Here is a 276330-nt window from a genome sequence, read left to right as displayed (position 1 = left end):
CAATGTACATGACTGATTAAACCTGAGTTCTGAAATAGAGACTCAGTCAACCTTTAAAAATGCATTTTCAGCTTCGAAACAATGAATTAAATTAGCTCTGTTATAATTGAAAACATCCTTCAAAGAGCTACTGAAAGTCAGCAGCATTAAATTGCACTATACTTAGCCTTTATCCTATTAGATGTTTGTGACCATTACTATTTACATAATGCACCATTAATAGCTTCATTGTCGAGGCAATCAGGTCGTGCGGTAAGAATGCCTGTCTCTTAACGCATGGATTGTTATATTGTCGCAACCCTGGATAATCCTTGCGATCAAGGACACAAAGATCGCAAAATGCATAGAAGCATGACTTTTATCTTCAGAGTGCTGTATTAATGATCACTGTCTTCATTACTCTCTACTATATGTAGAGGTGAGGTGATGGACCCGACAGGTGAGGAAATAAGCATCTTAATGGGCTTTTTATCACCAGTGGAGGGCGCTGGCCTGCTCGCTTCCACTAAGTCAAGCCCAGACATCTGTAGTATAGCCCTGTTCAGCCCAGTCTACCGGTCGACAGGTGGATTTGTTTTTGTGTGTGACTGACAGATGAAAGAATAGGTGAAGACAGCCCACTGAGGCTGAACCTATGAGGCAGAGAGAGAGCCAGACAAGTCCTAACTACTTTCAGCTCAGTGTATTCCATGGTGCACAGTAGTACACAGGCAGTATAAACTCACTGCGACTCACACAGGCTTTATGGTGAGGCTAATTCACAATGGCATGTGTATTATATTAGATCCCTATGGTAATCAAGGAAAAAATAAGGAACACCCAACCCCCACCCCCTCACCACCACCACCACCTACACTACCACCACCACACCCCCAATCCAACTTCAAAGTATCTTCTATTACATGGATATGAATCGTCACTGAAGTATCAATAGTTTGATTGTATCCATGGAATTAGATTATTGACTTTAAAAAAAATCCCATAAGGTGGTAGAGCTGTTTATCTTTGTAACCATTCCAGACAATACAGGAGGCACGGTAGCAAATATCTTTCTTGCCTTTTTTGTAACCTAAAAAAAAAAAAAAAAAAAAGATGGGAGAGAGGGAAGACGGAGGGAGGAGGGAGGGTCTGTAGCGCTCACCACCAAAGTGATCATTCTGTTGTTTGGGAGAAATTACCCTCATCAGTCATACAGAGATGCACAGCTGCCTAAGGGGATCTGGTAATGTTACTGCATAATAAACTGTGTTTGTGTGTGTGCGCACATGTCCATGTTCAGTGAGAATGAGATGAGGCACGAAAGAAATGCAAGAGGGCATGGGGTAAAAGAAGTCTGATTTAACCACAGAGAGGTTAAAATTGATGATAAAAGCAGCTCTATAATCATCCCTCCTTACTACACGTTGTTGGCATATCATTTATTGCTTCTCAGTTTAGCTTTAGGAACCCATTTTATGGTGGGAATGTGATAGATTAAGCAACTCAGCTTCTGAGTAAAAAGGCAGGGTTCTGAGCAGTGTCTTCAGACACATATTAAAAACGTTTTCGTCTCCACCGAAGAAAAAAACCCCTCTTCTCTGGATGGCTAAATAAAACCATCAGAGCTTTGCAAAAGTGTTGTGTATTGACCTTTTTGAGCAGAGCATTTTTCCTTTAAGTGGCTTCATTTAATGATGGGTAGAGGCGATGTTCATGCTTGGTCACTCACTCCTTCACACCTCCTCCACAGAGCTGGCCTCTGCCCCTGTAGCTCTCCAAGCACTTACTCCTCACTTTATGTGACCTTGGCTGGCATCTGTGACAGTCCAGGAATTCTCCCCTGCACTCTAGCCTCGCTGTCTTCGTTTGAACAACCACCCTCAGCTTTTTCTCCTGCCCAACAGAATTTAAGTAAAGATAAACAAAGACTGTGACAAATGGTAGCGCTTGTGTCCTGCGATTCTCCCACTTTCCTATGTACTTCAGGTGTCTAAGTCGGTTGCTGTTACAAATTGTAGGGCTGTCTCTTTGTTGTTTGTTACAGCACTGCAGAGTCTAGTTGTAGAGAAGCTTGTTGTGCTGTTGTCAGGGCTGCACATAAGCGCAGTGTCTCGCTGTGACAGCCGGTCGCTCACTTTACGTTAACCGCAAGTGTTTTCACGGTCATCAACCAATGGTGGCCTGGAGGCTGTCATTTCACTCTGTGTGGAGCTCGCCCGCGGCTTGGTTCTGCCCCACAAACTCACAGCCAGCCCTGGTGGGGGGACAGAGCAACACACACTCATGCATATGTACACACTTACAGACAGCCACACACCCACTGGATAGACACACAGGCACACACATACACACACACAAAAACTATATGCTCAGCATAAGGCAGGCTGCTGGAGCAATTACAGAAACATGGCAGAACACGATGAAGCAGGCCCCACTATCAGAAGGGAAATAGAGTGAGTAGAGGAAAAATGATGATGCCATTAATAATAGGGAGGCACAGAGGCTCGCAGGGAGGTGGGGGTGGATGACCCCGTCTGTGATTTCCCTATGACAGCACTTTGAGATGCAAATGGTTGTGTTTGTATTAGATTTTGGACGTTTAAATGGGCATGTTTTTGTGTCAAAGAAAAAAAAAAGAAGAGAAAAAAGTAAACTGGGGATACCAAATGATGTGTGAAGTGATATTTTCCTTTCACTCATGCATCCATTATTTTTGTAAATGACAGGTCATGCTTCCTTATTCTGTCTTTTTTCCTCTTTACACCTTGGACTAAAGCTATTCATATGTACATTTCTTCTACTCCAGTCATCGCTTTCCCCTTGGTACTGCAATGCAGATGTGTCTCACACACTGGCAGAAAACTTCCACTGAAGACAGTTATGAAAGAGGAACATGAGAGACTGGAGGGAAGACCATGAAAAAGATAGAAACAGTGGTGGAATGAACAGAAGTTTACATATATATATATATATATATATATATATATATATATATATATATATATATATATATATATATATATATATATATATATATATATATATATATATATATATATATATATATATATATATATATTGTCAAGTTTAGAAACAAAGCATTAAAATATGAACAAACATATAACATATGCTAGGCAAAAAGCAGGCATGGCGACATTTGATTTATGAGGCCTGTCAACAAAAAAGGGGTGTCTTCAGCTTCATCAACTAAACAGCATTGCAAAGCTATCATGTCACCAAATAAATGTTTAGATGCTTTTGAAATACCACCATGATATAAACAGCTGCTTTTTTTCCCAACATTTAATGGAACTGGGTGGAGCTGAACCCTATTGCTCTATGCTTTTAGGTGTACTGTTGCCCACAGTTTGATTAACAGCACTGTCTCCAATTTAAATTGGCAACAGCAGTTGAAAATAGCATTTGTGTTTGGTACTTCTGTTTTGTGTGGCCTCCGGGTAAAAGTTAATGGATTTCATGGAAAAAAGATCAATTATATCAAGAATTAATTGGCCATGTTGAAACTAATGCAAAACGCAAATAGATGCCTCAGAGGAAGTAGATTTTAATTTGGGATTCTAGTGCTGCTTACTGTATACATGTATACAAAATATTTGGAATGCACGATGTATGAAGAATGGCACCTGAGTCGTCAACATCAGTACCAAACATTGCTTGGGTTGATGATGTGTGGTAGTGTTTCTTTTTGTCTAAAAATGTGAACCAAAATGTTTCAACATGTGTACAAATTGGTATGTTTTCAGATTGTCACCATATAACCCCATATTAGTATCTATAGAATGTACAACAGTACAGCTGTAACTCAAACTAAGTGAAAGATGCCTGTCCATGCCTGTATAACTCCTGGGCACGTATGTTAAAGTTTGTCTTTGAAAAGTAAAGTGAACATTTTTTAATCCTGATGGATTCAATGAAAGAGCAGCCCAAAGAATTTAAGCCGACTGATGATAATTAATGGCCTGTTATATGACCAAATGCTGCCTATCCATTAAAATCAAGACTCGCCAAATTTTATTTAATCAGTTGTATGTAGTACATTTATTGAAACTGCACTAGGATCTGTAAATTTTATTTATTTTATTAATTTACTTATTTTTTATCATACAATTTTTTGTGTTTTATGGTTTTTAGTGGTTTAGTATTGAGGATATATTAAAGTTAAAGGGGACAGGCGTGAGGTTTTGAAATTATAATGACATTAGAAAGTGTCTGTGCATCTTGCTAAAATGCAAAAAAACAAAAAACAAAACATTAACCCCACATTATTATTTTTTTTTTTTTTGAAAAGAACAAATTCCAGTGTTGGTTATCAAAACCATCATATTGTAAACGGTTGTTGAAGGACACAATAGCTGCTGAAATTTAAATCTGCTGGCTAGTTTCATTTATTATCCATTTTGAATTTCTCTTAGTGTCTCTGGCTTCTTTTAGTTAAATACAACTACAAAAAAGAAACTATAATTCTAACCAATACATAACAGCACAGTGGTCTGTACAACAGTGTCACTGACAATCAAAGAACTGCAAAATTTGGACATAACCTTGATTAAACAGTGTTGCTGAACGGTACAAAAGATCTCCATGGGACATGTGTTGTGTTACTACCACTGATGACCAGAGTACCCAAATTAAAATTACTTTTAAAGAGGACTTAATAATCTCATTTCAAGCTCTGTTCCAGAATAGCTTTGTGAGATTCACAGAAAAAATGAAAAATAAACAAGCAAACAACAAAACATGTTTTTCTTAAACTGGTCTTTAAGGCTCCTCCCTAATAACTTGCTTCCTTCTGACTGGCTGCCCCTCAGTTGGCTCAGTTGGGTTTTAAATAAGCACACCTAGCTTCTGCCTGAAGGCCACCAGATGGCAATGGCTATGGTTGCAAAAAATACTTGTATTTATGGTTTTATAGAAGTCTATAGGAGAAACGCTTACTGTATTGCCCTGTGTAAACATTTTCCTGCTGGGTTTATGGGCTCCGTCATAAATTTCTGGTCATATTGAATGAAAAATTAAGTTTAGTTTTTAAATGTTGGTCATACAAAGTTTCAAAATGGAGGTATAAAACTGTACAATCATTGGCTAATAAGTTATCAGTAACTGGCCATGGAGTTACTGGCTAATAAGTGTGCAGTTGCACAGTCAAACCTGCCCTTCCTCATCACGTTAAGGTTTTGCAACCAAGATGGCAATGGCAGAAAAGCTCAAGCCTTTAAAAAATTTGACTTTAGAAACCACTGGGTGATTTCACGATAGCACTGTCCAAGTTTTAAACATATTGGAAATAAGAATTTACTTTTACACTTCAGTTAAAATCAAGACTCTTATCATTTGCAGTCTTTAGATAATGATTTTTGTGATGAAGTTCTGGAAGGTCATCACTTTTTCAGCTCCTTTGGAATCATATGGATTTTCAATTTTTGCAGAAGACAGAGTGAAATGGGAGAAATAAGACAAAATGTTTGGATTTTAATGAGCATGTTAAAATTTGATGTATCAAAAGGGGTATGCATCAGATTAAATGGAAAGGTTTCCCTACTATTATGGGAGTTGAGTACAGTCCTTAAGATAATTTTCAAATCACAGGAGAAAAATAAATGATGATAAACGATGACAAAGTAACTCTACAGATAGTTTTTATGACTTTTTATGGAAGTTGAAAACTATGCTTATTACTTTAAGTGCAGCCAAACCCTTTGCAAGCAAAAATCTCATAAAAGTCATATAACAGATGATCAACAAGGTATTTCTTCAGCTACTCCTAACCACCACTGGTATGATTTATAGTACCACAAACAGTCTACTGCCACACTTCTTAAGAATATCAGTTAAGAATGGGCTGAAATGAAAGCTGTCTGTATGTCATGCTAGCTTAACATGTGTTCTGTCTTCAGATTTGCATGACTCTTGTAAACTTTGCACCACTTGTAATCTAGCTGAGACTGAAACTACCCACTCTCTTTCTGGCAGCAATACCTTAGCAAAACCGAGCTGTAAATCCACATCAGCAGCAGAGGTAGTGGAGTGTAGGATGAGATAACTGATAGTGATGTCTGTGTTCATCATTCTTCTTAAACTTTACTCAGTTGTTTCATGCCAGCACATAGGAAAAATCCTGGATTCAGATATATTGTTAATATTTAGACTTCAGATTTGTTTCTTTACTAAGATCAGATTATTATTACTTAAACAGTTTTTTTGCACATTGCAGACTCTCATTTCACACCCATTCAATTTTAACTAAAAAAAATTCTTGGTGTTTCAGAGCTTCTGTTAATTTTCTAGAGTTGTTTTTAACTGCCATCACCAAAACACATTTCAGATTACAGAAGCTGTAATCAGGCTTCTATTATACATGTATTTGCTTCTTTTCTTTTCCAAAATTTTTGATTTAATCAGATGTACAAAATAACCTAATGTGCCACAGGTTTTTATGTTTAAATTAATTTTCTGTTTACGAGTAATCTGAGAAGTGCTGCTTGGAAGCTGTTTAGAAAATTGCAGGAAAACAAAAAGTCAGGTTATCAAATCAAACAAATCATCTGTCTGCCACAGCTCAACTTTAAGTACTCATATCAAAGGTACAGCAACATTTTAGACTTAGACTTAGACTTAGAGCTTTTTATTGTCATTGTGCAGTTTCTTGCACAGCGAAATTGGGTAGCTGGACCACAAAGGTGTTAAAATAAGAAGGAGAGAAACCAATATACAATAAGGCTGAAAAAATAAAAATAAATAATAAATAATAAATAGAATAGAATAAAAAGCAGTGTATATGTATACATATGTGTGTGGAACTATATACATGGTGTATGTGTAGGAAACATTGAAACAGACTGGGACCAAAAGAGGGAAAACAAGCTCTGAAAGTGCACAACCAATGTAGCTAGCTATGTACATGGAATTTCAATAGACGATTATTGCTGTCTCTATACTGCTTAAAGGTTGCCTGTAGTCACTTTCAAACAATACTTGGCAGTTGACTGGATGAATCAATCATAGTATTTGTTATCGATTTTAACCTGTACACTCTCTTGGTCATTCCATTAAAAATCCGGAATTAAAACTATGGGAAGGATTTGAATTCTGGGATCATATTCCGACCCACCCCTAAGTAGTTCTAGTGCTTCTAACTGGGAACATTTAAATACTATGAATGTTTGAAAAAATGATTTGAAGCGAGGTGAGAATCTTTTTTGACACATTTTTGTGGACAAACCAGCTATGACTTTATAACTGACTGGCCCAAACTGAAAGTGACACAGCTTGAAGCCTGGCAAGATGGATTTTCTCATGATCACAATCTTGTAAATACTGTGTCACAAGAATCCAGAGGGCTTGTGAGTGTTTGATAATTATCAAACACTTGTATATAAATGTAGCTCCGTGAAGGTCTGTGTTCTAGAGGAAAACTGTACATAAATCACTTAAAGAGAATTAGTCTTCAGTGGTGTTGATGTGTTGTATGGAGGGCTGCTTTTGTTTTTCCTGCACTGACATCCTAGTATTTACAGCTTTGCCTGTTTCTTAAATGACACTAACCATTTTATTGAAGAGTTTTATATCGTTCTCTTTAGAGTCCCAAGCCAGCCTTTAAACAACCCTCCAGTGGCCCAGTGGCATCTGTACAACAAAATGAGACAAAGTAGACTGTGGATCCTTGTTCCCCCTAGTCTCTCATAAACACCTTTCTGTCACTGAGTTTCCAGATGGCCATGCTTTTTGTATCTCACAGTTCATAGCGCTAAACTTCCTAGTGCAGACATTTGCATCGGGTCACTGCTCACTCCGACACACTAGAGGAAGAAAAGCACTCTTCCTACCAGCATGCCTTCCTGGAAATGCCTTCATGGCGCATGGTTGTTTTTTGTTATTTTTATTTTTAATGTGACATTGGCTTGTTGCAACCATGTGCATTCCTTAAGGGTATTGTTACACATATGGGGTTGGTGATCAAGAGGTATAGCTTTTTGGACAGGTGACCTCCTTAACAGACTCAGTTTAGATTTCGTGGCTGGTGGCTGGCTGTTAGGAAACAGAGCAGTGAACTTTAAAAAATCTGTTCACAGGTCCACACCAGCTTTATTCTGTATTTAATTGCGTCGCAGAGCAATCACTCTCTGCCCTACAAATCCTTGGTAAAGCTGTGCTTTACAATAGAGCCATAATTGCAGGAGTTTAATTGCCTGCCAATGTTCTGCTCCCACTGCCTGCTTACATTGAAGAGCCCAATAATTAGAAACAGGGAGAAATTAGGTGGCAATTTTGTCTTGGCAATTATCATAATGCAAAAGAAGTGCCATTAGTATTGTTAGCCCCACAGTACATAATCCTTTGACACTGTCAAGTCCCTCTCTTAGCTGCTGGGTACAACAACTCTTGATTTCCCTGTAGCCTTTGCACTCCCTCAGTCACTACTTTAGTCATCAGCTATCCAGGCCAGCCAGTCAGTCTAGCAGACTGAACACATCCACGCCTGGAGTGCTGGGGGGATTAGAAGCTACGGCATTAGCAGTCTGTTTCCTTTAAAGGTATATAAATTGGATGTTAATCCTCTTCCACCATGTCAACCATAAAATTGTGTTTTATGTAACAGAAAAATTAACACAGTTGACATTTGTACCAAACTGACATTTCGTTTTGTTTCACTTGATTTTTTTCTAGTATGACATACAATGTGCTGGAGTTCTGCACCTGATAGTTTTAGCAAACGGGCAATAGCAAGGGAATATAAGATGTGAATAATAGCTCCTGTAAAATCAAAACTCAGATTATTTTTTAAGATTTGCATAAGAACTATGATTTTATGTTTCTTTGAAATTTATTTGAACAACTGACTATAATATAGTAAACTAGAACAAATTTCAAAATAAAGGTGGACTAATAACATTTCTCAGAACTTATAGATTAACCAACCTCCCCCCTTAACACACATCGTGGTAATGTCACGCCCAGTGGCAGGCATGTGGAGATTATAGAGAGGACCCAAAAGGCGGCAGCTCTGGTGCAGGTGAGTCTTTATTTACACGCGTGGGTACCAACAACAAAGGCAGGTGAACAAGAACTGAAAAACCTAAACTGGGAAGAGCTAAACAAACAGACCTGAAACCTTGGGTTGAGAAACGGCGATGCAGGGAGAAAACACGAGAACACGGAGGGGAGCAACACAGACAAACCAGCAACTAACAGAGGCAGACACGAGGTTTAAATACACAGAAGGATAACGAGGGAATGAGACACAAAAGGAGGGCACAGCTGGGAGTAATCAGACCTGACGAGACAGGGGAAAAGTAAACTGAACACACTGAGATAAGACAGAGACTTTTAAAGTAAAACAGGAAACACATGCACATAATGACAGACTCAAAACGCAGACTAAACACAGGGATACACTGGTAGAAAAGAATGAACACTAACCGAGGAAGAACAGAACCAAAATTACAATAATAGAAAACACAAAACGCTGGGTCAAAAGGACCCAGGATCATGACAGGTAAGGGGGGAGGTTCTCTGTAACAAACAGGTTTTTGGGTTTTTGCTTGCGTATTTCAACTTATTGTCCATTGCCTTTAGGGAATGCAACCACCAATATATTTTGAGCTGTGTGTGCATTCCACCACCTCCTGTCCTGCATATGGTACTCATTCGCTCTCTGAGAAACATAATGAAACAGTCATATGAGGTATTCCTTGCAGTCTCTAAATGAACCTGGCGGCATCAACATTTGCTGTTACCTGTGTTGGTCCTGTTTAAAAAAAAATAAACAAAAAAGTCATTAACACAATAGCAGCTTCTTAGAACTGCAGAGATGGTATTTCAGTTGATGGTTTAGGAAGCTGAACTGTAACTTTGTAATTATATCAATTCATTTTGAAAATTTTACTTGATATTGTAATACCAAATTCAGGCTGCTACAAGCAGTAAGAAATTAACTTACTCTAATGTAATTGCTTTCTTTTCTTAATTGTGTGGCATGTACCAGAGTTTGATTAAGACAATGGCCTGAAGCCCCAAGTATGTTGTACTAAATGAAGGAGAGGTTTATTAGTGTCATGGAAAGGACAGTACACCTGCACAGATGAAGGAAGAATGGAGGTACTGATCAGTTTGCCAGCAATTATGTAACAATTAAAAGCAAATGTTGCAAGAACAGGTTTGGAACACCCCTGTACTACTTCTACAAGTCTGGTACTGAAAGAACATTGTTCCAAAAGTTATTCATTGTTTGTTGTTGTAGTGATGGTGATAGAGAGCATTATCCAACACATAGGTCCAAATTGTGTTTTCACATTTACTTCAAGTGATCTTTCCAACTAAAGAGCAACTCAGTTGAATTATTGTTTATTTTATTTACTTTGCACATTTAATGAGTCACTTTCATTACATCAAGGCTTATTTTTCCACATCATGAGTTTTATTTTTTCTACTATGGGAGTAACAAATTAAAATCATCCTCAAAACCATTCTTAAATTATATTTGCTTAATTGGATCCTTGTTGGTGTTGAATATATCTGTGGCGTCACAAAGAAGCAAGCAGGAAGGCAAGGTGGAGAGGATCGTCGCAACAGTGGAGAAAGACGTGAGCCAAATCTACAGCGACTCTAGTAAAATAGTCCTTTAAATACCACTTGACGTGTCTTGGAGTCAGTGGAGGTATAAATAAATAAATAAAAATAGTGTCTCATTATTTCTTTTAAAAATTGTTATAGCCCTCTATAAACTGGATGGGGTAAAACACACAAGAAGCCTTTGGCTCATTTACAGTAACCACTATGTTTGTAATTGAGTAGGCAACACACTGAAACATGTAATAATTAGAATCAGTGTTCACAATGCAATAGCAGCAATAAAATGTGCCAGAGATGCAAAATTAGGGATTTTAAGGCAAACTGTTTCCCTGTGACTGGATATATTTGGCTAGCTTCTCCTGTCTAGCAATAGCATCTGTGTACTAAGATGTACAGTTTTATTGAAACTTTTTTTTTAATCTATCCTTTCCCTAGGCCAGAAAATGATTCTTGGAAATCAAATAAACTAATGTAAAATATTGACAAAGTGAATACTTAAACATCAGCTTTTGTTATATAAAAAATATGTGATAACAACTAGAACCTTACATTAAATTTTGACATAAAAATTCAGCCTAAATTTGAACCCAACATTATATTTGTGTTGTTGGGTGTCTTCTGAGATAACTGTGTTGTATGAGGCAGTTTAGTAGCAGGGTGTTATCGCTGCGTGGAAAACAAGAGGTACTAATACACGCCTGAATAATGAAGAGAAAATTACTTTGGGAATCAGGAAGTCCTTCACCATTAATGTTGAACAACTCTCAGTGGCTCTCAAGCAATCAAGCAATGGGATTTACAAAAGATTTTAATTTGGATGCATTATCCAAACTCCTTACAGACCAAAAGGCAGGCAATTGCTTTGACAAAAGATATGCATTGATAAGTTTGAAGGTCAACAAGCTGCTGCAGTGGAGATATCAGCAGCTGGTCTGTACAACTCACTGTCAGTTGCCGTAAAATGCAATACACACTTAACATATATGCACACATTAGAGGGTGACCAGGTGGTTAAACACCACTAAAGAGTATACAGTTAGCCTTTTTCAGTTCTCATCAAAGTTTACGATGAGTGAAATGCTGCTTTTTCATCACATATTTGAAACTCACATGAAGCACAGCTTACAATATCCAAATGCTGGAAAGGAGAACAGCTAATGAGTCCCCGTGTAGAGAATAAAAGAGGGATTAATGAACAACGCAGTTTGGTTTGAAGAGACTAGGCACCCCTCACCCAAACCCTTTACAGTGTATGCATATACTAGGTGAGAATATTCCGAGGCTTTCACACGTTGCCTCAGTATTGAATGGTCTGTGCCTCGCTTGGAGGAGCATTCTGCTGATGGAATCAAAACCCCTTTCACAGATTCAAATGAGGTGCACTCAGCTGTGATTGGTATTGGAAAAGCATTTGTCGGAACAGAGGCTCACAGAAGGCTTCTTAAATACAAGGCAATCACAGTGTCTAACGCAGAGACGAGGCGAGAGGTGTGCCCGGACTGCAGAGTGGAAAACAGGACAAAGGATTATGATGGTAATAAGCAGTAAACCAAAACAAAGTCATCCCCTGATCCCTAATTCTCTCTCTCCCTCTCTCTCCCTGTCTGTCTATCTCCCTCACACCTAAATCCGCTAACATACTCTCTCCCTTCTTCTTTCCCTGCCTCACACTCACCACATATTGACAAGGCCCATTTTTTTCACTGTGTCTGAGCTACAATTTAAAACTCATTTCTCATTATTTGCGGTGAATCCCTACACACACACAATTTCTAATCTGTCGAGGCCGTGATGGCTGTGCGCAGAAGCAGAGGCTCTTTTGCAGATGCCTGACTGTACACCTATACGCAATGTCAACTCTTGCACACCCGGCTGGCCTTATTTCATTACAGGCGTCAGCAAATCTGCATGCCGTCAACTGTGAACTTTTGTGCTAATGTCTTTTTTTGCCCTGCTTTAGCTGAGCTCGTGGTGTACACACTGAAGGCATCTTTAAATCCCGGTGACAATGTGCAAGTGCAAATTAGAAACTATTTCTTGCTCGTAAGTTTTAAAAGATGTGACAAAGCAGTGATCTAGAATCTGAAAGCCTGGGACACAAAGATTAAAAAAGAGGTGGATGAGCTCGGGTAGCTGGGTTGGGAGAGGTTTTACAAACCTCTAATTTGGCCTTGTTAATGAAAGGTTGTCAGGGCTATACTGTATCCCAAAGTGGCTACCCTCCTACTTTTCTTCATACCTTTGACGGACATTGGAAGGTTGTGTGTGTGTGTGTGTGTGTTGTGTGTACGTGCATGAAGACGAAACTGAGAGAGGCAGGGGATAGAAGGAGCCATTATTATGCCTGCAACAACAGGGGTTGGCAGCAGAGAAAAGAGAAGAAAAGAGAGGAGAAGATTGTGTTTGGAATTGTCCAAGTGTGGCAGTAGTGGTCCTCAGTCACTTTATCAGTGCCACAGCAGCACGTTTTCCTCCCATCTCTCTGCTCAGCGACTACTCTTCCACCCTCTTAGAGCAGGAAAAACACTCGCTCTCTCACCACGGCTAGTGCAGCACAATAACCAACCTTTTCTTCCCCCACCTACCCTGCTCACGCTATCTCTTCACTCAACATCGCTCTTTGTCTAAATGCTTTTTTTTTCTTTTTCCATTGCTCAGCCCCATCATATTTGTAGAAGTGCAGAGTACTGAAAAATTGCCACACTTCACTTCGTCTGCACATTCTATTTCTATCTGTTCACTTAACATCAGGGTTAGGGTGTAAATACCGCACCATGTCTGGTTACCTGGAGGATTTCTTAGAAAGGGTTTAGGGATTTTACACACAATATGAAACTCTAGAATTTTATCTGGAAAACAGATTACGGTTTTGGGATGCTGGATTTGTCAAAAACGAAATTGTCTGACCAAAAGCGTTCTTCATCGTAACACGTTTGACTAATTGCTTTACCTAAGAAGTTGTTGTTTTCTGTCAGTCTTTTCCTATCTGGACCTACTTGCCAAAAAAACAAGGCAGTAACTGCAAACCATCTTCCTACAGCACGGTGCCTTTTCTGTATTAGTTCTATATTTATTGAATTCTTTAAGTTGTTAATGATCATTTAAGTCACCACTGGCATGTGCTAATGTTTTTGATAAATTTAGAAAACTGCAATATCAACACCAGCTTTGTAGGGCAAAGTCAGTTAAGAATAAAATCCTAGTTTCTAATGTGTAGAAAATATGCTTAGCTTATCCACAAAAGAACAGAAGTGTAATGCTTGGGAATGCACATCAGATTATTAGAAAAAAGAAAATTCCAATGGGGCTCACTTTTGATGTTCGCTCTTCAATTAAGTGTTTTACTGTTAGATCAAATGAACCTTATAATCATATCAACACTGCATGTCTTGGGCATCTTTTAATTCAAACACCTCATTGTCACTTCACGTTTCTATGCTAAAGCAGTGCTTGCATTATTATATATTGTGAGTAAATACTACTTACAGAAAAATATCAACATGCATATAAAAATAAATGAATAAAGACCTCTGTAAACACAGAACTTAAGAAGCTAAAGAGATTTTCAGTGCCAATCAGCATTCAACAGTTCAGTCATAAATTATTGAATTTGTAGTACTATTTTTTTAGTACTATTAAGACTAAATACTAAATATCAAACAATTTTAACCAAGAAGCAGCCTGGTGGAGTGCATAATCACTATGATGCACCAATCCCACACTTATATAGGATTTTAGTCCTGTGATTCATCATTGCTTTGAAATTCTTTTATAATATTACAGCCTTTGTGCTGGAATAAAACAGCAGAGCAATCTGCAGTTTTTGAGGGTTAAAGTTATACATCTCGCAAGGGATGCGAATGTAACGGTTCAAATATCTTGGATATTTGTGCTGACGTGTGGGTACGTGTAAGGTTTATAAGGTTGTGACTGTTTCCACAATCAAGTCTTCATTTTCCTGGGAGGTTTCATAACCCCAGGAAAATGAAGACTTGATTGAATGGTGTTGATGGTGTCATTATTCTATAGCCACTACACTGTGAAGTCAGCGTTTACTTCATCATAAATTCAAGTGAGAAAAAAAATGCATGTTGGCAGAAACAAGTAAGAAATATTATTTTTAAAACTTGTATTTATGATTAAATTGCAGTTATTGGCATAATGATTATATTTAGAGGCGTACTTTGCCTACTCAAAGACCTATTTTGGCAAGATAAGAAACAAACCTCCTGGTGGGGGGAAGAAGACGACAGTGACTGTTTTTTTTCTTTGTGTTTATACCAACAACTTGCACCAACACGCCATAGATGTTTGGACAAACACACACAAAAAAAAATTCTCTAATCTCTGGATCACACATGAAAAGATGGGTGCTCTTTCTTTGTACTTTCTGAACACTGAAATACTCAAGAAACTTCAGAGTCTCAAGAATGATTTTATGGCTGTCATCAAAAGGTCACTTTAGAAAAAGAGAGACCAGCATACAGAACAGATAGGTGTGCTCAAGTTATGGGAAAACGAGGCCAAAGTCATTGCTGGCCAGAGAAAATATTCATCTTTGTTGGTTAGTATTGTGGTGCTGCTAATGCAGAAATCCGCTAGTTTGGGTCATATAGAAATGTACAGGTAGTGTGTTTGTTAGCGTCAGATTTTTCTCCAAACAGTTTCCAGTGGTATTTACTCATTAGCCAATCACCTGTTCATATGAATTTACAAAGCAGAATGACTTTGAAAAGTGTGCAGTTTGATACATTATTCCAAATTTGACCTTAGTGATGTGTTGTTGGCCTAAAAGTGAGATTTGATCCCACCACATCTATTTGCTTAATATGAAGTAGCAGCTGTAGGAGTAGGCGATAGCAGCTGATTTGTATTAATAGTGCGATAAGCTATGTACCTTTTGGCATAGAATGAAATTTCTTTGTATATTTGTTTTTGTATGAAACAATTAAATCTAAAATAGCTGTTATCCTGTGTTTCCAGTGTCCCTGCTAAACTAACCTGCTAGTTACTGTAGCTTTGTATTGAAACAACAGTTATGAGAATGTAGTCAATTATATTAAAAGACCAGTTTAGTTAAAAAAAGAAACAAAAACGACATGTTCACAATAGGTATCCTTCAGGTTGTTTCTGCAAACGTGTAGCACTTTTAACACTGCAAACGCTTAAATGCAAATGCATCTAAGTTGCGGGTTTGAAAGTGTAAACGTGCAGAACTGTTTGTAAAAATCTACCCAGCCACAGTAACTAGTTTGTCATTATTGCACACAGAGGCACACCAAAACAAACTAAACTGAGAGTGTGATAAGCTTCAGTGGATAATTGATCAGGTTGAAATTACTAATGGATTTCTGCAGAACTTTCCCCAGAAAATCTATTGTGCTTCAGGTCATCTATTGGGAATCATAGAGGTATGTAATACAGTGAAATGGCCACAGAACACAGCGCTAATAATCTGTTTACACTTCAACCCCCCTTCTATCGATTTTCATTCACGGCACGAACCACCTGACAAGTACCACCTCCCTGAAGGACTTTAGTTAGTTTAAAAAGCAGCACAGATACTACAAAAGAAACAATAAAACAAAACTTGTTATTATATTATATATTATACTTTATGTTAATGTGTACTGCATTTATTGTTGGTTGTTTGTCTTATTGTTAGTATATAGTTTAAATGTAAATCTGAAATTTACTGTGCATGCACATACATATACCTTTACATCTGTTTTAGGGTCTACATATATCCATGATTTCATGTTTTTTGCACGAGTAGTAATGGAATGCTAATAATAAAAGTAGCAAGATAAAATAAGTAATCTTTATTTATCCCAGCCTGACAAGGAAGGGTTAGCAGGAGTGTGTGCGTGTGTGCATGCATTACTATCATATAATGATATCACAAAAAAATCCTATTTTTCAAATTAATACTTTGATTTAAATTTAATTTCTGTCATCTAATTAAATAACAGGTCAGGTTTTCTTAGCACTGAGCAATGTAAATTTGTAACAAAGCACTGGTTATGAAAAATATATCCTCTTTATAACTGAAAATAATCATTTGTGTATTTGTATTTGTTTTAAAGCCAGTGCACAAAAAGTGTTTCAGTGAGAAACAAACAAAGCATTAGTTTTGAAAGCAGCACAATATGCTGCTGTGACCAACTATACATATATATTTTTCTCTCTTTTTAAAAAAAATAAAAACATGAAGATACAGTCGTCTCTATATTTTATATGTCAAATTATACACAGTAGTCAATCTTTTTTTTGATAAAACCATCCCGCCAATTATAATTCATTCACAATAAACTGACTTATAACGATTGTTCTGGCTACTTTAAAACTCGAGTACTTTTTTTTGGATTCCAAAATTAGTTAAAGTTGAACTGTGTGTGTTTGTGTGTCTGTCACAGGCAAATTCTATATCTCTGCACACTTTACCTTCTTAGGTTCACCTGCACCTTCTTTCATCCACGAACAAGCTGGTGTGTGTGTGTGTGCTTGTGTGTGTGTGTGTGTGTGTGTATCTCAATGCAGCTCTGTCTGTCTGCCTTTAAAGAGGCTGTGAATGATCTTATTTAGTGTGTGCTGATTGCTGCTTTAACCTGGCGGCCACGCTGGCTGCTGCTGCATTAATAATCGCAGGGAGCCAGGAGAGCTGGCGAGGCCCGCACCTTGTTCACCGCTCGCTCTCTTGCTATCTCCACGGTACCAAGGAAAAAGCCAGCAAACAGCAGGGGAAGTGTGGCGGAAAATTACAGTCTTCACATGCCAGCCAGGAAGGCTGCTGCTACTGCTCGGTGGGGGCCAGTGCTGTGTGAAGAAGACAGAGGAATTGGGAGGACGTTTTAGTCTATAATGCCTGTGTGGAGGCAGAGGGTTGGTTTGTGTGTCTGTGTGTGTGTTTGTGTGTTCTTCTACTTTTGTCTGTGCTTGAAGAACTTTTAGCATCTCATCCTGACGGGACTGGTTTAGAATCATGTCTTTTCTTTCTCGTTTGAATCGGGTTAAAATATGGATTCAAAATTTAGCAAGTGCATATGAGCATATGCATTTTCCAGCATATTATTATGTCTCTTCCATATTTATAAATTGATTTTATATGCTCTACTTTCTTCCAGCAATACAGAGATGTGCAGGTTAGATGAACTGGAAACTGAAAATTGGCTGGTGGTGTGAATGTGAGCATTTCTCAAAGACAGGTCCAGGGTTGCTTATTCATGTACTGGGACGAGCACCAAACGACACAACCCTGTCCAGGGTAAACTCGGGAAAAGCACAGGTGAATGTTTTAATTGTTGGTTTGTGTTTGCACTTTTTAATATGTGGTGTTTGAAAGTGAGCAGGCAGGAAGGAAACACAAAAAAGCAGAGCATGGGAACAAAAGGGTCGACCAACAGATCTCCTTTATGTCAATATTAACTGAATGGGTTGAAACTGCTGCCCTTTTTATGTGTGGCCAACAAATTTCTCTTTCAGTCCAGTCCAGACGACATTTTGATTGGTTGTGTGAAGATTAAAGCTTCGCACTCTCTGCCAGGGAGAACAGTATAATTGATATTTCAGCTCTGGGCAAACTTGCTCTCGCAGGCCAGTGGCTGTTTCAGCAGAAAATTAATGTTAGCACAGCTCGGCGGCAGAACGGTCGGCATGTTTCAGGAAATATACTCTGAGTTGGGTCTCTCTGGTCCACTGGTTTCTGCTGCAAGTCTCAGTGCAAGTGTGTAAAATGAACATCCTGTGCTAGGAAAGTGGGTGTTGGCTTTGCACACACCGACACGCACACTCGCACACATAGACACACACAAGATTATTGCAAACTAAAGATTTGTGCTAATGGTAACACTATGGGGGTTGGATACTATATTTCTTGTAGTGTGCGAGTAATTTTTTTATAATGACAATTAAACATGTAGAAATGCTTCTTTCATGAGACTCACTTTTGCCCTTGATATTATGATGCCAAAATGTTGCCATAAATTTCAAGAAGTCAAGCACACTTCAGAAAAAAATGCTGCGAGAGCGTGAATACAATTTGATCGGTCCTAGTGCTTCTCAATGCTATCAACATGCTCAACAATGAGGAGAATCTCTTGTCTACTTCATTAGCACATGTATCATTCCGCTGGTGTGAAGAACATAAAAATTGACCTAGCATGAAACAACGCTGGAGTCATTGTACCGATAGCACCCGCATGGTGCACTTGTCCTGAATGGGCCATTTAAGTGGACACAGGGGATTAGGCAGATGATGGCAGCCAAGGTCCTCATACTGGTGCAGTGTGACTCGGACCACATTAGCACAACATTAGTCTCATTTCCATTCTGATGGCGTGTGCTTCCACACAACAGTGGAGAGTGCGACCAAAATCATTGTGACCCTCACGCTCCAGCCTTTCATTTCCTGTCGCCATTCAAACCATCCTTATCTCTCTCTCTCTCTCTCTCTCTCTGTTCTCTCGCTTTCATTTTTGCCCTTTCTTTGCTGTTTCCTTTTTTTCTGTCCTTGCCCCTGCACACCCCAGTCTCTCCCCTCCATTTCCTCTTTTTCTTTCTTTCCTTCTTGTTCCACATCAGCGCCTGGGTGAAGCTTCTCCTCGTCACGCTTGGCCGCACTCCCCTTAATTACCATGTATTCTTCTTTAGCTAATAAAAAACGCTGATGAAACTGATTACATGGCAGCAGGGCTTTGTATGGTGTTGGATTTAGGCACGAATGGAGAGTGAGAGGAAGAATAGAGCAGGAAAAATATATTAAAGGACAGAAACACAAGGGTAAAGAAAACTCTAGACAAAGGAGTTTAGTGAGATGGGGAGAGAAGGATGACTAAAGAAGGAGAAATAGGACTGGCGGATGAAAACAAGAAAAAAAAATAGCAACGGTTTGGGCAGTAACCCGTTTGTTGTCTTTGTTGTTGTTTGGGTCAGAGATGCTTTAAGCCCTAAGGGAACTTCCTCATCTTATCACAGTGAGCAGACGGCTGGCACATCTTTCTCATTACTAGCCTCTCAGTTATAGATTACTCCTGCCTTACTCCTCTCCCCAGCCACAGGCAGTCTCTGTTACAGTCTACAGAGCCACGCTTGCACCAAGCGTAGTTTGAACTCCTGAATATAGACTTTGCCTTTTTCATTTCCCTTTCATGAGAATTAAGTCACTCTCTCTGTCCATGTAATTGTAGTTTGAACTGAAACCAACTGTGGCACGGAGAAGAAAATGAATTAGGGATTCTTGTTTGATTGAAAAGCCTTCTAAGAGGAGTTGAGTAGCTGGGATATGATACACTCTTTCTGTTTGCTTTATATTGCATTCCTGCTCAGCTGGATGGAGTAGTGCTTGTTGAGTTTCACACTCAGTGTGTTAACAGTTGATTGTAAGACTTTTAGTTATAGAAGTAAAACTGATGTGAACACTTTGTTTGCCATGTCATATAAGATACCGAGAATTTGGTAGATATAATTTATGAGCATGAAAACCTTTGTTTTACACATTTAAAGAGTTGTGTTTCAATATTGTGAGGCTGACTGTTACAGTAAATTTATCTTTTATGTTAAAAATGAATGCAAACATATAGACACTTCCTGGGACACTTCTGGGAAGTCCATTATTCTGAGTGAAGGGTAATAGGTGACTTTTTGTAATTATCCTTGTGAGAGAGAAAAACTCAGATTTTCCTAATCAACAAGTTTGAACGTAAACTAAGACTTTTGTGCCTACCGAAAGTGCAATTTTCTGTATTACTATCCAGGCCCATTAGCAACAAAATAGTGCTACACAACAGCCGTTGATGCACACAGATGCTTCGGAACAAGCTGTGCCATTACTGGTTTGTTGTCCTATTTCATGACCCCTTTTCAATAAATACGGAAGCCTGGTGAGCCATCCTCCACATTTACATGTTAATGTTTGCAATTTGTAAACATAAATTGAAAATGTCAGAAGCTCAATAGCTAAATGGAGATAAGTAAACACATTATTTAAACACTGTGGCCACTTAAAGTCGGACACCCATTCCATACAAAAGGCAAAAAAATTATCGGGAGGAGAGGGATGAGGAGGAGGAGGTGGAAGAAGACAAAGAGGAATAAGAAAGCGAAAAAAGAGGGCAGGGGTGCTTTAATTCGCACAGCACGTACTTGCCGAGGGGGTGAGACGATTAGGTTTGTGATGAGAGGCAGCAGTGTGACGGAGAGGGCATGGGGGGTGTCAGGATGAGCGAGGATGAGGGAGATGAGAAAGAGAGAACTACTATCTCGCTGTGCTTTTAGAATCCCACACACACATGTACACAAGTACACATTTATATGTAATAAGCGATACGTACACAGGCAGTTACATCTACTTGTGCACTTATAATGTACCCATATGCACATAATGTCAGCCCTGTTTATCAGTTTCTGTGTCTCCCTTTCACAAACACACATACATGCACAAAGACAGTGGAGTGAGAGAGTCAGTGCAGTCAGCCCTGGTTCTCCTCACTGCACACACATTCATCACTCAGTCGCAGTCCTGACAGAACCCTCTGCCCCACAGGCCACGGGTCCACACATACACACAAGCATACACACACCTTTACACCTACATACAATCACAGACAAAACAGGTAGAATGAAGAGACACCAGTGGTGGTATGAAGTCCTAAAACTGCCCACAGGCTTGACTTGCTTATAAACATACTTACTGTGTTCTGCTCCTTTGGTACAGTGCAGTACTGTTGTCACCTCGGTGAATGTACGGTATGGCAAACTTTTGTAACTATCAAGTAGAAGTGCTGAAAAGTTTGTGCTTATTGACATTTTGCTGAAAGTTAGGTTAGGCACATAATTACACTAAGGTATAGTAGGTGCGGTATAGTATTTAGAGGTATGGTTCTGTTCATTTGATTAGTGTGATTGCTCTGTGCAATGCCGGGGTGGGATTGAGCGAACTGTGCCCAGACTCACTTTTCTCATTTGGAATTTTACTTTTAATGACATCCACAATTTCCCAAACAAAATGTGCAAAAAAAGCACCTGTTTTCTAGTTTGTCTACAGCTGCCCATTCATAACTGTATCAGCTTGAGGGGTGTCATTTTTAGTAATAAAGCTTATGGATGTCAAATATGGTCTATTAAAAGGGGCTGTTCTGTGTTTGTTATTGTATGTTTCGATAATAGTTGTGTTCTGTTATCCTTAATCTTTAGTGAAGCTGTGATGTGAGAAACGTGGATTGCTATTTCTCATACAATTCTGAATGGATTAAAAAATGTGAATAATAATTTTTTTTTTGTAAATTTTGTTGTTATGTTACCCAAACAAAAAACATGCAAAAAAATTAACAATAACAGCATTAACAGCAATAACTGGCTGACAAAAAAGGGCACTTTGCAAAACCACTAGTGCATTCCATTTGTTGAAGAAAATAACTACGTCCACAATCTGCTTCATTTCAGTGGCTTTCATTGGTAACATTAAAGAAGAGAGACTGTTCCCTGCTATAACATTAATAACAACACAGCAGTGTCATTTCCATATAGACAATGGACTGTAACATGATTTTGACTTAATGCTTTCGCAATTTTCCTTTTTGGTTAGAGTCACTAGGAAACTTTGTGGCTTTTTGTTTATTCAACTGAGAATAGATTCTGATTTAATAGTTAGTTTTCTCATCTCCTCTTAGCAAGGAAAGGAAAATCTTTCTAAATTTTTAAATTACTCCTTTAGCTAGGATGTAAAGACTCGGATATAAAGGCAGAATACATGAATGCTCTAAACTAAGCAATTAGCAATAAAACAAAAAAAATAGTCTTAGCTTTGTAGCAATACACAAAAGTTTGGTTTTCAATATACATGAAAATGGCAGTGACCACGGAATAACCATGACAGCAGATGTAATGTCTTTATTGTGCTGCACCAAACAACTAGGCACAGAGGTTTTTTGTGTGAAAGTGGCTGCAGACACTCAGCAGTCATCACAGGAGGCAAATGTCATTTCACAACAGAGAAAAAACAAGTTGTTATTACTCTGAAGACTGGAAGATTGTCTTATAGAGAAAAACTGTCAAAAAACAATATCGCTGTGCCTTGCACCATCAAAGGCCGTCCGGAAAAAGGCAAGAAGTTTTATTTGAAAACATATTTTTCGTTAAACATATTATTCTCTAATATTGATAATATTAATATAAATATATAACAAAATGCATATTTTGAGTAATTGCAAAAACTAAATTGCAGTCATGGTAAAAAAAAAAAAAAGTGCACCATGTTTTCAATACTCAGGTTTTACATAGACATAATTAAATCCTTGCTAGGTCTTAAACTATATAACCAAATATAACCTCAAATTAACAGATGACCTATTACGCTATGTCAGTGTTGAATAATTTTGGCCCATTCTTATTTACAGTGTTACAGTTGAGGACTCGATTGAAAGACTTTGATTGTGCCATTTCAGCAGCTTGATTCCCTTCTCTTTTTCACTGATTCTGTTACAGATTTGCTGGTGTGCAGATGGCTTCACATTTAACTCTAGAATACCTTTGTAAACAAAAGATTTTATGGTAAATTCAATCCAAGGTGCAAGGTGTCAAGCTTTCATGGCTGCAAACCAAGCCCTTCTAAATAAGGCATATTTGTTCAGTGTGTTTTTTTTCTATTTGTACTATCATCAGTGTTAACATTTAAGACCTAGTAAAAAAAGGAAGACAAATATCTTTATTATGTCCACTCCATAATTACAAGAGGCTATATGGCTGTAAACTGAGAAGGCAGGTACAAGAGATGCAAAGCATGGGAAACATGGATAATGGACTCTGGAAGGAAAGCATTGGGGGCTATAGCAAAGCACAGAGGAATATCTGATATCTGAAGAGGTGGAATGCATTCATGAACCTAAAAAAGAAGTCAGCTGCTTTTAACTCAAGTTCTAAAGACAGCCATGACTGAGACATGACTGCATGACTGAGAAGCTGCACAGACATTAGCAAACCTGGAGGGGCGTAAGTGGGACAAATGGGTTACCTGGTTTGAATTCAAGTGGTGATTGCTTATTGGACTTCTGTTCGAGTGTGTATGTCACCTGGGTGAAAAGATGATCTTACCTGTCCACAACTGCATCAGCTCGCAGAAGAGGATGCTGGATAGCTCTGGTGCACCCCAAACTAATGGAGAATCTTGAGGAGGTACAACACATCTTCAGCTATCTGACAGAACTTGAGGGAAGCTAGGAAAATTGAGTTCCATGAGACCTTGTCCCTTACCACTATTGCAGAAGTGCAGCTCTACAGCTGCTGCCATAAGGTTGTTGTTGAAACATCCAACTGTGGCCATTACAGGTAAAGGGGGCTATCTAAATGTAGGAGGAGATGTATTAAACTGATTAGCTTGTGGGATTCTGGAGGGAGGTGATATATATTGAAAGATCCAGCAAAGTGTGGTTGTAGCAGTGGGTGAAGCAAAGGACAGGTGTGAGAAGAGTTAGAAAAATCTTCCAAATCTCAATACTAGGTCTTCCATCGCTAAGGCCTATCCACCCCAGTAGCCCTGGGCCATAAATTACCCAAGGCTTGGAGTTTTGGCTCAATTTGTCTGGATTGGACATCTGGGTGATGGTGACCATTTTTAAGAAAAGAAAGCTGAGGTTATATCCCCTTACTTCAGGGATATCATACTCCTCAGCCTCCTTCTTGCCAGTGGTTTGGAGATGAGAGATGGCTTCTTACTTGGATTCAGGAGGAAAAATGTGGTTTTCATTCTAGTTTTGATCCTAGTTGTTGGACAGCTGACCTTGGCCTTTACACTCTTGATGAGAGTGTCTGCCTGTCTGTCTGTCTGTCTGTATTAATAATTTACAAATTCATCAGTCAGTCTTACTTGATTTATTGTTTTACAAGTGTAATTGATTTTCACTGATCAATCATTGTGGTTCTGGGGAAAAATTAAAGTCCGCTGTAAACAGTAAATTATTCATAGTATGATAGGTGCAGTGTACAAGCAAATTCCTATTATTACATACTGCATTAGAATTGTTTACTATAAGGACATTTCTATGTAGAACAAATTAAAATTGTGTCACACTCTTATTATGCAGTATGTGCTAAAAGAAAATTAGTCTCCTTTTCATCATATTTTAGACCTTTTCTCAAAGGCAACTTCAGAAAATTGGAAAATATATGTATTGAAAGCTTCGCCTAGAGAAATGCATACTCGTGTCTTTGAATGGGCCCATTTGAACGTGAGCTTGTGTGTGTGGATTGCAGTATTAATGGACGTTCCAGTACATTTGGTCTGACGCCAATGGGCCCAATTGCTTAGCATGCCTGCAGGACATTAATTGATGGCCGGGTTACGCTTCCTAATAAGTGTCATAAATAACGGTTTAGCAGGACGAGGGGAAAATCTCAAAAACATTAAACACTGCGTTGACATCTTAATGGAGATTCAACTGAGATGTGATCAAGTAGAATCCGTCAAGTAGGAATCCATTAATGTGGGGCCAAACCCTCCACTCTGGCAAACTTGTGACAGCAATGACAGGGATGGAACAGACCAGCTTTACTGCTGCTCATGTGTCACTTGCAGCTTTAATGGACAGTCTTGTCAACATCCTCATCCGCACTCACACATGGCCCTCCACCAACACAGCTGTTGAAGATCTGTCAAACCTCCGTGTCAGAGAGCCACACACACACACACGCACACTTTCCAAAGTCACTGATGGAGCCAGTAAAAATCACAGGCCGTTCAATGGCAGCATCATTGATTTTATCCTCGAATTATTGTTGAGGACGCACCATGCCTTGCATACCAATGGCAGGCCTTTCACAGGCAGACAGACAGGAGGGTCAAATTAGCCCTAGATTGTCACAATTTTTGTTGAAGGAAGGAAGGTTGGAGAAAAGTACTGGCAGCTCTTTTTGGCGATTTGTTCTTGAGTTCATGTGCACACACACATACATAGACGCACATACAGAAAATATATTCATAAAAATTCACCCAGATGCATTTTGCCAGGTTTACCCCCCTTTTGGGTATGTAGCCAGGAAGCTCATCAGTGGAATTGCAGGTTTAGCCAAGTGAAGGTTTTTCTGTGTAACCAAGCCTCAAATGAATGGGATGAAATCCCTCTGAGCTCTCACAATATACTGTAAGTGAAACTGCAGAGGTAAAAGTATTAGTCCATTGCTAGGGCTATGTTAGGAAGCGGTGTGTTTATTCGAGTGCATGTGTGGGAGAGAGAATGTGCATATACACTGGGGAATGCTCTTTTGTGGGGGTGTTTAAACATGTGTGAATGGGATTCTAAATGTATGCAAATACAAGCTTATTTGAAAATACAAGGTTAGCATGTGTGTATGCCTGTCAACAAAAGCTCCATAGACGTATATGTCTGAACACAGTCTTTTCCAAAAATTTCAAATTTATATATTTATTCTGTTTTTCAGTTTTCAGTACAAAAGAAGACTAGCACTCAAACCAGTTGTACCTTAACAGAGAGGGTTTTAAATTAGATATCTGAGAAAATTAGGTACTTTATTTAAAAAGGATTTTTACATTATACTTGATTAACATATATAAGATTACTCAAAGTGACAATGAGTTTACCTCAGTAAAATATTTTATTATCCTTGCTGTCAATCTGATTGACTAGAAACAAATGTACAATAGTACTGCATATGAAGTGCCATGCTCAGCTCTTCCAACAGAGTAGTGGATGTGGTCTATCATTAGCCTACATACTGTCTTGACAGTTGCTTTTGTTAAAGGAATCCCCTCAAGTGTATCAACTAGGTTCTCTGAAGTTTCTATTGTGAATGTGCCAGTTTTTCTGAGGTAAGTAGAACTGCTGCAGTGACAGCCACTGTGTGTAAATGTGTGCCTGATGGTGTGCATGTTTCTGTATGTGTGCTCGCATGTGCATGGAAATGTCTGTTGGGGCCTGTGGGGTGACAGTTCTGCTCTCGGCAAGTAGGTAATTAGCATGCATTATTCAAATGAAAGATGGAGGGAATGAGGGTGGGGACCTGTCCACCTGGTTGTCAGCATTGGAGCCCGTCTCGTTCAGCGCCACTTACTCCACACATTTAGAACATCAGGACGTCTCTTGTCAGTATATTACCCTCTTCCCTAGCTTGGATATAATACACTTTTACAAGGCCCCATTAAGAGTGAAGATGTGACAGAAGTAAAGCCAAGATTAAACAACATTTAATCTTTCAAGTAAAACAGAAATGCCCATATTAGACATTTAAATTTAAATCATATTGCATCTATTATATTTGTACAGAAATTTCAGCAGTTGTCAGCAAATTTCAGCAAAAAAAGGCAATGTAACCCACTGTAGTTCCATTCAGAAGTGTAGCATATGAAAAGGTCATAATTTCCTGAAATCAAGCTAAACTTCTTAAAAATAATACTTATGTTGTTTATCTTGTAATATAAAGACCTTGAAATCAGTGTCTTTGAAAGTCAGCTATTGAATTTTTTCCCTCTTGCCCGGGCTACTGTGGTGGCCTCACAAGGTATGAAGAGGTAAGAAGATGGAAGGAAATATTAAACTTGAAATAAAATAAAAATATTCATTCACATGAAGTAAGTCAATATGAAGACAGACACAGTGTAACAAATGCTTTAACTGTGAGGTTTAGATTGTGTCTGTCAGTTCAGCTGCATGAGATGCTCCTGGCTGTTTCACTCTGTGTCATGATTGATTATTAAAGTTACAGCTATTTTTGCCACATACTTAATTTTATCTAAGATGAGTTTAAAGCTTATGTTAAGTGTCTGTGGGAGCATTACACTCACCTCACATTGTTAGTAATGGGAAACAGTGAAAGCTAGCTATGTTTTCCTTTTTTGTGTTTTGTGTTTGGTTTTTTTTGTGGAAAAAATATGAATTTGATTAGGCTTGAAAGCAACATACACATTTTTAGTGATAAGTTTGAAAGCATGTTATAATAAGCAACTCTGTCATCTTGCTATTGCAATGTTAATTTTGTTGTTAGAATATAGTGGAAAAGGTTTGAAGACTTATTGGACCGAGCCATCAAAATTATGACAACAATGTGTCAATATTGTATTCTAGTTGTTGACTGATGAAGGAGGATGTCATCCTTTGGACTGAAATTTTGTATATTCCTGGCTAAATACAGGTCAGAATGAATTAACAAACAAACAAATAAACAGAAGTGGTTTAAATTTATATAGGAGTTTCCACTGCAGTTCAATCTTCTGTAAAGGATAAAGCATTTGTATCAAAAAAATGTTTCTATTTGTTACTATGAATGAGCCAAATTACATTTCTGCAGGAAGTAAACTGGCAGTAATAGAAATTGAAACGATATGCCTTTGTGAAAACATAAGATGTAAAAACAAATCTATCAAATAAAAATCATAAAGCATCTCATATCTGCACCTAAGTCATAGACCAGTGCAGCATTTATACTCAAATATGCAACATATCATGACTCTTGGCTTTGTTTCCTACATATTATACAGCCACCAGGTGTTCCTGTCTTACCACCGCTGTTTCTGTTGCATTATCATCTTCAAGCTTATATTTTAGGCACAGATAAGTCATTAGCACCTTATCATGCACCTATTCTCCAACCCCACCACACCACCCCTCCAGGAGTGGACTGTGTTTACTTAATTGATCAATTAGCTGCTTGAGAAGGCTTCTACTCCTCCACACGTCCCATTTAGCCAACATTTACATGTGCCAGTTTAATTGTGTCCCTATCTCCTCTCCCAAATTATTTACCTACTCACTCACCCACACTGCAAAGCTCCCATTGTCCCCCGGTGACTGATAGTCTGACTGGAATGGCAATGTGCTTCCTTCATCATAATTTTACCGTCTCACTGGAAGATGATAAACAAGGCAAGAAGTTAACTAGATACAAGTTTAACCTACACTACAACAATAGGCTTTGTGCTGAGTACACAGCAGACAATTTTTATCTGTAAATGGCAGTGTGTTGTACAGTTGAAATGTTTAACACAATACTGCAGTAAAATGAAAAGTCAGTAATAACCATCAGCAGACATAGAGCAAGAGTCCAATGAGACACTAAAATGAAACCTGAACATTTTGCAGGAACAGTGACTTTGTGTTGGTGGGTGACTTTTTACAAAGGATTTGCCCCCCATAACAGTTCAGACATGGGGTCTGCTGGGCTTTTCCAGTGGGTTGACTGGGCATGAAATCAAACTGGCATAACCCTCCTCTTCCATAGTGGATTTGCTCGATTTACATACGGCAGTCTTTTGATTGTGCTGGACCACCAACTAATCCTTTGTTCCCAGGAGGGCTTCAACCTTACATCGCCCAATTTGGGTCTGTTATAGACTCGTACTGCCCTCCAGTGGTGGAAAAGCAAATTACATCCTGGTATAGAAAGTACACTATACTAGTCAACTGTGCAAATCATTTTTATTGCAGGCTACATAAAATAGCATACAGGACAGACAAAATATTATTATTATTAAGATAATAATCATGCATGTATGCTATGTATGATACAAAAAATGCGAATTGCAAGATTCTTTTCTTGTCCTATGGAATGACCTTTCTATGAAACATGCATGGCAACATTTAGTTAGCATATTATCACTTGAAGCAGCATATTTGTTTAATAGGTATATGCATCTTTAGGTGTTTTTATGACAGTTAAATATATCTTAAGTTCTACCTTCAGTAACCACAAGGTGGTGATAAATCATTGACACTGACGTGCCTATTTCTTCTTTACAAAATAAGAATTCTGAAACGTATTTTTTTTTTATTGGGATTGATTTTTTTTTTAAAGCAACATAAAAATTTTCAGTCCACATGCACTATTTTAGTTTTAGTGCTTCATCCTAATTTTAACTTGTCATTTGGGCTCTGTCTTCTCTGTCAGCTTAACAGACAGAGGAGAAAAGATGAGTTGCTGTTATATCTAATGGTAAAACAAAAAGCAAGCAAGTAAGATAGAAAGATTTAAAGAATTATTTTAAAAGCAAAGTGAGCAAAATGGTAAATACCCATTTTTTTGTATTTATATCCAATGAACAACAAAAACCAGTATGACTATATATTTAGGCTTCAGTGTTAGGCATTGTGCACTAACACTAACAGCTTAAACAAAAAACACTTCTTTTCAATTTGTGTGTGAACAGTTTATCTTTTAAAATTGAGGAAATATGAATCTCTTGAATTGCACTGGCAAATACAAAATAATGAAGAGCTATAAAATTAACTTTTTATAAGCTTCGAAATCAAAAGAGTGAAGTGAACATCCAGTAAAACAGACCACTCAAATAAATTAAAACTAATTAAAGGAAAGGGTATTATAAATAAATAAATAAATAAATAAATAAATAAATAAAAGATTAACAACAGTGTTAAAATAGTATGCATTTTTCTTTTCACTATGTCATGTGATGGAAAGTTATATAGTTATAGAAAGTCACATAGTGAAAAGTTTATTTTCACTCTGTATTGTTAACATATATACAGTTCATCATTAATAATAGACGGTGTACAAACTGAGTACAATGAATAGTATGATTTGCATATGGGTTAGAATTTACTATGTGTCTGATGTGTGTAGATCTCTGTGTGCGTAAACAATGTACATAGCATTCCCTCATATAGCTTTGGGAGATCAGTAATGCCTATGACTAAGAAAAGAGCATAAAACTTTACCTGCTTGGTATGCACTCAAGGCAGCAGTATGGCAAAGTTTAGTGTGTGTGTGTGTGTGTGTGTGCATACATGCTCATACATGTGTTCATCAGTACTCTCTCTATCGAGAACACTGGTGAGCTAATGGTACAGACCTCTGTCAGATTCAGGACCCCATCACAAGCATCCAGCCATCAGGGTTCAACCTATCTGCCCATTAACACAGAGGCCTGAGGATGCTGGCTAACCACACCAAAAGAGAGAGTGAGCCTGACATAGATCAGGCCTCTCTCCCACAGCGTGCTCACCAGCTTGCACTTTCCAAGGACATTACTGCTCCATTCCACCGGCTCTCCGGTGGCAGGCTATCATTAGTGCACTTGCGAGAGCCCAGAGAGGTGATAGCAGGGGAATTGTGGGCTTTCATATCCACAAGCTGGTCCACGGGATGCCAAGGAGAGTGTGGTAATTTAGCTCAGAGGTGATGGAAAATAGTGGGTTAGTTTAATGACAAGTTTGTGTGGCCATGTAAAAGCACTCATCAGAGAGTGGGTGATGGAGAGAATGGTTGAGAAGCATCAAAATGAAGACGGAAAAGTGACTGAGTCACTGTGTTTGTGTCCTCATTTCTTATTAGGGCATTGGTTTCTTTTTTCTTTACTAATAATGTGTCAACTTACATTTGCATGCAAACATTGGGGCAACCCTGGGAAAATGGTATGTTTTGACATTTTAGGTGATAAGAATCAAATTATGTCCTAAACTGTCAATACATTGCTGTGGTAATATGGCACAAAACACTTTAACATTGCACAATGTACATTTATTTAATTTACTTATTGTCTATAATGTCTTGCACAGTCAAAGGAGCAGTTCAGGACACATTTCACTGTGTCTTGTACTCGTATGACTATGCATGTGACAAATAAAAAATCTTCTTGAATCTTGAAACAGATAGACATTAAAAATAGCCTGTCTTTTTTTCATGAACTTTAAAAGTAGGAAAAAACTAAAACTCGAATTGTAGCATAATTGAAAGAACCTTCCATCTTGTTCAGTTGTGTAAATGCATTTTGCTTTACTGACCTGCTAAATTTCTATGGCAAATTCTGTGGTTTTTACTCTAATATTTTATTAGTTTGCAGATTCATCTAAACCTAAATCACATGTATTCATTATAAAAACGGTTGACTAATAGTTTAATTTATGCCTGTATTTAATTCTAGTCAAATTATCTTCAATATATGTATTGCCACCTTTAAATATACACAATACATTAAATTGTAATTTGATGATTAAATAATTTTATGGTCAACAAAGCTCTATAATTTATCTATATTGTTATAAAATGAATAAATGAATGATGTTAATAGATGATAACTGACAGCATAGTCCATAAACATTTACTGCAAGAGAAAAAAGAATTTTACATGATAAAAATGTTTTTGGTGCTCATCTGTTGCTAATCTTTATTGATCTATATCAAGATAAAGCTCAAGGATTAAACTGTAAATGAATAATGTCACCATTCATAAATGTTAGTGTGCCTTGTCTGATGCATTTTTTATTCATGTATCTAATTCACTTTGAATTTTATCCCTTAAAAAAAGAAAAAGGGAAAAAAAATCAATCCTCCATCTCTGTCTCCCTTGGCAACAGGTTATAATCCATAGTTACGAGGAGCTGTTGCTAGGTGCGTTGCTGAGATACAGACCCTTCTCTCCACTGGCACTACGTAGGAGGCCACCGGGTCCTTGATGATGGCGGATAGATGAGGGACGGGTGAAAGGATGACAAGAGACAGGACAATGAGGATAGGAAATAGACGTGCACACCTGACAGAGCCACAAAGAGAGCACAGAAGAAAGGCTGAAAATGGGAGCAGAGAATAGAAAGTAAACACAAAAAAGATAATATAACAGTCTAAGTGGGCAATCTGCACACCTCCATTTGCCACAGCTGCATTTTTGTCTCCATGTGTGTCTCTGTCTCCATGTGTGTGTTTGCATCTGCTTCAGAGTGATCCGGAAAAAAAAGGGAAGTTAAGGAATGTATTTATATACATATACAGAACAAAAAAAGAAAAAAAGGAAGACAGAAAAAACCCGAAACTTAAATATAAAACCAGATAGATGTATTACACATCCTCTCATTTTCCCACAGATGTTGCATATGGATATGGAAACAGTTCTGTTTATTAGCGCTCACGGCCATATAACAACCTAAGTTATCCAAGCTGTCATTTTTTCCTAAGGCTGATTCGATTAGTGTGGTGATGATAGAAACCCAGGGGAGTACTTCCTCCTCATGAGTTTCCTTGTTGGTGGATAGAAAGAGTGCTCTTTGGTGCTGAAGCTGCATGAGCCATCTGCCGCTCCCAGCTCCGATTATCCCTAGCTTCTCCCCCAGGGGGCAGTAGCACCGTGCACACAAACACTTGGTACACTTAACTCTGCTCTTTCCCCGAGATCAAAGGCACAGCGCTTCTGCAAGCCAGAAGCAGCCATCACCATTCCGTCTGCTTTCTATTGTTTCGGAACAAGTTTTGATATACATATTTAAATGAATTAATTTATTTTATTTATTTATTATTTATTTTAAGGATTTTAGCATGGTGTAATGGTATTAGAAAGCAACCTCGAATTCTGGTATTGGGTGTTTACAAGTCTGCCAAGCGAAAAAACACATTGCTTAACACTCCTGACTTTTGGTTTCAGGTTGGGTTATTTTGTGTGTTCTATTAATATTGTCTCATTTCCTGAGGGAGCAAATATCAGGGTTAGCTGGTCATTAGGTCTTTGGTATATTTTGTGAATAATACAGAAACTTTATTTATATATGTATACTACTATATCACTAGTTGAAACATCAACAGTCTTCAGTCATTGACTTATAGTGCTTTGCAAGAAACAACCCCCCCAAAAAACTATTATATTTTTATTTCACAACGACCTAACAAACATCTTTTATTAGAGTTTGTGAATTTCCTATCTGCACCCTCACGTCTGTGTTTTACCTAATTTCTTCCATGGCTTAAGTTCTTGGAAATCATAATAAAAGACTTGTAAGAAGTCCTTAAAATGCTCGGCAATTTATAATTAATGAAAATTAATAAATTTGAAATCTCAGTAGTTGGCTGCCTTGTGCGATTACTTTGATGTCTTAATGTACCCAAACAAAATCCAAACAAAAGAAAAATAAAAAAGAGAAATTAATTAAGTGCCTATTAGTTTTTATTTGTACCAAAAAGATGAAGAAAATGTATACAAAAATACAAAGGTGTCAGAAGGCTGCGTCAACTGATTTTACTTTATATTCCTGTGTTACAATGCATCATATTGGTTTGGATTGGATTAAACAATAGATGGGCCTCTGGCACAGTGTCTGTCCTTCAGTTTAGCAGCCTCTTCAGGCTTTGCGTTGAGGAGGGACTCCTGTTTGTTGATTGGAATGACTTTCCTAATTGGATTCAATTCCTAATTGAAATGTAATAAAAATGCATCAGTAGACGTGGCGCCAACAATTACCTCATGCAAATCTCTTGATGAATTGACGTGAGGGGCGTAATTGCAGCTGTAAAAAAAACACCAAGAAAAAAACTGCATTGATTTCTCCTGGAATAACATCAATTCAAATCAGTTCACACATGCTTCAACCTGTGTGTGGAAAACATTTGTCATCGCTCAGTGCTCCTCTTTGCAGGTATATAGGAAAAAATGGAAACATCTGTATCCCTTCACAAAGGTATGTCAGTTTGATTGGGCTTGTGAGACATATCCTGTGGAATACATCTATGCATATGCAATAAAGTATTCTCCACACTTCAAGGAGGAAAACAAAAGAAAAATAACTTTGCTATTGTTTTCATGGAGGTGGTGCACTGATTATTTGACTTCTTTTGGTTTGTAGAGCAAAAATATTCTGCTAGGGATATAGCAAAGAAAAACACAAGATCTCTTCTCCACACACACGCACATGCAAAAGTGTATACTTAGAAAAGCAATATGAATCCTCCGATTCTTAAATTCACCAAATGTTCTGAATATTATCTGCCTGTTGATTTGGCGTAGCGGTGTAGAGTGAAAGGGTTAAGGCATCTTCTGAGTTATTGCCTACTGCTGTAGTCATAGCAACAGGTTAATAAGTAGCTTCTGGATCGTCCTCTGTTGCTGCACAGGTTGCTAAGATACAAATAGCATCCTGGACCCAGTGGGCTGAACTACAAACATCTTTGATAAGAAAGAACTTTAAACATTTAAATGTAATATGTAAGGTAAATATTCATATATGCACTCAGGGTTGTAAGAAAAGGTTTAAGACTCCAGGATTTCACCTACAACCCCAGTGATTGCATCTACTTGATTTGACCTATCCATGCCAAAAAAAAGGAGCACAGCAAAACAAAACTGAACACTTGCTAAATCCAGCTACCTCATACCTTGGAGGCGAGTGGTTGGCCCATGTCTAAAGGTAAACGGGCCAATCAGCTTTGGAACAGAGTGCCTGTTCCTAGACGCGTGTGCGAAACCAAGGGCAAATTAAAGCATTGCCTCCGAGTTGCATCATTCTCCCCTCACAGCTCTATTAGTAGGCTAGCCACAGTGTCTCTTTACGAGAGCTACTCTCAGAACAGAATTAGGCACACTTCCCTGCAGTGATATGTCTTTTTATGAACCACATTGGCATCATGTGTAACAGTTCTTACAGGAACAAACCAGTGTTGAATTAATGGGAGAAATACATGTCTGGATGCCTTTATTTCCAGAGAAGATGACATAACATGACATGACATTTTCTGACTTCTTTGGATTTAATTAACGTTTTGGATATATTGGCCATCTGAATAGTGATTTTTAAAAAATGACAAGTAGACAGTGTCCTTACCTCCTATTATTATCTTAACTTTTCCATTCTTGGCTCATCTCGTCTCCTTTTAATGGAAGCTGAAATAGCATTGATTGAAGAAGATGGACTATCCACACAAACACAATAAACAAACAACAACTTGACTGGGGGAAGCTGTGAGGCCACAGTAGGGAGTACTGGAGTCATTTTTGATAATAATGCTTGATCCTTCTGATCTCTCTGTCACCAGGCTTCATTCTTTCACTTCAGCTCAGCTATCATTCAGCAATAGCTACTCACTCATGTGGTTTAGCACACATGTACCCCAGTAAACACACACACACACACACACTATACAAAGTTGCAGACTTGCAAAATTATTCCAAAGTCTGATTGTGTATCTGTGTCTTTAAAAAATTATCAGAAAGTAATAATATATGTGTTATTTATGAGAAATTATGAAATTTCATATACTGAAAGGTGGCAGGTTGACCAACACTGAACTGTGAAAAACCATGTGAGATTTATACAAGTTCCAAAGTTAATGCTATGCAGAAACAAAGAGGCTGAAGAATAGCATGTGTGTATGTTGCACACCCACAAGGTTTTTTGGATAGCATAAGAGACCTGGGGGTCATAAAACTTTAACAAAGGGAAATTCACTTACTGTTAATAGGTAGAAAAAAAGTACCCATCACAAGAACCTCTTAGTTTATTAAGATTTCACACTAGAGTTTTTCACAGATTTTGACCTCACAAGGCTCATGAAGAAATTTTCATTTCAAAGTGAGAAAAGCATCATCAAGTTTTCCATTGCGTGGTTTCAGCCACAGCAGTTTTATTCTGCGTACATCTACAGATGAAAGCAACACTCACTCCAATACTGATTAAAGGCTGATCTCTCCCACTGGGCTCCATGCTGGTTTTGGTTCATTCAATCTAGGCCTTGATTACTCGATTGGACTCATTGATTGAAGGGGAACTTTAATGACCTATTATCTCAAGTGTTAATCAGATGTTGACGGACAGCTCTCTGTGGGACTGGGCATAGCTGAGGACGATAATGGACGGAACTTGCTGGACTGCTGCTGCTCAGACAAGTTAAGGGTCGAGCAGTAGACATGGTGCAGGCACAGCGCTTGACAAGCTTTCCTCTGGAGCACAAGCTGTGCAGTGCAGTGACATCATCTTCACTTTGCCCAGGTCAGCCATGACTCAGATGTTTTGATGCCTTCTTTAGGCGTACATTTTCTTCCCTTAGAGTTACAGTTACAGTTTTACCACCCTGTGAACCACGATGAAATGAGAGGGAAAGGGATATGGTATATAAAAGTGAAGGCCTAAGATTGTAATGGTGGTGTTCTGATTTCATTTTCTATTTACAGAATATGCAGTTAGTAAAGTGGCATGAATTCAGGAACTGTTAACCTGAAATGATGGAAAAGCCTGATGTTTACAACAAGATTTAGGTCTTTACTGAGTTACTGATTTAGTTTAGTTTGAAGCTACTTTTCAAATGTGCATAATCCAGGAACACGTCCAGATGATTTTCATAGGGGTGGCCAGCAGGTTTGGGGGGATGTGTTTCTTTTTTTTCCTCTACAGTGGCTTTATTAAGAAATACAATTAGATTTGAATTAAAAATGAGGAATCTTATGAAAAAAGCATTGATGAACCTTTAGGTATTCTTTAGGCACTCTATTGAACAAGCGAGGTGTGTTCCTTTGTCTTCCTTACTTCCTCATATTGCTTACATTTATCTCCCAAACATAAATTTTGAACTTTGTATGTTAACTAGTATTTTCCAGGACTATTTAACAAACAGACTTAGCTGGTGTTGTTGGCCTTTCACAGGCTGCTCTCGGAAAATAAACTGAGTCTCTATTGAACTGTTAAAATAATCAAAGTAACCAATGTTACTACCAACCTATTAATATAAAAGAAAACTGCAAAAGTGTAGATACGAAGACATTACTCTTGGTTTAAAAGCTTCCTTTGATTTAGGAGAGATCACATGGACATGTGAGTAAATTATTTGAATGTTGTTTGGTGGAAAGCATTGTAGACAGGAGGCTACATACCCAACTTTCCACCTTATATCTCCAACTTAAATCTCTTTTGTCTCCACCTTCACCATGTCTCCCACTACAGCCCTCTCTTTAATTATCTCCCTTTTCAATCCCAGCATCTTCAAGTCTCATCAATGCTTCTTAATTTCCATCAATAACGCTCCAGCCTAAGCTCTTCACACCTGTCCAGTCACCATGGCAACCTCACCTCTAACAACAAAGAGCTCTGTAAGACATGGCACGCTGTATTCCCCTTGATTAGATATTGATTACGCTTTTGTAATACATAATAGGATCAAAGGGATTGTGCAGCTTTGCTTGCCCAGGTCTTCTTCACACTTTCAGTTAGTTATAATCTTTTGTTATTTAAGAATCTGCATGTTAAGAGGGATGCAGCTGAAACTTGCCACACTTAGTTATAGCCAATGAGAGCCTCATTCAGGAACTTGTAGATGCATGAAGCCCTATCGTGGAAAAGAGGGAGAACAAATGTAAAACCACAATTTAAAAAGTGTTGACAACAGATTCAGCTTTCTGGGTGGCATAACTTGTGCTTAGTGTTTGCAGCATGTCTCCCATTAAGGGACATGCTAATAGGCCCATTGGAGTGTGCAGAGGCTCCCGGATGGTTGAGTGTCCCTAATGGATGCATTGATAGATTAATGGACGATAAAAGTCAGATGCTAAATGCATGGTAAGTGACAAGAGATAAGTCAATATGGTAAATATTTGTGTAGGGCATAGTTAAGACGTTGAAAGGCTGTTATTCACAATTACCTGCATATAAGCCTTTCCTTGGTATAATGTGACACATGACACAAATTTAAAAGCTTTTGAAAGTAATGGTCTGGAGTGCTTTTCTGTAAATTACATATTAGTGTCAGCTGCAAAACACACATGATGAAATTGGTTCAATTTATCATAAATCCATTAAAATTGTGTTGTAATGACATGTCAACATGAGAAAAAAAGAGTCTTTTTTATCGTGAGCTTTAACCGTAGTTTAAGGTGCATTTTGAAAAAAACAAATAAAACGAAAAACACAAACAAACAAACAAAAAATAAGCTTTATATTTTGAATAGAATTTAGACTGTAATATCTGAAGCTTTGTTGTCATTCTTTGGTAAACTGTAAGAAAAAAAAATCCCAAACTGCATGTGCTGTCTGATATACCCAATTCAGTTCACAAACTGCACTTCTCACTTATAGTGCATTTATTGATGTGAATGATGTGATACTCAAATCCTGAAGACACTTGCTTGAGGACACTAGAAGGATTGAGGCTAATCTTTTTAGCACCAGTTTTTTTCTTATCTGTGCTTTTGCTGTCAGCTACGATATTTGAGCTTCATAAGACCACCCCATCTCAATCAGAATCACCAATAAAGTAAATACACAGAAGAAACACTCCAGCCAGACAGGAGGAGGTTGTGTGTTTGTCAAATTTACACTGAAGATTTAGAAGGATACAAGGCTGAGAGAAGTGCAAAAAACGATTTTTCTCTTTCCGTACTGAGAGAGAAGGGCAGTCAGAATTGAGGATAAACCAAGGAACTGCAAAGAGCCATGTTTGGAACAATCTGACCTTTTTTTTACAACTCAAACAAGGATAAAGACAACAAAACGTAATAACTTTCCCCTATCCAATCCATACTTCATGATTATCCCTCACTCCAAAACATTGGGGAAAAAAATGGAACTGTCAAAAGAGTCTTGTTGTTCCATTTTCTTTCCCTTGGCCCCCCTCCTGGAGACAAACAAACAAACCCCTGTTAGCACATTTCATCAGCTTTAGGGGTTACAGAACAGATTGAGTATCGACAACGGTGGCTGTCGAGGCTTATGGCTCAAAGGCAACAGTGGAGGAAAATCTCAGGGGTAGGAGATGCAATCGAAAGGACCAAAATAATTCAGCAGGACTCACTCAAGGAACAATCCAGTTTGTCATGTGGAATCATGGAGTGTCTGCTGCACAATGAGAGCGCGTCCCTGGAGAATCAGCACGGGAGTCAGCATGTGAAAAGCCAAGAGTTAGTGCCCCAACTGGCCACTCTTTGCCTTTTTATCACCTGCAAATTTAGCAACCATAAATCTGTTTCCACATGAATGCTACTGCACAGACACAGCAAAGAGACCTATAAACAAGAAATGATGTTCGGTGTCATGGGATGGTTTGGTCATTGATGGCCCCTTGGGTGTCGTACTCTTTTCTAGGAACAATTACTGTCACAGAGTTTTGACGTTTTCCTTCTGCTGTGATGGACAGTTGTGGCTGCTGGAAATTGCTGAACCATGTTGATCTGCAAAGATCTATAGTCCACTGGGGGGTTCAAGTTAGTTGCAATATTGTGTGGTATTTTCATTTCATTGTTATAGGTTCTGAGGCAACTGGTGACTGCTGGGTAACTCTGACAGAGGAGGAGCCTCTGAGCCATAGAATGGACCCTGGCCATATTCTTTGTCAATAAAAAAATAGCATGAGAAAAGCCTCTGAGTAATGGAATGACCACCTGCTTCTTATTCACAGATGATAACTGGTACCACAAATTGCACCTGATTTTGTTTCTACTGTAACACCTCCATAAGACAAGGACTGAATATCCATTTCCTTTTAATCAATTCACAATTTATTCCTCTCCCTATTCCAATCTCCCTTTCATTTATTATGCATTATTCGCCCTTTTTAAAACGATTTTCTACTAACCGTCTCATCTAATTTGGTATTCGGATATGGTTAGTGCTGTTAGCTCAATTAATACAATGACATGTCCTAAATGCATTCTCTCCACAATCCAAGTGACAAGACGACACCGAACACTTTACATCTTCGCAAACGGGGTCATGCATTCACATCATGCTAGATCCAAACATTTAGGAGTTATTTAATCGGGCTATGTATATGGATAAAAAAGACAAAAGAGCCTCAGTCTTCTACAGGACTGTGCTTTATTTTAGTCTAAGCAGAATATAATGAACTAGAGAACTACAGAGTTCAGGAGCACTATGGGAAATATCATCCTGAATCAGGGAAACGGACCAGAGCCAATGCTAATTCAAATTACATCTCTGTTTCAAACGAAAAAAAAAAGAAAACAGTAACTCAGATTGTTCAAGTCAAAAAACAAAATAAATGAGTTTTTTTTTTTCATTCACTGTAAATTTAAATACCTAAATAGATTATGAGTTTTTATGGCAATGAATAACAACAGTGAAATTAGATTGTGAAGCTGGGAATGCAATGATTCATGGTAAAAATCTTCATGGTGCAAAATTACCTATGACTAAATACGAACACTTTAAAGGCTCTCATTTGAATGCTTGATTGAAGCAAACTTCTCAGTTATCTGAGTTTGTTTACATTTTGGTCCTTGTAACCAATGGAAATGGTAGTGGATGACCGCATCCTTATTTGTGTCAGAATGAGCTTGAGGCAAAACTGATTCTGGCAGAGTGTTTGTTTCGAAGAACATTTGGCATCCCCAGAATACAGCGTGTCTGACCACTGTTCACAGGTAGTACTGTCAGAGAGAACAGGCTGGGTTTAAGGCAGAATTTCCTCCTCACATAACAAACCAACAAACTGGAGAAAAGCAGTGTGATCTACTTTTGGCACAATGTCTTCAGTGGATGGTGTCACATCAGATAACAACCTGTGGAAGAACTGTCCCATGAACAAAAAAAAGATATGAAAATCAGAGACAGGTCAATAAATACAATTAACCCTTCAAAAGATAAGGCAAAAAAAAAAAAAAAAAAGACATAGAGAGAACTTCATTACAAGAAAGCAACAATGGCTTAAACATAATGATATATGGCAGCATAGGTCCCCAAAACAATCCGATGGCAAAGTTTGATTTTTTTTCCTAAAACAACAAAAGGCCCCAAAAAATAAAATTGCGTTTGAACATGCAATTCTCATCCTTTTAACCTCAGTTGTGCAAAGGACCCTTTTTTTCTGAATCCACAAAACCAGTACCATCAATCATCCTTTTACAGTGCAGTTTGCTAATTCTTGTATTGATGTAAGAGCTTTCATTGAGCAAAATCTCTTTGAACTTTCCAATCCACAAGGGATTTTACACAGGGATTGTGCAGCCAAAAAAATTAAATGAAAAAAAGAACAATGATCAAAGCACATCTGAATAAACCTCATGACAATGGGTCTATCCCAGCTTCAACCGATAATAACAAAACAAAAGAGAGAAAATAAAGACGTATTTACGAACATGAGTATAACATCCCATTTCTGAACATCCGTTCTTCACTCTACAAGAAATAAAATCATTTTATCTTCTGTTTTTGATAAATTATTTCATAGGTTCCTTTTCTTAGTTTCACTGAAATATATTAACTATTCTTTATTTTTTTCTGTTTGAACATGATCTATTGTACGGCCTATAAAGAATGTTTAACAGAATTGAAAAATAAGCTATATTGTATGTACAGGTGTAATGCAGCTGTGTGGTCAGGAGAGCAGTGTCAGACTGGGTCAAGCAAGCAGGAGGTTCTGCTGGGATCAACATAGTTCTCTTGTTTGTCCCCTTCCTCTAAACTCAACCTAACCGTGTTTGTATATTTTAAACCATGTGTATTAAATGTTTGATTCCAAAATGGTTTATGTACATGTTGGACACACTGTAACCTGGAGTTTAATTTTCTAAAACTCTTAAATGCTGTAAAGCCTCAACTTTTACTTCCAAAGAATTTAAAAAAGAGTGGTGCTGGCTGATGTTTTTTTTCACACTGTCAAGCGGAAAGCATGCAGATGGATGAACTCTACTGTCACTGTCATATCTGTTCATCAGCCCCAACTGGACTAATCCAATTACGGCACAGGCGATCTTTCTTCTGTCAGAAAAATCATGACATGTCGGTGTACACAGAATCTTAATTACCGGATCACTTCAGGGCCATGGCTTAGGTTTGACACTAAGTCAAATACTCTCTAAGCCTTGGCCAGACACTTAGAGTTGTAGGATGCATGTTCACAGCCCAAACCGAAGGGGCTTATAAGGACTAAAACTCTCCTAAATCCCTGCACTGCTGTGGATACATTTTATATTGACATCATTGTCCCACAGAGTTGGGCTTCTCAACACAAGTTGCTGTACAACCTTCCTCTGTTTTTTGTATTTTATAGTCTATTTACATTAAGAAATTAAAAAAGTCTTTGTCTTCATTTCTTTCAGACATGTTTCTAAACATAATTTCATACCTTCAACAAACCACTGTGCAGTGTTGGGTTGATAATGGCATCTTTTGTGTTTCTTTGTTTCTCTTTGAATGGGATGGTAATACTATAAATCCAAAGCACAATATTAGGTGGTTCATCAGCCCTTCTGCTGGCTCAGGACACCCCACAGTGACATGTGATCGTACAGCTTCTGCTGTCCTCATATTTATCTACTCAAATGCCTTCAGGATAAGGGGTAAGGCAAGGCTCTGAACCTCTCCACTAATCATGACATCATAGTGCCTGATGCCCTGAGTATTGGGAGTGATTTTGTGGAGTTTCAGTTAAGCACACAGCACCCCCACCACCCAGTGCCTGCTTCCACTATTTCCATTGCTACCTTTTTCAATACAAAATCTCATTTCCACAGCAAACCCTCACTGCGTTAAACCAAGATGCTGAAAAAGCTTTCTCCCAAAGCAGCTATTAAATGAGAAGCATTAATTTCTTCCCTCCTGTCCAACAGGTTCCTTTAATTATCTCTCCACTTTCAGTCAATTACATTTCACTTCCTTTCCTTGACAATCACTGCTATTTTAGGGTGAGTGTTATGCACCCAGGGGTGGGAGATTCATTCTCAAACAGACTTGTGCTCTGCCCTGCCATTGGCTGGGAACCTCTAAGGATACATGCTCCTTTAGCAGACAGATCTTGTGAAAAGTCGTGTAGTGGCAACTGAGGAAAGGGGATACTTCATAATATATAACCTCCAAATTTCTAGGTGCATAAGCCAGAGGCAAATGGTTTAAATGCTCACAAAGAACTGACTGTACCTAAGTATTACTTTTGCTCATCACTGATTGAGAAATGGTAAACAAAGGCAGTACAGTATGAGAAGATAGAGAAGATAAGCTTTACCTCTTTGGGAATATTTAGACTTTTTCATGTTCACATGTATATTTGTTTTCTTTTGCCTGGCATGCTAAATATTATATTCTAAGAACCAATTCGAATCCTATGTATTTCTTTTGGCAAAAATGCTTAGTTACATTTTCTTTTTGTAAGCTGGACGGCAAATATCAAATCACAGTTTGGCAACAGCTTGGTAGTGTGCCTGCTGGGTTGACATTTGTCTGTGATTTTAGAGGTGAAACATAGCCTCAGTCTGCTCTTGTCTCCAGTCCAGGCTAAGGGCAAATCAGGCAAGAGCCTCTTTAATAAATGGGTAATGAGAAGATCTATTTTCTTTCTATTTTTTTCCTCATTTTGGTAGTTTCAGTGCAGTTCTAGTGTTTCACAGCTATTTCTGCTTTTAATGCACAACACTTCAGCAACATTCTCCCTGGGGTGTAAATGTAATAGGAGCACCCGTGTTAAAAGTGTTGAAGTACTGATTTCACATTGCCTAATTTAGCCCTGGCATAGCAGATATGCTACATGATCGCTGCACTGTTAGCCAAGCAGACAGCAGGATACTAGGCTAGGCTGAGTTTTGGCTCACTGGGGACTCAACCTGCCATTAGTAGTGGGAACTAGTACAGCATTTGGTATAAGACAGAAAAGATTACAGGAGCAACCATGCAAGGTTCGTGTTAGAAATGTATTCTAGAGATGGCCAAGACAAGCAGGGATATTGCATTGCTCATGGAACATTAGATTTCCCATTGATTAGTTCAGCTTCACTTAAATAATGAGCATAAATGGTTTGTAGAACATGGCTTTGTTTTTACCTACTTCACATTAATTCAAGTAGCTCCTTCTATCAGTAACACATGTCAAATGAAATGACAGAGGGAAGGCTGGGTTTTTCCTTACAGTATTTAAAGGCAATCCTTAAGAAGCTGATATATATTCAACCATGCCTCATTCAACCATATATATACATGTGTATATATATATATACATATATATATATGAATGAATGAGGCTAGAAATTGCAGGCATCCTCTTCTGAGATGCAGTGTTGCTGCTGAAAGAAAATTCACAACAACAGGCCTCACAGCTGCTGAACAGTAACAGAATTGAGGATTTCTAGTAAAAAATGTTGGATTTGACCCAGTTTTAAGCAACTATTGCTGCAATGTTTGTGATAGAAAACACAAACTAAATCAATTTTGCTACCTGCCCTTCTCTTTTAGTTTTTGGTCAAATTACTCTGCAACATTAAAACCTTGCTATGATATGGAAGGTTTTAGCCCTCATCCTGCATCGCCTCTTCGGTAAATTCGGCTACATTATTGGTGCCAGGTCAGCTGTCACCAGCCTTGCCAGGGAGTAGGCGCAAACATAATTCTCCCTAATCTTCCTTCTGTCATCCATGTGCATGCAGGGGACCATCTCTCCCGTCATTTGGTCCAAGTGATTATCCCAGTGATTTTTCACTTGGTTGCTGCTAATGTATAGAGGCTGATGATTACAGTGTGATTAGGGAGAAAGGTGAAATAGCATGTCTAATGTGGTGCAAGAGATAATTGAAGGGTAGTGAGCACAGGCATTAGGTAGGTTCGAAAATGCTGCTCCAACGGGAGACCCGCTAAACAATTGTGCCGGCTGCTCTTAGGACGGGAGAAAAGGAAGTGCTACGTGGAATGTTAATATCAAGGGCTGAAATTAGTACCTTCAGCTTTTTTTATTAAGTGGCAAAGGCAGTATATTAAAAACTACGAAATCTGCTGGCACATTTAATCAGCCCCTTCTTTAGTGATTTGGACCAATTCTGGTCTGATTTTCTATTTCAACAAAGAAGAGGGAGAAGAAGACTCTCATTACTTAACATGAACTCATTGGACTGGTGCCTAAAGTATTAACTTGAGGTCCTACTTGACTGTTTAATCTGTTTTTGAAAGCATATAACACAGATTATGATTAGATTATGTATACTGTTTGTCACCAGAGCTTGATTAGGGTTTCTGATTTTTTTTGGTTAAATCTTCTGGCATCACCTACCAGCATCAGCTTAAAGGATCTCGGTGTGATGAGTTCTTGACTTCCCCTCTTCTCCCCACTCTCTCCCTGCTCTTGTCTAGCCTTGCCAGCTGTCAGTACTTAGAGGGCTGGTATATGGATTTGAGCTGGTGTTCGGCAGAGAAAATTGGGAAGTGCTCATAGTGACTGAAACAGCATCGCTCCTCCCCCTAGACTCACTCCAAACATATTGATCTGGTTTTAGAGAGGAGCCTGCTTCCAGAGCTGTAAATTGGTAAAAAACAGAGGCTACAGGACTCTAAATCAAGACACGACACTACTGGAGTGCCTGGTATCAGTGTCAGTGTAGCTAAAGATGAGTTGAATGATTTCAAGAATGACTGTTAGAATTATCTTAGATCGAGGCCATTAAGCTCTACTTTTTTACCATGGACTTTATGAATAATGTGTACATTACGCAGGTCAGGGAGCATGTTAACAGTGGAATTAACATTACACAGGTAAATGTGCTCTAAAAGCCGGCACTCCTTTGCTGTCAATACAGAAGTAAATTGAATTCATCTTCAGAGAAATTTGCCAACAGACAAGAATTAATTTTTCTCAGTCTAGAGTTTTGCAGCAGCTTCAGTGGACACACACATATCCTTGACATGTCACTCAAAATTTGTGGCTGGTTATGATGGGCATACTTTGTTTTTTTGAGAGAATCTTGACACCACAAGAGCCAATTCATTACTAAACCAAGTACATTCTGCTGGCAGTTACAATAGCTATCACTTTATTCTCCTTCCCTCTTTACTCTTTCGGTCATGACCATCCATTAGTCCATCTCACTTTTAATCATCTCCTTTTAGAAGTTTGTGGCTTCATATTTCACACTTCATGTAGCAATACAAAAAGGCCAAAAAGAAAAGACACCCCATGTCCATTTTACTTGGTCTTTACAGTGGATTGTCGCTTGAACACAAAGGCCAGTGAAGCCTTAAACATCTGCACCCTGTCCAGCACAGACATCAGTAAAGTCAGTCTTTTTTTTTCTCCTTATGCTTTTGTTTTCTTCCAGAAGATCATCTCCATATCTGTCAGAGAATGCGGTGACTTGTACATCATGATGAGCGCGATATCCAGTGGCTGATACGTTAACATCCAAGAGAAAGAGAGTTGTTGCGTACAGGGGCAGATGAATGTTTCCCCCCCCACCATCCCACCCCTCTTTTGCCCCATTTTCATTACAACTTCAAGTATTTTTTTAAACAACAGCAAAAGTTAGCAAATCTACACTTTTTTTTTCTAGTCTACTCTACTATTCTACAACCTGGTGCTAAATCAGCATCCAGAGCAAAAGATCAGCCCCTATACTACGTTTCCATGTCTTTTTTATACATTATTTCCATGTTCTTTTATTCATACTTACAGTAGGCCACTGGATATTGATTTAATGTTTTTGTTTTTGTTTTTTTTTTGACTACGAGTAAATTGTAATACTTGCAGCTACAAGGTATGAGTTTTTAAATATATATTTATATATTTATATATTTATATTCTTTTAAAAAGCGTTTAGTCCTTTGGTCCCTATTTCCTAAGGAATGATGCATGTAAATTATCCTGGATTCTCCACTTTTCTCCTTTTCTTCTTGTTTTCTTCTTCGATCCAGAGCTTGCCCTGTCACAGAGCACAACACCTGTGTAGGCACAAAAACCAAAATGGCAGCAGGCTGGTGTGTGTGTTTGTGTGTTATTTGTGTGTGTGTGCGCACACGCATGAGTTTGCTTCAGTTCTTGTGTTGGCATTTGCACTTATTTATACATGTACAAAGTTTTTTTTTCTTTTTTTTTTCTTTAAGTGTAGCATTTTTGAAATGTGTATGTTTGGTTTGTTTTCTGTGTGTTTATCTATATCCTGTGTCAGTATGCATGCTTTGAGCATAATGAGTCTATAAAGGTTTTTTTTTCCATCATGTCTAAAAAACAGCAGCAAAAAGTTGGTCTCTGCAAAAAATCTTCTTCCACAGACGCCAAAGCAAAAGAGGAAAAAAACAGGCATTTGCGAAGAAAAACTAAAATAAATAAACAAACAAAAAAAACCCGACAACTCTGGGATCCTTCTCTCAGTCACCCAATCTTTCAGCGGCTTTCCAGGAGGATCAAGGGACCACCCTTCCTTCATGATATGTAGCAGAGCAAGAAGTCTTTGTACTTTTACTGCACTTGTGGAAATAAGGTGTTGTGGCCCTTCATCCTGTGACACACAGAGAGAGAAAGGAAGAGAAAAAGACAGGGGAGAATAAGGAGAGTGGATTCAGTGGGGCTGTGGCAAACATGCTCAGGGTTGCTGGCTCCTGGTTATCACACAGACTGACAGGCACAGCCAACAGCATGAGAAACAGACGGGGAAGAGAAAAAAAAAGAGGAGCGTGTCAATCACAACCAGAAATAAGTGGGCTAGAGGTGGGGTGGGAAATTTGTGTTTTAACCATATGGAACAGACATCTACACTGTGACAGCACTAATCCAGCGAAGGCCTAATTTAAACTGACTGCATCTCCCTGATTGGAAAAAAAAAAGTTGCCCGAGATGTTGCTGCCATTCATCTTTTTGTTAATTCATTACAAACAGGCTACGGTACAAAGGAACAAGAAGGAAACATAAAGAAAACGAAACAAGTGTGTGTGCAAGTTCTAATATTGCAATAATTAGAATCACGTAATAACTGACAGTTGTCCATTATGAAAAAGATACATATTTCAAGAACTAACCTCTAATTAGGATAGCATGAAAAACAACTCCCTTGCCTTTGTGCTGGATTGATATGCTGCACTGTTACTAAATGTGTCTGTGCTGTCGAGCTTTGGGTTGATAAAAGATCTAGTTTACAGCCTATCATCCCTAATATGTTGTGAGCTATGATGTGGGTGAAGAAAGGCTATGAAATCACAGCAAATCACTCTCTGAGAGTGAACATGAAAGGGTCTGACTTTGTGACGAGAACATGCGCCCAGACGCTCTTTGTTCTACCTTTCCATTCCTGTAAATGAGCTTGTTACCATTTCATAATAGATCTGCTTTTTAGATGGGGGAGCAGCGATTCAAACTTATTTCTAATGTGTGCCAAAGCGAGCCCGGCCATTAGCAACATAAAGCACTAACAGTCCCAATTACAGATGCCCTCTTTTATAAGCCATTCGCAATTCTCCCTATACATGTAGCTGAGTAGAAACACACAGTGGCTTTCAAATTGATCATTTTTTCCCCAAGTAAACAGCTTCTTTGAAAACATCACAACTGTTTCATGCAGTAACTTTGTCCAGTAACAAAGAATTTCTTTCTTTCTTTTTCCCTCACAAGCTTTTAGTCCTAATATTATGCCTCCGCACACCACCACCTACTCGGATGGCTCCATAAATGACACCTGGCAGTTAGGAGGCATAGTTGATGCCAGAAAAACCTTATGCCCCCTGGCGTGCCTGGCTAGACACCCCCTGAGTTCACTGGATAGACTAAGGTTGGGAGAGTCGCCTGCAGGGCTTCTGAAATAATAGGGTAGAATGTGCTCAATGAAAACTACTAACGCTTATCAGTCTTGGCCTCGAGGGTTGGAAACAAACTCACTTGCAAAGAAAGGACCTTTTCACTGTGAATTTGTATGCTGCTTTTTTGTACACATAGAGCAAAAATTGTACTACATACAAGCAGCAAAACCGAATACCTAAATTATGCGGTGCCAGAATCATACTAAAAATATAACAAGCAACAGGCAGCCACAAATAATCATTCCAGGTATTTGTATTTCATTCTATCTTTTGTACCCTACTTACACCTCTCTGTACAGTATGGTGTATGGTGGACGGATTTTGGGTACGCAGGTCTGTAGTGCTGCCAGCAGCTTTTCTATCACTGTGTAATTGGTTTGCACCCTCATAAATAAATAAATGGGAAGTGATTCTCGTGTTAGGCAAACAAAACAATCTTGCTGAAGTACTCCCTGTGCAGATGGAAGTAGACTGTCAACATTTGCCTGTGCTCTCTGTGTGAACGTTAGAGATTTAATTGGCTTCACAAACATAGGGTCATCTTGGCCATCTCTCAACTAAACAGCTGTCGAACAGAGAGAGAAATAGGTCCTTTTTGAAAATAAGTAGACTTAAAGAATAAAAGTTTTCTGGAAGAGAAAACGCTTCGTGATGTGAATGTGAAGAGATAGAGAAATCGAAAATACAGTACATCCATACACATGAACCCCACAAGAGAAAGTAAAACATCACAAGGGCACACATTACAATAGCACAAAGGGTTAAAGGCCACTTCCAATTATAATCAACCAACAAGTCAGCACGTCAGTTACAGGTACCAGCCATGAAAGGCATCGATTACTGCACTCCACAAACTGCCAATATACAATATACAGTATATATAAATATATATAAAAGTAGGGCAGAATATAAAGAGAGAGTTTAGAGATATCAATCAACGCCACGTCATGCAACGCAGTCACAGGCCCACCACATGACGTCATCCAAAAGAAAATGACACCATGGGTTCAACTTACAGCTGAGGGAACTTGGCCCCATGACAGGTGTGGGGGTGTGTGGCTATAGCGGAGAAAGGCCACCTCACACTGTGATTGGCCTTGTCAGGTTGCCAGGTTGGTAAGGGTGCAAAAGAAGGAAAGAAACAATGGGATTTTCTTTTCCTCAAGTCAGAATTCAAAGCACCCCATCTATTTGTTCCATACTCACTTATTCTGCCTGACAAATCAAATGAGGTCATTATAGTTATTACCATAAAACTGAAAAAAAGACAAGTGAAACAGAAATAACAGAGCAAATAATCTTCAGTGCAGCACAGAAAAAAGCCTCTTTGTACCTTAGTGTGGTGGTGAAATATTATTGGGTTGACAACATCTGCAGGTTAAAGGTTTGAATTGATGTTTTTATATTCACAAAGATAACCCTTACGGCAGAAATGCATATTTCAGAAACTTGTCCTGTCTACAGTAATTGGATTTGCCTTGCATTGTTTGCTATGAGGGTGGCCGTACAGTGAGTGCTTCAGGTTTTTTGCATTAAGTTTATCTTTAAGACACAGAACGCAATTTCAGAGTAGCAGGGCTCCTGAGACCAGAAAAGGAGAATGCTGTCTGATCGTGTTTTTAATTCAACTTCAAAGCAAAAATTTTCAGTGTTACAGAAAAAAGGCCTTCTGAAGTTATCTACATATTGAAGTTTTTACCTATAAGGAACACACACATGCACACACAGAAAATCATCATTCAAGTTTCATCAAAGTTTTTCATCATAATAATGCATTAGGGTTGGAATTTAGAAAATTAAACAGTTGAACTTTACTTACTTTAGGCCCAACAAGCCAACGTACTCTCTCCTGCTATAAATAATGCTTGTGTAATAATTTAAAAGAAAATACCTAGAAAATATACACTTTGTTTTTATCCGCCATGATTTTTAGGAATCTATTAACCTAACTGCTCAAATTGACTTAAAAAAAGTTATTTATTTCTTTAATATTTCAATGGATCATTTATTATTGGTCTGTCTATTGGTTTAAAACAACCAAAGTCGTGTAATTACATAAGCAAAACACAAAGATGGCGCAACGACAGAGGAATACATTGAAAAAACACGTACGCACACATACTGATTAAGTGACAGAATGTCATTATGGTAAATGTGTTTGCTTGGAGCCATTCTGAAAATATTTCAATGACCGTCATGTCATTCAGTGCTGTTGTATTTTCCATTTGCTCCTAAATCAAATTCACTCACTCCTTTTCTCTTCTTATGGTATCTTCTTAATTAGTGAGGATAGCTCTATTCAAATTATATCAGAGAACTGATAAAGGGAGCTGTATCAGTATAGGATACCACCTTCTATGAATGCTTTTAATAGAATAGAATAGAATACCAGAATAGAATACATGCCTGTGTAACTGTACTACAAACCCTTCCAGGCAATTGGTTTACAATGTATTTATATTGTCTTTTCACTGACAACTGTAGTTTGTATTAGATAGGCAATAATTAATTGGATTATGTGAGAGTAGGGATGCACCATTCTAACTTATTCCAGGTACAATAGGTATCACCCAATACAGCACTCCGATAGCAGTGTTAAAATAAAGAACTTCCCCCTAATTTTTTTTTAATTAAAATGTAACAAATAAATGCATGTCATTTTTTAGGTTCCTCAATGTTATATAAGCTCTCATGTTAGTAACTATTGCAATTCTGCTGAAAAGGGGAATAATGAACACAGACTAATAGAGGACTGAATTGAACAGATGAGCCTCAGAGATCTGCTTGTTGTGACTAATGCCTGATCCAGACTTTCACTCAGGATTGGCCCAGTACCCAATTTAAATATCAGATCGATGCATCCCTATATGTTACAATGGAGAATTATTCTATTGACGCATGTTGCTACCTTAAGCAATCTGTATTTTTATTGATTTTTATTGAAGCTCTCACATTTTAAGGTACCTAATAGGGAGCTGTTGACAGAAGATTTCTTGCGGCAGATACACTAAGGTCCATAAGTGTTTAGATAGTGGCAAGATTTTTTTTTATTTTGCCTCTATACTCAAACACAGTGGAGCTAACATCAAACAATGAGGTGTGTTTTCAAAACAAACTAACATATTTTTTAATAAAAGTATTGTTTTCAATACTTGGATGACTGGCTGAATTCTAAAACCTGGACATGATCAAATTCTGTGTTTCCTCTTTGAGATGCTCTGCCAGGCCTTCATTAATTTTAATGTCCTTTTTTTCACTTCCAGTGACAATGACGCTCTAGACCTTTTATTGAGAGTTCAAGCTACCAAGTGGAAGTTCAGCACTTATAATCAACTACACAAATACTTAATTTTTCATGCAATAGCAGGAGAATAGGCCTCATCTGGCCAAGTGTTTGTCAATCAGCTGTCTTTTGAGCCTTTGAAATTGGGGGACTATATAAAAGAATGTCATAACAGTGTTACTATGCATGCAACTATGCATCCGTGTTGTTGTGGAAGCATTAAAAATGACATTTCCATGTATGTTAATTTTATAATAAAATATACAACTCTATTTTCACTTCATAAAACATCTCTATAACCCTTGGTTACAACTAAATAGTTACAATAGTGCAGGATTAAGCTAAAAAACAAAAACAATATCTTAGATTAATAATTGTTTATAAGTACAAGTCTTTGAGTGAGCAAAGGCTTTTACATTATGGCTGTCCCATATATCCTGATTGTATGAATCACTGATATCTATGGATATATAGAAAGGCCAGTTTTCTGTATCCATTAACACTGAACACAGTGTTGCATTCTAGTGCACCGAATGCAGCATTCCAGAGGAAGCCACAAATACTGATAAATATTGAGCACAAACATTTAAACATGCTACACTTACTCTTAATGCTCATTAGATGTCTGAATTGACTGTATAATTGTGGATCTTCTAATTTTTTTTTCTTTGATAAAGGATCAGCTTGTATATTGCCAAACAGCTGACATAGGTCTAATGCTATTTGAGGAGATAAATTATTGCTTTTGGAAATTTGTTGCTAAACAACTTGTATCGATTTCCAGTGGAGTATCCAGTAGACAGGTAATTATGCACAGCTAGGTATTGATGATGTCATTTATTTGCCCTAAAGCATCCTGCAGGTCCAAGTTAGACTAGACTAGACTCCCAGAAGTAGACATAAAATAAATCTGTGCAGCAGGGAAACCTGGCAGAACTCACCAGAGGTTTTTGTGAAAAGGTCCTGTAAAATCTAGAAACATTGACACTTCTTGATTATCTTGATTATAGAACTACGTTTTTCTGACTGTAAGTAGTTGACACATTTTGTGGACTAATTTGTCTGGCATATAGATGACTCTGTAAATTTCAGTATTTTATTCAATGATGGGATTTTTATTTGGTGGAATAACGGAAGGTTGAGTTTCTTTTTGCGCATCTCACTACAATAACCTCCCTGTAAAAAGCAGCCCGCACTTTCACATTTTTTAATATTTGAAATGAGCAGAGAAATTCATAAAAACAAGCTTGGGAAATGTTATTGTGTAGCTCATTTCATTACATTCTCAGTTAATACTCAAATGCAGTTCTTTATTTATACCAATTTTTATTCATTTCTGCATTTCTGCATTGAAAGTATACAGTATTACTTTATAGTTGCTCAGATAATAAATTTGAATTTTAGGAGCAATCAACATTTTCATTAGAAGTTACAATGAGATTTGTGGGAGTAAGTTCACAAACATTCTAGTCTTCTGTATTGTGTCCTATGTACTGCACTGATAATATTGTAAATTCAATTCATTTCAATTTTGTATAGCGCCAAATCACAACAGGAGTTACCTCAAGGCGCATCCATACCTTTTTCAAGTGAAGTAAAACGCTTTAGAATGGCATGGGGCATTATAGCATGGGTGTTACTGTACCTGGGTATGGATAGCAGACGAGTCAGTAAGGTCGGTTGGCATCTTTTGGCCGCTTTAGCTGCACCTTCAGCCTCTTCATGCCTATCTGAAAGCCATTCATGGCCTGGATAGCGGCTTGAGCACTGGATGGGTTATCAAAACTCACAAAGCCTGGGACAAGTACACAGAACAGGAGAGAGATGGGGGCAGAAAATGGGAAAATGAAAAAAGAAGGAAGGAAGAAAGAAGAATAGGGAATATGAGAGAGAGACATGAAAAAGAGAAAGGGATCGGTTAAGGAACAAAGAGGAAGACAGGTGAGATGAAAGAAGCAAGAGAAGGAAAAAAAATACCCTTTTTAACTCCCAACAATGGCAAAACAATAGGTCTTTGTTTTCGCTTTTCAGGCGATTAATTGAAAATCTCCGAATTAAAAAAAAAGATTAAACAAAATACCAGAAAGGCTAATAACATAATAACACAGATATAAAAAAAAGCAAAGGAGTACCATTAGAAACTGGGTGTTCAACTTGGACAGAGAACAAAAAAAGAAAAAAAAAAGGTGTTCAGAGATATGAAAGAGAGAAAAGGAGTCTCGTATTATGTGTAGCACAAATGTTACGCCTGTAAAAGTAAGCTGTGTGTTGAGCCATACTACAAACTACACCAGTGGTGTGTGTGTGTGTGTATACATATTTTCATGTATGTGACTGCATCTAAGTAAAGAGCAAAGGGCATGGGGGACGTGACGAGATGCTAGGAGCAGGGTGTATAGGACGGAGGTGCCTGCTGCTCTGAGTTATCACCTGGGTGTCGAGGCGGAATGAGCCCACAGCTTTCCACACTGGGACTCCTTGCCTGGTCTTATCAGACACCTATGTGATTGACGGCCGGAATTTTCCGCCTGCCAACTGATTTGATCACACTGCTATGGGTCCAATTTAATTTGGGGGGAGAGGGCAGGCTTTTGTCAGTACGGGTGAGATAAGGCTGCTGCTTTTACAAACCCTTTAAACAAACTGAGCAGGGAAGGGCCTGTCAGTTGGTAGTGATCCCCCTCCCAATCCTACAAACACATCCATGCCTACACTATCCCTGGCTTTAATGAATCTCCATACCTCACATTTACATCCACATGCCAAATAGGTGATAGGATTCTAGGGGTCAAAGTAAAGTATAAAAGGACAAAGACTACCCTGCAAACTCTTGAATTCGGGCACATAAAATAAACAAAGAGAATACAATATTTGAGTGTGCTCCATTTAAACTGTTTTCTTGAGGTTGATGTTTCATTCCTGTGATGTGGCATGGAGTGTGTGTTGCTGTACAACTCAATACCCCAAACACTTCTACCGCTTGAAGTACAGCTCTTCCCACAACCATCCATATCAGCAGAATGCTGCAAACTTTGTAATGTTATACATTTCTAATAAAAACACACACTGAGGAGCAATAGGGAAAATCTAAGTCAAGGGGCCAGGTTGAACAGATTAGATTACTGCAGAAGTCTTACATTACCCCTCTACCCCCCCACCCCACCCTCCACCCACCCACCCAAAATACTGAGATGACCAGAAGACTCACACGCAGTAGTGGCGTGCAGTATGCAGTAATGATTTTTTTGTACAATGACTTTATTTGCTTATTTGCTGTGGTGATTAGTTTATGTTCTTAAGTACTGACCAAATATCTATATGTCCTTTTGCTGAACATATAACATAGCTGTTTATGGATGTAAATGTACTATATGTGCACTATTGAAACAATCAACAAACATGCAGAGGGAACTCGTCTTGATTTAAAAATAGAAAAGAGGTACTAAAAGGCGAAATAAAATGGCAAAAAACAAACGTGTAGAAAGGGTAAGATGTTTTCAAGTGTTCTCTAGGTTAGCTGCATCTTCGTGTGTCTATTTTTGCACCGTATTTAACGTGCTTCCTGTGCGTATGTGTTACGCCATTCTGAGTAGACCTTTTTGAAATGTATTTTTTAAGCTAATTCCACCTAATTCCACTTAACAAGGTAAGCTTTGATCACTTTTTAAAAGTCAATAGCGAGTGAATGAATGCAGAGGATTAAGACCAATTTTGTATCAGAGCCCAGGGTTAAATCAAACATAATAATAACCATAATAATAATATAGTTCTTCATCAGTGAATATCTAAGGAGTTTACAGATTAACCTTAATATATGTTTTATTAATTTCTGAGACTCAATAATTCATTAATGATTAAAAAAAGCTTGGTAAAATTATGTATTTTATAGTTAACAATTATACAAAATTACATTACACAAGACTGCACATGCAACTGTAGCATGCATCTTTTGCGATTTCTTGTCATCTTATTGTTTTAATTGTAATGATGTGAAATATTCTATCTCACCTGCACAAGTGTTTAATATCACTCCACATCACATATTGATATCCACTTTTCATACTGCAAATAAATGCACTAAACTAAATAGACTAAATTTACAGTTATAAATCCCTTACGAGTATACTGTTCCAGGTTACATCCTTTAGAAGTAAGCATATTCTTTGAGTGTGCCTCCAGTGACCTCCTTTTTTATCACATTCAAATTCTCAAGCCTCTCTGTAAACACTTGGGTAAGAGAACGATATGTGATTATCTTCTCACAATATGCCAAAACAAAAAAATGAGGGAACACATGCATACATATGGTATTTCTGTTCATTTGCTTACAAGTAGCCTTCTGCCCTGACGAGCACTTGGAGAGGAAAAAAACAAAAAAAAACCCAGAAAAAACCCCTCGGCTAACTAAATGTCATCTTACAGACTGCTTTATTTAAATGTTACATATATAAATAATTAGCCTGCCAAAATTTGAATACACACCACAGTGCTCTGGACATTTTCTGTTTAATTAACAGTAAGGTCACCTAGTTTAGATGAGCGCTTCTTATTTGGTAGCCACTGTAATTGTGCTTTGCATAATTAGATAGCTAAGTATATTTTCTTCTTCATTCAATAGACACTTCATCAGACAATCCATCTATTCACTGTGATACAGCTGTGTACAGTGTGTAGATGCACATATAATGTATTTACAAATGTCTGCATTTCCAACCATTAACCACACTATCGAGACTAAACTCACACATTTTTAAGATGAAGTGTTCCAAGTTCTTAGATGCATAATAACTTATCTCCCCTAATGCACAGCATCTTCTGCCTAATTTGTTAATGTCCTACAAAAGAGCCTTGGGGCTCCTGCTATAAAAAGGAGGGAGAAATTACTTTTTAAAAAAGCCACAAAAGAATCATGGGTTAAATTGACATTTTTCAGCTAAAATCTTAATTACTTGCTATGAAAAATAAGCTGGGGAGGCTGATGAAGTTGCCGCCCCTTTGTCCTTCTCCCTTGTTGACTGACAGATAGTGATAGTGAGAGGCATATGTTTATAGGAGAAGACACACAGGGAGCTAGCCTAACAAAGAGGGAGAGATGAGAAAAGAGAGGAAAGAGGAGGAAGCCTCACAGACATGCCATGGTGAAGTGAAACTGAAAGAAAGCCAATGCTGGAAATCTCTCTCTCTCTCTGTCTCTCTTGCTCTCTTTCTCTCTCTCTCTTTCCCTGTCTCCTGAGTGCTGCTGTCCAACTGAATCAACAGCAAGGCCCACACCAGTCTATTATTATCTCTTTAAGCCCATGGATTCCACCTGCACCGCCTCCACCCTGATGAACTGGTTTGCTGTGTGGGAGGCGAGAGAAGAGCAAGGGAGGGGTGGCGTGATGCTGCTGGGTTGCCCGGCTGGAGGATTGTGGGAGTCTGGGAAAATGCTTTTCTCTTGGGTAAAGGAGGCTTGGAATTGTAGAAAGGGGAAATAGATACTAATTGTCTCAGTAATGGTGTGATAGAGAGGGTGATGAGTATTGTTGTGATCAACAGTGTGATGGATACATGTGTGAATGAAATGCCAGCTGTGGAGAGACACTTGGGTCAGTGGCTAGTTCACCATTCTAGTGAGGTTTTGGCTTTTCCATTACTAAGACCACTATCTTTTTATGTCTGTGTGGTAGACTCAGGGAGCACTGTTCCTTGATCTCCCTCTGTGCTCCCCTGTGCAGTGGCATGTAACGCCACTTTTAAAATGTTAATTGCAGCTTGATTAGTTCAGACAGTGGGAATAAAAGCAAAAGCAAACACTAATTGCAGGGAAGTAACAAGAGACATGAGAATATTACCAAACACAGCCACCTTGCAACGTTCATTTCATTGGATCGCTGGATTTCTTTTTCCTTCTCTTCATAGGTGATTTTTGACTCACCGAAACATTTGCTCTGATTAGTCGCTCGGTCCACAAAGACTTTGGCGGAGATGACGTTGCCAAAAGGTAGGAACATTTGCATGAGCTCAGCGTCTCCAAACTCCTGGGGCAGGTGATAAATAAACAGGTTGCAACCTTCTGGCCCTGGTGATGAGAGAAAGACAACAGAAGGGTTATGTGGGAGTGTAATGTGCCCGGTGAGAGAAAGACTGACCATAATAACATGGGTGGAAAAAAATAACTATAAGGCAGTCTTGACAATAATCCAGTAATGCAGGAACCTTGGAAGCACTGCACTCTGTTTATTTTATCGGTGGCACAAATATTGGTTTTGTTAAACCTGGTTATTGTGGCATTTGCGGCGTACACAAAGCCTAATCCCATTTTGTCTAGTGTTATAAGGTCAAACTGTATGTTCAGCTTGTTTTTGTGGTTTCCATTTGAATCTTTCTAAGAGCCCCATTTCATACAATAACAGTATAAAGAGGGGACACTTCACTAAATCAGATTATAACTGTTAAATCTGACTTTTGTGTGAGTACATGTGCTGACAATTGCAACACACAGACAGGTAGAAGCAGAAATAGGAGAATGAAAAGAAAAGAAAATAGCTAGATTTAACAACATAACCCAAAATAAGTTGAATGGAAGTAAAAGACTGAGACAGCTATACTGGGAAAAGTGAAGCACTGAGACACGGAAAAACAGAGAAGAGACAGAACACACATTAAGACATAAGCCAAGTTTTTGCCCCAATTACTGTGTGACAGTAGGACTGTCTTCCAATCTCTCTCCATCCTTCACACTCATCCAACCAGCTGCCACATATTGTACAGGCCAATCTGGATAAAGGAAGGAATGAACTGGAAAGAGAGTGAGAGAGTGAGCCATGGACACATAGAAAGAAAGAGAAATGTGATGGACTCAGGGACAGTAAGCTTGCAGCTGGCTGCCTGGCTAGGTTTCTTCCCTGTCTCATTGCTCAGGGTGATAGCATGACGAGATGAGACTTGGTCTGGTGAGAAGGCTGATAAGAGGGCTGCAGTGGTGGCTGGCTGCAGTGCTACTATGCCTCGTTGAGATAGAGAACACACACGCTCATATTGGTTGACAGAGTGAGAATTTTTTTAAGCAGTTATACACTGTATCTCAGTTCTCTCTGTACAGATTTAGGTGCTTCACATATTGTTCACATTAAATTCTTACTTGCTTGAAAAGCTTTTTGTTTGAAAGAATAAAATACTGGTGCATGAGAACTTCTTTCACTTTCGCCTTACAAATATAATCCCCTGTTGTTTTTTGTTATAATCAACTTCAGTATGCTACTGCATGAGCATGTAACTAATGAATCTTTATGTTATGAAGAATACACTTAAACATTAAGGACTTTTTTTATGCTTTAGCACTACGAAGTGAAGATTAATTACACAATGCACCGACTAGAGAATAATGGCACCATCAGGATTTACACTAGTTTCATACGAGCCTGGCTCTTACTCTGCCATTCTTTCTAGCACTAGGTACAAAATCTCCTCCGAAAGTAAAGGTTAACTGTGCACAAAACAGGAAGGCGACAGCACATTTATTTTACCCAGAACAATTGAAGTATCTCTACCTGGCAACAAAAAAACAGCCAAGTTGTCTGAAGGTGGCAAAGTAGGTATATAGAGAGGGATATAGGAAGCGTAAACTTGACATTCACTTGATAGAGAGAGCTATGGGACTTTAGTTGGTAATATTTTGGCTAGATCAGTGGGTAACAAAACATGCCCGATTATTAGCTTAAGAAAAATGAGTGTTTTAAAATAGAGAGCAAATATTTGTGACAGCAGCACACAGTGTAGGAGAACTTCAGTAGGTGGTGGTGTGTCTGTGCCTTGGTGTCTATGTTGTTCTTCATGTCCAAAGTATAAGATGATGATAAAGAGGAACATGACAGTCTCCTGTGGTGATCTAATACTCCTTAGTACTGTCTTATACACAGTTTCTAAAGGTTCACATTCCAAGGATGCCTAATAAAGTACTCCATGATCCAAGACACCAGAGTACCATCAGAATGTGTGACAATCACCTAGGTGTTTGAATGGTGGATTAGGTATATGATGGAGAAGTTGGGGGTGTCCAGTAAAGACCTAACTAGTGCCTTCATGATGCTATATAAATAAAATGCTATAACCTGTCACCACTGACATCCAAGGGCCATAAATTTGAGGTGTGGTTGCTTCTGGGTTACTGGCCATCAGTGTTTTCATTTTGAAACTATTGGTAAAACAACTGGGACATGGAGTCATGGACATGTTGATGTTTCCATCTACTGTTTGATGGCTAGGCATGTAACCAGTCACTGTCCTCATGCCTCTCCAGACCTCCCTGGTGTCAGTCTGCTTGTCCCTTTTCAGGTTCGGGGGAGTAGTGATGTAAAATAAGCAATGGCTTCAATTGACGTTACTTAAAGCATTATTGTTTAGGCTGAACAATAGAAGTTAGTCGTCATTTCACACAGATGTTTTGCACACCATTGGTAGTTAAAGATGCATTTAGTGTTACGTAGGTACCAGGTGTTTAGATAAATATGTGGAACTAATCGATATCATGTTGGTAATACTGAAAATCAATGATATTTCCAGAGAAACATATACCACAAAACAAACAACTTTAACTGGACTTAGCTTTGGCATTGCCTTCTGACTCCCATTAAGGATCTCAGTTATAAATTTTAGATTTCTTCTCGTTTTTGACCTTTTAAATTCAAATTTTAATTTTGTCGGATTGATACACCAAACTCTGGAAAATAAAACAAAACAACAACAACAAAAAATCTCTTTTTTTTGAATAATAAAGAATTAGTTGTATACTGTGGTTCAAATTTGAGGCATTTTTATTTATCCTTGTGATTGATTTAACAGCAGTGTAACAGTGTGTTGACATGACATATATCACTGTCAGTGTGTTTTGCAATACTGTATTAAAATACAATACTGGGGTGCCTAACAGGCTAGTGTTGATATTGCTGGATAAAATTATAATTTTGAATTTTGAAGGACTATTACTGTTGACATACCACACACACAGCTAGACTGAATCCAAATTGCTAGCCTTCAGTGGAAGGTTGAAGCTGAAGTTTGACTCTGCCTGTGTATTCAGGTTTAAATGTATCTTGTTAAATGGAAGGGCTGCAGACTGTGGCAGTGGCCTGAGACAGGCTGGGACACCAGCCAAAACCCACAGGAGACCAGAACTCAGACAGGCCACCGGCTAAACCGAGAAGAGCTGTGTGATAGTGTGCCTATGAGTCTGGCTGTCTGTATTTGCATTAATGTGACTTCTATGATTCTTGCTAATTATTAAAATGTTCAAATGCATCACTGGGAGATGTTAAGTAATTGCCTTAACGATTCTATGTTTCTTCTATACTGTGGAATTATGCCAGCATGCGACTTGTGTGGATAAGTATGCGTGCATTCATTTGTATAGTTCTCCACAGTAACCCTGTCATGCACACACACTAGTGACAAAATTTGTACATAAACTAACTTTTCCTCCAGGCAATGCTGGAAACACTCAGTTTCACGTCCATATATTGATTATTCATACCACTCTACGCTGTCTCATACAATCATATAGATGAATAATTGAGACTGACAAATGGTGCCAAAAAGAGTGATTTACCGCCACAGTATATCCTATACTTTATTATATCTGATGCTGTGCCATAAGAACGAACACTACACTAGGAATGGTAATAAATGATTATGCATGCAGCTAATTAATCTGATGAATATTTATAACCACTTAAACACATTGTAATGGACTGATTAAGCAGTCCAGCACTGCGAGTTTGAATTAGTGCAGTTTTTGAATAATGACAGAGTAACTTTCCATCTCACTGCTAATGTTCTTCTCTTTAAATGGGGAGCCTTTTTCTCATATTTTCCCCAGCCAGCTTTTTCCCTCCCTCGCTAATTCAAAGCAGCGCAGCTACATTAGAATGGAACATGGCAATTATCACCTTTTATCTTGGGTGGGCGCGCTTGCTCGCTCTTACCTTCCCTCTGTTGCTGGGGAATGATGGTTGGTTGCTGGGGGAACGCTTGGCTGATTGGCGCATAGGCGGCAGGGTAGGCTGCTGTTGCAAAGGGAGAACCAGAGTGGAGTTTTTCACATCTCCATTTTCATATTTGACACAACAAAACTCAAATCATTATTCCATTGTTCATTTGTGTCCTCTAGACATTGCATAAATAAATTGCATGATGACTGGGAGCCTGGGCTCATTTGGCTGGCAGATCACTTCACAAAGAGAATGGTAAAAGGGGAAGTTCAACTAAGCAGACACATAAAGAAAGGGAGTAAGACTAACACCATGTTAATGAGAGCTGATGTCATGCACAAAGCAGTGCTCACGACAGGTCTGTGTCATCTCTCATGCAAGAGGCTTATGGCAGGTTAAAAATCTCAGCTCTTGGTGTACTTTTAGAATTAGGGTTTTTGTGTGGGTGTATATCAAGTCAATTAAAAATCTTTTTGCAGTTCTAATGTAATGTAGCCTAATCCAAGAGGAAACTGGCAAGTCATCTGGCAATCGCTACCTGTCATGTGCCTGCTGATGTGACAAACCGAACGGGAGAGGGAAGAGGCAAAGGGACAGATGGAGGAAGTGAGGGAGTAGTGGAGGTAGGAGAGACAGCTCACCTGCGTAGTGCTGGACGCCAGCATAAGCCTGTTGGAGAGGGTCGGTCACTGTTGGACTCTGTGCTGCACAGAGACGAAAAGAAAGACAGACAACAAAGAGCAAAATTAAAGTAAATGAGAGAAAGAGAGGATAGATACCGGTCAAGACGGACATACAGACAAAGAGAAATAGAGAGAATGTTAAACAGCATGACAGAAATTGTGGTTAGTTGCAGAGAACCATCGGGGGGTAAGATCACACAGGGAATGAGAGAAATTTGGGTTGTCATGTCTTTCAGTTCTTCAAAATGCCTGTTCGTCCCAGATGTTTGCATCAAATATTAACTACATGCCAAACAAACCACTTTGTAGTTCATTACAATTGCAGCTGCCTTTGCATAATGCAAAAGTGGAGAGTGAATGTCTGTCAATTTTTCAGGAATCAGTCCAAGGCAACATTAAGAAGCTGAGAACAGACTGAGACATATCAAATTAGCCATAATTGACTGATGGATGAACTGATGGATTCATCATGATACTGGGCTGGCTTCTCAGAAATCTGTCAAAGATACTGTTGATTGACCCTCAAGCCTTAAATGCTTGAATTCAGTTGAAAAAAATATCATCAGAAAGTGAAGTTTAAAAGAGCCTTTTGAACTTTTAGTATTACATGAACTAATATAAGTTGTCACAACTGACAACTTGCATTGTAGCTCAAGTATCCACCAACATGAATATGTTTTTCTGTGGTAAATCTGGTGAGCTGCTCAAGGACTTTAAGAAAATTCCAAAATTGTGGCTAACCACAATTTTGAGCAAAAACTGAATGCTCCAAACTTATAACAAAATTTGGTTGATGAGTGAAAGGTAGAGAATTTCACTGGCACGGCTAAATAAGACAACATCTGGTTAAAAAGAGTATATATAAGTGGATATATCTATTAGTAGATATCTGTTTAAGAGATATTTCTGTTGTTTCAAAAATGCAAATACACACACAGAAGTTGCTTGGTTTGAATTTTATCTGAGGTGTGTCCTTTTACTTTTCAACCAATCGTCAACCAGTAACTGTTAACATTGTTTAGATGTTTAGGCAAATTATTTTTCAGCTGTTGCTGGGTGAATGTACAACAGAAGCATAATAAAAAGATAACACACTGTCAGTGCTAACAGCTAACAGTGTCCAGGCCCACAGAACAGACTCTAGATATAAGCTAGATATTCTCACCTGGGTAAGGGTGAATACCATTGGTGTAAATGGGCTCGGATGTGGGCTGCCCATTGCTTTGAGGTGGGAGGGCACTGAATCCATTGACCCCAATAGGAGTGGCTATGCTGGGCACGGCTGTGGCAGAGATGCCTGGGGGTGTGCTGGTGCCTGCAAATAGATACAGAGTCATTATGAAAACTGCAGGGTGTAGGCTTCACATGCTACAAGCTTAAAATTTGGTTCAAGAAAAGTATATTCTTGTAGTGAAAAATACATGTTCTCACCTGTACTACAATATAACATGCATCTAATGGGCACAGATGTGTATATTTTGACCCATCATACAGGTGTACTTTAATATTGTACAAATGGCTACTTATTTTGCATGAACTAAAGACATAGGTACCAAAGTCAGTCAAAGTAGCAAATTAATTAAAGCTGGTTCTTTCACTTACCACTGCAATACAATAAAAAAATAACATAAAAACATTTAGATTGTGAAATGTTAAATGTTGTTCTTCTGTTGGTGCAACTGATTCACTCACAAAACAAGGTACAGTAATGTGCAGTTTACTCCATAAGTATTTGGAGAATTAAACAATTTTTGCCCTTTGGCCGCAGTGGAGTTTAGAAAAAACAAGCAAGATATGATTGAAGATATTACTGCACACTTTCACCTTCTTTCCATGGTCTCTGACAGTGGACTCATCTCTATGCTTTTGCTACTAGACCTGAGTGCAGTTTTGATACCATGGAACACAATATTTTACAACAAAGATTAGAACATGCTGAAGGTATTAAAGGTAGTGGTTTGGTGGTTTGAATCATAGAGGAGTATTCCTTAAACACTAAGGTTAATATAGAGTTCCACAGGGTTCTGTGTTGGGACCAGTTCTATTTATACTATATATAATTCCGGTTGTGAATTTTATTCGAAGGTATAGCATATGTTTTTGTTGTTCAGCAGATGATACTCAACTTTGTCTATCAATGAAGCCGCATAACACACACCAATTTGTTAAACTGAAAGAATGTCTTAAAGACATAAAGTCCTGGATGACCTCTAATTTGCTGCTTCAAATTCAGATAAATCAAAAGTTGTTGTACTTGGCCCTAAAAGAAAAATGGTATCTAACCAGGTATTTACTCTGAATGGCATTACCTTGTCTACAATAATACTGTGAGGACTCTTGGAGTCTTTATGTCCTTCAAACTACATATTAAAAAATATATAGGACTCTTTCTTGCATTTGTACAATGTCTCTAAAATTAGAAGCATCCTGGGTTCATGCTCTTCTAAATGTTTTCTGACAAAGTCTAATCTGGTCTTCTTGTTCATGAGTGTCAACAGTGGTTGATAAAGGTGTCTCTTTATTGTAGACTTAATTATATGGCTCCTTCTTTAAGAGTGTTCCTGACTTTACAAGATGTTGTGAGTGTTTTCCTTCATCAAAGAAGGTTTGGTTTGGTTTGAGTGTGAATTCAGTTTTGAATTAAAAAAAAAAAAGCACTCATGTCTAGATGCACGCTCAATCATCCAGGTAGGAAATCCCAGAAAGTTGTTTCTGTTTATGTGGACTTTGCGTTTCAGTGGGAGAAAATGCAACATTTCCCACTGAAAAAACAATGTCCAGATGAATCACCCTTCTGGGAATGTACCAGACTGTTGATTTGGCCACTCCTAAAGTTTTGCTGTCTCTATTAGTTTGTTTTGGGAGTTTTTCAGATTAGTGAGTTTTCCTTCAATTGCAATGTCCCTTTGGACTTTATTTTTGGATTTCTAGTAAACAGTTGCCAAAAGCAACGTTAAAACTTGGACTCAATCACAGATCTTTCATCTGCGTAATTTGTCATAGAAAAACAAGGAAACATTCTCACCTGGCCACGAAACCGCTTGTTATTCAATTATCCACTTACATTTGAGCCTTTGGAAATGGGGGGCTTTGCATACAGAATGGCTGTAATTCATAAACAGTAATTTAACAATATTTTAATACAAATTCAAATTTGTATTAAAGCTGAAATTCTGTATTTCACTGACATCTTGTTATTTTGATTTGTGTACAGATGCAAAAAGACAAAAACTGTTATTGTCCAGATACATATAAACCTGACAGTCTACTGGATGTAGAGACCTGTGTCTTTTTTTCATACCAACTTTCCTCCTTGCGATGATATTCCAAGTTTGTCACCTTGTCGGTGCATTTTTATGCTGATGGATTTTTATTATTTTTCTTATCTAGGTGAAGGGCATTTAAGTCATGTAGGATTATGTTTTATAGGCATTACCTGGAATATGTAGGCCTTGTGGATTACAAATGCCAGGTACAGTGTCAAGCCACTTTATTTAATACATTTGCAATGACCCTGTCTTCAGGCGGCCTGCCTACTTAGTGTCGAGCCATCAAAGCTCCTCATGACAAGGGCCAAAATGATAGTTCAGACTGGGGTCCAGGATTATCTCACACAAATCTTTGCTCTTATATTGTATAAGCCAAGGACTCTGCATCCAAAGTCATCGGATTGGCTGAGTTCCCAGAAAACACTGTCATAGAGACACAGAAGGAAGGAGTGACAGACAGAAAGAGAATGAAAGAGAGATAATGTGAGAGAAGAGGAGAGAGAGACTCTATAATGTGGCTGCCAATGAGTGTAAAGGAATGCTGTACATCTTCTCCCATCATGCCTCACTCAGTCCAAGGCTCTTCTTCCTTTAATTCAACAATGACAGTGTCTGCCTTAACCCAGAAAATGGGGCCTACATCTTAAAAAATGTAACAAGGGCAAAACCAGAAAGGCCTTGAATGAATATATTACTACTGCTTCTATAATTCTTGCTAATGATGAAAATGTTCCAGGGCAGGAGTGAAAAATGAAAAGAGAAGTCCTGAATGGCTGTATGTGCGTGCTTTTGCACATGCCTCTGCTCATGTACCCTTACCAGCTAATAGTGTGTGTGTTAATGTATACCTGAGGAAGGTGTCATGGGAGTAGCCACCAGGCCGTTGACATTGAAAGCTGCCATTTGCTGCATTTGTGCGGCAGCGATGGCTGCCATAGGGTTCAGGTAGGACCCTTGTGTTGCTGCCATCAGGGCTGCTTGCTGTTGCATCATCTGCTGTAGGATTAAAGAGCAGTGGGGAGAGGGCGAATGGTGGGAGGGATGGAAGGAAGGACAGAAAAGGAAAGTAGGGTGAAATAGCCGCAGGATCAGAGCATGTTTACTCTCACATCTCTGTTTGCTTGGCCAATGCCTTGTTCTTGAACAGAGTGGTTTGTGTTGCCCTGCAGCTTTGCTTCCCAGCTCCTGTAAAACTGCATTGGCCTTGTGCTTATACAAAAACAAAAGGGTATGTGGTGAAATGAGTTTGAGAATATGTATTTGTATATGTACCGTATACGTATAAGTGTATAAGGGACAACAGTGGCAGAGTTAGAGGAAAGATAGTGAGTGGGCGATTCTCACCTGTCAGGGTGAGCTGTTAGCTACTGTGTGAGTGTAAAATCTCACAGACTCCTAACTCAGGCTGTGACTTTCATGTGTGAATATGAAATGGGGGTGGGAAGGGCTGACGAGAAAGGGGTGGGGTGGGGGGAATCAATGTGGGATGTTAGTAATAACGTGCACCTCTGTCTGGGTAAAAAGAAATGTGTAAGAAGATGAAAATGTTAAAAAGGCAGGCTCGCATTTGCAGTCTAGATTCACAGGCCGAGTCAGGCCGAGTCAATGCGGGAATGAAAAATGAATATGTATGCAAGTAAAACAGTGTAGTGCTGGGCATATGTGATTAACAGCTTCCCTGGACAAATAAAGGGATAAAAAGACACAATATAAAAAGCAGCGCTGGATTTTTTCTTAAGCCACTTTAATTTGGGATTCTTAACAGTCATTTGATAGTGTAAATCACTTAAGGAACCATTCACTGGGAGTGCCACATGCCTAGTGGGAGAGAGTGTGAGTTCAAACCTCAAATCACAACAGTTTTTGTTTTCTTTTTTTTAAAGCTCACCGTCTCCTCCCCCGCCGGGCTGAGACTTACAGCATGAGAGTAGGCGCCATAGGCCCCAAACTGGATGGTCATGGGACTGAAGATGCCGAGCTGGCCTGCCATCTGGTGCATTCTGCGCAGGGTTCTCTCCTTATCAGTGTCTGCAAATTTGACCACCAGGCTCGACGAGGCACCCTAAAGGGGAAATTTACAAGGTTGATTAAATAGTCAACTTTGAAATTAAAAATACTTTTGTAGCTATGCTTTGATTTTTTTACATTTTATTTTGGTATGCCCCCTATTGTTAGCCAAAACTCACTGTATAAATGTTATAAATTCATGATGAACTTGAAAAGACAAAAAGAACTGCATATTTTATATAACTACAACAGTTCAAGAAGTCATTGAACTGCTGTTGCTTTTAATTTGCTTTACCTGGAACAGTTTAAATATGATCTGGGAACATCTGGCAACCCTTAAAAACAAAGTTTTCAATCCCATATATTGCATTTTCATATTTCATGATACTTTTTTAACAGTATTTGTTTCCCATGGGGAAATGCCTATAAAAATAAAAAGTACATTTTAATGAATGTCTGAACCTTTTTTTAATTAAAACACGAGTGTGGATTCCCCGTGTGAAACAAGAGAAACGGTGTTAATCGTGCAACTCATTTCTGTCATTTAATGTCCAGTGCACATCATAATCAAACCTTTAAGAACTCATATCTCTCAACCAAGGAGGCCACTGGAATTAAAAATGCCTCTCCTATGACTGCAGTCATTTAGCTGTCAGCATTAAATGGAAAAGAATAGTGAGTGATATTTGCTTTTGTGAACTTTCTAACTCTGCTGTATACACTGAGAGTGAACTGTGATCCTAACCAGATCCCACAGGAGTCCCAGTCCCCCACTGGTGAAGCTCCACTGAATACAGCACCGGGTAATTAGGTCTGACAAAAGCCTTCGGCATGTGGAGGGCGAAGTATTGACTAATGGCTCTGCCTTATGGCAGATATAGTTCTGTATTGATGTCCACGCTCCTGAGTTTGCATCCAATTAAATCATTTGAGAAACAGAGACCAGAGTCAGTTCCTCATGCGACACTCAGGCAAGAAGAGAGAGAGAGAGACTGGGGAGGGGGGGTATGTCAGGCAAAGAAAACAGCCACACACACTGTCAAGAGGACTAGTCTCCTATTTAATTACAGGCAGTGCATGCTGGGAAAGAGCATGGAGCACCACCAGGACAGAAGGACAGAGACAGCCAGGGGGCAGTCAGGATATGATTAGTAAGATCATAAAAGCAAAGACACGGCGAGAAAAGGACTCCATAATCACAACTTGGATTCATCTTTCACAAAATGTCTCATCCTGACAGGGTCAGTACAAATTTGGGCTTTGATTTAAATTTCCATATTTCTTGAGGTATAGAAATCAAAAATGTGAGCTGCATAGGACACACAAAGATAAGGGTGATCAGGGTGAGTGATGCTGCATACACCCGTTTCTTGTAACTTTTTGTATCATATACTGAAGTTGACAAAGGTAGACCAAACTGTTCTAAAGGTTCAAATTTAAGCTTAAGGTACCATTTACAAAAGGAATGTTTCCAAAACAGAGCTATACCAACAGATAATCATAGAAATAAACAAAATTCCATCTCGTGTAGGTGAAGTTTGCAACTATATAGTGCAAAAGTGTTTATCTTGCTGTAGTTGCACTTTACTCCATGCTATTTCAAAGCAATTCATACAAAAAGTGTGTCCTATTTTTGTAAGTGCCTCATGAAATTTTAAACAGTAACAGATAAGCGATAGTGCCATTGAGAGGGCAGTTTGCCAGGGTTTTCACATGCTTTCTTTGGTCAGTTATGACTGCTGAAATAAATCTTGCATAATATGAAGTTCATATATTTATCCAGCCTACACGCAACATTTATTATTGATTTTGTGCAATTCCCTAAAGTCAGTCACCGTTTTCTTAAACGCTATCCTCCCCTCGGCACTATTTCTTGCCTTTGTAAGTCTATAATTTTCTGTATAAAATATAAATAATATGTACTGTAAATATCTATTTAGGAAATGCAAAATGAAATAAGTTCTTTTCTTGTTTGTTTTCTTTGCAAACTATTTGAGGATGTTAACATTTTCCTATAAACATTGTACAAACACATCCAGGAGAAAATGTTGGCTCCAGCTAACTGTGAGAAAGAGGCTGGAATGGTGGAAGGAATCAGCATGGACCCCAGGGACAGTACATCTCAGATGGGATCCTATCAGAGCCAGCCAGCACCCTACCTCAGGCCAGAGGAGACCCATCTGGTGTTTCTCCCTCGATGCCATTTCAATTAGTTAAATCAATACGCCGACATGGCGGCGTTAACGGCACAGTTTTTCCCTTTCTAATTGCATTTCATTCCACCTTCTGACCTTTTTCTGTTCTTTCTCAACTTTGTGGGCCAATTGAAGGGACTGGGCTGTTGGATTTAATGAGGCTGGCACTGAGCAAACATCTTCCTCGAGCGTTGTTGCTAAAGTTTGCCCACAGCACAGGGGCTTGGCATTTAGATTACATTCATTTTCTGCTTTGTGTATCTGTGTATTCTTATATTCATTTAATACCTCATGAAGAATGCATTGTGATCATCGGGACTGCGAAAGCCCGAGGCTCCCTGTACTCACTGCGCCGTGACTCAAGATGAGGCGAGTTTGGCCTGGTCTCGTTTCACCCAGCACAGTGTTTTGCTGTAGACGACAGCACGGGAGGAGAACCACTCTGCAACGTCTGCAGAGTCTGTGCATAGTCTTGGCACTAGCATTAAAGCAGTACAACAGCCTCTGCAGGTGTTGTCATTCTGCCTCTCATGTCAGAGCCAAGCATGGCCGACTTTCATAGTATGAAAGCAAAAAAAAAATCTTACCCTCACCTCTGAACAGGAGAATTACATATCCTCACATCTCAAGGAGACTAGATCCAAGATCTAATCAGAAAGGCAGATTTCAGTGTGATCCCTCTAACAGATTAAGAGTGTCTGTCTACATGAAGAAAGAATAGTATCTGGCCAGGTAATGAAGGAACAGGTGGTGGCAAGCAACAAGCACTGGATGCAAAGCAGCTACTCCTCACTGGTTGCAGAAAATCACAAGCTGACAAACAAACAGAATAATAACCTCGACCAGCATGACTCCTTTACCTGGAAAGAAAATGAATTTTCCAAATTTGATAAGGGCCAACAGGGAGCCTTCACTTTTGACAGGTACAACTAAGGAATTTGTCACAGGTTCAAAAACTAATCTAATTTCTTGAACAATGCACTTGACTTGTGAAAATCTCCTATATTGGATTTTGTATAGGCCACAAAATGTGTAGATGGAAAAATACACAATGGTAATTGAGGGATTAGAATACAACTACACCGGTGAAATCGCATAATGCTTTTATCTCTGCATTATTGTGATACAAAGACACCGGTGTTAAGTGTCTACAAAAAGGGAAAAAGACGCATATCGTCAATCCTTTACAGACACTTGAAAACAACAATAATAACAATGCAGTATAAAAACATTTTCAATAAAGGGAAAACTGGAATTTCAAAAAGCATCGTAATGATTGGCCACTAACTCACTAAGAACCATTTTTTCTTCACATTATTCACTAATTTTGAATAATAAGTAAGACTTTCACAGTTGTCTCAGCTTTCTAAACTTGTAGCTGACTCAAAATTATGAATTGTGTATGTAAAAAAATATCAGTAAAAATAAGTAAAAACGCTAAAAGAAGTTTGTTTGGTAATTGGATGAATCTCTGTGGGCTTTATTTTCCACTCTCTGAACCCTACTGCATATGATGGGGAGACTGTCACTTATCACCAGTGGATGATGGTGTGTTGGTCTGCCATAAATTTCTACTGTATATGGATGGAAAGGTATGCACATTTTGTCCATAAATAACAAGTTTTACCTTCCATTTGTAAGGAGCACAAAACAAAACTGCACCAAATGTGGTACAGAATGTCAGTTACAAGGGTTTTTGTAGTTGATTCATGTTTCAAGCTTTCTGTGTCGCAGTGACAGTGTTTTCTGGCTTGGTCTTATCTCTCATTAATCCAGAACTACATTATATTATCATACACATGCACACTCTTGTTTCTGCCAACAGCACCAAGCTCCACAGGTTCTGTCAGCCACACTGTGATACCAAACATGACAATGTCTGCAATTTGCTGGGTGTTGTTTGCCTGCCCCTGGCTTTGCCATTTGAAGTTTTGCCACCTGTGTCTCTGCAGCCTTATAGTAATTCAACAGCTGAACCGACGAGAATGCCAGTTCTGTGCTCAGTCATATTTTAACTTAATTTTGGAAGCACCTGCAATCAATGAACATCAATTAAAGCTATGATCCGATCTATCGGCAGATGCCCTTAGGTGACATCCCTTGCCCTTAAGCTTCATTAAAGCCATTTGTTTTGGGCCAGTGTTTTTTGGTATTATTTATAGCACGTGTGTGTGTGCCAGGTAACACAGATGCTGTAGTGAGAACATTAAGAGGAAAAGAGAGACAGAGTGAGAGAAAACTCTTTGTTCAAGGTTCATCCAGACCTCACAGCTGGCAGGAGGCAGTGAGCAGAGCAACCCACTCTCTGAATCCTACCTCCTGTTAGTTAGTTGTTGACGACATGTGGCAGTAATATTATCCAAATTAACTGCATCCCCTATTGGTACCAAAGCCTTAGTTGGATACTAATGGCCACCTTGCCTATTAATCTGAGAGGAAGCTGGATTTGGGCAGAGGCGGACAACAGGTGCAGGGATAGAGGGAGAAAGATATGGATAATATAGATTATTAATGAACGATTGGGTCTCTTGATCTGCCCCAGGTTTATTTGGGGCTCCATATGTTGCCTTGGACAGTTCATCTGCAACAGAGCTCAGGTAAGTTATTGACATGGTCTAATGCGACTGCATTTGTGAAACAAAGTAGACAACATACACAAACTGTGCAAAGGTAGCCAGCACGAGTTAAACTTCCTGAAAAAGAAAGAAAAAAAACATCCTTTTGCCACAGTCAATTATGTAAACTTTCTGGTTTCTCTACAGGATATTTTAAGTAAAGACAAATATTTTGATTATAATAAAATTTCAAAAAGAGACCCAATATAAGTGCAAATGATCAATGCGCGACATGACTTTTTTTTGGCTCTCGGCCCAGTACCCAGTGAATTTTGACACTCGATATATATGCCACAATGTTGGTTGCACAATATATTCTCACGCAAAGCTAAAACATCTCCTCCACTTATTTCCCTTTTTCACTACTTCAATGTAATGCAAAATGAGGATGCATCAAAAAGATGTGTAAATTAAATCTGGCTTCCAAGACACTATCTGGCTGCCAGGAAGCATCCGTAAATATTTATGGCGGAACATCAGTGAAGTGTGTGAAGGTGCGGATGTCTGCCAGAAAGTGTGTGCATGCTCGTGTGTGTCCAGCTGTGTAGTACCCAATACACACATCACTGGCAGGGAGGTGCTTCGTAATTCATCATTTCTTTTACTTAAGCGCTTTTTGGTAGCGTTGTTCAACCCTAACAGAAGCGTATCCAATTCATAATGAACTGCTGTTTGACAAGAGTTACAGGTTTAGTGGTCTCATTCTTCAGCTAAAGAAATAAACACCAACTAATGCTATTTCAGACATTCATCAAACTGGTCTCCCACATTTTACCCAGTATTTACAATTCCTTACATACGTGGTAATCTATATTCCAGATTACTTTCTATCCAAAGGATACAAGGTCTTGCATTTGACGTCAGCAACTGTTATTCTTTGTAATGAGTCAGTGAGTCAATGGACATATTGAGTGTTATACTCATGTGGTTATTCTATTTCTGTATAATTTTCGACATCAAGTTTTTCTTGATGGTTTGATATAAATTAATTTTCATAAACCTACACAAAAAATAATCTCTCTCTATCCTCATTTATGACCCACAAGACGTTTAGGCAGTTTAGTCTGAAACTGTAGTTAGCCAGCAGTGCATAAAGTGTGATTGCAGGACTCTATAAAAGCGTAGAGACTAGTTATAATGCTGTCTCTTATTACATGTCATGTTAAGCCAATGCAATTCAGTTTTGTTTTTATAGCAGTACCTCACAACAACAGTTGCCTCAAGGCACTTCATATTGCAAAGTAAAGACCCTACAATGTTAGACAGACAATCCCAGCAATGAGGTGTTTCTCTACAAGGAAAAACTTCCTTTTAAAAGGAAAAATGCATCCTTTTTTAAAAAAAATTCTAAGAACCACAAGACTCTACCCTGAGAGCAAAATGCTCTGTTAGTATAATATGATACTGTGAGATCTTTAAGATATGATGGGGCCTGATTATGCAAAACTTTGGATGTGAGGAGAAGGATTTTAAATTAACTTCTGGATTTAACAGGGAGCCAGTGAATATGAGAGAAATATGATGTCTCTTTGTAGTCACTGTTAGTATTCTAGCTTCAATATTTTGGATCAACTCAAGCCTTTTCAGGGATAAGGAATTACAAAAGTTTAATGTATAATTAACAAATGCATGGACTAGTTTTTTGGAATCACTCTGACACATAGTGTTTAGAATTGTAATAATAATGTCTAGATGAAAGAAAGCAGTGCCACATATTTGTTTAATGTGCATGTTGAAGGATACATGGTCAAAAGTTACTCTAAGATGACTTAGAGTGAAACTTACACTTTCTTGGTATATTTGGTGATTTGTGTCATGTGACTTTATATATAAATATAAATGGATATCATCTGTATAGCTACAGAAATGTGTGCAAAGTTTTTTAGTACTATTACCATAGGAAGCATATATAACATAAAAAGGTTTCAGTCCCAGCACAAAACCCTGTGGAACTCCATGTCATTTTATATGTGAGAAAAAACTCCTCATAGCACATTTCTTTTAATGCCAACAATGTATTGTAGTTAATGTAGAAAAATACTGCGAACACCAGTACTGAATACTGCACTGAGATCTAGCAGGACAAGCACAGAGACAAACTCTAAATCTTTACTGAAGCTCTTCAGATAAAGTGTTACTCTGCAAATGATCACTTAGTTAATTTAAAACAAATCTTTTGAGAGCTTTCAAAATGAAAGAAAGACTGGAAATCAGTCCATAATTAGCTAATTCAGCAGGATCAAGTAAGATTTTTTTTTTTTTAAATAATAATTCAATTACAGCAACCTCAAAAGCCTGTGGTGCATAGCCTGTTAATAAAGATAAATTGATCATATGTAAAATCAAAGTACTAATTAATAGCCAGATTTGTCAGCTGAAGATTGGACCGCCAGGGCTCCGTCCCAATCACTACTGGGATCACATGGACATATAAACCCCTCCACAATGATAAGGTGGTGATTTAGAGAGATTGGGTGAAGGGCTTGGCCATTTGGCAGGGTTCATCCAAATTGAACGGATTCAGTCAGATTCCTAAACCACTGTTTAGGAATCTGACTGAAACTATTAATACTAAGAACTAAAGGAATACAAGGCTCAACATGAAAAGACACTGTAAAGACACAGTACAGAAAAGCAGGATGGCTCCCGCTTTCTTGAATGACAAATAGTAAGATGTCCTGCCTTTATGGAAGTAGCAGTCTGTTTTTGCAGGCAATATAAATTAGTGGAATGTCATTTCTTCTTTAACATATGTGTTGTCTCCTTTAAGGAACAGGTTTTCTAAATAATAATAATAATAACTTTATATATTTATTAACAATATGTTTTATTTATTTTAGCTTGTGCAGATATGCATGGCTACATGTTTGTCTTCGTAATTGTACCTTAAAATGTAACGCTCTCTAGATCTCACAGCCACTGCTGCTCTTCTTTCTCTCATGCTGGTTGAGAGAGGAGGGACCAAATTTGAGTATTATCTTACAAAAAGTAACCAAATATATTGCTGCTTTTTACATCTTTAGGCAATTTGATTTATAAATAAGCTTGAAAGATGTATTATTATTGACAATGTAACATGTGTCCGCAACCCTGTACTTTGATAGATAATACCCGGGGTTTGATGAGGAAATGTAAAGCCAAAAGTTAATGGAGGGGTGGTAAACTGTAAGTGTCTCACAATATTATAAAGGACTTAATGCTGAAATGTCAGGAAGCAGTTAAGGAAGCAAAAGCAGCTTATTAATCTGACCTCATTTTGAAGATCCATCCTAACTCTAGGGTGCTTTTCAATATTATTGACTTACTTGTTAACCTCCCTTCTAGTCTCTGTAATGAGGCTTTCCATGATAAGTGTTTTCAAGTGTTTTAAATATTTAATATTCTTTAACAAAAAGTAGTCCCATGACAGGGACCAAGCGATCACTGTTAATAATTTGAGTTTGATGAGATGTTTTCAAGACATTTCTCCAACACTGCTTAAAGAAACTGACTTTCATCTATCCTCTTCACATTACAAATGATTCAGTAATCGGTGCATGCGTTACATTTTTGCGGGCAGTTTAACTTGTGTAGTTTTTTTTCCCCCTTTGACTACAAAATGTTCACCTTGTCGTTTGTAGGAATGTGATTGTGGATTCAGTTTTCAGTCCAGCGTATTTTTTCCTGGTATATAATACTAAAGAAAAGATTAATTTCAATGTAGATGCTAACTATGGGAATCATTTGTGTGTCGATTAGATTTCCAGAGACTTGCAGAATCATTGTCAAAAGTGCATTAAACGTGCTCTGCACCGCACATGGTGGTCTTACTTGCCAGCACCTTAATAAGACAATTCATGTAGGTGGTGCATGTTTTTTGAATGCATGATATAGTTTACTACTACATAAAAAAAGAAAAAAGAAATATGCTCAGAACTGAGTTTCAAAAGAGGTGCACATTATGCAGTGGGAGTAGTCATGTGGAAAAGAAAAAACAGTCAGTGGCTGCCTCTTGGCAGGGTAGAAAGTGTCAACAAGTTTACCAGTGTTGTTGTTTTAGACTAGTCTGCCTCAGTGATTTTATAGAACTCAGACCATAGGCAAAACAGAAAACAGTAAATATGAACATCCTTTGGAAAACTTTCACAGAAAACTGCTCACATCAAGTGTAAAACACAATTGCTTGCAACTGTAGTAAATGAACATGACAACTCATGGCAGCAATTATGACAGTACTTGTTATGAGCTTGTTACTCACAGGCATAGTCTGACCACCATGCAAGCTGTTGATGGCGGCCTGTGCTTCTGCATGGCTGGAGAACTTGACAAAGGCACAGCCTGCACAGATAGAAAGAGAGAAAGAGAGGAGAGGGGGGAGATCAGCAGGATGGCCTTGAATACCATTGTTTTCATGTTATTTGGTTTGTAAATATATTCTGCCACTTGTGTGTTGAGTGCATAACTGAATAAATCAGGCTAATTGTACTAAAGGCATTAGCTGCTTGGAACACCCTGTCTCTTGCCCATTTCTAATTTGACCCCCTCCACTTTAGAGCATGGAGCCAAGGCATTTACTATCATGACTTGTTTGTGATTATTAATCTGTTTAATATTTACACATTGTGATTTGTGTGCAGTCACTCATAAAAGAGATTATGATGACAAAGGCATAGCATTATAATCTGCCTATCTAACCAAATCTTTCCTCGAATATAATTTCAGATGAGGGGGTGCTTTGCTCAAGGGACATTCAAATCATCTTAAATCTGTGTAGTTAATACACAGAAGAAAAGTCAACAAAAAAAGCTGGCCAGAAGACAAGGGAGCAGGCTTTGGTAGCATTACTCTGGAGCCACATTGCATTAAAAATTCAAATAATATTAAAAATAATTCAAGTAGATAATATTGCAATAGTATTACAACATGAGTTTTGGAAAGCTACACGACTAAACCGTATCTGTTAGTATAGTCCCAGTAAGGACAAGCATTATATTAATATCATAAAGGGAAAGCTGGTGACCTGAAATGCGGTGGAACTGAAATGTGGTAATTTTGCAGAAAGCCATTAAATGAAACAAGAGCTATTTCTCTAAGCTTTATGGTTGTCATAGACTGCACAGGGTATTCTGTTATGTCCTATTCTTATCCTTGCCTTCAGGTAGCTCATGTGTTAAGTCAAGAGATACCTAATTAACAAACTCCTGGATTAATTCTCCCCATTTTTTATTAATTGAGTAGCAGCAGTGTCAAAGAACCAGACAGGCTTTTCCTGGGTTCAATCCCTGGTTTCTTGTGAACTGCAGATACCGGTTTTAAAATAGTTACACACATTCATATATTCATTCTACATGACCAAAGGAGTGATGATTCTTTTAAACTACAAACACTAATAGGTAGGCTCAGGAGCGTTTTTGTGTCTGGCAGCAATCCATTCACTTCTACCTCTCAGGAGTCAGCTTTGCTTTCCCAACAAACAAATTAATAATTTACTGACAAAATCAAATAGATAGAACTGTGGCAGGACAATTTCCACGTTTACCTCAGGCTTTGCACACACTTTCAAGCCATACAATAAATTGTTAGCAAGTGAAACTGTTATGTGTGAAAATGTGGTGAGTAGTAGGCCATGTGTTCTGTACTGTCAGTGTCCTCAAAGCTGTATAGATCTACAGAGGCAAAGTGATAAGTCAAAGAAGCCCTTGATTCTGTCATAGCATTGTAGCACCCTTTTATTTCACTTGAACCCCCCTCCGGGAAGTGGCAGGAAAGGTCTTCATTTGTCCAGCTGAAATACATCAACTTGCTGTGTACCATTTGACTGTAGCTCTGTCTTTTGGAAGAATAAACACTTTTAACCTTTGTAGCTTAAATAAAAAGGGATCAGTTTTTTCTCGAAAAAGCCTTCTGGTTTTCTAAGGCAAGATAACTCGCTGCTTGTTCCCTAACAAGACCATCATATATCGTGCCAGGGTCACCGTGATCCCAGCAACGTAGCCCAGACAGACCAGACTCTTAACTGTGGGGCTTGCATACACCATCATCAATGGCAAAGTCATGCTGAACATACAATGTCGTCAAAATTTCTCATCAAAAAATAGTCTGTAGCTTTGCTTTTGCTGACCTAAAAAAAAGTAAAGGGACACGGAGCACAACAACTCGAAAGAACTGGGAAGTGCTACAGCCTCATAAATTATAGTGCACATTTAGGTTTGTGAATTTGATGGCTCAGAATGAGTTGGAGAAAAAGGAAAAAGAGAGATTGTATTGCTTTCAAGCGAGAGGATCTGCACTGCCTTTTGAATTCCCGGGGTAATAATATGTATGCATGAATTCCATCCCTCTGGATGGGTGACATTTATAACACAACTTAATTATAGACCTAAAAGCCATCTCTCTATTATTCCTGACAATTCGGGGCTCTATTCAACTCTGGCAGCAAGTGTTGCACTTTGAAAGTACTTTGAGGAGCAGCGCCATAGAGAGATGGATGTTAAACTTCTCGGCCTTTTTATTGGGTGAAGAGGGGTGCTGAAAAGCCTCTGAGTAGCATAAATTTACATCAACAGGGGACAAAGCCTCTACCATGGAACAGATAGCACTGTCAATTTCAAGGTCTGTCTCATTCAAATTACGGGAACCTCATCCCGAGCGAGGCGGCTGGCAAAATAATTTGCCGTAACATCCCGTAATGATTGCATAGGACTGTTGCACGGTGACTGATAGGACCAGATACCTATATATGAGACCTTTGTCTGGTGGTGGCATTCATAGTTAACATTACTTTACAGTTTCCATTTCATAGCAGTGAAACTTGAAGAGAAATGAATGATCAAGTCTGTGATAATAGAGACAAATAACGAGGCGGGAAAGTATGGCATGTGAAGAGAGACAAAGAAAGAGTTGAGGTGTGGGGTGCAGGAGGGTGAAAAGAAGTGAAAGCACGAATGAGGGAGAAAACTAGCTCCTGTCTGACACAGCAGCACCGGCCTTATTTCATTTTATGTGCTGTCAATCAGCTTGAGGCATCTGAGCAGACAGAAAGAGAGGGAGTCAGATAAGAAGGAAGAGACAGCAAAAGAGGAAACAAGGCAGGGAGAAGGAAAGGTACTGGGCTGCTGGGGCAATGCAGAGCAATAGACCCAGGATTAACAGTGAGGGGAACAGATGTAGACACAGATAGGTGTGTGGTTCAGTATAGCCAGGCTTTCTCTTTGATATACTCAGAAGGCTTTGCAAGATTATCATCCCCTCTCTTTTGCCTTCCCACACATCTCTCACACACATTCAGAAGCTTCATATAGAAGAATAAATCACAGTCAACAAAAAGAAAAGATGGTAGAGGTTCAGCGCAATATCGTGGGCTTTATTGCTCCAAATTTGGCTGTGAGAGAAAGAGAGACCCATCAAAGTTTGATTAGGAGCCTTTTGCACTCTGTGAACAATCACACCTTCATCACATATTTTACAGCCATCTTTAATTTGAACATGCTGTGCTAACCAAATATCATATAAGCCACGGACAAGAATGCATAAGCTGTTCCTGAATACAGGCAAATCTGCCGCACAGTGAGTGACGGCAGCAAAACCCAGAGCCTGGCTGCTTTATTTACAGTAGGACATTATCGTCCAATGGTGTCTCTGGGGAGGGATGATGGGAATGTGGGAAACAAACATGATTACACCCCTCTGCTTTTCAGATAACAGGAAGAAGGGGAGGAGGAAAGGGGTGAGCAGAAAGACGAGGTGTTGTGTGATGTATTTGTTGAGTGCAAGCACAGGGTGGAGGGGAGCTGCCGTGATGAAGAGACGACATGAGAAGAAGTTCCGGGAGGAAAGAAAAGAGAAATGAAAGGTGGCATGAGGACAAAAGAAAACAAAATACAAAAAGTAGTGAGGAAAAGAACGTGGGAGGAAGGATGTGTTGAGGCACAGTGACAATGATGTATGAAAGGTACGCTTGCACGACATATAAGAGAGTGAAAAAAACAAAAGGGGAGGATTACAGACAATGTCAATGAGTGCACCATGGGTGAAGCATGGCGCTAAAAATGTGAAGAGTAGAAAGTGAAACAGAACACAAAGACAGAAGGATTAAGAAAAACGGAAAAGGGGGGTAAAAAAAGAGTTGGAGGTGTGTGGGCTCTGACCCTTACTGGCCCCATCAGGCCCTCGGAGGACGGTGCACTCCTCAATCTGGCCGAAGGTCTCGAACAGCCGCCGGACATCATCTTCACTTTGCTGCTTGCCGAGCATCCCAACAAACAGCTTCCTGTCTTCTAGATAGGAAGAGAGAAAAGGGAAGGAAGAGGGTCGAGGGAGGGTGGAATAGAGGAGAGAAGAGAGAAATGGTACAGCTGATGGCACCGTTCTGCAGAGCTGAAAGGAACTTGTGCAACTCAAACCCCCCTTTTATCAGCAGTCTGCTGTGTTGTTGTGGCTGCTGCTGCTGTTGTTATTGTTGTTGATCTTATTGTTCTGTGGTGTGCCACCCCACCCTGGTATGAGGGAGATATATTCTTGTTTCCAGTGAGCTATTCAAGTCTGCCACAGTGATGCTTGATACAGATGACGCTTGGAGCGGTGTGGGTTTCAGGTAGAGGTAGAAAGAGAGCAGGAATGTTTTGCTCAGCTAGAGAAACTGTCAGATCGCCTGGTTGCAAACTTGAAAGGGAACACGGAGCAAGAACATGTTATTACTTTTTCTCATCACCAAAGCCATAAGTTAAATTACACATGAGTAAACTCTATGTTAAGGGTCGGCAATGAATAACATGCAAAATAATTTTATATTTTAAAGGTCTCTCTTGAAATCCAGTGTATTAAAAAAAGTGTTTTTCATTGTGCACTATTTGTTGTTTTCTCTACCAGTTCCTGTTTATTTGCACTATACTTAAAAGAAAAAGAAATGACAATTCAACTCATGATATTTTTTCACCATGAACGATTCTTAAGTTTGGGAAGCTAAAGCTATGAGACATTAAGAATTAAAAAGAATTAAATGAACAATTAAGATCACATTCAGTGATAGCGCCCTTAAAACAATGGCAGATGTGATTTAGTATGATTTTTTTGTGAATAATTTGAATCACAGGTTCCTATATTTGCCATTTTTTAATTTAATTTAATTTCCCACAAATAAGAACTGGTACCAGATAAATTAATATAGCACAATATATAGAGAGAATTGGTCTCCTTAAAATGAATGAACACAGTACTAAACACAGCAGAAATACTGAAAAATATTTCTGTTGATGCTGTTGTGGTCCAATTAGATAGTCTCTTTCATATTACTGCCCAGAGTCAGCTGGGAGAGACTCCAGCCCCCCACGATCCTGAACTGGATAAATGGTTGAGAAAAGGATGGATGAATGGAAAATTAGGCAACTCAAAAAGACCTATGCCAACTGCAGAAAAAAATGAAGCTATCATATCAGCACTAGACATGAATCATAGAAAGATCAGGGCATCAGATCTATCAAACTGTTTGTACAAAGTAAGAAAAAAGTGCTGTGTGAATGATAATAATAATAATGTGAAACAATCCTGACTGTACAGTCAAAACCTTAAATCGAGCACAATTCAACATCTTTATCATCAAGCATTTCCTCAGCAAATTTATTGGGTTCTCATCATTATATATGAAGGGCAACTTCACCTACCAGTCTCACTGTGCCCTAGCTGATATCCAGAAGGAGGCACTCACATTCACATGTATAGGCTCTATACCACTAAACTTTAGCCAGTCAGAAAGCTGGATTTTTCTAATTAATCTTCCCGGTGCCCTGGCATTAGACAGAGCATTCATCTTCTTTACATCTTTTACATTATGCATCTCCTATTCCACCGTGTTGTGGAATGAAATGGCTACTAGCAAGAACCTATCGCCAGAACTGATGGAAAGTGGCAGGAAGAGGAAAACGAGTTTATTGGAAATGACACTGTTGATCTTCAACGTGAGTCATTTGACTGGTAGGGGGCGGGTGAGGAGCGAGGAGGAGTGGAGGGTGAGAGCATCACCTGGGCCTCAACAGATGTGACGCCTCCTGTACCTGCCAGGCCCCATTAGACGCAGCTGTTCTAAAAATAAAGCACCAGGGCTTCCTTTTTGCAGTGGGGAAATCGGATCCTCTTCCATTCCTGTAAAGTTCAAATGAGACACATGCCTGCTAGCCGCTTGGCCACACAAATGAGCACCTGCATAATCAATAAGGCCACGGTAGCTGGTCTCCACTGCTGGTGTTGTAGCAGTGGTGCCAGTTCATGTTCCTATAGTCACGCCTTGCACAGTAGGATTTCTTAAACCCACCAGCTGAGTCTGATTTTTTTACTGTTCATTAATGTCTCTCCCCTGTTGGACCTCTAGGGTTGGAAATGAGAGACAGCCCTGAGGAGATCACCGCAACGACTTACATCAACTGAATTTAGCAACGACCAAAAGGCGTAAAGACGTCTAGGATGGTTGTGGGAATCAGTCAGTCATTGTTGAACAGGTGGTAGAGAGTGAAATAGGGTCGACCCCTGTCAATGGCACCAAAGGTGAAAGTGGTACAAGTCCAAGAGACTTTGCCATGTGTGTCCCCTCCATCTTTCAGGTTTTTACTGAGGTGTCACTGTTACAACTTAAATGGGCAGAGTGCAGTTTTACAGGCCTCCTGCAGTGTGTTAATGTTTTGGGACAAAAGTCTCATCTCGGCCCTGGCCCGAGGAGATCTAATGGCGGCTTTACAAGGCTAATTAACAAGCCATGAGCGAGGTAATGAACTTTCCAAATGTGCTGGCAAACGCAAAAATAAATTACACCCCAGTGAAGGCATTAAAGGAAGTGTGAGTGTACTTCTGAGCCTTCCTTTGGGAGAGCCACAGTGAGAAAATGAATTTGGAGCTGCTATCTTTTCATTGCCTGACCTAAGTGTGTCTCAGTCGGCCCACTGCATGCCCTGGCCAGTGTATAGATTGCTATTAATTAGTCCACTTTGCACCTGTCTCCAAAGCAGCTCTTATTGGATTTTGCAAGTTCCCACTCATCTCCTATGGCCACTCGCAAGCCTTAAATTGGCATTTTATGAATATAAATAAATATCCCGTAATGCACCCTCTGCACAAGGAGATGATTCCATGACTCTAAATGAGTCCAATGAGTTATCTGTTAAAAGTGGCAAGCGGAGGAAAAAAAAATACTCCTGTCTAGTAGTCATGTATTTGCATTAAGAGGGTCAAGGACTTTCCTATGGAATTGACTGAGATGACAAAAGTAGGGGGGAAAAAAATCATTACACTGACTGACCTCTTTGTACTTATCTCTCATTGAGAGTGGCTCATCTTATCCTTCTAACAGAGACGAGCCACACAGCTGGAGAACATTTGTGCTCTACAACACTTCTCTGCTCTTCTGTGAAGAGACCTTTGTAATCTGTTCTTTAAACAACTACTTTAATATCTTGTAAAAATGCATGCATTGTTATTAAGACATGTATTTACATAATTTAAATCACATTTAAATAATATTAAAACACGTCTTAAATAGAAGAAAACTAGATTCATAGATACATATTTAGCACTTTTCCACATGCTTGTTAGCATTCATGCCCTTTTGGTGTATGTGCATACTTGTTGTCATGTGATCAGAGATAAATTGAGGTTTAGTTGAGTCCACTATCAGTGCACACTTGTCAGTGCACACTTGTGTCCTCTAACACACACTGTCATTCCATACATTTTTGTTTTCCTTTTTCACCCCAACACTTGACTGGAAGTGGGAGCAATTGTGTGGAAAATGGCTCCATGTCAGTCTCCAGCCATGTCCACAGTAAGGTGGCATGTGGACAGCTCCATTTCATGAATGCAAATAAAAAAGGAGATCAAAAAAAGTTATCAAAACACTACTGACATCTGACAATTGCTTGTCTCAGGAAGCCTTTTCATTTCAGCACCCGGTATATTAAAAATTAATGGATTTTGCACAGATGCCATATGCTGTCAGGACTGATGCTTCTCTCTCAGGAATAAAGTGCTACTTGTGTTGTAGGCTGCAGTATATGCATATAGATTGTGTCTTTTCCCCCTTTGTCTCTGTTGCTCTCCGTATATATTTCTCTTTACCCTTTATTGTCATCCCTCACCCTTGCCTGTCTCCCCAGGCAAAGAATCAGTTGCTCTGAAGTCTACTTTTCAAAAGTTTCTGCTTTTGTTTGCCAATAACGTGAATATTCTCTTTAAAGAATTACTCTCTTGCTCCTGTGTAGTGGTAAATATTTCTTTTTTTTCCACGGTTCTATCACTTATTGCCCGTTGGCAGTATAGTCAGGGAAGCTTGCTAGTTGTAAGTGTTCAGAAAGCACGGACAGCTGCATCCAACGATAAAAGATGCATGCTAGTCCGCTGGGTGCATTTCAAATGCAGAGTAATGTTCCAGGCAGCACAACAAAGAAGTTGTGCTTCTTATGGACTCATTAGAAAAGCCTGATGCTGGTACGCTGCTGCCTGGGAGGCCTGCCACCAGACACGCTCGCATATGTAGGCGTGCAGACTGGGTGCACAAAATGTTGGGAACTGCTGCTTAATATAGAGTTAGACTTGGTTTGTAATCATCTGTGTATTTCCCTGTTGTGTAAATGCTACAGGGGTATGCCTGAAATCAAAAGGTGCCATTTGCTTTCAGAATAAGCATTTTAGATTATTAACATTAAATATTTATAGAACATGGAGGAAAAAAAAATCCTAAATAGCGACTTTTTGGATATATTCACTGTTGTTAAAGGCACCATTTTCTTATGTAGCAGTGTTTTAACTCTCTAAATGTTTGATTAATAAGACTTTGACCATAACACTTTTACACCCTTAACAGACTGAATTTCCCTTATGAAGTTACATAAGGGAATAATTCAAATTCACCTTCTACAACTTTTTAGCTGCACAAAATGTGACTTTCTCAGTGCTACTTTTTAGAAGTTAATTAAGCACATAGTAGACCTGTTATTAAATAAAAATGTATAACTTGCAATCTTAAAGAGATAAATCAAGTAAGTAAATAGGCATGAATTTAAAAAAAAATACAGGCAATATTGCTAAACATCTTTAACAAACAGTTTCAATGTAATACGTATAATCGTGTCTTACGTCACTTGTGCACGTTATAGATATGGCTATAGATCTTCCAATGCCATGCTGCCAGGCCATCTAAGGCAATATAACTCCCCCACCCAAGATTACAATTACTAGTCTTGCTGACATTCCAAATGTATTTCAGTGTTACGGATATACTTGCATTTTAATAATTTCATATTTTTTAGAAGTTACATACTTTGCTGTGCCCTCTTCTTGATTTCTTTGTTTTTTTGCACACTTGTTACATTTAAATATTTCAGATCAGATACAGATCCAGAAATGACATTTTATTTATTTATTTGTTTTTCTTTAGCCATTTAGAGTTGAACTTGCTGGGGTGTTTCAGATCATTGTCCTGCTGTGCTTCAGAGTGTGAGTGTGCTTCAGCTTCGGGGCAAGAACCGATGACCAGGTATTCTCCCTCAGGATTTTTGGGTGTAGAGAATTAATGATTCCATCAATTATGGCCGATCATCCAGGTCCCGAAGCAGCAAAGAAGCCCCAGACCATCTTATTACCGCCACAATGTTTGAGTGTTAGTTTGTTGTTCTTTTTATGAAACCCTGGGTTAGTTTTATGCCAGACGTACTGTAACCAGACACAAACCTTACAAAAAGTTCAGCTTTTGTTTCATTAGTCGTCAGAAAATTTTTCCAAAACTCTTCGAGCTCAGGAAGATCATGACGTGTTTTGGTAATTGTGACAAACTTTTGTGTTTTTTGTAAATTCTTTAGATATTGTTATGGGTTCTTTTGTGACCTCCTTGGTGGGTCGTCAGTGCAGTCTTGGAGTAAGGCTCACCAATGTTCTGAGTTTTCTCTATTTGTTCTTAATGGCTCTCACCATGGTTCACTGGAGCTCCAAAGCCTTAAAAATGGCTTTGTGACCCTTTGCAGACTGACAGATGTCAATGACTTTTTTTTCTCAGCTGTTTGTTTTAGATTCTGGCTTGATTTGTTTTTTTGTTTTTTTTTTAGATCTTTTAACCTACTTCAATTTGTTTCATTTAAGTGCCTTTTTGACTCAAGAGATCTGGCAGTAAATGGACCTAAGAGTAGCTGGGGAAAATGAACTCAGCCATGATTAAAATGTGGTTAATTGTAGTTAATTCATGATTTAACAAGGGGGGCAATTACTTTTTCCACATAGGGCAAGGAAGGTTTGGAAAATGTTTTCCCCTAACTAAATAAAATCATCATTTCCGTTGGTGACTGGTGTAGTCTGCAGTGTGGAGATGGACATTACGTTTATTTTTATTGCACAAAAGGACTAGAGCACGATGGTAAAGTGTAAACTGTATCCATAACAAAAACAACCACTTTATATTGATAACATTACTGCAAAGCTCTCTGTGCAAGCATCTGCACAGGCCGCATGCTAATACTAAGCTAGCCAAGAACCCAGAGTGTTAAAGCTGAGTGAATGCTGACCCCAGCACAGCAGCCAGACCCTAAACTTCAACAGGTAACAAAGGCAGTGATGTGTTGTGGTATGTTTCTACCTGCCCATATTTCTAAAGTAGAATCAATGTGACGATCGCTTTGGCATCTCTTTGTGCTAGTTTTCATCTTTGCTTTGTGCTGTTGGCTTTGAGTTCATACCTAAATACTAAGACAAAGATCATATGTGTGTTTTCATTAGGATAGGGATTTGTGTTGCTGTGCGGGGCTGGAGTCTATAGGTTTGTATTGATAAATGGTAATCATAAGACAGGTCATTTTATGTAGAAATGTAATGAGTAATATAACAAATTACTTTTTCCTGGGAGTAATTAAGTAATGTATGGCATTACTTTTAAGAAAAGTGTTCTGTGTAATTTGTGTAACACACTACTTTTTTTGAGTAATGACCCCAACACTAATCGCAACAAAGAGAAGAAATACCTCTAACAAGCACAAACATTCAAAAAAACAGCATGCAATCAATATGCATGAATGTAGCTTTTCTGATATGGTGCTCAGCGATGGTGGTGACTCTCAATGTGGACCCAGTGAAAACCCAGTGAGAATCAATAAGTAATCAAATCAATAAGTGAAATCAATGATAGAATCAGAATTGCTAAATTCTTATCAGTTCTCATCCCTATTGTATATATTACATTGTCGCTGTTCAAAGTGCCACAGAATATCATTAAGGAATTACATAAGATACTTTGCATTTAGAGGAACAAATTCAATTAGTTAAAAAAATTATAATTAAAAAACTACATGCTGTATATCATAAAATCTAATATGTGTTAAAGTTGACTTTTTAACTCCTGTAGGTGCCTGATTTATCTCTGTAGGTAGGAAAACATTAGGCTAGTAATTGATTTTCTCTAATAATGTTGCTTTTGTTTGCTTTAAAACAGGTTTCTGATGTCAGTACCTGGGTTTTGTCCATACTGTCCCACAAAATCACCTAGTAGTGCTTTGCATTCCTCCAAATGTCACTTATATGTCAGTCATTGCAGAAGAATCAGATTATTTATGTAGGTGGCATAACCCAGAGTTGCACTGAAAGTCTGAGGTGTATAACGGGAACAGCACAGTCCCTCGTGGAGCTGCTGTACTACACATCACTAAATCAGACAAAACACTGGCCAGTCTCACATACTGGAGCCTGTCTGTCATGTAGTCAGTAATCCACAAGATGTTGGGAGGGTTGCTTGACATTTCATGTAGCTTCTCCCTCAGTAGCTGCTACTGAAGGAGAAGCTACATAAAGTGTGATAGTGTAGAACACACTTGAGAAATCAGAGAAGATAATTCTCACTGTTCAGCTGCTACTGTCTTTATGAAAATATGCTCTCTGCTGAATATAGATGATCATGTCATCTACTCCCTGATTTGGTTGATGTGCAAACTGCAAATGCATGGGAGATGTTTTCACTTGTGGTCTGTGCTCAAGAGTAGTCTCCAGCTTCAACTGTCCACCTTTGTCACTTGTGTTTCAGTAATCAGTGTTATTGAAATACAGTATCAGGTCAAGTTTTGGCAAGTTGTTCACTGTGAAACAACCTGAGTATATATATATATATATGTGTGTGTGTGTGTGTGTATGTGTGTGTGTGTATATTACCTTGCCTGTGACCTAGATCCAGTAACGTTGCTACCCAAGCCTTCCTCTTAATGCGAGTGAGAGATACATAACTGAAGCCCATGTTGATGTGGATGTTTGGGCCGTTAAGGAACCAGGATATACTAATAAAAAGTAGACTACTGGAACAATGCAAACATGTACAAGGACTGTCAATATGGACTTGATAGAATGCTAGCATGCCAGCTGATCCAGTGAGGCAGGTTATAAGGAACACATGTGGGAACAACGAATGAGCAGAGAACTAACACTGACATTTAAAGTACCAAGAAACACCTGGATGCTCAGTGTAATAATATCATTTGATGCATGTTAATATCAGAGCTGGAGATCCAGAGGCTACAGTGCAGTGGGAACAACAGACAGCTTAGTAGAAGAGAGCAGTGGAAGTGAACTAGATGATGCCCAGCCCCCTGCGATGACAGATGCATCTACTCAGCTGAAGATGAAGATCATTGCAGAATTCAAAGCTATCAACTCAACCTCAAATTATCCACCCAACTAAGAGCGCGACACCCCTGTCTCACTGACAAAGTCCTATCAGAGGAGATGCTTGCAGATGTGAATACTGCCCTATACCATCTCCACTACCAGTATCAATGAAACCAATGGAGCTCATATATTCCTCTCCCACGATAATCCTAGAAGCACTTGGAGCACTTTACATCAAGGATGTATGTAGCAGAAAGCAACCATAGAGAAAAAAAAGGCTGCATGCCAAAAGAAGCCTGGAAGAATGTTAGAGGGTTAACTGAGGTGCAGAAAGCCACCATGAGTGACAGATCCTTAATGAAAAAAGAGGTACCACACGATTCTATAACTGAGTTTCTAGAAACTACCAAACAAAGGCTCACAGTCCACTAGACGGAAAAGATTCACCAGAAAAGAAGAGGCCAAGAGAATAAATGACCTGTTCTCCAAAGAGCCATCCAGGGTGTACTCTCAGCTATAAGGGAACAACATAACAAGTGCAGACCCACCCACCAGTACTGTTGAAACTGTATAAGCAATACGGAAAGAAAATCTGTGTGAAAGAGATGCCACACAACACTAACACCAAGTGGCTGGTGGATCTAAGAGCAGACCTAAGAGCACACCACAGCAACCTGCCAGAACAAGAGCCAGTCCACATAACAAAGAATCCTGATCCAAAGGATGCCCACAAGGGTATGATACCATCAAACTGGCCATTTAATTGTCTCTGTACAATGTGGAAGCTCAGCATTGACCAGGCTGAGTAGGCACATGAGTCAATTGGCCACGCACCAAAATTTGCTGACCCCACGTCCACGGATAAAACTGCTTTGAATAAATGTGATGGCGAATGATTATTTTTGTTTTGTACCTGTAAATAGTTGGTTTTGAAAAAAATGAAGGTATCTGTGTGGTATTTGAAATTTCAAAAGTCTTATTTCCAGTGAAAGGACTACTGACCTAATTGATTGATAATATTTGTTTACCATATTATTTACAAGTATTTGATCCATATGAGGTTGCAAAAAAGCTGGCGCCAATCCCTGGACAGATCACTGGTGCATCTCAGGGGCAACATAGAGACAGGCAACAGTTCACAATCTTACAAAATATAATTGTTATTTGTCTTTCCTGAACAAGTTTGCTGTTAAAGTTAACTCCATTCTAGGAAAGTGAATCTTAAGCTATCTCTGCTCAGCTCTGCTGAGAATCATTAAAGCGATGGTTGGGACTTCCAGTCAAGTAAATTAACTATGTACATAATTATCTTCTTTCTGTCTCTTTGCCATATTCTTCAAGTAACCTATATTTGACAACAGCATAATAAAACTGGAAATTCTGTTTTTGGTGTGCCAACCCAATGTTTTTAGGGGCCCCTATAAGGCCACCCCTCTGAAAAAAATTCTGGAGGAGCTCCTGCCTGGATTGACTACAGGAAAGCTCATGACACAATCCCCATACATGGATACTTTAGAGCTTGGGACTGTACAAGGCTAATAGTGCACTGATAACATTCATCAGGACCTCAATGGGACTGTGGAAGACAACACTGGAGGCTAACTCTAGAGCAATTGCACAAGTTATCATTAAGTATGAATACAGATATAGATTCAGGAGTGGAGTAACGATAACCCAAATCCTATACATGATCCATGCTTTACACCAGAAGTGAGACAGTCATCAACTCACTGATGCACCTCACCAGGCAGGATCAGTGATATATGGACACACCTGAAGCCCATACATTTCTCTTAAATAACTTTAGGACATAATAATCTTTAAGGTAAGGTTATGTTAGACTAGATGTAATTCCCTGTATTATTATATTGCCTATATAGTGTATATCCAGAGAAGTGCAAAAAATGTAAATATTTAATGCATGAATATCAATGTGTGAATCATATTCTGAATGTGTACATTAAGATTTTTGTCAGACTTCTAATCAGCAGAAAAATTTGGGGTTTGGGGATTTTGCATAAAGGGATATACATAAAGTACTAATTTATAGAATGTAAACAACTTGAAAATGCTTCATTTCACCTTTCACATTTCAATGTTGATAAGGTGTATGGAAAAAATGTCTTTCTGAGGTTTTCGTTGGATGGGATTTGATTTTGATCATATTAGGGCTAAATGTATTTTGTTTTTTTTGTTTTTGTAAAAACATGCCTATCTTAAAATTAACTTGGACCAAATCTAACAGCCTAAGAACAGCCCAATTTTCAGAAACCATAAAAACATCCAAGGATATCTGGTACTTAATGGGAAAAACTCAAAAATAAATTGAACAGCCAAAAATAGCAATCCCACATGAGGCTTGAATTTCTCCTCTTTGGGCATATTTCTTTATTTAACAACATAATATTCTGAAATGGTACTCTCCACATTGGAAAACGATTCTAAATGGATACCGGGTATGTCACAAATGTCACAACAAACATTTCTAACCAAGCATCAGTGTCTGTTGAGATAGGGAATATGCATGTGTTTACTTCAAAGGCCTCATTCTATTTCTGACACATTTCATTCCTACCTGGTTAACAGTCATAGTTAGACCCAATCCCAGAGCAAAATAATGTGGCACCACACACTAAACCTCTCTGCTGTTGGTCCCTATTTGATGTGTACAAGTGGATTATCCAGTATAGTGAGATACTAAATGGAATAATCAGGGGAGAACAAACATCTAAATTGTCAACGTATCAGGCATGATGGTACATGATACAGGCTTTGTATTTGTGAACACATTACTTATGCCACTGGAGCTGTCACATCTATTTAACTGATGGGGGGGTAGCTTTAAACGCTGTTATGCATGATCAAAAAATAACACAGAACGATCAAGAAAACCTGAGAGAAATTAACTGTATACAGTATCCTAAAAGCTAGGCCATTCAGCCGCTGCCTTGAAACCTTAAATTAAAACAGAATAACTGACTTTGATGGAAATCCCACATATTAACTGCTAACAGGAATCTTTTTTTTTTGGCACAATTCTTTCCAGAGGCACAGGGGGATCTTTTGGGTTCATTTGCATGTAAAGTGGTGCATGTTCCGTCTGTGGGTATGAGGTGCCTCCAGACACCCCCTCCCTTGTAGCCCGCCTGACTGAGTCAGTGAGCAGCCCTCACTCTTCCCTACCTGCTGGGCTGGGGCACGACAGCGCAGCGCAAAACATCTTAAGGTCCTGTCAATCTCTCCACTGGCCAACTGAGGACAGCCTTCTGAAGAGCAGCAGGTTGGCAAGGACAAACACGACCCATTCACAAAGACTCCCCTCAGCCAGACAGACAAAAGGCATGGACAAGATATTAAAAAGCTTCACATGGGGTTGCTGAGTATTAAGTGCAGGGGTGGAAATTATTCTGACACTGTATAAGTTTCCAATATGAGAAAAGTATGGAGAGCTAAGATGTGTAGACAAATGTACTGAGTGGCACATTGTGAAAAAGTCGATGTTGATGGATGTTGATGGAGGTTGCTGGGCATTTCAAGAGAGTGTTGAAACCATCTTATCAGAGGTAATAAAAGGAGAGGGTGTCGCTGGATGACCCATCATCTTTCTTCTCATCAGTGTGGTCTCTAGTCTCACAGCAGTGGCTAGAGGAGTGGGACCTGGCTCGAAGATTGTGTTTAGATAATGGCCATCTCCAATCATATATAATCTGGCCCCATCTTTTCTTCACAGACGCAGCAGCAGACAAGGTCAGGGGGAAAAAGATTCCTGGCGAGGCAAGGCGGAGATAGGGATGGGGCGGCTCTGAGATGATTTACTGCTGAGATTCACTCAGCTGCCTCCATCACCCTCCGTTAACTTTCTCATCCTGTCGTCTCTTCCCCTCTTGCTCTTTTTGTCTTCCATCTCTCACTCTCTTGCATTCCTCTGTGGGCCTTGTACTGAATCCCCATTTCTGTATCACTTGCTTCTTCTCCTACTTTGCTCAGTTTTGCCAATGGTAGATGGATAAAGAAAAGGTAAAGTGGTTATACGGAAAGATCTATTTTAGAGATGGATTTTACATTTTGGATTTTAAGTCAATTTTCTTGGGTTTCAAGTGCCTTTTCCTCCAATGACCACAGACCAATTGGCAAAAAACAAACAAACAAACAAACAGGGTGCCGAGTACATTCAAAGTACACTGAGTAAATTTTAAATTTGTGGAGATCAGTTGACATAAGAGACAGATGAAAAAGGAGCTAAGCTCCCCTACAATGCTAAGTTCTTTCTTGAAAATCTAAGGAAAATATAAAGTAAGGCATGAGCCATTGTATTAGACAGCTAGAGAATGTGCTCTATGATCCACAGCGGTAGCCTATTGGCACTATGGTGTGGTGCTGTGGCCCCCTACCAGCCATTTTTTGAGCACTGATTTTTATTTCTCCTCCTGACACTCCCATATCCCCAGGGAGAGGACGTCTCTCAGGGACACTGTGCACAAAAGAAGTGCTACCAGAGTCTCCAAATGGAGTAATGGGCCCTAATGTCTGCACAGGCACGTAATCGAGACCCTTCCACAAGTTCCCATGACAGATAATTGCTGATGTCTTGGTAGTGATAAATGTGACTCCATTCTGGAGGTGCAAATGTCCTGGTTCAGCCCTGGATTTGACAGTCTAAAGGCCCCACTGGGATTGGTGTACCTGACTGGTCCTGAGCCTTCAACAGATGAATCCCTCGCTACTTTCTCACTTTTAGTCAGCCCTAGCAGGGCTGTCTATTTTCCTTTAACCACAAGCCTTCATAGTAAATCTCATTTCATTGTCAGCCATGACTGTGGTTTACTTCCCTGGCCTGTCTGCTGACTTCCTGTTGCCATTAACGCTCAATATCTCTGTTGGGGCCTGTCTGCTCAGTCTTATTTCATTCTGTGCTGTGTCCTATCCTGTCCTCCTATATAGAAAGTTCATCTGACAGACTAGCAGGGGCAGCGTAAAAGCCCTCTGTATTTCATTCAGACTACCTGTTCATCTCCCTTCTCTTTCTGCAGAGAAAGGGGTAGTAATTGATATTGGGACCCATCCATCCTCCCCTCTTAAGTCGAGAGATCCAATTTATCTTGGTAAGAATGCCGATTGGCTCTCTCCCAGGCCTTGTCGGTCAGACTTTTCCTGTTTTTAGATGGCCGTTAATTAAAGTGCTGCCATGACAAAAATAAGATCTGCATGGGGGTGTGTACGGCAATTGAAATGGGCCATCAGACTAACACTTGACCACATAAATCAGCAAAGTGACTCAGTCTAATCTGACCTAGGCAGTCTAAATCACCACTCTGAAATGAAAGCACAGGGCTGACACAGACCTGTTCGGTTAGATCAAATTCAGCCCATATAAATCTTCTACCAACTTAATCTGCATTAATCTCAGTGATGTTAGTCAAAAGTGACTTTAGAATGATCTAGTCAATCACCATGTAAGTCAAATTAGCGATGATAAGAAGCTGTGCAAAAGAATCTGCACAATGTTAAAGCAGATTGTGATGTTTGGATATCACAATTCGTTAATTCACGTTAATTCATACCACAATTCATACCTTTTTGTACTAAAGAAAAGACATATCCATTGAGTTCTACTGAATACATAATGAAAATGACTGAAAATGACTTAATTTAACTTTACATGGTTCCATTTATCAATGCTATTATATGCTATTAATGAGCCAGATAAATTGATAGGAAGATAGGCAAGTAAAAAGACAGGTTAGTGAATAGTTAGGTAGATAAGTCTATCTGAGGTAATGCAGAGTTTTCATAGAGTAATAGAAGGTGTTACTATCAACTAGTGTAGTCATGCTCTTATTTTAGGATAAAACACATTATGGCTATACCACAAATGTTCCAAACTTCTTAGATTATGATACCTCAAAATGTTGTTCAGTCATAGTGCTGAGCAACTTGACATGTTTTTAGGTTCTGACCCATCTTTGTATGTTTGGACTATATTTTCCCCTTAATACTGACTTTATAATCAGGAGTAAAGATTCTTCCCTCCCTATTCTTTTCTATTTTCTCAATATTTTATTTCACTCCATGTCTTTCTATCTTGTCTTTGAACTGCTCCCAGTAACTGTAAACCTGAGAAAGCCCCTCTGCTGGCACAGACGGGAAGTCAATAGAAGCAAGTGACCTATATTACAGGCTACTCTACTAACTCCTGGTATTTTCTCAAGTGAGAGCAGACTATTAGGGATTACATGAGTGCTATTTCAGTGTATTTGTGTTTTTACATGTGTGTGTTTTCTAATGGGGGGGTGGGGGTGCAACAGAGACCAAGAGAAGGTTAATTACCTCCTCGTCCTTCGCTGTCAGCAGGTTTCACCTGGATGGGCCGGTTCATCTGGAGAGAAAGGGAAAGAAGTAGATGGAGAGAAAGAAAGAGTGAGAAGAAAGAAAAGGGAAATCCCACGTTAGCTGGAAACCATATAAGGTTGGATGTTGCAATGTTCCTGGTGTTAATGTCCTGAGTTTGTCCTCCTGTGTTAGCTAAACACAAAAATCAAATGGTGAAGATGGCATAAAAAGAGATAAATCTGTCCAGTACTCCATGCCAGCATGTTTAATTAATCCAGGGCACTGCCTCTAGAGATGCCTGAATTCCCCTCACAGTTCAGCAGAATTAGCACTTTTCAATGACGGAGCCACACTGGGTGTCAGATGGCACTTGGAGATTAATGCCATTACATCAGCCACTCCCAGCACCACCGGGAGAGGTCCTTTCTGGCTGGCCCTTGCTCTTCCTGTCCCCTCCTGGCTCCAGACTCCCAGTCACCAGCTATATCCTGCTCATTCCTGACCCTCAGCAATCCCTCTTTTCTGCCTTCATCCCCTCCTCCCCTTTCGCATCTCTACCCAGGAGCCCTTTTGTGACTTACAACCAATATGCTACTGGTCTGGTCAGCCAACTCCACCCTTCCCAAGCACCCTCCTTGTGTTAGAGCCACGAACGGCATAGCTATGAGCTTCTGAAAGGTTAACAGTAGGGAATTCATTTCATAGTGAGGTGAAAGCAAAACATTGCCAAGCTAACAAGAAAAAAAAAATATATATATATATATATTAAAAGCTGCCTGCCATGAATAAAAACTCCCCAGGTTCGTTCTCCCTGGAGTTTGAATACTAAAACAGAAAATCACTTGATCTAGTGTTCTCTAAAATACAAGTAACATCCCCCTATTCCTCTGTAAAAAAAAAAAAAGGTGAGTGGTTTTAAGCTCTCAAAGACCCTATTTATTGAGGCTACCTACGCACATAATATTTGGCATTGTATTGTATTTTTATTTTTACTTTTGGCGTTGGGTTTTCTGTTTGTTTGGGGTTTTTTTTTTTCAGAATTCAGTTGGCAGTTAGCCCATCTTTCTAACTAGGCCATGCAGACAGGTCCAACATGAGAGTGCCAGTGAATGGCACAGAGTACTGCCCACTCAGATCAGTCAGCTAGGGCAGGATAGTGGGTGTTGTGGCCCTCAGGCAACACAGCACTTGACAGCAGTTGACATGAGCTCAGACCTTGGTTGAATATAGACTTGGTGGACATGTATAGACAACTGTATACATGGTGACACTCCTGGGACGTAATGTGCTCTCGAAGCAATATGTTGCGACACTGGAACAAAGCTTTGTAAAATGACAGAGGCATCACAAGGCTCACCCATGGAGCTGTTCACAGATGCACACACAGAGAAAAAAAAGAGTGAGTGAAAGACACAGACCAGAGCAACCAAATAAATATGTTAAGTTGTTGCTAATTGGAATAACAAAATTTCATATTATATATTCATGGAGTATGCGTTCCTCCTGGAGCATAGCCACCCAGCAGATGGCCAGAAATGCAAAGATCAGTTTTTACTCACTGCCCTTATGCTTTGTACTCACTTTTTTCAAGTGTTGGTACTAGATAATTTGATAAATCACTGAGATAATTTGCACTGTCTCTTCTGTCGACAAACTCAGTCCCTCAGCATAAATGTTCTCAAAACAAAAAATATTGTTATTTTCTTCATCTTCTAGGCTGCATCCATTGTTCTGTGGGCGCCTGGTTCACTGAGACTCTTCAGTGAAGGAATAAATTTGGAATCCTGCAATTTTGTGTGATAGGAGCCCTTGTGAGTCCCCGTGATTGCATTCACATGTAAATCTTAGATAAAGTTCAGGAGAGGTAAAGTATTGATATGCGAGTCTGCTATTACCAGAAAGTTATTTAGAGTTGAGCCAAGGTGTGGTGTGTACATTTGTAAGTTGTTGGAGGTGAGGGTTTTTTTTGTTTTTTTTTTGAGGGCAGAAATGGTCTCACATAAGAGGTTGAGGGTAGCCTGAATTTCCAAGATCCCCGCCCAGTGATCAGTCAGCTTCCAGGTCTTAAATGGCAGCGACTGGTCAGGAGGCTTCATTAGTAGCCCCTGAGCCACTGCAGCAACAAGAGTCATTAAGCAGCCCAAAGTACACTTGGGGTTGCTAGGAAACCAAGTGGAGGTGGCCAGAAGGCAGGCAAGGCAAGCTGGCTGTTGGTCTGTAGGCATTTAGCCAACCAATTGGCACGCTTTTCTTTCTTATTATTTTTTTTTTTTACTTCATCCAAGGAGGTCACAGTAAGAAAGGAGGGGAAAAAAAGAGTTTTCTCAACCCCCACCTTCCAGCATGCCCCACTTTCATGTCCCTTTTTAGTGACTGTGACAATGAGTTTTCAGAGGGAGTCTGTTGCAACTTCTGCTCCAGCTCCCTGCCAAATTATGGAATTCATTTTTTTTGCCAAACTTTGGGGTTGTGAGTGGTGCTCACTTGCATATGGCTGGAGTGAAGATGTTTGCTTCTCTGAGTTACTTTATAGTGTCCTCTACATACATTTTCTCGAGGGAAAACAGAATGTTTCCAGCTTGCTACACAGAAATTGTAAAATTCAACTTTACTTTTATCTTCACTCTCTTTCTTTCACATACTGTGACACACATACAGGAGCACAAAAGTCTTGGGGCTCAATAACAGCAGGTGGCTTAGGTGACATTTTAATCCCTTATTACTGAGTGCAGGATTAGCCAACAGATCAAGGCAGAGTTAATTATATGAATTCATCAGAGGCTGGGCGAAGAAGCTGCCTGCTTTCCCCTTGGGCCAAGACCCACCCCCACCACCCACCTTTTGCGTGCACACACACACACACGCACACAGACACACTGAGAAAGATGACAAGTGACATTCTGTATGTCTGAGAAGCTAGCTAGTTCCTTATTAGCATTGCAGTGGCAGGAAGCTAAGATAACACATACAGTGGAGCCTCCAGAGATGCTGTAAGACAAATGATATCTACTACCTTCCCATTGGGCCCTGTGAAATGAACTGCGTAGACTTTGGAGAGGAAGACTACAAGCTTTCATCCTGCAGACATGTGGCTGCTGAGGCTGAAAGGAGTTCAACCACCCCCCGTCTTGCTTTATCTTTGTCTCTCCCTGCCCCTTTGGCCTCCAAAACCAATATGCTTCCCACCACAGCCCCTTAATGGGTTGATCAATGCTGACAAATAGGCAGCTCATGCTGACTTGCCTGGGAACTCACAGCTATGTGCCTGTGTGCTACTGCACTTAGAGAACCTATCTCTCTTTCTCCTCATCTCTCTTTTTTGTCCTTTTCTTTTTTCTTTTACTAACTTTTTTTTCTGTACATATTTTCCCATTTGTCCATATTTCCTTTCTGTTCATATTTTCTTTATGCACAGAGATTCATTCTTTAAGTTCTAATCTCCAGGAGTGAGTCATGCTGTTATGATGAGTAAACGTCATCTGAAATCGCAAAGGCTTGGACCAAGTATGGAAGAGAGAAACTTGCTTACATTTTTAAACTAAAGGACAGTATATTTCAGAGTGTACACTTGTGTATTCGTGTGTACATTCACTTAAGATTATCTGTCTTTGGCCGGTGTGTCTGATTGATAACAGTGCAGTGGGGGAAAAGACAGACAAGGACACCACTGGCATTTGACCATGTTTCACTATGGTATGTGAATACCACAGCTCACAAAGCAGCCAAGGATAAATTCTATCTATCAGATGCTCTACATACAAATATTGCTCTCTTGGAATAAGTGCTCACACTTGGAATAATGTGAACACTTAAACACTTCAGTTATTCCTGAGTCCAATTGACTGATTCTTTAACTTCTTTCCTGGTTTTCGGATAACTAACATTGCCAAATATTAAGAGGATGTCTGATGAACATCTCATCTGTAAGCTGAAATACTTTATCTCAGTTGTCACCTACAACTTAGGCTACTAAACAGCTGGAAAGTATCCAAATGATTAATCGTCGAACTTTGATGATTTGATAAAGACATTCTAATTGGCTACGAAAACTTGACAAACTCAAACATCTATGATGTAAAACGTTGCGCACCAGACAGAATTAACTACTCAAGTCACAAATTTAATCAATTTCAATTCCTTCTGATGCAGAATGAGTGTTAGTGTTGGCTTAAACTCACAAAAAAGTCCTTATAATGCAGCTGGTGTAATAAACAAAAAGTTGCTAAACAAAAGGCACTTTGCTGAATCCATAAAATGAAAGGTAATTCCAAACTATAGTTTCATAAGGCTGCAATGAAATATTTCCATATTGAGCTTAATTTTAATGATACATTTACAACACCCAGTGGAATCATTGCGTCATATACACATGATGCAAAATGAAACCAGATCCAGGCACACCTGCTCGTTTCGTTCTTCAGTAAGCATCCACGCTTGACAGTTGCTTTGGGTGAATTGGGATATTTATAGGAGAAGGTGTGGTGATGAATCATTACCTCTTCAGTCAGTTACATTACTCATCTCATAACTTTTAAACAGCTGTGCCAATCACGGTGGCACTGATGAAAGTGGCTCACCAAATGAAAGGAAGAGTCCAGACCGAAAAAGAAAAATCTTCTTGTCCAGAAGGTGCAGAGTGGCAACCTTATTAATAAATGCAATTCATCTTCATATTCAGGGTGCAAAGCCCAGATGATAAACCTCTATTTGATTTTTTTTTTACCCTTTATAGAGATATCGAATGACGGTTCATTATTTTTTCAATCTGTCATAAAAGCACAGTTGTATTGTAAAAGAGACACTGATGCGTTTTATAACCAACCCGTATATGCAGTGTAAAATGACTTGCATTGTCATTCTGGTTCTTTTCACTTTGTTTGATTTAGAAAATTAACAAAGTTAGACTCATTTAGTTTTGGCTGCTTCTGAATGTTATAAAAACCTACAACTGCCAAAAGTGTGATTGAGCATTGGCCCTTTTAAGCCGTGCATAAACGAACAATTTTCCACAAACTCCTGTTTGTATGACTTCTACTAGAAAACTGTACAAATGTCTTCCTGTCTAAAACAAATAAATTATGTTGTTTAACTAAAACAACAATTACACCCATATTTCTGCTCTACTACATTACATTGTTCATCACATCTACAAATCAAGCTCTATTGCGTTTTTAATGTGTTGTAAGTGCATTAAAGAAAAAGAAAAAAACTGTAATACACACTGACCTGTTGAAACTGGAGTATTGTCTCACTGTGACCCTGTGGATTTAAAGGAAGCTCTTTACAGAAGTTTGGTGAGAACTTAATGGCACGAATGAAGTGTCTTAGTAAGATGTTCGGCCAACATGTGCTGCCAAAAAAGATTCACCGTGTCTTGTCATTGGTTCTGCACATATATGAAAGTCTAATAGAGGGATGGAGCACCTTTACTTCAAAAGATAATTCCTCATTTGGTTTGTTGAAGAGTACTGTCTGACACGTCAGTCCAAAAAGTTGTTTAATTAGAGATCTGTTGACTGGCAAAGACACAGTACACGATTCATAGATTTTTCATTTTTATCCACCCATTCAGTGAGGTCTCTTTGCCTATTAAAGAAGGTTATGCAATCCTGCAAGCAACCACTTCCATTAGGACAAAAATATTTTGGGGTTGGTTTTTTTTGGTCTTTTTTTCAGTGGACAAAGACATTCACTCAGAACAGCTTTGTATTGATTTCTAAGGAGGAAATGAGCATAAACCATGCAAGCTAAAAGCTCCACATAGTATAAAAGAGACTGTATCAAGGTTTCAGGGTTTTCCTTAAATATGTCCCCAACATAGTGATTTTTTTGTTCTTGTTTTTACTATTGTTCATGCAACAAATGCATAATGTCAAACCTCACCACAGTCAAATGTTACAAATGAATAACAAAATAGAAAAAATAATATTGACACCGGTTAATTAATTCGTCCTTGCTGTTATTTCATCTCCATTCAAGTCATCAGGGATCATTATCTTGATAAGCCATCCATTGTTTGATGCCTCTCATTATCATTCAGCAGTTTCGCCGTCAGTGAATTCACTGGAGCTGTTGATGCCGTTTACAGCCTTTTAAGCTCAATTAAAGATGCTTAATGCAGACTGACTTTTCTTACAGAACCCACAAAGAGCCATAGGCACTGGTTGAGACAGAGGCTCGCTCTTGATTACAAAATGAAATGTACAGATGCTTAGACCCTGACTTTTGACCATTATTAAGCCGATATATATGGCCTGTCTTCTGTCATTAATATTAGTGTCTTTTGAGGTTCAGAGAATTATAGTTAAGTAATCTGTTTCAGTGAGTGGAACTGACATCTCTGTCAACAGTGTGGTTTTGTTTGTTTGTTTGTTTGTTTTCTGATTGTTTTTAATAGATAATTTTACTTCCAATATGTGCTCTGTGGAAGCCCTAATGAAAACTGAAATTACACACAAGACAAAGTGTCTAGCTAAAATTAAACGTCTACATATTTAATAGTTTTTACATTCTCAATATGCATTACACTAACGTTCAAAGTCCTCTTCTTCACCTTGAATTACAAACATTATGTCACTGTAGGCCTCATTTTCAAACCAGATCTTGCACTGGCTGCATTATACCTGCCCAAATTACTGTTTCCATCATGCATCACTCACACGTCAGGACAGTCTGTCTGTGTGGAGGGAAAACAGGCCCACCACAGCGGGAATGATTCCTCTCTTAAATTGGAGTTCACAGTGACCTCCCTGTGAAGCCAGTGAGCCAAGAGAGGTTGGTTCTTCCTTGTGGGTTGGAGGGAGATGGGTTAGAGCTAAAGTGATCACACCCTGCCTGTCTCCCTTGAAAACACATGAAGGAGGGCTGTGTCTGCCTCACTGTGAGGACGAGGGAGAAAGGGTGCTGACAGCTGAGCAGAGGGTTGCTGGCGGTGAAATGTGGCCTATTTTTAGCTTTGAGTCTGAGCTCCTATTTAAAGACTAGGTACTGAGGGTCAGTTTGGGAAGAAAAGGGGGCATCAACGGCAAAAAAGTTTCTTCAATCTAGCTAACACAGTAATCCCTGGTGTTATGCTGCAGTATCTTAGGAAAACATCTTTGTATCTGTGCTTTGTCTCTGTAATCTCTCTCTAGTTCTCCATAATTACCTGGCAATTGATTCTCTCCTGGAGCAAGGTTTTTGCTTTTAATTTATCTCTATGAATCCGGTATTGGCTCTTTGGTCCTGTGAGAGGCCCGGCTGAACATCTGAACCAATCTATACCACACTGTCCTGCTTTGTCTGGTCCAACCCAATCTAGTCTTGGGGCCTGTAGCCCAGACAGCATTCATAATAGATCTATTCTCCTTTTCTGTTTTTATGTTTTACCCTATCAAAAGGCCTCCTCTGGAGCAGGGACAGAGGTAGACACAGACAGAAAGTGGATGAGAAATCGAGCTATCACACCATCCTCTGCTCCATAAAGCCTCTGTTCTTCCTCTGACTGTAGATGGATTGCTGTGTAGATCACTCCAACCAATGGCCAGTACACTATATTACATTTATTCCTCCACCTTTTTTCCTCTGCCCGTGGATTTAGGGGGGTGGAAAGAAGGACAGGGGGAGTTGGCTAGAGGTGCATCAGAAGGTGGGAAGTGGGGGGAGTGGGGGGCAACAATTCGACACAGTGAGACAAGACTAACAAATTAGTCAAAGTGACAGGGAGTTTTATGAGGTCTGCTCTTGTGAGGCGACTGCTGCTCTCTCCCCTCTCTTTCTCTCTCTCTTTCACTGGGCTGCAGGGACATTACCGGGGCCATATGTATGTGTGTGTGTGTGTGTGTGTGTGTGTGAGTGTGTGGTACATACTCGAGCATTTCAAAAGGAAAACAGTAATGAAAAAAAAAACTGGTGAATGAGGAGAAACTAGGAACAAGAAAGTGTAAGAAAAAGAAAAAGTCAGAAATAACAGACTTCTAAAATGCAAAAATACTTTCTGTTCTTTTGCATAAATAACTAATTGTTAGGCTTTAGAAATGTGATCATTTAAAGTCCAAACTGAAATTTTGCCAGCACATAAAACTAATGTGGTGTCAACATGAGGGAGTTTTAATATGTTGGGCTTTTAATCTGTTATTTATAACAAAGAGGGAACTTGTGTTTGTCGAAAATGTAGGAAAAATTGTTCAACTTGTTATTATTGTACCCTTTGCATTGTAAAAATCTCATCAATTATTTTTTTTAATTAACTCAGTGTAATTAGAGAAGTTTGTCAGGTAACTAAATATCCAATGAATTACTTAAGTCATAATTAGGCCATTTAGAGACACTGTTTAATACTGTGTTTCTAAACACTGATTAATTGCTTATACTTCCCAATAGACATTGCATTAATGTGAAACTAACAATATACACAGAAGAGTAAGATAGTGTTTTCTCTGACAAAAATTAAAACAATAACAACCATAATTTTAGCCATAATTATGTAAAGTGCCTTCATTTTCTAGAAATTATAATGATAAATATTTTTTCATAGCTTATTGTGACTGTGAGTTTTAAAAGCTCTGCCAATAAGGTTTGACACAGTTAATAGCATGATTAAAACAAACATAAATATAAACATTTCCGGATAAAGCTTGTAAATGTCTTCTCTCAGAAATTAGAAACAAGAAGGAGAAGTTTGGTTTCACTCTATGCTCTGCCCATCTTTTAGCGTCTCTTAATTTACCTGAGACTCTAAATTTACCTGACACTGTGACACTACTGATAACAAGATGCTGAGTTATTTTTTCAACAGAAAGACCTATTTGGAACGCCTAATTCAGTCAACATTCGTCTAGGCACATGCACAATTGCAAAGCAATACAATCTGATAACAGCACACATACTGCTGCCAGTAGAGGCTCCAAAGCACGGAAGGTTAAATGCCCTGATTCAAGCACACAGAGCCAAGGCAAGAATCACAACAATAACCTGGTAGCTTCCCAGGAGCATCTGTCACTCTGCAAGGCCACAGCACAAATGTTTGTGAGCCAGCCTGGGAAAACAGCTAAAGTAGTTCACGGTATAAAGAGGAGCAAGAGAATAATAATAAGTGGAAGGTAATGACACACAATGCATCTGTCAGATTTATGAGTGTATATCCTACTCTGCTCCTCTCGTATACCTGCCGGTTGGCTCTGCACTTGAGACCACACAGTCCACAATGCTGTTGAGAGAGTCGGCAGTGAGAAATCACAGAGCAGCAGGGAGAATAGTGCCGGACTCTTGCTCTGCTACAACATCCAACAATCAAGCCCCAGAGTGTGCATGGACACAAACATTTCAAAATGGTCTGTGATTTTTTTCAAAATAAAACAAAGGTTTCAACAAACAGGGAGTATCTCCAAAATGTTTGTTTATAGGGGATCCAGAGTTGAGCCAGAGGAGATGTTTCTCTTGTTCTTCATTCAGTCATGCTGAATTTCCAGGTTAGCTTTTGTTCTATTAGTGTGCAGTAAAAAGTTGAACAAGAAAACAGCAATATGAATGATGAGAAGTTCTAAATGATTTGCAAATGTGTGAGAAAGGTTATTGTGAACAAAACTCTCATATTTGTAGTTATGGTTGTTTTGTGATTTACATGTTGAAAATTGTTTTTTTCTTTTGTGCAGTATGTTTTTAGATTGTTATTTTATCATCAATATAAACCTAATATGAAGCACATTTGTCAATCCAACAAGTAAATATGAAAGTAAATATATGTTTTAAATAAATAAAGCATGTTTAAATAAACAAAGCTTGACATCTCAGCTACCGATATCTTCTAGGAGAGGTATTTCCAAATGGTGTTCCTTGAGGCAAGTCCAGGGGTGCTTTGGGATTTTGAGTTAATTATACAGTGCAAATGCACATTAAGTAATGAGTAAGATTTAAATTTCCTATATTAGTTCACAATGAAATATATAATTGATGATTGACTGCTTTGTTGTGTAGTACAACTAATTAAATTATAGGATACATGCTAGGTCTAAATGCTTCAGATGATAAATAGGCTATTTTCTGCAAATATGGATATAGGTATGACTTGAAGAAAAAAAACTGATCTAACAGATTCACCTCAACAGTGACAGACAGAGCAGACAGACTCTGCTGATATTAACCTAACAAAAGGGTCAACCATGTATCATGTAAAAATATAACAAAAAAAAACAATATAGCGTATAGAAGGAAATTATTTTGATTTATGATTTATAAAAACTACAAAGACTATAACCCAAAATATGTATTTATTTTGGGTTAATAATATATATAAACATGTGTTTACCTGAAAAAGGATATCACGTTTTGTATTTTGTAACAGGCACATGTGCACATTGAATATGGAATAAAGTAGATTGAGTAGAACAGAACAAAACCGGACAATAATGCTATCATCAGTCTTAAAAGCAGAGTAATATCGCCAATGAACACATTTATTTGTCTTCTTATTTTCAATATGTGGATACGGTGATGCATTGAGCTTAAAAGTCAAAAGTAGCTTCCTTTGATTGTTTTGCTTTTAAGGATTTTTTTCAGTTGGACATTTTCAGGGAATCAAATTTACACATGTTTATAATGACAAATTATTGAATGCAGCAGGACTTTTAACATTTTAAGATAAAATCCTATGCCATGCTTACACACACACAAGCTGCTAATGATGCATGCTTTACATTCAACCTATTCTCTTGTCAACACACAAAAAGGCACTGTGTATTCATGAAAATCCACTCACACTCACAGGCTGCGCATAATAATAGAAGACAAAAGCACGAGGTTGCCCATTATGCAGACACCCATATTTAAATGGTCTCATACACACAGAACAGAACAAACACAGAAAAAATAATACTAATAACGAAACAGAAGACCTATTGTTTTAATAATAAAGAGGAGTGTTATTACACAAACAAATGCATGCATGTGGATATCCATTTACATAGAAACACAGACACCAATATCTCCTTGTTCATTGCACACATTCATTTACACACGCTTATGCTAGCGGACTTCTTCAGAGATGCCTTTAGACACAGACTAGCGCACACACAAAAGCACACAACCCTGTAAGTGTGTTTCAAGATGCCGTTAGGACAGAAGGTTGTTTGTGAAAATGATCACATCAATCGAAGTGATAGATAAAAGACTGGGAGCAATTGATAAAGTGCCACAATTATTTGGAAGATGAATGGCTGAATTTGCTTTTGAAATTGGACTGGATCTCAGTGCAATGGAACAGAACTCATCATCATCAATGAGCCTGCCGTTAGATTGCATTCTGTCACAACCCAATATCAGCCCGGACAATTGGATCCATCTGCCAAATGGGATCAAATAGACCTACTCACACAATATCAAAACTGATGTATAGTGACCATGTGCAAACCATATTAGAGTGAAAACGCACAATGCATCACTGTGTATGCTGTTGCATGTGTTCACATATTACATTTGATATCACCACATGTGAGTATGCTCAATGGAAATTATTAGGAGAACACATGTACGACACGGAAGGAAATGATACAACCAGCAGTAGGGGGACGCTTGATGCTTAAACGCTCCAAATGAACCCATCAATTCATATAAAATGTGTGAGATGGTTATGAAGACAAGGTATAGAGTGAATAGCTTGAAAGTGATGTGCAGTTACAGGCGGCCTTTAACAGTCGGATGAAGTAGAAATCACTTTCTTTCATCTTCTAACACCCCAGTTCCTGGATTTTTTTTTTTTATTGTTATTATTTAAAAGAATATTTGCAAAGTTGCAACTCATAAAACTTGCACTATCGTATCACATAATTTATTTAAGCCTATAAATCCTTTGGCTTTTGCAGTTATACGCCTCATAATGATGCATTGGTTAACACGGCCTGAATATTTGAGCCACATAAAAAAGGTAATAGATTAAACCAGGGGAGTGTGTAGAGCCACAGCGTGTGTGTGACTGCGTGCGTGTGTGAGCAGAGCTATCAGTAAAGAAGTATTACTGCAGCTTACACAGGCCTTTGCATACAGAAGGGAACATCAGAATGCACTGTATCGCCACTGCACGGACACACACAAAGCAAAAGAAGAGGGACAAACCAAAAGGGGCTGGAGGGAAACACACTAAGTAATGTATTGTGCTAGGATGATAGGTGACAGGGTCTGATGATAAAGAGGAAGCGTGTAAATGGGCCTCTATTAAGGGAGAGGAAGGTTGAAGGATTGTTTACAGCCACAAATCTGCCCAAAGAAAACATCTTGCACCTGAAATTAGTTCTTTAATTTTTCAGTCTGCGGTGTCTTCAGAGATATCTATAGCATCTAGTATGTCTAATTCACAGGCACTATAAATCACATACACATCTGCTTCGACCTGTAAATCTGTCAGGTATAATGACATTGTAATTTTGTCTTTATTTGTTGTTTTATTTAGTTCTTGGCTTATTTTTCTTCTTATTTTTATTGTTTTCTATTCTGTTGAAGTCCAGTCTCTGGGGAAGCTATAAAGTAAAATATTGCTGTCTAGAGCACTCGCAGGCAAAAGTTAACTGAAAGGTAATTAAACTTTTCCAGAGACACACTCATACACAAATCTACACTGCACCTACGTTTGCAATAAAATGATCTTCTTTCTGGTTGTATGTGAAGGAGTATGTGTACACTGCATCCTGACATAGCCTTCACCATTCCATCTTGTCTTTTTTCCTTTACCTTCAAGCACACAAAATACCCCCATGGAGTCAAAGAGAAAAGTATGCATACACCGTCATGAGCACTCATAGTCCCCCACACACACATTGTTCCTGTGCGGTCAGTGTCTGGGGGAGCTGTGCTGTCAGAGAGCAGACCGTAGTGTTCCTGGTCCCTGCTCCACCTGCTATGACAGCTAATTAGGCCTGGCCAAAAAGCCAAGCCTGTCTGGGTGCTGAAGTGGGTGTCATAGCATGGCAATGCTATGGCAGGGCAGGGCAGGGCATGGCATGGGATGGCACAAGGATAGTGTGGCCAGCTGATAAGATGCCCTACCGTGATGTCCAGGGACACACCTTACCTGGGAACACCCACGACCACAGTGATGTGTCCTCGTCTTCGTTAGTCTCCCCTTCAGTCATTAATTACAGTCACGCACTTCTATTAGTCCTCCATTTAGGCTAATCAACAAGCAGGGTCTCCACTGACATCATTAGCTCTCATAACAAGCAGCAACACACTGGGAGGGGCATTCCAGAGCCTTTTGTGAGCATTAACCCTTCCTTGACAGTAATGAGTCTTCCTTATTTTGTGGGTACGTCAGGGCCGTTTGTCCTCCTCCGGTTGTCCAACACCCCCGAGCCTGTTTCTCTCATACTACCCTGTCATTAGGAGACAGCAAAGCTAGCACCAAAGCTGTGGATGCTCCAAGCAGACAAGGAAGCTTAAATAGCATGGCAGGATGTTACCACTGCAAGGGGTGTGTGTGCAATGTATTTTTGGGAGGGTTAGGGATCAAAGGCACTGAGGAAATGGGATGAGACAGGACAGCCTAAGCCTCTTGGGTAAGTGTGTTTCTTTGAGTGTGTATGTAACTCATATTAGATATGAGGAAGAGAAGGAAACACAGGTTAGAGACGATGACAGGGAGCTCAGACATTCCCCTGGACCAGCAGGGGAGCATGGACATAGAAAACAGTCCCCTGAGCGACAGCGTAGCCTCCTGAGATTTGAGCCATTTGGACATAATATTAAAAGCACAATACAGACATACGCATAATTCTAAATGCACAAACTGAGTATTAAATCCTGCTAGTTATACAAAAGAAAAAGACACACCAAACTTATTACTACCTTTTACTATATTACTATTTACTTTTTACTTGTCATGCATATGTACACAACTGTGCAGCAGATCGTGTTAATTGTCCTCCATATAGTCAAATTTCTCAAATAAATTAATATGTAAAATGAAATAACATCAGTTAGATGTGTCATGCAAGCCATGTGTGCGAGGTGTGGCTTGATGGAGCCAAACAATTCATCATAATTCATCAAAGTTTTTTAGAGCATGTACTTGGTGAGGAGCTTTCAATGGGTAAATGCAGAACGTATGTTTTAATACCTCATCCATTGCTTTAATATATCCATGGTAACTGATTGTCTGCAGGGTAAACATCAGAGCAAAGGACTTAGCAATCACAGCCAGCTTTGCAAACCAAAGAACACATTCAATAATGTACTAGATGAGAACACTTGAACCATACTGAAAATAAGCACAAAGGGTGAGAAAAGTACAACAAAGTTAGAGAAACCTTCATTATGCTCATGTGCACAGCTTCAAGTTGACTCCAAAGGCACAATCCTAGCCAATTACCGCATTCCAAAACTTGTGCTGAGGGCAATGGGTAGGTCTTTCTGTTCTTTACTTATTAATCTCCACCAGACTGTCTGCATGGTGGTTTGACAGACTGTTCACTGTGAAAATTCATGTTATCTCATCTTCTTCTTCTGTCTCATTCACCTTAGTTTCAACCATCACTGACCAGTAACTGAATTTTATTATTGGAATTTTCTAAGCTGTACTTTATAAAGGCATGCCTACCCTTCTTCCCGCTGTGTGTTAATGAGCCTGAACCATGTGAAAAAAAAGTTGTTTTTTGAATACTGTAGCCATACTGGTAAATCTTATAACTGAACAACTGGAATAAAAAAGTGTGGAGAAGGAAAAGAACAGCTAATGATCCAAAGCATGCCACTATATCCATCAAACATGGTGGAGGCAAAGTTCGCATATTTGGCCGCCAATGGATATGAGTCACTTGTGTTTACTGACAATGCGACAGAATGAATTCTGAGGTGTATAGAACTATGCTCAGACTGAGGTATATTTTGCAAAACTGATTGGTTCCAAGGGCAAATGTACATACTGCAAAAGCAATAGTAGCAATAGTAACTAAACCAATAGCTTCTTAAAGCAAAGAAATGTCATATTCTTCAATGGCCAAGTCAGTCACCCTGTCTCAGTCCAATTGAGCAGCCTTTGAAGTTGACAGTTAAGGCAAAACTGAATGCAGAAAGTCCCAAAAACAAGCACTAACTGAAGGTGGCTGCAGTAAAAGCCTGTTGGAGTATCTCAAGGGAGGAAACACAGGATTTGGTGATGTCCATAAGTTTTAGATGTCAGGCAATCATTGGCTGACACAGATTTTGATCCGAGTTTTAAAAGCAAACCGTATTTCAAACATTATGTTAGTTTGTCAAATTGCCCTTTTAAAAATGGGGAAGTATATGTTTTTATACTAATGTTTGTAATACCTAAACTCTTCAAGGAATACTTTTCTTAAAACCCTTAAATTAAAACTGACAGAGTCAATTACATCATGATTGCTTGATTTAAAATCCAACATGACTGCACATGGCCCATAAAATGTAGTGGAACTGTTAAGGGGTAAAGACATTTTAAAGTTGCTGGGAACAGAACAATTATTCTACCATTATTCTCAAAATGTGACGCAGAATAGCAGAACACAGATGCAGTTAAATACATTAGTGCACCCCTATTTGTTTGTTTTCAAATTATTTTGTTGGTTAAATTTTCTCATTTGCAAACCAACAACAAACAAGCACATGCACATGTAATTTATGTCAAGAGGGGTTTGGCATGAAAAGGGTTAACACACTATTTTCTAGCTCTTATCGGTGCTTGTAAAAGGATAAGGAGAGGAAAAGTGAGAGATAGAGGGAGGGGGAACGAGAAAATGCCATTTGGGGGGAGAGCCAAGTGGGTCTGCTAAACGAGTGGATTCTTATGCAAATACATGCTAATTTATGCGCACAAGGCAGTGGCAGCGCCCGAGGCTGCTTTGATTGGCAGTTGCAGGTCTGTGTGTGCTGAGGAGGGATGCTTGGCTCCGGGTGCTTCTGTAAAGTTGGGCACGGCTGCCTCTCCATGTTCTACATGCTCTGGATCCACCGACTGCACACGGCTGTAGCCTAGCCTCTCCACCGGACTAGTCCCAGCAACCAGCAGGGCTCCCATCCAAAAAACTCTCTGCACACCAAGAGCTCAGCTCAGCCAGCTCCAATTCCTCCATGGCTGGAAGCAGCCAGGGCATCATTATAAAATCAATGCCCCAGCTTCATCTTGCCTGTCTCTGTGTGTATGTGTATGTGGGCAGGAGGGGTAGGATTGTTTGTGTTGATTCTAGGGGGTGTTTGTGAGTGGCAGAACAGCAGAGGTGCCGATGCAATGCTCTCCACACTCTCTAATGGGCTGACAGAGAGGCTCTAGGTCAGGGCCTCCCATTACTTCAGGAGGGAAACTGGCAAAATAAATAGGAACCTGCACCTAGCTACCACCCAGAGGAAATGTAAATGCCATTTGTTTCTGTGGCAAGGTGTTGTCATGCAGAGCAGTGGTACATCTTGATAATGTAAACATAAATTCCTGAATACAGTGATGCCAGAGTAATTGGGTAGCTGCTATTTATCATTTTTTTGGCAGTTTTTTTGCTGTTTTTGTATTTGCAAGACACAAGGAAGAAAAACACATTTAGCCAGGCGACGATGAAGCCATTACTCTGTCTATTACTCATTCACACAGGCCCCCAAGCCAATAGAAAAACACTTGGAAATCACCAACATAAAATAGAATATGTGCCCAAAAAATATAGTGCATTTTATGCTACCTCATAAATATACTCTGTTGTGATGAGGTTTCTGGGAATGAAACGATGGAAACATGTTTTTCATTACTGTTCCTCCACATTAATATATATGTATTGTAGTATTCATGCTACTGTGTTATGAGCTCTCTCATTCTGTTCAACCATGCTTGTCTCACACACGTAAACACATGCAAGCCACATGTTTGCATACCCCCGTGACTGGTAATTTTTACCCTCCCCCTTAAGCTTTTCACACATGCCAAAGCAGAATGGGTATTTTAAGGTCTGCAATTATACCCTCTGCAGAGAGCAGACAGTGAAATTACTCAGTTGGCACCCCCAGCACCCCAATCCCACACTCCCTGTGCACCCCATCTCAATGGGAAATAAAGCAAAACCAGTTAGACAGATCTGGAACAAAACATCCAAACCTTTTGTTTGTCACACCTGGGGACCGCAAATGGATTCTCATCATACAGTAGATTGAAAATGTATGCTTATTTACACCACCATTCCTCTCTTTCTAAGTATTACACTCATTTTCCCAGCAGCAAAGTGGCCCCCAAACTGCCCATGCTTTCCTCTCTCAACTAATCTCCCACTGCCAGCTTTTGATGACACAAGAGTCACGATGTGACGTTCACTCATCACCCGTCAAACGTCGACCAACATTGGCTTTTTGAAATAGCACACGCGCCCTATGCATATTTCATCCACCCCTCCGAAACTGTAGAACCAATGAATAATACATCTTTTATTATATTATTGCAAGAGATTTGTAACACTTGAAACAGAATGCAATATGCAGTTTATCTCTATGCATGGCGAACACAAGGTGCTTCCGTAGCGTCTGTATGTGTCACGAGGCAAGAGGGGATGAAAAGAGAACAGAGGAAACAAGCTCATGTGACTCCTGACAGTCCATCAACGTCCCAGAACAATTATTCTCCCAGCTGAGGAGTTGGATGTTGAAGCTGGTGACGTCCTTTGTGTGTCTACACAGAAAGTATGAAGAATGTCTCATTTTTAAAACATGCCTTTGTGCTTTATGTTACCTTTCAGCACAGCATACTGTATGTTGTTATTAGCTCGTGGTTGCACAGATGCAATATTAAAATCAGTGGCCAAAAGCCTAATAAGCTTATGTTACAGTCATATCGCCATAACAGTATCTTGTGTGTTCTCATATACAACAGCAAAGCATCAAAAGACATTGCAGTTTAATACACCAGATAGCATCAGTGAAAAAGTTTATGCTCCATACTTTTTGGGGCTTTTTGTTCAATTCTCTAACCTTTCGAGACCTGGATATTATTACATTCATTTCCCATATACTCCAGACCTGCGTAGAAAATCTGGCATTATTAAAATCCACCCTTAATCATCAAGCGCCTTTGTTTTCCTGCCGTAACCACGGTCCATTTTGAAATTTAATTTCCTGAAGTAGAGGGTCGAGAGTTGATGCCATTTTATATGGAATAATTGAAGTGTTTTTTCCCCTGCATGTGTGCGCAGTGGTGTTTGTCATCAGCCTGCCTTGTCCTCTTACAGATGGAAGGGTGAAAGCATGCTGAAGGCTCGCAGAAAGCCCTCCAGTCTCTATCGTTTAATTTGACGAGGAGGCGTGAGGTGAGCTGGAAGAGGAAATACGTCTCACTGATGCTGTTTGCCACTTGAGAGCTCATTCACTGCCTGGGGCTGTTGACCACACCATGTCAGGTTCTATGCTAGAAACACGTCCCCACACAACACTTAAATTACATTCGGACCTTGGCTGGGGTGAGCAAATGCCTGGCCGGAAATCAATGGGAGGATACAAGCCTCAGTGGACATGGCAGGGCGTTAGCTTTCATTTCAACTATTGATCAGTGCCAGGTACATTTCATCAAACTACTGTAGATGACTGAGTTTTGTACACATGCATAATTTGAGCTAGAGTAGTTGCTCTGAGAGATGATAAGTATTCATAAAGATCGACATTTATTGTCAACACACAGGTTGTGACTTCGGTGTTCTTCTTTCAATAGCCAAGCACTCATCAGTCTAAGAAGAAACTTGAAGGAGAGCGGGTAAATGTTATAAAAGAATAAGTAGATGGATAAATAAATATTGTGTCCCAGTTTTGCTTCGTTGATCTGTGACTAACTGGATAGCCATTAAGGTTTAAAAATCTCACAGTGTGAAACAGACTGGAACACATTGAGCTTCGGCTCAGCAGAATAGATTTTCATTTCCTTAATCAACTTCCTTATTCATCCTTTTTTCCAAGGAATTAATATAGATCAGTGTTAATGGGAGCCAAATACGTGAGTGGCAGCATGTGGGGAGCAGGCTCAGTGGAGGAGAGCAGGCTTTTCTCCTTCACCAGGAGCAGCATCTGTTGCTCCTCTGCTCCAATGCTATTTACAGATAGCTGCCATTATTTATGCCTGATGAGATTCTATCCAATTTGTCAATCCATACAGTTCATAAACACATGGACAACATAAGCACTTAAAAAGGGAGTAGAAGAAGTGAGGCCGTGTATGTGCCTTCCAAATCAGCATATATTGTCGCCATTAGTCACCATTACCATTCAGGAGAGGCAAGTTAACATATACACCCGGGTAAAGATACAATATGTATACTGAGATAAGGATTACACAAAGCCCTTAGGATAAAATTCTCTTTGCAGGATATATCAGCCCCCCTTTACAGAGCATATTATAAAGCCCTAAATACTGTGCCTAAACCTCAGATGAATCCTTGGAAAGTTTGATTTGCCAGATTTCAGCTCTAGGTTAGGTTAGACTGTTATTTTTCAAGTAAAATAATGTGAAAATCTGTTCAAGTCAGTTTTTTTTGTGGATTTTGAAAATCATATTCTCTCTGACTTTAGGGACTTCACAAGGAAGATTTATTTATGTCTGTGTTTGTGTGCGCTTGTGAATTTAGGTGTGTGTGTGTGTGTGTGTGTGTGTGTGTGTGTATGACGGTGTGCAAAAGACAGGAACCGCGAGAGAAATGACAAAACATGCTGCTGAGAGAGGAAGTGACAACGAGAGGGAAGAACAAGGAAAGACTCAACCAGAGAAGGAGAAAGTGACAAAAGCAGTGAGAAAATGAGGCAAAAGAGAGAAATGACATAAAAAATAAAGGCATTTTGAAAGTAAAATAATAGAAGAAAAGAAAGAAGAAAAGAAAGAAGAAAACAAGCGTATGGAGGACACACAGTACCAGACAGAGAGACAGAGAAACTTTAAGGGGATTGGCTGTGGCAACAAAAATGATCTCTCTATGATTGCTGTTCACTCTGCAAATAACATATAGTGTCAGTTTTAGCCCGCTCCAAGCACCAGATGGATGGGTTTTCCACATAAGGACAATTCAGATGCCAGAAGAAGGAAAAAAGATACTAAATTGTCAAGTGTAAAGAAATAAGTTGACTTTTCAAACGCTCTAAACTGTCATATGTCAACCCATCAGACTGCAAAGAGATTAAAACAAAACAAATATTTGGCTTTTAGAGGCATATATATGGGTGCATATTGCAGCAGTGTCATCCATCAGTGTTGCCTGAAGAAATGTCAACAAAGTCTTCCACTAAGATCACACAAACAGTCCCTCGCAACTTTTGTTTAAATGTCTAATACAGCTGCCCTTTAAGAACACAGCCGATAGAGTTAACTGCAAGTAAGTTTGAAACCTAACTTTGATCATGTCAGTCTTTGACCACTGTTGAAACAGGATGAAGATTAAGGTTTTTAGTTTGCACTAAAATATTTGCATTCTCACAAGTAATTCATCCCTCCATCCACAGACACACAAATGAAAATAACTACTTAGGAAACTTGAGGATATTATAGAAGAAAACTGTTGCATTTGCTGTTTTTCCCCTTGTACTATATCTGTGAATGTCCACTCCACATTGTGTCACTAAAATAAGAACCAAAAGGCAAACGTGCACATAAATGCACAAAATACATCTGTCTCTTGTTGCTAGTTGATAACACGGTGATGTTACAGATTTGCAGGGACTATACAGACTACACAGCTTCTTTTTGGTCTGTTGAAGAAAAACATTCCAGTTTGGTAGATTACAGTCAGGTGTGATTAAGATCTTTGGCCTAGTAAAGTGAGGGACATGCTTTGCTTAACTTAAAAATAATTGACTGATAAATGGACAGTAAATAGTAAATGGACTAGCCTTATATATTGTTTTTCTACTCAGCTTGAGAATTCAAAGAGCTTTATCCATCAAGCCTCATTCACCCATTCACACACATTTATATAAGCACTTTTTTCTGTCCTTAAGTGTTTTCTAACTAACATTCACACACATTTACACTCCAATGGAGACATTGGAGAGCAACTTGGGGTTCAGTATGTTGGCCAAGGATTTTTTTGAAATGCAGACTACAGCAGCCATGGATCAAACCACCAACTTTTTGATTAGTACATGACCTGCTCAGTCAGTCAGTGTGTTTTTTGTAACCATCTCCCTCACCTTACTGCTTTTATCTCTTGTGTGTTTGTCCTTCACTCTGCTATTTTTACAGTCAAGGCATTATCAATAAACTGTTAAACCAAATGTTGATTCTCATGATATATGATGCTTGAATAGTTTATTTATGTATGTATATATTTATTAACACTACAATGGGAGCTCTGATGCTGTTGTACTTGTTCTAAGTCAGCCTTTGTGAATGCCTAAAATATCAATTTGTGAATTTCCTTTCTCCACGGATTGTATTAAAGAGTGCCATTAACATCTCATTTTTTATCATTTTCATTTAAGGATAATATAGAATATACAAGCTAGTTTATGGTCTATACGACTAATAATAAAGTAAGTGTTCCATCAGAATCACAGAACCTGATTATTTTAACCTTTTTTATTCTCTACACAGTATAATGTTGTAATGTGTTATAAATTGTAAATGTAACCAGTGTATATAAAACTTACTGTGGTAAGACTGGAAAGGTATATAAAGTAATACAAATCACAGAGCTTGTTTGTGATTATTGAAAAATATATTTTTAATGAAATCACAATCAAGTGATAAAAAAAACTGAGTCAATAAATGTGGACTGCAGGACAGGACCAGCCTGCATATTTTGTAAGCTAAGCTACACACTAAAGTAAAGAGCTCAAGTTTCCCAAATGTCCCTGCTGATTTTACTGATCCAGAACTGTTTAGACCCCTGCTGCAGCTGCAGTGGCTAATTTAAGTTATGCGACTGAGTCTTGAGTTGTGAGAATCATGTTGGAAGTGTTGGAATCAAGCACATTGCTGTCACAGCAAATTCTTTCCCAACATCAACAGTCCTTTAAAAACCACATAGTCTGACTGGGGATGCTGAAGTATTCAAACCAAGAGGCAGAGTACTCAAGTCCCTTGATATCTTAGTCCCTACCCTGTATTTATATTTTACCAAGACATTTAAAAAAACAAAATATATAACAAAAATAGTAAAAGAAAAAAGTGTAATAAATGCATCGTACAACACAAACGACTGAAATTGGTGCTTTACTCTGCTTTTTGTTTTCAACATTATGATTGCAAGCCAAAGCAATTTTAACCTAAGCTGCCTAATGTCATGAGGTGATTATTGTGCTCTTCTGAAATGTCACTGATGAACCAGTGGATGCTTCAAATCACAAGTGCTACTGAATGATGTTCATAAGTTGCACTAACAGAGGCTATTGTCTCTTGAGCTTTTACGATTACTATGAATCAAGCTGAATAATTTCAGTACAAAAAAAAAAAATCAAATCTGCTCCCTTTCTCAAAGTTCCATCACTTTCTTACAGACAGACAGAGTTTTGGTAGACATTACATCTTCTAGGCACATTCTTGAAAAGAGCGAGAGAGAGCATAGCAAGATAAAAGGTCTTTGTGTGGCTCCATCCCTCTGCTTGCTTCTTGTGCCCACAAAACAAAAATATTCACCTTAAAAATTCAAGTTGACTGGTGTTCAGTGTTAAAAAAATGAACAAACAAACAACAACAAAAAACACCACAACAACAAGCTGGTTATTAACTCATGACTTTTAGTCAATAGGATTCTCAGTGCAATGGAAAATTAAATGACTTGTAAAAAGTATAAACTATTTGATATTTCCACAGTGCTTTCTCTGTTTGTCTCTAGTGCCAGCACTCCCTTTGCTCATCTCTCTCAACTAGAGCAGGGAATCAGCCATATGGCAAAGCATCCCCTTATTCCTGCTTGCTTTCCATCCCACCTCCCATCTCCACTGTTTTCAATACACACTCAGCCATACAGGAAAAGAGTAGAGTAAACCACAGGGATGCTATGGCTTCTGCTACAATAGGGCATTGCAGGGTGGGTGACCATAGCAGATGTCTCTCCCTTTTCCTCTGTTGCTCTCTCACCCAGTCCTCCCGGCGGTGTATGGTGTCAACCCATGCCAGGGCATTACTCTAGGCTCTGTGGTGATCCACACTGACTAAAATGTATTCATACAGAAGTTGTCTGTGGAGATTAAGCATCTCTGTGGTTTCGGCAGGACGGGGTCAGAGTTGGCTGGTAACGAGGAGCGGCAGCACCAGCACAGGGCAGACAATAAATCTTTCTTGTGTGCCAGCAGACTCGTGGACCTACAGCTCACAGAATGCTTTGTTTTTTAAATGAGCTGAGTTGACCTTAGTGGTGCAGTAATGCGCATTTCAGATGCAAAGACATTCTCTTACAGCAGAAAAATGGAAACGAAGACACAAAACAACAACAACAACAAAAAAAACAGGACAGGACAGAGAGAAGATCGAGAGTGTTTACTGTTATGACTGTTCACCTTTTTACCCTGGCTGCAGAATTAATTTCAGATTTATATGGTAACTCTGAGGTTTGGCTGAAAGATACAGACAGTGCAGTGATCTCCAATAAAGAGCTATGAGTACTTTACATGGGAAGAAACATTGCCATTTGCTGTAGGAGGCCCATTGGGTAACTAGCTTAGGGCTTGAAAAAAACCCCAGTGGGGATAGCATAAGAAGATGACAGAATAGCCTTAATTCACAAAAGATCTGCGTACTCAGAGCGAAATGATGAGTTGTTTATGCTCCATTTTGAGTTTAAACGATATGCTCCTTTGACAAAATAAAGAAAGACACGGAGATGAAGGTGGGAGAGTTGTCATAGTGGCTGCAATGTCACATTTTACATGTGTACATATATGAGAATACATATATACATATATACATATATGTGTGTGTGTATATACATATATATATATATATATATATATATATATATATGTGTGTGTGTATATGTATATATATATAATATATATATATATATACATATACATATATATACTAGAAAACCACTCATTGACAAATGTCCATCCTCCATTCAATCAACCATGCTTACACAGCCCCATCAAGACTTCCTTGAAAGGCTGGGAGCTCATAAAGTTGGGCAAAACAGAATGACAAGATGAAATAAGGGATGAAGGGGACACCAAAGGAGCACTAGCTGGGGCCATAATATCCTTTATTTGCCACACAAACTCTCATGATGCGAGGCCAAGGTCAGACAAGTAGGCAAGCACAGCTTGGCGCAAAGACCAAGGCATCCCAGCAGCAAATGGCCAGCCTTTGATCAAGCGTGTCATTTCTGTCAGGAAGGTGACCCAGACACTCACTCCACTTCGACTAGCCAGTCTCTGTGTCTGTGGCAACGAATGATGGCTAACAGTCATTCTCCCTCCCTCCCAAGTAAAACTAGAAAGAAAGAAAAACAAACAAACACAAAAGCAACTTCATTTTGTGGCTATGTCGGCCTAATAACATCAGGTCATGCTCCGACCCAGATCTGCCCTTCTACTATACCAATATCTACTTTCTGAAGGCTCCTCACAAAGACGGAAAATCAGTAACAGACTACACTCACAGGGGGTAAATGCTCAGTGGGCAAAGAAAAACAGCAGTTCCACCCACACTAATGGTGCCCACCACAGTAGATTTGGGTACATCTCATGATCCCATGTACCACATTCCCTTACCCTCCTCCACCTCCCTTTCTTTCCCTTTTCAACTATAGGAAGACAGGCTGACACTCAAGTTAATTAAGATTTTAATCCAGGGTGAGAGTGTCAGTGGAATACCACACAACAAAAGAAAACTCAGGCCTATCAAGACAGCACAGAAAAAGGGAAAAGAGATTGGGATGTCCGCTACACAACGTGCAGTGACAATATTCACCCATCCTCCCAGAGGTCAGATGGAGTCAGTCACTTTGTAGAATGATAAAAAGTACTTGACATCTAGGTCCATTTTGCCACGCTAAGGGCTCAAGTCAGTGCTATCTACAACTGAACTGATGAGTTCATTTCCAAACACAAAATACATAATCAAAAGCCATGTCTGATGTTGTAAATATGAGGAAACAAATTACTCACGGTGGTAGGGGAGCGACAATCCATGAATGACTAGAGGAAAAGAACGATGAAATTGACTTGGAGACATTTAAATGCCTCTCTTTCTTAAAAAATATTCTCTCACAACTCAACTTCAAAATAGGACAGCTTGCTACAGTTGATGTGTTTGGAGATGAAATATGAGCTTGCACAAAGGCTGATTCATTCTTCATGTATTTCCACTTAGTTCTGAATCTGATTTGAGGACCTTTTGCTATCAATGTGCCCCTGAGTTCAGTATAGCCAAGAATAAGATGCTCTGGGAAATGAAGTTGGAGTGAAAATGTAAGCAAACCTTCCCACTGGCCTGATATCAGATCAGGCTGCAGCCTGCAGGAGAAGCAGGGCCTATCCCATATTAGGAGGGTTCAACTACGTGGCAGGGTGTGTATGGTGGAATAAGTGGGACAACTCCCAGCAGGCTGTGAGAACACTGGCCAATAAATGATAAAAGAGCAGGACTAGTCCCCATGCTGCCTTATTGAAGTTTACCTTTGTACATTTTCACCGAATCCCAATTTACCATCCCTGTCCCCCAACCCCCAGCCCCTTTTTCTTTCTTTTTTAAATCATACTATATCGCCTCTGGAGGGGACCATCAGACACATCTAGAACACTTCTGTCTGACTGGCCTTTGTCAGTGAAGACAAATAAGATCAAACTGGTGCAGGATAACTACAATATCCAGAAGCTGCTGTTGATAAAAATAAATAAATAATGAACCTTGAAATATTTGTTTTTAGGCAAAAGATTAAGTCTGTAAAAGTTATTTACCAGACAATAACATCCTGGTAAATTCTGGGCAAAACAAGCACTGAAACAACTTAGTCAAAGTCAATACATGAGCACACATTTTCAAAAAGTCTGGAAAGAAAACCGGCCTTCTTAGTAAAAACCACTGAGGTACCTTAGAGGGCTTAACCCCTATAAGCACTAATGGGTCTAAGTCTATGATTAAAAGAAAAAGACTCGGTTTAATTACAGTAGATCAACTAATGTGACGTAGCTTTCACCTGCTGTATCTAATAACTTTCTCATTTACCACTGATGAGCAAAAGTTTAATTATACTCTTATTAAGGTATTCCCAATCTCTTCCACATCACCTACATGTTCAATAGTGGTTGCAAGCTATGTATGTTGTTGTGTTTTAAACATTCAGTGTGCACAAGTGCTAATGTATAGAAAATGTATTTAAAGTAATTGCAATTATTTGCAATGGAAACAAACAATGCAGAGGCACAAACTATTTCTCTGATTTTGTCTCAAGTAGTTTGGTGTTTTCAGAGAGTCATTTATAATTGTACGATAGCAGATGACTTTTGTCGGTGCATTCAGAATTTTCTGTAGGTCACAGAACAACACTGAATATTTATACCGTCATAAAGACTGATAAAGAACAGAGCAAGACAAATAGATATTTATTCATCCATTTATTGAAGAAAATGACCAAATATTAAATTTCTGAGACTGGAAAAAGTATGAGAATATTTGCTTTCAGTATGTAGTGTAAAGACCCAGTGTGCAGCAATATCTGCAACTAAATGTTTCAGGGAATGATTGATCAACTTTTCACATCAACTCCATTGCTCTGTACAAAACAGGTTCAGCTGGGGGACATGAGCTGCTAGCTTCACCTCCTTCTATAATCATTCCGTTGGATTACATCAGGACTCTAAGATTATTCAAATAATCCAAAAACATTACATTTATTCATCTTTACATTTATTCTTTAATAGAATGAATTGTACATTGATTCTCATAATATGTGACAGAGTTTCCTTTATCATTCAGTTCACAGACTTTCTTACAGCTTAGGCTTACAGCTTTGCTGTTATAATTCAGAATTCACTGTTCGTCAGTGATGCTTGGTTCCCTGTCCGATATACATAAAAATGATGTTACTCAGACCACATATCACAGGTGAGATAGGCTTCTTTTACTGGAATGTAGCGCCTTCCTTTCTCTAATCATATCACTTTTAATTTAAACTAGAAAATTCTATTTTGGTTTTTGTAGAGATTATAGCAGTTTTCCATCTATGGGAGTTAATGATCTCATTGGCACCCAGCCATGCCTACCATTGCCTTTTGGTATTCATATAATTGAATCATGTACGCTGACTTAAGCCAATCTGACACAGGCATTTAGATGCCTAGAAGTTACTCTGGGTTCCTTTGTGACCTCTCATGCCCTCACGTGCTCTCACATGCCCTAGTCTTTGTTGGTTGATTCTGGAGGGCAGAGTCTATCGGATTGTGATACAGTGGTGCCATACATATTCTATGAGTAGTTTTGTTTTTTTTAAGTCAAGAGCATGATTGGTCATTTGTTTACTTTTATGCCTCTGAACGAATTCAGAGGCATAAAAGCTGGCGTGCGTGTCCAAGCCGTTGCTGCAGCCTTGCATGTTCATCACAGTAAATTGTTTTAGGTGAAAATGTGACTGTACAGAGGTACTCTTGTCTCATCGGTTTAATTTGTTTTTCTGTATCTACTTGTAGAACTTGTGTGAAAATGTGATGATGCTTTAAGTCATATTTTTGTGGATATACAGAAACTTTGCAAACCTTTAAGGACCACCGTACATCCATCGTGAATGAGAAATGCAGGAGAGTCTTAAATATGCTGTAGATCCTTGAAAAACATGGGCAAACGTGGAACTTGGCCAAATGGAACAACTCAGTGCTAGTTAAGTACATGTTCCTCTGCTTCATTAGACCTGAACAGACGTAAGCCTGATAATACTCTGACCCACTCAGCTGACCTGAAAAACTCTAATCATATTTGCACTGATTCCCAGACATAAGCACTTTAACTTTACTCAGATATGCAAATATGCCTTCATAACAGCGTCTACAAGACAAACTCTCAGTGATGTGTTTTTTACTGTTCCATCCAGCTCAATACCTTTCCACTTAATGTGCTGCCAAGTTAATCAACGTTGGTTGAAATCCGAGAGATCACAGGCACTTTAGCTGCTGATGCGCCTGGTGTTCCTCAAAGGCAATGGCTGATGGATCTCCTGTGTTCATTATGGAGAGAAAGAGTTCTCTTTAATCAGCCTGGGAGTCACTTATCATAAGGACGCTCTACTACACATGCATGCATAAGCACATGCACGTGCACACACAGTGATCCGTGCACACTTACATATAGACAAGCCTTCATGTATAAAACATGACAGTTATGCAGACACTGAGGTACCTCATCACATGTAGGTGGGTTATCCACACCAAGCTTACAAACGAGGAAGACTGGCCCTGTGTGATCACAGTGAATACATGTACAGATACAGGGTATATGTATCACACGCAATCAGACAAGTGTGTCTTTTAGAGCCAATCCAGCAATACAGAGCAATTTAGAGAAATACATACATCAATAGCTCTTATAAGACTTTATGTTTAATTACACACAAACACAGGTAGCAGTGCATACAGCAGCTTCGACCAGTTTTAAATGTGACACGCAGAGAGAACGTGATCTTGTGGCAGACCATGTTTAAGACTGAATAAATATTTGAGAATTTGTGTTCAAATGCTTGTCGGAGATGTAGGTAAATATAAGCGTCTGGATATTTGGGCCTGTACTGTGTTACTGTGTGTAAGTGTGTGTCTGTTCAAGTGACTGCATGGTTGTTTTGTGTGTGTGCATGTTAGTGTGTGTGTGTGTGTATGTCAATCTCGTTGGATTGTGGACAGGCATACACTGATTTAATCACTCCCCAGGCAGAGTGTGGGGGAGGCAGCGGAGGCTGTGAGGCAGATAGGAACAGACAAACGCGACAAGGCGGAAGAAGGAGAGAGCATGCTTGCCCGGCGGGCCAACTCTGCTGCACAATAAATACCGACTTGTAGATATTCTGCAATAAAGGTAAACTTACATGGAAACATAAATGCAATGCATGTGTGGATTTACTTACTTACTAATAATCTTGCAGATATTCTACAGATAATCAGTTGCCTTTGTATATTTGATAGCATGTATGTTGTGTTTAAGTGCATCTCTGTGTGATTTACTACATTCAACCTTGCCTTTGTGTGGATTCATGTCTTTGTGTCAGCCAAATGCACGTACTGTATACATTTAGTCCAGACAGAGGTCACTAATGGAGAACGGGGTGGTAATGGGCCCAGCGTTCCAGGTTGTTCTGTAATCTCATCACAATTAACTCAATAAGGTAAAGGTCAGTCTGCCCGGAGTAAACTCCCTGTCCCTGCTTTGACCTGCTAAGAGACGGGCACTGCACTACAACTTCAGGGCCTATGATTGAGACTGCATCAAGACTCATTTAGTTACAAACTCTCTTTGAAGTTTTATCTCATTCTCCTGGTTTTAAAGCTGCAAAAGGCAATTTAAAGTCCAGAATACAGCAACAGGTACACACATGCAATTTTATCAAAAAGGATTTCATTCCAGAGAATAATAACACAAACAAACAAACAAAAAAGACTCTGATGAGTTTAGTTTTCTTTATTTGCTGCCTTTTAAGAAATGACTTTGTATTCACTTGCTGTGCAGAGAAATTTCACTTGGGCATCAGCCCTAATTTCAGGGTGATGTTATCTGTTTAAGCTATACTTTGTCATTTGAACTAATGAACTAGTATTATCTTTGCATTAAACTGATTCAATCTACAGCATCTATATAATTAAGTTGTTAGTTAAGAGAGATGTAGGCAGTTTATTTGTTCTGAGAACCTATTCCTTTTCTCTCACGTATAGTTCATTCTTTTACCTCTCACACATGTCAAATTAACACTGTTCTCTCACTTTGTTTTCTGCTTTTATACCATAGGCTTAATTAAACTGTCCGAAACCTTTCAAAACTTAAACTTAAAACTTAAAAAAATTATCCTAAAAAAAGAGCATATTTGATCAATTTTCAAAATAACTATGATCTACAATTAACAGTGAAATAAAACAAAAAGGTATAAAATCAATAGTGAATTGTTCTCCTTTTGACTGTCTACATTTGTCCCTCACACCCATGAGCAGGTTGGTACCAGTATTTGACAGAATCAGACCATGTGATCAATCAGAGTACAGCTGTGGCAATGAGGACCAAAGAGTGAAAAATTACATACACACACACATTGGAAAGCTGAGACTAACAGCAGTAATTAATCCAGAACTTTCCACAGCATGCACACACACACACACACACACACACACACACACACACACACACACACACACACACACACACACACCAAAATGGATAAAAACTTCAGTAATTGAAAGGTAAATTGCTATAAAATAAGAAAAATGAAAAAATAAATTCAAATTTAAAAAATTAATTTTCATCAGGAGCCATGTCCCAGAGTCTAAGTTTTCTAACATGGCAGACTTCCAAAAAGAAGAAGGAGCATAAAGACTGACCCGGCAGTCTCCCAGGGAAATGCCTCTAATCAGCCTCAGAGGGTTTAACATCCTCTCTGGGCTCTGGCTGAATAGGAGCCGGGGGCAGGCAAACGGCAACTCTGACTCTCTTTCCAGAGATCAATATCCAGACTTCTTTTACAAATGTGACATGTTGAGAGGCAGACAAGGAATTCTGCTACTGAATTTCCAGGGAAGAGAGGTTTTTCTCTCTTTCTTTCTTTCTTTTAAATGTGATTTTCTGGTGAAATTGCCTGACATAGTAAGTGTTGAACATCAGTATATGGTTTTGGATGTTGTGTTGCTTAGGATTACATCAGCCTTATCTTCATCAGGGAGTGCGAAAGGGATGGAATGTGCATGTTCAATATGTGCACAAATAATGTGACCCATGTGTCGACTAGAGTCAAATGCTCAATAAACCAATGAAACAGTGTTTTAAAAAGACAGGAATTTTATATTTTTCTGTAAAAGAGGCCTTTTCAAGTTTTCTGTAGAGACTTAATGCAAATTCAAACACGTTTACCTGTTTAATAAATGTCCAATACCATACTAATCCAGACATCCTCTCTCCCAAAACACAATATACTGATGCTACCCTGTGGAGTGTCTGCCTGTTGGCAAAAATAACTCTAAAGGGGTACCAAGTGTGTCAAAATGTGACAGCAAGGGGTCCTGACCAAACATCAGTATGTTTGCTGGAAGACCTCCGAGCAGCCAATGTTGACTGCAGCTACACAAACAAACAACAAAAATGATTTAACACTGTAATCCTTTCTGTTCTATTATAACTTTGAATGGGTGTAATGTTTATGTTTTTGTTTATGTATTTTTCATTAAATATTATTTGTTTTTCTGTATATATTGTAGCTCATATGCCAACTTTAGCATTGTAACTATTCCTTCTCATGCAAGCTACTCAACCTTCTTGTGTGTTAAATCTACACTTTAAGTATGTTGTAATTGCAAACTCTAACTTTACCCTGTGACATAACCTGCTCTGTAAACTAATGTGCACCTATCTAGAGATGTAACTGCACTGTTAAAAAAAATCCTAGAAAAACAGTAATATTCCGGCAGCTGGTGCGCCAAAATAATACCAGAAAATAACAGAAAATAACTTTCTCATAAAAATACGGTTATTTTCAGTAATGACAATACAGTTTGTTGCCCTAATTTTACATGGGATTTTGCCTTTTTCAAGTGCTTTTAAACAGGAACATGTTAATGTGATTAAACAATGAAATTACCTATAAACAAGGTCAATGAATGTGGCAATATGAATAATAATACTTAAATGTACAGAAATATACAGTTAACAGTTGGTTTAAATAATAATAATGGATTGCATGCCCTGGGACAGACTGACAGAGGCGAGGCTGCCATATCGCACCATCGGCCCCTCTGGCCATCACCAGTAGGCGGTAGGTGAAGTGTCTTGACCAAGGACACAACGACCGAGAGTGTCCGAGCCGGGGCTCGAACCGGCAACCTTCTGATTACAAGGCAAACTGCCAACTCTTGAGCCACGATCGCCCTAAATAGCAATAATAATTATTATTATTTGATGTAAAAAAAAGTTTATGAGAATCATTTGATATATTTTTCCATAGCATTACATTTGAATTTAACAGTTCAATCTTTCAAATAACGGACACATATTTGTGAAATCATGATACATTTGTGAATGTATTTTAACAATCTAAATATACATATGTACAGACAAATACATTTAAAAAACAAGAAAATTATGTTTTATTACATTACAGTGATTTTACGTTAATTTACATTTGAAATGTGAAATCACAGTCTATTTATGTAAATTTAATGATATTCTAGAAGAACAGAACAAAACTGTAAAATACACAGTAAAATACTTTTATATTAGGATTTTTTTTTACAATGTGCACGTCGCGTTGACCTAGCCCACAACTATTGTTATTGGCCTGTTAAGTACTGTAGATTGCGCTTTACCATTCAAGACGATGCTTTTGCTTTAGTTTTTGAATTTATCAGTAAGGTAATAATAATAAGTGCCTCAATGTAAGGACTCGTAGATGTAAGAAAATTCTTGGAAGAAGACATGAGGGGCAAATATGTATAGCTCTAAAAATTAAAAAAAAGACACAAAAAAGTGGGAACCTTGAACAGAAAACTACAAAAACCACAGAAGTCTGAGGAAAAAGTATGCATTCCACAACAGGTTGGAAAATGGTTGCTAGCATTTCTTAGCATGAAATTGACTGCAAACAGGTATACAATGCTGCATCAGAAATCTCCTTGCAATTGCTTTAGTCATTAGCTGCTTGCCATAATTGCCAGTAGTCACCATGGAAGATGCTGACATATCTGCAAACACTCCCAAAATACTTATCAAAGATTAAAAGAAACTGCGAACAGCTTGATGCAAACCAGAAATGTAGAACATGTGTGTTCAACATAAAAATTGTGCCTTACTGCTCCGACCAACACATTTTAAAAGCTGCAAGTTTTACTATGAAGGTCAAGGTTCTTCATTTCTAGTTTCACTACAGCTTGGAGGGAATAGCGAGTGAAGACAAGTTCTTTCATGCAAACTATGGGAAACTGTGGCTAACTTACAGTGACCGAAGCAACTACAAGCAGGTTTTTGGGGAAATCCCCTCTTTGTGAAAAATTTCACCTTGCAAACATCAACAACCTTGAGCAACCACTCACCGACAGTCAGTGAATACACATTTTCCCTAGTGACCAGTGGTTTCCAGATGGTCAATAACCAGTCTCTAGGTTTTTTATGACTGATGCCTTAAGTGGCAGAAAAGTTTCTGACTCTAGACATGAGTGCTAGATTAAGCTTTCATATACTTATCATGCAGTTGATCTTTACAACTTTAAATGTGCAACTTTTATTCATAATATTTGAAAAGTTCCCCCAACATGTTTTTTAAAGCCCTGTGAGAAAATATAGTGTGCTGTGATTCATTAGCCAATCAGCAGGTGTTTCAAAATTCTGACAGTTTATTTTTTTTGTAGTTGTTTTTTTCATTTATGTGGCAAACAAGCAACACCACTTCACTTTCCCAGTTGGCAAATTTTTGAAAATCCTTTGCCAGTACCACCTGATCCAGACCAGCATGTTCCCCTGCATAACTATCTCTGCCATCCATCCCATCTGACATCTGGCACCGGCTGACTGGTCACAGCTCAGTCCAGCTCGGTTCCATAGCTTTAGGGGAGGTCAGCAACTGGGGGCTGAGCACTGGGGCCGTCAGAGAGGTTGTTCTGCATACTGAGCAGCCTGATTAGGCAGAGGAGCACAGAGGGGCTCCAGCCCAAGAGGGCCAATAGAGAGACAGGCGTGACGGCACACAGCTCTGTAGCTTCTTGCCACCAATGACCAGGTAACCAGTGCCAAGTCATAGACCATCTTCCCTGATAGGTGAATCAGGAAAAATCAGGAAAAAACTGCACCTCTCCTCCTGTAGTGGGTTACTGCTAGTATCATTAAGAAAAAAATATACACTTAATACTCAGTAAGAAAAACATTGATGGTATTAAGTTCTAAGAAAAACAACTTTCTGGTTTGTATCATATTGGTCACTGTGGCAAATCACAGATAAATAGATCTCTTATCGCCGCATGAGGCGAAATTGCAAAAAGCAAGGAAATGACCGTCTATTAACGCACATATTTGCATACTAATAGAGGACATGGTGTACTTTGCCTGTGAGTTATTCGTCTTCTAAATCACTGTCTACTCACAACTGTCTCTATAAGAAGAGAAAATTGATAATGATAATGAGCCTATGACAAGGCTGGCTCACATTGAGCCCAGCCCAACACAGCTGACTGCCCAGAGCAATGCATCCTCTGCTTTGCCTCCATGGCCTGCACCAGTGTGACAGATAATTTGTGCAATACCGCTCCATTCCATCTCACCCTACTACTCCATCTAATCGCACCAACCTGCACCAAAAATCATCAGCGTTCACATGGAACATGCCCAGGTGCATTATGGTAACTGATGAGTGTTATCATGGTAAAAAATAAAATCAGAGGGACGTAAATCAGCTGATGATTGGGGAAATCATTGCTGCAACACGGGCATAGGGTTTATGAAGCATCCCTGACGCACACTGATTACTTTTGATTCTCTCCACTGTGTCCTCTTTTCCCAATGAGGTGAACAGCGGAGGTGGGGGATGAGGACTTGTATATAATGTCTGATGTGAAAAATAGGTGGGCAAGGGACGACTCAGTGGCTTTCTCATATGATTCCCCATGCCTCATTGTTTGTGCTTTGTTAGATTGCCCTGTCATGCACAAGCGTGTGCACAAACATGCTAACTTAAACAAACGTCTATGTTTACATGCTTTTCTTTAGGTATACTCCTTAACACACACATTAGAGGAAAAAGGAGCCTTGAACTCCAAAGAGCAAGAGAAAAAGAGAAAGAGCAAGAGAGGTAGAGGGGTCAGCCATCCGCTGAGATGATAATGAAAGAATAATAATAGAGTACAGGATGAAATTACTGAGCTTTACCCACAATATCTTCTCTCATTAGTGCCAGCACTAATGTTGCCGTTTATGCTTGTGTTCTACACCAGCTCCCCCTAATTAGGCGTGGGCTTCTAAAAATAAACGGCAAACTAAATAGTGGCGTGAAAGTACATGCAAATCTGTTGATGTACAGGAATAATGGTGGCAGGGTGGGGGGGAGGATTAGTGGTGCGCTGCAGACTGAAGTAATTGAGTTGGGTAGTGTTGACACCCAGGCACAGTCAATGCCCATGTTGTGGAACGTGCTGTGAGCGTGTGTGCTCCACGGCTCAGCCGGCATTTGTTTTGTGTGGTTGGTGTCATGGTAAAGGTTTTAGCTCTGGATAAAGGCTGGGATAAATGCAGAGATACTAATCCTTGCGTTACTTCTTTTAAAAAAAGAGGAGCATGGTGGAGTCTTCCTCCTGTGAAACAGCACGGACAATCTGTTGCAACACCTGAGCAGGGTACAGCACAGGCAGAACTAGGGCACAGGCCTTGGCACTGCAAGGGCAAGGAATTGTCAGGCATCACTCAGAGTGAAGGCGGAACAAGCATTGTATGATCTCTGTTTAAAAAAAAGATGAAATTGAAGATAACTTCAGTCGCAGGGTATATACAGTAAAATATTCAAAAAGATATGTTAATATTTCTTCACCGTATCTATACTTGCACTCCATTGGCCTGTTGGAAGTCAGATTACCCTGAGATTTCATTGCAAACACAGTTAGAACTTTACAAGTGCTGCACAGAAAGCAGCACGTGTAACATGAGGGGACCATGCTTACCACTGAGCCACTGTGCTGCCCTCCTGTGTAATTTTAGTGAGATGAATTTACCATAACAAAGACTTTGAACCCTTACACAAAAAAAAAAAAATTAAATTCAGTGGTTTTCAAATAAAATCCTGTATAAATGAGAATACGAGAGAAAGTTGGTACGTTTATTTATGTCATTTATGTCGGAGACAGGTTAGAAAATACAGTGACTTAGAGCAATTTTCACAGCAAAATGGTAGGGGCAAAGTAGGGCCAGGTTCATCTTGATAATTTTTTTCTTAGCCTTGTCATTCCAGCTTTTCAATTTAAAGAAAAACCTTGACATTCTTCTTTTGACATTGACTTGCTTATGTATTTCTTTTTCTTGGCATCCATCATGCTTTATTCACCTTCACTGAATTTTTGTAACCATAATAATCTAAGCAACATTCAGAATAGTATGTTTTCATGAACATTTCTGGTACCTTAGGAAGCACTGGGGAGTGTGTTTTTGATTATCATGCACGGGTTTCTGAAACATATGACAGTGACATCAAGACCAGTAATGTGCTACTTTTACCAAATGCTGTTACTGTGAAGAACTTTTACTGTGTACTATTTTAATTATGTATGTTTGCCATGGTCATAAAAATCAACATGAACATATTTCTTCATAGATTAACTATAAGTACATATAAATTTAGGTTGGCCTTAAAAATGCAATATTTCATATCTTCCTACCTTCAAAGCAGTTTAGTAAGCAACAATAATAAAATTCATAAAGAGTATGAGCAAAAATCTTAAGCTACTCCTTATTTCTTTATTTCGCCATGAGTACCTTTCAGGTACTGTTCATCTGCCATAGACCCACCACATTTCTTTTTGTCTTACACTTTCCTTAGTTTTATTAAGGACACACTACACACCATGCTGAGACTTATGATGTGTTCTTCTAATAGATCTTTGGAAATCATATTTTTGGTGCAAAAATACAATTTTGTGCCTGTCAAAATGTGTTATATTTGGCCTTTTTCATAGATTCAACAAAAGAAATGGGAACAAATTATATGTTTTTATGTGACAGGCTGCTAGTAACAAAGATACAATTTAAAATTGCTTGTTTGTCATGTGTAGAGACATGTTAGGTGCCTTTTTGTGCTTGAAGGATTTATAGATCAGTGTGGTTTAACAAACAGAAAAAAATAAATCAGTTCTCTGAATATAGTCAAGAAAAAAAGCAGTCAATGTCCAAAGAAAACCTTTGAAAGACCTTCAGAGAACCTGTAGAACTATTGCCCAGGGCCGCTTTTACATTTACAACATTTTTTTTTAAAGTCTGGCAACTTGGAAACAGACTATAAAGAAATGAAGGGTGGCTCCAGAATTTTGCACAATGGTTTAGATATGCATTTAAAAGAAACTATCCAAAACCTAACAAGGGGTTAAATTCTATAACGCTAAAAATATACTTTTGAAGATTGGAAGGAAAAAGGAAAAATCAATATGGACGTTTTTACTCATAAATAAAAAGCTATTTCACTTCAGCAAACTTAAACCTGTGTTAAAATGAGACAGGCTAACTGGAATTACGGCGTGAAGTTGAATCTGTCACTACTCTGGTTCTCGGGAACTTTAAGAGGCACGTTGCTGTGAAAATAGTTCTAATCCAGTATGTTTTCCACCTTATCTACTGCATATCATAAAGCTGTCAACATCCCAGCCAGTTCTCATTTATGTTAGCTGCTATTTGAGAGCTATTGAGTTTGAATTTGTTCTCTGAGCAATGTCACCGGAGGACACCAAATCTTTGTTATGGTAATTACAGCGCAGTGAAATTATGTAGATGAAACAAATGAATGGGCCAAAGTTTCAGCAAGCAATGCACTTGGGGAAATGTTGTATTTTTCAGTATGTAATCTTAGAGGAGGGAGTACAGCTTGATCAGAATTCAAATCAACACAAAACATTATGATAAAAAAATTAATTCAACTAAAACTGTTGTGAAAATCCTCCAAGGGAAATGTGTGACATCCCAAATGGAAAAGAACTGAGAAACTAACACACGTGTCGCTTGATAGACTATATGTCCTTTCACCTAGATGAAAATATTTTATGGTCCCAAAATATTCTACTTACCAAAATAATAAAAAAAACATATTTTGGTTCAAAAGGTAGTGAAACCCTAAATTCTGGAACTGTAGTTTGTAGATTTATCACTAGCATTACTCATTTCTGTGTGTGAAAGTAGTAGCACTATTGCGGTGTGTTCAAAGAGAGAAGTGTGGTGACTAATTTCTGCCTTGAATGCAGTCCATTTGGCCTTGTTTCCTCAGTCCATTACTGCAGCTCTGAGTCACAAACCTCCAGACCTGAGGCTGTCAGCAAGAGTCACTCTAGCTGAGGGGGTGGGGAGATTTTTTTTTATTTTTTATTTTTTGAGGGGAGGGGTCAAACACACAGACAAATGAGCACACATGTACTTGTGTGCAAACACGTTCTGTCTCCTTCCCACACCATCACACACATGCATAAATTACATCTTTTTCCCTTTCTTTTAGCCTGTCTGATTCTATCTCGTACATGTCCACAACACAGCCTCACTTCCCCAGGAATCTGATCTTTTTATAGAGCATCTGTGTGTTGGCGTGGGCGGTGGTATGGCCGTGCTGTTTCACCCAGCTCAGACTGGATCTCAGATCAATATCCTGTCCCCTGCCGTCCAGCTAGTTCAGGCCAGGCAGACCGCTTCTGAAAACCTGTCCTTGTGGTTTAACAGCTGCTGTCTCTTATAAAAGTACAAGAAAAAAGTCTCATTATTTCCTTATTACTTAAAAATAGCAATTATACCTAGTATTGTGTAGTTTTCTTTAAAACAGAAAAATCTTGGTGGTCATGCTTAGGTAGTTGGAGCTGTGATATTAAACCACTTTCAGAACAGCAAAATGTTGTGCTCTTGCTTGTGCATACTTACATAAACATCCAAGTAACAAAAAAAAGTTTTGAATGAAGAACACAAAAAGCAGTGGGCTTATTCAGCTTGTTATGTTTGCCAATCTGGCACTTGGTTTTGTTTTCTTTGCCCTGGTGCTGTTATCGTAAATGTGGAAGTGATCCATTATTCTGTCTGCCCTGTGATGTGTGTTAAATTATGTTTTGCTTTTTTCCCCCCTCTTCCCATAAATTATATTATAACACGAACATGAAACCTTACTGGGAAATTTTGGACATTGTTTCAATAATCATGATCTCTTTAGTCGCACTAAAAAATGATCAGATATGACATCACAGTCATGCTGGGGTTTTTTTTGTTTTGGTTTTTTTTATCTTTATTTCAAGAGCCAAATCTGTCTTGGCTCTAAGTTCTGTGTAAAGAGATAACATCGTTGGGAGAGCTATGCTATTCCACTAAGATAAAACTGGGGAAGAACCAGGTTTTATTCATTGTCAAATAATGCAGGTGCAAATGCACTGTAACTATGATAACCGTGATTACTTGCGAAGGAAACCACTCATAAACTGTTCTTGAAATTTTCTTTATAGACTACACTTGAAATGCAAGCCATAATGTTCTCCATATGTAGACCATATATCGATCATTCATTGGATTGGATTGTTTTGATTCTTTTGACTAGAAAAAAGTATTCACAGGAAGAAGAAGATATGAACTATGCACAATCTATCATCACTTTAGAACCACCACAGTAACAACACAATGTGACTAGTGTTACCTTGACCAATCAAAAGGCCATGCACAGTAAACTTTGCAGAAAAGTGTCCTTTTTCACAAAACATGTTGAGCCAGTTTAGCACATTAACTGGATGTAGGACAACAAAACCAAGCCTTTCCATCCATCTTCTTCCACTTATGTGGTTCAGGGGACTGGAGACTATCCCAGCTGCAATTAGGCAAAAGGTGGGGTACACTCTGGACAGATCACTGGTCTGTTGCAGGGCAAACACAAAGAGACAATTTTTTTGGACTATGGAACGAAAAACCCACATAAGCATGAGGAGAACAGGCAAACTAGGGCCACAAGTGGATTTTAAACCAGGACCTTCTTTCTGTGTGACCTTCTTAATGAATTTGGCACAAATATAAATTATGCAAAATAAGATTTTCAGGTACTGATTACCCCTTTAATGAGAAGATATTTTTCAAGGTGTTTCACGAATCAGATAGTCAATAATAAATTGGCAGTTAATCCAAATTAAACCCAATAGCTCAAAAACCAAACAACTTTAGTACAGATCGTACAGTTGGATTATTCTACATACCAGAATAACTGTTAACAATGTTTTAAAATATATTTTTTGGCCTTTTACTGGCTTTATTAGACAGATACAGTGAAGACTAACAGGGAAGTAGAGGGAAAGACATGCGGCAAAGGGCTGCAAACCCGGGATGACTGCTCTCAGCCGTGCGGCCTGCTCATCCAACTCAGCTAAACCGGCGCAAACATTTACTAATTACTTTACTTTACAATTTCTACAGTATATTTCTCCAAAGCATTTGAGATTGTCAACACAGCGTCTAAGTATAAAACTAAAATCTCACATCCTACAGTTTGGGATGGGCTAGGTAGATTGTGCAACTCAGCTAGGTTCAGTGATCTCCAAGACTGGTTGGGCCCTTTCGCATCCCTGTCAATCCCGACTATGCTTCATGATCAAGGTGACTTATGGGGGAGCATTTGGCACTATGATGCTCTGGTATAGATCTCATTCCCTGACAGATTACAGTGTTGGACAAGCTGCCACTCGCAGCAGTGTGGCTATGATGGCTCTGATAATTGAAGTGCTCAAAGGTGGATGGCTTGGACAGATGAAGCCCGGCCAGTCAATGGATCAATAGTGTAATCGTGAGCTCCAGTTGCTGGAGCTAAATGGGCAAGGCAGACTGAGTCCAAACAGAAGCAAATAAAAAAAAAGAAAGGTCATGATGCCTTTTATGCCCAAATTTTGTCTTCTTTATTATATATGTGTTTCTCACCCTAAAAAGGTTTACCATTATGAGAGTTAACACTTCAGTGCTAAAGAATCCCATTTAGACATACATGCCCAGGGCATTTTATGTGATGTACAGAATACTGACAGCAGAAAATATATACCTTTACAAATTATATGACAGCCAATATCTTCTAACTATTTATAGGAGTATTGGCAGGGGTTTAGCCTTAAGATTTGGCTGTTATTGTTTTATCTCTCCAATCCCATTTCACTGATATAACCATCTATTTGCCTGTCTTCTTCCTAGCAAATAGACAAACAGACTGCTCTGCATTCACTCTGTGGCAGCGAACAAATTTCATAATCGTCACTTGCTTTGCTCACAAGTCAATAGCTATGACTTATCACCAGGAAAACACACAGATGATTTGTTCATGGACTTAATTGAATAGGAATAGCTGAGTCCCAGCGTCATGCACGCAAAGTCATTTTCATATCGCTCAAATGTCACCAGCAGAGAGGGTGACAGGATCATCTGGCCACCTGTCAAGCCTCCCTATGACAAGTACCACCGAGGAAAACACCATGAGCCCAACATTAAAACAGACTCGGGCACAAAAATGAGCATCAAATTTATTCTTTTTATAAAAGCATGTTTGTTTTTCTATATATGCGTGCGGCATTGACAAAGCACCATCAACTCCAATGAGAAGACAATGGCAAGATATTACAAATGCAAGATTAATTTATTGAAGCAAACAGTGCAGGACATCAACAACATTACACATTTAAACTTTACATTGCAAACTTGTCTTTCAATCAGTAGGTACAATCAGGCAACGCATAACACAGAGAAAGACGAGAAATCTATGACCAAGACTCTGTCACGTCTTATGACCAAGACATGACAGAGATGATTTCTAATCTATCAAGGTCTCTTGAAAATGAGTGGAGCAGTCACCAGCAGGAGATGTGCCTAATCAACTACCCATAGCCCTAACATACATCCCCCTGGTAATTTACACTTAGCCGTGCCATGACTGAGCTTGTATGAAGGTGAGATGCACTACTCCATGTATAAGAAGCAGATTTATCTCTGTCTTTAGTTATAAAGAAGACACTTAGGTGGAAGGACAAAGGAATACATTTAACCTTTTACTTTCACCTGATGTTCCTAGCCAGGACCACATATCAGAAATGGCTTAAATTGTTATATCACTAATATGACAAGCAACTGATAATGAGTGCAGTACATCTGAGGGTCAGAAGTATTGTGGCAGGGCTACAGTATGACAATATAAAAGAGATGTGCTAGAAAATTAAATAAAGAGGTAGAGGAAAAGAGAACTGACAGGGTTAGATGAAGATAAATGTCAGATGCTGGAAGCCAGAGATGTTTTTAAGCTGTACAAGAAGAAGCCCAAAAAGTAGGGAGGAAGGAGTTAAAAAAAAAAAGAGAGAGAACGATAGTCAGTGTGAGTGAGAAACCATATCCATGGTGGATGGGGAGCAATTCAGAGGCAGACAAAGAAAAGCAATTCATGGAGGGGGTAAAAAGTTAAAGCAGAAACAGGGAAGTAGCGAGAAAGAGAAATAGCCAATTAGCAGGAAGCCAGCAGGTGTGCTTTCTCTCTGGAGCCCCCCTTTCCTTACCCCCCATCCTTGGTATGGGGTAGGGGGTGGGCTGATGCTGTGCGGGCCTTAAAGAGCAGGGAGTTGCTATGGCAACCGCCTGGCACGCTCTATCTCCAGGGAAACGGAAATGTCACAGCTTAAGAGGTCTCAGAGAAAGCAAGTGAGGAAGAGAGAAGCAAAGAGAAAGGCAGAAAAAAAAGGTACAGGTAAGTATGAGGAAATGTATCAGCAAGATTGATTCATTACTCCTTATCTTTTTTACAAGGCCATCATATTTTCCTTGGAGTTTATTTACAATCAAATTAATCATCTGGCTTCACCCTGCGATCCACCTGCTAACCCCTTAACTTAGTTTACAGCATAGATGTTAATTCTGAGACTGTCCCTTAGTAGGAAGCTGAAACCTGAGTCACCACCTGAGCACAATGCAGTCTACTGCAAGGCTTCTGAGAGCTAATCAACCTTCATTTATTTAATCAAATATTTACTGTCATAAGCAGCCGAGGGGCCCGAGGGTGTGGTAGGAAAACTCGAGCCTGCATTGGCAGCGTGTGGTGAGGGTGAATGTGACCGGTGCTTGCTGCTGAGCTATGGGCTGACCCTCCAAATCACACATTAGCCAGGGCTGACTAGCTGAAAGCTCATTAACCTGAATGGCCACTGATTGCTCCACTATTAACACAGTCTGACTCCTCTCCTCCAGGGCCGTACCCACTTATACAGGTGCTTCAGTACCCCTCAAGGTCTTGGCTTAATCAGGGTAAACAAATGTTGTTTCTTTGTCATGGTTGTGCCACTTTGTTTGATGTATGCCACACACTGCAGCTATGGTTGTTCCCACTTTTCTTCCCCAGTTTTTTAATTAGTTTAGTAATTGTACCCATCTGGCATAATTGACCTTTAGTCTGCATCCTGTAATAATTTAGAAAGGTTGTTTCACCTGTATTGGAAAGTCACAGAAGAACTGAAATGTATGCGTCAGTTTGTGTCATCATAAGGACAGTAGGTTCTTGAGGAAAGGAGGTGGCCAGCTAAATGGATCATTTCTCCAGCATTCTGCTGCATGCCTGAGAGTGTGGCCTGGCCATGCCTAATTTATTTCCTCTTTTGTCGTTGTTGTCTCCATTCCTCGGTTGATTAAACCAACCTCATGCAGCTATGCTCAACAAATAGCCTAATTGAGTACGACCTTGGCAAATGATATATCAGCCCTATCCTCCAAAAACACCACCTGCACCAGACGCCCATCTCCCCAGCCCATCGCTCTGCGGGCCGCCGCACCAAGCACAACAAACATAAACAGGGGATTCGCCTCCTCAGCCAAAGTCATTTCTTGCACGACCTTTCCCACAAATCACAGCGATGACACAGGGCTGGATGGATCACTGAAATGGGACACATTTGTATCACTTAGACCTTTCATCAGATGCAAGCAGATACTCATCTATTATTCCCCCTTCCATTTGCAACTTTCACCCCACAGCCAGCACATGGAGGGTAAAATAAGTGAACATAACATTCCTATCTGTGCTTCATGCAGCAGCTGCAGCAGGCTTAAGCAGCACAGAATTCTCATTAAATTTCCATCCTGTTTCTGTGTTTAAATGGGAGCTGGAATGAGGGAACGAAGGGGGGCTAGTAGTTTGTGTTCAAAGGGGCCTGCTGTAGAAGATCTGATGGCTCTCTCAGTGCAGTCTCTGGTGGGATCTCTCACAGGATACAGATGCCTGCTCTGAGATGGCTTCATACCTAATGAGTCTGAGCTCCAGCAGAGCTGCACACAAAGCAGCGCTGCCCTCGATTCTCTGTTTGTTTGCCACCCCCAGCCCCACCCTCACTGTCTAGCTCACTCAGCACTGAGCGATGTGCCTGCCCACAGCCAGTGTGTGACACTGATGTGTTTCTCAGGAGGGATGCGTATCCTGCAGGTAAACACCTGGAGGCTGAAAAATCACCCTCCAAAAGCAGGCGACACGGGCTGTTCTGTACCCAGGGACTGTTAACAAAGTGAGACTCATCCCTCTGCCTGTCTCCATGCCTGCACCGGTCTCTGCACCGAGGTACTGGACCACAGGTTCTGAGTGGTGTGCCGTTGCTGGTGCTCAGATTTGGAGTGTCTTCAAGATTTATTTCAGTTTCTTGTCAAAACTTGTTGCAAGACCATGTAAAGAAAGGACAACTTTGATTCTTTAGCAAACTTTTTTACAGCTTTTTTATTAAATATTATTTTAATTTGTATTATGTGTAAATGTTTATGTATATGTGTGCATATATGTATATATAATAGATACATTTTCCAACATATATGTTATGTTGTATAAAAGCAACAGAGCACAATTTTAAATTGATTTTCTATCCATCTGTCTCTCTATCTTACACCTTGACTGTAAACTCTCCACAGCTACTTCCAAGAAAATCCTAAACGTAACTAAAGGATGCAGGGACAAAGGATAATAAAATTCTGCTTGTCAACCAAACAGAAGTGCATCTAAAACAATTTGTGTTGAATTCTCATACATGTCGAGAAGCCATGCGTGTTATATGTATCTATAAAAGCATTCTTGTGTCTGTGTGTGTGTGTATGACAGAACCCATGCTGTAGTGACCTCTACTAGAGACATGGAGGGGACAGCAGACTGGTAAACAGCAGATCTTCCTTCCCTGTCCCTCAAAGGGGTGCTGTATCTGGCCTAGAGGTGGGATAGGGAAGTGTTGATAAAAATAGGTCAGACTGCCAATATACCCCCTGAGGATGGCAGAGAGGTTACCACAGCAAAGAGAGAAGGGAGTGGACAGATAAATCTGTCTGTCCATCCCTCTTGGCCTGCTAGAAGATTAGAAGACAGTTTTTGGGAATAATGAAGAAACAAGAGAATTTTGTTCTGCTCTGGTACAGAGGTCAGATGTTGTTTTGAACTCTGCACTGTCGATAATTTTGGTGACAGCATCCACTTTTAAAATATCCATCCCATCCATTCGCTTCCGCTTATCCTTTCCAGGGTCGCGGGGGGCGCTGGAGCCTATCCCAGCTGTCATAGGGCGAGAGGCGGGGTACACCCTGGACAGGTCGCCAGTCTGTCGCAGGGCCAACACACAGGGACAGACAACCATTCACGCTCACATTCACACCTAGTGACAATTTGGATTATCCAATTAACCTATCCCCTCAAACTGCATGTCTTTGGACGGTGGGAGGAAGCCGGAGTACCCGGAGGGAACCCACGCAAACATGGGGAGAACATGCAAACTCCACACAGAAAGACCCCGGCCTGATGGTGGAATTGAACTCAGGACCTTTCTTGCTGTGCGACAACAGTGCTAACCACCGTGCCACCGTGCTTTTAAAATCAAGTGGAAAAAATCACACTGGGGGGTTATGCACACTGTAGCTCATTAAATTTTCTTAACAGATCTTTGACGAGCTTCAAGCTCCAAGACAGCGTGCCATTGAGGACTTCTGAGAATAAGTCCCTTAAGGCCACTTACGTAAGACAAATTGCAGGCAGTGTCTATGTTCTCTGCCATCCAGGTGATTAATGCATACGTCACTGAGGGCTCCATACAGTCCACAGTCCTCATGGCATTATAAGTCTGCCTGGAATGAGCCGTCACCTTATAGACGTTTGCTGTCCCAAGGCAGAATGGCTTTAATCAAAGCCTGTGAGGAGCCAACAGTCACTGGGGACAAGTTTCATTGGGAGTTAAGTTATAAGAATGAAGGCGCCGCGCAATCTCAACTCCTTTTTAGATGGGATGAAGGGATTAAACAGTGAAGAAGTGGCAAAGATAAATAGAGAGAAAAGGACATTTCTACATGCCTCTGCCCGTCTTTACCTCAGAGAGCTGTCATGATAGTCAGCCTGACCTGCTTATTTATTGAGAGCTTTCATTCACACCTGGGCTTCTACCCCTTGGCAAGTCTTGATTAAGCAGGCCCTCTTTCATATCCATAAATCAGTTAATTTTATCAGACATCTCGTGCCAGTGATAGTTCACACCAGCAAGGTTTTGCCAAGAGAAGGCCCTAAAATATATGTTCCTTTCACCACATCCTGGCAAATATGTTAGGGGATTTATTTGAAAAAAAATCTCATGGTTAACAATTTACATGTGGCCAATATCACAAGACTTCATTAAATAAATAATCTGGGATCACATCTCTTCTCAGATGTTTGTAAATCCAATTACGGCTTTATCAAATTGGATTCAATGGTGATTATTTTTATTTTTTCAGGGTGTTGTGCCAGGCAGTAGGATGATGAAACTGGTGCAGTTTAATATCAGCACTGCTGATAAATGTGTTTGGTTTCATCACTGCAGCTGTAGACAGTCCAAAGGGCAGGCACAGTGCTCTGGAGCATGGGCCACTGCTGGGACGACTTCTGCGTTAATCATATTACAGCACAGCTTCAAGGTGTGCAGAGGACATTTGCACACAAGGAAATGTGTGTAGGACAAAACTGGCAAGGCAGCACCCCAAGTCATCGTAGAGATGCTAGCTTACAGTGTTGCACAGACAGACTAGTTGTGTTTACTGTTTGAAGATGCAGAGAAGCAGTAACTTTCTATGGGGAGCGTAATTAGCTGTGAAGCGTCAAATAGACAACAAAGAGCACAACATGAAACTGTCTCTGATGCATATCCCTGAACTCTCTGAGAGGAGATGGCATCTTTACAGAACAAAAAGATCCCACATTGTTGCCTCTCATGTCCTCTGATCACTTCTTTTTACAGCACCTTCTGCATGTTTTCAAAATAAAAACAAAGACATTGGAAGAGCAAGGATTCTCTATGGGGCCACTCTGATAAAATATTTCCTTGTGAGTTTTCTCAAGAAGTAGAAAGAGAGTGGCAGTCCCCAGAGTTCCTGTGTCCACTCAGAATGACACTCCAATGGCCACGCTCTCTAGGGAAACACCATTTTACGAGGCACAGGAAAAGCCAAGATGAAAAATCCTAAGAAAAGTAAAAACACTCTCCTGCTTTGTTCTCTTCTCTCATCTTTGATGCAAACCTCGAGTTACATTTTTGCTTTTAACAACAAGCAAATGAAAACATGTGAGGGAAAGCAAAGGAAAAATTAGGCACCCTAAGGTGGAAAGAGAGAGGCTAGGGACTGAACAGGGAGCTGTTTTTATAAAAACAGCTAAGCCGGAAAGTGGAACATTGTGTTAATGTGCTGCCTACAATACAACCTTGTCCTAATATCTAATATTCCCCAAAGATTGTGATTGTGTGCTTGGTCTTGCATACACGAAGTGCATTAGAAGAAGCTACTTAATGACCCATTCTGACCTATGAATGAAAAACTGTTAGAACAATTGAACTAGAGACAGTAAATGGAAATTAATCTTATACAGTGGACAAAAGGAAACAAGGTAAATAGACACGAGACTTGGCTGACTCTTGAAGACCAGTTAGCTAGAAATTACTATGACTCCAAACAGTTGATTCTTATGTTCTGTTACTTAACTGCCCGAAAAGTTTAGTCTATGAAATAAAATAGTAAATGGCAGAGATGGTATAATTCAGTTGAGAATGCAACCATAGCCCTCTGGGGTCCTTTTTTTTCATTTGATCACTGTGTATTTGCTTACACCTCTTGTTAACAGTTGTACTATTTACCCAAAGCACAAAAACTGGATTCTGCTAATGCAGAAAATCTTTTAACAACTCCAAAATAGTGAAGAGGCAGGCCAGTTAGCCAAAATAATATCAGCAAATCCTTAATTAGATTAAACAGCACTAAAAAAAAATGATTGAACAGGAAACAGTAGAAGAAATTCTCAGGAAAGAGACTGTACCTACTGCTGTAGAAGAATCTATCCTATTTGTCACCTACTTGTGGTTTTTGACATCTAGCTATGCTGCCAATATTGCAGTCAGGAGTTTCACATCCACTGGTAAATGTGACTCCCATAAATATTCAGAGAATAACATCAGTATGAATAAAGTCTGTGGTCTCAGACAAAGAGGAACTGACTGGAGCGTAAAAGTTTGTATATTTTGTGTCCAAAGTTACAGCAAATGACCAAGATATCACACAGGTTCTCCTAGTTTCCAAAGTACTGGTATACATTAAAATGGCTTGCATTTCTGGTAGATTACATAATAAAATGCTAAAGTTAAACTAAAAATATTACCACGCACAGAATATGCCAGAACTACAACCTGTTAAGAATTACTCATGCTATGATGGTGACATGCATAAATATAGACTTGTTTTTCCATCTCCAGAGACTTCAGGGTGTTTATAATATAGGCACTCTAATCTATATGTGTCGTCTACCGCCTTGAACCGAGTTGTTCTTCACAACCGAGTTGTGAAGAACAAGGTAGAAATCCACTGTGTGCCCAGTAGATGCCCCTATATTCAACCCCTTCTCCTTGTCCTCCTTCTGCCATGCTGTCGACGCCCATACTTCTTTTGGGCAGCACAAAACATTATCTATGTTCCTGCTGTTTCTGTGCCCAGTCCACTACCATTATATATTTATTCTGATACTGAAAAATAAAGAGAAATAAAAAACACACATTTTTCATTATTTTTCTTCATTCAAGTGCTTTCCAGCTGACTAAAATTCATATTTATGCTAATATGTGGCACCTCTTTCCGCCTCAGCCTCACATGGGAGATGGGAGCCAGGCTAGAATTAATGACATTGCATCGGCGGTAATGTTTGCCGCGTTTCATTAGTTGGTATATCTTTAATTTCCAATAAACACGGTAATTAGGGGAGGTATCCACGGAGACAGGCCCTGGCAGGCTGCTGCTGTGGTAACAGCTGTAACTGAATCTGCACAGAGGTAACAGCAGTCAAGGAGGACTTTCAGCTTAACCAAATCCTGCCTCGCAGTGGGAAGGGCCTCGATTCAATTATATGAAAATGAAGCCCACCACAGATATCGTTCACAGAAAAAGTGAGAGGAAGGGAAAAAACATGGAAGAGCACCTGCACATCGGTATATACAGATAGATAGATGGAGCTATCAATTTGAATACATGAATATACGAAGAAGTATTATATGCATAAATGCAGCCATATATAGCTTATCATCATGTCACTTCTTTTCGCTTAAAAATCAAACGCAGGCATTAATAAAGACATTTAACATTTTTTCTTCAAAACTTTCAAAGCAGTATCTTCCTTTAGTTCATATTTCAAAAGCCTACTCTTTCAAAGACCACTTAGGAGGGAGGGGAAAACATTGACAGAATGTTCTAAAAAATCAGCCCCTAACATATTACACAGTCTCTTGCTCAATGTGAGCACAAAGGGCAGGAGAATGTATTAATCCTACACATTATAGTCAAAGGACTAGTGAGACTCATGTACAGAGAGGCAATTTACCATCCTGACCTTTCAATCTTTAAAACGCTCTGCATATCCCTCCCCTCCCCCTTCACACATACTTTTGAATTCTCTCCTCCAACGCAAGTGCCGCGATCATCTGAGGATTTCTTCATCTCAACATGTCTTGATGAACACAGTGAGATAAAAATGGAGGAAGAAGGACAGACTAAAAGGATTGGCTAGATAGGAGAGAGATATAATGACGGAGACAAAGAAGTGAGAATTTCTCCTCAAGAAAGAATACAGGCAGGTAACTGAGTGGCTGCGCTGTAAAGCAGAGTGGAACTATAATGAAAGCTGACACTGCTGCATTTCCAGTTCTGACCTCCCAGTCAGAGTGTCCTGTTTATTTAGAGACAAACAAATACTGAACCACAAAGAGGTAATAGGCTCTACTTGGTACTCAAACTCAGTCACCCACAGTAAGGCAAGGATTCTCAAAACAAATTGAATGGCACCACACATTTGATTTATTACCTAACTATATATCACATTCTTAGAATGAATCCTTTAAAGCCTGTAGGGTATCCGGTGACTTAATGATGAAGCCACATGCTCCATAACCATGATATAACCCCCACTACCACCTCATTTCCACTGTGTTTCTCTATACTTTGATATGAAGGCAAAACAACAAACAAACAAATAGACCTTTAAAATGAAATGAAGAAACTTGTTTTGTTATACATATTTATATTTAAATAATATGCTCAACATAGACTTTAATAATTTTGTTATTTTGTATAATTTTTTCATTATTGAAAATACACCAGTGAGGATGAAACCTTCATCAATGTCAGTAACTTTGGACCGTACAGTTTGTTTGGAGCTGAGCCCAAATTTATTTTTCACTGAGAGAGAAACTAACTAAAGCCCTGAATGTCTACTCATGCATGGCAAAAAATAAGTCACCAACAAATCCAGTTTGCTCCTCAAGGGAAAATTTGCCCAAAACCACAGTGTTTAGATTTTTCAGAAAATTACTAAGTATAATTTTGTAGTTTTTTTCATGAGATTTGCTTGTAGTTTTGTTGACTGCTTTTTCTTTGCCACCTCCAGGCTACACAGTTCTTTTGTTCCTCCTTTGTTTCACATCTTATTGTCAGTTCTAGCACTATAATTCTTTTTTTTTCTTTCTTTCTCAGTGCTGCCCTGTTCTGCTCCCCTTCCAAGAACTATAGTCCTTACTATAGCTTACCAGAAAATGCAAAGGACACAGAAAGGTCCTTGGAAGCTAACCTTTCCCACTACTCTACTCAAGGACCAGGTTATGTGTGGCGCAGAGCACTCTTGCTTCCTAGTGGGTTTTCTGAAGCACCAAACCCAGTTTGATGCCCCAGCATGCATTATCCGTTATGTCAGACATCTCCATATCCCCTGTAATAACCAGAATAGCCTGGGACTGTGTGCTGGCCATGATTAGCGACAGTGGTTTACCAGTCCTGTTAAGGCTTCGCACAGGAGAACAATAAGACTTGACATCTCCATCTGCTGCCATGAATTACTGCTGCTGCCTTCCTTCACTCTCTTCACTGAGAGAAATTCACAAAGATGGGAAGAGGGGCTAACTCACTTTGGAAAAGCTTGCACCCCAGGTCAGAAAGCAGTGGGCTCAAGCTGTGCCTCTTCACCCTCCCATCTCAGTTGATCTTTGGGTGAGCATATGGCCTGAGAGTCGACAAAGTGCAGCGTCTCGGCAGGCTGGATTAGGGATGGAGTAACAGGCTGCGAGGGAGTGGTGATGGGTACTTTGGCGGGAGCACGCCGTAATCTACCCAGCAAGGCAGAGCACAGATGCTGGGCCAGGCAGGGAGGCTCACTCCTCGTTAAGGGTCCATTATAGAAAAGTCCTCGTTAAAGAAATACCACTGCGAGGAGAGACTGTCCGATAGATGAGCAGGACTGGAGAGTAAAAGATTTAATTAAATAATTGATTAATGGCCCCACCATTTTCAGTGCGATCATGTCTCCATTTTCCTCATTAAAGATACAGAAACGAGGTTTGGAGGACCAGCTTAAATTCAAAATCATATAGAGTTTCCCAAAAATATGTTAGATATGCTTCTGTTGTGATTTTTTCACCTTATATTTAACTGCATTTTATCCATATGTATGAATTTATTTCCTGACGATCACTTTTGAAATGCCGATTTAAGAAAACATTTTTGGTTAGCCAAGTAAAGAGATGAGATGAGGTAAAAGACAGCGAGAGGAATTCTGCTCAATTGAGCACTGGGGAGGTTAACATGGAGCCCTGGAACCTCTGCCAAAATTAGTTAGCCTTACTTGATATTTCAATGCTGATTAAGAGACAGAGACGGGAATAGGTTTCAGCTCTGTTTACAAAGTGAGCAGCAGGTGCACACTGGGACAAGACAGCTTGACAGTGTTGACTAATATCGGTCCATACACTAAAATATATCTCTACCATGCCTGTATACGGCTTGTTTCAATGCAAGGTTTCTTATTTTGGGCATTCTGCATTTCTCAGTCGATTGAGTCCTTTGATTCTGACACTGTTAATAATGTAAGGCATCATATGACTGGATATGTATGTATCTGTACTGGTAAATAATAAAAATGATATTGATATGAAAACCAGCTTATCACAGAGATTTTCTTTTGACATTTAGAAAAGGATTATCCATGCAAACAAAGTCTATGCCTGAATATGCATCAATGTAAACACATTCCGGTATTAACTAACAACCCAAACAATCTAATTTTGTCACTCTTGTCTAAAGATGAATGTGGTCATGCCCTATGTCAGCTCACTATGAAAAAAACAGTAACTAAGAGCCTTTTCACTGGCAGCTGGACTTTTTTTGCAATATAATAATCAGTCTGTCAGCTTTTCACGGAATAAAAATCCTGAACCAACTGAAACGATTGCATTAGAAGTTTAAAATTATGTCACTCTGCAATCCAGTTGGTTCACAACAATAAGATTTAATGATCAAGTGCGATTCAATAACATCTCATACAGATATTTTCACAGTGTGGAAGCTGAAAGAAATTCTCTAGAGAAGCACGTAGGCTGAACTGATGTAAGGAAGATTTTTCCTCTCGCTTTTTTCACTGTAACAACCTCCCTGAGCATTTCATAGCTGCATATGCTGCTGCTTAAAGCACCACTGAGATTTATGCCGTTGTCAGCTCACAAGGGTGCAATCAGGAATAAAGATCCCATAAACCCCTCTGATGTGTCCACAGGTACAGCAGTACTAGGTTATTGCTCATGGTGGATAAAAACCACGTAACTGTAGGTTTGAGCTGTGAGCTTACATAGTTTTGAGAGATTTTGTGTGAATTTCATGACCCGTTGACATTTGTAATGGGAATAAACCCCATGGGACAAATTTTACAAATACAATGACGTCAACAAGAAAGTTTTGCGTTCCCCTTCTTCATCCAACAACAGCACTGCCAGTTAAAAGAGAAAGAATCCATAAAGATTTTAGAGTGCCAGAGAAAGGAAAAGAGATTAGGATGGATGGGAAAACATGCACGTCTCGTCAAAGCTTTAGGCCCTTTTGTTTTAATCCTAAGTAATGCTGATTTCCTCTGGGTTGCTTAGGTTGCCAAGATTGCTTGTGTGTGTCTGTGTGTACGCATCTGTGTCAGTGAATGCATATGTATGTTTATTTAGATTGTTTGTCCACTTGTGAAGTCAAGCCAGGTTGGCATCTGCTGCATTGTGAGCTTGCATGAATGTGGTGAGTAACGCTTGAACCCTACAGATTATCCACTATGTTCCCTGTCTGTGATTTTGTGTGTGTGTGTGTGTGTGTGTGTGTTTGTGTGCGTGTGTGTGTGTGTGTGTGTGTGCACGCACGCCCTCTTGGCTATCTCTCAATGGGTTATATAAGTATGTGCGAACCCTTCAGGGGACTCCCTAGCTCTCAGTCCAGCTGGCACAACGCTCTAAGTTTTGCCTTTCAAATCCATCAAATAACTTACTTCATTTATCTTTCACCTGTACAAAAATGTTTTCTTTACTTTACCAGTATTATTTGTTCCTCCGAAAATCTTCGCTAGGGTGACTAACAGGCCTTGGCTGATGTAAGCCCATACTACTGCTGAGACAATTCACTTTTTTCATTCTGTATTTTCATGGTGAGATTATCTGTTGTCTAATGGCTTGCTAGATAGTATCTGCAGAATTCTATCTGGCACAAATATGTGGTCAAAACTACACTGTCAAAGGAAAAAAATATCTATAACTGTCTGCACACCTGTGCAACTTGATGACTGCTGGGAAGAGTATTTGCGTGAAAGCTGAAGTGTGAGAGCTGTCTCAGAACTGTCTGTCTGAGATTGCAGAGTAATAATCAAAGAGGTGGCACGGTGTCATAGTCATCCCCAGGCAGTTTTTTTTTTACCCAGGGGCAGACAACACCAGTTGGGCAATGCTTGGACATCTCGGGCTGAGTTGAGGTATGCAACCACGGCCCCCCTCCAAGCTCCCTCTGGGCTTCTCAAGGGCCGTCTATCCCACTCCATCGCATTCCCATAGCGACAGCTCTCACTCGCCTCCCTATCAATCCCCTGGCCAGTAGCAGCTTCCCAATCTCACTGCCAGCTCTTCAGCCAGTCAGCAGCTGCCCAACAACACCAGGCCTGACAATCGCTTACCCTGCCGCCTTCAAGGCTGTCAACCCCGCACCTGTCAAATTACTGTCAGCGTAAACAGCGGGGCATGGAGGGAAGGAGAGAAATAAAAAAGAAAGAGGAAAAGTGGGAGGGAAAAGAGTGGCAAGAGAAGTGTGGGGTAAGTTGGGTGTGATGAGACTGTCACATAGGACACACACACACACATGAAACGTGGTGAGGTGCATGTATATATATATCTATATGCACTTCACCACATTTTTTTCTGATACTCCTTCCCATCAGTGTCCCCCTCCTCCTTCTTGCAGGTAATTCCCTCAGTCACATCAGTCCTACTCATCTCACCCTCCTTTTACTCCCCACATTTTTCCCTCTACCACACATCTCTTTTCCCCACATTCAAAGCACCCGCTCAACATTGCTTTGATTCAAAAATGGTGAAAAAAAAAAAAAGACGAAGAAGGAAAAAGTAATGGGCAGAAAAATGAAATGACTTTCTGGGCCCTCACGTAAAAGCATGGCTCGTTCTTCGAGACAGGCAATATTCCCTCAATTATTGCCACTCACAGAACCCTCTTTGCCAGTGGATGAAGTTTTAATTCCAAGCCTCCAATAAAATGGATGCCCTAGATATAATGTGGAAATAACTTCTCAATGTTTCAGGATCAGCGTGATAGTGCACTCTACATGTGAGTACTACACACATGCCTTCCACATATAAGTGGGTGTGTTCTCACATAAATGAGTAGGAGATGATTTGGAAGCCTCATATTGATCTGACACTAGCCGTGGGCTGTGAGTTGGGAACTTCAACCTCTTTTTTCCTTTTTTTTCCTTCATAAATAGAGTCTTTCAACTCTCATTAATTTACATATTCAACACCACCTCTGCATAACAATGTGGCCTGGATAATCAATAATAGATTGATCAGTCTCAATTCGTGCAGCAAAGGAAAAAATTCATGAACTAAATATTTAAACAATATGTAAAATCTTTGCTTTTATTTTGGCTAACCATGTGCAAGGTTTCCACCAGAAATGTTATTAGTCCTCACCAGTGACAAGCCCGGAAGGGGTTGGGATTTTCTTAATTGTTGGTAAAATTATTCAGCCACCATAACACAGAACTGCATGGCACAGATGAACCATGCAGGTTACAGAAAACAAGAAATCCATAGATCAGGAAATTCTGAGAATTATAGACACAAGGACTGCAAACACAAGGGAACTCAAATATAAGATACATCGTGTGAAGCTAATAACGAAAAATAAAATAAATGAAGTAAAACTAAATACAAAGCACTAGAGACAAAAGACTACCAGAAAATATTAACATACAAACTTGACACAGAAGGACACAGGAGAAAGCTAAGAAAATAACAATAGACTATACAAAATAACCCTTAAAAAAACATTAGTTTGGACAAAGAAATGACATTCAAAATATAAAGATGCTACTAATCAAACGAAGAACCAAGTGGACATCACATCAATAAACAATACAAACGAATTCAAAGTACACTACTAAAAACTCTGGGTCCATAATCTAGGACCATTGCTGAGAGCAGTGAGTCATGATAATTCTTATTCAGATACAGATTTAATAATTTAATTTACCATAATCTGTGAATAAAAAGGTACAGGGTCATTTAACTGTATAAAAACTGTTAAAGGAACAGTATCTGGTTTAATAATTTTGTTTCAAAAAAGCATAAAGTACAAATGTTTAGATGAGACACAGTTATGGGCCTTATATTTATTGACAATATATTCATATTTTCTAGTAGTTTGGGCAGTGCATTCTCATATTCAGTTTTAATATTTTACTGCTGCCAGACTAGTAAACTATTAAGCTATTAAGTTCTAGTATTATTACAGGCTCTAGCAGTACTTATATTTAAGTTTTTTGAATTATATTTCTAATAGAAGTTGTATTTTTTGTGCTACAGAGCCTACAGTAATGTATGTATCTCTCGTGGTAAGTAACTTCCTGTGTAACATTTTTTTATATTCTAACTTCCATATCATGTCCCAACTCTTCTTTCATTTACAGTTTCTGCTATCTGTTGTAATAATTCTTGTTAAAGTCTTACTTCTGTTTATAATTGTAGTTCCAGTTGTAGCGCTGCATTGTAGAATGTAGCTGTGATACAGTGCTAATTACATGTGCTAGTACATGAGTTTTGCTGTAGTTGCCATTTCTTTTTTAGCTCACATAGTAATTATAATTCTTGTTCTCTTTTTTTAATAGCTATTGCTCTCTGATGGGTTTTAGATAAAGTATTTCAAGCTCGTCTTTATTCAAGTTCATATTTTATTCATCCTTCTATTATTTCTAGCTTTATATTTTAAGTTGTAATTTTTGGTAATTACTCTGTTACTTGCTAACATTGCCTTCAACACATTCTCACATAATTAACATTTAACAATATAAACCCTGGGCTACACTTTCATACCAACATAAATTTATGCATTGCTTACCCTAAGTACAAACACAAAAAACAGCCTTACCAATCCCCATTCATTCTATTATAAAATGTGGAAGAGGTGGAATTGGAGGCTACAGTGCTAAAAGCTTGCTTTCTTATTTGTTACCTGCTGAGGATCAGGCTCTAACTGCTTAGCTGCAGCAGAGTACTTCACTGCTACTCTGCGTTAGCATCTTGTCTTTCCAGATGTTTAAAAAGAGTTGATGTCCTGTTAGCAGTTGTTTCTGCCCTGAGCACAGTTTGCACTTTACCATCACTTTGCTGTCCATTTGTGAAAAAAAGAAAAGAAAAAAAAGAAGGAATGTCCATATCACACGTCTCAAAAGTTGTAGACCCACTATGCACACAAGCTGTCTGTAGCAAGTGCAAGAAAAACAAGCACTTTTCACAAGTGTTTTTCCATCAACCCATCACACAGATCACTGCAGAACCACAGATCACGGACAACTGTAACTGTAATGTGATTACTGAGTTTAGTACAGTAATGCATCACATTACCACATTACAGAAAAAAATAATGTGATTACTCACCCAGCAATGGAACTAACAATGCTAAAAATGGGAATTGCAGTGTGGCAAAAGGTATATGTCAAATTCTCGTTGCAGCTCAAGCTGCAATAATGTTCATCCACTTTACCAAACTGCTTTTGATTTATTTTGTTTTGAGATGCTGGACTAATATGCCATGGTAACTAACCTAAGGCAGTCAAATATCTGATTGGTCAAGGGAGGGGAGTGGTCCCACTGTGTATAGATGAGTGCTCAGATAATTGGTTGAGAGAATTGGGAGTCGTCAGTGGCCACTCTAACAGAAATGGGTCTAGCCAGCTGAGCTCCCAGCTCCTTAAGTGCCATTTTAACACAGTCCTTCCCCATGCCTTTTAATTGCAATCAGACTTGGAGGGCATAGACATGGCCCTGGCCGTCCATCAAAAATACATCTCGTATGCTCGTCAAAGTGAGAAAACATGCGCATTCAGTAAAAAATGTGTTAGACCTATGCCAATGGTCTAGACAAGACACACACATATTCACGTTGACAACAGAACAGACATCTTTCAGATCCACACTGCTGACACACCAGAGGGAATAAACCTGGCAGAGAATTCAGCTTTTACTCTGACTCACTCAGAGAGAACAGGGAAGACAGAAGCTTTGTCTTGGGTGTAGCTGTGTGGCTGTGAGGATCGATAGATTTAACCAGCAGGGGCTTGGGTCTGTGGAGCCAGAAGAGACACAGGCAGGAGGTTAGGGCTGGGCTGAACAGCCTGGAAATGTTTTATCACCACTACCGGCAAGGCACTGTCTCCCATCAGGGGCACAAGAAGCTTAGGGACTTGAGAGCCTGTGTGCATGTTTGTGAAACTGTGTGCTGTGCTGGGATATGTCAGTGTGAATGCATAAACTGTGTGTGACAAATATTACATTATTGTCCTGGGTGTTTCACTTGCATGCTGATATTGTTTGATTCAATTTGGCATCTGTAAAAGACCTCAGTAAAGCCCACTGCTATTGTTTCTGTTTTGTTTGTTTTCTGTTTTTGTTTATTTGTTTTTTGTTTGAAAAATAGAGAAGAGAAGAGAAGAGAAGAGAAGAGAAGAGAAGAGAAGAGAAGAGAAGAGAAGAGAAGAGAAGAGAAGAGAAGAGAAGAGAAGAAATGTGATGACCTGTCACACTACTGCTGACAATGGCGTCACCCAAGCCAGAGCAATAGTTTGCAGCTTGGTACAAATTCACTATTAGTATCTCAGGCGTATCACAGACATATCAGTTTCCAATGTGTCATCAGTGTCTTCTGCATATTTTTGTTGTGGAACACGACTGTGTATTGCTGAGTTTTAGATAGGCGAGAAGATAAGAGGATGTTAAAGAAACTCAGAATGACAAATGAATCCTATGTGTGTTATTCATCTCAAACACCGACAATTTTGGTCTCTGACAATTTCATTCATTAAGCTAGACAAGTCATACAGTAATTGAGCTGAATATGTTGGCCTAATGTCTTAGCCCTCCAAACAAACAGTGCTGTCATAATTTGTTTTTAATCAGATTGCTTTGTTTTGGCTGATAAAATATGCTAACTTGCATTATTATGAGTAATGAGAGAAGCAGAACTTACTGAGCAGCAGTACTTCCCACAGACAGCAGAAAAAAAAGACACCAATTGTGTTTGTACAGTAGATGCAAATCAGCCTGTCTTGCTGCTGTTGGTTGATTTAAAAGACACCATCTGATATGAATGTTGTTGTCTTTCGGTGTGGTTTTTACCTTTCACCCGAATCAGACCAGATCTGTGCTGTGATCCCAGGACTTTAATTAAAATGCACTTCTCAGCTCAATATTCGGATTAGCTGAGGTTTAAGCGCAGACTGTGAAATTTAATTTGGTGTTATTTTCTGGTACAACAAATGAGCAGGTAAACAACTACAGACCTTTAATATAATCCTCTCTATTGCCAAGTGGCATTTGGGCTGTTAAAGATACCTTCAAAGAAGTATTTATTGTATATGTGCAGTGCTGTGTATATAGTGACGGGCCACATATCTCAGTGCACAACACTTATGTTGTCGTTCACAGGGTATCCATATGTAATCTGAAAACTTGTGCTGCCTTGTATTTATAATGATTCTAAAATTTGTTTGGTCAAATAACCCGATAACTTTGTCACACTGTGTTTCCATGTATCCTTCTAATTGCTTCTTATTTATTTGTGCACCATTTAAAAAAAATGTACTTAATTGATTCCAAAATTTTACTATTATTATTGTTATTATTATACTTAAAGTTAACCATACACAAAGCAACATTTTAGGTGTACGTTTTCAACCACTTGTTAATGTGAATATCTAATCAGCCAATAATATGATAGCAACTAAATGCATTTAGGCATGTAGACACAGTTAAGACAACATGCTGAAGTTCAAACTGAGCGTCAGATTGGGGGAAAAAAAGATCATTTACGTGACTTTGAACATGGCATGGTTGTTGGTGTCTGAGTATTTTAGAAACGACTGATCTACTTGGATTTTCCCACTTAACCATATCAAGGCTTTACAAAGAATGGTCTGAAAAAGAGAAAATACCCTGAAGGCAACAGTTCTCTGGAATAAAATGTCTTGTTGATGTCAGAGGTCAGAGGAGAATGGGCAAACTGCTTTGAGATGATAGGAAGGCAACAGGCAACACTTGTTACAATTTAGGTATGCAGAAGAGCATCTCTCACTCACAGGATGAACTTCGAAACAGATGAGCTACAGCAGTTACTAGATGGAGACCACACCAGGCGCCACTAATATCAGATAAGAACTGTAACTGAGGTTACAGTTCACTCAAGCTCATCAAAATTGGACCACAGATGACTGGAAAAATGTTGCCTGATCTGCTGAATCTTGATATCTGCTGTAACATTTGGATTGTAGTGATGGCATGGGGGATACTTAATAGGTACACTATGTGCCCACTAGTACAGGCTGAGTATTATTTAAAGTGGACATGAAACACAACATCTACAAAGGTTAATTCGCACCATGGAGCCCTACTCTAACTGTTATAGAGTTAACACAATCTATGAAACTGGATTTAAGAAATAAATGTACTGGCACCATCCTGTGCCAGTACAGAACATGATGGGTTTGTTGACTGGTTGCTACTAAATAGATATATATTACTTTGTTAGCTAACTAAAATAAGAATAGGTAACTCAGTGAAAAACAAGTACACTAAAACTATAAAGCATTTCAAGGAGGTCAGTTCTGTGCTGCACTTGGTTGCAACAATGAGTTTCTTGTGAAAAACCCAAGGATATACTGTTTGCTTTCACTCCCTATAACCTTAGCAGCAAGTGGTTCTCCATTTTTGGCTAGCTTAACCTGCTAGCCATGTTGTTTGGGTTTGTAGAGCTCTTTTTAAATGAGGACAGCATAGAGGAAAGCCTGTTTGGAGGAGAACACTTATTTTTTAAATCCACAGACAGTGCCAAATGTATGACAGTTTTTTAAAAAATAGGGATGACAGGCGATGAACGCTATTTTATGTAATAAAATTGTCTTTTTTCCCCAAGAAAACCTCAACAGTTTACAGTGTAACAGATTATTACATGTCCATCACACCACAAATATAGGACTTTTTACCAAAGCACCATTGGGAATCCTGACATCCATCAGCATTTCCACAGGGAAAACAGATTGATGTGTGTCACGGGAAAAAAAGAAAAAGAGACTATTTTATTGCATGAAATAGTGCTGATCACATTTTGCCAGCATATTGTGGGACGGCAGTACTGGCCTGATGAGAAAAAATCTGAGTGTTTGACTCCAGCTTGTTGGTCTGGTGAGCCACCGGTGCACCTAACTCAGACAAGCTCTCCACACAGTCCTCATTCAAAAGTGCTCTACAAACACTAACATTAAGGATAATAGGTGGATTTCCTGTTTCAGTTCAGCTAGCCAAGTGAAAAACCACTTACTGCAAAAGAGAAAGAGAGTATATGCGTGATTCTTTTTAACAAAAAACTCATTGTTGCATCCAGGGGCAGTAGAAAAATGACTCACGTGAACTGTTTTTTTTTAGTTTTGGAGTACTTGTACTTCTCTCACTAACTAGCTAACATAAGCTAATGCAAGTAAATTAGCATCAACCAACAAACCAACCCAGTGCTCTGTACTGGCAAAAGATGGTATTAAACATGTTTTAAACACTTCCACTTAAAACATTTATTTCTTAAATCCACAGACAGTGTGAAATAGTTTTTGAGAATAGGGCTTTATAAATGTGGTTTTTCATGTCTACCTGCCTGCATACCATGTTCCATCAGGATAACATGTCATTTCACAGATCTCACATAATCTCAAACTGGTTTCTTAAAACAACAATGAGTTGACTCACTCACTCCAACAGAGCAGTATTGGGATGTGGTGGAATGGGAGAACAGCGTCATGAATGTGCAATCAACAAATGTGCAGCAACTGTGCGATGCCAACATATCAATATGGACCAAAATCTCTGAGGAATGTGTTCAGCACTGTATTAAATCTATGCCACAAAAAAGGAAGTTAGTTCTGAAGGCAAAAGTGGGCCCAACCTAGTACTAGCATGATGCCCATAATAAAGTGTCCAGAAAACTTGTTTTGCTTAAGTTATGAAACACAAGTATTGCCACAAACATGACCCACAGTTTATTTTTGTTAGTGTGTTGGTCTCTTTGTTTGTGTGTTTTTAAAACCTCTAAAAGTGTAACTGGATGCAGTGGCGGTCCTAGCCTGTTTGGCGCCCCGGGCGAACACTCCTCTGGCGCCCCCACACACACACACAAAAACATATTAAGGATTGTACATTAACATAAAACTGTTGTCGGAACCATACTGAATTTCACCAGAGAAGCACACACACACATATGAAGAGAGAGAGAGTATGCATAGTACACAAACAGCTATCATAATTCGACATACAATGAGAACAGGACAAATCAACAATTGACAATGACTAATTAATATTAAAATCTGCAACATCATGTATTGTTTGGAGTTTAGTCTGTTACTGTTACTATTTTTACCATTTCTTCTTGGGGCAACTGTAACCCACATAATTTCTTTAGGGATTAATAAAGTATTCTGATTCTGATTGTTTCAGGATGACCTGCCATTATCCAATGACACATCTGCTTACCTGCATCTTTTGCTCGTTTCCCCTCCTCTTCTTTTCTATTTTTTCTAAACTGAGCACCTGATGGCTTTGAACTTTTCTTGTCCATCTTACATTGGTTTTAATTTTGCACTCCAGTATGAACACCCATCCCTCAACTCAAGGATCGCCACAACATGATCTAACAGACCTACACCTTAGTTCACAGATTCACTTTGTCTAAGGTGTATTTCTGGGATTTCACACAACCCAGGATTCAAATGATGAATACATAATGGGCTTGGATTTACAACATGAATGAAATGTGCTCTATTTGAAAGCAGCCGGGGCTCCTCCCCTTTCGATGGGTTGTGTGACTTTAAATCATCAAACTGTAAATTATAAATTTTAAATTGTTATTGATCCCTTTACCCCGAGTCCTAAAGTGTATATTTATTTTCTTACTCTACTTATATTTATTGTTTGTTTACTTGCACTGCTGTAACTGGAGCCTCGTCGTCTCGTCTCTCTACATACTGGACTGTATGTAGCGGAGATGACAATAAAGTTTACTTTGACTTCAGCAGCGCGCAGGCGCACCGAGAGCTCTCGCACTCAGTTTTCGCGTATAGAATTTTGAAAAAACATCGGTGCAAATTATAAGTCTGTATTATAATGTCTGGTGTTTTCGTGTTTGTTGTTCTGTTTTTATTTTGTTTTATTTTGCGAGTTGGTTATTAGATGCTGCTCCAGGCAGCCAGAGAACCCCCCGCCGCCCCGCCCTCTCCTCCCTGTGCTGCAAGAAGCAGGCGCACCTCGCAAACGGAGGGCGCCCTTACTCCCAGCAAATGGGCGATAGAAAACCGATCGGTGCCTGCACCATTCCCAATATGCGCTGGCTGATGTCGGGGCAGCATGAGTACGAGCAATTTTTTTTTTTTTTGTTGCCGATGCCCGTGATGCCGCCCCCACCACGATGCCGCCCCGGGCAACCGCCCGTGTCGCCCGTATCAAAAACCGCTACTGACTGGATGGAAATGGTATCTCTAAAGCTGGGTCGAGCAAACACTTCATCCAATTTGCCATCTGTGTAATTTCTATTTACATGGTAATAGTCTGTCAGTTTGTGTTTGCATTGGTTCTCAGGGAGGGAACATGAAGGTGCATAAAAACAGCTTATCCTGAATAAAAACAAAATCAGGAAATGAGCTTTACTTAACTATAACACTCCAAAACATAAATTGCATGTAAGTACACTTATGAAATTCAATCCCTTTTCCCCTCTTTTTTTAAAATCAGTCCATGCTGTAAAGGAAATGACTAAATTAGTGCAAATCAACAGGTGTCTGTACTGTCAAACCTGCCTCAAAACACCAGGAACCTGCTCAAACACTGACATGAATGACTTAAACAGTTTGTACTCTGCTCTAATTTTCTTATTTAAATCTGTGGATAAAATAAAAGGATCAGCTACCAAGAATTGTTCCTGTCCACTTTAAATAGGCTATTTGCGAACATGGCTATTATAAAAAGGCGTGAAGATCTGAATCCAATCAAATTATTTTGGAAATTGTGTAAATATATGTACAGATGCTCCAATGAATTAATCACGCTTTAGAATCACAAAAAAGAAACACAAAAAAGTGTGTGTGTGAGTGTTATTTCATTTCATACCATTCTTATTTACAATAAGAAGGCATATGGTCTGTTTAAAACTCCATGTCAGTTTGCCAGGACGGTGCAGCCTGGTGTCTTAAGATCTGCTTTGGAGATATAACAACCCAGCACTTGGTACTGGTATAAGTATTCAAAGCTATACCTAAGCACTCAGCTCAAACTTCACATTTTTTTACATTAAAATTAAACTCAGCTAATTAACAAGCTCAATGAAGAAATTGGATGATAAGTGGACCTTTTTTATGCTTGAATATTTGAAACCAAACTAAATACAGATCTAAATAACCCACAGGCAAGGCAGAGTTGGGACACCAGCTGCTTAAAAGACTAACAGTTTTTACCTCTTTTGTAAGGGCTAAGATGAATCTCAGGCAAATGCAGCTTTGGATTCCAAGCACACCTCTGATATGTCAACTCTGGGAGAATGCTATAATACTGGACATAATGGCATAAGGAGGATTGCTGTTGGAGAGTATGTGTGTGGAGTGGTGGATGTGGTGTGTTGCTGGTAGACAGAAGGAGTGAATGACGGTAGAAAAATGTCTGCAGATGGATGCTGAAACAGCCATACATCCTTGTTAGATCCCCTGTCTCCCAGCGGCCGGAGCAGTCCCCTCATCTTACACACACACACACACACACACACACACACACACACACACACACACACACACACACACACACACACACACATTCATGCTCACACAGGCATACAAACACAAACATCCACATACTATAGTCCAATGACTAACTATACATACTGGATAGTTGTCAAAATTGCAGCCATTGCAATAGAGAATTAATGCTCGAACGGAAGTTGAAACAACAGGTACAAACACTGGGATGAAACTAGTTTTTGTCTTAAAAATACAGTGGCATTGCTGCTAAAGCATGATAATCTTAGCTTCCTTTTTCTTTAATTTGATATTTCTAATTATAACTGTCTTCTATCCAGACAAAGTTATTACTCAGCTGCTTTGTGACTTGACAAAATTTTTAAAAATTCTTTCTAAAAATTTTCTCAAAGTGGACTGAATAGATAAAGCAAAGTGGTGTTTTGTGAGAAACGCCATTACCGGTACGCTCACATGAGCCCAGTGACAATGGGACGATTGTCACTGGTGATTACTAGATACAATGTTTAGCCTGTGCACCACTGAACTCAAGCATGTTGGGTGAGAAAGAATTATGATATGTCAATAATGCTAAACACTGATGAGCTGTTCAAGGTGTACCCTGATTCTCACCCAGTGTCAGCTGGGATAGGCGCCAGCTCTCATGTGACCCTGAAATATACATGTATTTAAGAAAATGAATGACTGAAACGCAGTCCCAGATGAAAAAGTATTTCATTTTAATGCATTCCAAAAATGATGACCTTTGCAAAAGTTGGCAATACGTCTGACAGTAGTTGAGATATTCTAGTCTGAACCAAAGTGGAATACTAATCTTAAGAGGAAAAAAACATAGAGAACAATACCTTCTTTTCATTCTTAGTGAGTCCAAAGTTATTAGTAGCAAATCTTTATCAGCACCACATGAAAACTGCTACAAATGCTAAAAGATTTTATTCACTGCCATCCCTGCTCTTGCCCTCAAGGATACCAGTTCTGAAATCCTGAAGAGAGCTGGCAGATCTACAATACAAGTAAAAAATGAGGCAAACAAAGAAAGAAACAAACAAATGGCTGCTTGCGTCTATATTCACTACCTCTCATTTTTGTAAGCTTCACTGTGCCATCACACCGGCCTTCAGGGCTCACGGCTTCCACAGTTGAGGCAGTCAGAGGTCAATAATGAATAAACATGTGTGGTCTGCAGCGTGGATACTGGGATAAATAGAGCGAGGGAGGAAGATGAATATTGAGTTAACGTGCTGAGCACGGTAGGGCTACATTCCCAGTTCCCCAGTCACAATGTCCTCTGCTGTTAGTCTCAGTCTGGCTTGTGAACATAAATATTTACATGGCTGTCACGATCAGGATTTATAGGCTATCTCTCTCCTCTCCCCGTAAGAAAATATAAAGTATACTCTATTCACTCTTTTCTTTCGCAAAGGTAAGCTTCCTTTTGCACAATGGCAATGAAATTCCTGTTTGCTCTGGGATGTCTATGCAGCCCTGTGTTCACTGTATTGTCTACTGAGTGCATGAGGTGTGAATATTGTCTCATTATATTGACAGTTCTCGTCCTTGCCAGTTTCAATAACCAACATTCAGCAAAAGAAGAGCTGTAATATAAACAGCGGATATTTCCAACTGGTGGGGTGGTGAAGTCAGAGAACAGGGAACAAAAGCAATAAAACATAGACACTATACTTATTGTCTTTCTTTGTAATACTGGATGCAATAACAACACTGCAGGCTAATCTGTCTGATGTGCTTGATGCTTATTTGTGGAAGTTTCTCCATACAAACTAAATGTTTGTTATCATTACTAGAACATTCTCAGTTGTTGCAGCACCAATGCAAACACCCCTATTTTTTTTTTTTTTTTTTTTTTATCAATGCTTCTTCTTCCTACTGATTCCATCTTTGGCTGCCAGTGCCAAATCTATTTTGTCATGTAACTTTTGTGATAGGTTGGCATGTAATTAACTCTTTGGCATATGCTGTGGGTTGTCATTTGCTAGGCAATAAATCTCTGCTCCTTACTGTAGGTGGGGAAGCCATTCAATACTGTGTGCTCAGCTTCAGCAAATATCTCTCCCTAACACCTTATCAACTCCCTTGTCCCCAACCTGTTTGGTCCAAGAGGCCTAATTGGCCTTCTCATATGGGAGCAAATGTTGACTAAATGTGTTTAGTTTTTATAAACACATTTAAAAGACCGCTGTAGCAAATGCAGCTTTCAGATAACTGACTACTGTTAATCTGATTGTGTATTTTGAAGCCTTGTGTTTTTTTTTTTTACTTATTCTCACAAGCTCTCAGTTATCCATTTCAGTCATTTCCTTTCAACCACTTTATGAGTTATGAGGCTCATCTTTCCTGAAGATCACTGGCGTTCACCCAACTATTGCTTATATACAGCGTGTCTGCCAAAACCAGAAGTTAGATAACATGTAAGAATGTGGTTGTCCCTGAGTGCACATGCGAAGTGAAGAAATAAGGGATTCGGGGCAAGGTAGGGCTGGACGAGTGGGATGGGGTGGGGTGGAGCGGACTGGGCGGGTGAGGTGATTATATGTGTGTGTTTTTAGAGATGGATGAACGGAGTAAAGATTGCACTCATCTGTCGTGGTACAGTGCTCCCATCAAGTCTAATGAGTGTGCCGGGGTGACCTCAGTCTCATAGGTTCACTGGCCTGATTAAACATCGTCTCAGACTCGGCTCAGGGGATGCTAGGCAGACCAGCGCCGTCTCTCCCCTTCTCGCTCCCCTTTCTTGCTACCCTCCATCGTTCTAATGGCTCCTTCTGATCTAACCCCATTTATCTCTATCACCCCCCACCACCATTCCCCTTCCCACGCACCCACATACATACACACCCTCACCGTCCATGTTACTCTAACAGTGATCCTACCTTTGTCTGACTGTCATCTGTCTTTATCAGTATTTGTTATCTTGGCATGGGTTCGTAGCTCATATGTCTGACAGCTGTAGGTTTTGACTGTCATCGGTGTGCATTCTACTCATGAACACCCTAATCCCAACCCTCACATTTACTTCAACTACCATCTTTCTATGTTTATTCAGAGCAAGTAAGCCATAATGAGGCTGAGGCTGAAGGATGATGATTAACTGCAACAGGATCCGGAACTGGCATAACTCATGATAAGACAGCTTTCTGTGGAGACTTTGATTTATTTGGCTGTAAGGTGAGGAATATCAGCCGTATCTCTGAGCTAGAGGCCATGTGGGGTCACAAGTCGGAGACATGCGGTTAAGACGCAGCCAGCCAGTGCGTTTTAATCTTTTTCTCTTCACTTTGATCTCAGTAACTTCAGTCGAAGCCTGTTCAAATCATCACCAAGACATTTTAAAGGGTTGCAATTAGGGCCAAATAGCCTGCCATTTATCAAGCTCCTTTCATGTCCACCATTTTATTTTATGAAAGCAATCGATTGTCTCTGTGGCATGGAGGCGCAGCCCAACCTCTGTTTGTGCTCCTAGGTGAAAGCGATGAGCACAGCCAGGCCATTGCTCCAGGAGTGAGTGATAGAGGGGATGGAGTAATTTGGCTGGCTAGAACACCACGACCAACACCTTTTTCACATTAACAGCAGAGTAATCAGACAGCTTGGTGTGGTAAAAATATAGCAGCTAGTCAAAATGCCAGAGGCGCCAAGCATCTGTGTTTGTGCTTAGGGTGGGGCTTGATAGTTTGGAGGGGTGCTGAAGAAGAGCTGGAGAAAAACAGACAGAGGTCAACAGAAGGAGAGAGAGCGACAGAGAAAGTAATGGCATTACAGGGGCAAACAAAGCTTGAGAGCGTGTGGGTTGTGTGTTGTTTGTTTACAGTTTTGTGTCATTTACATCGGTGTTCGAGAGCATTGCTCAGCTCCTTTCCAGACAGACGGTGGGGGAAAGACATGTGGCTTAGGCTTAGACAAAGAAAGAGGGAGAGTGCCCACGTACACCAACACAAAGACAACCGAGATTTAGCAAAAGGTTACTCGGTACAATGTAAGCAACATTCACCAATATTGAAATGGTCAAATTATTAAATTAAACATATTATAATGATCAAATTGTATCGATTCCTGAAAGATTTTCTTGACAGAAGAAAATGCATTTTTACGTTGGACCGTAATAGAACAGTCTTTGGATGCATATTTATTAGCAGTCCCTATTAAGGGATCGTTGAGAAGAATGTGCACAACCAAAGCAAACTACAAAATTATCTTATATCCATATAGTGTGTTCTTCCATGCACACACACAAACACACACTCACTAAGACATACATAAGCAGAGCAGAGCTCCAACCGTGCAGGGCAGGAGAGGAGGCTGCAGGGCGCTGACCACATAATCATCTCCTAGAGAGTGATCATCAAGGCCTCCAACATCACTGCACAAATACACCAACCCTGGACCCCCTGGCATGAGCGAAGGAAGGAGGGGTGAAGACAAAGAGAGTTTACAGGAAAAAGGGAGGGAGAGAGAAAATAAAAAACAGGAGAAAGGCGGGGGAGAAAAGGAAATTAAAAAGTAGAAAGCAGAACAAGAAGATGGAGTCTTGTGTTTACGCAAGGAAAATAGGAGGCGAATAAACAGTTAAGGAGATAGAAGGAAACATGTAAAAGACAGAAATGTAAAAAAAAAGAGTGAGAGACAAAAAGGCTGAAAAAAGAATAGCTAGACAGGGGAAACAGAGAAGAGGGATTTGACAAAATTTACATTATGTGGGGTTAGGGACAAAGGAGGAAAAAAATCGTGAAGGCAAAAAATTGCAGGGAAGTCAAAGATGCGGGATAGGTGTTTACAGCAGATCAAAAAATGATAGAAAAGAAAATAGCAAGAGAGAGACATGAACAAAGACAGGGTGAGTAAAGAATTAGAGGTGAAAAAGGACTTTATTGACAGTTCAGAGAAAGAAGAAAAGAACAGGTCAAAAAGAGGTAAAAAGAAGCATGAAGAGAAAGCCAGACATAAGGGAGACACTGTATGTTTGCCACGCATGAATGTACAGCTGTGTTGCCCTGGAAACGGCTGCCGCTTGGATTATGAGCTGATTAGTTGCCCTCCTCTTTAAAGCCCCCAACAAGACTACCTCAACTCAGGAGGGTGCATGCATGCTACCTGGGACATGGTCTAGTGAACAATTGCACGCGCGCACACACACACACACACACACACACACACACACACACACACACACACACACACACACACATCGTCTTTCAGACACATATACATACAATAAACTCAGCCTTTACTCTTGGTTGCCCATTGTATTCACTGTAGCCAATACCTTTCCGCGTCAACATCTCAATCTTTCACCCTCCGCTGGAGTCGGCCTCTCTGCCTCTCTGTCTCACTGTGTGTGACGTGGCAGGGTGCTAATCTTGGCCCTTATCTTTGCCTGCAGCTCTGCTCACATTCCCTTCTCCGCAAGCACCTTATCTCCCATCACTGTCAATCAGAGCAGATCAGGCTACCTACAACTGAATCCGCTCAACCCCCCTCCTCACTTTGCCCCCACCAGCCAGTCTCCCTACACGTCCATTACCAACACTCACACCATGCATCCCCTGGCCTTGAGTATCTTACACACCACATACACAAGCAAGTAGACATGCAAACTTGAAAAACGTCTTTTGTGTAAGTATCTCTGAGTGTAGCTTCTGGCAGCTGTCTTACACAATTACCAGCAATGATCTCTTCTTTTGTCAGAATGGGATTAGCATATTTGACCATTAAACTCATTTGTACAAGCAAATTATCAGATATGTTCTTAAACATTCTCATAGCATTGATTGAAACTTCCCAATGGGGAAAGAAATGAAAAGTGCTACAGTAATTCAGTGAGATCAATGCACTAAAGGGAAACCTTTGCAATTTGCAGTGTACATTATTATTATTGTCTCTTTTAGATATATGAATTGGAAGAATATTTTATATTTTAAGTATATTTGTTCTGTTTGTTTTATAGCAATGGCCCAGATGAGAATGAGAAAACTTTTAAATTCATATTGTTTGTTCATGAAACATTTTTCTAAAAAGGAAGCTGGTTGGTTAAATAAGTAGAATACATACTACTTTTGTCATAGGTGTGTAGTCATTGCATATGTACACAGTCAGTCAAATAGATATGCAAATTAAGACATACACACACAAACACACTCCAGCCTATTGGCATAATAATACAGAGCCACTGACCCCTCTCCTGTGATCCCACCGGGAAACTCACCCATCTAAATACTGTGCACACAGCTCACATTCACAGACCCGCTCACTAATCAGAAGCATTAATCCAGACTGTTGGCATTTTGGTTCACAATCCTCACTGTGAGGGCAATTGCACTGCAGGTACAACAAAAGGAGAAAAAAAAAAAAACGCACAAATCCCTTTTGGGCAGGTTTAATATTTTTAGGTGAGGGCACTTTTATGTAGGGGCAGGTGTGCTGTGGCTCCCTAATGCTGAAGTAATTGTAGATAATGGAGTTTTAAGGACAGCTGCTGATGCAGGTTTAAGTAGGATTTGTGTAGAGATTTATGATGGAGTGAAAATAGGTGGACGGCTGGCAAAGTTGGAGAGGCGCAAGTGCAATGGAGTGACAGAGGAGGTGAGAAAGGAGACGTAGAGGTGAGCGGAGAGGGTTGTCTGCCTTAGCTTATCATAGTACAAGAGAGAGGAAAGTGAGTGAAAGAGAGAAAAAAGAAAATGGTCCATATCTTCTTGTAGAAAAAGCTCTGGGACTAAGAGGGTAAAAAAAAAAATTAACTCATCCATAGTATAGTGCAAAACGAGAGCCCGTCTGGCCTGGTGCTTCTTGAGAATAGAGGGTTATAGAGGGCACAAGCTGGATGACTAATTGGGGAGGATATGAAATGAGGCTTGACTCAATCTACACCCTTGAATCAACTCTGCCCTACAGTATGCATCAAATGGGCTCCCTAAGTGGTGCTTTTCCATTGATTATACCCTTTCAATGTTACGCTCCAACTCCTTGTTGGAGAAATTTGACAGAAAAAAAGGGGGAGCGGGAATTGAGGGGGGGGCGGGGGGCAGTTGAAATACCGGTCAATACTTAGCAGGGGCAAACTAGAAAAAATAGGAAAGCAGAAAGTGAGTAATACCATATAAACAGATAGCCATGAAAGCGATTCAAGAGAAAGAGAGGGAAAGGGCAAAGTGTGTAAAAAGTGTGCTTGGCTCACCGTAAACGCAGCGGTGCGTGGCACTTCGCCTGGCATAGCACTCACACTTTATGAGGTATGGAGAGGTCGTCTCCCTCGCCTCTCTACCCGTTTTAATGATACAGTTTAAATGGAAAAGCTGGAGCTTCAGTCAGCATCAAGGACTCCACTCCTTCTGGTCCACACACACACTAACCTGAATAGCATGCATAAAGATATGCTCACACACATGATCTGAGCACACACATAAGCTTAAATGGGGTTTTTTTGTGTGTGTGAGCGTGTGTTTATTGATATAAGTAATCTAATGTCTCAACAAATATATTTAAAAGTCTATTAGTTGTAAAATAAGCAAAACCATGACCTAAACATTACTTTACACTAAAATAAAGAGGATTTAATGTGTACATGTAGTGGCTGTTGCATGTCTTCAAGTATTACCATAAAATATAATTCATGGACATCTAATAATCAAAGGGGCAGATGTTTTCATACAAAGAATACAAAACTTTGTAGGACATTTAGAAATTGACCATAAATCAATATTGCTCACTGTGTAACAAGCAAGCATGCTTGAACACACAGACACGCACTCTATATACCATACACATGCTCTATAAATGATCATAGGCTGTATCCAGAACCCTTGGATGAGACAGGAGAGCGACAGCGATGAAGCTGGTAGGTGAAACTCGCTGTCAGAGCTGTGAAGTCTCCTCAGATCTGCCCCATGTGCCTGGCCACTGTACAGACAGAAGAGACGGTTTCTACCCACACCCTTCACCTATCACAGTAACCTCTCAGAGGAGAACATACTGCAGTAATGCAATATTGATCTGAAAATGTAGTGTGTGTGTGTGTGAGAGAGAGAGAGAGAGAGGGTGTTGGAGCACAGGTGTCTTTGTATTTTGATGAGCTGTATGCTCACCAGCCTTGTGTAGTTTCTTGATAAGTGATGCATTGTTTGTGCAACTGTAGAGTGTGTGTGTCTGCGTGTGTTATAGGGAGGTGACTATGGGAGTCGTGTATTAATAAGAAAAAGGTGAGGTGTTAGCGTTGGTGCTATTTCTGACACCTCACAGAGTTTTCCCAGTTTTTCAGTGGTGGGGCTGACTGAATGGAAAATAGCATGAGCCTGCAAACCCTCATTTTACCTTGCACCTATATCCTTTTTTTTTTCATTATTTTGCCTTCCCCTGGCTATGTAGTCTAGTCGCTAGTCTAGTCTGATGAGAAAATATTATATGAGTGGTACTTCCAGTTACAATTACACCAGAAACTTGCAAAGTATGGGAATGCTTGATGATTTTCATTTGCTGACTTCTAATTGTTGTTCTAATTGTTAGCAGAATGTAGTTGCTAACTCTTTCATTTGAAGCAAATCTATTTCATTCTCTAAAATAATTTACCACCATTGAATTTTAGCATTTTATTTTACTGAGGATTTATTTTTATTTTGTTTGTTTATTGCTATTCATGCACTTTACAATTTAAAAAAGCATTTAATCCCTAGTCATTATCACCGTTTCTACCAAAGTGGTTACTGAATCAAGGTAGCAAAAGAACAAAATCGTTACTTGTCCAGTCTACCCTCCATTACACAAACTCAAATAGTGTGTATTTTTATATATAAGACAGAGAACATAGGTATCATTAAATGGTAGAAGAGAAAAATTATATTACTCACTGAAAACTGACTGAAAGTGTCTCTTGTCTTGTAAGAACTATTTTTGCAAAAGGGTTGGAGTCTTCCCTTCAGCTGAGACAACCACTCATACCTACAGCCAATTTAAAAATCACCAATTCAGCTGACATATACTTCGGACTCTATGAAGTGAGCAGAGTTTCTGCATCAGAAGCACTCCAGGAGCAGGGAGCAACATTCAAACATCCACAAAGAAACTGTGACCCACAGGTTGAACCCAGAATCTTCATGCACCCTCCATCTGGATATTTCTACTGTTTTCAGGTTATTAAGCATAGTTGTAGAAATTCTCTTTTTCTGGCTGTGGGGAAAATTTGAATTTCAAACTAAAAGGGTGTGTCCTATCCTGGGTGTGTCTACAAGTTTGATACTATATGATGCACAGGTAGGTACAGATGTTACATTTAACAGCCTTTAAGCCGCATTATACACTGAATCTCACCAGCTCACCAGCTAGTGCCAGAATTCAGATTGGACTTTTTATAGCTTCACTAGAATTTTATCACACATAGAGTTCGAGTGATTTGTGATGAAATAAAAGAAGCCGCTCCCCTACAGTGATGCAAAAGCAATAATAATTTTAGGGGGAAAAAACACAAAGTGAAAGGACTTATGAGAAACGTGGCTTTCATGTTGAGAAACTATCCACAATAGAACCGGTGGTTTATGATAGTTTAGAGTTCCGCTGACAAAAATACACGAAATACTTCCAAATATAACTCCCTTCATTCCAAACCAAAAAAGAAGAACATTAAATTTCCTCCGTAAATAAGCCGAAATACCTCTACATAAATGCCTTTACTTCTAAGGTCTAAAATTGAGACGAGTTCTTACAGAAAAGGAAATATAAGAACCCTCACATGCACATCAAACAGATACAGAGAAAGTATAGTACATGGACTGACTCACAGGGGCCCACAAACAGCAGTTATTCCCAGTGCAATAAAACAGGCAGACTAACTAATGGAACCACCCACACACCAAACATACTTTTTATCACACAACACTTTCACAAATAAGCATACACACGCGCGCACACACACACACTCTTTTTTTGTCCCAGCCCACTCATTGCTCGTTAGCTGCATCAGGGTGGTTGTTTTTGCATTGCTGCCGTGACACAGCCTGGCTGCAGCTCGCCGTATCTGCTGAGAGTGCACCACTAAAAATACTCCACTTAACAAACTCTACTGATTACAGTTTGACTTTCTAACTGTCTCCTTCTCTCTCTCCTGTCTTTAATCAGCATGTAAACAAGCACAAGGTCATTTTCTTTCTTAAACGAAATAGGGGAGATAAGAGGAGCGTGGCGTAGTTAATCCTTTGGACACGCTGATGGAGGAGTTTGTCCTGGTGATGGTCGGGTGTTAATTATGCAAGAATGATTCTCCTCTAGTGGTTGTTCTCTCTGATGATGACTCATCAGTTTATCTGTTTTGTCTTTTGCTTTATTTTATATGTTTATTTTCCATGTTCCTTGGCTGTCTTTCATCTGCTCCTTCAACAATTCCCTCCTGGAAATGTCAGTCGTTCAGTCCCCTAAGTCCTAAGGGCTGCTTCCAGATCGCCTGTGTTTGAGTGTGCGTTTGTGTGTGCATGTGTGCGTTTGTGTGTGTGTGTGTGTCACTGTGTAAAGAGCCTTTTAAAATCAGTACAAGGCTTATACTTGTCCACGTGTGATTAACTGCAGTGTTTGATTACTCTGCCAGAGTGATTTGCTGAACTCAGCAACATCATGTTTTCTTTACTCCTTGTTTTGTCTTTGAACAAATGCATGTAGATTGCCTGCCTGTTTTTGGCACATAAGGAGAAATTAAGGACAAGGCAGGAAAACCAGGGAAAGCAAAAGAGAAAGGAAAGGATTTAAAGTAAAAGGCATTCTGCTCCAACTCTAACTCCAAAAAGATTTTCAGCAAGATGAAACATCACGTTGTCTGAAACTAGAGTGAAATCTCTCGATGAACTTCTCAAACTAAAGACATGAGTTAATTAACTTTATCCACAGAATTTCTATTGACTTTTCAGTAAAATACATAAATAAAAAATCAGGCTCACATATTAATTTTTAGTTTGTTTTTGATTTCTTTCTTTCTAGCTGTTATTGCCAAACAGTCCGATCTTGATGCAACACAAACTTTGATGTTTAATTGGTTTAGAAGATGTCATATTCTAGCTTGCAGATTAAGTAAGAGGCAGCGATCCAGTCTAAGTAAAAGACTAAAAGCATCATTTTTTGAGGTATGACAGCACCCAGGCCTCATTTCCATCCTTCTCCACTATTTGTCAGACTTCTCCTCTTCCCCAGTGAAGCAGCAATGTTAACAATGCTGTCCCCACATTTACCAGTTCTGCCTCATTACAGCTAAAGAAGCGGATAAATTAGTGCAAGAGAGCATGCACGGCCGAGTCCAACTCTACCTGTCAGAGAGGGAAAGATAGTGAATGTGTCGAAATGGAGGAAGGGTGTGAAAAAACTGCTCAGCCTTCAGCACGTATTAAAACAAAATCTTCCCATTAAGGAAGACTCATCGCTCCAGAACCATTACCTGAGGTCTATGATTCAGTATTTTAGAAACTATAGGGGAATCATATTTATGTCAATCACAGATTTCTATTACCAGACCTGTAATTTTCAGTCTGTCTATATACAGTATAACATGAGTTCTATAACCTGTTTAATTTTAATCTACTGTTTTATTTTATGCATTTATCTCATGGATAATCGTATTTCCACTCTGATTTAAAGACTAGTATTATATTTCACAAATCTTGCTTTATTTTGGAGAAAACTTGTGAACTGCTTTCTTTTTGACTGCTACTTTATACATAGACTCCTCTTTTGATGCAAGAAGAACAAGAAGTTGCATTTTTTTCAAGCTGAACAACCTGCGCTCTGACCTGTACTGCAATATACTGCATGTTCAAGATCAAAAGGACAAATGGAGCTGGTTGTCGCCATCCTCTGAACACCAAACTCTCCTGCCCTGCAGCTTTTAAAAACCACTATCTCTCCTGCTCATCTGTCCAGTGCCTCTGGCTTACCATCTTTATGGGCTGGTTAAGGGCGCTCTTACAATCAACTATGTTTGTGCCCTGTCCACATTTGCCTGTAAAACAGCCAGGCATTCCACAATGTCCAACCGCTTGCCTGCCAGGATTAACATTTTGCACTCTCCAAGGTTGAAAATCCCATCAGATGAAACCAAATTAATTTTGCACAATATTCAGGGCCACCGGCCACATAATAGGTGACAATACCAAGTGCATCCCTCGATTGTGATTCTATTCACTCCCTAATCAGCAGGATGGCTGCGTATGGTGCAGCGGCGTAGTAAATTCTTTCATCCCAGGGGGATAAGAAAAACAATGGCCCTTTTTAATTTCTTTTCTAAAGCGGGCAGCAGAAAGAAAATGATATAGACGTAATTGATGATGAGGAGAGTAAGGGGAGCCTTAGCAGAAGACTCATGCAGAAGACTCACGTCCAGTGGCCAGGCCTTTTTTTATTTTGTGCTTTATATTGGTAACTGCTCAGGGGCACTGGAGGTTGACAAATCTGGCACAGAGGACAAATTGATCGGCAACAGAACACAATTTGTCCCTATAAATGAATGGGTAAAGCCCTGTGTGGCCTGAGTAATTAGTTTAAACTGTAACATTTCTGTCCAGGAGTGGACCTGTTGGAAAGGGGCTCAGCGCGTCTGCTGATAAGACACTTTAACACTCCGAATATACATGCAACACACTACTGGAATATTCCTCATAAATCCATTACTACTGAATAATTTTTTTTTTGTTTTGATAAATGACAGTATGAGTATCCACATATGTGTATAACTTGTGTCTCTTGCAAAATTTCCTGCTAACTTTCCAGTAAAAAGAAAAGAAAAAGTAGTAATGACAAAACTACAGGAAACGCATCTCTTTTTTTTGTTATATTCAAACTCACTGCCCATGTAAGGTATGTGTGATTTTGGTAGGATGAAAAAAAATCCAGTTGCTCATTCTCAGCATGCACTGAGACACAGACAGAGACATACGGCTAGTGTATGGTGGGCACGTCTGTGGTGTGACGTGGGGAGAGAGTGTGTCAAAAACACGGATGCGCTGATCCATGGCCCCATGGCGGTGTGCTTAGTGACACATAATACTGGTATTGCACAATCTGCTCCTGACCCATTTTTGTGTGACACATACTGAAGTCAATTTTCTACACTTTTCATGCACAGAAGGAGAAAGAAATACAAGAAAATCAAGGATCTTTCTATCCACTTTGGCGGAAGTTGATGCCTTAAAGCTTACCCTTTCATATTTGAAGTGAAACACTTCTGAATGACTTTGTAACTGTTTTCATATCTTCTTCACTGTTGTGCTTGGTTGCCTTGTCAATACAGGAGGCTGATGCTGCAAGAAATGAGGATTCTTCGGCTGAAAATTCTAAACAAATAACAAGTGCTATGTAGGGGTCCGACCCCACCGTTACATTCACGTTCACATACAGTAAAGGGAAAACAGTAGTGAGTGTGATAGGAAAATGCATAGTGAAATGAACAAGAAACAGAGATATTTTTTTGCCTAGAATTTTTTAATTGGCATTTGGGCTTCAGCAGCACCCAATTAGCAGGCTTGTTACATGTGAACACTAAGAGCTAATTGGCCTTATAGGTGAAAGGAGCACTGCCCTGAAAGGAGAGCACAAGACTCACTTCATAGCTCCAGTAGGACTATGTTGGGAGGCTATTTGGCAAAAAGTTGTAAGATAAGATAACCTAAGATAAGATAACCTTTATTAGTCCCACACGTGGGAAATTTGTAAATAACACTCTGCTCCTGCAAGTATTATTTATACTTCCTTGCAGCCTTTATTGCCAGATGCATAACAAAGACAGAATCATGGCTGCTATAAGCTTTATGGGCAATCAGAGAAAAGTATTTGGTCATCAGCATTTTTTTCTGTAAACAATTTACCTGTCTACAAAAATTGCATTGATTAAAAAAAAAAAACAAAGAAAGTCTTGAACTATATTTTAACAGTGTATAAATCTTCTAGGAGTCAATCAGATCTGAAGGGAAACATCCCAAATTTTGTTACCCTATTAAATGGCTGTTCTCAGTTGCATTAATTTCAATAGATATGACTAAGAGAAAGATGTCCAACTTCCAAAGATGATCACTGGCCTTCTTTGTATAACTGCATGTAAAATTTACACAGGGATTGCCTACCTAAAGCCTCCAAAAGACTAACTAATAATCTGTTGTCCTAACTTACTGCCTCACGTAGACGTGAAAAGAAAGGTTTTGTGTGACAAATTAAACTTAAACTGCTATCTTTTCCAAAGACTAACCAGATGATTTTGGTGAGAAAACAAACCAAATTAATAAAAACTGTAAAGCATTACAATTTGGCATCACCACCATAAGGTAATAACAGCCTGTTGATACTGATGGTGGTGTAGGTGATCTTGTATAGTTCATTGGCATAATAACAACTGATAACAAAGAATTAATGGGATAATAACACTGGACATATGTAAACATAATCATTCACAAGAATAGCCTAACCTGTCTACATTAAGTACTATCCTGCCTTATACTGAGGAATATGCCGCATGTAAATGTAAATACAACAGTACAATGAGCTCACCAAGGGCACGAGGCTCAATCTCTGATTACATTTACTATACAAACTGTAACAGCAGGATCTGTTGCACAGGACATCAAGAGCTCATTATGCTCTTTACATGCAATTAATCAAACAATACAAACAAAGATCCCTTTAGCCATAGATGACAGAGCCCGATTCCCCAGTGGCAACTGATGTACAGTGAACACTGCAAAACTTTTTTTTTTGAAAAATGTAAAAGTCATTGTTAATCTTAATGTGATAGTGGTGATAGTGCTAATGCTATGCAATATAATCTGTTCCTCCTGCCTGTTCCCACTGTCGCCTATAATCTTCTCACGCTGAAAAATGCAAAGAATGCAGTGGCATGAAAATATCTGGACTTTTCTTGTAAAATAAAAGAAATATGTTGTGTGGTAAGATAATAGCGCATTTAGGACAAGTATGCATTTTGTTATCTTTGTAAATATCCATTTCCCCTTTAAATTAGTAAACGGGCTTTTAAGTTTACAACACGTGTTGGGAAAGCCAGCCAAGTCTATAGTGTCCACTGCAGCGATCAGCTATAATAAAACAGTTACTGATAATATTTACTCCATCTTCTTCATGAATTATGCCTGAGACATTACCTAGTCAGTGTTGTCTTTCTTTTTCTTTCAGCTAATCATCCTTGAGCAAATCATAATGTAGCCAATAAAAGCAATAAAAGGAGAACTCAAGGACTCATTAAGAACTGGGAAGCTCTTGTGACCTGTGCGCTCTGTTCACTTGGGACTATTCACAGGTTCACAGATGCAGATGCCTAAAAGACTCAAATTATGCTCACAATGTTCTGGCTTCATTTTTTAATATTGTTTTTTAGTTTGCTTGTTGTTTTTGTTTGTTTTGTGTGTTCTTTAATCATGCAGAATTTTACAGAGAAGTATATTCATTTTTAAATCTAAATAAGGAAGCCAACCAAAGACTTGGCAATGCAGACTATACACTGCAAACTATACACATCTATGAAAATAGATTAACATAATTCATTAGATTCATGGCTGTCAGGTCACATTTCAAAATAACAATGTAGTGGATGCTATTGCAAGTGTCATTTAACTAAATTAAAAGCTTCAGTATCTATATTATTTGTCCCATATCCATCCCTGTGAGATAGAGAGTAAATTGACTGGTTCTTATATAGTGCTTTTCTACTCTATTTGAGCACTCAAAGTGCTTTACTACTACAACACCCATTCACCCATTCATTCAAGTGCTTTTTTTCTATGCCCAAGCACTGTTAATATAACATCCACACAGTCACATTCTAATGGATTCGGGGTAACTCAGGGTTCAGTATTTTACTCAAAGACACTTTAACATGACATGCTGAGCAGACCATCAAGCCTCCGATCAGCAGATGACCCTGAGTCACAGCTACCCTAGAGCTTTTTTAAGCCACATGTCTCATATGAACAAATTTACATTTGGTTACCTGACAGTAACATAGCCACTACTGAAATGAGCAATCATGTCTGTAGCACTGTGGTGAGACGCCACTAAAATGGCAGCATTATACAACTGGGCATCTCAAACCATCAGGCCATGACAGTGACAATGAGGCTTGTCCAGAAGTGTCACCTCTCCCAGCCTCTGTCTGTCTTTGTTTCTCTTGCATTATTATTTCCACCATTGTCTCTTTCCCTATATCTCTCTCACTTTATGTGTCTCATACACACATGGGCACACACACACACACATGCACAGAGAGAGAGGCAAAGACAGGGAGAAAGAGAGCGAGAGAGAGGAAAAGACAGAACGTCTTTATTAGTCCTCTGTATGCAGTCTGTGCTCAGCCTGAGATTGCAGGACTGACCCCTCACTGTGAGCTGCACAGGGGAAATGTTTACTCAAACCCCAAAGAACATGCCATTAACCTCTTTCTAGATAGAAGACAAACAATAATGTCCCTCCATGAGGGCAATAAAGACAGAACACCTATCCAGGACCATCATGACAATCATCTCATTATGAAGCTGCGGGAGGTGGTAAGGAGCCAGGGAGCCCGGTCTCCCAGGGATACTTTCTCCACAGTATACCAGTGTGTCTAACATTCAGTAAGGTATTTATGATATGCAGTCAAGTGCAAACAAATTGTTAACCCAACAGAGTTAAACCATTGCAAGCCTGACCCAAATGCTACAACTACAGCTTCCCCCTACTTGATAAACCATTCCATTTGCTTACTTTCTTCCACCTTTCCTTATTGTGTCATCTCCTATAGTGTCTCTTTACCTCTTTTTCTCCCTGGAGATTGAGATGACAATCCTTGGGCTCTGATTAAAGCCCCAACCTGGGAGGACATTTTAGTGTTGAAAGTAAATGAGGGGGGGGAGTCTTCTTCTTAGGAACACGCAAGCATAATTCAATCACACCTTGATAATTCCCCTGATGTGTGAGTCAAAGTCCCCTTGCACGCATCAAATAAAGAAAGACACCACAAGCTCACACTCATCCCAGATTGAGGGTCTCCTCCTGGGTAGGCTTAAGAGCCCACTACTGGGTACCGTTTACCTGTCTCGTTTGAAGAGCCCATTATTTTAATTGAAAAAGTTACCTGCCCGCCAAAGGCAAACAATGAAAAAAAAAATGTGAGGAGAATTAAAACAAAAACACCAGATGGTGATATACATGGTAAAAATGATTGTTTATACTTACTGTTTGATTATATGTGATAATGAGAGTGGGATTCCTCAAGGCAATTATTGTCTGTGGCAGCCATATTGTGAGAGGACAAGAGAAGGACGGCACTGGCTGGTATGAAGAAGCGCTTATCAAATATCTCCGGCGGGGTGATTAGTGTAATAAGACACTGCAAGGTGAGATAGGCCACTCACACTCTTTTAGTATGTCTGTGCAAGTTTGTGTGTGTAATTAAGTGAAAAAGAATGGGTGTTAGAATGAGCAAGAAACAGAGCCTAAGAGGGAGTCTGAGAAAGTATGAGCGACTCCCTTCATCTGTTTTCCATATCTGTGTGTGTCTCTGTGTCTTAATGTATACTGTGTCCCCATGTGCCTTACTCTGGTGGTGTGTGTGTGTGATATAATTCCTATGTTAATGCAGGTTCCCATGCCAGGCTGGCTGCCCCAAGGGCTTTAGCCTATGACAGAGGGCAGATTGGGGGCACTTACCCCTGGCAGAGTCTTCTGTTCATGGAGGGCGCTCTGGGCCTTCAGTGCTGACTCTCTGGCACAGTATGTTAGAAAGGCACATCCTGCAGTATCAGGAGACAGGAGAAAGAAAAGCTTATTACACACCACTGTTAATGTTTAATGAAAAGAAGGGGGGGGGATTGAGGTAACATAGAGTTTTCAGATTTAAAGTGCACATGCAATTGCAAGTTGTGTTTGTTATGTTATGTACTTAACTGTCTTAAGAGATCAAAACACAAACTAAAAGCTAAAATCATATGTCATTGTGGTGATTTAAACTTTTTCTGCATGTCAAACATTATTTTATTTGATTATATTGCTATATATTGCATTAAATAATATTCATCTATGATTAAATGCATAAACTACAAAAGAAATCCATCTAATTCATCACTTAAAACACCCTAGAAGAGTTTGGTAGAGTATTTGTCTCTAGAGACCCAGTTTCATTGTTTTGCCCTTTTATAAATGTGCTGGTTCAGTACCCAACCAGTAACAGCTTCCAGTGTGAGGGTTCAACTGAAAATAACATAGTGACCAGGTTATATCACTGACTTTGTCACTCTCTTCTCTCTCTTTGTCTGTGATATGGATGAACCAAAGCTGGAGTTTGATGAGTTTTTTTTCACTAAGGGTTGAGTTGAGGTAGACACACAAGTACAGCAGAGAGCCAAGAGAGGACAAAATGGAGCGAGCACTTCAGCTGTATGCAAACAAAATCTGGAGAGTCACCTTTCCTTGATTCTCTTCTTTGTTCTTGTGAATACTTTTCAAAGTTTTCAGTGTTGACTTTACAAATAGGAATGACAATTGTTTCATAGTACAGTACACCTCTGAAAGGAGAACACTTGGCTTATATAAAGTCATTCAAGGTGAGCAGAAAAAATGGTTTGCATACAAAAAGTGAACCGAGATTTGTTACAAAATATAACTTAAATACAGATCAGCTTTTAATTGGTTAACTCAACTGTAGTCGCATTGTGAACAGGTGACACCAGCGTAGCCTAAGTTTCAGTGTGTAAATGTTACGAATAATTTAAAAATTCACAACAGTAGTTTCAGTGAATATATGGCAAAAATATGACACCTAATATAAGACTTACTGTGTTATTATATTAAAATAGAATTCATATATCCTGACAGTTAAAATGTAGCACTCTAAATTAAGCAGTTCTATATCCTTGGACTGATTAAATGCTGAGAACATTAAAATTGTACTTTTTTATGTGACAACCCCTTTAGATTAGATTTAGTGAACTTATGTCATCAGTGTTTATGTCAATAGAATGTCTGCCACGTGGCTTGTGTTTTTTAGTGTTTTCATCTAATTCATCCATTATTGTCCCATTTTAATAATGACAAAGTACACTGGACTAAGCAAAACAAAACAGCAACATTGTTAATGTGCATGTCTAATGTGCAAAGTAAAAAAAAACCCAAATGCATAGAAGTAATGTTTTCTAATAATAAATGACCACTTTCATAGCTACTGAAGCCCACAACAATGTCCATACATTTAAGGTGACAAGTGATTATAAAACTCTGACAATGAGCTGAAACTGTAACACATATTTGTGGCTACTTTTGAGTCAGAAAATTTAGGAAAACAGCATATAAATAAATAGTAACTAGTAAGTAAGTCTCCTAAAAAATGTGACAGCTTTCATTAAAGGGTAAGTTGTTGCTCTGTTACGCGCTTGGCAGAGCTGACAATGGGTGACCCCCGTTCAGAAGAGGTTTTGCACTGTGCAGCATAATTTCTCATTACTACATGTCACACCTACTGCCAAGGATCCCCATGGGAGAAGACACACACATACACTCACACACACACACCTACACATACAGATGATACCCGGCATGCCTAGCACCCATCATCCCCAAAAGCCAGAAACACACTCTGGCGCCCAGCCAAGAGAGCTCCCTTTCACGACAACCTTCACCCACCTCCACAACTAGGTGGTTACTCAAGAGGAAAAATCACCTAAACGACACTGATGAAACAGCATGCCACACAGCAAAGCAGAAAAGTTTGGGAGCCTGGGGAAACACTCTTCATCCTTTATGACATTACAAAACTGTAGAACATGAGTTGAGGACTCCTGGGGGGAACGTCCTGGCAAAGGCTTATGGGACTTGCGGGCTCATGGTGATATTCTTCTATCGGTGCCATGCCATCTTTGACATAGTTTTTAGTGCACATTTTTTCTGGAGAATGGCATAATTTTTATCTTGATGTTATATCCCCACAAATCAGTGAATCAGTGATGCAGCAGTAAAAATGTATAGCTAAAGCCTTTTAATGTCAAGATTTTAACAGACATTTAATTTACTTATTGTTTAGCTTTGTGTGAAATAGTTTAAATCCACACTTTAGCATGTCTTAATAACTAAGTAAATGTATACACGTGCTGTTACTAAATGCAATTTAATAGAAATGACTTTGTTATACTTTGGTTCCCAAAAAGTTGATTCTGTTTATCTGGAAGCAGCGTTTTTAGTGGGAGGAACATTTTGTCACTCATCCAAGTGGCTTCTTCAGTTTTGTACTTTGGTTGTTTTTTGTTATAAGATAGTATAGAAATCATTACAGTTTCTGGAAAATGTTTATGGTTTACTTCGCAACATTTATTTTGCAAAATATCTCTATAACACGGCATTGTTCTCTTCATGTCTTTATTATCTTTCATAATGATTATAATAAATTCATATATTAATTAAGGTGCAATATCAGAATGCTAACACTGATTACATTAATATTAAATGTCTACACGTTAATGTATCAGTGCATTAATATTGATCATATATTACTGAGTATCATTTGAGGCTTTCCCGCAGTATTAATACTTAATAAATATTACATAATACATATAGCAAAATAATGCATTTAAATCTAAATAACAATCGTATTAATGCTATTGTTTAAGTAATTGTGTAGTTATATTATATTGTTGTTGCTTTACTGAAATAAAATTTAAAATGTGGAACTTTACTAGTACATCTGTCGTAATGCTACTTTGTCATGCAGGTACCTTTAGAAAAAAATGCATTTGATACTGTTAGTTTAAACAACATATTAAAGTGGGCTTCTTATGCAGGGTAGCCTTTAATATCCATTCAAAATATGTATCTGTCTCAGCTTCCTGACAGCTGTTGAATATCTGCAAGACTTTGGGAAAACTTTATACCCAACAATGTTGGCTCAGGGAACATCTGTAGCCCAAAGGATTCAGTGAGTGGGAAATCCAGTTGTGGAACAGATGAGCATTGTGCTTGGAGAACATGAATGATGGCATTTGAGAGGAGGTAACAATGATGCAACAGCTGGTAGCAGGTTAGGCCTGTCAGCTTAAAAGTCTAAAGTAGGTAATTGGCATGGGATTACATATAAATATCACCACCCGTTGGTATTATATTCAATGATGTAAAATGACTTGAAAAACAAACCACTTTTACTGAACATGCAGCAGAAGGTGCAAATTTATTACATAAAGGCAAAATATTACAAAAAACATCACATTTACACCAAATGAATATATGTTGTTTTGAATTATGTAAGAAAATAGAGCAAGGCTTAAGTATTTGGCAGTAATGTATACTACATGTTATTAAAAAAACAAAAAACAGATAAAGCACAATAGCTCATGTTGGGGATTTTTTGTCATGTTTAAGATGTTTCTGTTTTATCAAGAACATCCACTAACATTTAAATTAACACATTTGAAGTTTGACTTAACTAAATAATGATCAGCAATTGGGAAAATATAGTCACTTTCTGGGATTTAATGTGAAAAAGAAGATGAGAACATGTACAATGTTCAAAGATTAAGGGTAAGCACTGGCGATGGTTCAGCAAAAGAACTTGTGACTTTCTGTGATGAGTAGGTTAAGTGGGGTGAAAATAATAGTTGGGTAATCAAACACAATTTACCACACTATATTTTCAGTTAGGGACAAAAGTTCAACCGATTGTATTTAAGGCAAATGGAAAAGTAAACCCTGAAAAGTGGTTCAAAGAGAAAGCAGAGAATATGAAATGAGTCTTTTCTTTTGCAAGGCACGTTTTGGGTAATTACTTAAAGAACTTTTCCCCCTGTAATGCTTTTTTCTAACAATTTGTTTTAAAATGGAAATTAGTATGTGTGAACAACTGCATGCATTGAGGCATAAGAGTGAATTGTGATTTTATTTTAAAGCATCAGGTACCTGTAATTGAAATAACTCCAGAACAAATTTGTATAAATTTTCAATTCATTAGCTGTGAATTTATGAATCATCAGCAATTTGCTCCTCACATATGTCTCATGCAGCAATGTTCATTAAACTGGAAAAAGAATGCAAATTAATTCCCAACAAGATCTCGGTGCAAAAAATAAAATAAAATAATATATTGAAACAACTGAATGCTGCCGAATGTGACAGCCTGACCCTCTCGTGAGTACTGAGACAAATATGATGTGAGGATTCATCCACTTCCTGTGTCTGTGTTAAACATACTGTTACCTGGAGAGCATTTTTCCATCTTTCCATTGTTCCATCCATCTACATTCAGAGCTGGCTGTTCAGAGCCGTTAGCTGTCTGGTTCACACACAGCCCCTTTTTCTAATGATCAAAGAGGTCATCTGTAGACTTAAGCTTTACCTGTCACTCAGCTTACACAAACTGTCTATCACTGTCCAACACTTGCTCTACAACACTCCTACTGTAGACAAAATCCCATACGTGTATGGCTCTGTAACTCAGTGGCCATTACTAGAAGTCTGAAGGACTTAATTCACAGAAAGCCACAAAACTGTCTCTGAGCTGAAAAGGATTTCTTGAACTCTAGGAGTATTGTGCAATTAGATATTACTGCCCCACTGTAGTTTACTTTTGGCATTTCAACGCCTAAAAAGCTTTTTTATGTCAATTTGGCAGGCTATTTATAGCCAATTTCACTGCATGGACCTACCAAGGAGAGGAAAATGGATGAGGATATTTAACAACTCTTTGTATCTCTTCTTCCTGGCTGTGTGGTGCACCTCAGAGTCTCTCCTCTCAGCATCAGAGACGGATTGATAAATAACGCTACTCAAGCAAAAGATTTGCCCCCCACTAACATTCAGCATGTCTGAACAATGCATGCATTCTGGCACTGACACTAAGTATTATGATAATGTAGTGCTCAGCGAAATGATGGATGTTAAACAGCACGACCTGGCTGCACTACACACTGGCGATCACCATGCCCGCAAATAGTGTCAAGTCATCCCACGCACTGTATACAGCTCCCTGACGACACACAAACTATCAAATCGGCATTAAAGGCAACAGTCTCTAGCAGCTATAAGGCTGGATATAATTATCTGTTAAGAGATGAAAAAAATGTTCTCTGAACAGACTAACCATTCGGTTACACTCCTCTACCCAACTGTACAGGAAATCACAAAATAGAAAATTACCAGGATATTTAAGTCCCCGGAGATATCCTAAACGCTCAAAGTAAGAAAGCACATAACATCTGTTCAAATTGTTGCAGTGCAATCCACATGAATTAGTCATGAGCTAATCTGACATATTTTGATCAGTTCTTAAATCCATAATTATGGTGCAATTTTTTTGTCATAGGCCTCGAGCTGTGAAAAAAGGCAGTGCTGCAAATCATCCATTAGGCATGTTTTACTGATTGACGCCAACAGTTATATGCATCATATATCTGAAACAAGTGAAATCTTTCTCACCCACGAATTAGACATGAAGAGGAATTTCAAACTAAAAGTCAAATTAAATGTGTTGTATATTGCAAAAAAATAATAATAATAATGTTTTCAGGTATCATGGAGGCAGAGTTTTTATAACATCCTCTGGTTCTCTGATACTGTGCTGTGAAAAATGTTTATGTTGTGGGAAAAAAAGAAAGTTTTTGATTGAATTTCTGATGATGTTACAATATTGAGAGCCTTCCGGGCCTGTGACATAAAAGACTGCCAATATACATTGGCATGTTGTGCATTGTTGTGAACCAAGCCTGTAAGCTGCTTTATAAACCCCTGTGTAATATGCACGCAGCTGCCTTATTAGGCACAAGTAGGTGTTGCTTCAGCTATGTAATACTTCTTGCAGTTTACGTTTGTTGTTGTTAAACTGTATTTAATTAAATAAAAAGGTGTTTGTTTGTTTTAATTTAGCTTAGCTGCACAGATTGAAACAGGGTGGTCAAAATAATATCAACATGTCTCCACATTAAATAAATAAAGGAACTGTTCAATTATTAAATTAAATTCAATGCCCCAACTGCAGTCTTCAAAATGAACACAAAACAAAAATTGAATATTAAAACTATGCAGATAAAACTGTTGCATGAGTATTGTATTACGCCACTTTAGCCTAAGCTCGATGTTCTCTAAAGTGGTAACTGAGTGCACATACTGTGCACTAAAGATTACAGCAAAATATTATATTGTATAGAGCCAAGTAAATCACTCAAGCTACAGTGTTGACAATGGTTACACAGCAACAACACACACAGGCATAAATAAAACTATCTATTGTGGACTGTAGTAGATAAAGATTACCTCAGGGATTTCTACTGGATAGCAGTGAGTCTGGGATTCATGTGAGTCTAACATCTACCAATTATTTCTCAAATGACATCCCAGATGAGTCCATACTTATAAAACTTACATACTAGACGTATTTTGGCCAGTCAGTGTTTTGGACAAATACATTATATTACAGAATTTGCACTGCTAGACCACCAAACTGCATTGCACTGTTTAGAGACCTTCGTTAAACCTGCATTTATTTATTTAGTTACTTATTTATCCAACACTGTCAGCAGTGAAAAACAAACCTGTGAACAGGATAAGACATATTATTTGACTTTAAGTTGAATTGAGACTCTTGGTATCACTTGATAACAGTTCTGTTGGTTTGTTTGTTTTGTTTTGTTTATAGATCTATGTAGCAGACTAAGATTAGCTTTCATTTGATCTTATTTTTCTCTGAGCCTGATAAATGTGAGCTTATTAGCGTTGCATTTTCAAAATTATTTTACTTTAAAAAAAAAACTTTAAAAAAAAACTGCCCACTACAGTCAAAATCAACATCAGGACAACAGCAACAGTGAAGCAAAACAGTAAATTCCAAACCAAAAAAACCAAAAGAGTCAATCCTAAAATCTTCTACAGGGATCCACAGAGCTTACCGGAGCTGTAGAATAAGGTGATTATTCTTTGTCCATGTATTACTCCTTGCATGACTCCTAACTTGTTTTAAATATTTTAAATACAGAAAAGATCAACTGGACATATTGTACAACAGTACATATAAAAAAAAAATATAATAACAATATGATGGTGTTTGGATCAATCGCATGTCACCTTTTATTTTGGCAGGTAAAAATGGAATAATTGCAGTAAGACTGTCTTTTTTTCTTTCTATAATTTTAATTTCATTTTTTTTGTTGTTTTGTCTTTTACCTATTTTTTTATTTGATACATAACAATTAATTTATAATTCAATTCATTTAAAACATGGAACTTAATTTATGACAGACATGTCTTGTTCACTGTGTAGTTTATAGGACACTTTGTCTTGGAAAACTTGTAGCCCTTCTTTCAAAGTTAAGTAATTAATTTTACCTTCGGTTCCCCTACAAAAGCTTCCATCAGTGTCAGAATGATCAGTCTGTTTGTAGTTTACTCTTTTCTCCTTGAGTGACACAGCTGATTTTACACTATATCTACTTTGTTTTGTTAATGTCACTAATCCCATTTTCTCACTCTTGTACTTTCTTGCTTCAGTCTAGAGATGTCACACATTGGCACAGCAGGGCACAAGAGCATGGTTTAGATGAGTGGCCAATAAGAAAAACTCATCCATATAATGCATTGGTAAAATCTTATTAAAAGTGCACGCCTGTGCTCCCAAAGTGACTTTGAATGTCACGCGGGATGAAGTGGGCATAATGCGAACATCAGAGTGGCCTTGGTGGAGGATGATTTGAACAGGCATACAGCTTTGGAACAGGATTATCCTTCCCGAGGCATCTATCCTCCAGAGTGTTGACATTCAGGGATGGTTGAGGACAGGCGTAAACAACACGGATATCAGAAATATTGTTTTAATCGATCATCAGGCTCCAAAGAGGAAAAACAGAAAGACAAGAAGCAGGTTGACCACCAGCAGCTGATGGCTGGAGAAACAGGTGGTGCATGGAGATCCTCAGGGCTGCACACACAAAAAAGTAATGGTGAGCCTTCGCTCATTTCTCCCACTAGAGCGCCTGACTAGTCTAATCAATAAGATCATGAACTACTGCCACTGAATTACATATCATACATAATTTGCCCGCCTGGTGAATTATTTTTTGAGAGTGAATTGAATGTGAATTTAGCACCAGTGGTGAGTATGTGAATGTGTGTTATTTGCCTGTGTGCTGTCTCAGTGCAAGTGTCTGTCTGCGTGCACACGTGCATGTGTGTGCGTGTGTGTATGAGAAAGAGAGCAACAGAAATAATTAAAGCATAATCCAAAACTATATACTATACATATATATATATATTTTAATTGTTTCTCAATGCAGCGCTCTTTAACTTAAAGATAAACTGATTTCTGGTTATATTTATATAAGTAATACTAATCTGAAATACTACCAAATAAACTTAATAAGTACGTAATATGAATAATAATGACAATAATAGTAATGGTAGTAGTGCAAGTAGTCTCACAATAAAGATAAAAAGTTATATATATTTTTTTTATTGTAGCTTCTTAAATAGAATACTAATTGAGAAAATAATGTATAATCAAAGACTTTAAATATATGATAATGATCAAAATTAAAATTTAAATAAAATGTTTTGAAATTGTTACAATCACATTGAGTTAATGACAGAATTTTATAGCAACAGTACAGGAAGGAATAAGTTGAACAAGACTTAAACTTTGAATTGTGGACTTCAAAAAGAAAAAAAAAATCATTTAAGCTTGTCTAGAAAATACGAAGTGGAATTGCACACTGGCATTCATTACTATCACTATAATTAGAACCGATCGATCTGTGATTATCCGTTACGTGTCTGACTAATTACTAAGTGTACACAGATCCCGCTCGTTTTGGACAATAAGGGTTCGGGGGTGAAAAGAGCAAGCGAGAATGCAATGTGTGCTGGAGCTGAGCCTCTACTATCATCCTGCTTTGTACTTCCTGACTGCAACCCGCCCACGGAGCCCCGTTACAATACAGCTGCCATGTAAGTAGTATTTTCCACAGCTAATGACGTCCGAAAAGTAGAAAACATATCAGCCCGCTAAAAGGTCAAAGCAGCTTGTCAGCACCACGTTAATCGCCGATTTTGATTGTCTGATAATGGCTTACATTTTCAGCGTCCCAGAAAGTACTTACTTCTCGCTGATAAAATACAGCAAATGTGATGGATTTTTTAAAATGGAATTTATGCGGCTGCACAGCTGCCTGTCCCGTGTCCCGCCCCCTTAAATGGCCTTAACGGGGATGCTGAGCACATGATAGTAAATGTAAACACACAAAGGCATTTTCAGCTGTAGTATTCACGTGGATTGTCTGGTAGCGGTAACAATTAACCCTGCACTTCCAAGCCGTTCACTTCCACGTGTTCCCCCTCTCACGCCTCATACGTATTTGTGTGTGTGCCTCTGTGTGTGCGTGTGTGCTTGCGAAGCCACTACGGGGCTCCCACACTGTCCCAAACATCTGCAAATTAACACACTTTTCATGCCCTCTGCCCCAGAACTGAGCTGGGACGTTGTTTGTCACTACTTTGCGCAAGCCTTTTCTCAATCCCTAAAGCATCATAAAAGTAGTCAAAACAACCAACCTTTATGCATTCCCGTAAACCTGTCTTTCAGAACAGTGAGTTCGTATATCTTTCCGAATTCCTCAAACAGGGGTTTCAGGTCTTTTTCCTCCAGGTTTCTGGGAATCTGCCCGATGAAAAGCTTGATGGCGTCGTGGTCCTTCATTGGAATGGTGTTCTGGCCGATGGTAAGCCCGTTCATCCTGCCGGCGCTGTTCGTGGTGCTGAATCCATTCTCTTGCTGCACTCCGTTTGCAGTGACTGTAGCCATCTTTCCTCAATGGGCCGGCGGGCTGCTCTCTCTCTCTCTCTCTCTCTCTCTCTCTCTCTCTCTCTCTCTCGCCTTCTCCCTCTCTCTGTGTAGTCAACTGCACATTGCACACTCCCCCCCTCCGTTATATCTTCCGCTCTCCCCACTCCTCCTCCGGTTCTCCCTCCCTACCCTCTCCTGTCCTTCCTCTACAGGCTAAGCCGCTTTGTTTGGAATCAGTATTATTTATTTATTTATTTTTATTATTCTTTATGTGTTTTTATTTTTTCCAGCCCCCCCATCACCACCGCCACCCCCAAGCTGCCACTCTGTCCCGTGACGTCAGCTCGTACTCTTATGAATACACCACGCCCACCATCTGATTTGCATAATGACTTCGACCAAGGCGAATGGGAGAGCAGGTTGACTAAGGACCCCACAGGGCAGAGTGAGAACTCAAACATTTGGGTAGAGTGTAAAGGTTGGGACATTTAAATGACGCAAATTCAACATTAGTGCTTCTTCCCCTGCTTATCTGCGGTGGTTTAAGTTTGTCTCAGAGAGCAAATTTTGATGCTCCTTTTGGTGGAAAAATATTGACCTGATTTTCAACTAGTTTTAGTTCATCTCTAGTTCGTAATTTATTAATAATAGAAATCAATCAAAATCTAAATTGCTTTTAATGACTTAAATGTTAAGAGAACCAACCCTGCATTTTTTTATTTTGTATAAATGAAGATTCACGATAGGTAGGCGGTGTTACTAAAAATGCTGTCCTCATAACCATTCTTTGGTGTGGTGAACATATTTGGCCATGTTATCTATCCCCTGAGGTAAATAATGTGATTTATCTGGTATACTGGGGTAAAAAAAAAAAAAAAGTCTCTATGAGATGTATAGAAAGAAAAGCAGGAGAGTTGTATGTCTTAGGACCAGTATTGAAAAACACTCTCATGAACCCTGGTAGAAATGATCTTTACACCAGCAGTTCTCAATCCTGGACCTCAGGAGACAGGTCCCTGTTGATTTTCATTCTAACCATCTAACAAGGACTATTGTACACCTGGGACACCCGGTGAATTCTACTGGTGGAACAGAAAACCAACACAGGTGGGATACATAAAAGCTCATATCTATGCTTTGGTCTACTAGTCTACTGTTCAATATGTTTTGGTAGAGTTCTTTAAATAGAAGTACCAATGACTGCATGTTTTAATACGCAGTACAGTCATAAGTCTACAACCATGCAGAAATCTGAAAAACTTAGTGCAAGGTCATCTAACTTAGAATGAACCTAGAGGCTTTGAGATTTTATCCAGAATTACATTTAGTATAGTGTAACCCATGTCAACTACTCCCTGTCAAATGACTCAAGCCAGCTGATTTGAGGCCCCTCTCCTGTGTTCAAGGACACTTCAGTATTTTTTTTCTAAGACAAATTCTTTCAGGATGTCACCCTCTTAATTAAAAAAAAGGACCTATAAAATATTGAAAATTTAGATTACTATTCAAATTCTGGCATCGCAAGTTATGCTCCAAGTTTTCATATGCGTTTTGACATTTTGGCTTGTTTGTTTTTTTGGGGGGTTTTTTTAAGTGTTTTCTTCAAAATAACATATTTTCCTTTCTCACTAAGATAAAGGCAAGGGGGTAGCGAGAAAAAAGGTGAAGAGAGTAAAATAGTGTTTGAAATAATGTTAGCTGAAACCTCTGGATTTAGAGCCGCTGTCTGTCACTGTCCATGGTGCTGAGCCAGTGCTGCCATTCATAGACCGTGAAATAGATTGGAGCTACAGTTTTAACAGTACGTTTGCACTACAAATTCTCCATACATTCTATCTAAGTCCTATGAACCTTTATGAACCTTTCAGGCCTTTTCACGATGCAGAGAATGATGCAGGGAATGATGCATTCAGCCCCACTATCCATACAAGAGCCTTCCTCTTCAAGCAAATAAGCATGTGCACGAGCAGTGTTTCATAACTTGCCATGTATTTTGTACAGTGAAACCTATTTGATGCACATGTGAATATGAAATTCATGCAAGGCCAGTCAAGACCATACTGATATAGATAATTATGCTTAATTATGCAAACTGGCATTTATGTAGCTCGTGCCATGCATCAATCGCTGACTGTATCTGATAAATTCAAGAGGTGAAGTTCTATACCTGACCCTGGCCTCTGTTCCTCTTGTTGAATTCTGGGAAGAAGAAAAAAACAGTCATTTGGGACCAATATAAAATCCCTGAAAACTGCATGTTTACTGAAGTGTATTCACCAGACATGCTTAACCTCTGTAAGGTCAGAATTAATTGGGTACTAAAAATATGTCGTTAAATAATAAAGATTTCTTTGTACTGCTGCTTCTGCTAATTAGTACAATAAAGGATCTTCACAAAATTTAACATTTCCATTGCTCTATCTATCTAGCTATCTATCTATCTATCTATCTATCTATCTATCTATCTATCTATCTATCTATCTATCTATCTATCTATCTATCTATCTATCTATCTATCTATCTAGCTATCGCTATCTTTACATAGATTAAAAACAATACTGTAGAGAAAATGAAGAAAAATCTCACATGACTCAGCAAATGAACTGACCAGTTACTTTCTCTCTGATACTGATGCAAATTTGACATTTAAATGCCTTTTCAGTGAGTTGCTTAGTGTTTGTGGTACTAGAGGAACAGTGTTATCTATCAAAAGTAGAAAACAAGGTGGTCACCCCTTTAAATAAGTCATATTACAGCATGATAAGAGCATATATTTGCAGGGGGTCATCCCAGTGGGAAGTGCCACAATGTAGCCAGTGAACTTTTTTGGTCACTAGGTGGTAGAGAAGTCAGCTTTGATGGATTATGTGCTGTTTGCTTTGTGTGTGTGTTTGTTCAGCCCTGATGTCTGTCAGAGTGAGTGGTCTTTAGGGATAGTGGTATTCCGAGAGCAACACTAACATCTGGTACTGCATTGTCTTTGTTATGGATACTTATTTATTTTCTATTTAATTGCATCTTTTTAGACAATCTAAAAAATCATGCAGTTTTTCTTTCTTTTTTTCTGCTGTGAATGGGGATCAAAACACAATGGGTCTCCCTTGTCAGTACCATCAGGACCATTGTTTCCCAGAAAGACAGAGCTAATTTAGCTTCAGTGCTTCTTATTGGCTTTGTGATTTTTGTTTCCCTGTTTTTGTCATTTCTCTGCGGGATAGTTTGCCTGCACAGCTGTGGAGACTTGGAAACTGCCTGGCAGGAGGAAATGCAGGTACTGTATGATCTCTTCAATTATGCCTGTGTGTAAGCATCCTCTTTGTTTGACGACAGGCAAGCGTATCAGAAAGGTTGACAGGGTTCTTCTTCTTGTCTGTGCCAAGCTCAGCACCTGGATGGTTGCACAGGGCACCTCTCTCGATTGCTCTTCTTTCAGACAAAAGAGCAGTCAGAATAGTTCCAGCTGTGTTTGTGAAGTGGGGATGAACGATGCAGACACAAAGTAATCCCTCAAGGATCTTGCACTCCAAGAAACACTTTTCACTCAAATTATTTTCTTATTATTCCTGGATGGAAACTGCATTTTCCATTAAAAATGAGCGAGGATTTTTTTCCCCTCACCAGGCTAGCAAGAATTGGAATCAAGGGGGGTGTGAACATTGCAAACGTGTCAGCAAAATCATTTCCAGACTAATGCAAAAAATATTTACCCAGAGTATTTCACACAGTACAACTGCTATGTTCCAGACCAGAGTGAATGCCATTTCTTTTTATTACCCAAATTATTCACACCACTGTCAAGGTGACTTGTTGGAATGTCACTGGAACACCACTTGAAACAGCTACCAAAAATATAGTCCCTTGAAGGAGCCAAATCAGTGACATAAGTCATGCATTGTATATAACAGCTTGGTGTCATGCAATATTCCTTTATACTGCGTGTTCATTATCCCATTAAACTGGATATATGGAGTGGCCCAGGTGGAACGTAGTCATGCATGAACATTTTTCACTGTCTGTTTTGTAGAGTGAGTCCAAAAGGAGAGCAACCATTGATATTCATGGCACAGCCAGTATGAGGTGTGGCAGTATTTTTGTGTGTGTGTGAATCTGTGAGTGTATATGGTAATACCAGAGCAGCCTCAAACCTCAACTGCAGTCGGGGTGGTGGTGGTGGTGGGTGGGTGGGGGGGATTCACTGTTCCCCCCACACAGGCTCTGCAAGATAAAGAACCACTCACTCAGAAGGCATAATTTTCTCTTAAAACACAATTTATTGCCAGTTCATTTGCTTCTGTGCTGCAGGGAAAATGCCGAAGTGATTGTTGGTCTAGCCTGAACAATGTTTTTGCTAAATTAAGTTTTGCCCATTTTTATTTTGAAAAGGTGAATTACATGTCTATTTTCCATTTATGGGTGGTGTTTCATCTGTGCTGCTGTTGATGTAGTGTGGAATGATAAGCAGGCATCTTGCTGCATGTTTAAGTTCACTAGTAACGCAAGGTAGGAAATAAATGAGAGAAAAACAAGAAAGAGGTCAGGGAGACCACTGTGAGTCATCTTCTTTCTGGCAGCTAATGAATCCACAATGCTGTGTGCAGGCCTCCCCTGAGTACAGTCACATGGATTTCACTTCCATTGCTATTGCATGTAAATGCAGAATTTTGCTTTTTGTTAGGCATTCACAGTGAATCACTATGTATGTTATGTGTGGAAAGTGAGTTTACCTTTACCTGTTCTCCCAGACCAGATGAAAAGTTTTGCCAGATACAGACTTAAGGGCATTGAGGTCATCTTATAATCTTTAACTATGTCTGATTTGCCAGTTTGTCCTAAAACTGTGATTCAGCTATGCAACTCAGTGGTGTTAATATGCTGCCAGTGTGGTTTGTGAGACTGTGCCTACATGCACACTCACCCTCTCCTCTCACTCCCCTTCCCTTAGGCTGTTGTTGCAAAACTGATGTCACTTATCTGTCAAGCTAGATATTCCTGATATGGATTTTTTTTTAAAAGTACCTAAGGCTGTTTGAGCACATTATCTGTAACAGAAGTTCATACAACTTTCAGAGTTAGTGTGTTTATAATGGCATTTAAATAAAAAAAAATGTTTTTTTCATTCATCTCTAAAAGAAAACTTCAGTGGAAATTGTGATAATGTGTTAGAGGTTTATTATATCATTGTAGTCTGTCTTTTTGATGTAAAATGTATCAAAGCCATTTTCAAAGCCATGCAGAGCTGGGACTGTTTCATGGCCTTACTTGGTAAGTTGACTCAGTTGTTTTATCTTTAAAAAAAAAATTTAACACAGTGCACCAAAAAAAAAGAAAAAAAAATGCTTGCAACTACAGAAAGGAATACATGTTTCAGTACCCAGGAGACAGTTGTAGTACCATTACATTGCACTTACCAGACAAAGGCTGTACTTTAGCAGAATTAGAGTGGAGGTGATGATGTTAGGGGATGATGGAATCTGTTTGATGCAAGACTCAGGATATGGCTAAGATTTCACTTTTTGGTATTCAAGCTACCCCCGAGGTCCCACAGCAGAGAAGACTTTTAAACAAGACAATAAACAATTGTAATAGTTAGAACCTGGAAAATCAAAAAGAACTTATTTTAAATTATAACCAACGTTATAAAAGAGAACCGTGTCATAGATAGCTCTGTCGTGAGACCAACACCGCTCCTGTGGAATAGCACCGACAGCTACCCTGGCTCTCACCAAAGGTAACAAAATCTGCTCACTAATTAATACAGTATATCTCATTTGCTTAATGCTTAATCGGCACAGAAATCAGAAAGTGTAAACACAACATGTTGTGGTTTTACGGGGGTTATGCATCAGGCTATTTTTTCCCAACTACGATTTGTCATTTTTTCCATTAACAAACGAGTAACTGCATGTTAATTAGCAAGTTTTATAAGGCTTGCCGAGAGAGTTTACCTTCAGAAAGAGCCAGGCTATTTTTTTCTCCCTTAGTAGTCTTTGTGCAAACTTAAGGAAAGAGGGTGCCAGCTCCAGCTACATATACAAACATTAAAGTGGTCTTCTCTATTAAGTCTCAGCAAGTAAGAAAGGAACATGTACTCAGAAATGTTGCTTTCCTTGTCTAGTGTTTCATGAATGTGGACATGTGCTTGTTAATAATTCATAGAGTAGAATAATTCCAAATATATTGAGTGGTCCCGGTAATCATGCTAAAAATGACCTTTACTTGACTAAATAGACAGCTGAAGATTAAAAATGTCTCTCTTTTATTGACAAGGCAAAGACAACATAATGACTACAGACTATAAAAGTTATTGTTATTTCACCAGCTTGCAAAGAGAAGACTTTTCAAAGCTGTAGTCGTAAGTGCCTTTAAAATAAACACCCCTCTGAGCTTGTCATTACCAACAATAACATCAGCACAATGTCATCAGTGTCTGAAAACATCAGAGCGAAATTGCTGTTTCAATTTGCAATAGCATGCATTGACAGATGTTTTTGTATATATAAAATAAGAGGGTTGATGTGCTGCAGTGTCCTTGGATTTCGAATCAACTTTTTCTTTAATACCTAGCTCGGGAAGGGCCACTTGGAGCATGGACGCCATTAACATTATGGAAATTACTGGTAGTCATCTGTTCATAATCATCATGACACAATAAAAATAATAATAATTGTGAGAAAGCACAACTGAATGATTAGTTTAGTAAAATGCCATTAAAGGGCCTGTCCTCACACTTCAGTGGCAAAAACATAAAAATTGCACTAACAATAATATTGTTTTTTCAGATTGTTAATAAATGTAGACTGCAAGCAAATGCAATTTAGTATGAAATTCCACTGGAGGTTTGTTGCAGAGACATCTATAATTGACAAAGATTCACACATCATACTTTATGTATAACTGAAAGAAAGAAAATCTGTTTCAGAGAACAGAATGCAAAATTCTCAAAATATTTGTTTGCCAAGAAATAAATAAAATTACGCTAAATACAGGACAGTAATGACAGAGCTATATTCTCCCTTACAGCTGGGTGAGGTACTCACTCCTCTGAGGTCGCCCACATCTGTTAGGTAGTTTCGCTATCAGTGATGATGAGACCAGTGTGCAGCTGGTAAGTTGGACTATTGTGCTTAGTCAGTGGTTGTGCACATAACAAAGTCAGTACAAAGTCATCATAAAAGTAAAGCCGCACATACAGTTATACACGTATACCAGCATGTAATAAGCTAGAAATACAACTGTTATTCATATTTAAATGTTGATGTTTTCCATAAAAAAGTGAAAAAATAACCACATATTTTAATTGAAATTACATCAAAGTTACATAGTAACATAACATATAACCCACATCTGCGGACAGACTATGCAATAACACAACATGTCTATATGTGTATTTTTTGTTGTCATCTTATATAACAAAGTTATTTTTTAATTAGTTTGTAGTCTTTTATCTTTATGGATGTCCGGCATCTCTTTGGTTTCATCTTGTATATCTGCACCTCTGTTCTTACCACCCCCATTCACCTCTCTGGCTCTACCCTAGTCTCAGTACCTCTAATACATTTGCAACCAACCCTCACTGCATGGCATCATGCCCTTTAATTCCCGCAGAGTTACCCATGCAAGTCAACCCTACATTCCTTGGAGTCAGACGAGGACCTTCACATTGTGTGACTCGACAGAAAGAGCACAGGGGAGTTTACACAGCAGTCATCCATTCTCAAGTTCATTTCTGCACCTTGCACCAACAGTCTGCACTCTTTTTCCATCAGATGTGGCAGATGCGGAACCTTGTTAGCTGTTTTAGCTTATATTAGCAAAAATAATTGTATTCCTGTTATATGCAGTATCCAGAGTTTGATCAAAGTGGTTAGCTGTTTTTTTTTCTGTTGTAGGCTTTTTCAACAGCTTGAGGTGAGCTGGAGCGCCCTTGGCAGCACGAGAAACACACATTTTTAATGGGCGTCTTTATGTCACCGCAGAGCTGCCATCACAGTCTATTTTTATTTTGGTTGAGGCCCGGCAGGATCAGCGGTGTGGCATTTGAAGCTCTTGCCGCTGACTCACAAACAGTGTTGCTTCAGAGAGCCTACACAACTAGTTCACAAGCTGTTATGTCGCACATGTTGCCTTCCATCATGCTGCTTTGGAAAGACTGAAATAAAGTAACACTTTCCCTACTAAATCTATTTTTCATTAGCTTTTAGCACTGTGTTGTGCAAGCTGTTTGATTTCGGCAGCACTGCCTTTAGAGCTTTGGCTCAACACATCAAAACTCCTACATCTCCTCACAACTCCTAAAACCGTCGGAGGTTCCTTTCTGGTATTTTAGTCCAGAAATGGGAAACACAGCGTATACACAAGCAAGCACATATGCCAAAGAGACAGTTTGATAAGGAATTTGCGTTTTTTAGTTTACAGTTTAAAAAAGAATACACAAAATTTTGCGCTGTGTGTTTTCTGTAAAAGGTAGAGAGAGATTAGAAAATGATTAATAGTAATAACATAAAGGAACACAATATTCTTTCAGTATTTTCTGCACCTGCAACTGTCCTTGCTCCTTTGCTTGTGCTGAATCCCTTTCAATGCGGTACATATATTGAAGGCACAGTGTTCATTTGAGTGTGTGCCCATACATGTGTGAGTCTCTATATGATTCACACAGCAGCTTGAGTATGTGGCAGAACAGAAGCCCTCCTCTCTTAAGATGTCTGAGGACCTCAGGGGCTCAATATAATATTGTTGTTTTCTACTTATTTTCTAAGAATGTTTCATTCCCAGTAGTATGTTTCCATCCAATATAATGCTGTTTATTGTGCTGGGAGGACAGGATATGTTTGTTTTGCCATCTAAAGGATGTTTTTTTGTGTCTCCAAGCACTCAAGGTTGTACATTGAACAACTCATAAGTGCGCTGGCAAAGAGTACAAATAATGGTCCAACTGCGAGATGTTTCAGCTAGTAAACTTTTTATATATGTTGCTCTTTATGAAACATTTTCATAAATGTTTTCTTTAATATGCTGCAACCCAGATGAAGACTGCCCTGCAGAATTATAGTGGTTTATTATATAACTCTATTTGCTATATCGTGTTTCTGAATTACTTATTGTTTTTTTTTTGTTTTTTTTACTTCTCATCTTGAAGCAATTTGCTTCAGCAGAATATTAGAGACAAATTGTTCCATGGAGTGCTCCATAAACGAATCAGTTAATGTTAACCTTAGGCTAAAACTACATTACAAATAACATTTATTTACAATTATGTTTCTTGAATGGATACAGTTAACAGCTGATATTCATTAATCTGTAAACAAGTTGATTTGTACTCTGTAATCTGTAGTAGTTTGCAGTTGCAATTCATTTTGACTAGATATGTTTTTTCCTTAATCTATGTCATCCATTCATACTGGAGTTTTCCCCTTTCTTTGCCTGCATTTCTGAGCCTATGAAACTGCAATAATGTTCAGTAAATATCCAAACCAAAATGGGTGCAGGTAAGGACGGTGGTTGTGGATCATTTGTGGTTTGTGCAATATGTAGAAGATAGAAGTATCAGTATGTGATTTGTAATGCTCTATGCTATGAAAAATACTATTACAGCATCATAATAATGAAAGCTATGGGATGGAGTTGTATTAGATAACTTAAGAAAAAGAAAATGTTTCAGGTAACCCTTTTTATTTTTTATTGCTATTTAGTTAAGTTTTTGCATAGTGATTTCAAAGGTATTAGGTAACTCTGTCAGCCAGAGAACAAGATTGAATCCATTGTTCTCCTCTGATGGATCATTTGCAACAATCCAGAGATAAATCTGCTTTCTATTTTTGGGCTCTGACAGCCTCTACCTGTATCCAGCCGCCTCCTAGCCCCCACCCAGACAGTGACTGGCCTAATGTCTGGTCGCAGTGGCTTCCTTGAAGCGCTCCTGCAAGTTAATAAATTCTGGGCCATCTGTTTCCATACAGCCCCTTTCCATTACCAGGTGCCCCCCCTCCTTGGACTTCTATCTAATTAACTTTCCTCTCTCTGCTTCTCTTTGTGCCCACATTCGAACTGGGGAAAGAGAGGCAAGGAGAGCGAGGACAGCGAGAGCGAAAGAGGGGAAAGGTAAATTTGTTTAACCTGATGTTTTCAGGCAAAGTAAACAGTGTGGTAACCTAGTTAGCTGCAGTGCTTTTTTGTATGATTTAACAATGATGTTATTAATAACCATGTGAGTCTGAAGGGTACTTAACCATGCAATAAAGAGATGGGGCACTGAGTGCCACTGTTCTGCCTTCGCTTTGGAGAGGAACACTAATTGCTAGTCGGGGAATCTAATGAAAACCCTCCAAACAAATAACAAAGCAGACAGTGAAGAGTGTATGAAGTAGAACAAAGGGAGGAGAGCAATGCAAGAGAGAATATATGAAATAATTATAATAATAAAAAAAACTATTGCTATAGCTATTAAAAGCAGTAAATGCGTGTCTGTGAACAAATAATAATTCAAAGTCACAAGGTGAAACAATAAATATGCCAGTTGCAGGTTGAAAAAAGGTATTAGAAATCAGGAAAATACATATTTATAGTAAGAATAAGGCAGGTAAAAACAAATTAAATAAAAAGCCGTTTTTGAAACATGTTTTAGGAAGAGATTCAAAAGCTGACACAAAGGTCATTATCATTTGGATGGGTTTTTCTTTATCAGATAGAAAAGAGCAACACGCTTTGTTCACAGATTTTGTGTCCCTTCTTTTGGATGAATGCTATTCTTGAGAACAGAAATGGCTGCAGACAGAAAAACAGCTCTCTGACACTGAAAAGACTAGCAATGCCCACAGCATATAACGCTTTTAACTACTTTTTGCTCTCACAATCTAACTGAAAGCATCAACCATCAAAGCCATTAGGGTGCCAGAGTGCCCCTGTGGTTTTGCCATTAGCCCATAATATATTGGCAACAACATGCCACAATGGCACTACAGTATCATCATACATGCACTGAGGAAAAATATGGCACATAAATTGCATAGCCAAAAGAGCACAACGCTCCACACAAGGATAGGAATTCCCATTGTGGAGGAAATGTAAGTTATGTGTCTACATTAGGCTGTAATGTTTTTGGAAAAGATGATGCTACTTTTTTATGGTGAGGCTGTTGACTATTCATGAAAATCATGAAGGTGGCTGTAGGAGATTAGATGCCTGCTGTTGCAAGAAACCCACCAACCCACCAACTAGTCATTTTCAGATTTCTACCTGAGCTGTCGGTTTATATTGTTCTTTATAGGAGGTGCCAGCTGTGTGACCCCAAGGCTCACACTATCTATTCAGACTACAATAAGGATGCATGATTGCTAGCATGAAAATAAGGCTGCTTTTTAAAGATACAAGGTTGTTACCCACTGGCAGCGATATTTCTGACATGTGTTTCAGGCATTTCTTCATTTGCATGAATCCTATGCATATTGCATTGCTCAACCTGTTGGCTATGGGAACTGTCATCATTGGTTGCAGGCAATAAGAGTAAGTTACTGCTGCATGCCACCCTGCTTTGGCCATAATTCATTGGCCTATGATGACTGTCTTCTCACATGGGAGGCATTATGATCCAAGGATCAGATAACCTCTACCAATGCAATGTGAACTAAAACCTGGCATATGCCAAGAATTTCCTTTTCAAATGGTAATTTCAGGGGAATTTCTTATATGCAGAGGGAAACATGTGGACATCCTACTGATAAAATGTGAGTAAGAGGAGGCTCCATAGGAAAATTGCATGAGAGTGACCAGGATGGTTTACACCTCTAAGGAGCTTGTCCAGAGGGCATGTCCCTCATTACAGCTGTTTGAGGAGAGGTCTCGTTTTGCCAGCATGCACTCCTCTGCATGCTCTACCTACAGCAGGTCAGGGAGGGAGGGAGAAGTCTCTGACATGACCTCCAGTGAAGTGAGCATGTCGGGGACCGCTGGAGATTGGGGGTGGAACCAATGCTAGAGAGGGAGAAACACATGCCTCTCAATCAGCCATGAAATGCAACCTGGCACCAACTGGACTTGGCCTGCAGGGAGTCTCAATAGACCCAAGCCTGCTGAACAACAGGGGAAAAGAAACGGGTAGAGGCTGAGGATTGCAAGGGAGGGGGTGCTGTTGGGTGCGAGGTCATTCTACCTCATAGGGTGTTTTATTAATGTAATTAAACACGGCCGAGCTCTCTGGCCCTGCATCATAGCTGACCTCCAGAGAAGAAGAAGGGAGGGAGGATTGACAGGAAAGGGAGGGTGGAGGAGGAAGCAGAATAGAAAGGGAGTTTGCAGGAGAGAGAGGGGGGATAACAAGGACATGAGATTGGCAGGATAAGGCAAGATGAAACAAGAGAGGACAGAGCTAAGCAATAGGGATAAAAAGAGATAGATGCAGCATGATGCATGAGTGGGAGGGGAAAATGTGAATTTAGTTGGAGAATTAGTACATGGGACAAGGCAACTGAGCCATGGAAGAGTCACAGCCAGGGCATGTGAGGAAAGGGAGGTCAACATCAGGGCAAACAAAGGCCTCTGGGCCCAGTACGAAATGTGAGGAATGTCATGTAATCATATTAGACACACTTCACCGCTCTGTCTAAACACAGAGCTGTGCTCTCTCATAGGATAATGATAATGTTTTACACAATATTATTTCACCACACTCATTCTCTCAAACACATGCACAGACGCACACACACAGAGACTCTCTCACACACATGCACAGACGCACACGCATACGGTTTCATTTATCAATTCCAGAAAAAAAAATTTTATTTTTCTTCCACAACAATAATAAATAGAATCTTTCAGTACTCATTCGATTTGTCTCAAAGAGGTCAAAAGCAGGACTGGGTGCAGACAAAGTAATAAATTCATAATGGAGCCTCTGTCACATCTTTCAGTCAAGATGGTTTTCGGAATATCTTGCAGGATATTTGAAAAAGAAATACCTTACATAAATTCCCTTAATCAGGAGTTGCATCTTGTTGTTTAGTGCGCTGTATAGACAGACTTGTGGATGGGTCTAAAACTTGTGTTATGAGCAACGAAATGTGTGCACAAGCTGTGCTGTGAAGAGGAGCCAAGACACTTATGGGATACAGCCACAGACACCACAATGATCCCTGCACCAAAGTGGAGATAAACAGGAAAGAGCTTACAGCACAGTAACATTGTTAAGAAACAACAGACTCCCAGACAAAGGCAAAACAGAGCTAATGAGTATATTTCAGGGCTAGTGTTAGAAAATATCTTCTTCTTTCACTTCTTTAGAGGTCACCACAGCAAATTATCTGTCTCCTTTTCACCCTATTCCTAGCATCCTCTTCTGTCACGCCAGAATTCTGAATATCCTCCATGACTACATCCATAAACCTCCTCTGAGTTCTTCCTCTTTTCCTCCTACTTGACAGCTAGATCTTCAACATCCTTTGTCCAGTTTATCCACCATCCCTTCTCTGCACATGTCCAAATCATCTCAGCCTCGCCTAAATAACTTTGTCTCCAAACTGCTTAATCTGAGCTGTCCTTATGATGTACTAATTTATAATCCTTTCCATCCTGGTGACTCCCAATGAAAATCTTAACGTCTTTAATTCTGCCACCTCCAGTTCCAATTTCTGCCTTTTTGTCGGTGCCACTGTCTCCAAACCATACATCAAAGTAGGTCTCACTGCCATCTTGTAAACCTCCTCTTTCACTCCTGCTATCATTCTGTCACAAATCACCCCTGACAGTCATCTCCACCCACTCCTCCAGGTATTTAAATTCATCTACCTTTAATATCACTACTCCTTGTATGTTTGCACATGTATTTTGTCTTGGTTCTCCTGATTTTCATTTTTCTTCTCTCCAGAGCATACCTCCACCTTGTCAGGCTCTCTTCCGCTTAATATCTACCCTCACTACAGATCACGATGTCATCTGCAAACATCGAAGGCCATAGAGACTTCTGCCTGACCTCATCTGTCTACCTGTCCATCATTACTGCAAGCAAGAAAGAGCTCAGAGCCAATCCCTGATGTAATCCATCCCCACCTTGAACCCATCTGTCATGTCACACCTTGCCACTGTCTCACTATCCTCATACATATCCTCCGTTAACCTCATATTTCTCTGCCACTCCTGACTTCCTCATACAGTACCAAACCTCCTGTCTTGGCACCCCATATGCTTGTGCTAGATCCACAAAAACACAGTGCAACTCCTTTTGACCTTCATAATACTTCTCCATCAACACTCAAAGCAAATGTCTCTCTTATGTTTAACAATCACCACCTCCTCAAAGTACTTCTTCCATCTTCTTATCACTTGTTAGCTCCTTTCTCTCCTTTTACCAATCATAGTCTTTACATTTAAAGTGCCTCGTCTCACCACCGCTCTCCTCCCTTTCCTCTTCTCGCACCATTTTCCACCAACAGCGCCATTGGTGATCATTGTCAACCCTGACTAACCCAGTATCTCATTCACGTTTGTTTGGCAAAGATTTCATGCCAGATGCCCATCCTGGTGCTACATTCCATACATTTATCCAGTCTTCAATTAAGAGTATGGCAGTACACTAGCTTGTGCTCAAACTCCACCCATGATTGGAGGATTGGTTGTTGTTAGGTGATTTTATATAAACATTGTCAACAAATGTAGCATCAATATTTTAGGACCCTATTTAGTGTAATTAGTGTAAAGAACTTTTTTTTACATGCATTGGAAATAAAAAATGTACTAAAGAATGTACAAAAGAAAAATCTGATGTAAGGCATAGCTCTCGACATATATCCATTGGCAATATATAAACAATGAAAATAACACTTCAAAGAAATGCTTTTTGAAATAAGAGTGCAAAGAAAAGTCATGACAATAATAGTTTGGTGGCTTTTTTGTCATATAAGGGCCTTGAAACAACACAAGTCTTGAAAGTCTTGAAACAACAAATGCATAACGGCTCTTTGTTTAAGTGTTTGTTTTCTATCCTGCATTTTGCCACTTTAACTTTTCTTATGCCGATGTAATACAATACTAATACTAAATATTTATATTAAATAATATGGAAAAGCTATAAATTGCTACCATGTTTACACATAAAATAACACACTAAATCAGCGTTTTTTTCTTTTTTGCCACTGAAGATGAACTTGGTGACACAGAGCAGCTGCTATATGAACATATGTTTTGGAATACAAACTACAAAGCCATGCACTGGGTCAGGGCTTTTGAGGGGGGGCTTTAAGGAAAGGCCGGTGAGAATTCACCACTGCGTGTGACAGCTTGAAGCACACCCCGTCACAATTCATTTTTCATCTCCATGGCCTGCGTTAGACACCTTGTCACAATAATTAGATTTCTCTTTATTAATTGATGACTTATAATGAAAATAAGAGCTGTCAGCAAATGTATCAAACCACAGCAACAATAACAGCAAAGGCAATAAGCAAACAAATATCAAATGTACAAATGAGAGCAAGTATCAGGTGTGATTGATGAGGGGACCAAACCCAACCACATGCATGCACACACACACACACTGCGTATGTGGTAAGAGACTGCGGTGTACATTTGACAGGTTTTACGGTGACTGTGTAAGTGCAGTATTAAACAGAGAATGTAAGAATTTGGGTGTATTTTATTTTGGTGTGGGTCTTTACGAGCATCTAGTTTTCACTTTTAGTAGGGACTAGAGACTCTGCTTGGAGGAAATTATAACAACTAATAGAGCAGGAATGAGAAATTTGTAATCCGTGTCAGAATTGAATTACTATCCAATAATGCTTATTCCAGTACACAAAAAGACATAATCCCATTCATCTGTAAGCTTTCCTTTTGTCAGCAGTGTTAACACAGCAGAATATCAATGCGGAAACCCACAATCATTACATTATTGATATGAAAACTCATTCGTCCTTTGCCCTCTAAGTTCAGCATAGCTTAATGAGGTATATCTGTCTTTTTCAGGTATAAATATTTACAACTGCTGCATAATGGCTATGCGCATATCATTAGAATGTATGCTGTGCACAGGAGTAATGAACTGAGAAACCATCAAACACAGTTAACAATACAAGCACAAAGTGTGTCCATGTATGCAATTAGTGAAGCTACAGTCCACTGTAACTGTCTGCTTTGACATGTTTTTTTTTCTGTCTTTCTCAGAAAAGCTTTCCAGCTGACATGAAAAGTCAGTCCAGAGGTTTGAAGGATAAACAAACACTTGCACGTATCATTCAAGAGGAACCTTGACCTTTTGCCACCCACTTAAACACACACAAGCCAAAAAAGTCATGCATCAATGACTTTAGAGGACATTACAATGACATTATATAGGCACACATTTATTTCCTAGAGTCTAACTCTAACCTTAACCATCACTTATACGTGACATTATTATGGGGACTGGCTTTAGGTTCCCATATGGAGGACACACCCTCATATTTAGGTCTGCAAAACATGAGTAATAACTGGGCCATAAACACACACATACAAGCCATCCTCTCATTTTCAACTTCATGTTTCATGTTACATTTAACGTGCTTTAACTAAATGTCTTTGTGACGAGACTTTGATATATGGGCGGAAATGGCATATCATATTTTCAGTGTTCACTAAAGTCTGCACCAGTGTTTCTGTGTTATGCTAAAAACTTGTTTTTCTCAACTTTTTTCAACTGACATACTAAAAGGAGAATGTATAAGGTGCCATTTACAATCATATAGTTACTCTGTGCTTGTAAGTGCCATAACTAGGACATATTAACATATTTACAAATTGAGCGTTCCTAAAATTGTGTCAATTATTATCCATGAAATTGTACTCTAAATTAAATCAGGACATCTATTGATTATAACCTTGACTCAGGAACAGCTAAATTACTTAAACTTACAGCGCTAAGTGTCCTCTGAGGACAACAAGGGTGGATATATGCTCCTATTTTATAACAGGGAAATAACTAAGGTAGAGCCAATATTTTTCATATATAATAATTTCTGTTATCAGAACTTATTATTTTGAGTAATAGCCTTATAGTGTTGGTGGAGAAAACAATGCCAATTTAGCGATATCACAAGCTGCATGATAAATTAAACACTCTTTTGTAACATGTGCAAGAATGTATCCACTATAGTCTTGCTATATTTCCTCATCTGCTTATTCTACCAAATGAAAAATTTCAACTATTTTTAGGACTAGTCTGTCAATAGGCCAACAGTGCCCTTCAGACCAGATCACAGTCTACTGTGGATGCCATATGTAGAAACAGCACAGCTTCACTGCTGGGTCTCGCTGTGTGTTGATGCAGCAAGATACAATATTGTGAAACCACTGTTAGTGTAGATGATTTCTAGTTTGATGGACCAAAATAGACCAAAAATCTGGCATTTAACAAAGTCAGCTGCAAACTATAAATAAATAGTTCCCTGGCAGTGGCTTTCACTTGGAGAAAGAAGTAAATCATCCAGGATCCTAGGATTGTCCAATAGATGTGAAGGTATTGTTATGACTGTGATTATGTTGACTGCAGACTGTTTTAATGATCCATCCCTACTGTCACAGAAGCTAAGTAACTGAAGTAAGACTTTTTTTGACAGCTGGGCCGTGCACGGGTAAATTGTACCCACCTCTAAGGTCAAGACCAATTTGATGACCTTCCATGAACTGGCAACCATCAACAAATGGTCAAACAAAACAAAAGAACAGTTCGAGTATAAACAAAAATGAGAGACTGAAACCTTTCATAATGCAACAATAATTTAGTTCCATTTGATTTTTAAAATTCTTTTTCACTAATAGAATTATCAAGACTCGACCATTTTAGCATCCTCTGAGCCCAAGCCCTCCCAAAATATCTGGAACACATCTAGATGAAAGAAATATGTTTTGAATAAAAAGCAAATTGGGCCCACACTAGTCATAACTTCGCTGAATAAATTTGTGGGAATATTATCAACGGGACTAGAGGAAAGGCTCACATGTGACACAATCTCTGTGAGAGTATGCAAAGAAATCGGCCCAAAGCGATTCAGCAAATTAGGGAATGGGCAAGGGAGGTGTGCAGCAGAAATGAAGGGAGTTGGAGAAGTGATATTAGCCCTTCTTCAGTCTGAGCAAACCCAGGGAAATATTTCAAGTCTCTTTTCATGTCTATCAGATAATGCAAACATTTTGAAGCAATTTTGGGGTCCCAGTGATATCACAAGTACTCTGCACTCTGCCTTCTTGGAAATTCAACTCCATGTGTCATACTGTATATTAATGAGAGGGAACTACAGCTTCCTCATAGTAAGTTACTGCCTCGGGTCAAACTTAAAGGGGTAGTTGTTGTTCTGAGAGAAGATAACAAATAGAAGCTGCAAATATGTGATGATTCCCAGACAAATCATAATGGTTTATGCTAAAAAATATGTAGGGAAAATGTATTTTTTTCAGTTAAACTTCAAAACAGCACCCAAGAAGTTTAAATACTATCATTAGCTCTGCTGCAATAGGAACGTTTTACATTAGCATCTGAAAACGGTTGCAGTGCTTTGTTTGAAATCGAGACCACGTCATCTCTCTGCTGCTATTTATGAAATAGCCTATCCAGATGATTCACTGTATCTTTGTGTTGAGTGAATCTGTATTACATGATTTGCATCTGTTTACAGCATTCAGTTCCAATGTATACAGGTATTTACATCAGTTTTTGCCTGCGGTTGTCTGTGTTCCATCCACTCTCTTCTCACGTCAGACCCTGCGACTCCTACCTGACAGTTTTTGACTAGTTAATCATGTGAGTTGACTTTTCTCCATTCACCTGCATCTGCTTCCCAACTCAACCCTTCAGTACTGCTAGAGCACTGTGGCACTGCTTTTCAGCATTCTTTTTACATACTTTTACTCTGCCTGATTCTTGTGCCTGTCTGTAATCCTGGAAGCTCCCTCTGTCTACCTTGGTTTTGCACCCTTTATGCAACCTATTCGATCCAAGTAAACTTGTATTACCTTTTTCTGCTTATTTATTGTGCTGAGCTTTTTGGTCCTTTAATCTGAGCCCTGACAGGTACTCTAACTCAAAACCACCTACTTCTGACTCGGATAAAACACAGTGTAGTTTCACTCATTGCATCTTCGTGAGTCAGCAAAATTTCAGAAACACTCTTATGTTTACCACCGAGAGTAGAGCTAACATTATTGATATTAGGATAAGGTTTGCATAAACACAAACTCAGAATGTATTGAACTGAAAACAATATTTTGCTGTGAATTGGATTTTTCCTCTCACACACTGAAAAATGCAAGTCTTGGAGAGAGGGAAGGTGAAGCTCTTGGGGCAGTACAGGTCACTGACCATGCAGCGATTTAGGTCAAGACGCACAAGGTTTGTAAAAAGCAATATATACGTTCACTGAATACCAAGCACCGTCTTAGGGAGCTCAGACATATCTCAGCACTGTTAACATATTTAAACTTGATAATGGGTCATTTGTCATTGCTAATTTGATATGCATTTTTTTCCATCAAGCTTTGTAACAAGATTAGCTTGCTTGAAGCCAAGCAAAGGCCATAAAGCACTATAATTTATTCTTTAGCTCCTTTAGTCATTGAACATGGTCAATACCAGCTAGTTCACAAATAGGAGATACTCATGTATCCAATTATTCATTTTCTTAACTTGCAGTATCGTTGTAATTAATTGTTAAAGTCACAATTTGTGAAACACAATTCGAAGATTTTAGGATGTCCATGGCATCCCGCTCTTCATCTAGTAGGTGATGGACCACATTATGACAAAACAAATTTTTATCCTATCAGTAGATGAATAATAAAGTCATGCTCTTTGCTTTTAGCACTGTTTCAGATACCTGAAACTATCACCTTACCCGGATGAAAATTCAAGTAGCACTATTCCCGAAACCCTGCCATACAATTGGGAGACTGCAGGAATCAATATTTACATGACGAAAATCCATTTAAAAAGAAAGATCTTAGCAGGGAACACATGAAACATGTAGATGGAGTTGGCTTTTATTACAGTACAGCAGGTTCACCACAATAAAAAACAACAACATTTATTTATTATTACACCATTAGCGCTGCATGTTTGCCTCTAGTGTTAGCTCTGGTTATGTTTTGTGTTTACAGTTGCATCTGTGCATTGCTTTCATTTAATTTACTTATTGCTGCAGGGAATAGCAGTTCAAAATATGTTAAGAAAATAACACATTTGCATGGGGTGCATACATTTTCTCTATAGGCCTATACTCCACAAAAGAATGGGAGATGACAAGTTAGTGAGCATCTGGAAGGACGAAGGCAGCAAGGAGACAAGTTAGGAATTATGAGGGCATCTGTTTGGCTCTCCTTGCATCCCAACTCTCTCTTGGAGCATAGTCTCTCCTTCTTCCTTGTTTCTGGCATCTTTATCCAAGAAAGACAGATGGATTCAATTCTCGCTGGATACACAGTAAATCGAACACACACACACACACACACACACACACACACAGTAGGCCCATAGATGCATGTATGCAAACACACTTATAGAGTAACTCAAAACCAAAGTCACAAATAACTTACAGATCGCAGCCATAGTGACTTTGACAAACAAATAGTCTCCAGCGGGCCCACACTCATGCACTCGGCGCTTGGGAAATGGACAGCTGCGCAAATATGCCTGGCCCTCATTCTTGGGATCTGAGTGGCACTCCAACCGCAACAGCAAATATTTCCCCTGCTGTCATCTTCTCTATTTTCTCTCCCTTATTCATCAGAAGCGTGCCCAGGAAGTGGCAGGAGAGGTTCAGCGGCTTCACTGTACAGCCAGGAACTATCACATCTCTCTTTTTCCCCATTTCCATCTTCTTCCTCCAGGAGCCAGATGCTGATTGGGGAGAAAAGTAGTGGTGAGGTGGGACCCAACCTGTCCCCTGGGGAAGACGAAATGTAAATTTTGCGACGTGGGCTCATTTGCTACAGTCTGGAGCTGTCTGATAGGACATGACTGGAGGCTTATTTGATTAGCTTAATTCCATCGTCGTGTGGTCCACCGCAGCAATGTTCCTGGGACATTTGTTAGAGCATTAGGCCCACAGTTAATGAACAATTTGTTCCGTTGAGCAACGAACCACATGAGCAATCGTGAGCCATCCACATATTCTCTGAAAAGGTTTTCATAGTTGTGACACCTGCCCAAGAAATTACACTGGAGAACCTGCGATTGTAAAAAGTACAGGCCTATTAATTTTTCTGTGCTCAGATGATGGAAAAAACAGCCTTGTTAATTTCTCTGTGCCTGGATGATGCTTTAATTTGATGGCTTGCCCAGGTTTTGGCTCTACTGTGGATGTTGTTACTTGTGTATGTATCACATGTTGTCCATTGCTGTGCATGTAAACTGAATTTCCTCCTGGGAGAGTAAACAGTACTTTATCTTACTATATATATCTCCCATAAAAAAGGTTTGTTGGAGGGTTGAGGCCGCAAAACCTTCTCAGCATGAGCTTAGCCATTACTTCTGACGAACTCAATACACATTCACCTTACATGGGGCATCTTTCATATCCTCTCCACAAGCTACATTTCAGATTACATCTTCATGTGAGGAATAGTATGAGTCATAACATTATATGAGCAAGAATGTTCAAACATGACTGAGGGAACAAAACACAATGACAGTGTCACAAACAGTGTCAATAAGTACAAGAAAAATGAATCATATTGACAAATATTCAATAAGATTTCTATAACTACATATGTATGTGTATCGGTATTTGTAAAAATACTGTATTTGTATGGTGGCACTATGGTATGGTGACATTGTATGGACTGTGCAGTCTCCCACTTACAATGCCAATACTGTTAAAATTCCTGTCAGCAAATAACATTTATTGATAAGTCATTATGCAATGCCAATTGTTTTTGTTATCTAATTATCCTTTCTACTTTCGTCAGCCTCTTTTTCTAAAATTTTTAGAAAAACCACCCATTTGAGTTTAGAAGTTGCTGATGATTTTGATTGACAAGCCCACATCTTTAATTGGATTTCTTCAAGTCCAGTTACTTTTCTTTCGAAGCTCCATGACATGGAAGACTGAGAACCTTCACAGACACTAGGTTACACATGTCAACATATACATATATATATATACATATATATACACATATATATATAATATTATTTTTATTTTTTTGCCTGTCCCGTTTGGTTTTTTAGCTGTCAGAATTGACAGAATTGACAGAACTGACGTCTGAAAGCCAACAAAGATACCCAACGGATTTACTTTGCCAAGTGGATCATCACGGCCTTGCCGTTTTGGTCACATGTCATTATAAAAGGTGTTCTCTTTTTTTCCACTACAACAGCAAAACTGTAAGTGAGTCGTCAGTATTCCAACTACAGAGAGAGCAAAAGAAACGACGCAAACTCCCTGTGTCTATGAAGTGCCGCATTACTTTTAAGAAAAGTGGTCCGAGCATATGTCTAGTACATTACTTTTTTTGAGTAATGACCCAAACACTGCTTACAACAAAGAGGGGCAATACCTCCAACATGCAATTAATTTGCATGCCTTTGATGTGCTGCTTAGAGATGGTGGTGACTCTCAAAGCGGAGCAAGTGAGATATTGATAATGGAACCTGAATCGTTAAAGTCTTATCAATTCCCATCGCTAACACAGAACCAGCAAATGTATTTCTGGGGTAACAGCTCAATCCAGATGGCTAACATGATCAATGCGCCTTTTTTTAGTGGAATACTTGAAAAGAATGCCACGATAGTTTATATTATGGACACACAAACCAAGAAAAATGGTAAGTGCAGACATTATTTCTAAATTTGAGACTAATGGACTAAAGCCTTACTGTATTTTAACAATATTTAGCTGAAACATCTTCTACTAATGAATTATTTAATTATGAAATTGTATTAATGGTTAAATTTGCACCCAACTGTTCAGATCATTAATGAAATGCGATTCAGAAAGTCACGTATCACACATCATAATGAGCATGATATAAAGAGAAGAATTACTTGTCTGACATTTACCTCTTTTCAACTGACATGCTCTCAATCTTGCCTTGCTTTAACATAAAATAAAGACCCTATTTTTTATGTCACAGCCATTTCACCGAGTCAACATCCATAATAGCAGATCCTTGGTCACAGGGGCATAATTAACATTCTAAATTACACCTGAGTTTATCCTGTAGTGATTGCTGCTGCTGTCTCTATGTCCTCAAACACCACTCTGCATTTAATCATTAGTTATTATTTATCTCTGACATTCTTACACATTGTGTTTTGTCTTGTCTCTGTCCCATCACCCCCAACCAGTTGTGGCAGATGGCTGACTGGCCCTGAGCTAGGTTCTGCCAGAGTTTTTCTTCCTGTTAAAAAGGAGTTTTTCTTTCCCCCTGTTGCCAAATGCTTGATCAAAAGGGGTTGTTGGGGTTTTTTTGTATTATTGTAGGGACTTTACCTTACAATATATACTGCCTTGCAGCAAATGTTGTAGTGATTTAGTGCTATATTAGTCAAAATGTAACTTAATTGAAATAAATTGAATTGAATTGAATTATAAGAGTGCATTTTTATGAGTTGAAAACCATGACTGGCAGAATCTGTGTGCTGCATCTTCAGATCCATGGATTTCTTGCAGTGGGCCCTCAAACAAACAGTAATGTCACCTGTTCCAAACTGGAAATTTGTGCTAATGCCAGCTTTTTGGCACAGGCTGTGATCTGTTTTCAGGGGAAATTAATGGACCTGGTGCTAGATTAGGCACGGACTCGCACCACAGCAGTGGAAAAGAGACAATTATGCATGATAACTAAACATACGTTTCATAATCTGTGTAGAAATTTCGCTGGCAAAGTTATTATTTACAATGTGTGGAAGAGCTGCGCTTTCTGATACTTTTCACTGTCATAGACAACAGGATGAATCTGCATATAGAAACTAATTGAAATTGTCATAGGCCACAAAACGTACAACAAAACTACAGGTCAGTGTGCAGTTTTATTGTGCACACTTGTGGAACAAAACAATTTGAGTCAATTCTAGAATGTAAGCCACTAAAAGTAAGCACAGTATGTCAGCTGCCACCCAGATGCTGCTTGATTAAACAAGCATTCAATCATATTTATCTGCCTATAACACAGTGGGAAACAGCTGTAGCAATAACTAAAAATAAACCTCTCTTTCTTATTCCTAACTCTATTCTGCTTTTTCTTCATGTAACTCTTCATCTTTTTCTTATGCTTTTGTGTCTATCTCTCTCTCTTTTTGTCTGTCTCATTCTCTTACTCTCTCTGCCCTTTCTCCTCTGGCCTACCACGCTTTCATTTGTCACATTTACAATGGAAACATCCAAATTTACAGATGCTATCAATTAATCACCTCTGCTCTAATTACAATCCAATTAACCTCTGTTTCCACGCGCCATGCTGCAGGACGGCCAGCGCTCTCCCTACTCAATCACACAGCTCAGATAGAGATAGGCAGCGAGACAGAGAAGGGGGCTGAGCAAAAAGTAAAGTGAGATTTAATAGAAGCAAAAATATGCATGAAGGGCAAAGATCTTGTAGATAGACAGATAGATATGCTGTCGGGCTAAAGGTGTGCAGAAACGCAGACCTGCACTGTCCAAAAAATGATGGAAAACCATGCACTTTCTATTCAGCAACAACAGTTTGGGGAAGCAGGTTTCCTGATTCCTGCTATATAAAGTAAGATCTGTGAAGCTATACTGTTTGGTGTCAGAGCAGTTGACTGACCTAAACAGGGAAATGGTCTCAGCTCCATCACACAAATTTGGGATGTACTGGAACACCAACTGTGAACCTGCCACATACACACACACACACACACACAAACAGGTATAAACACACACACACACAAAGACAGGCAGTTATGGAAAAAAATGAGAAAGACAGAAATGCTTAGAAAAAATGACGCTCAGCTCAAGAGCCGATGTCTCAGTGAAGGATCACAGGTGTGACTTGTGCAGAGACAAAGACAGAAGAGAAAGCTAGACGATGGGAGAGAAAGAGAGACCGAGGAAGAGGAAGGGAGGGAGAGATGCTTCTGTTTGCTTCTGTTGTCAGGTGGATTGAAGAAAGAGGAAGGATGTGTCCATTACAGGCAAGACTGTCCTCCTGGTGCGATGGGAAACCAGGCTGTTACCATGAACCACCTGTGCATAATATGCCAATGTTACCATGCACTCAAACATGCACACACATTTTAATGTATGTGCTAACACAAACACGTGTACAGTAGTATATACTTGCACATGCACTTACAAATAGGCACTAGTTAAGATGTTCACACACATATCACACATCCATTATGTATATGTGGCTACTTAGTTTAGAAGAGCACAAAGACAGGCACATACACACACACACACACACTCTCATACAGCTCTAACACAGATGGATATACACCATGACTATTAGCAGCTCTGGATTTACAGTGGCCCGTCAGCCTTCAGTTTTTAATGCCACGTGGGGCCTGTTTTACAGCTCTGCCCCAGGGCCCCAATCGGCTTTCAATTAGCAGGTGAGCTGCAGCCCTATTCCCAATCAATAGTCCAGCACAGGAAGGCTGGAGGCACCCTGGGGCCCCCAGCTTGCAGAGAAGAGAGGGAGGGTTGGAAGGGAGGGGAGCTGGCAAGAAAGACTTCATGCCAAGGAATCATGACAGAAAGGAATCATGCCATGCTACTGGGCAGGAGGGCTTTTTGAAAGGTGCCTGTCACTTCCTGTCTTCCTCTCTCATTCAAATACACATAGCCAGACATGCATCAGGACACAATTTCTCTGCAAATTCAGTGGTCAAATCGAACTTTTTTGCACATGAAATGGTGGCAAATAAAATAGATACACTCTAAGTGTTAATACATCGTTGGCAACTGTGAAAGAGGAAGCTTTCCTTCAGTCCAATCTAAGAAATTAAAAGTGTGTTTAGATGTGTCTAAAGAAGGTAATCTGAATAAAGAAATACTCTGAATCTACAGTTAAATTCTAAATTGGATTTAATTGGATTCATTTGTATAACAATTGCACTTCTACCCGACACATACATGCAATTTATTGACAATTATTTGCAGTGAATCACAACAGGGAACAGAGGGACAGACCACAGGAAAGTGGCAGGTCTATAAGGGCTGGCAAACTTTAAACTACAGCAGTGGCAATGTGCAAAGTTTGCAGAAGGAGAGACCTGACCTTACTAAGAGGGCCCCCCGTGACTTCACTCACTCTCCTGAAAAGTGGTATGAATGATTTCATTTCAACAAACCAAATGACAACAACAGAGCCCCTCAACAAAAATGAAGAGGGATTGGGGAAGAGGGGAAAAAATTAGATGATGGTGAGTAACTAGTAAAACCCCAATTCCCCAAAAAGTTGGTACACTCTGTAAAATGCAAATGCAAACAGAATGCAGTGATTTGCAAATCTCATAAACAGATGTTATTCACAATAGAAAAAAAACATAGAAAAGATAATGTAGCAAATATTTAGACTCAGATATTTCACTGTTTCACGACAAATATTAGCTCATTTTGAATTTGATGGCAGCAACGGGCCTCAAAAAAGTTAGGACAGTTGCAACAGAAGGCCGGAAAAGTAAGTGGTACTAAAAAGAAACAGTTTCACAACTAATTACGTTAATCTGCAACTGGTCAGTAATATGACTGGGTATAAAAAAAAGAGCATCTAAGAGAGGCAGAGTTTCTCAAAAGTAAAGATGCGTAGAGGGCAGAGGGCATGCTGGGAAAAATATTACTTGTACTTCCTGACCTTGTTCTCTGTCATTTGTGGAAAATGCACATGAACCTGTTAGCATCAGCTATGTAACAATTTATTTTTCAGCAAGTGTTTGCAGATTAGTCATCAGCGTTGTAAATTACATTTAGTAAGCCAAAGCAAAAGAGTGGTCCTCAAAAGACGAAGGGCATGACTTTCTACTTGAACAGTGTTTTCAGTAACATTGCTGAGCTCAAGTCCTGGAAGATTAAGTTCTGATGAGTGAGTAGTTTGTGTTTTTGTGAAGTATTTAGTGTGTTTCACCCTAGATGTCAAAGGGTTGGAGACTGCAGTCAACTGAATTGTTTCTTTATCCTTCCCGCAAGCATGTTTCTACTACCGCTTGTGTAAAGAAACATTTTTGTATTCAATATATTTTAACATATTAGAATAATATCAACACTTAGCAATAAATTATGGATTAAAAACAGGTATGTGTGTGTAAATATTTTGGAGTATTCTACCCCAGAGTTTCCTCAAAAACTCTGGCTACCATTTGTCTGTAGTGAGAGTACCCAGATAGCAAAGTGACTCTGGACCAGAGTCTGGGTAGGCTGTCAGTTCACTTTTACTTCACATTCCAATGTCGCGTGAGAAGCGACCACATCTATTTAGTCTGGAGGAAGTTGTAAGACTGTGTGAAAGCAGTCTAATGTAAGTCGATGAGTCAGTGACCTCAGCATTGTCATCAAATAGGAGTTAGCTCTGTTAGCTGCTGTTAGCTAGTGTTAGTGAAAGTTTTTCTGAAGTGGACACTTAGCAAATAAAATCTCATACGATGTGAGAATGTAATCAAACCATTTATCAGAGGAAAATGTGACTTTTAGGACACTCAAGCCTAACATTAGCTGGCATAATATTAGCTTATAACCAGCTGTTGTTGTCGATTAGCTGGCTCATTGTCAGCTGTCCAGATACAGAAGGGTTGCACATCTAATCTGCTGACAATAAGTAATATCAGGAATAAATAAGCATGCTTCTACACGTTTACGTACGTTAGTGCTATGATTTCAGTTTAGGAGATGATATTTAACCTGAGGAGGACGTTTACGTTGTTTTATAAGACTGTTGCTGGTGGTGTCAGATCAATATAACATAATGGTGATTAATACTGGAGGGGCCCTAGTATTCCAGTGCCCTAACAGACAATAGAATAGCCACAGCCTTAGAACAATCTTTCTTTAATGTGTTCCTCAAAACAAGAGACAATCTTCAAAGAAAGCAATTACTCTGCCTTTTTCAAAGAACACATCAGTTAATACAAGAAAGCACTTGAAAGTGAGTCTGTTGCATTAGACACAAGTGAATTAGTGTCACATGCTGTTTTAGTGTGTAAGATGACTGATTTAAGCAAAGATAATATAATGAAATAATACAAGATGGACATTTTGGCAGCATATCTCTTATCACAGGATCTAAAAAATCTTGCCTCTTTCCAGGAACGTCAATAAGACCAAAATGACGTCAAGTCAAACTTAGCTGATAAACTGCCTGACAAGAGCACTGCAATCTGCACACTTTGTGGTCTGGTCATTTAATGCTCCTGCACTGCAAGTTAAATTATTTATGACTATAGGACTGAATACAAATTAAGTGACTTATTAAAATGGGCATTTTTACAGTGTGCACGCACACATAAACACATCCACAAATATGCATCAGCATGCATGCACAGCTGTCAAATCCACACTCTCATCAAGACTTGGTTCAGTCCAACTCCACAGAGAAGTGGAACCAAGTGAAACAAAATTGAGGGTTTCAATTCTCACCCACCTCTCTTTGAAAGACCCAATGCATGGCAAAATAGCCAAGTCATTTTAATTAGACTCAAAGTGCACCACATGCTTTGGTCCCTAACTCCAACACATTAAAAAGAAAAATCCCACTCCCTGTAGTGACAGTGGAGAGATGGGAGTATCTGCCAAAGCAACAAACATGGCAAAACATTGGCATTCACTGTATCACTACAGAATTACATTTTTTACATCACGCTGCACTGATTGTCAGAAGAGGAACACCCATCAACTGATTTTCTGTCTGTATTCCCCTATTTATTTATTCATTCAGTCATTTATTTATTTCTCCTGTGTTTTTGGTAACCTTCTGGAAAAACTGGTAATAAAGGGAACGTGATGCAGGGCGGAGCGGCTAGAAGATTGGAAGGCACAACAGATGCAGAAGAAGAGGAGAACAAGTGGAGATGCTACAGCGTTACTTGAGTGACATGCGTGTCTTTGAAGGGGGCAGGGTGCTCAGCAGAAAGAGGAGAGGTGGGAGCGATAACCAGGTCCCATCCAACAACCTGCTCTTCTGTCTCTCTACCCATGCCAATTTTATCCCAGGGGCGCAATGAGGGTCTTTGAAGGCATCCCAGCAGGAGCTATGTGATTGTGTGTGAGCATGTGTGGTTGTGCATTTCATATGCGAATAACATCATCAGTACAGATATATATGAATGTTAGAGTACAGGTGTGTGTACACAGTGTATGTATGTATGCACAGTTCTGTTCCTGTATATGTTTGTGCTTGTGTCCCGGCATGTGCAATGGTAGAGCAATCTGCTACAGTACATCTCACTTTGAGTAGTGGAGAGGCAGAGCTAGAGCTGCTGGAAGGCGGAGAGACAGGCAGCTCTTCCCTCCACACATCTCTGTTCAAAGGCGCCATCAAAGTCTGGCAGAAATGTCAGTGCTGCAGGCAGGGGACCGGCCTCTGAATGTCAGTCCTTCTCAGGTCAACACCGAGAGCCAGCCTGCCTCACACAGACGTGGTGGGGTTGGAGGGGGTAAGAGCAGATGAAGATGAAAAGGAAAAAGCATGAGGACATTGATTACGGGAACATGATAAAATGAAGAAGAAAAACAGAGGGAAGAAAGTGATAAGAGACAAGACAGCGATTGGAGGACAAGACAATAATGGAGGGGATAAGAGAACAAAATGTTGGGTTTGGTCATTTGTGGCAAGACTGAGTCTCTTCTGATATATCAGTGTGTGTTTTTTTTCTGGGTGCAGCAGGATGTCAAGTGACTTTAGGCCTGAGATTTAAGGGAGGCATTGAATGGGAGAAGTAATAGGGAAAGAAACAGAAAAGCAAGGCATACAACACAAAAACCATCCTTGCTTCTGCACGCATCCGAAATGCAGGAATGCCCTCAAAGAGACAGACATAATAGCAGACAGACACACATACACACGTGCGCACACACACACACACACACACACACACACACCAAATACAATAGAGGGAGAGAGAAAGAGAGAGAGAGAAGTGCACTTATATAAAAGACATGCACAGTCATACACGCACACACTAGTGATTGTCCCAGTGCAGGCCATGAGGAGCCTGTCAGATTACAGGAGGGTAATTGAATGGTAACGGAGCAGACAACACATCTAGCACAGCCGGACTCCAGAGGCAGCCGCCACCATACCAGAGCTCAGGGGAAATTCAGGGCCCACTTAATAGTGAATTGGAGATGGGGCATTGTGTGTGTGTGTGTGTGTGTGTGTGTGTGTGTGTGAGGGAGAGAGAGAGAGAGAGTGAGAGAGAGTGAATGAGAGGGTGTGCTTAGTAGATGTGGCATAAAGGGAAAACACCCATGGCAGTGGTGGAAATGGTCAAAGAAAATTTGTAGAAGGCAGATTGAAGAAATTATACCTGACATGCAAAAAAAAATAAAAAATTAAGCCAAAGAAAGAAAGAAAGAACAAAAACCAGAGTGCCCTCTTGCCATTGACCATTTAGAAAAGAAAAGAAATCGACAAGTGAGCGTTGTGAGCGAATTAAAGAGGAGTACGTGGAGCACTACACGAAAAGGAAGACAAGTGACGAATGTAGTTTTTTTTTTCCCCCAGTGGCATTTTAATGGCAATGAACACTCAGTGTCATTTCTTTCCCATATGAATAGGAAGAGATGAGCAGACATGACATACACAGAACACATATTATGATATCGACTGAAAGAGGCGGGAAGGTGTATACGTGTGTGTGTGTGTGTGAAAGAGCGAGACAAGCAGGTGACTTCTGTTGGTTGCCTCTCTCTATAGACCCAGCCGCTGAGTAGAAACTAACAAGTAACTTCACTCTAGTGAGAAACACCGTACAGGGAAAGACACGGAGAAGCAGATAGAAAGAATCATAATGAAGAGCGAGATGCGTATGAACAAAAGGTAGAGAGAGAGAAAATTAAAGCATGGTGGAAGTGAGAAAGTAGACAGGAAAAGAGGAGAGAAAACAAGAAGGTCTGCTGGGTGTAAAGTTTCCCCTGGATATGATATGTGGATATGGGGATGTCATCAAGCCTGTGAAGTGGAAATAATAAAGAATTAGGATTGTCTCTGAAGACAGGGGAATTAATCCAAAATGAATTATGAAGGGGTGTTGGGGGGCAGGGGGAAAAAAATCAACATCAGCTATTTCCTTTTCCTCTGCTTCGAGGCAGATAGGGGGCGGTTTGCGCAAGTACTGTGAATCCCATAAAAATTAAATTAATAACAAAGGGAAAAAACACACACACGCACACACATAGACACACACAAATAGAGGCGGAAAAATTAGTAGTACGGGGGTGGAGAGAGATAGTCGTACAGAGAGCAAGGGTACAGATGGAAAAAAAAAGACGAGAGAGATTTGAGGGAACTGAGGGTGGGCACTGTTGCTGCCAGATTGCACTGCTCTTTTGTTCCCCCCCATCTTTCTGGAAAGGGCTGCCAGTGTTAAAGAGGAGATGCTGCAGAGGCCATTGTAATAAATGCCACTTGTAAATTGCGGAGTGGAATTATACAGCGTGCAGATGGATCCATACGCCTGAACAAAACGTGGCCAAAAAACCGGGAGCGATAATTAAGACTTAGGGGGTGAATGACAGAGCCATTTGTGACGACGGAATATGGCGTCTCCTAGCTCTCTGGGAAACAGAAGGGTTCGGAGAGGCTTGGTGTCACAAAACATTACCCACACAGCTGTTGGCTTTATGAGCAGCAATGGTGTGCTCCCTTCCTCCCTCCCTCTCCCACTCATCCTCATCTACACTCTATCTCTTTCTAATGCCACCCTCCCATCCACCCAACATGCGCACACACCCTTCTCCCATTGGTGACCACACAGTGGTGCTAGTCTTTTACACTTTGTGATATAAATCCCCCCCACCCGCCAAAAAAAGGAAAAATATAGAGTAAATACACAAATATAGAGTAACACCCAGGCTGAAAATTCGATAAAAAGCACTGACACTGACAGTGCTTGGTACTCTTTTGAATGGGAGTTTGGGTTTACTGGGGCTCTGGGCTGACTGTAAAGTAGGAAAATCCAATTCTGTTGTTTTTCTTCTTTCTCTTTGTGTTTTAAAAAAAAAAGTGTTTGTATGCAATCCCTGCATTCACAGCATCCACACAAGTCCGTGCATGCTGCGCTGCTTGTAATGTACAAGAATCATATTCAGGCTTTGTTCATACTGTGGCTGATGCAATTCTCTTCAAAATCATTAAATACTGACTCTCTTGCAGTTCTGGGAATTCTCCACACCTGCTCAACAAGTGCAACCACACTGTCATGTGCTCAAATACCTCTTTTGCTTTGTGTCACTGCAAAAAAATGTTGCCATCTCTACAAGAACACGACCAAGAGAAATTCCTGCACATTTATCCTACTTGGCCAATAAAGCGATTCTGATTCTGATGTGTCCCCCAAACTCTGCCCTCTAGTCTCTCTCTCCCTCGATCTTAAGTCTATCTATCTCTCTGCCTGGCTGGCCAACCTGTCTTCTGGTCTCGTCTACCTCTTTGTCTCTGTCCCAGGGGCCTCCACAGCGTGCAAAGTAGCCTGCGAAGTCTTAACTCAAACGAGACCCCTTCGCGCCCCGTTAAACCACCGACCTTCTCTGTCACTCCTGTCGCCCGCTGCTGCCGACGACGGGAGCCTGAGCTGCAAGCTAAGAGACCCCGAGCTCAATAAAAGTGTGGGTGATTAAACAACTCCCTTTAATTGCTCCTTTTGTGCAGGAATCAAACGGTCACACTTATTACTGAGGCAAGAGAAAGGGAGGCTGGGAGCAGTCGTTTCCACTGAGGGCCAGACACCCTCGGTGACCCTCTGCCCTCCCGTCACTACTCCTTTATCTGACCAAACAACCACTGTGTAGTGTGTGTTTACCTATGTGTACGTGTGTGTGTGTATGTGTGCGCATGTGCTAATGCCCTATGTGTATTTACCCGTGTGTAAATTAAGTATGCAAAGAAACCGGCTGAAACAAAGGGAGAGCAGAATAGCACCAGAGCTCCCCTCAGTGGTCAAAGCTTAAACTACACACCAAATCCCTTCGGTTGGATCGAAGGGATTTGGAGTTGTGTGCCATCAGCCAGCTGGCTTTGGTAATGGGGGAGAAAGCCAAACCAGAGGACCATGTCCAACATGAGGGCCGGGTTTCAGAGATCATAGTAACACATGAACCATACACATCATCTGCTAGTCACACACATATATACAAATATCAGTACAAGGGCCCAACCACAGGCCCTGTCAAATGGGTCAGCTTACCAAGGGGAGGGGCCCAATTACCTTAGCCACAAATACACACATAAAGTGCCTTTCAAGGGTCCATGAGTGCTTCAGCTTCCCTATGATTATACCCACTTTCTACACACCCAGCATTTGTCGTACACATACAGTACATCCAGAGCCAAAACAGCCATCAGACTGGACTTTTGCAGCAAAGTAGCAATGTGCTGTTTTCAACTGGTTTGAAAGGAAAGAGCTTTCTGTGGTCAGAGAGAGCAAGAGAGACAGAGAGAGGGAGAACAGAGTGAGCATTTGGCTGATCAACAAATATTAGTGATCCTCTCTGAGAGGGAGGCATACCCTGCAATATTTTGAGGAGGAGAGATTAAATTTAAAAGAAATCAATAACAACTTGAATGAATTTCTGATGCCCTGAATTGTAAACATTTAGATGTTGTAAGTACTTTTGCACAGGCATGTCTGTATACTGGTATATTGCATTACTATTTAAAAAAACTAAATCCATTGTTTTTAAGAAGCAAAGTTAGTTTTAACGGTGATGTTTAAGGTCAAAGACTTTGTTTCTAACGAAAAAGAAACATAACTCGCACCGGTAGGCCTATCGCGTGAGATTCTACAAAATATATGCCACTCAAGTGCCCATTCAGTTTTGTTGTTTTTATATCAGCATAGCGCTGTGTGATGTAGTTTGCAACTGTATGCTAATTCATCACCTATATTTTTATTTACTTGCAATTGTCGAGTTTGGTCTTCCTGTGACTGCATAAAAACGCTAATACCGAAAGTAAATTTCATACGAACATCTCTTTTGTGTTTCTTTGGGTACAGTTTAGTATATGTTGATTCGATGGCTTCAAGCTTCTCTTTTTGTGCAGCATTCTTGCTTTTTACACGATAATCATCAAAGACTGACACATTTATGACTCGGTTTTCTCAAATGCGAAACCTAATTTCTCTATGACATGCCAATTTTTTTTTTTACTTAGCATACTGCCTTACCTTTATATACACGTGAGCGCGAATACACATGAAAACATGTTGATCACCAACACAGGATTCAAACAGGACAGAGGACTCGAGCAGTCTAAGCGGTGGTGGAGTAATAGTGCCCCCTTCTGCTTAAAATGCCGCACAAAAGCTCAGCAACAATAGACATTTCCACACATATAATAAACAAAACGACGCCGAGAATAAGACTGTGCAAAACCAGGCTTTATTCTTGTTTTTTTTGTCTGCATCGCCCCCTTTCATCTCGATCATAATCACCATCACTGTCATAACATCATCGTCAAAAACATTACTCACCAGTTACAGTCAGCGAGAGAAACGACTCTCAAAGACACTCAGTGTCTTGGCAAAAACAGGCATCAGCTGTTAGAAGAGTCCCAAGTCCCACAGTGGGTCAGCTGTACGTGTCCATCTTTTTCTGGGCAATACATTTCAGCAAGCTCTCCAGTGTCCTTATGTACAATCTGTTTTGTTTTTATGCCCCACAAGTCCATTCAGTGGTCAGTTTCAGAAGACAAAATCCATCTTAGTACAAACACAGTTAAGATGTTGGATATTTTAGTCTTGCTGATTCCATTAACATTTATTTTATCATGTCTTTTTCACCACTTCCCGTCTACTGCAGGCCCAAGGACAGTCAAATTGTCCAGTTTAGGCGAACGCTGAGTAAGTGCAATGTCTATTATAATGTCAAGAAAATACAAAGCCACACATACATACATACAGTACATGACTAACTGATAAACTTGTTTAGCTATACAACATTGCCATTCTCCAACGTGAAACCAAAGAGTTGCACATTCATGCACCTCTATATAATATCCAGTCTCAGTTGCGTTAGGGGTGAGAAGGATGTGAGCTCACCTGGACTAGATAATGTTTGTAGTTAGAAAACTGTCCATGATTTTATGTACAGGTGATTTTGTCTGTGGATCCACTGGTCAGTGTAGTTCATACACAAAAATATTCATTTTAAATTGAGATATTCATTGGATGTTTAAGTAGTAAAGACTACTTAAAAAAGGCGTATATGACAGACTGTGGTAGTTTTTAAACAGAAAACAAACTTCAAGTATTTGATGTAACATGTTATATGAAATCTGATCAACATTTTTTCCATCAAATGAGACAAGAGTAATGTGTATAATTTCACCTATATATTTTGCTGCATATTGCTGTTTTTGAAGGTCAAACCTGACAACCAAAGTCACCCCAACTGGGTTTTTAAATGCTCAAAATAACTGTTTGTGTTGAAGAAATACAAATCCCATTATTCTTCAAAACAGGAACAAAGACAAAACCTTGATGGAGCGGTAAGTCATCACAACAAAACACTGTCCACTTTATCGTAATTGTGGAATGAAAGAAGAGAAACAGATCTTTACCAAAACAATAAACTGAATTCATTTAAAATGAGCAAAAACAATGCCAATGTCTTAATTTCATAAAAATATCAACAGCAAATTTTTCAATGTATGAATCCTCAAGGAAATTTTATTAAATTTGTTCTTTTTGTCACAAATGTGTCCAGAGAGAACAAAGCTTTTTTTTTTTTTAGAGCTCTGACATTTGGGGGTTCTAAAGATTTAAAGTGCATCCTTAATCAAAACTGTCTTAATCGTTCTGTGAAAAATTCTAATCATGGTAAACCCCCACATCAAAAGCAAAGTGCTTAATGTGTATGTGATCTGAGTCTAAACCACACCAACACCTCGTGTTTTGGATTCTGGGAAATTCATTGAGTATGCAGGGATGAAACGACAGAGCAATACTTGCTGCTCAGGGGCTAAACATATCACAAACATTAATTCATATCATTACTGAAAGAACACTGAATAATAAGAAAAGGGATAAAGACTTTGCAAACACAAAAATAAAAAAATAAAAAATTCCATGTGTATGTAAATCCATCACTTACTTGTTTGCCACAAAGGGAACAATTACCATTTGGAATGGTTATTTGTTTTACTATATATTCACAGAGATAAATAAATAAATAAATGGAGATGAAGAGTTCAAAGGATCAGTAAAAATGCAGCAAAAAAGAAATAAGCCCAGTCAAGCCAAGGTCAGAAGAGTGTGTGTTGATAATATATCCGATGCCTACTGCCATTTTTCTTCACTTGTTTTAATGATATGAACTGAGAAAAGAAGACATTGCCCCAATTAAGCCTAACTGAAGATTAAATGAGCATGTAAGGTGTAACAATTCGGAAAAAGAAGAAAAAAGAAAACAAGAGACCAGAACAAAACAACTTCTGAAATAATGTGCTTAAGAGCTCCCTCATCCTTCATTATCAGGCCTGAGGACAGCCCAGCTGAAAACATTCGCTAAAACTGTCTGCCTGCCTGTGTGCCTCCCACAGAGAAACGTATGGATCCAAACACTGCTGGTGAACCTCCATTAGCTCGAGTAGATCTGGGTCCCAATCACACGCATGATCTCCTTCTGCACCTTAGGCTCTTGGGTGTTGATGTTAGCATCTCCTACTTGGCCATCCTCATATCTGCGCATAGAGAGAACACTTTATATTTCTGCTTAACACCTGGTCTTGATAACGTCCCTGTCCTTTCGACTGCATTTTATTTGGGGATATAACTGCCCAGCTTAATGGCGCTTAAGTGCAACTTTAATAAGGAACATCTGTATTCATTCTTCTGCCTGCATTCCTGGGCTGCTCATCTATTTACATCACTTCCGCATTCCCACGCTGTCAAATTAAATTCTGTTGTGATCAATCAGGCCTAATCTTTTTCTTCCCCTCCTTCTGCAAGCCGCTTTTACATACACTTCAAATCTTAGTGCGCTTCTGTCGTTCTGCCTTTCAGACTTAGATTCGTGCAACCCACCTCCTCTTCATCTTTACCTGGCCAGAGCTGCTTATCCAAGTCTCCACCTGCTTCATCTCTACCATCACTAGTGTCTAGACTCCAGGGTGTCCTGTCCTACCAGACTCTCATCCCCAAATAATTTAAAACTAAAACTCTGTATTTCATTAAATCATGTTCAGTTTTTCCAAATATAGTTTACCTTATTTCATTTTAAGATTAAGATTTAATCGAGGTGTTAAGAAAATAGGCCTTTAATAGGAACAACTGAGGTTTGGCTTGATGCTCCTGTCTGTGGAGCAAGGAAAAATGATTTTAGGAGTTGTGTTCTGACATCTTTTTCTTTTTATTCTAACCACACTCTCCATTCTGGAAATAAGGATAAGCACACACATAGCATTAGAGTTCATTTATATTTACCTGTCATTTGAGTTAGACTTCAAGCAATCTAAAAATTATTTTCTAACTCAGAAAACAGCAGAGAACATATTGATAAAGTCTGCTGTTTGGTAGGAAAAAATCCAGATCTTCAAATCACCTTCATCTTTACGCAGTGTAGCAGATAAAAAATAAACAAAAAACAAAATAACATAAAAACACCAACTATGCATTCAAGAGCGACAATGACAAAATTAGATGGGTAAGTCAACTTGATTTTGTAATAATTCCAAGAATTCTGTTGAAATTATCAAGGCGCTGAAAGTACTGAAATACTTACACAAAAAAGAAGCGAGTACAGACATGGTCAGAAACCGGACACACCCAGATGTTTCCATGCTTCTGCAGATCCTTTGATGTGATAACTGTTAAAATCAGAGAACTGTGTTTTATCAAGGGAATGTTATTAGAAATGGTAAACTGTAACAACAGTGCTTCTTATTCTGCTTTGATTGTAGTGTTGCTATTGTTTCGGAATTATCTGATACAGCATAAAATGTATTATATGGCCTTATTATTCTAAGTGATGCACTCTATCTTTATTTTTATTGTCTCCTTCAATAATAGCAGTGATCATATTGCCATGACTTCATAGCAAGAGCAATTGCATTATATTATCTTTTAGTCTGTAATAGGACTCTATTTGGATTTTACTTTATCAAGGTTTGTCAAGTTTGAAAAGGGTCGACCAGAAAATATAAAAAATGTGTGTATTAGTTGTTACATCATGTCACATTTAGTCTGTAGTTAATTTATTTCTAAAAAGCTATAATGATGTGACTCAGTTTAACCCATCTGCCAATAATATTACACCTCCTACATAATATTACCTTCACAAAGAGCAATACAGTTCAAGTTTCGACTCTGAAGGAACCTTGACTGGATAGGACGGCTCTGTTTAAAAGCAAACATCACTCAATTAGTTGTTACAGAAAAGGCAATGATGTAACTGAAGCATCCAAAAGACAAATATTGAATGTTTAGAAATACTGAAATTATATGGTTTGCAACAGTTAGGTTCAAGGTGAAGATACAAGTGTTTAAAGCATGAAAAACATCCAAAAATACAAACTGTCTTTTGGACACCAACTCTCATCTAACCATCAATGTTATTTTAAAAAGAAATGGGAGAGCTCTTTTAAGGGATCGGTATAATATAACTGGGACTCTTCACTGTCCCTCACCTGTGGTATAGTGTTCATGCGGTTGTAACGCTGCACTAGTTCATCTTTGGTGGGCATGCGGTGCTGTCCTTTCCCCATTCCTGCAAGAAGCAGCACACAACAAATAAAAACAGTCAGAACAACTTTACCTCAACTCAACCAATATGTGGGAAAAAAAGAAACAAAAAAACTTTCTCGGTGAACTTTTTGATGTCCTTGTCAACAGGTCCAACTTTAATATAAAATTCAATGCCCTAAATGGTACCAAATACATGCTACATGGAAAACAAGCAAAAAACCAGATATTCAGCGTGAGACATTTTCAGTATTGATAAACAGTTCAAAGAGTACTTGTTTTAGACTGTAAATATATTTTTAAAAAATGTAGTACTTGGGAAAGTAGCTGGGAAAATAAAACCAAGTAGATGTAATGTCAAAAATTGTAATATCTGTTAAGTATTTTGCTTTGTTTTAAGAATTCCACATCCATTCTTCAAGTTAGCATATGTTAATAGATGGCCCCCACTAGGAACACACTGTGCTGAAGTCCTTATTATCGCCAGCAAACCCTATAAGCCTTGAAACATCTTTGCAACCCTCAACTGACAAAGGCAGATGAAAACCAAAAATGTGAAAACACACAAATCCAATGACAAACCTATTTTTATACAGCCACAACATGAAGCATGGCATGGCAGGTGGCACAGAAGCTCAGAGGCCCGAGACCCAGCACCCAAAAATGGAAACACAGTACAGCACAACAGGATAACATGGCAGGCACCCACAAGTGAAAATGGAGTGTTCCAGGATGTCAATTAGGCCATGTAGCAAACACAAAGGATACTCGGTGAACATGGGGGAACACAGGGGTCTGAATGGTGATGAACCGTTCCTACCTGAGTATCCAAAAGATATGCTGGAGATGGGGCTCAGATAGATGCCCTTTCCGTACGCTGCCCCATGCAGCTTGGGTTTGAAAAGAGCAGGAAGGAAGGGTCACTGAGCATGTGCACAGGACAGCCTTACACACACATATATATATATATATATGTACACTTGGAAATGCTAACACATACAGTGAAATTCATCTCAGATCAACTGTACTTAAATTAGCCTGTGAATGTCAATAATTTAATATGTATGTGACAGTTCCCCTCAACAACCAAGCATACTAAATACACCCACACATGCAAAGTGCAAATCCAAATTCTGCAAAGTGGAAAGCAAAGAGTCAAAGAGAGACTGTTCCAGGAATCTGAAGAAATTCATATAGTTACACCTGCTAACTTCTTTCAACATTATGCATTAGAGATCAAGTGATACTCTTGATTTTTGTGCTTTGAATTTTTGCATAAATGTCCAGGTATTCAAGTAATACTTGCATGAAACTTGAAATGTAGACATAAATGGAAACAAAGTACAAAGATAACTGATTATAAGGCGAGCCTTCTCTCTGCAATGTCTGCAGGGAGGAAAACAGAAGGGCCACATGTGTAACGACCAAGAGTCAAATTAAGAGGAAGAACAAAGAGCCACTTGACTGGGAATGCATGAGGGAGACAGCAGTCAGGACATTGCACATCTGGAAGAAATGAAAAGGAACAAGAGACAAGAGATTTTGTGTGATGGCTGGAGCTAAAGGCAGATTCAGTCATCCTCCTCCTCCTGCTGTGAAACACAATGACAGAGGAAGAGTGTCAATGCTCAAGGTGAAATAGAGAGAAGGGTGAGGCAGACGAGCACCAAAGCAAGATCAAAGATGAAGACTTCAAAAAGTTGGAGAATAAAGAAGGCATAAATGAAACACATCAGCACGATAGAGCAATCATGGCTGAAAGATCCTTGAGATTTCAGATTTAATTGTGTTTAATCTATTTTCAGGACAAGCCTGAGTCTCTCCCGAGCAGCAGTCTTTATCAGCTGTATTGTGCAAATGAGACAGTCTGTGCTCTCTGAAGATCAAATCTTTTCCCTTGTTTTTTTAAGAATTATCTATGAAAGACCAGATTGATTACAACTACAACAAAATAAAAGTGAGAACAAATGTGGAAATTAATAAGTATTACAAGTATCACAAATATAATTGGGATAGGTGGTATGCCCTTCTTTCCTGGAAAACTATAGTTCTTATATGGTCATTTGTTCCGCTTTGGTATTAACAAGTTTTATATAAACATTTGAATAATTTATATAAAATATTAGTCCTAACTTTGAGTATATAAAGAGTAGTGACAGTTACTAACCTTTCAATAGAGATCCCTATTCACTCTGTTGAAGGCTGTACTCACTGCCACAGAACTTGTCCTCTGCGTCCTTTAAATACAGATCTAACCTACTCAGTGCTCTAGATGGTTGACCCCAACAGGGCACACAGGCTCTCAGCTGACACCACAGCCCACTTCCTTTGTCCCACAACAGGAAGGGACATGCTGTCTGCTGTTGCCAGCAGAGAAGGCAGAAAGAGGCTGACGCTGGCAAGGAAAATCTCCTAGTGTGCCCTGCTTGCTAAAATGCCAATTGCAAAGCTGATGAAAAGGAAGCTGGCATCCATTAACTGTGAAAATGAATCAGCCGGACAGCGAGCCTGCTTTGTGCAAGGGCAGGTTTGCTGTCCGAGAGGAGATGCATCCAGCTAACTGCCAGGGTTACATACCTGCAGTTTGGTATAAGAGGCATTGACTAGTCCATTTCTCAGAACAGAGTGCCAGTTCTCTATATGGGAACCACTAGAGCAAGTGTAGAGAGGGAGAGATAAGAAGATAAAACAAATGCCATGTGAATATAACAGTGTAATAGTGTGGAATCACTTTTTCGTATTGGCTCGATCTTTGCTGTTCAACACTGGAAAAAAATGAACAAAAGCAAACATTTTGTTCTCTTTTCATAGAGATCTTTGTAAAATATGTTATCACAAAATATTTAATCTTATAGTTTTTCTATTTTAAAATTCATCATTTTTCATGAACTGGGTAATTGAATCTTATTACTGGCAAGAGAGAGCAGCAACAGGGATGAGCAACTGGATGCTGAATATACTTGCATTTATCAGCATGTAAATTACTGCATAAGAGGATTTTTTTAATTTAATTTTAAAAAGAAAGGGTTAAACAAGCTATAAATCTTTTGGTTTTTAATAATTTAACATTCTACAAAATCTACAACTTAATTCATTAAAAAAGAGAAGATAACATCACAATCTTTCAGATTTATATTGGTTAATTAAGCCTTAAAACACGAGCAAGTAGTTTTTTTTTATATTTTTAAGTAATCAGCTTTTGAGCATAATTAAAGGAACAGTTCACCCCCAAATCAAATTTCTGTGTTTTTGAGCTGACTTGTGGTGCTGTTTATCCATCTGGATTGTTTTGGTGTTAGTTGATAAGTTTTGCAAATATCAGCTGTACGGATTTCACTTGAATATGATGAAGCTAGATTCTGCTGCTCAAAACACCAAAATACATGAATCTCAGCAACAACATCTATTTTCAGTAATCATGACCCAGTAAAAGGTTACTTTTCTACTGATTTTTTTCAAATATATTATTTGGTGATTTGAGAAACATTAGGCGAGTGCCATTTAAATCATTTATATGTGAAATGGTCTCTCTTTTTTTTTTTCAGAAAGTCATGCTTCTATTTATATCAATATAAAAAAAATTGCAGTCAGGCTAAATTAAGTATTTGGCATTTTCTGTTATCTGATTATTAAATTTCTAGTAGGAACCATCATGCAGAGAGACCGTTAGCCCTGTTGGTGAATTAGTTGTACCCTGCACGTGCCCAGATGGGTTGTGAGTATCTAAAATATTCAGCACAGCCCCATCTGCTACAGTACAAATCTGTATCTCACAGATATTGCTGGCTCCATGTGCTGGCTAAGAAAGGTGGTTTCTCAGTCCAGGAGAATGACCATTGCTCTGTGCTGTTATTTGTTATGGTTCCATAAAAATCTGCTAAAGTGGCCCCTTTCAGCAAATGCATAATGACCAGGTGTTACACTGAGACATGTTCATGTTTGCAAAGTATAGCGCTCCAAAGCTAAATTATGCATTCATTTTAGCAGCTATGCTTGATTTGACATCAATTATTAAAAGAATTTGATTCCTCAGAAAATATTTCCCACCAGCCACACGCTTATAAATATAATAACCACTAAGTGTTTTCTGATACTTCAGCACAGCCTAAATGGTTTTACTTCTTAAGCATTAAAAGGCTTTAAAATTTTAAATTCATTCATTGACAACATGCTAAATAATTGGAAGTGTAACTCACTGGAAGGCAAAAGTGCTGCCGTATAACTTCTTGGCAGTGCGAAAACGAGCTTCCTTGGCTGGGGGGCTGCTGAGCAGGAGGAACTGGTGGGAGGTGTGCATGAATTTCAGTTGCTGTTATGGTGAGATCATTGAGACGAGAGAACGTCAGAGACAAGTGGACAGGGAACGACTACATATCAAATTACACAATATAGCATTCAAAAATGTTTATAGAAGGGACATAAGGCAATATTGTTCTGGTTTCCTACCCTACTGAGAGGCAGCTTGACGATATGAGATCTGTTACTGGAAATAATCCTGTAGAAACATAGAGGAGAGATTCAAATATGTATATAAACTATATTTTATCATAATAGCATCGTGTTAATACTACTCACAGCAGACATCTTGACTTGTCAAAGTAAAAACAACAAACCACTGAAGATGTTTCCTTTTTTTTCCAAGTATCCCAGTATCCCATGGCAATATGACAGTGAGGTGATGTAGATAATACCAGAAGGTGAAAACACAGCAGAACGGATTGTCTTTACTCACCACTGTAGCAGGGGATGGGCCAAAGGGTCTAGTTTGTCCATCTGTTTCTTAATCTCCAGATATGAACCCTGGAAAAAAATGCAAATGTGATTTTTTTTTTTTTTTCGTCCTTCCCAAAAACAAATGAGTAAGCTTTTACTTGTGATGTGAATATTATATAATGATATCATCTTATAGATGCAGTCCAACCACAGTAGGTAACAAGTGGGTAAACAAATGTAGCACGGAGAAGATACCACTTTGATTAACAAAACTGCGTCCATGAAGATTAAACAGCACAGTTCCTTAAATTTAAAAAAAATGTGAACGGATATTGTCAGTAATCTCAATACACATAAAAGCCTACTTCTAAAGACATTGGGATGCTATTTTTATCTGCATTTTACATGCCTTTCAACCCATTTTAAAAAAAGCTACTCTACTATTATGTCCTTTCTTTCCCTCCCACCTCCTTCTTGTACCTGGGTCATTTCCCGAATGGACATTACACTATCCAGTGCTTTTTGTAGTCTTTCATAATTCTTCTTCTGTGTTCACCGGTTGAGCCAAACATCCATTGTATGCAGTAAGAGAGAGAACAACATACAGAAATCTAAAATCACTGGAGACATACAGGTCTTAGGTTTGATCATTAGTTTGAAATATATGATATAGAAAAATTAATTGTAACAATAATATTAGTTTGTTCTGATGGCAAAAGTCATTTTTTTAAGTATGCAGTATGCAGGTATGCAGTCTTTTTCAAATTAAATGTCATGATGGAATTAAATATGATCTTTAGAAATCACATAACATGCAGTGAGGATGCTGACCTTTGGATTAAAGGCAAGAGTCTTGGGGTCATTGGGATCAACAACTGAAGGGTAAGGTTCAAATATGATGCTCTTACGAGGAGACTCCAGGGCAGCTCGACACATAGCTACAAGAAGGTCCACGACCTGGGAAGAGAGGGATTATATATTTATATTTTGTGCCTTCAGTTTATGCTGATGACTGAAATTGTGTTCGTTCCAATAACACATATTAGCTACAGGTAATCAGAATTGGATCAAAATGTTGACATTGGTATTTTTGTTCTTATCTATATTTCAGCATTTTTATCTAATATCTAAAGAAATGGACTCTAAAATCCAAATAATGTGCATTATTTGTTATACTGTCAAAGTTTTGTGGTCACCTCTGCTCCGGTGGCCACTTCCTCTGCAGCTCCAGACATAACACCCAGAGTGTAGAAAGAGAACACACACAGCTCCCTTGTGCACACAGCAGGCTGCATGAACAAACAAAGATTAAACTACACCTATTTCAAAATCTACTACCCATACACAAAAAGGTACATTAACTCACACAGTCTTCCCATTTGCTTACTCTAGTATTAAGTAAGCAAGAAAATCTTCAACCAGAATTATGTATATGTATATTACTGACAGAAAAAAAATCTGTTTCAAGTTTTACTGATATGTTTTCCACTTCTCATACTTCTACATCTATGTGTTTCTCTTATTTGCCTCTGGTACCTTCAGCATGGATCCATTCTGAAAGACATGCTGTTCGTCACAAACCACGCAGTACTCATTAAGTGTGGGGATCCTCTGTTCTGAGTACTTCATTATCTGTTTGGGGGGGAAAGCAGAGTAGTGTTCTGAATTATAATTGTCACCTTCAGCACTGCCATTCAAAGGAATGCTGACTATTTTGGCAAAGTTGTTACAATGCCATGGTTTTGGGTCCTAGAATAACATGACATTTTAGAGCTCAACAATCAGTTACACAATACTAGGAGTTAATAGAATCTACAGACTGTATGGCGTGGGTTCACACCTAACAATGATGAAATCCCGGAGCCATTTATAAATTACTCACCAGTTATTATTTTTTATTTTTAAGTCATTCAAACAATCATGTGGTATTTTAATGCTCAGCTGGTAATTAGTTTACTTTCTTCTTAGCCATGACTGAGACAAAATGTAGAAGTGGCTTTGTAAGTGGACTGACATCTTTTTGAGATCTAACCTGCACTAAGAAGCCATACTCCAAGGTAGGAATGTTCTTGCAGTGGCCGCCCGCCTGGGATGAGAAAAACAATTCAATCAGCTGCCTCGTGGTAATCTGCGCTGGGGCCCTGGCCGCCGGGACAGCCACAGTCTGATGAGTCAAGTGAAGACAAAGCATTATGGGAAAGGGCGCACCAGCCATGTTACGGTAAGGGTAGGGAAAGACTCAGGTGGGTACAGTGCAGGTGGCGGGTGACTGAGAAGGGGGTCAGAGTGAATCACAGTGGATTAAGACATAAAAAACCCCAAAACAAAACAAAATGCTTAAGTTTCTTAATAACAGCACAAACAATTTCCAGTACTTAAAATATTAACTTATAGCATTATAAGTTTCTACAACAGAACTTTTATGAGTGGAAAGAAAGTAAAGTTAAGAGCCTCAGAGTTGTGGTGTAAACACTGCAACCAAAACTTGACATGTGACAGTTAAAATATATATTCATTGAGAAAGAGGGAAAGGAGTACACAAGTCAACATTTAAACTGAAAGGTATTTCACAGTTGGGTGTTGATTTTGCAAGACTTGCTCTGACCTGGCTATTTGGTGGATAGCTGAATAGCTCTCCTTTAGGGTTCTTCATGGTACAGGAGATGGAGCGGTTCATTAAGCGCGTCACCCTCAGCTCAGGGACACTCAGCTTCCCTTTTAAAACTGTGTCTTGGATCAGAGGAAAACTTGGAGACCTGACAGAGACCAAAATACAAAGAAAGCTATCATTCAGAGTTTCAAAGGACATATGACATATTCAGAGCATAAAGCATTTAGATTTTAATGTTAAAGAACACATTTTGGTATTACTATAATGCTGCTAACAACAAAATCTTAATTATGAGCAATATCATTTTAAAAATCGTATCATTTATAATAATATATGATCTAGACTGTAATATATTTGTCGACTATAGGCTTGGACAATTTTGTAGTGACATCTTCTAAAGAAGTACACACTCTGCTCTAGTGATTCATACTGTACTAACAGGTAATACTAACTCTGACAACTGAAATCTGACAGCAGCTCGAGTCACTAACTGTTACCTGCAAGAGCCAGTGTTGACTTCTACCATTGCTCTCAGTATATAATCTATGTACCACCTTGACGTGAGACTTGTCAAGTCTTGAGGATGTCAAGACAGGCTAGTAGTTAGAGGAGCTGACCTCCACTGAGTGGGCTGGGATTTAATCCCTATGCACCAATAACTGTCAAAGAATGTCTGAGGAAGTCAGAAGCCAAAAATTGTAGTTACCCAAAGGGGAATTTGGTTGTGCTTGTCAAAGTTTGAATTTCAGTCAGTCTTCACAATGCTGAGTCAGAGCTACCATTCCTGTTTGTCTTTTTTGATATAGTTCATCTAATAGTTTGTAGTATTTATATGGTGTATTTATCCTGTTTATGAACGTAGGTAGAGAATGAATCATTAAACTTTAGATGCGCACAGTATTGTGTATCATGAAACCTTAAGTTCCATATGATTTATGATTTGTGCTTTCAGCTTTGTTTTTATTTCGGCAGATATGCTTATTTCCTACAGCCTAAGACTGATAACTAACTTTGATAATTAACTGGAGAAACATAGCATTTTAGCACTTGCCACTACAGTCTGAATCAGCTATGAGATGTTCTCAAAAAAGTCAATGTCTTCCCTCATTATGCCTATATTATGTCAGTAAATAACAAAAGTACAAACAGACTACACAGAAAGCAAACATGCATTTGTGTTGAATGACAAAAAAAGACCGAAATCAGAAATTAAATCTTACTCGGGATTCCAGTGTCATTTACCAATTGTGAAGCTAAAGTGTGAGAGAGATACCTACTTTGGGATGGGGGAGAAGATGCTGAGCCCGGCACGGAACTTCTTGATGGTCCCTCCGGCTTTGAACCAGCTGTGCCTCTTCTCCTGCTGGGCCTTGAGAAACTCATTACTGAGGTGCTTCCACTGCTGTGAGGTGAATGTGCTCAGGATCCTGTGATAACATGACAGTCAGGAAGGAAGATGCTAAATTTATCTTTCAATCAGCGCCAAATATACCTTCTCATAAACTAAATATTACTATTACGTTAAACTAAGCTACTGATACTAACTGAAATGTTTCTGCAGCTGTTGCTCACAATGGTACAGGTATAGAGTTTTTTTAGGTCTCAAATTTAAGAGATTACATCACTTACTTTTTAAGTTGCAGGCCCAAGCTGAAACCTTCTTTATTTGACGGCTGGAACACTTCTACTGACGGCTCTAAATAAAGATGACTAATATTATTACACATAGTGTACAGATAGACACAAACTGTGTTTGTTTTTTCCCCCCCATTCTCCCTCTTGTACAGCGCACAATGTACTCATCTCTCAAACTCATTGAGTAGCACAAATACAAAGTCCCTTCCAGAAAACCAACATCCACAGTGACATCTTTACTCACCGGGTCCATCAAGATACTGAGAAAGAGAAAAGCGAAGTCTCAGAATAATTGGTTCTGTTCTGATAACTTTCCATGCCGTCGCAACTTCCTCCTGAGTCGGACACAGACACACAAATATACAGAGTTAGCATCCTAATTAAAGACATTTCTTGTAATATAAATAGATTATAATTTTATGATGCATTCTACTTTGCAAACTGTCAATATTAGAATAGTAACAGGCAAAATCGGAGGAGGTGTTTCCAGTGAAGACTCACATCTAAGAAACTGATGTTAATATGAAGATCGATGTCTACATCATCAATGGTTCCATACTCCCTGTTCACAAACACAACAACATGTAGAGTTAATTTATCATGAGTAATCAAAGTTATACTCTAACCAATTCACGTGGTTATACCCTGAGGGTGGTTGTTTTTTTCTCTTTTGGCCCAACTAGTTATAACAGAGTGCAAGCATGTTTAATCTTATCTCTACTTAGTTATTACTTTCAAAACTAGTCAAAACTTAAACAGCTTGATCGAATATGTGTGTGTGTGTGTCTTACTATCTATGCTGTACCTGACAGAGATAGCACTGTCAGTGTAGATGTCTTTTACAGCCTCAATGTCTGCATCCAGTTGAGGGTGTCGATACAGGTCAGCAGCACAACTCCCCTGCAATAAGCAGCACTGGTCACAGTTATAGCAGGGAATGAATTCTCAGTGGTTCCTAATCTTATTTTCTTTTTTAATCAAACATATCCCCACACACCCCACAGTCCCATCAGATAAAATCAAAGCACTTGTTACTATTGTGTTTCAAAACAGTTTTCAAGTTAAATCTTAAATTAGAGATTGCTTATCAAAATGAATTATCTGACATTTGATATTGCTACAGTTTGCACACAACATTCACTGTTTGTGTTAGTTTGCATTTGTACCAGCTTAAGGTTTCAACTAGCTGCTCATTACTTTTATACACAGTATGATTTACTATGACCTTGCCAAGCTCTGACTCAAAAACAAAATCTTTATAACAAAGCATTTTTTTTATATGAAACTATAGTTAATAACTTATATGGGATATCTGAACAATATGATATGGAGTGGTATTTAATCTTTATATTACAAAAATTAAAAAGCCTAAATAAAATGTACTATGTCTGTCATATATGTTCCTGATATCTAGAGTTGATATCTCTTCCTTCAGCTGAGTGTGTAGAACAGATCACACAGTTTTGTTCTTATCTCCACTACACTGCTTTCATGTTCTCTGACTGCACTGAAACGAGCGTTAAGTCCCAGACTGGATTTACATTTCAATCAAAAGACTTGCAAGATAACCACAAAAAGGATAACATGTTAAGATCTTATATGAGAGTGAAGCAATGAACTTTTTGAGATGAGATGATACATTAAATATGTGCATCAGAAATGAATTTGACTGAGGTACTTGGGATTACTTGGGATATTTGGGGTTATGTAAGGTGTAAATAGTAAATGAAAATACTATGATCCTAATTTGAATAAAAACACAACATTCCCAGATCCTCACATATGGTAATATAAACACTTACACTTCATAAAACACAGCATCACATTCTGTAATTAATTAAAAATACATTTGGCGTTTTTCCAGCACAGCATTAGAATGCAAATGTCAGTCATTTGGCCCATCGGAGAGAAACATGTCAAAAATTATTCACCACAATGCCGTGACATTTGGTCTGAATATTTACAGTTCCCAAAAGAATCATCCCAAATGATTCTGCTGACCTCTGACTTATTGTCTGCAGTTACTATTGGGTCAAAAAATCCTCCTGACATAAACGTGTGTCTGTAGCAGTATACTGAAAAGTAGAGCTCTCTGCTCATGCATGTTAAATTGTTAAAAGATTACCTTTGTACCAACTGGGCTATAATATCACAAAAAAGCACTGTAGCACTGTACCAAAGATATGAGGCTTACTTTTTCCTTCATAACACTCTCAGTTATTACTGCTGAGGATTTAATAATGACAGAAGGCTTAAAATAAACACCATACATGTTTTTGACTTACCAACATTATCCTAACGTGAGGTGAAATTAACAATACAAGTAATATGTATTTCAAAACCTGTAAACTAACTGTGGTTTTGTTTGTGTCAATGTATAATAGCATTGGGAAAAACTATTTTTTTAAAAAACACATAATTTTAAATAACTAGAAATAACCACAAATAAGCACTAGTAGTAAAAACACAATGCCAATATCCTGACAACAGATTCAACAGAGATTTTGCGATGGTAATAGTGTTTGCTGTACCTGAATGCCATATAGGAATTGTTCTGATTCGTTCTCCCCATCTGACTCCTCGTCTGTCCAACACTGTCCTTTGATGTCCTGTGGGCCCACACATTGTGAAAAAGCTATTATAGTGCAGTGGGACGAAAAAGCAACCTCTTTCTATCATCCTTTCATCTCCCACTTCCCTATTTAGACTTCCTTCATGTGCTTCAAAATACTGCTTAAATAGCATCGCAAAGAGAGAGATGAAGGGACACGATTTATTTCCGACAGGATATTCTCTCAGTTCAACCCTTTTTAAATGAATCCTCAAATGACAATGAAAAAGGATGACTTTACAAAAATAGGATTTTATAAATAAAATGAACTCTGTTTCTTATCATTTCCAGCAAAGCCTGAAACCCAGAGGTCCAACAGAATAAACCAGAAGAATATGTTATATTTAATACTTAGATCTAGGTTATTTAATGTTTAAATGCCTTTGGAAATTATTTATGTTGCCACGTCAATATAATTTAATGTAAAGCTTTCTATATCATCAACAAAGCCAAATTTTTTTTTACACCATTTTAATGATAAGTAATGAATAGGTTCTCAGTTGTCTTACCATTGGGTCTGCTGTTATGGCTCTCTCAGACAGGTTTGGGCCTTTGATTAGTGCCAACCATGTCAGCCTGTTTCTAGGTGGAAGGAATGAGAACACAAAAGTGCAGAGCTTTGATTGACAGTCTCACATTACTCCTCAGTATCATAACCTTGGAAAAATACAAATATAACATTAAAAACAAACAAAACAAAACAAAAAAATAAAAAAACAAGAAACAAAGAGGCCACTGCAAGTGACGCCATGCTTTGTAAACGGTGCCCTCCTCCTCTTTTCTTTAAATCTTCTGCACTTCACCTTGCCATGTATCCTAGCAACAGCCATCTCTGCCTTCTTTCAGAGTGGCATTAATCACTGCAGAGAGAATGTGTGGGAGATATGTGCTGTACGTTCAGTTCCAAGGATGTTTCCATTTTTTTGTTTGTTTTATTCCAGGAATTTAACCTAAAAATATCAAAGCAGCAGAGGTTTTTATAGGCCTTACCTGTTGTAGACACAAGGCTAAAGCAGCACATTTAGTTATCTCACTGCATTGTTAGACTGTGATTTATTGTTATGGGAGTGAGGAACAAATGTGAAAAAATATATATTTTGTGAGCTAATTTCCCCCGAGTTAGCCTAAAAAGAGCACTAGAGTTTTAAGTAATTTTTAACGCAAGAAAACAATAGCTGCCTCAAAAGAAACAACAGTCACAATGATTGCCAAAAATATCTAAATGATCCAGTCGCTCCCTTCTGTTAGATATGTAAACAATGCACTGCTGAAAATTACAATTTACATAGTCCAGCCCACATCAAACAATAAAATGAATGCAAAATTAACAAAATAGGAAATGATCTAGGAGGGGTGTAAAATACGACAAGGTGGCAACATAGCTTAGCAGTACAAAACTGAATGCCTGGAAAAAGAAGAAGACAAAAAAGAACAGACATACACAAAGCCATTCATGGGATATATAGGTCAGTATAGTAAAAAGGATACCAATTTTTCATGTCTTCTTTGACTAGGCCTATTTCAGTACGTCTACATGAAAATTATGAGTATATGTTTTTGATCACTCTCATGATCACGCTCTTCCCATTGTTGTAAACACCCTTTCTTACAACAATAGCACACAAGTAAATTCTCATTAAACACTGCTGCTCTCAAAACCGTATCTTCTTCTTTAGCTTCTTCTCTTTTCTCTATATGCCTGCTGCCTTGCTGTTCTCAACCGTGCTAGCATCTACATCCTCCCAGCTCCCTAACCCGCCATTCCTGGAGCCTCTGTCGTCTCACATGCCAATAGTTACTGACACAGCGCCCACCCCCACACAAACACACATTTAGCCGTCCCCATTCCTCCTTTTGATAACTATTTAGCTTAAACACAGAGGCAGTCAGGCGTATTTTCCCCTCCCCCCATGCTCTGGAACCCCCCCACCAACCCCATCCATCCACACTTACCTCCACAGAGGATGGAGACTGGGATGCTGTCCTTGCCTCAGCTTTTCTCCCTCTTAAAGGGCACACCTGCCTTTCTCTCGGCGGCTGCTTTCCACTGAAATGATAGATGACAATAAGTCCTTTAAAATAAAACCAAACCAGAGCCACAATCCAAATGTTCTAAAATGTCTGTTTGTCAATGCTTGTGGTGTGCGTCTGTGGGCAAGCCAGCTAGTGTGTGAGAGCCTATGTGTTTATCTATTACAGATCTCTGCTCTTACTGCTCTCTTATATTTTGCCTGACAACACTGAGGTGTCTGAGCATGCTCAGTGAGACTAGGCAAGCCAGTCATGTGACCTGCAGCTGACTGCACTGCTGCTGAGAAATAAGGGGGAAAAATGGCTCTGCATGTGTATGCATCTGCCTGTGTGTTTGCGTGTGGTGTGGTTGCATAAGTCAGTGTCCATTAGTGTGCTCTTTTACTTTGGAGGCAGCTTTTGGTTGATATTTTAGTGCTTCACGTCTTGTTTAAATTTATTTAAGATAAAAATAGTATAATTATACCACAAGCTACATTTGCACTGTATACTACACAGCATGGAGTTACATGCAATAAATATTTCATGCAACATAATATACTAACACTCCAATTATGTTTTAAAAAGTGACTTATATTATATTAACATTATAAGAAAATCATCTTTCCCGTCTCCAAAATAGACTCACTTGCATGTGTGAGACAATGGCCTTTCAGCTAATCAGTCTTTACCCTCTTTATCTCTCGGTATCTATTTAAGAACTGACCTGAAGAATGGGAAGATTAATGGACAGGTGTCCATCCACTTGTCTGTTGTGAGGCTGTAGTCTGGACAGACATACTTGGGACAGCCCCTTACCCACCCAACTGCTAGGTATTGGATAAGATAAAGGCAGATGCGCAGATGATCTGCTGAAAGAGTGTGATTGTTTACACCTGAGTTTGCTGAGTGTCTTGGAAAGCTGCTTTTTGATTGTTATTTATCCTCATTTTAGGTTTTTTATTAGTGTATTCTTATTTTTTCCTGATTATTGCACTGTAGAGGCCTGGTGAAAAACAATATTTTGTTTCAGCCTGTGCATTTCTGCAAAAATACCATGTGAAATGACAATAAACTTGAATCTTGATCTGCTGTGGCGACCCCAAAAGGAACCAGCTGCCAGAAGAAGAAAATAAGACATTTATTTGTCCCACAATAATGCAAACTAAAGTGCACTGACTCCAATGAAACACTATAAATATGGGTTTTAACGTCATTCACAGTGATTTCATCAGCTTACAGAGTTTAAACTTTCTGGTACTTTATTTGTGAAGGTAAGAAGCCAATCTAAATATTCTAAATTACATATGCAGACTTATTTAGACAAGAGGTTGCCAAATTAAGGGAATCGCTTTTGATTAAAGTCTACACAAGAAAACTGCACACACGAACCCTTTGTCTGTTTGTACATTTTTCTAATGTTTCAGTTTAGGGTGGAGGTTTCTGTTGGTTTTTGAAAAACAAGCTTTCTAACCCTTACTGAGCAGCCATTTTCCAGACAGCAGCTATATTTTTCTTCATTAGTGTTTAGTCTGCTATGACGACTAGTATAGAGGAGTCAAAATTCATCCGTCTGATCTTATTCTGAACTGCTATATCACAGTGCAATATAAAGTGGACGAAGGAAATGAACAGAAGTTTGTCAAGCTTGTCAACCTTGTTGTCTGCACAAAAGGTTACCAGGTTACCAACAGCTAACACTGGGCAATAGGCCACACTTTGAAAACTCTGTCTTTAGTCTAGGTCATTATCTTTACTCCATTTTCAGCATAATCAGATTGCTAAAACTGCGACCACATCATCACTATTCTATTTGGGGTTAGGAGAAAAAAAGACACAATACCATGTTTTGGTATATATATATATGTATATTTATGTGTTTGTAATCATGTAATGTAAATGTGATTTTCATTTTGTTAAAGCAAATAATATTAAACAGTATCAACTGATTTTTATCCGTGGTTCCAAGTACTTCCCATTCTGTTTTATTTTGGTAGCACTGGTGGAGGCAGTTTTACTAGAGCAGTATTAGCAGCATTAAGGTGTTCTATCTGCTCATCTCTGAGACTTATCTGAGCATATTCTCATACTGTCTTACTGTACAACATGGCACAGGCTTTAGCAGCCATTAATGCTGACTGACAGCCAAGAGCTTGGACAGTGAACAAAGAGACTGAACAGCAGGTCTGTTCCTCACCTGGGAAGGTGTGTCAACTGGCCTTGGATGCTGGAGTAGATGGGATCCAGGTAAAGGAAGCCAGCAATCAGAGAGACAGCAACATGGGCAGTGGGAGTAGCAGTGCTACCACAACTGTTAACAGGTGAGTTAAACATGTAACATGGGAAAGGGGGTACACCTGCAGTGGAAAGTGCAGGCTTTTGAAGCAGTGCAAAAAAATAACATCTGTGTTTTATTGTTTTTGTAAACTACATGTTTAGGATTATCTGAAAGTTTTGTTGCAGAGCTTAAACATTTTGTTCACTGCAGTTAAAATGTATTTGTGCCTGTGTCAAGGATTTACTTTCGGCTCACAGCTGATTATGGCAACCAGATAATTAATCACTGTGGCAAGCATTTTTTTCCATAGTTATGTACTGTATGCAAGACACAAATCCGTGTTATGTGTATTTATTGCCAAGTGGTAAAATGTAAATGTACACCCCCCCAAAAGTTTACATTCTCTCTTTCTCTCTCTCTCCCTCATGCAGGATGCATTTACATTTTGAATTGGTATAAAATATTAACACAGGAAGGTTTTTAATGTAGTCCAGTGGCTTTTAAAAGTTTTCACAACTTCAGAAGCATTTTATGCCTAACACATTCTATCAACTTTTATCAATTAAAAATCAATACAATTTGAATGTTATTATTTTCTTTCCTTATTTCTCCAAAAATGTTTTTTAAATCTTAATTTTATGTCATATTTTTACCTTGGTCATCATTACCCCACCTGCTTCAACCGTGGGGGACACGCCACTGTTTGGGGATGCCTGCTATAGTTTGTATTTATAAATTACGAATATGATTTAAAGTAAATAATAATAATAATAATAATAATAATTTAAATAAGGCGCAAATAATATTTACATAACATAACATAACAAATAACCGAAATTAATGTTTATATTTTAAGAGAACGTACTTTGACAATATTCAATATTAAGTAACAAAACGCACATACTTATATAACTGACCATAACCAGACTGCTGTATCATTTTTCATCGCTAGATGGAGTTAGAGTCTATAAAGAATTTCCGAGGCCCACGTTAGATTTTTCTGTCTACTGCTGACTGATTGGGAGCTTACAAAATATAGGAGGGGCACTAAAAAAGCGTTTGGGTCTCTTTTTTTTTTCTTTCTGTTAACCATCTTTCATCAACTAACTTTAACAAAAAAATATATTATGACAGCACACAAGTCGGTTACCGTTTACAGCACGTCTGATGATGCTTCCCATGTTACACTAAGCAGCAGATAGCACGTCCAGGCAATAATGAAGCCAAAAGACAACAAGAAATATTCAATTCATTTAAATACTACGGGGCCTGTAAACGGAGACTGAATAACGATGTTAAGCAAATTACTGCATTTTTCATCTTCCTCACTTTTATTCGGGAAACCCACACATAGTCACATGTCCAGGTCCTCCTCACAGATGCGTCCACGCGCCCAAACCACTACCATACGCATCTCTGTATCCTTCCGCGCCGTTTTTTATTTACCACTTCCTGGCTTTCAACAGGCGTAATACCGATATAAAAGTTAAATAAATCTTTCTTTTTCGCGTTCTTGATGCTATAATGGTCACAGTGGTTTATATAAGACTCTAAAGGCCCCCTTTCCCTTTTTACATGTTCTCTCGGATGGATATATCGCAGCATCCCTAGAAAGTAGTGCCATAGCTTGAGGTACTAAAGAGATCACCTTGAGCTGATCTCAGTGATACGCCAGTCACATCGGTTCAACCGGTTCAACAGCTACTAAAGGTGGGTATCCTCAACAGGGGGTTCAGCCGCATTGTCTATCGATCCATCGGACGTGTCACAGCTTTTAAAACCTGTAAGACTTTTATTTTCAGTAGCTATGTTTTACACTCTGGTAAGATTACTGAGCAACTCTGCGTGTTGCTCACAGACATGTGGTTTCCTGTCTTTCTCATTTACCGGTATTTTAATTGATTACTATTTTAAAGCCTCACAAAATGTAACAGTGTTAATACAGCTAGATGAATACAGTCATCTTAGATCAGCCATTTTAAACCCCTCATATGCGGACTTAGAATGCTTTTAACAGCCTTGTGGCAGTGCATTTAATAAACGGATAAGCCGAGGGAATGTATGTGTAAATTGAGCAGCTGCTTGTATTACAAACTCTTAAAATGTAGCTATATTGTTTTTGTAGCCAACGCAGAAAGTGTATGAATACCAGTAACATTTTATTTCATTCGCGTGAAACGTTGTAGAATCGCTTCCTGTTGCCTCTTGACGTGGGTGTGGCCCCTCCGTCTTTTCGGCTTCCCATTGGTTAATCTGCGTGATGCGTCTAGCTCAGGAAAATGTGACGCAGGATGAGAACGTGACCTTTAGCGCATCGTCTTTACTATAACTTTATCTGCATTTTTATAAAACACTGATGTTTTATAGCTGATGTAGCTTTTAAATAATGAGAAAAAATCTAGTTATTTTCATTGTAGGTAATGTGATGATGCTTAATTAAAGAATTGCGTGGTATGTGTTCTGCTTTTCCTCCGTGTGCCCGTTACTGCTAAGCTAAATTCATCACGATGCGCATCTTCATCCTTTAATTCATCAGTCTTTCCTCTCTTAATTAAATGCCGGCTACGTTAGGTGTGGTGTATGGCATGGCCGTCCTGTATATCTAGTTTGAAATATGGGTTTTGCTTCAGTTTGACTGCAGTAATTTTCCGCAGTGGTGGAAGGCCTTATTGACACTATATACATAGGAATGAAGGCAGGTCTCATCCTGCCAGGTATGTGAACACTTCATTTTTTTTTTCCACAAAAAGAAGTCTTTTAGCTGAATTTTTAAGCAGCAATTCTATATCCTTAATAATTGTGAAACACACTTGCTGCATATGCTTTATTTTCTGAAATGCAGTTATTTGTATAACACAATAATTGTCATTGATATGACCTTCCTGAGCAAATGCGCTGTTTACAAAATGAAGTCTCATTTACAAGAGCCCAGCCAAATCAGATTGTCAGGCAACTGACTGAGTTCTGTTGAAGTGATTAACTCAACAAGAGGAACCTTAAGTGTCTTTGCTACTTAAATCTAGACTGAAAGCACAGAATTCTAGAGGCATTGTTGTAATTATTTTCTCACATAAAGGCAGAGTAACCTAAGTTAAATTGAACCTGTGAACTTAAACTTCAGACTCTAGAACTTTTTTAAATCAACAAATACCTCAACAGAAGGTTCTGTGTGACAAACATCTGGGTCATCACTTAGTAATTTTCAGCTTTTAAAATCATTGTGAAGGGCACCTAGCCTTTTACCAAGACCAGTGTGAGTCGTGGATGCCACCTGCTGCTACAGTTAATGAATAAAACTACAATTTCCTCTTCTAGTAGGAACTACTGTCCTTGACCTGCAGTTTTGATAAGAATGTTTAGCTTTAGCAAAGCTGGTGGTCAGTGTAATAATCTGGGTCAAACAGCTGTTGGTCTCTCTCTACTGTAGATGTATGTTTGCTAATGCCGCATGGAGCCAACTCCACCATTATGAGTATTCCTCTGCCACCACCTGATAAAATGGTCACTCTAAAGGTGCACACTACCCTAAATAAAGTTTGTTATAATCTGTAGATTCTAACAACCATCATGTACTCTGAGGATTAGCTTTCTACCACTTGACTTGCCATGTTGTGTTATTATTAGCCAAAAATCAATTTTTAGACTCGGCTACCCTAGACTGGTAGCAACACTGGTGTCAGAATACTCCTGTACCATCACAGAAGTCTCATGTATGTCGGTTGTATTAGATCGTGGTGACTGTCTAGTCACTGTGGGTGCTCTTCATATCCTTTATCCTCATTGAATGGATTTACTCTTGAGCTCCTGGGAATGTTGCACACATGCACGCACGTTGCTGCCGCACTCAGTTCTGCTGTAGGAAGGAGAAGTTTGTTCGCTGGCATTGGCAGCTCAAGCACACCAGGGTGGCTATGGAGGTCATTTGTGTTAAAATGCTTTGTCCCCAAGAGGAACAGGAAGATCTACTGGGGGTATGTAGTGTAACCTGCAAATAGTGCCTTGGTTGAGAGAGTGTGGAGGATTGAAACCATTCAAGAGCCACCTTGGATTAGCCCAGTGTTACATCACATGCTTAGCAGGTGATACAAAATGTTATGTCACCCTGGCAGGAATGCTACTGTAACTGCTTATGATTGCACAGCTGTTTTCATAGATAAGTTGGATAAGAAATGGCTTAGAAAGACGTGATAAGATGGTGAGAGAATATGTTACAAAAGTATATGTCTTAGAAAATGATTATCAGCACTCTGCTCTAAGTTGGTCCTGCATCTGTGTCAGGGTTGCTGTAGCTGCTGCTGGTCTGTGACTACTGTCCACTGGGTATCCTGGGTTCAGAGATGCCTCTTTATGTAGTCATTGTGTTTCTCTATAACAACAAGAAGCTTACAAGCTGGAACAAAGTATGTTCTTTGCTCAGTCTCATTCCTTCTGGTCCAAAAATAACACTTCACTTGAGGATAGAGGCAGTATGTGAGTGTGAGAGGACATTTTTCCTCAACTGCAAAAGACACAGGCAGATAGTTCTGTGTATTTGCAGGAGAAAATATTATCTGATCCCCATTTTATGACAGTAATGATGAGACATTCACCACAGTTTTGGTTGATACACATTTGAAATCCCCAACCTCAACAAGCAAGGGTAAGCTAGCAAGTCTGTCACTAGAAGCAAGCCTGTGGTTTTATTCCTACTTCCTACTCCCAGCTATTTTTGCCAACTATGAGTGTTTGTGTGTCCTGGAGACACATTATGTAGTGGGAACTACAGCAACAGGGCTTTTGAGCACTTTGGCAAGGGTCAGGATATCTGTCTGTGGAAAGCTTTTCAACACAGCTTTCCAGAGATGCAAGGAACAGCCTAGTAAATATAGAAGGCTTTACATGTGTGCCCACGTGTAGCACTAAGACTGGCTGCATGGTGCAGAGAGGCCTTGCCCAGCTTGACATTTCTGTCACAGTTCTAAATTATTTTTTTATTTTATTGTTTTAATGCATCTCTTCTCAAATGAATTTTCTCTATCTGGTGTATAAATACTGAATTTTTCTTTTTTTTTTTCTCTTTTTTTTAGGGTTGTTAGTTTTGGACACATTTGGAGTTGTCTCATGAACATCTTCTGTAGGAAGTTGCATAAAACTTCATTTCCACATTTCCTTCTAGATGTGTCTTTTCAGTTTTGCAATGTTGATGGACTGTATTGAACTTTAGAGTTTTAACTTTAGAGATGTAACATTTAAATTGGACTGTAGAAAAGAGATTACAATGATGGCATTGCATCTAGATGTTGTATTTTTCTCAGATGTTTTGATTTGATGTCTGATTGTTCAACATCTGCTATTGTACTATTTAATCTATTTTGTTTAAAAAGTCGTTTTATCGGTTTTTGGGTCACACCAGGAAATCATTTAAAAAGAGCACGCTGCAGTAGCTAGCATGATTACAGGCTTCCTTTGCCCCCTCTGAGATTTTTCCCTGTGGTTCAGCCCACTGAGGGGTTGAGTGTGCTGCAGTAGTGTGACTGAGCTCACGTACAACATTAGTCTGCCTCATTGATGGAAATGTTACATCACCAGTTAGCAGGCTGCTGGCAGTGAGGTTCTGTCTGGAATCCCCCACCATGATGCATTTGCATTTAGGATGTTATGAGTAAGAGAAAGTCAGACCACTACCACGTGCCTGCAGTAAATTTTCCACTGAGAAATTACCACAAAAATGGCTTTGGCTTCAGTTGTAGCTGCAGCACCTAAAAATTGTCTGTTTTCCAGATTTTTTTTTTTTTTTTTTTTTTTTTTTTTTTCTGCATCAGCCTTTGCATTCTGTTCTGTGTATATAGGTAGGGAATTGAGACTGGTACTAATGGTGAAACACTTCCAGTGGCTTTTAACGACTTGTCAGCCTGTTGCTTTGATTTAAAAAAAAATAAAATAAAATAAAATAAACCCTTCAAATCTACTTAGAAGTGAAGTTAATCAAATCTGATGAAGTTTACTATCTGTAAAACCAGCCTAATAAATTAAATATTTGTTTTAGTTGTGTAACCATAGCAACCATAACCCTAAAAGAAGCTGCACTCCTAATCAATATAGATAAGTAATGTTACACCCTGCTCAGACATGCCTACCTTGTTGGATTAAGCATGCTACAATACTCAGTGATACAGTACCTCTCATAACTCTGACTCGTAGGCTGAAAGGAAGGGAGTGTCCCAGCCACACATAAAAGTTCCCTGTGTGCAACTGACTATATTGAGTCACTCACCACTGCACAGGATTTTAGGTAATCTCTGTTCTATACAGCCTTGTGTTTTACAACTAGAAAAGAGTGATGGTTTCATGTTGAAAGTACAGAAATTCCAACCTTCTAGTTGAGATATGTGACTGTTGTTAGCATCGGTGAGTCAGCAAGAAGGGTGGGTGGTGTAGCAGCTCAATGGGCTATACTACTCGGTTCTCAGTATAGAATATGGAAATAGCATAGTGAACCAGTATAAGCCTTAGCATGTCCTCTAGCACTACAGATCAACATTAATATATTTCCTGTTAGTCTTTAAGCTATTCCAAAGGGGCTGGAGTTATTTTCCTTAATTATTGAAGCGTAAAATATTCATATCCTCAAATTCAAGATGGTCTGCATGCAAATTCTGTGCTCACAATAACCCAGTGTTAAAAAAGAAATGCAATATTTAGATTTCATAAGCCTAATGTTAAATAGTCTTTGTGTGTGTCTTCTGACAACTTTTGGAGTTCGTAACTCTTAGCACTACCATGGTTCAGTTTTTCCTTAAGACAAACTGAGCCATGACTTGTGTATATCATGACACATTTTGTTGGACTTGCGCACAGTCTAATACAAATGTACACAAAAAGAGCTTAGACTGTTAACAGTCTTACTGTTACTCTATGATATAAACTAGTCTAATAGCTGTCCTGTTTTACAACACAAATGCAGGTATATGGATGATGCTTTCTGTGGAATCCAACAACCTCAGTAATAGATGAATTTTTTTATTTATTTATTTTTTTCTCTTTCCTGTTTAGGACTTCTCCAGTTGCACCAGGAATCACCATGCCTCAGTTAAAAGGAGATATGGGCTCGGCCTTCATCCAGACACAGCAGCTCTATGCTGCTACAGCTGACACTTTCCTGGAACACATGTGCCTGCTGGATATCGACTCAGAGCCCATCACTGCACGCAACACCGGAATTATCTGCACCATCGGTTGGTCCAACCTACTTTTTAAACATGTACTCACACAATAATAGATGTGGAAGGAAGCTCTTTGTACATTTAAAAGAGAACTTCTGTTTTTAAAGCCGCCATTGTAGGGGCAGCTTAAAAGCTAAGACACTGCATTTCTGGAAATTTAGTTTTTGGCTTTGTGGTGCAAACGTTGCAACATTTGGTTAAGTTTTCCTTTCACAGCATTGTGTCTTCATACAGTACCATATCTTTAACAAAATAATATCTGTTTGACATTTTAAATTTTGGACTGTAGTCTGTACACAATGACTTGTACCTCCCTGCTAGTAAACTGTGTGAGAATCCTAAATGTTAGAATTTTCAATAACTCTGTGCAGGGCCAGCCTCTCGATCTGTGGACATTCTGAAGGAGATGATCAAGTCTGGAATGAACATTGCTCGCTTAAACTTCTCCCATGGCACACATGAGGTGAGTCTTCCTACAACTCGATCCGCTATGTAAATGTCTTGGAAAATGGCAGTTTACATTTCAGACAGTTGAATTTAATTTTATCTGGGCTGATGGTTCCTTCAAATATAGTTGTTTGTTTATTTTAAAGCTGTTACAGATGCCTAAAATTCAGTGTAGAAATCATTGATAATTCTCTTTAAAAACTTTTTTTTTTTTTTTTTAACATACTTGACTTTAATATATTCTTGGACTGAGTCGATCTAGCTGTTTCACAAAGACTCAATGTAACTGTAGATTTGAAAATGGAAAACTAAATCAGAGCTTTGCTGTTTTGCAGTGCTAGAAAAGCAAGCAGCAACACCTGAACGGTGTACAAAAATCACACTGTATTTTAAAAAGACTGCATTCCAAACTCTGGCTTTTTTTTTTTTTTTTTTTTTTTTTTTCCAACTGGCAAAACTATAATAGTTTTCTCATAGTGGTTGTGGTGTAACTTGGTATGTTGTCAGTTTGAAAGTCAGCCAATGTTATTACCTGCCACTTAAGTTATTATTGAAAGCTCTGGTTACCCAGGTAGGCAGCATAAGCCGCGGGCAGGCAGTAGCTGTTTATAAAACCACAAACAATCCACTGCTAGTTAATTAGCATGCACTAAGGTGCAAAGGTGGCTGTGTTTAATTTTCTTATAGCATTTCCCACAGCACTGTAGCAAATATTGGCCAGCATTGAGAAGTAGCAAGATTTCTAGGGCAAAAGTGCACTTACATTCTTTATCTTCCTTTAAGACATAACAATGTATTTTATTCTGTTTTCACTCCTGTTTGCGCTCGGACTTAGTTTCATTAATGGTGACTACTTTTCATCAACTACTTCACCGTGGAATTTCCTCTTGAGAAATGCTACACTCAAACTTGTCGTACATGGCACAGTATCAGAAGGTGTCTGTCATAATATTCAAGTGTAACCTGTGTTCAAGGACACACACAGTGACATGTCACCAGTCCACATGACCACTGTGTGATCCAGTTATTAACCCTGACATCTTTATAGCCAAATGCATACTTAAAAATGCAAGGCCATGTCAGCCCATGCTTCATTAACTCCTGTCTCAGGAAAACGAGACGGGAGGATGGTGCACCCCGCCCACCACCTGTTTGACCCACTGCCCTCTGACCGGCGCGTCAGGTCAAATAGTTCCCACACCTCCAGACTCACAAATAGCTTCTTCCTCTGGGGCATTTGGACTGTAAACAATCATTCCCCCCCCTCCCCAACCAATACACACACACCCACATACCCCACTCCTGTCCACCCACCTTACTAATCTGAGCCATGGACTGAGTAACCCCCATCCCTCAGGCCACTCATTTAAAAATAAATAAAAGTTGTTTTTTTTGTTTGTTTTTTTTTCCACTACTTCCAAACACTTTGCTATGTATTCTTGCTGTCTACTATTTATTTTTTATTCCACCAAAAAATTTCGGTGTACGTGTACAATGACAAAGGGCTATTCTAGTCTCTATTCTAACCCCATGATGATAACATATAATTATGACCCAGTTTATAGTCATGTGAGTTGTATTTTTATCTGTTAATTGCCTGGCGTTACTTTTATGTCTGCTTTGTAAAACCTTTATCTGAGAATAAATGCATAAAATAGTATTACTCTTTAACATGTTTGCAGTCCAAGATGGAATAGAAAGAGAGGTTGTTAGGCACAGTTTTGACTGAAAGAAATAGTTGGGTTTGGCATCTGGTGAAGAGTATTTACTGGAAATGTATTAACATATTGACTTCTTCCTTTCTTTACAGTATCACGCGCAAACAATCAAGAATGTTCGTGAGGCATGTGAGAGCTTTGAGCCTGGCAGCATCCAGTACAGGCCTATTGGCATTGCTCTGGACACCAAGGGCCCAGAGATCAGGACTGGCCTCATTAAGGGAGTGAGTTTAGCTCCACTTGTTCTTTACAAAGCTTCAGTAGAATAAACCCAACCAGGAAGAACAATAACTTATGTGATGATTGTGTTAATGATTTGACAGAGCGGCACTGCTGAGGTGGAGCTGAAGAAGGGCAACATGATCAAGATTACCTTAGATGATGCTTACCAGGAGAACTGCAGTGAGGACATTCTCTGGCTTGATTACAAGAACATAACCAAAGTTGTGGAAGTTGGCAGCAAGGTCTACATTGACGATGGACTCATATCCCTGCAAGTCAAGGAGATTGGTGAGTAAAAGCCAGGCCATGATGAATGAGGCCAGCCTCAAAGTCTCTTCTTCTGATCTATTATGATATTTAGAAAATACTTATGTTTATTTTTCACCTCCAAAGGCCCTGATTTCCTCAATTGTGAGATTGAGAATGGTGGCACCTTGGGAAGTAAGAAGGGAGTGAACCTCCCCGGTGCTGCTGTAGACCTGCCAGCTGTTTCTGATAAGGACATCCAAGACCTGCAGTTTGGTGTGGAGCAGGGAGTCGACATGGTCTTTGCCTCTTTCATTCGCAAAGCGGATGATGTGCATGCTGTCCGCGCAGTGCTAGGAGAGAAGGGCAAAAACATTAAGATCATCAGCAAGCTCGAGAACCACGAAGGCGTACGCAGGTGTGTGCACATGGCTTGCTATATTCAACAGCTCTTATTTAAATGATGGTGTATAGCAGAGGAGCAATAAAATATATATATATATATATATATATATATATATATATTTTTTTTTTAAAAAGGTTTCAGCTTAAAGGGCTTTAAAGTGGTCTTTATGAATGTATGTTTATGCCATAGTTCTGACAATATATCATAATAAATGGTTGTACTTGATGAATTTGATGAGCTGGAATTTTTCTACCTGTTTTGCAGATTTGATGAGATCATGGAGGCCAGCGATGGTATCATGGTTGCCCGAGGTGACCTGGGTATTGAGATCCCCACAGAAAAGGTCTTCCTCGCCCAGAAAATGATGATCGGTCGCTGCAACAAAGCTGGCAAGCCAATCACCTGTGCTACTCAGGTCAGATAACAGTAAAGAAAATGTTGCATTTCCTCCTAGCACATCTAGTTTGTTGAGTACTCGGTGTACTAATCATCCTGTCGGCCTAAATGTGTTCAGCTACGTGAATTTTAACCAGACTGGTTTTATTTTCCTATATTATTCAGATGTTGGAGAGCATGATCAAGAAGCCTAGACCCACTCGTGCTGAGGGCAGTGATGTAGCCAACGCAGTGCTGGATGGAGCCGACTGTATTATGCTCAGTGGAGAGACTGCCAAGGGAGACTATCCTCTGGAGGCAGTGCGCACACAGCACATGGTGAGTTAATGTATAATAACAATATCAAAAGATGGGGAAAAATATCTCAAATTAGGCCATAAAGAACTGTAATTTAAAGTAATGATTTTTGTGATTTGATTGCATGAATTACAATTATAAATTGGAAAAGATTATAGCTACTGGGTGGTTATGCTTTCATTCTTTTCCCTTTTTTCCCCTTTCTTTTTTTGTGTTCACTTTTATGCCCATTGGCATAAACTTCTTTTTACTTTGTCACTTAGTGAAACTTGAAGATGTCAGCAGACATCATCAATATACGAATGAACCATGTTAAAATTCTCAGTTGGAATAATGGACAAAATCCCAGTGATAATTCCGTCTGTTTGGCATTTAAAACAACTCTGACATTGCATGATTTCCAAATCATAATGCATGTTGCCTGAACCCCTTCATCTAACACATTGGCTGTTACTGCTATTGTTTACTAGTTACTAAAGTTGCTATGATTTCAGGGAAATCTTTGGAACTTTGGTAGCTGTTAAATAATTCATAGTGCAAATCACTTTTATTCCAGAAAGAGAGAAAAAAAATGTGGCTGCTGGAAAAGGGAACAGAAAAAGCATTTTTAAATGATGCCACACTCCGAATAATAAATTGTTAATCAATGACCTGATTTACAAGGGATTGTGGAGATTCCTTAAAATTTGCACACTGTATACCCACATTTGTGTTGTTGAGTTAGGGACAGTCTGAATGAAATACAGTAAAAGTAAAGCACCTTCGTTGAAGTCTTAGACCCCATAGAAATTTGCTCTAAAGTATGCACTTAATGCTGTGTTCATTGTTCATGCTTTTTTTGGCTTACCGCAACTGTTCACAGCTGCTCTGCAGTACAGATGCAGTGACTCAGCAGTCCTGCAGATCTTAGTTTTGAACTTGCTGCCCTTACAGTGAAGTTGGAAGGAATGCTTTAGAATCTTATGTACAGTACAGCCTCTGTTTATTTAAATAAAACACTTATTTAGTAAGGAAAGGAAAATAAAACTAACCTCTTCTAAGCCTCTGTTACAAGTTATTTCTGAATGTCCCTCTTTATTCCTCCTGGCTGTCCTTAACTGTTTCTTCAACTTTTTGTGCAGTTTGTTTTGACTCACTGTTTGTCATTTGTTTTTAGCCCAGTAGCTTCTTTAGGACATATTTGTGATTTAATGTTTTAGATCATTTAATTTAAAATTAAGATGCAGTTCACTGTATGTCATATTTAATATCATGTAAATGCTTTCATGCATCATGTTATTTTTTTTTGGGATTTTAATCTTGACACTCCCCTTTTTCCCCCACTTACTGCACACCTAAACTCTTACATTGCCTTTCATTTCTTTTTTACCTCCATTAACTTTTTTCCACATCCCTTTAACATTGTCCCTCTGTTTTTCATCTTCCTTAATTTTTTTTTTCTTTTCCTTTTTCTTGTCACTTATTCTTGCTTTTCAACTGTTTTGCCTGGTTTGAAAACTCCTTTCTTCGATGCATCTTGCCTTCACTTGTGCCAGATTGCTCGTGAAGCCGAGGCAGCCATGTTCCATCGGCAGGTGTTTGAGGACCTGCGTCGTTCCACGCCGCACTGCAAAGACCCTGCTGAGGCCATTGCAATCGGCGCTGTGGAGGCCTCCTTTAAGAGTTTGGCCTCTGCGATCATTGTGCTCACAGGCTCTGGAAGGTAGGCAGGTTATCTGGTCTGGCAGTTGGTGGAGGTCACTAATAACTGTACTTAAGGAGTCTGAGAGGCAGCGTAGGGCCAGGCAGGGACTTTCCAAGGGAACAACTGGGAAAGCTGGCAAACATAACTAGACTCATGGTTGGATGTTAAGAAGTTATATAGAAGCAGTTAAATGCTTGTGTGAGGACCGTAAATAAAAAAGACAACATATCCCCAACCCTCTTACTCAATGTTCTTCTTCACTGATTTGTGTGTGTGAACATCTTCATTAGCTTCATTGGCCATCCTTGTTTAACCAGGAGTCTAGCTACATGTTTGCCAGTTAATCCCATTGGTGTGAGTACCTCATTATATTGCGTGTGTGATTGAGCGTAACCCCTCCCCAACCCTTCCCTTCGGGGTTCAGATAGCACGAGAGGCCGAGGCAGCCACCTTCCACAGAAAGCTGTTTGTGGAGCTGAGGAGACACTCACAGCTGACCAGAGATCCTACAGAAGCAGTAGCTGTTGGAGCTGTTGAGTCATCCTTCAAATGCTGTGCTAGTGCCATTATTGTTCTCACTAAGACTGGAAGGTAAGGAAAAGTGGAATAGAGGTGACATGATTCGGATCCGAAGGTAAGGTGTCGCCAAACGTGTGCCCGCCCATTTAACCCAGCTCCTCCGTCTTCCTCAAACACCTAATGTACTTGTGAAAATCCCCATCCTTCTAATTTGCGTGTGTGTGTGATGTGTGATAAGAGTAACTAATTTTATAAAAAATGAGACGGTTATGTCATTAGCCCAGGTGCCCATCTTTTAGACTCTTGTCATTTATGGTTTTGGTATGGTTGTATTGGCTCAAAATGTTTGAAAACTGGTGAAAAAATAATAATTTATATACAAAAATATTATTTTAAAACCATAACTTAATTACACACTATGGTGTAAATATGCAGATTTTAAAAAATTGCCAGCATTTTTCTCTTCTCGTTATTAGCTGTACAGCAGCTGGTTTATTCAGAGAACGCCAAGTTCATGTTTAACAAAGTGATCCTTTAACTGTCTTTGCTATTAAAGGATCACTTGGTCTTTGACCGTGGACATCTTGGGCTACTGACAGTGACCTTAAATCTTAGCATATCGATGCTAAAGCATAAGTGTTGTCACTTATTTTGGGCTACTCTGACCACTCAGTATGGAAATTTTAGAGACTCTGGTTGCTTCCCTTGCCTCTCACACCTGTTGGGAGTAGGACTGCAAAAACTGAGAAGTAGAAATGAGCCAGACTATCTGAGAACACTTGTGTGTGGGTGGTGGGTTATTAATTGCACTGAATTGCTTCTTTCAGGAAACCATCAGTATGGAGATGATTTGCATATATTAAGTTGTGAGTTTCTTACTTAGTGCTGAAACTCACTAAGCAGTATGAGTTAAATGCTTGGATATGTCTGCTTGGTTAAATGTTTTGCACTTTTTGAAAAAAATTAATATCTAATTAAAACCTCATTGTTTTGCACAACCTTTTTTAACTACTAATTTATACAACATTGGTATTCTCACCCATGTTAAATGCATTACTGAAACATTCAGTGTAGGTTGGAAGTAGTATGTGAACCCCTAATGATATCAAGTATAACAGTTGGAATCAGAAATAAAGGAAGAGTTCTATTAATGAAATGTGACTGGAGGGCTTTATATTAGGAAAAATTTCAGCCACTTTACAAGAAGAATTTGCTAATGTGAAACCATGCTCCAAAAAGAGGTCAGACTTGCAATCAAAAAGCACCGAATACCATAAAGCTGTAAAGAAGTTCAAAGTCCTTTACAACAGTTTATATGTTGATCAGTCTATTGTTAGATAAGAAAAATGATTTAATACTGTGGCTGTGTCCTTCACCGAGATGAGCAAAGCTGAGCTGGCAAACGTCTCTGTTCATAGGTGTACCATATGCTAATCATGGGACACATCAAATGGTACAGTAGAACAGAGCAGGGATAACAATACACCCCAAAATAAACATCAGTTTGTCAGAGCACCTTGACATAAAACACTGCTTAATTCCCCCTTTTTTTTTTTTTTTTTTTTAATTTCTGCTGATGAAACTTTCAATTCTAAGGTTAATCCATAATGAAGCTAAAAGATGGTAGCTACAACAGGACAGATAAATATAAAATTAAACATGCTCATTAAAGACACCATATTGAAATTATTTGCCTAAGAGCTTGTGGTTATCTTTACTTGATCATTTGAACTTTTAGACTTGGGCTATGATTGGACCGATCAATACAAATTATTGGGCAGTTCCAATGGGTTCACCTGCTCAGTATGCATTAAAATTCATCTGTTTCCTTTTGGAATCTCTTCAGTGAACTTGTACTGCTGAAGTCATTACATCAATGAAATATGGATGAAGTGTTTAGTTTCCTCTGTGTCCGTGCAGGTCCGCCCACCTGATCTCCAGGTACAGGCCCCGTGCCCCCATCCTCGCTGTGACCCGTAATGCTCAAACGGCTCGTCAGGCCCACCTGTACCGCGGCATCTTCCCTGTCCTCTACACCAAGCCCGCAAACGACGTGTGGGCAGAGGATGTAGACCTGCGTGTCAACTTTGCTATGGAAATGGGTAAGCAGCTGTTACCTTTAATACCCTGTATACTGTAAACCTCATTTAATACATCAAATATCCACTGCTTCATTTATTGTTTCATAATGATATTTTTTTTTTTTTTCTTTTTTAGGCAAGGCCAGAGGCTTCTTCAAAGAGGGTGACGTTGTCATCGTGTTGACTGGCTGGCGTCCGGGCTCTGGTTACACCAACACCATGCGTGTGGTTCTGGTGGCCTGAACAGCCAGGAGGGCAGCTCTGCTTTCTCCTGTTTCTTTTTTTTTTTTTTTCCTTTCATCTATCTTTCATAGCGTTCCAACCCCACACCTCACTCCTGCTCACAGCCTTTGGAATCCAGACACTGGGGCTCACATGCTCTACCATTCAACAACTTAGCATTTAGGAAATGATGCAAAGGATTTTTGAAAAGGTACAGCCCTCACGGTCGAGGTTTTGAGTGTGAGTGGAGTGTGTTTTTCACACAGTTCTACCTATGTTCCATTCCTTTCAATTACCTAAATCAAACCAGTCTTCAGGGCATCAGTAATACACCCTGACCAGAAACTGCTGTATTTATTCACTCAGAACACTTGTATGACTTAAAAAGTTGAATCTTATGAGTGACTGCTTCCTGGTCTGTGTGCATGTGCGTACTGACTCATGTTTAGGTGGGGTTGGTGGTGGAGCCAGCTGACCTTGCCAGAGCACCTTGAGTCTGTAAGAGCATACTAAAAGCACTCCTCAGCTGGTTAATTGAACAAAGTAGTGGCATTCTCCGGGCTCCTCGCACAGGGGCTCCACCACTCCACCCAAACAAATCCTGCTCTAGTGCTGTCTATATGAAGTGTCCTCATTCGCCAGCTTTCACTGTACGACAGTGTATATGTAAGTGTTGCACTCCTAATTTACTCCAATGTTACATTCAATATTATACTTGACTCTTGTGAGTGGTGAACTTTTGTTTTGGGACATCCAATACTACTTATATTTTGACTGCCTATAGAAAGCTAGTTTTGGATGTCTAATTCAGAGGTAGTTACTGTGTTTGTGTGTTTAGTTGTGTCAAAGCCTTTACATTTCTTTGCATTTAGATGATATCAAAGCTGGCACCTATGGAAAAACATGTGGTTCACTAAAGATGACTTGTATGATTGAGTATAGGACTGAAGTAAAGATATGAAGCCCTGACCCTCTAAGTCAAAGGTGATGATGGGTAGGATCCTAGTTTTTCTCTCTGTTGGTGACCCACTATAACTGTCTCCACACGTGTAACATGCTTTTGATTGTAATGCTAGAGTGTAAGAACTAACAAAATGTAAAGGGGTATTATAATGCTTAGCTGGTGTACTGAGCTGTCCAACAAGACTTGAGTTCCATCAATAAAAGAGATGAGCACCTATCTGAATGTTGTGATGTTTGAATCATCATTTGTGGGTGTATTCAATTTCCGTGCACAAAATAAAGGATTCAGGTGAGATTGACTCTTTATTAAAATTTATTTAAAAATGTATTCCAATCAAACACTTTCACAGTGGTACAGTGTATTGCTAGACAACAGTATCTAGTAATGTAAGAACTTACAAGTACAGTTAGCAAAGTGTTGTTTTTTCCATATTTAACCATTAATGACAATATTTGCAACATCTTCTGTAGTGGCTGGGTTTGGCCAAACTATAGTATTTATCCTTACAACTTGTGTTCCTTGCAGTGGTATGGGAATAAAGGTTCATTTTGAACCAATAAAAGGAAATTATCTGTAATTACAAACTGGTTCCCGTTAATCACAGCATGGGTACGTGTTTAACATTTACTGGCAGTCCTGGCTGTACACCACCCCCACCTGTCTGCGGATCTCATCCTCCAATTCAACCAGCAGGAGAGAGTCTGCGTGGGACATGACTGTACTTTCCTTCAGCCCTACATGGGGGGGGGGGGAAATAATGTTAGGCTTGCTTATGTTGTTTTTAAGTAGTGTTTCTGATGCCACCTTGTGTTAAATGTGTGCATTACAAGTCAGTCAATTGCCAAAATATTTGGACACATTAATGATTTATTTTTTAGTTTTTCCTTAGTGTGGATGCAGATTAATAATCTAAAAGACTCAGTACCTTTGAGCAAACACTGTCGAACCTCCTCTGCTTCATAACGCATTCCTGTACTATTGATGAAGTTGAGAGGCAAATAGGGTTCTGGAACTGGGTACTCAGTCTCCTTGTCATTCACCACTAATGATGTGGGGCACCACATGGGAGCAGGGATCTAAAAAAAAAGAGATATAGAGATGGATATTTGCTTCAGAAATTACCTTGGTTGACTTTGAAATGATTTGTATGATGTATATCACTAATGATTAACAAAAAAAGGTTTGCTCAAACTATTACAATTTTATTTAACCTTGGATGACCTACCCGAACTGTGCCCTTTGTTCCCATAATAATGGCATCATTGGGCAATTGTACACCTGAGGAGCAGGTAATCACTGCCATTCTGTTCTTGGAGTACTTAAGAATGGCAACCACCGTCTCATCCACTCCTATAATAGCAAAGAAAGTACATTTGGTAAAGACACATTAGGATGAAGGAATGTGGAGACATGGTTGGTTGAAAATATTGGACCATAAATAACTGCTGCAGTTCAACCTTTATTGTGCCTCATAAAGGCAACAATAGATAAAGACTTAAAAGAGGAATGCTGTAAAAGAAAAAAGAAATCTCAGTTCACACTCAGCAGGTGCCATGGTGGCACTAAAGCTGGAACATTAACTTTACAACTTGAGCTTATTTCAGATTTCAGTTCCCTATAACGTTATCACATGACAAGTTGCAAATGAAAACAGCTTTGTTACTGTCAGCTCTATTGTGGACCACAAAAATAATACATTTTAGTGACTAAAATGTCAACAAAGATTTTTTCATTGTTTTTAAGCGAGCATGTCAAAGAGAAAAAAAAGTGAGTCAGCTATTCCACCATTGTCATTTGACTCAGGACAGTAGTATAAACAGCATTATCGTGTAAGTACAAAACTACATGTTAATAAGTGACACGGCTTTATAAGTCATTACCAGTCTCCACGTGCACTACTCCACTAGCTTGGATGCTCTCTGGCTTCTCTCCATTATACACCATGGATATAAACTGCAAGCAGTAGATCCCAATGTCTAGTAATGCTCCTCCACCTAGCTCCTTCTGCACTGCTCTCGATACATGCATCAATGGCACACCAAACTCTGATCTGACCATCTTCACTTCGCCCAGCTCCCCCTGGGCCAGCAATCGTCTGATCTCAACGGAGACTGGGAAAAAGCGGGTCCAAACAGCCTGGAACAGAAACACAGTAGATATTTCACACAGTCACATTATAGGTACTTGGTTCTGAGAAAATTACAGCTAAAAATAAACTAAAATTTTGACATTCCTAGATTTACATGAGGGTTTGACACTTTGACATGCACCAAAATCGTGCTAAAAGAAATAAAGAAATGATTATGGCTAATAGTGAACGTGAAAAATAACACCAAGAGGAGAATTTCCTTTTTCTTTATGTTTCTCTGTACTTGTACCTCCATGAGAAAGACATCATTCTTTTTGGCTGAGGCCAGAATCTGCTGCACCTCCTTGGTGTTCATAGCCAGTGGCTTCTCACACAGCACATTCTTCTTGGCATTTGTAAAGAGCAGACAAGTGTTCAGATGGTATGGGTGGATTACTCCAATGTACACCACATCTGCAAATACATAAAGATGCCGACCAGAGAGAGCACCATAACAAGAATGATTATGGAGTCTAAAAAACATCTAAGTCCTAATCAGAGCAGGAGCTTTAAATCATCAGCGAAGCAAACTGAATCAGCGACTTTTGGCAGAAACTGACCAATGTCAGGATCTCTGGCCAGCTCCTCATAACTGCCATACGCTTTGGAGATGCTGTGTTTTTTGGCAAATTCCTGTGCATCCTCCAACTTGCGTGCTGCCACAGCCACAACCTGTAAATACAGTCACAGATGAGTTCCTCCTCTCAATAACTAAGTAAGCAGACAGTTTCTTGTCTAGTCTTGTCTTGTTTCCTGTTCCAGTTTATATGGAAATCTTCTGGATACATAACAATTTGGTAAGAATCTTACCTTTTGTTAGTATACAGGCTCCCTCAGTGCCACCACAAGGTCATCAGTTAAGTGTGATATAACACACACACAGAATCTTTAACTCTCAAGGCCATTTTGTATTCACAAACCAGGAAAAGCCAGTCTCAAGTTGCTGTTTTTTTGTAAACTTCGTTGCAAATAAAACGGAAGTTTTAGGGAAACTTACAAATATTTATGTACCATAACTGTTGATTTGTGCAGAGCCAAGAATTTGAAATACCCATTTATTGCGTTATTTACGGTAAACATGTAACGTGTATTGTCGACATACTGCAAACTGTAACTTGCAGTTTTCGCAAGTTCACGGCCGGAGTCACTTGCACTGGCTTTGTTAAAGACACAAACTGCAAATATACAACATTGCGTCAATCGAATGTTGTAAGAAACTGATTTCAAAAGCACTTCTAATCAGTAGAAACTGAGCGGCAGTCAGCACGGCTACGGGAAGCCACGCTGAGTGATAAGGAGAAGTTTTGTGTTTGATCACTGGGTAGATTTGTGAACAGCAGTTCGCTAACAGAAATACCTGATGGTCTTCAGGTGGAAGAGTTTTCAGGGCCACGGTGAAGTCATGACTGATCTTCCCGGCGCTGCAGATTCCCCACCTGGTTGCCATATTGGACACGGCGGACTGAGACAGATTCAAAGCAGCAGTTGCTGTTCTCGGCCTCAGAGTGGCGACACAGCATGCACTGTGGACTTTCAGACACAAGTTGCATTTTCCTACATGTCTGCGTTGTAGCTTCATGTAAAGACAATGCATTGCGTCGTTATATAATATAACCTGCAAACAGTGAAAAGCAATGTAAACTAAAACAGGGAGAGCAAAGAATAAAGAAATGCATTTAAAAATATGTAAAAGCATTGCTGCCAGCATTACAGACACAGCAAATGGAAATTCATTGCATGCGTGAAATAAAGACAATTTCAAACTACTGCGTCGTAACTGTGACCATAAAGGAAGAACTAAAGACGTTTTTTTTTTAAATTTCTTATTCCGTCTGTCCCCACTAAGGGGAGCTCTTTGCCTTTAATCTTTGTAATAATAACCCCACACTGTTTTAACTTTGATTTACAGTGTATATACTGCTTACTTATTTTGTTAATTACTATTAATTAATTTGCCTATTATATATTTATCTTAAAAAAACAGTCTGTTATAATCTGATTCCACTACAGTCACCAAATTTTATGTGCCTTTTTTTCGCTGAATGATTCTGTTGTGTTTTTCTCTTTATTTTTGTCAATTATAATTTAGCTGTATATTCTGGAGTGTTAACTTTGTCCTAGGGAATAATAGGGCGTGGAACACGACCTACCTAGGCATAGTTTTTGAATGGAAAGGTTCACTTGTTTGTTTGTTTTTAGGACATAAATCACGTGACATGTTAGAGCAGAGCTGATATTTACCTTGTTTAAAGCTGCACAGTCCATTTATTTAACCTGCCCATTAAATAGCATAAAAGTTTTTAGTATAGACACAGCAGATGTATAGAAAGATATATCTATGATTAAATTACCCAATAATCAAATAATAAAAATATGTCATTTTGAAGGCATGGGATAAATTCTATATGTCTATATATGTACATATATATATGTACATATATATATATATATATATATATATATATATATATATATATATATATATATATATATATATACTAGGTGCGGTGACTCCCAAGCTAGGCGAGTGGCTCCAGCAGATCCCGGGAACAACATCGGAGATCTCTGTCCAGAAGAGCGCAGTCCTGGGAACAGCTAAGATACTGCAAGAGGACCCCTCAAGCTCCCAGGCCTCTGGTAGAGGACCCGAGCTTGAAGGATAAACCGCCCGCAGGGGCGAGCTGGGTGTTTATATATATATATATATATGGCCCTACTATATATAATTCTATATATCCTTCAGTTTTTGTCAGTCCTGCGAAACCAAATGGTTGAGATTAAAAGTAAAAATATTAAATAAGCCATACCCTTCCCTGACTGACAAAAGCCTTCCTAAGTTCTAACCTTGAAAATCAGACAGTGCAACCTATTTTTGAATTTGTCTGTATACCAATGCAATAGTCAGACACGACAGAACACTTGAACATGTGCCACTTGAAGTCGCTTCTTCTCTCCAGTGGATGATATTTCAAATGAACATAGCTTTCACAATTAGTCCTTTATTGAGTTAATCAATCACACACCTCACAGTGACAGCTGTTGTTCTTTTTCATTAAATGACTAGGACTCCATCACAGGGTGGTGACACAAAAGGCAGTAGCTCTATCTGTTTACACTGCGATTTGTTTGATTTAAATCTTTTTCTTCTGTGTAATAAAAACATGGTCAATATTTTTCAAGCAGTTTGCTGTATTTACATGGTAGCTCTGGGGTATGATAATTATAATTTGCTCTGTCATGGCTCTATCACAAAGCTAAAAAGACTATAGAGATCAAACTCCCTAATAATGCAACCAAAATGTACATGTTCCAAAAATTTGATGACTCTTTAATTTGGTGGTTAATCATAGTCACTGTTCCCATACTTTGTCATGTCTGCTCGTTTCAATTGCCTCACGCAGAGGGGTGGACTATGAAGCAAGATTAATGGGGTAACAATTTATTAGGTTGAACCTAAAAGTCAGAACTTTCTTGGCCCTGCCCAACCGGTCAGCTATGTATAATGTATTAATTTATGTTTGTAAATTCAGTTTAAAATCATCTGGAAGAAACATTTTTTCTCTGATTATTTTATTTATAACACATTTTAAATGCAATATAGATTCTCTATTGTAGAAAGATCTTTTTAATGAGCAACTTTTAAGTCATATCTTACAACAAAAATCCCCTAAAAAACCTTGCAATAAGGTTACAGCGATAGATAGATAGATAGATAGATAGATAGATAGATAGATAGATAGATAGATAGATAGATAGATAGATAGATAGATAGATAGATAGATAGATAGATACTTTAAAGATATTTCATCTTGTTTGATTCTATTTACAGAAAGGAAGTTGTCAAATTTTATTCACAATAGAACACAGAAGACAAACCATATGATAACAAGCTGGATGTTACCTCTCTTCTCTAGTCTGGAGGATATGATGTCCATGTTTTGTAATAATAATTTTGAAATTCTATTAATCTGACCATAGAGCAGTTTTGCACTTTGCTTCAGTCCATTTTAATGAACTTCAGCCAAAGGAAAATGTCAGTATTTCTTCTTCTATTTTGGGATCATATGGCTTCTTTACCTGATAGAGCTTATAGAGCAGCAAACTGTGTTTACATAAAGTGATTTAGAAATGTTTCTGAGCCCATGAAGTGACACTAATGAAAGAATCATGCTCATTTAAAAAAAAAAAAAAATCCTGTCCTGCCTGGCAGCTTTTGCAATCAGAATTATGATCTGTAGGCACTGTTTTGCCAAACATGTAATAATAACGATAGAGTACAAATGCACAACGTATTGCCAACTGCCGCACCTGTAAGAAAAACAAATATACAACACCTGGAACACAAACATTCAAAAATGCACAGGTACATAAATTAACAATCTTCTTGTGGAGTGTGTGAGTGTGAGAAAGATAAAGAGAGAGAGTGTCAAGTTTGAGTGTGTCTTTGTCACAAAATGTACTTAAAAATGGGGTAGGAAGCTGTCATAACACCCCCCAGGAGCCAGAGCCAGGGAGTGATAAATCCAGGAGAACAGGGCCATCTGCAGCCCCCAAGAGCACTGAAGCCCTAAGGCCACACATCTCACCGATATCTGCATGCCAATCCCAGGAGGACGAGGGAGGCCCTAAATGGGGCACCCACGCCCAAGGGCTGGGAGTCTCAAAGGACCAGGAGTGACAGGCAGCCAACCCCGCTAGAGGCCGGCCACCTTGGTACGAGCTGAGATCAGGGTCCCAGGGTTAAAGGCGCCCAAGAACTCCCTAGTACCCGGCAAAAGATAGAGAAGGAGGCAGTTATAGGGATAATTTTATATGGAAAAAAGTCATGTGTTGCTAAACCTGTCCTTTTCATGTGAATGTGAAGCAGAAAGCTGAGCTCAGCAGAGAAAGCTGTGAAACACTGTTGTGATATGCATTTTCTCTGGGTTTTAGATTTTAGGTTTTGTCAAGCCACCCATTGCAAAATAACCCTGGCTATGTTGAACTTCCTTTGTAGTAAATCCCACAGCTTCTTCTGTTACATCTTAGTAGGATTTGGTCAGGTGAAACAGCTCTGCTTGACAGTGGCGTCACTGGCTGTCTTGGCTGAAGACAACTCCCACTTGTTTCCTGATTTCATCCATGATCTCCGTCAGCAAGACAGAATCTGCCAGAGGCATCCGTGGGCTCTCCTTAAGTCCTGCAAATGAAGACAAGTTTTATCCAAATTCTGGCTTAGAAACAGATGTTATATTTTAATAAGTGTAAATTATGTACATATTAAGAATGAACTGCAATTTATGACAAGGTAGGAATATAAAGATTATGTAAATTATTATTAGAAGTAAAAGTGACAGTACTGTAATAGTCTGTGAGCTAAAGGACATTCCAAGCACTCATTACATTCAGTCCTAATCTGATGAGTACAATTGGTGTATACTTCTACATTTTCATTAGTAGCCCTGAGAATGCAAGTGATTCTCTGAACTGCAGTGTCCTTCTTACAAATTCAGCTTTCCTTTGAAGCAGTGGTTTAGACTTTCTCTTCAGAGAGAAATACACAAATTTCCTTTTATCATGACCTACCTTTAAGCAGGCACTGCCTCACTTCTGCTGCCTCATAGCGCAGCCCGGTGCTGTTGGTAAAATTCAGAGGGAGACACGGCTCAGGCAGAGGGTACTCTGTTTCCTTGTCATTCACCACCAGTTTGGTGGGGCAGTGCATGGGGCCAAGAACCTGCACAGTGACAAGGAAGCAAACATTTGTTTCAGTCCCTCAATTTGCAAATTCATCAAATACAGTGAGATCTATGTCTGAATATATTGGTTTAATTAAATGTGAAATTAGTCATCAGTCAGCACAGTCTTTGCATGTCCCTGTAATTTCTTAATGAACTCAAATGTATAGCATACTTTAATGGAACCCTTAGTGCCCGCAATGACAGCATCATTTGGAAGTCTGGCTGCAATTGAAAAGGCACACAAGGCCATCCTCTTCCTGGAGAATTTCATTGTCACAACCACTGATTCATCCACTCCTGTTAAACATTCAAAAACATGAAATTATTCGGAACATCAAATAAATTAGCATTAAAATGTTGTTTTGGACCACTGCAGATGCAGTTTTTATTATATATTTCAACTGAGTTTGGAATTAGGTTTATTTATTAGTTTTTTTAAGAAGATGAAAATATACACAATGAAAGAAACTATTTTTTTATATTCAATAAATTGCCAAATGCCTTCCATGAAGAAAAGAAAATGCTTAATACATATATTATATGATGGTTTTGCACTGAGATATCTTTTTGTGAGACATGCAGTTACATATTCTCCTGCCAGTTTTACTGTATTACTGTATTCTCTGGGGGGATTTGGATTAGTGTGACATTTTAATGATAAGTCTTGGATTTTCTGTGTGAAATTCTGTCCTGGGGTGTTTACATTTTAGGCAATTCATTTAAAAGTGATTCCTCTGTATCACACAAAGTGTGCTTCTTTTCTCTATTTGATTTTTTATGGCAAGGCTCAAGTGTGCGTTTGTGATCGCTGAAGCATGCTGTGTGGTAAATGATACTAACATACATCCTATTTCTCCCACATGATCTGAATCATACCTGAGTCAAGCAGCACCCCTGTGGCTTGGATGGACTCTGGCCTTTCACCATTGAACACCATCAACACAAACTGCAGGCAGTACACTCCGATATCCAGCAGAGCTCCTCCACCCAGCTCCTTCTGCTCTGACCGAGGCACTTTGAGCCGAGGGGAGCCAAAGTAGGCTTTTACCAGCTTCACATTCCCAACCGCCTCCTCTGCCAGCAGCCTGCGCACCTCAGCATACACAGGGAAACAGCGGGACCAGATGGCCTATGAGGAAAAGGGCAGATGATCCGGTCTCGCTACAGAACTAAACAGTTGAAACTGAAGTTTCACCTGAGCGGGCATTTATTATAAAACTCCTCAGTTATATGACTGTTGCGGCAAATGTGTACTGTGAACAATATTTTTTCCTGTCAATAATGTAAAATAATAGGAATGGCAATTTCTTACGATCCATGTATATAATTTGACCATTGGGTTTCTTACTGGTGTAAACCAAAAACAAATACACAGTTGCATTTTATGTAGCTAACAGTTAATTAGGAAGAAGCAAGAACAGAAAAACATTGAAAGCTGCAGGTGTATTGTGCATGAAATGGGAATTAAAATGTCATCATCAACCCAGGTGCAGATGTGTCTGGCTGTGGCCACAGGTTGCAATAGCGCACTGAATTCCATTCCATCTGAGTACAGATAATGTTAACTACTTGCCTGTGAGGCTGATAACTCTCAAATAATAATAAAAACAATAACATTTTCCAAACTGTTTATTAACTTTTGCTGTGTTTTGAAAAGGCATTAGTTTAGTGACTTATATTTGCTTATTGCTGTTTTTACAACAGCTGCATGCATGGGAATAATTCCACTTTCAATTCAATTCAATTTTATTTATCACAACAACACTTGACTCAAAGTGCTTTCAATTGTAAGGTAAAGACCCTACAATACTAGAGAAACCCCCCCCACAAATCATTTTACCCCCTATGAGCCATCTGCCATGTCCAGTATGGGGAGGGAATATTAATACGAAGATTTTATGGCTTGTTGTATTTAAACATACCCAAAAGTTGTTATTTATAGATGAAGTACTTCCAGTGTTTAATTCAAGGTTTGTTGGTAGCAGGTCCTGACAAGACTGTCCCCCCCTCACTAGGCTGAAATGTTTGCAGTACCTCACATTAAATGCTTACGCTAATTTAATGTAACATGTTTACAAAATATAACATTTTGAATAAATAATCTGCCTCCATGTTAGTGTTTTAAATAAACTTTACAGTAATGAAGTTAAATGATGTTAAAGTATGTGGGATGAACATTTTGTTTTAGTACTGAATTGTGCTGCATCAATAATCATGCAATTTCACTGCTATGAGTACATTTCTGTAATGGTGACCTCCCTAGGTCATACTAATTATTGGTCATTAGATTGTACGAACTGTGTTTCTGCCTTAAACTGTATAACGTGTTGCTCTGCATATTTGGAAATTTTAATAAATTGTTGCACCTTTTTCCATTTTCTTAGTAAATTATATTAAAAAAAGAGATTTATAAGATTTAAGATCATTGCCTTGGGTTTCATCCTGAAATGGACAATTCTTTCGTTATTCTGTGGCACTGTAAAAACTGACCCTTACGTTACCACTACTGTTAGCAAGTGTCCCCAGGGCAAAGCTATAAATGACAGCACTTCATCCCTTCAACCTTACCTCCATCAGGAAGACATTGTTTTTCTTGGCTGTGGCAACGAGGTCTTTCACCTCTCTGGAGTTCATAGCAAAGGGTTTTTCACACAGCACGTTTTTCCCAGCCTTGAGGAACAGCATGCCAACTCTCCAGTGTTCTGTATGCAGCACTCCCAGATATACAATGTCTGTGGGAACACGAGTTTTTCATCCAAACAATAAAACCCTCACACCCTTATCTCTATTTGTGCAGTCAGATTATTCCCAACTTACCAATTTCTGGGTCATTGGTCAGCTCCTCATAGCTGCCATAGGCCTTAGGAATACCATGTTTCTGGGCAAAATCTTTGGCACGGTCAATACTCCTCGATGCAATGACAGCAATCTATGCATAACATTAGAAAAGGAAAGAAAAAGAACAACAAAACAAAATCAAACAAACGCACACACTGCACACCTGTTCAGTGCATAGGGGACACTCTGTGTGACAATGTTGTACTGAACTTCCTTAAATTGAGTACCCGATGATCTCCCGGAGGCAGAGTCTTAATGGCCACACAAAAATCATGGCTGATCTTTCCAGCTCCACAGAGTCCCCATCGAGTTGCCATGTTGACAAGTGACAAATGAGTAGGCTATAGTGTTGCTTCAGGAAAAAAAAAAAAAAAAGCCTGCGCTATGACCTCTCGGAAATCCTGCAAGATCGGGAGAAGACACCTACTAAACTACACTGCCCTGTAAAAATAACTGCCTCTTAGCTTGTTTGCACAAGTCCATTTTTAGGAAAAATACCTACTTTTTGATATTAAGCGACTTCTAGCGGTGGTGCAAGAAAGGGCGTGTGAATAACGTGGAAAAATCAAACATAGATTTCATCAGACCTGTCTTTTTAAAACTCTCGGGCAAATACAAAGTATAGTTTTTCTTCACGTAGGGAATAAAGATTCTCGCAATATTTATTAACAGTTTATTTTTGCTTGATATTATTGGGCGTATTGATATTTTTTCTTAAAATCTTATAACTGACGATAGATGTGTACTAAGACAGCATTGGTTACGCAAGAGAACTTGCCCAAGAATCGGCTCATTTTTAAGATTTCGTCACTATTAATGTAATCCCATGATATATATCAGCATATCAGCACAGGAAACTGATATTAATTATTTTAGCGCATTAAGCTTTTTAAAAAATATATAAACAGTGCACAGAGTAGTGTGTCGCACTGTATCCATGGTAACATTATACTTACTGTTTCTTGTACGTGACATCTAAATCACGTCCATGAAATTCTAATATTATTCTAATTCAATCTCATATGTAATAAATGAAATTATTATTATTATTGTTCAGTTTTTAAATAGCCTATGGTATATATAGGCGTATATATAGGCATGCCTATATGCCTATATATATATATATATATATATATATATATATATATATATATATATATATATATCATACAGTGACTATAACGTGACCTATTACGCATGCGTAGATGATGGGAGTTTCGTAACTTTCTTATTATGCTCTGCGTATTTCTTGTGTTATTCCAGATATACAACACTGTGTCAATAAAATGATGTAAGAAACTGATTTCAACAGCACGTCTAACCGCTTAATGATGAGGGAAACTTTTATGTTTGAATGCCTGGGTAGATTTGTGAACAGTGGTTTGATTAAAGACATATCTGTCTTTCAGCAGATGGAAGTTTTCAGGGCCACCGTAAGGTCATGACTGAGTTTCCCCACCTGTTTGCCATATTGGACACCGCTGATTGAGAGATTATGTTCAGCTCAGCAGCTACTGTACTCGGCCTCAGTGTGGCGACACAGCATGCATATGGACATGGAATAAATAAATACATATTAAAAACATTCACAAACACAGAAACAGTGTAAATGTTTTAGGATTACAAAAATGCAAAATCACCACATGAATGCATTTAAAATACAATTGAAATAAAGGCAAAAGCTAAAATGCAACAGCTATGTAAATTTTGAAGCAATATTGTTGCAGTTGAACGATACAACGGATTGCTTCTGTTAAATTTTTAGCAGCCATCCAGACATTTTCCAGAAAGTGCTGCCAGCATTGGAGCTATTAATGTGTCTTCTTAAAATTTATTGCATTTGTGGAATAAAAATAACACCATGCAGACGGTGTGGTATTAAAAACCAAATTCTAATATTAGCCATGAAAGGAGAGCATTTAAACCAATGTGCTTTTTTATTCCAATTTCTTATTTCGTCTAACCCCACTAAGGGGAGCTCTTTGCCTTCAATCGATGTGTAATAACACTACACTGACTTTTATTTCCTTGCTTTATGTTTTGTGCTGACTAATGTTAAAAATTCGTCTTAATCAAGCTGCACTGGCATTTTAATTTTCCTTTGGATTGGTAAAATACCTATGATAATACTTGCAATATTTTTAATTAGTCTGTTATGTGTTTAGTTTGATATAACTTTATTCTACTACAATCACATCAGTTGTAAATTAGTTGTATATTTTGTTGTTGTCTAAACTTTGGTTCATGGCATAATAACTACTCTAGGTATATCTTGAGCTACTGTTGATTTTGAAATGGAAAGTATCATTTATTTGTTTATACGACATAAATCACTTCAGCTCACTTGTTTCTCAAAAGACAAGGGGCCATGTTAGAGCTGATATTTGTTACCTTGTTTAAAGCTGCATGTCACATTTATTTAGCCTATTTTAACTAAGACACACAGCATAGGATGTATAGAGAGATATATGTATAATTATATCATCCATTAATCAAATAATCAAAATCTATCATTTTGAATTTAAGGGGTAAATTTTATATCAGTGAAACATTCTTCAGTTTTTATCAGTCATGTGAGCCTATAAGGTTGAGACCAAGTATTAAATGAGCCATACCCTTCGCTGACTCATAAAAACCTTTCTAAGTCCTAACCTTGAAAATCAGACAGTGCAACCTATTTTTGAATCTATTTGTACACTGCTGCAAGGGTCAGACATGACAGAACACTTTGATTCAAATGTGCCACTCGAAGTCTCTTCTTCTCTCCAGCGGATGATATTTGAAATGAAACATGGCTTTCACAATCAGCCCTTTATTGGATTCATCAATCACACACCTCACAGTGACAGCTGGGTTTATCTTTAAAGGAGTAGGACTTCATTACAGGATGGTGACACACAAGGCAGTTGCTCTATCTGTTTACGTTGCAATTCATCTGGTTTAAATCATATTTTCAATCTCTCTGCTTAATCTGTGTAATACAAAATTTGGCAATGTTTCTCATGTAGTGTATTTCACGGTATTTACATAGTAGATCTGGGGTAGGATAACTATGTTTTGAGCTATCATGGGTCTATATTGAAGCTAAAAAGACTATACGGAGAGCAAACTGCCTAATAATGCAACCAACATTTACATATTCCAAAAATTTACTGATTCCATCACAGCTGCCATGCTTTGTCACATGGTGCTCTGATTGATCTGCTCATTCCAGCTGCCTCAAGCAAATCCTTCTGTTACATCTTAGTAGGATTTGGTCAGGTGAAACAGCTCTGCTTGACAGTGGCGTCACTGGCTGTCTTGGCTGAAGACAACTCCCACTTGTTTCCTGATTTCATCCATGATCTCCGTCAGCAAGACAGAATCTGCCAGAGGCATCCGTGGGCTCTCCTTAAGTCCTGCAAATGAAGACAAGTTTTATCCAAATTCTGGCTTAGGGACAGATGTTATATTTTAATAAGTGTAAATTATGTACATATTAAGAATGAACTGCAATTTATGACAAGGTAGGAATATAAAGATTATGTAAATTATTATTAGAAGTAAAAGTGACAGTACTGTAATAGTCTGTGAGCTAAAGGACATTCCAAGCACTCATTACATTCAGTCCTAATCTGATGAGTACAACTGGTGTATACTTCTACATTTTCATTAGTAGCCCTGAGAATGCAAGTGATTCTCTAAATTGCAGTGTCCTTCTTACAAACTCAGCTTTCCTTTGAAGCAGTGGTTTAGACTTTCTCTTCAGAGAGAAATACACAAATTTCCTTTTATCATGACCTACCTTTAAGCAGGCACTGCCTCACTTCTGCTCATAGCGCAGCCCGGTGCTGCTGGTAAAATTCAGAGGGAGACACGGCTCAGGCAGAGGGTACTCTGTTTCCTTGTCATTCACCACCAGTTTGGTGGGGCAGTGCATGGGGCCAAGAACCTGCACAGTGACAAGGAAGCAAACATTTGTTTCAGTCCCTCAATTTGCAAATTCATCAAATACAGTGAGATCTATGTCTGAATATATTGGTTTAATTAAATGTGAAATTAGTCATCAGTCAGTACAGTCTTTGCATGTCCCTGTAATTTCTTAATCAAATGATCCTGTACAGGACTAGCATAGCATACTTTAATGGAACCCTTAGTGCCCGCAATGACAGCATCATTTGGAAGGGTGGCTGCAATTGAAAAGGCACACAAGGCCATCCTCTTCCTGGAGAATTTCATCGTCACAGCCACTGATTCATCCACTCCTGTTAAACATTCAAAAACATGAAATTATTCGGAGCATCAAATAAATTAGCATTAAAATGTTGGTTTTGGACCACTGCAGCTTATTTACAGTGTGGTTTTTATATATTTTAATTGGGTTCAGCAAGTGTTCAGATTTTTTTTCCCAGGTTCTTTTATTTATGTATTTTTAAATTATTTATTTATTTTTAATTATTTTTTTGGGGGGGGGGGGAAATGAGTAAAAACAAATTCATATATTCAAAAAATTGCTTACATTAAACTAAAAAAAAAAAAGCTTTTTATATTATTATATGATGGTCTCACACTGAAAGATAGCTTTTGGGGAGACATGCAGTTACATATTCTCCTGCCAGTTTTACCGTATTACTGTATTCTCTGGGGGGATTTGGATTAGTGTGACATTTTAATGATAAGTCTTGGATTTTCTGTGTGAAATTCTGTCCTGGGGTGTTTACATTTTAGACAATTCATTTAAAAGTGATTCCACTGTATCACACAAGGAATTCTTCTCTTCCTCTATTTGATTTTTTATGGCAAGGCTCAAGTGTGCGTTTGTGATTGCTGATGCATGCTGTGTGGTAAATGATACTAATCCACATCCTATCTCAGCACACATAATCTGTGTGCTGAATCATACCTGAGTCAAGCAGCACCCCTGTGGCTTGGATGGACTCTGGCCTTTCACCATTGAACACCATCAACACAAACTGCAGGCAGTACACTCCGATATCCAGCAGAGCTCCTCCACCCAGCTCCTTCTGCTCTGACCGAGGCACCTTGAGCCGAGGGGAGCCAAAGTAGGCTTTTACCAGCTTCACATCCCCAACCGCCTCAACTGCCAGCAGCCTGCGCACCTCAGCATACACAGGGAAACAGCGGGACCGGATGGCCTATGAGAGAAAAGGGCAGATGATCCGGTCTCGCTACAGAAGTAAACATTTGAAACTGAAGTCTCACCATGAAGTACCATGAACCATCATTTTTCCCAGTTTTGCTTCTTATATGAGTCTTGTGAGCATCAAATTTGTATCGTCATGGCAGTACTATTTAACTAATCACTAAGCAGAGATTAAGTAGTAATATTTATTTAGTGTGTTTTTATTTAGTGTGTTATTTATAGTGTTTTTGTTGTGCTAAAATAAGCTGCTTTATTTAATTTTTAACCATTCGTACATCAGTATATACTGACACTAGTCCAACTGTGTCCTGAAATGTTACATTTTTGCTACATAACATTTAAAATCATTACCTTTATTTTCATCCTGAAACAAATATTTATTTTCTTTTGTTGTGGTAGCTTCAAAACAGCACCTTCAATTACCACTACTGTTAGCAAGTGACACCAGAGCAAAGCTGTACAGAGACTACTGCATCCCTTCAACCTTACCTCCATCAGGAAGACATTGTTTTTCTTGGCTGTGGCAACGAGGTCTTTCACCTCTCTGGAGTTCATAGCAAAGGGTTTTTCACACAGCACATTTTTCCCAGCGTTGAGGAACAGCATGCCAACTCTCCAGTGTTCTGTATGCAGCACTCCCAGATATACAATGTCTGTGGGAACACAAGTTTTTTTCCAAACAATAAAACCCTCACACCCTTATCTCTATTTGTGCAGTCAGATTATTCCCAACTTACCAATTTCTGGGTCATTGGCCAGCTCCTCATAGCTGCCGTAAGCCTTAGGAATACCATGCTTCCGGGCAAAATCTTTGGCACAGTCAATACTCTTCGATGCAATGACTGCAATTTGTGCATAACAAGAAAAAATGCACACACACACATTACAGATCTCTTTAGTTGAAAGGACCTATCCTGTGTGACAGTACAGCTGCACTGAGCTTGTTTATATTGCGTACCTGATGATCTCCAGGAGGCAGAGTCTTCATGGCCACACTGAAGTCATGGCTGATCTTTCCAGCTCCACAGAGTCCCCATCGAGTTGCCATGTTGAATTATATGGTGAGTGACAAATGAGTAGTGTGTTGCTTCAGTAAAGATCTCAGCTGCTGGCGAGATGTAACCTTGGAAAGGTTGCACGTTCAGAGGAAGGATCCTACTAAATTGTGCCTTTGTGATAGCAGATAGAAGGCTCCTGCATTTATATGCTGGAGAGGTAGTGACTGTAACACACACACACACACACACACACACACACACACACACACACACACACAC

General features: G+C 39.0%; 5 protein-coding genes, 1 long non-coding RNA gene and 1 pseudogene across 11 annotated transcripts; 1 reads left to right on the top strand and 6 right to left on the bottom strand.

Moving 5' to 3' along the window:
• Positions 1-47372: 47372 nt before the first annotated feature.
• Positions 47373-188299, bottom strand: celf6 (CUGBP Elav-like family member 6). Its single transcript, XM_039611078.1, has 13 exons — positions 187918-188299; positions 178057-178139; positions 95708-95756; positions 80914-81042; positions 77025-77104; positions 67859-68032; positions 66819-66966; positions 63867-64016; positions 62660-62722; positions 62013-62093; positions 57968-58111; positions 53696-53845; positions 47373-47476 (listed from the first exon to the last, which is right to left on the bottom strand). The coding sequence occupies exons 1-12, from the start codon at positions 188165-188167 to the stop codon at positions 53718-53720; spliced, it is 1479 nt and encodes a 492-aa protein (XP_039467012.1). The 5' UTR covers positions 188168-188299; the 3' UTR covers positions 47373-47476; positions 53696-53717.
• A 19829-nt stretch (positions 188300-208128) lies between these two features.
• On the bottom strand, positions 208129-212920 carry LOC120439812. Of its 2 annotated transcripts, XR_005612796.1 has the most exons (3): positions 212895-212920; positions 208697-209000; positions 208129-208537 (listed from the first exon to the last, which is right to left on the bottom strand). It is a non-coding gene; the product is annotated as an uncharacterized LOC120439812 (long non-coding RNA). The 2 variants fall into 2 exon arrangements; XR_005612793.1 differs by lacking the exon at positions 212895-212920 and having other exon boundaries at positions 208697-209270.
• Positions 212921-222653: 9733 nt separating this feature from the next.
• On the bottom strand, positions 222654-244248 carry LOC116325613 (protein mono-ADP-ribosyltransferase PARP6). Of its 4 annotated transcripts, none has more exons than XM_039612561.1 (25): positions 243971-244248; positions 242740-242853; positions 240486-240579; positions 239042-239114; positions 238453-238530; positions 236727-236836; positions 236423-236483; positions 236166-236256; positions 235916-235982; positions 235564-235713; positions 234281-234431; positions 233708-233761; positions 233212-233307; positions 232872-232964; positions 232507-232632; positions 232156-232221; positions 231695-231762; positions 231409-231457; positions 231159-231271; positions 229540-229612; positions 227783-227852; positions 226908-226987; positions 226554-226617; positions 226004-226088; positions 222654-224963 (listed from the first exon to the last, which is right to left on the bottom strand). In XM_039612561.1, exons 4-25 carry the CDS (start codon positions 239042-239044, stop codon positions 224861-224863), a joined length of 1851 nt encoding a protein of 616 aa, XP_039468495.1. In that variant the 5' UTR covers positions 239045-239114; positions 240486-240579; positions 242740-242853; positions 243971-244248; the 3' UTR covers positions 222654-224860. The 4 variants fall into 4 exon arrangements, 3 of the variants coding, with proteins under 3 accessions (XP_039468495.1, XP_031602426.1, XP_031602425.1); XM_031746566.2 differs by having other exon boundaries at positions 233708-233839; positions 236727-236821; XM_031746565.2 differs by lacking the exons at positions 242740-242853; positions 243971-244248 and having other exon boundaries at positions 233708-233839; positions 240486-240677.
• Positions 244249-244388: 140 nt separating this feature from the next.
• pkma (pyruvate kinase M1/2a) lies at positions 244389-259440 on the top strand. 2 transcript variants are annotated; one of them, XM_031746532.2, is made up of 11 exons: positions 244389-244530; positions 249853-250034; positions 250394-250485; positions 252280-252411; positions 252511-252697; positions 252803-253073; positions 253326-253476; positions 253623-253775; positions 255290-255456; positions 257878-258059; positions 258175-259440. In XM_031746532.2, the coding sequence occupies exons 2-11, from the start codon at positions 249881-249883 to the stop codon at positions 258279-258281; spliced, it is 1596 nt and encodes a 531-aa protein (XP_031602392.1). In that variant the 5' UTR covers positions 244389-244530; positions 249853-249880; the 3' UTR covers positions 258282-259440. The 2 variants fall into 2 exon arrangements, with proteins under 2 accessions (XP_031602392.1, XP_031602393.1); XM_031746533.2 differs by having other exon boundaries at positions 244473-244603.
• Positions 259264-262864, bottom strand: dhdh.2 (dihydrodiol dehydrogenase, tandem duplicate 2). Its single transcript, XM_031746535.2, has 7 exons — positions 262710-262864; positions 261913-262024; positions 261603-261766; positions 261105-261360; positions 260450-260574; positions 260150-260300; positions 259264-259958 (listed from the first exon to the last, which is right to left on the bottom strand). Exons 1-7 carry the CDS (start codon positions 262797-262799, stop codon positions 259849-259851), a joined length of 1008 nt encoding a protein of 335 aa, XP_031602395.1. The 5' UTR covers positions 262800-262864; the 3' UTR covers positions 259264-259848.
• A 2126-nt stretch (positions 262865-264990) lies between these two features.
• LOC116325505 (trans-1,2-dihydrobenzene-1,2-diol dehydrogenase-like) lies at positions 264991-270687 on the bottom strand. The gene is made up of 7 exons (XM_031746415.2): positions 270138-270687; positions 269890-270001; positions 269641-269804; positions 267949-268201; positions 267245-267369; positions 266918-267068; positions 264991-266531 (listed from the first exon to the last, which is right to left on the bottom strand). Exons 1-7 carry the CDS (start codon positions 270225-270227, stop codon positions 266422-266424), a joined length of 1005 nt encoding a protein of 334 aa, XP_031602275.2. The 5' UTR covers positions 270228-270687; the 3' UTR covers positions 264991-266421.
• Positions 270688-273146: 2459 nt separating this feature from the next.
• LOC116325503 lies at positions 273147-276101 on the bottom strand (annotated as a pseudogene).
• Between the last annotated feature and the right edge of the window lie 229 nt (positions 276102-276330).

This window comes from Oreochromis aureus, linkage group 1 (assembly GCF_013358895.1).
Source record: "Oreochromis aureus strain Israel breed Guangdong linkage group 1, ZZ_aureus, whole genome shotgun sequence".
Lineage (NCBI taxonomy): Eukaryota > Metazoa > Chordata > Actinopteri > Cichliformes > Cichlidae > Oreochromis > Oreochromis aureus.
Note: the sequence above shows the minus strand (reverse complement) of the source record. Positions and strands in the feature narration are given on the sequence as shown.

What these genes read in the sequence shown, in the direction of transcription:
- celf6 (XM_039611078.1), bottom strand. Translation starts at nt 188,167, where the DNA reads ATGGCTACAGTCACTGCAAACGGAGTGCAGCAAGAGAATGGATTCAGC. An exon ending in ATGGTGGTCAGACTATGCCT is followed by an intron (nt 68,033 to 77,024) that starts GTGAGTAACAAG and finishes TTTCCCCTTTAG; the next exon opens with GGTGCCTCGTCGAGCCTGGT. An exon ending in TCCCCAGCAACAGAGGGAAG is followed by an intron (nt 58,112 to 62,012) that starts GTAAGAGCGAGC and finishes TCTCATCACCAG; the next exon opens with GGCCAGAAGGTTGCAACCTG.
- pkma (XM_031746532.2), top strand. Translation starts at nt 249,881, where the DNA reads ATGCCTCAGTTAAAAGGAGATATGGGCTCGGCCTTCATCCAGACACAG. An exon ending in GGACTGGCCTCATTAAGGGA is followed by an intron (nt 252,412 to 252,510) that starts GTGAGTTTAGCT and finishes ATGATTTGACAG; the next exon opens with AGCGGCACTGCTGAGGTGGA. An exon ending in GTGCTCACAGGCTCTGGAAG is followed by an intron (nt 255,457 to 257,877) that starts GTAGGCAGGTTA and finishes GTGTCCGTGCAG; the next exon opens with GTCCGCCCACCTGATCTCCA.
- LOC116325613 (XM_031746565.2), bottom strand. An exon ending in GCCCATCCCCTGCTACAGTG is followed by an intron (nt 231,458 to 231,694) that starts GTGAGTAAAGAC and finishes ATGTTTCTACAG; the next exon opens with GATTATTTCCAGTAACAGAT. An exon ending in TGTACTCGCTTCTTTTTTGT is followed by an intron (nt 224,964 to 226,003) that starts GTAAGTATTTCA and finishes CTCTATGCGCAG; the next exon opens with ATATGAGGATGGCCAAGTAG.
- dhdh.2 (XM_031746535.2), bottom strand. Translation starts at nt 262,799, where the DNA reads ATGGCAACCAGGTGGGGAATCTGCAGCGCCGGGAAGATCAGTCATGAC. An exon ending in ATGATGTCTTTCTCATGGAG is followed by an intron (nt 261,361 to 261,602) that starts GTACAAGTACAG and finishes TTTCTGTTCCAG; the next exon opens with GCTGTTTGGACCCGCTTTTT. An exon ending in TCGACAGTGTTTGCTCAAAG is followed by an intron (nt 259,959 to 260,149) that starts GTACTGAGTCTT and finishes CCCCCCATGTAG; the next exon opens with GGCTGAAGGAAAGTACAGTC.
- LOC116325505 (XM_031746415.2), bottom strand. Translation starts at nt 270,227, where the DNA reads ATGGCAACTCGATGGGGACTCTGTGGAGCTGGAAAGATCAGCCATGAT. An exon ending in ACAATGTCTTCCTGATGGAG is followed by an intron (nt 268,202 to 269,640) that starts GTAAGGTTGAAG and finishes TTTTCCTCATAG; the next exon opens with GCCATCTGGTCCCGCTGTTT. An exon ending in GCACTAAGGGTTCCATTAAA is followed by an intron (nt 267,069 to 267,244) that starts GTATGCTATACA and finishes GTCACTGTGCAG; the next exon opens with GTTCTTGGCCCCATGCACTG.